Source organism: Culex quinquefasciatus, chromosome 2, assembly GCF_015732765.1.
Source record: "Culex quinquefasciatus strain JHB chromosome 2, VPISU_Cqui_1.0_pri_paternal, whole genome shotgun sequence".
Classification (NCBI taxonomy): Eukaryota; Metazoa; Arthropoda; class Insecta; order Diptera; family Culicidae; genus Culex; species Culex quinquefasciatus.
In genome coordinates this window covers 186,516,317-186,754,671 of record NC_051862.1, presented here as the reverse complement: position 1 = coordinate 186,754,671, position 238,355 = coordinate 186,516,317, and the positions used below count along the sequence as shown (strand labels likewise).

The 238,355-nt window shown below is 37.9% G+C and overlaps 7 protein-coding genes and 1 non-coding gene across 14 annotated transcripts in view; 3 read left to right on the top strand and 5 right to left on the bottom strand.

Moving 5' to 3' along the window:
* Nucleotides 1-10,733: 10,733 nt before the first annotated feature.
* Trnai-aau lies at nucleotides 10,734-10,807 on the bottom strand. The gene has a single exon. It is a non-coding gene; the product is annotated as a tRNA-Ile (tRNA).
* A 7,909-nt stretch (nucleotides 10,808-18,716) lies between these two features.
* LOC6031191 (wiskott-Aldrich syndrome protein family member 3) lies at nucleotides 18,717-72,353 on the bottom strand. Of its 4 annotated transcripts, none has more exons than XM_038253444.1 (6): nucleotides 72,043-72,353; nucleotides 66,691-67,036; nucleotides 33,554-34,052; nucleotides 32,408-33,496; nucleotides 21,058-21,298; nucleotides 18,717-20,939 (listed from the first exon to the last, which is right to left on the bottom strand). In XM_038253444.1, the coding sequence occupies exons 3-6, from the start codon at nucleotides 33,932-33,934 to the stop codon at nucleotides 20,758-20,760; spliced, it is 1,893 nt and encodes a 630-aa protein (XP_038109372.1). In that variant the 5' UTR covers nucleotides 33,935-34,052; nucleotides 66,691-67,036; nucleotides 72,043-72,353; the 3' UTR covers nucleotides 18,717-20,757. The 4 variants fall into 4 exon arrangements, with proteins under 4 accessions (XP_038109372.1, XP_038109374.1, XP_038109373.1 ...); XM_038253446.1 differs by having other exon boundaries at nucleotides 72,166-72,353; XM_038253445.1 differs by lacking the exon at nucleotides 72,043-72,353 and adding an exon at nucleotides 67,117-67,473.
* Nucleotides 72,354-76,481: 4,128 nt separating this feature from the next.
* On the bottom strand, nucleotides 76,482-100,149 carry LOC6031193 (nicotinate phosphoribosyltransferase). 3 transcript variants are annotated; one of them, XM_038252642.1, is made up of 11 exons: nucleotides 99,607-100,149; nucleotides 92,494-92,664; nucleotides 92,306-92,432; nucleotides 92,143-92,226; nucleotides 91,947-92,074; nucleotides 84,437-84,577; nucleotides 84,195-84,366; nucleotides 81,416-82,090; nucleotides 78,281-78,546; nucleotides 77,808-78,217; nucleotides 76,482-77,714 (listed from the first exon to the last, which is right to left on the bottom strand). In XM_038252642.1, the coding sequence occupies exons 1-11, from the start codon at nucleotides 99,716-99,718 to the stop codon at nucleotides 77,637-77,639; spliced, it is 2,364 nt and encodes a 787-aa protein (XP_038108570.1). In that variant the 5' UTR covers nucleotides 99,719-100,149; the 3' UTR covers nucleotides 76,482-77,636. The 3 variants fall into 3 exon arrangements, with proteins under 3 accessions (XP_038108570.1, XP_038108571.1, XP_001842034.2); XM_038252643.1 differs by having other exon boundaries at nucleotides 81,416-81,673; XM_001841982.2 differs by lacking the exon at nucleotides 81,416-82,090 and having other exon boundaries at nucleotides 99,607-100,148.
* A 547-nt stretch (nucleotides 100,150-100,696) lies between these two features.
* Nucleotides 100,697-111,589, bottom strand: LOC6031194. Its single transcript, XM_038256023.1, has 4 exons — nucleotides 111,078-111,589; nucleotides 101,963-102,862; nucleotides 101,065-101,906; nucleotides 100,697-101,004 (listed from the first exon to the last, which is right to left on the bottom strand). The coding sequence occupies exons 1-3, from the start codon at nucleotides 111,210-111,212 to the stop codon at nucleotides 101,067-101,069; spliced, it is 1,875 nt and encodes a 624-aa protein (XP_038111951.1). The 5' UTR covers nucleotides 111,213-111,589; the 3' UTR covers nucleotides 100,697-101,004; nucleotides 101,065-101,066.
* A 4,461-nt stretch (nucleotides 111,590-116,050) lies between these two features.
* LOC119766441 lies at nucleotides 116,051-121,568 on the top strand. The gene is made up of 3 exons (XM_038250991.1): nucleotides 116,051-116,793; nucleotides 117,264-118,049; nucleotides 121,532-121,568. The coding sequence occupies exons 1-3, from the start codon at nucleotides 116,051-116,053 to the stop codon at nucleotides 121,566-121,568; spliced, it is 1,566 nt and encodes a 521-aa protein (XP_038106919.1).
* Nucleotides 121,569-149,418: 27,850 nt separating this feature from the next.
* LOC6031197 (lipase 3) lies at nucleotides 149,419-166,083 on the top strand. Its single transcript, XM_001841985.2, has 3 exons — nucleotides 149,419-150,122; nucleotides 165,475-165,630; nucleotides 165,690-166,083. The coding sequence occupies exons 1-3, from the start codon at nucleotides 149,442-149,444 to the stop codon at nucleotides 166,080-166,082; spliced, it is 1,230 nt and encodes a 409-aa protein (XP_001842037.2). The 5' UTR covers nucleotides 149,419-149,441; the 3' UTR covers nucleotide 166,083.
* Nucleotides 162,719-165,019, bottom strand: LOC119767597. Of its 2 annotated transcripts, none has more exons than XM_038256523.1 (2): nucleotides 164,518-165,012; nucleotides 162,719-163,007 (listed from the first exon to the last, which is right to left on the bottom strand). In XM_038256523.1, exons 1-2 carry the CDS (start codon nucleotides 164,591-164,593, stop codon nucleotides 162,865-162,867), a joined length of 219 nt encoding a protein of 72 aa, XP_038112451.1. In that variant the 5' UTR covers nucleotides 164,594-165,012; the 3' UTR covers nucleotides 162,719-162,864. The 2 variants fall into 2 exon arrangements, with proteins under 2 accessions (XP_038112451.1, XP_038112450.1); XM_038256522.1 differs by lacking the exon at nucleotides 162,719-163,007 and adding an exon at nucleotides 163,243-164,430 and having other exon boundaries at nucleotides 164,518-165,019.
* Nucleotides 166,084-226,506: 60,423 nt separating the features above from the next.
* LOC6052100 (mucin-5AC) overlaps nucleotides 226,507-238,355 on the top strand; it is a 307,240-nt gene continuing 295,391 nt past the window's right edge. Inside the window, 1 exon segment of the mRNA XM_038258333.1 lies at nucleotides 226,507-227,485. Within this exon segment, the coding sequence (XP_038114261.1) occupies nucleotides 227,425-227,485 (61 nt within the window). The 5' untranslated portion in view covers nucleotides 226,507-227,424.

Here is a 238,355-nt window from a genome sequence, read left to right as displayed (position 1 = left end):
AATTGCAAACTTTTTAAATCTATAAAAACATATTTTTTCGTTAAGTTTTACGTATTTTACAGATTTGTTTAATTAATTATTTTTTTAATTCCAAAAAACATAGATAAATGCTTTAAGCTACAAGATATTGCCCAATGCCACAGAATAGGCAATATATATTCATATTTTGTATTTTTATGAGTCTTTACAAATGTTTTATTCTTTTCTTTTGAAGATTTTCATGAGTCGAATTTGGCCCAGATTTCTAAAATATTAAAATAAGAATAATAAACTAAAATAACATCAAAACACAGCACATTCTTTGTGACTAGGGTTAATGAATTTTCATTATTTTGCGGCCAGCGTGAAATTTGGGAAATTCTGCAATTCTCGCAAAATCTAGTGAAATTCAAGAATTTGCCTAAGTCAGTGCAAAACAATATTTTTTAAGGTTTTTGTCCCTCGGGCCTCGTCAAGGTCAAAATTCACATTTCAAGCATAATCTTCAAAATGTTTAGACTTAAAGTATCATAAAATGCTTTAAACATTGTAATAGAGCAATTCTCTACGAAATCGGTCTTTTTTCTTCAATTTTAATTTTTGTATTTTTAAATCCGACTGAAACTTTTTTGGTGCCTTCGGTATGCCCAAAGAAGCCATTTTGCATCATTAGTTTGTCCATATAATTTTCCATACAAATTTGGCAGATGTCCATACAAAAATGATGTATGAAAATTCAAAAATCTGTATCTTTTGAAGGAATTTTTTGGTAGATTTGGTGTCTTCGGCAAAGTTGTAGGTATGAATATGAACTACACTGGAAAAAAATAATACACGGTAAAAAAAATTTGGTGATTTTTTTTATTTAACTTTTTATCACTAAAACTTGATTGACAAAAAAACACTATTTTTTTTTTTTTGATATGTTTTAGAGGACATAAAATGCCAACTTTTCAGAAATTTCCAGGTTGTGCAAAAAATCATTGACCGAGTTATGAATTTTTTAATCAATACTGATTTTTACAAAATATCGAAATTTTGGTCGTAAAAATTTTTCAACTTCATTTTTCGATGTAAATTCAAATTTGCAACCAAAAAGTACATCAGTGAAATTTTGATAATGTGCACCGTTTTCAAGTTATAGCCATATTTAAGTGACTTTTTTGAAAATATTCGCAGTTTTTCATTTTTTTAAATAAGTGCACATGTTTGCCCAGTTTTGAAAAAAATATTTTTGAAAAGCTGAAAAAATTCTCTATATTTTGCTTTTTCAAACTTTGTTGATACGACCTTTAGTTGCTGAGATATTGCAATGCATAGGTTCAAAAACATGAAAATTGATGTTTTCTAAGTCTCACCCAAACAACCCACCATTTTCTATCGTCAATATCTCAGCAACTAATGGTCCGATTTTCAATGTTAGTATATGAAACATCTGTGAAATTTTTCGATCTTTTCGAAAAAAATATTTTCAAAATTTTCAAATCAAGACTTTCTTTTAAAAAAGACCAAACATTCAATATTACGCCCTTTGGGTTTGTTAGTCTTGATTTAAAATTTTTGAAAACATTTTTTTCAAAAAGATCGGAAAATTTCACGAATTTTTCATATTTTAACATTGTAAATCGGACTATTAGTTGCTGAGATATCGACATTAAAAAATGGTGGTTTGTTTGAGTGAGACTTAGAAAAAATCAATTTTCCTGTTTTTAAACCTTTGCATGGCAATATCTCAGCAACTAAGGGTCGTATCAACAAAGTCCGCAAAAGCAAAATATAGAGAATTTTCTCAGCTCTTCACGATTGTCCATGCTCCATACAAAAAAGATTTTTTTTTGTATGGACAATTGTTCACAATGGGGGGGGGGGGTTCGAGATTACCAAAAAAGTGTCCACGTGGTTTATGAATGGTCCCTATACGATTTATTAAAAATAAAAACTGGGCTTTTCGACACTCCGCTCGAAAAAAGGAAAATGACGAAAATTTGGAATCAGGAATTTTTTGATCGTTTTGGTGTCTTGGGCAAAGTTGTAGGTATGGATATGGACTACACTGAAAAAATGATACACGGTAAAAAAATGGTGATTTTTTATTTAACTTTTTGTCACTAAAACTTGATTTGCAAAAAAACACTATTTTTATTTTTTTATTTTTTGATATCTTTTAGAGAACATTAATTGCCAACTTTTCAGAAATTTCCAGGTTGTGCAAAAAATCATTGACCGAGTTATGAATTTTTTAATCAATACTGATTTTTTCAAAAAATTGAAATATTGCTCGTAAAAATTTTTCAACTTCATTTTTCGATGTAAAATCAAATTTGCAATCAAAAAGTACTGCAGTGAAATTTTGATAAAGTGCACCGTTTTCAAGTTAAATCCATTTTTAGATGACTTTTTTGAAAATAATCGCAGTTTTTCATTTTTTAAAATTAGTGCACATATTTGCCAACTTTTGAAAAAAATATTTTTGGAAAGCTGAGAAAATTCTCTATATTTTGCATTTTTGAACTTTGTTGATACGACCCTTAGTTGCTGAGATTTTGCCATGCAAGTGTTGCAAGTGTTGCAAGGAAAATTGATGTTTTCTAAGTCTCACCCTAACAGTCCACTATTTTCTAATGTCGATATCTCAGCAACTATAGGTCCGATTTACAATGTTAAAATATGAAACATTCGTGAAATTTTTCGATCTCTTCGAAAACATTTTAGTATCTTCAAAACTACGGAAACTATAGATTTGATTTTTTATACATCCCCTTAGCTAGTATTTCCAAACAGATTTACACTGCCCATAATTGAAAATTCGGCTATTATGCCAAATCAAGTATTCCGAGAAAAACGCGTTTTAGTGTTTGTCACAAAATCTCCGTCAAGGCAATTTCCCATAAGAGTGGCATATTAGCCGTTTGGTTTTTCGCATCGGCAGCCAAGTCTAAACACTATTTCAGTGAAATTCAAGTTCCAGAAGATGCGTTGGAACATCCTCTACCACCTGGTGCTAATATCTCGTTTTTGCCAAATGTGGATATTAGCCGTTTTTTCAATCGTGGGCAGTACAGCAAAAATAGTAAATTTTTATAATCAATTTATTTCAGGATTGGGTCCGTAAGTTCAACAATTTTGGAAAAAGAAGACAACAACTTCCTTGGTTGCTGTGTACCCTTAAAAGGTCGGTGCGAATTCTTCTTAAAGGTTTTGTGATTGTTTTTTTTGCATTTAATTTTTTTTTTAATTTATGATTGCATGACGTTTTAAAAACTTGTATTCATTGGCAAAACTGTTTTCACATCAAATTTTGACAGTTGAAATAATGACAAGTATTTAGATCGTTTCCTGGGAAATCCCTAGATTTCCAGAAAAATAGGACGCTCAAAATCAATTGCAATAAAAATTATAAGAAAGTACGATTTGACTGGCTCAGTAATGTAACTAAAAAATGATACATATATCAATGGCTAATGGAAAAGTTTGAAAAGTAGAAATAAAGTATTCCGTTGTTATTGAAAAATAACACCTAGTAATAACGACTAGTTTGACTTAATTACGCTACCCTATAGTAAACAATTATTAAGCCATTAGAGAGTAGACAACAAGCTAGTGGAAAGCTTTTCCACCGTGAAACAAATTTGCTGATGTAACTTTGGCGCGCCAAAATGTCACCTTGCCGCGTGTTATCTACACCCCGCTGCTGCAACATATCGCAGGTGCTCCGACATGATTATGATGAACCTTAGCTTGGCTGATTGATGATGCAATCTTGGCGAGAGTTGATATCATTCCTCTCGTGGGTCTACTCGACAATCTGCAACTGATCTGCTGACGGATGACGGCGCGACGGTTGCAAATTCCACATGAGACTCATGATGCTCGGTACAAGTAGCATGAAATATAGATGTGCACTTCACTTCTGGTTAACAGCGGTAGGTAGGTAATGAAGGGTCTATGCAAAAGCACTTGCACTTCTTGTACGCACACTGGAAAGCCCTCGTTCGCTCACAGGAGGTTCATGTTCGTATCGAAGGTGCATGACGACCATGTTGGACACTGGTCGGACACCGGGCGCCGGGACACCTGATCAAAGTTTTCCGCCCATTACAGAAGCGTCAACTTTTTACGAGGAAGCTGATAAGCCATCAATCAATCACGCGATCATTCATTTTATGCTGCAACTAGAGAGAGAAAGAGGAATGATGGTGCGAAAATGCATACATCTTTTTTGCACACTTCATTACTACCTGATCGTCTTTGTCATCATTTCAAAGGCATGTTGCGGCTGTGATAAAAAGCTCTTTATTACAACATTATATTGATGTTGACATTATGAAGACAAAGAAAGAAGCAATTAATCATAAATGTGCAATGCTTGGAGCTTCCTTGAAAGGTATTTGAGAAGGTATGGAAGGAAGATTTTTTGTTCAATATATGCATTTCTAGATTTCTAAAATGTTTTAGGGGATAAAAAAATCAACTTTTGGGCAATTGAATAGTTTGAGCAAATTATTATTATTTGAAAAATAACGTGAATAAAAACAAAATAAAGCAAAAAAACTTTTTTATTCAATTTCATGCAAAAAAAATCAACACATTTTTTGGATAGTGCACCGTTTTTGAATTATTGAGACTTTAATCTCAAATTTGAGTATATCTTCATTTTTCAATTTTTTAAAAGTGCTAGTTTCTCAAAACATTTTTCTTCAATAAACTTCAATTCGTCAAAGAAACATTAAAGATTGGTATTTTGATTTCACTACTTAAATTTGAAGAAATAATGTAATTTAAAATTTTCTGAGTGTCACCCAAATGCAAGCTATTTTGGTCATAAAAAAGCCCCCACAAAGTTTTAGCCAAATAAAAAAAAACCGAAATTAAGATGTCATGAAATTGGCCTATTTTGTAGAGAATTGCTGAAATATAAAAAAAACTGTTTCTTTGTTATTAGTAATTTTGGTATTGGAATTTCTTGGAATACAAATAAAATAGAACCTGAATAAGATGAAATAGTCTGTCAATTTTATTATTCTTCATTTGTTTTGTTATTTCGGCAATAAAAAAATCGCTTCAATGTGCAACCAACAAATTGATTGTAAAGCATGTATTTATTTACTCTTGGAATTATTCGAAATTATTTAAAATTTTGCTGAATTTAATGTTTTTTTGAACTTGGAAAAAAGTCGAAAACTTTTGTAAAATTAAAATTAACATCGAAGGTATGTACTTTACATATACAGCAATTCCATTTGAAAAGAGCCTAAACCAAAAAAAAAGTTCTCCGATCAGGCTCAAAATTTTTCTGGGGGTTCCTTGGCCAAAATAATTAGACCCGTATTTTTTTGTTTGGCCATTAGGGTGGCCTACATCGTGCTAGGGTGGTTCAAAAAATGGCAATTTTCGTCATTTTCGCAAAAACCACTTTTTCTAAAATCATATCTCCGCGCCATTTCATCCGATTTTAGCTGTCTTAGACGCAAAGAAAGGTGATGAGTTTGGCTATTTGGGAAAAATAGTAAAGTTCCAAAATCTAGCTTAACTATTGAAAAAGTCGTATGAAAACTTAAAATGGCGTTTTGACCGTGTCTGGACCAAAGAGCCTATGTCTGAAAATATTTTTATCGGATTCCTCGGAAAATTTCACATAACATATCAAAAAATTGGCGATGTCGAACCGTACGTTTCCGAGATATGATTTTTTGAAAAAAAAACTGCGTTTTTCGACGCGCCACGCGCAAAAACGGGAAAATGACGAAATCGGCAAAAAATCAACTTTTTCCACTAAAACTGCGATAACTTTAAAATTTCAGCGATGACCTATAGATGTTATGGTACCAAAAGTTGCGTCTCTCAATTACGAAAATTTTGGTACCCAGACATGTATAGGTCATCGCTGAAATTTTAAAGTTATCGCAGTTTTAGTGAAAAAGTAGATTTTTGCCGATTTCGTCATTTTCCCGTTTTTGCGCGTGGCGCGTCGAAAACGCAGTTTTATTTTCAAAAATCGTATCTCCAAACGTACGGTTCGACATCGCCAATTTTGATATGTTATGTGAAATTTCCGAGGAATCCGATAAAAATATTTTCAGACATAGGCTCTTTGGTCCAGACACGGTCAAAACGCCATTTTAAGTTTTCATACGACTTTTCAATAGTTAAGCTAGATTTTTGGAACTTTACTATTTTTCCCAAATAGCCAAACTCATCACCTTTCTTTGCGTCTAAGACAGCTAAAATCGGATGAAATGAGATATGATTTTAGAAAAAGTGGTTTTTGCGAAAAATGACGAAAATTGCCATTTTTTGAACCACCCTAGCACGATGTAGGCCACCCTAATGGCCAAACAAAAAAATACGGGTCTAATTATTTTGGCCAAGGAACCCCCAGAAAAATTTTGAGCCCGATCGGAGAACTTTTTTTTTGGTTTAGGCTCTTTTCAAATGGAATTGCTGTATATATAAGATATCGTGCAACGTTTTCAAGTGACGATACACAGTAAACAAAACCATGGTAATATTACATCTGGAAAGGGGTACATCTGTTATGTCAGAAAAAATGTGTAATTTTGACCTCTTAAAAAAGTGTAACTTTACCACATTTCTGGTGTAATGTCACTTTTTCAGTCTAATTCAGGTCATCATAAAAGATGTAATAATCAACCTTCTATTTTTATTAAAAGCTCCTAGAACCACCTTCATGTATACATATCTACTCAGAATCGAAAACTGAACAAATGTCTGTGTGTGTGTATGTGTGTGTGTGTGTATGTGTGTGTGTATGTGTATGTGTGTGTGTATGTATGTATGTGACCAAAATTCTCACTGAGTTTTCTCAGCACTGGCTGAACCGATTTTGATCGAACCAGTTGCATTCGACTTGGTTTAGGGTCCCATACATCGCTATTGAATTGTTTGAAGTTTCGATAAGTAGTTCAAAAGTTATGTATAAAAATGTGTTTTCATAAATATCCGGATCTCAATTATATGCATGTAAACGATGTCCGGATCCATCATCCGACCCATCGTTGGTTAGGTAATTGAAAGGCCTTTCCAATGAGTCCAAAACATTGAAGATCTGGCAACCCTGTCTCGAGTTATGACCACTTAAGTGATATTTATGTACTTTTTTGAAGCCGGATCTCACTTAAACGTATGTAAACTATGTCCGGATCCATCATCCGACCCATCGTTGGTTAGGTAATTGAAATGCCTTTCCAAAGAGTCCAAAACATTGAACCCTGTTTCGAGTTGTGACCACATAAGTTATACATTGTGTTCTTTTTTTCTGGATCTAAAAAAATTATGAAACCACTCATATCAAGCAAAACAATGTAAAAGGACCGAAGCCTAAGTGTAAACAAAGAGTCTATCCTGCTCACGTCAGTTGATGTTTACATTAAAAACGAGCAGGATAGACTCTTTGTTTACACTTCGGCATCAGCCCTATTACAATGTTTAGCTAGATATACCCATTTTTGGTAAAAAGTGAGGAAGGCATCAACCACATAGGTGGATTAAATTAGTTTTTTACTTTGTACTTAAAATAGTTTTTTTAAACGTGACTTTTAAACCTATAGAAGTAATGACCAAGCTTGACCATTCCGGATTTTATTTTTCGTAAAACATCGAAAATTTCCTACAAAATCCTACCAGAAGGTTCCTGAAGTACACAGAAAAAAATCATGGTAATATTACATCTGGGAAGGGGTACATCTTTGATGTCAGAAAAAATGTGTAATTTTACCTCTGGAAATGTGTAATTTTATCACTTTTCTGGTGTAATGTCACTTTTTCAGTCTAAATTGAGGTGAAATTGCATCATAAAAGAGGTAATATTCAACTTTCCAAAAATTACAGCTTCCAAATTTACATTATTTTTTTCTGTGTACCAATGTGATCCAAAATCGCACTCATTTTTAACGCGCCTGGTTCCCATGTATGAAATATTGTCTCTTATATGTAAAAAATAATCTGGGGCATACACATCAAATTCTGATGTTCGTTTTCAGTTAATATTTACTGAAAACTGCTTTAGTAAAATTTTCACTTAGTTTTTCGCCGAACTTCAGTTAAAATTTATATGGAGCTGTAAAATTTTGCAGAAATATCAGCATGTTTTCATTTACTGAAAATTTCAGTAGTGCAGATTTCAGTAAATTTAACTGAATTCAGTAATGACAGTTTGGTGTGCAGATTGGTGATTATTTCATCCACCGACCGCATGAAACGGCAATGGGTCCATTTTGCCCAAATTCCCCATTTTCAAAGATTTTTCTTGAAAATTGTTCTGAAAATGCCTCGGAAAAATCTACTTAGAATAATCGAAACTTCGGATGATCAAGAAACATTTTTTTGTTCTATTTTGTTTATGGTAGAGCTTAAGTATGACCCATAACCTACTCTGAAATGAGTTAGAATGTTTAAATCCAAGATGGTAAAAATTGTTGTGATAACATATTGAAAAATGCATTATTAACTTAAATATATTTTTTCGGTTTTATGTTTTATAATAATTAAGTTACAATGAGTTCATTAAGGTACACAACAGAGTTTTGGAGTTCCTTTCAGCTGTGTGTTACATCGTAATTCAATTGAAAGCAATATTACTTATGAATATTGAATAGAAGACAATATTAACTTAAATATAAGGCAGTCAAATATTTAAATTTTACTAAAATGGGGTTGAGAACTCGAATTTTTTGTCAAAAGTAAGAAAATTTAAAAACACGAAAAGTAGTTACATTTATGTAGAAAAATGTTCTTTTCGATAAAAATATTTTCAGAATCCTAAAAATTCACCTTCCTTTGAGAACGCTATAAAATACGTTGTAGATAAGTGATGATACCTCAGAAAAAATGCGATAGTACAAAATGTTTGAATTGTCCACCCCAACATTTGATATGGTCAAAAATAAGTTTTAAGGGCTTTCAAAAATGATTATTTTTCTCAATTTAATTGAGTGTGACTGAATGATGTACAATAGGCTTAATTCAATCATAATAAAACAAAACATCAACAAGATAAACTGCTTTAACAAAGAACAAACATATTTTGCAATCCTCATATTGAAAATACGCATTAAGTACAATAACATCTTCCCCGTAAATATGACCTAGAAAAAAATCACGGCCATATCCTTGACGGTTCCAAAGAACAACAGCACCACGCTCAGATTCTAAATGCGCATCATTTATAAATCTTAAGAGCGAGTCCACGAACAGGGCATACCCCTTTGTATGGGACGTCGTTTGGACCTCACCAATCTGCCTGAAATTTTCAGGGGTTGTTTGTACATATAAAACTAGCATCTGGCCAAAATATGAGCACTCTAGGTCAACGGGAAGTGGGGCAAATCGGGACACAAAGTTTGAAGGTTCAAAAACGTCAAAAATCGTGAAAAGGCTGTAACTTTGGCAAAATTCAATTTAATTTAAAAATTCAAAATGCATCTGAAAGGGCTTAAAAAATGCAACAAAATGCAGGATAGATCACCCCGATTGGTTAAATCTAAAGGGAGTTATTGACATTTTAGTGAAAAAATAGCACAATTTTCAAACTCAAATAAAAAAGTGTTCCATCCAGATATCAACTCGGTTCGACCTGCAGCTTGTAGGGGACATCTGGGACTACCATTTGAAACTGAGAACGCTTTGGGTAAGGCAGTTTAACATATTAAATAGATACTTTTACTTTTAGTGAATTTTTTGGATGTAAATTTTTGCTCGGGGGACCCCTAAGATCATATTTTCTGATGATAATTTTATCATATTCGTGTTCCTGAGACAATTTCACAATAGAAACATGCATAAAAATGTTTATTTTCATCCATTTTAACCCTTTAAAAAATGAAATTTAAAAAAAATCTTCGATTCACATTTATTGAAATTCAAGTTCGTTTCCAAGGATACTAGATGACACCAGAAAAAAAGCAGCATCTAAATTTTTTTTAACTTTCATTTTTTAAGGGGTTAAAATGGATGAAAATAAACATTTTTATGCATGTTTCTATTGTGAAATTGTCTCAGGAACACGAATATGATAAAATTATCATCAGAAAATATGATCTTAGGGGTCCCCCGAGCAAAAATTTACATCCAAAAAATTCACTAAAAGTAAAAGTATCTATTTAATATGTTAAACTGCCTTACCCAAAGCGTTCTCAGTTTCAAATGGTAGTCCCAGATGTCCCCTACAAGCTGCAGGTCGAACCGAGTTGATATCTGGATGGAACACTTTTTTATTTGAGTTTGAAAATTGTGCTATTTTTTCACTAAAATGTCAATAACTCCCTTTAGATTTAACCAATCGGGGTGCTCTATCCTGCATTTTGTTGCATTTTTTAAGCCCTTTCAGATGCAGCCTTTTTACGATTTTTGACGTTTTTGAACCTTCAAACTTTGTGTCCCGATTTGTCCCACTTCCCGTTGACCTAGATATCTCATATTTTGGCCAGATGCTAGTTTTATATGTACAAACAACCCCTGAAAATTTCAGGCAGATTGGTGAGGTCGATGCGAGATGGGTATGCTTTGCTCGTGGACTCGCTCTTAACAGGAAAATAAACAAAACTAGTCCATCACGTTTCCGAATCGTCATAATAAATAAGACTGATAAGCAGCGTCGCGACCAGACACGCGAATCTCGACACTGACGTTGATAACCCACATCTATCAAATTTCACATAATTGATTCTCGATTCTAGAACAAGAACTGCGCTCAGTAAAAAAGTAGGACACATCAAATCAGAGAAAAAAAATTATTCTGGCTCCAGAGAGGATCGAACTCACGACCTTCGCGTTATTAGCACGATGCTCTAACCAGCTGAGCTATGGGGCCTCTTGATAATCGATGCGGTTGATGCAATCTTTGAAAGTAACCTGTTTCCACGGCAAGGACTGATTTACCTTAACAGTCTAGACCCGAAGCTTGATTTTTCTGTTACATTCTTATTGGAATTCCATATAAACTGTAACGGGGATTGCAAGCACCGGGTCCTGACTATTAATCGAGGCGTATCACGCACCACGCGCCGTCGCTCCAAAGGTCCGTTATAATTTGCGATTGCGCACCACGCGGGCAGCCCCTCTACAGTCTAATCAGAATCTGGTCGCGACAGACTAGGCGCTGATGAAGAAGGGCAATCACGTGTCGTTCGCGTGCCCCCACCTTTATTACTAGTACTGCAGCAGCAGTACTAGAACAAGTTATTCGAAAGCCCCAAACAGGGCAGGGAAAATTGCGCATAAACATCGGTACAGTCCGTAAGTACCTGATCAACTATACAACAATGTTGAGCGTCGAGTGAAGGTATTATTTTTAATTTTTCCTGTCCGAGATCGATGGCGATGAGGGCTAACACTCTCTCTACACAGAAGGTAATTATGGTCGTATTAAAAATACCTTCTCCGTCATCGATCCGAGGATGGCCTTAAATAGAACGCCCAGCTCTGGCTGGGACGACGACGACGACGGAGCTGGCTCTTGAGCTAATCACTATATAATGGCTTCCGGCGCGGGGTGGCCATCGGCCGTCGACGATTGATGAAGGGGTGGAAACCGGGCAAGGGGGATGATCTTGTTTTCTATAATTAACACACTTATTGCTTGTTCGAATGCCACCCCACCAACCAGGCAGGGGCTGATTAATAAGAGGTTGGAGGTGGTTTTAGGCGATTTTAAAAACCGCTCGACACGACTTGCTTTATTGAAGGTTTTGGAACGACTTTTGCAATTGATTGCAACATATTTAAATTAGACTGTTTAATAGACAAAGTGCATTCTGCCTTCTTAATATAGGTCTACTATTTAAAAGTTATTAACTTTTAACCTAATTTAAGACCACCATTTCTGGAGCAACCCGAGAATAGATCGGATAACTTGTCGGATAAGCATTTTGACAGTTAGAACTATTAATAGTCAGGACCCGGTGCCTGCTGTTCCCGTTACAGTTTATATGGAATTCCAATAAGAATGTAACAGAAAAATTAGGCTTCGGGTCCAGACTGTTAAACAAATTCCAAAACAATACGTAACTTTTTCACAAAACTCGAAATGTACAACTATAGCTAGCCTTCACTGCTAATTTTCAACACTGCGGGTTTTGTTAAATTGTTGCCTGTTGCCTCGGAATTTGCCTTTTTCCCGTGTTGCTCCAGATTTCAAGGCACGGCCCATTTTCTAGAACAAATTTTTCAGGAAAAAAACAAGTGCATAATAGAAAATGTTCTGAGCTTTCCGATACTTCAAAGAGCGAAATGTCTCATTAAAAAATTGCATGTTTTAAGTTTCTTTTTTGTTTTATTATTTATTGCAAACTTTTTGACTACTGTTCAGGAAACTTGTAAGATTATGTGTTTTATGTGTCATTTACTCATTAAAATATGCAAAAAAGTCAAAGTAGTTATGTCACAGACATAACCGGAATGGCGTAGACTACGTAAAGTTTTGATATGTGAACCATTTCTTAATTTTGATGAATTAGCTAGACACTTGAAATACATTAACGGAATAAGATCGTGAATGCGATCGGTAAATTCAGTCGGACCGTGTACGTACCGGTTGTTGAAACAGAATTTATATACGATTCGAATTGACTTTTACTAGAAAGAGATGGCAAATCTAATGCGAACAAAACCGCAGCTACCATGTAAACATACTTTGAATGTGTTGATAAATCTTTGACTAGACAACATCGAATGGAGGAAGGAAGAGAAGAACGAAAAACGATTTTTCGCGAACCGAGTGAATGTTTGGTAGCAGAATGAGGGGAGGGCAGCCTCAGAAAGCTGTGCAATCCGTCACCCCAGAAGTAAATCGTGTCAATTCAATTAGAGGGAAGGAAGATATAAGCGTTTGACGGATGACGCAGTATTCCAGGGCCTTCGGCCCGAGTTTTTAGGAGTTGGGGGCGAGAGCAGCCTCAGAAAGCTGTGCAGACCGTCGCCCCAAAATTTGTTCTTGAAATTTAAACTGTAATTATTCATTGCGCTGCCTCGCCCCGGGTGGGACGAGGGATGGGAAGTGAGGGAACTCCGAAGAGTTGGAAAGTTTAACAACTAGAATTTGGAAGTTTCACAACCACGGCTTGACCCACGAGAGGCAACTTTTCGGCGAGAAGGAGCAAGCGCGCGCCCCATCTTGTTGCTGCCTCGTCCCGGGTGGGACGATCAAACAGTCCGGCCATCGAGAGGCAACTGGCTGACGGTGACGACGAGAAGGCGATGCGCACTTCTTTTGCAGTTCTGGTCCCTCTCTCTCCTGCTGCTGCTGCTCTGGTCTCTCTCCTGCTGCTGCTGCTCTGGGCTGAGCTTTCCTGCTGCTGCTGCCGGTCCGACGTCTGAGACGTGAATGATAGAATGGGCTGAGCGCGCGTTCTTATATATGATTCCGGTCTGCTACTTCCCCTCCTTTTTCGCGACCGACACTCGGTAGCGTTGCTCGGATGATTTTCCCCTCAAAATAGGTACTTGACATTCCCATCCGTGAGTGGGAAGCGCTCATTTTGCTTGCAAAATCTCTGCTTTTTGAAAACATTTTAAAACATTCAATTGTGTCAATAGTAAAACTATTTTGCCAACAATGAAAGTTTTATAGCAAATTGCTGAATAATTTTCGAATCGAATGGAACCAAAATCGTGCCGATTCGATTTGAGGGAAGGAAGATATAAGCGATTGACGGATGACGCAATATTCCAGGGCCTTCGGCCCGGGTTTTTTGGAATGACACCCCAGTACCTTCGACAAAGACGTAAGTCTACGTCAATAACACAGAATCAGGTAGCCGAGATGGTTGGGGCGCGGTAATTTGAATATGACTTTCACCAGATGGTTGTTTTTATTTTTGGGGTGTGCAAAATACACACATGCTTTTTGTGTAAACGTTTTCTCATACAATATTACATGGTTTTGCTCACAAAGGTTATGTGCATGCTTTTGCATGCGATTTTACGCAGATTTTATTTCTGTGTAAATTAGCCTATCATTTTCTTATGGTCCTAAGTCCTGAAAATCCTTTACGGTTCCATTTTAGTCAAATTTGAATAGTTGAAATTAATTTTCAAAATGCATTTTTTCGTTATTTTTTCACTGTCATTTTGTATTTTAAAATTCTAAATCACTTTATCGTAATAGAGGGGTCATACCTAAGTTCGACAATCAAAAATAAGACAAAGAAAAAAAATGTGATTCATTTATCCGAAGGCTTTCGGATAATCGAGGCTGGACTGTATAGACTCTTTATATAAAATTGATATTAAGTAACTAACTTTATGGTTAAATTTTATTGGGGTAATGCCAATTTTAGCAACATTTTTTTATAAACATTACCATTATATTAAGTGGAAAATGGATTTTCCGAAAAATTTTGCAGTCTTGGAGCTTTTCTGTCTTCAGAAGAGTTGTTGAAAATAAAAAGGGGCAACTTTTGGTTTGGTTGAAAATAAGGGTGGTTCACGATTAGGGTGGTTTTGAAAATCAAACTTTTCAGGAATACTTTCCGGATTTTGTTTTTACTTCTAGAAAGTTGTTGGCTTGCGAATCCAAGCAACTTTGTCGAAGACACAAAATTTTTATTTCGCAGTCTACGCCTTTTACGACCAAATTTATAGAATGTATCTGAGCAAAACTTAAAAAAAAAACAGTTTTATGAACGTAGCCATTAAGGGTTTTAATTTGAGAGAAAAGTGATAGATATTCGAGGCACCTCTAGAAATTTTAAAAGCAAACTTTTTGTTATTTTTTGACAAGTCAATTTGGACATAAGAGACAAAAGTTACAGCCATTTTAGGGTTAAAAAGATGCAAATTTAAAACATAAATATCTCGAAAAACCGCCAGGTTGCATTCGAAAGAGAAGATCTAGCACTATAAACGCTGGAAAAATTCCAGGGATATTTTTTTATTCAAACTCGGGGTATCTGAGTTTGAGAATGTCTAATTTTCAAGGGAGAAGTGCTTGGGACTACCCTAACGAAATTCAAAAATTGTCCAACTACATGTTTTTCCATGTAATTTTGCCCGCTGAATGTGCCCTCAGAATTGAGCAAAGTGTTTAAAAATCGATAATGGTCATATTTTGGGTTTTTACTATAATTTAATATACATACGCCTAAAATTTGTCCTGCGCTTTTTCGAGATATTTAAGTTTTGAATTTACATCTTTTTTACCTTAAAATGACTGTAACTTTTGACTCTTAAGTTCAAATTGACTTATCAAAAAATAAACAATAAAGTGAAAGGGTAAGTGTAAATGAAAAGGACAATAAATAAATAAAAATTAGAATTGAAATTACAACCCATGGATGAAACAATTGTTTTTCGTTCATATTCAGCATTTTAAGTATTTCTATGTCCTTAACTTTCTCGATGGGAGCAGATGGGAATCGAACCCAGAAACCATTCGCTTACAAAGCGAACACCGTGACCATTCAGCTACAGCTGCTCCCCAACACGGAAATTTGGTTTTCAACAAAAAACCGTAGAAACAATGTTTAGTTAAAGATTAATACGATTGAAATTTGTGGATTTCTTTCTTTTTATATAAATAAACCATTTGTTTAATTCACAGAAATAAAAAAAAAAAAAAACATTTTTCCTTAATTTGAATTGTACAAAAAACATTCGGTATTTTGAACCCATATCGAAACTATGAAAATATATTATGTTTTTCATTACAAAATTGGAGTCTACGAGGATTTTTCATTCAATATGGCTGTCGCAAATATTTTGAAAGTTCATTCAAATCACACACCAGGTAGAATATAACGATTTAAAGAGTTTTAGAACAGAATTAAGGCACATAATAGAACGAATAGATCCAGAAGTAGATAGAGGAGGTGAAACTGGACGTAGGCATTTTCTCAATCACGAAAAAAATTAACACAGTTTTTTTTCAAGTTTCCCTTTATTTTAATAAATTTTTCAATATTATATCCATTGTTTATCTTTCGCTTAGTAAGATTTTTTTATATCCAAGGGTGACAGTAGTTTACTTCTTTTTTTCTTTATTATCATTAGCAAGTATATGATACAGAGTTGAATTCAAAGTTCTTATAGGGCTGAGTGTGTGTGTGTTTTTGTCAGTTTCTATTATGTCGTACACTTTAATTGGAAAATAATATATAAAATAAAAAAACTATACATAACAACAAAAGTTACAACGCGCGCACGACGACTGGAATAGGGAGAGTAATTAAAAGCAGAATTCTTTCTTTTTTCAGTATAGTTGAACTAAACCTATATAAACAAGTATTTAGAATCTCTCACTTATGATAACGCGCGCGCACCTTGAGGGGCGCCCAAATAATAATTATACTTTTATACGGAACCTATGATACACAGTTTGCGTTTGCAGCGCAGTGAAACAGTAACGACCGGTTTGATTTATCCCATTTTTTTGTTTCGTGTGTTTTTCCTTTAAGATTTTTATTTGTTTTGTTATTCCACCTAGTTTCGAATATTGACTGCGTGTTTTTTTTTTGTTTGTTTGACCCATTTATATGTGTTTATATTCGAAATATGTTTTTCATCATCATGCGTACAAAAAGCTTACGTTGGCAAATTTATTGAGTTCTTATTACATCTAGTGGTTGTGTTTGCTGTCTGTTTTTATGTTTATTCTTTTGTTTTCGCTACTACAAAGTTGAACATATTTGTTTTACGTTTCCTTTTAATTTCGCTATGTTTGTTCACTTTTAAATGTAACTGCATTTTTTCCTACTATTGACTCTGCCTTGATGATGGGATATTGTAAATAAAACAACTTTTACTGTTTAAATGGTATTTGCTGCTTTGCTGGAAGAATGTTCTTGTTTTTGTTTTGCGTTAGTGTTGTCTCTCTATCTATCGATTAGTACATTATTCTGTGTGTGTCTTTAGTAAGAGTTCGCGTGTCCAGTTCTTTGATTATACTTTTCCAGTGTTTTGTTTTTGTTTTGCTATAAATAATTTTGGTATTCGATTAGCTATTGTTCGGTGTGTGTGCCTGTCTGTGATGAAGAATGAGTATGTGAGATAGTAACTGCGCACGCCAAGTAGAACGAACGAAACTGGCAGTCTGAAATCTTGTTCTGTAACTCTTAGAGAAATGGAATTTACCTCTAGCTTAGCGATTTCGATGAGTCTTTTTGTGTGTGTGTGTGTTTATTCAATAAATTTCTAATACATAATATTTCGTCCAAAAAAAGCATTTGATGCAACACGTTCTTCTTTGTTTCCATTTTTTTTTTCATTCATTTTCGTCAAACGTTATTTCCGAGTTAAAGTTAGGTAATATCGAGTTGATGTTGTGTGTTTGAGAGAGAGAGAGAAGAGCGAAGCAGGAAAGAATATAGGCTGGCAAATATTTAAGGGAACAATCAAGCGTGCACACCAACTTTAACAGCGATCTCACATGAAATTGCAACAGCAGAGAAAAGCAAGTTATGGCGCGCTCACGATAAGAGATAGTGGAAAAGTGATAGCCAACGCAACGCGACGAAAGGTTTTGGTGGAAAGAAAGGGTGCCGACGAGAGTTTTTGCAGAGAAGCAAAGTTTGTCGATTGTTGTGACTTTAAGCTTGTTTTGTTTTCCTCTTTTTGACTATTGTTTCCTACCCACTAAACTAGCAAATGATTCGCCAAAAGGTTGAGCCTTTAACATCCATTTCGAATGGGTTTCTATTGTTTTTCTTTTTTCTAAATGGTTTTCTTTCTTTTGAGGCGAAATATTGTTATCTTTTTTTTTGTTTATGAGTCTTTGACCGATTTTAAACTTGCTTAACATCTAATGGTTATCCGCTAAACTGGGCTATTTGGGGGAGGAGTTTTCTACGGAATTGTGGTGTGGTGTTCTCTTTTCTTATTTTTAGTACGGGTTTAGGTTGTTGTTGGTGAACGTATTATCATCAGATAATGTTTTTTTTAATATTGAAGGAAACAATACAAGTTCAAGGCCTAATAATGCAGTTATAATGCTGCAATGTTATTGAAAAAAATATATAAAATTCTATTATTTGTTAAAAAACGAATTTTGAGAAGAAGAAAAACAAAAGTTTTAAAAAAGAATAACTCATCTTTGAAATACTAGGAGAAATAAATCCATTTTCGACACAGTAAGGTATTACTTTTCAATACAAATCCTGAAAGGTGTACTTTAAGCGTTCAAATCGATGCTTAAACATTCTTTTTGCAATTCCGTCGTGAAACTACTTACTTTTCCTGTCATTCTTGAACGACGAAATAGCCTTCTTTTCTGTACCAAAAATAACAGAATCGAATAGCAACACTTTTCAAAATAAATGCTGAAAAGTTCTACTTTTCAGCACTCAAATGGGTCCCGAAAAGTTGAACTTTTCAGCACTTGTTTCGAAAAGTAACACTATTCAACTTTTTTTTGATTTAAACGATTTATTGACAAAATACATGAAAATATGACATAAAATTTCACTCATTGTGTGTTTTTTGGAATTGCAAAAAATGTTGTATGGAACTCGTTGCAAAACTTGATTTTTTCAGCACTCTTCGTATTTATCCAACTCGGTGAACCTCGTTTGATAAATGTACGACTCGTGCTAAAAATCCTCTTTTGCAACTTGTTGCATAATCTACTATTTCAACCCAGTTTTTTGACGATTAAAGGAAAGCCGTTTCGTCATTCGAGAATGACAGAAAAAGTAAGTAATTTCACGACAGTTTTGCACAAACATATTTTTGAAATTCTGTCGTGGAACTATCCTGTCATTCTCGAGCGACGAAACGGCATGCTTATCATCGCCAACAATAACTGTACTGAAAAGTGCTACTTTTCGATACAAGGTCTAAAAAGTTCTACTTTTCAGCACTGAAATGTTGAACTTTTCATATTTGTATCGAAAAATAATACTTTTAAATAATGCTTTGATTTGAAAGGTGAAATGACTAAACACAAGGACATTTTACTTGAAATTCCGTTCAAACCAAATCGGCATGTGGCCTAACAACCTCTGTCGTTTTTGTTTAACTGAGCTGAAAAGCTGGGCACATTTACTCTGCTTCTGCGGAGCACTTGTTTCGTTGGATAGAAATTTGAAAAAAAAAATTTTTTCGATGATTCTTAAAGTTTGACTATCTGGCAACACTGTCAATAGATTTTGCGACTTACATGAAATGTTTACGTTTAAAACATTTCCGAAAAAATGTTTAAAAATTGCATGAAAATGCCTTGCGAAATCAACTGATTGAACTTCCATGGATAGTTATGTAAAAGATTGTTGAGTCATAATGTGTTAAAACATGGCAACACTGCCATTAGATGTTACAACTTAGGTTTAAATTTCAACGATGTCTCAAGGCCATAATTTTTTTTTGATTTTTTTAAACTGTCTTTCTGTTGAGTCATATTGTTTTAACTGCGTATGCAATGATTCTATGCTATGAAAAAGACAACTATACTAAAAAAGTTTTAAAAATATATTTAACCCATTCCAAATTACTCGATTGTCCGAAGTCCTCGGAAAATTCTCGGGTTAGCATTCAAAAGGTCCTAAGCACCAGTTGTGAATAAAGCCGTTTTTCGACCACTCGCATTTGTCTTATACGGGGCAAATAAAAAATCCAAAAATTGTACAATCAACTGGCGAGAGTTGGACCTACAGTCCGAAAAGAGACAGCAGTTTCTAGAGAATCTATATGCTTTAAATTTGGAAATTGATGCAGTAATTTTGTTGTTCTGTATCTCTTCTTGCCGAAACCACTCAAAATTAAAAATATTGTGCAAAAACATGGTCAAAACGGCTGTTTCAATTCGCCCCACAAGTCTTGCATGTACTTCAACGAAAATTACCGAGAATGATAAATGTGTCGAGTGCTGAAAAAAAAAATCGAGTTTTGCAACAATATTTGCAAACCCAAGAAAAAGACGTTTGAAAGTGATTTCCCCTGAAAACAAAAGTTTTTTGATTCAGTAGTCTGAGAATATTGGAAAGATGTAAGTTTCGAATTTTCGAAAATTAAGATAATCAAGACTACGGATACTGATAATACCTTCAACTCACAACAACCTTGTACGTTTTATTATGGGCAACTTTGAAAATAAGCCACGCAGCAACAAGTTTAACTCTAGTGCTTTGTGATGCAACTACTCAGCTGCTCTCTATGGGGAGTAGATTCCGCTTAAAAAAATTCACGAAAATGTACTTCCAAAGTTCAACTAACACAACGCTACTGCTTTGCTGTTGTTGGCAGCTTTGCAATAGTTTTGATTCTTTTCACTCGCTTTCTCGCCAACTTTATTTACCTTCTCGCGCGTACTTTACACCTGACTAACCTAAAGAAGAGTTGAAAACGAAAACTGTACAAAATAAACATTCAAAGGTAAAAATAAATCTTTTTCTTTTTTTTCGTAACTCACTTTTCTATTTCGTTCGGTTGCGTTTTCCCGGTTACGCCCTTTTATGTAAATAAATAACTTAGTAATTACAATAAAAATACACATCTCTTCTGTTCGTTTTCCCCCCAAATATCACCCCCGTTCCACGGTACGATTTCACCTCATCGTGTTTTCCAAACCAAACTTACTTTCGGTTTTCCCTTTTTTTGTGCACAGCTCTATTCGCGTTTGCCGAAAGTTTCGCGAACTGAAAATGGTTACAAAACTTGGATAACCTTCCTACCTCCCTCCCCATTAGCAGGAGACCCTTATCGCGCGCCTTCGCCGTGACTTTCTTATCGTTTACACTGTGCTCTACCACGCGCCGCTTACTTCTTCTTGCCGCCACCGGCCACGATCGTGGCGCCACCGGCACTTGCCCCGGCGGCGGCCCCCTCGTGCTGTCATGCGGACGTTTCGTTCTCCATCCAGCCCTCGCTGTCGTCGTCGCTCTCCGAGTCGGACGACTCGCTCAGCTCGATGGCGACGCGCCGCGCCAGAATCGAGGCCACGTCGTGCAACCGCTCGATCGTGCGGTCATTCTCCTTGGCGTCGTTCCGCTGCTCCACTTTGCGCAGCTTGATTCCTGCGAGAGAGAGAGAGAGAGAGAGAGAGAGAGAGAGAGAGAGAGAAGAGAGAGAGAGAGAGAGAAAAGAATCAGAATCAACCCTTGTGCAAAGTCTCTACTTCAGCAGACAACTCACCATCGCGGATGGCCTTCATCAGGTCGGACCGCGGGTCCTCGTACGCGATCTTCTCCTGCGGCGGGATCTTCTTCAGCTGGTGCATCTGGCCCATGATGAGGTTACCGTTGGGCATGCCGCCGCTCATGACATCGCCGTTCGCCAGCGGAGGTTTCGAGGGGCTCAGCGGACCGTCCAGCAGTGGGGGTGGCGGCGGAGGTGGCGGTGGGGCCACGTTCGGCGGGGACTGCTTCGGTGATAGCTGGAAGCAAGAGGGACGGCGATAAAGTGAGCAGGGATCATAACAATTTGACGGAACGTGGACTTGTTTATCGTCTGGGATGTAAACGGAGCGTTATACACGAGGGGGAAGAGCGATAACGCGAGGACTTGATGAGAGACAGTAAAAATAACATTGGTATCAATTCGGTTCGTTTGGAAGGAACTTTAGTACCTATATTATTAACCTTTAACATTTCACATAAATCTAACGAAGTAAAAAGGTAAGTAAAACAATGTGGTAGTGCGTCAAGAAGCCCTTGCAGAGCTTATCATTATACATTTTGAAAATTTAGATAGTTTTGCCAAATCGGATAAGTTGTACGGATAACTGTTGACCGTTGGAGTTCACGTACTTAGTAAAATGGTTGTAGAACATTAAATTTTCTATATTGTGGATTTTCTTGCATCTTCTCACGGTTATTGGAAACGGTCGTGGATAGAACTAGGAGTTCCCAATTGGAGTAAAAAAGTTCAATTTACAAAAAAAAAAAAAATGGAATAAAATTTTGGTTTTTAATCACTTTTCCGACATCAGGAATAATTGTTTAAACATGCTAGCAAATTTTTTATTCAGTAGGAAAAATATTATATTTACTAAAAAAAACTTTCTCTTTTAATCACATGATCTCCCCTAATTCTGGCTCAATGCCGCCATGATGCGACCGCGTGCTCCTTTTGTTTGTCAACAAAGCTGCAGCTGGATGGTGAGACGAAGTGAGGGGGGAGAGTTTTTGACATTGTTATGCCCGCATCTGGCCCGCCGCCTATTTCGTCGGTCGTTGAGCCGACGGTCGTTTCCAACGACCGAGTCCAGCTAGGTACTGATCGTACAATAACTTCGTAAAAAAACTGGTTCACCTCGATTTTGGTGATTTAGTGCCCGTGAGTGTGTGCTTCCAATCCAATACAATCTGGCCGGCATCGAAGTTATGGGAAAGTCTAGTTTGTATCAGACTTGGATTATTAGGGTGTAATATGGTTGTATGGAAAAAAATAAAGTTGTCCAAATTTAACTAGCACAGCAACTTTTTGGTTCCTTATAGAGTCCTTATGAACTCCCCAAAGTTTGGTAACGATTGGTTTAGTCCCCACTTTGCGCAAAGCGATTCAATTTTCCATACAAATTTGCATGGGAAAAATATTTTTTTTGAATTATGATATCGACGTCGTCGTGCTATCTTGTCGCACCCGCCATTTTGACGTTCCGAGAAAAACGCGTTTTAATGTTTGACCTTGAATATTCAAAAACGAGAGCACGCAATGTAAACAATAACAAACACGTTTTGTTTGGCTCACCATTCTGTGCATTGTCCCAAAGTTTGGTTGAAGTTGGTTGCTGGAGTCCCGAGATATAATTACAAATGTTTACGGTAGTCTAGCATGTACGTGCGACAAACGCATCCTGACTTTCCTGGCCTGAAATCGCTTTGGCTTTTTGTCGCACTTACATCAATTTTCATGGAGTGACAAGATAGCACGACAAGATTGAAACTACTTTCATATGTAAAGTGACAAAAATGCACGGAGTTTTTTCGGTTTTTGTTGAATATCTTAGGATTGAAATCGAATTTTGCGGATCTGTGAAGGTCAAAAGGTGAGGCATTGTGAGCTGCACAAAATGGCGTTCTTAACTCAATTTGGCCCAAAATGCACGTACGACAAGTTAGCACGACGGCGACGATATTTAAAAAATCCACGTTTTACGCTATATCAAAACCGGATTCATATTCGGATGCTCTGGAATGTGCTCTACAACTTTCCCGAAGAGAGTATGGTGCTAACTTGCTCCTATAAAAAGATACAGCGTGTTCAAAACTCGTCTAAAACGTGTTTTTGATCGAAAAACACGTTTTAGACGAGTTTTGAACGCTGTATCTTCTTTCAGGAGCAAGTTAGCACCATACTCTCTTCGGGAAAGTTTTAGAGCACATTCTAGAGCATCCGAATATGAATCCGGTTTTAGTATAGCGTGAAACTTGGATATTTTAAATACCAAAATTCAAAAAAAATATTTTTCCCATACAAATTTGTATGGAAAATTGATTCGCTTTGCGCAAAGTGAGGACTAAACCAATCGTTCCCAAACTTTGGGGAGTTGTTTAGGACCCCAAAAGGAACTAAAATAATGCTGTGCTGGAAAATCGATTTTGATATTACACCCTATTGGATTATGCTGATCTCATTCCCTGGTATTAGGTTGAGTAGTCATTGAGCATTGTCCCGCCCATCAGGCATGTACTCGACCTAGGGGAAATTCTCGTATGTTTGGCAGGTTAAGCACTCGCTCCTTCAATTTGTTGATATTCACTATTTAAACAACTAATTTTGAAAACTTTAGATAGAACCTGCTTGCTCACTTCTTATTGAGCTATTTATCACTCGATTTCAGTTGAAAACGCTTTTAATTAGATTTAATTGAATGTCAAAGTTAGGACCTGCCAACATTAGAGGCACGCTGGAATTAGATGCTGTTCCCCTAGCAGTTTCATTTTGATTAGATCTCACTCAATAGCTGGAACATCGCTGAATACCACCTTGCATCTCGGCAGCTATAACTCTAATACACCATGCACGCTCCCAAAAAAGAATGAGATTCAAAATAGTTTCAACATTTAAAGTTGAAATTACAATTCAAATATTAAAAAAAGTATTTTGAAATGTTCGAAAATTTTAAATTAAAATTTTAATTTTGTTTTTGAAATTTGAAATAAATTGTTCTAAATTGGATTTTTTTTAATTTATTAAATTTTAAAAGTTTCAAATATTAATGAAAATTTAATTTTTATTTTAAAATTTTCAGAAATTAAAAATTAATTTTCTGACATTTAAAAAAATATTTTTATGTTTTTAAGAGCGAGTTTTTTACCAATGTGTAACAGGTCGTATCGAGGTGCTCCGATTTGGATGAAACTTTCAGCGTTTGTTAATCTATACATGAGATGAACTCATGCCAAATATGAGCCCTCTACGACAAAGGGAAGTGGGGTAAAATGGGCTTTGAAATTTGAGGTCGAAAAAACATAAAAAATTGCTCGCATTTCCGCAAAACTTCATCAATTCCAATTCTCTTAGATGCATTCGAAAGGTCTTTTGAAGCACTTCAAAATGTGCCAAAGACAACCAGGATTGGTTTGACTTTTTCTCTTAGCTTTTGCAAATTACTGATAAAAATGGATTTTTTTAAAACCTTAATATCTTTTTGCAACAGCCTACAACACTCATACTCCCATAGGTCAAAAGTTAAGTAATTTCATGGACTATAAGCCAGTTTTTCTCATAGTTTTTCGATTTTTCTATAACAAACTTTTTACAACGTTAGTTTTTGCCCTGTAGGCTCCCATAGCGGCACTTTTTGGTCTCAATTTTGTCATATTCGGAATCCTCGGAAAATTTCACGTTAGCTAGAAGCATTGAAGTTGTAAATTTGATTGGAAAAATTGCTATTTAGAATGAATTAAAATATTTTTTTCGCAATTTGTTGGATTAGGGGTAAAACAGGTTTTCGCCTACATGATACAGCATTTGACGTATTGATCAAAGGGAAATAAGATCTATTTCTTTTTTCAAAAATGTTTTATTTAATTATTTTTTAAATCAAAAATACAACTCCAATACTTCTAACTAACGTGAATTTTTCTTAGGATTCCGAATATGACAAAATTGAGACCAAAAAGTGCCGCTATGGGAGCCTACAGGGCAAAAACTAACGTTGTAAAAAGTTTGTTATAGAAAAATCGAAAAACTATGAGAAAAACTGCGATTGGCCAAAAAGTTATTACCGTAGGCTTATAGTCCATGAAATTACCTAACTTTTGACCTATGGGAGTATGGGTGTTGGAGGCTGTTGCAAAAAGATATTAAGGTTTTAAAAAAATCCATTTTTAACAGTAATTTGCAAAAGCTATGAGAAAAAGTTAAACCAATCCTGAATGTCTATGGCTCATTTTGAAGTGCTTCAAAAGACCTGTCGAATGCATCTAAGAGAGTTGGAATTGATGAAGTTTTACTAAAATGCGAGCAATTTTAAGATTTTTTATGTTTTTTGGACTTCAAACTTCAAAGACCGTTTTACCCCACTTCCCTTTGTCGTAGAGGGCTCATATTTGGCATGAGTTCATCTCATGTATAGATAAACAAACGCTGAAAGATTCATCCAAATCGGAGCACCTCGGTACGACCTCTAGAACAAACCGAGCAATATTTACAAATACTGCCTCTTAAGGATTTTGTAAGGCTATTGCAAATATTTTTCAAGGTTTATTTATTTTATGGCGCCTTCAAAATCAGCCCTAAAAATAGAAGGACAATTATTTTTTTTTTTTCAAAAAACTTCAGAATTTTAAAGAAAATAGACGATTGATACGACTGACAACAATTTGAAATAATATTCAGCACGTTTGGGCTCGTTATGAAAATATTTTGAATTTTTGTTCCAATGCACAGTACTGCAAAAAGGATGTTTCTGGGAAAAAAGTTTTATCGTCAATGATTAGAAATTTTGAAAACTAATGATGGCAATTCAACAGGCATTTTAAAACACCAATGTTCAATTTAACTCTTTTTTCACAATACACATGTTTTCCACTTTTCTGTACCAAAAATAACAGAATCAAATAGCTTTTCAAAATAAATGCTGAAAATTTCTACTTTTTAGCACTGAAATGGGTGCTGAAAAGTTGAACTTTTTAGCACTTGTTTCGAAAAGTAATACTTTTCAAAAAAAAAAAATGATTTAAACGATTTATTGACAAAATACATGAAAATTTCACTCAATGGGTATTTTTCGGAATTGCAATATGAAATTGTTGTATGAAACTCGTTGTAAAACTCTTCGTATTTAACCAACTCGATCAACCTCGTTGGATAAATGTACGATTCGTGCTGAAAAAATCATCTTTTTGCAAGTTGTTGCATACACTACTATTACAGCTTTTTGTTATAAAGTGCACCGTATTCAAGATATAGCCAGTTGAATTTTAATTTTAATCTTGGAATTCCAGTTTCTCGTATAAAAAAAGGTGCAGGTGGTTATGTTACACATGACCAGTATGACAAAGAACTTTGCAAGATGATTGTTGAAATTTTCGATTAGAATGTCCGGTCCAAATTCCCCTCTTATAATAACCGTCCTATCGAACTAAGGGGACGGAAATTGCAAGTGGAGCTGAAATAGAAATCGAAGTGAAATCAATTTACTTTCCTTCACCACTCGAAAGTTACCAAGATTCGGGAATGTTTTTGCAAGGCTGTTGCAAGCAATCGGCGGCAGTAAAGGAAATTTGAACAGCAGACATTAAAAACTATCCTTTACAGGGCTCTTAATGATTACGAGATAGTTATTCTAAATTTCCAGAAACAGATTTTCGCAGTGGCACAAAAAAATTTGCATTGCAGTAGTCTATTTATTACTTCCTGCCTAATAAACAATATATTTTAACTGCTTAGCATTAGCATATTTTAACTGCTTAATTTCAGATAATGGCCAAATGCAACTTTTTATGTCCAGTATCAAAATCCCCGGGGCCTCCGGCCACTTCGGATTGTGGCCACTACTGCCAAAATGTCAAATTTCATGTCCAGTATCAAAAACCATAAAGTTTGATACCCATATTGCCCCAACTCTTACGGTTCGGCAAATGTCCCCCCATCGGAACATCCGCGGGGCCTCCGGCCACTCCGGATTGTGGCCACTACTGCCGATATGTCAAATTTCATGTCCGGTATCAAAAACCATAAAGTTTGATACCCATATTGCCCCAACTCTTACGGTTCGGCAAATGTCCCCCCATCGGAACATCCGCGGGGCCTCCGGCCACTCCGGATTGTGGCCACTACTGCCGAAATGTCAAATTTCATGTCCGGTATCAAAAACCATAAAGTTTGATACCCATATTGCCCCAACTCTTACGGTCCGGCAAATGTCCCCCATCGGAACATCCGCGGGGCCTCCGGCCACTCCGGATTGTGGCCACTACTGCCGAAATGTCAAATTTCATGTCCAGTATCAAAAACCATAAAGTTTGATACCCATATTGCCCCAACTCTTACGGTTCGGCAAATGTCCCCCCATCGGAACATCCGCGGGGCCTCCGGCCACTCCGGATTGTGGCCCCTACTGCCGATATGTCAAATGTCATGTCCGTTATCAAAAACCATAAAGTTTGATACCCATATTGCCCCAACTCTTACGGTCCGGCAAATGTCCCCCATCGGAACATCCGCGGGGCCTCCGGCCACTCCGGATTGTGGCCACTACTGCCGATATGTCAAATTTCATGTCCGGTATCAAAAACCATAAAGTTTGATACCCATATTGCCCCAACTCTTACGGTCCGGCAAATGTCCCCCCATCGGAACATCCGCGGGGCCTCCGGCCACTCCAGATTGTGGCCACTACTGCCGAAATGTCAAATTTCATGTCCGGTATCAAAAACCATAAAGTTTGATACCCATATTGCCCCAACTCTTACGGTTCGGCAAATGTCCCCCCATCGGAACATCCGCGGGGCCTCCGGCCACTCCGGATTGTGGCCACTACTGCCGAAATGTCAAATTTCATGCCCAGTATCAAAAACCATAAAGTTTGATACCCATATTGCCCCAACTCTTACGGTCCGGCAAATGTCCCCCCATCGGAACATCCGCGGGGCCTCCGGCCACTCCGGATTGTGGCCCCTACTGCCGATATGTCAAATGTCATGTCCAGTATCAAAATCCCTAAAGTTTGATACCCATATTGCCCCAACTCTTATGGTTCCGCAAATGTCCCCTTATCGGAACATCCCCGGGGCCTCCGGCCACTCCGGATTGTGGTCACTACTGCCGAAATGTCAAATTTCATGTCCGGTATCAAAAACCATAAAGTTTGATACCCATATTGCCCCAACTCTTACGGTCCGGCAAATGTCCCCCCATCGGAACATCCGCGGGGCCTCCGGCCACTCCGGATTGTGGCCACTATTGCCGAAATGTCAAATTTCATGTCCAGTATCAAAAACCATAAAGTTTGATACCCATATTGCCCCAACTCTTACGGTCCGGCAAATGTCCCCCATCGGAACATCCGCGGGGCCTCCGGCCACTCCGGATTGTGGCCACTACTGCCGAAATGTCAAATTTCATGTCCGGTATCAAAAACCATAAAGTTTGATACCCATATTGCCCCAACTCTTACGGTCCGGCAAATGTCCCCTCATCGGAACATCCGCGGGGCCTCCGGCCACTCCGGATTGTGGCCACTACTGCCGATATGTCAAATTTCATGTCCGGTATCAAAAACCATAAAGTTTGATACCCATATTGCCCCAACTCTTACGGTCCGGCAAATGTCCCCCATCGGAACATCCGCGGGGCCTCCGGCCACTCCGGATTGTGGCCACTACTGCCGATATGTCAAATTTCATGTCCAGTATCAAAAACCATAAAGTTTGATACCCATATTGCCCCAACTCTTACGGTCCGGCAAATGTCCCCCCATCGGAACATCCGCGGGGCCTCCGGCCACTCCGGATTGTGGCCACTACTGCCGAAATGTCAAATTTCATGTCCAGTATCAAAAACCATAAAGTTTGATACCCATATTGCCCCAACTCTTACGGTTCGGCAAATGTCCCCCCATCGGAACATCCGCGGGGCCTCCGGCCACTCCGGATTGTGGCCCCTACTGCCGATATGTCAAATGTCATGTCCGTTATCAAAAACCATAAAGTTTGATACCCATATTGCCCCAACTCTTACGGTCCGGCAAATGTCCCCCCATCGGAACATCCGCGGGGCCTCCGGCCACTCCGGATTGTGGCCACTACTGCCGAAATGTCAAATTTCATGTCCGGTATCAAAAACCATAAAGTTTGATACCCATATTGCCCCAACTCTTACGGTCCGGCAAATGTCCCCCCATCGGAACATCCGCGGGGCCTCCGGCCACTCCAGATTGTGGCCACTACTGCCGAAATGTCAAATTTCATGTCCGGTATCAAAAACCATAAAGTTTGATACCCATATTGCCCCAACTCTTACGGTTCGGCAAATGTCCCCCCATCGGAACATCCGCGGGGCCTCCGGCCATTCCGGATTGTGGCCAATACTGCCGATATGTCAAATTTCATGTCCGGTATCAAAAACCATAAAGTTTGATACCCATATTGCCCCAACTCTTACGGTTCGGCAAATGTCCCCCCATCGGAACATCCGCGGGGCCTCCGGCCACTCCGGATTGTGGCCACTACTGCCGATATGTCAAATTTCATGTCCGGTATCAAAAACCATAAAGTTTGATACCCATATTGCCCCAACTCTTACGGTTCGGCAAATGTCCCCCCATCGGAACATCCGCGGGGCCTCCGGCCACTCCGGATTGTGGCTACTGCCGAAATGTCAAATTTCATGTCCAGTATCAAAATCCATAAAGTTTGATACCCATATTGCCCCAACTCTTATGGTTCCGCAAATGTCCCCCTATCGGAACATCCCCGGGGCCTCCGGCCACTCCGGATTGTGGTCACTACTGCCGAAATGTCAAATTTCATGTCCGGTATCAAAAACCATAAAGTTTGATACCCATATTGCCCCAACTCTTACGGTCCGGCAAATGTACCCCCATCGGAACATCCGCGGGGCCTCCGGCCACTCCGGATTGTGGCCACTACTGCCGAAATGTCAAATTTCATGTCCGGTATCAAAAACCATAAAGTTTGATACCCATATTGCCCCAACTCTTACGGTCCGGCAAATGTCCCCCCATCGGAACATCCGCGGGGCCTCCGGCCACTCCGGATTGTGGCCCCTACTGCCGATATGTCAAATGTCATGTCCGTTATCAAAAACCATAAAGTTTGATACCCATATTGCCCCAACTCTTACGGTCCGGCAAATGTCCCCCCATCGGAACATCCGCGGGGCCTCCGGCCACTCCGGATTGTGGCCACTACTGCCAAAATGTCAAATTTCATGTCCGGTATCAAAAACCATAAAGTTTGATACCCATATTGCCACAACTCTTACGGTCCGGAAAATGTCCCCCCATCGGAACATCCGCGGGGCCTCCGGCCACTCCAGGTGGTGGCCAGTTCCAATGATCGACTCACGCGACCGGCATGTCTTAGCTGGTCCTTGCCTCCAAGCCATCTGCTCCCGGACCTCCAGGCCGTCTGCTACCGGGCCACCAGACCATCTGCTTCTGATGTGTCCTCGTCGTCGTCCAGCAATAGAATGAATTTTCGGGACCGACCGAGCCGAGTTTTGTTGGCTCGTCGACGATCCGAAAATTATGAGGTGGAGTGGGGGAGATTTTAGATACATCAATCTCACGTCTCTCGATCGACTGATTGGGAAACGTTCGTTCATCCAACCAGCGTGCACCAAAAAGAGGGGAAATTTGCCGAGAGGGGAATTCGTCACGTAACGTTTTCGCTTCGCGAAAATTTTGGATTGACACCACGTATAGAAACCTTAGGACAAAGTTCTTTGTCAAAATGATAATGTCCTACAAACAAATCTTAACATTGAGTGTATCCCTTTCACACTTTATGTCAATGCCCATCGGAGTAAGCGGGATACCGGAAAATATTTTTTTAGAAATGTTGAGAAAATTTCCTATAAAGTTACCTAATAAGTAAAATAATATCCATGAAAATCTAATCTAATCTAATCTAACCTTAGTGCAGCCAGTCTTTCGAGGGCATCCTGTAAAATGCCTGTTAGAGCAGTTAATCGTTGGGAGCACCATGCTAAGAAGTTTTGGTGCTCCGGGACCCTCAGGGATGAGACATCGTATTTCCACAAATGCCCAGGACACTATTTGCCGTGGTTTTCCAAATTTCCAAAATAATTCTCCACTTCATACAAAACCTTTCGGCCTTTTTGAAAAAAAATCAAAGTGAACATATTTTTGGGGATTCCTTAGTTCATGCTTTTCCTAAGCAGTAATTTTTGTGAAAAAAGTCAGATAAAATAATTAATAAAATAAAATAAAAAATAGATAATGTTATTCTTAATTGGTCAAATCAATACCTTCAACATATCTAAAGATGTCGAATCGATCAGAAAATTTTTTCCCATGATACATTTTTTTTTGTTTTTCGAATATTTTCATACTTTTATTGTAGTGACAGCAGCCAACATTGTATGGAGACTTAACTCAACGACGAATGATGATTTTTGTGGTCAAAATCAAAAAGAACAAATGAAATTAATTTCCGGTTCTAGTTGAGATTTGTCTAACTTTTTTTTATGTAGTTTTGATATCTAGTGAATTGAAAAGTATTAAATTATTTTAATAACTTGTAAAACGTTTCTTTTGAACTAGAAGTCGAATAAAATTCTTCTAGAAAATCTTAAATAAATTATTCTTTTCAAGAGGAAATATTGAAAAAAGATGCACTCGAAACGTGAAGGTGTTAACTTGAATTTATCACATGGTAAACAGCAATTAAAGATGGTTAGTCATTGAAGAATAACAGTGTCTAATTAACACATCAACCGGCTCGTTCTATTCATCATCGCTGTTTTGTCCGATTCTCGGTTTGTTTTGGTCTCAATTATCAAGCGTGTATTTGAGTTTCCACCATGAATAGAACAATTTAAATTCAAAGAAAAATGGTTTTTGAAAACTAATTATTTCAATGTTTTATTTATAGAAATTGTTTGTATTAAAACAAACCGAATAAATCCAGAACATGATTTGAAACTGACATAAAAACAAGCATTTTACGCAAAATTCCCCGAGTATTTAATAAAGGGACATACATGGACAGAAGGTCAAACCACAATTGCTCGTGTAAATAATTACTAGTGACAACGTGGGGAAATTTAAAACTGACATTTCGTTACCAAACACGATTAACACCCAATTGCGCTTCAACGCGTATCATTTTTTTCGTGCCGTTAAACACCATATCACATTACATTTCGGCTCCAATCCGACTGAAGGGGGTGGATTAGTAACAGCACAATATAGCTTGGTGTGGTACCTTTAGTTCGACTTTCCTTCATTTCACTAGCTAAAGCGAATGCAAATCGAGCTGCGAAACTTTTTGAGAAGAAGGTTTGAAATTTTTAAATTTCGGAAACAAATAAACGTGGGACTCACCTGTTCTGGGATCGGCGGCGGCGGGGGCAGGTCATTCATCGAGATCTGGTTCAGCTGCAAGTTGAGGTTGTTCAGATTGTTGATCTGCTGGTTGAGCTGGGCCAGCGCGATTTGGTTCTGGTCGATGACGGGCTGCTGCTGCTGCTGGTGCTGGGGCGGCAGTTGGGGCAGTGCCGGCTGCCCGTTGGCCCCGAGCTGGGGCGATCCGGACCGCGAGTTGCTTCGGTTGATCAGGAGCTTTGCGGCGACGCCACCGTTCGGGAGGTGCGGCGGTGACTGCATGCCCTCGGGTATGGGTGGCGGCGGTGGCAGATTGTCCCGACCCGTCGACATACTTCGGCCACGGGTGGGAGTGTTGGCGTTCGATGCGTTTGGCGTGCCTCCGCCGCTTCCCGTTGAGGGAGGCGCCGGCGGAGGCTGCGATGGTCGCGATTTCGACCGGGATGGGGTGCCAGGGGCGTACAGGCTTTCCTGGGACATTTGGCTCGAGTTGGCGGTACCGTACATGGGCTGGCCGTTGTACTCGTCGTAGATTGGTTGTTGCTGCTGCTGCTGTTGCTGGTAGCTGTTGGCGCCCTGCATCATTTGCTGCTGGTGGTAGTGGGGCGAGGGCGGGGCGTAACCTCCGCCGTCGACCTGCGTTTCCGGTTGGTAACTTCGTCGCAGTTCGATCGAGTTTGGCCGGGCCGCCATCGAGTTCCGCGAGTCGTAGATGATGTTGCCGCCCATGGTGCTGTTGTAGATGGCTTCCTCGTTGGCTTGCGCGATCGCATTTGGCGTTCGGTAGATCACGTTGTTCGGCATGAGCGTTTCGCCGTGGCCGATCGCCCGCTGGCGTTGCTTTTCGCGCGTATTGTGCGGTGCCCGCGGTCGCTTCTTCTGGCGTCCTCCGCCCTCGACGCCGCCGGCGCCGTCGCGCGGCTTGTGCACCTTCTTGCCGCGGTCGTGCATCACCCGCTCGGTGTCCTTCAGCATCTCCTGTCGCCACAGCTCGAAGAAGTAGTTCGGGTCGGTGTAGAACTTGAGCCCGTCCTTGCCGTCGTCCCGGTAGCAGTTGAGCTTGTCCAGCGGGGGCGGCTTGTCGCAGGCCTAAAAGAAACATCTAGTTAGTACGAGTGCCATGATCTCAAAGGGGAACCCTCTCACCTGATACACCTCCAGCATCGCCGTCGGCATCGTGGCCCGCGAGAAGATCTGCTGGTCGAACATGGTGGCACTTTTGAACGCCTTCTTCAACTGAATGTCCTGCAGCGAGACCTCCTCCACTGTACTGTCCAGCTGCGTCACCTTGATGGCGAGCCGGTCGATTCGGGCTTGCAGCGAGTTGGCCCGTTCGGCCAGATTGCCGGCGTCTCGCGTCAGCTCCCCGAACAGATCTTCGGCGTGCTTCGACAGCGACGACAACTGCCGCACGATGTTCGTCAGCGTCGTGTTGGTGACCGTCTCCAGCTCGGCCGGAAGCTCCTCCCGGACGTACACGGACCGGGCCACGTACACCGGCTGGACGAGGCGCTTCGGCAGCGGCATGATGAGTTACGCGGCGTTTCTCTCTGTTGGGAGTAGTAGTCTTCTCTGTAGATGTGTCGACTGCGCGACGCAGTTAAGCAACCTTTTTAGTGGCGCGGTAACCGCATCTTCGCACAACCTGTGAAGCAAGAGAACGAAAAGGTAAATTTAATTACTTTGCCTTTGGGAAATGGAACAAGTTTGCTGTGAACCCTAGAAACGTATCATTTACTTTTAAATAAACGCACCTTTTTCAAAACGACCCTCTTTCCCAAAAAAAAAAAAAACAAAATCATGATTAAAGTCGTGTGCCACAACCTCGAACCCCACTTAAGGTCACACTGACTCACTGCATCAGCTGGCGGTGGGGACTCGGACGGAAGGGAAGTGGGCGATTATGTTAATTGAAAATTTTCCCCACGGCGGCGCTGCGACACACAGAGAAAGAGATGCTGTTTTGCTCCAGATTGGATCATCGCTCGTCGTCTTGGAATGTCGCCGGAGACTGGTTGCTGCTGCCTAGTTATAGAGAAATGTGTACTAACAACGCGCACCAAACTGTCGGTTCGTGACAAAAATTGGCGATAATTGGGCGGGCCACCGTGTTGGGCAATTTGTTTTCGGGTGAAGAAATTTGGGCGATAATTGAGAAAACAAATTTTAACGATATGAGAAGGTTTTGATTTATGACACGGCTGAAAACATCGCCTATGTTTTTTTGTAGGTGCAAAAAACAGATTTTATAAATTTATTTTATATTTTGAAAGCATTTTTACCAGAACAAAAAAAAAAGAAAATTTCACATTTATTCCGTCTCTTTGATTGTCGATCTTTAGTTTCTCAATAAGCATTGCTTTTGAAAATGTCTACAAATAGATGATTTTTTCTGATTTTTGCAGTCTCAGAGAGAAAATTGTACACACAAAAAAATTTCTTTGAAGACAAAAGTAACTTACTTTTGAATTAAAAAGTGGTCAAAATTCGCTACAGTAAAAGTTATTTTTCTTGTTTTAAAAATGAAAAATTTTATTGCTAACTGCGTCTCACTGCGTCATCCATAAAGTATGTCACGCTAAAATTGGCTTATTTTCGCTGGATTCAAAACCACTGAAATTTTACCGAACCAGCAAAAAAAACTTCTAAATTTGCTGGTTTAAGCGAAAAACATGGCCGATGTAGCGAAAACATTGTCAAACACAAACAAAATCGAATCATGATAATCTCTCCGCTGATTTGTCGATAGAATTTTTTTCCGTGTACGAAAAGGAATGCAAACTTATTTTGACTTTAATTGATAGTTAAAAACACGGACAAAAAATGCCCTCTCAATTCATGTAAATTTTTATGATTTTAGAGGTTTTTATGCTTTTTGAGAATCTAAAACGATTTTTTCGTAAGACTTTTTGGATTGAATTTTGATTTATTCAGAATCTTTTTAACTGCTACATAAGGAAACTCACAATTATAATAATAATTACTTGACTTGGTTTTGTTTATTCAACTAATCATTCTAAATTGTAAATAAAACCATTTTTCCACATCAATTAACATTATAGCGACTTTCCTCCAGCGAGTAGATCAGTTTTACGACAGTACTTTACCGGCTCAACCGGTCTCCATCAATCGTCTCAATTTCATCGCACACATCGCTGCTGCTGCTGCTGCTGCTGTAAGCTAACTCCCCAGTAAATGACGCTTAATTTCGGGAAGATCGGAAATGCTACATGAGTTTTTTTTATTATTTTGTTTCTGTGGGCTTAGTTTAACTACTAAACTTGTTTGGTTCATATGGGCCTTGTGCACCGTTACCCGAACTCGCCAAGTGAAATGTTGAAGTCATTAAAAAAAGTCGGGATACAATTTTGCAAAAGAAAAAATAAAAACATGCGGATCGAACGCCTTGAAGGCAAATGTTGCCACGAGTAACGAGTTCAGTCAAGCGCCACACGCCGCTCATCATCGAGTGTTTCTGGAGATCGTTTTGTAATGTACACATTCCGCTATTTCTAAGTACTTTTCTCATTAAGCAAATCTCATCGCAGCGATGAACCTTTTTTCAATCAGCTCAATGACTGCAGAAAAAAAAGTGATCTCAAGTATGCTTTACAGAACTGAAAAAAGAAACTGTTAAATTTTTCGACACAGTAAAAATACAGTATGCAATAAAGAATCTCATGTCAAGGGGCAAGTATGCAGGGGCAAGTGCACAATAAAAGCGCATCTCTGGCGCATCGTTGAAACAAGAAAAGACATATTTTTCCCCGCGTGTGATGCTTCTATTCATAAGGAAAGGAGACTGAGGAAGCAATGAAAAAACATTCATAGAAGAGCTCCTACTACCGAACTGTTGGCGAGCCGGTTGCCAAGCCTGCGCGCCACTGAGAACTTTTAAAGTTGCCGAGTACAACGCCATCATCATGGACAAATCATCGGCGGCGGACTCCGGTTTCCCGAGCAGACGGTAATAACTTTCGAATAACATTTTTTGATATTTGAAAATAGGACAATAACATTTTATGTTATTTATAACACGTTTTGTAGTTTGCCGTCATGATATTTTTGTTTTTGGATTGTTATTGTAATAACAGACAAATAACATTTTATGTTATTCTTCGAACAAATCCTTGTTATTATTTTTTGTTATTTTAACAACTAATCCGATCATCCCAGTAACATTTGGAGATATTCTTCCATAGCAAAAAATGTTATTACCAAGTGGTTTTTGCTTTCAATCAATATCAGACCAATAAAGACCTTGTTGTGATAACATAAACTGTTACTAAACTATTATGCAAAAATGGTTTTTTTTTTTCAAGAAGATTTCACAACACATTCTGTTATTTTAACAGTATTTGTTATTAAAATGGCTTGAATTTTGTTATTATCGTCTGCCCGGGCTGCAGCACTTTCCTCAAAGAGAATAGTGAATTTTGGGAATAGTGGGGTTAAATAAATCCCAAGAAATGATTCCTGTTGCTGTTTTACCAAAGAATAACTTAATACATTGAGTTTCTCCCTTCTTTTGAGAATTTCCAAAAAATCATAAAAAAAGATTATATTGTATGAATTTTATATTGTAAAATTTTGCTATTTTTAACCTTTTGCTTATTTTTACCTTTATGCTGCCTTTGATTAAACATACAAAATCTTAAACTTAACTTTTTTTTCTTTATTGTACCATCATAGTTTTTTTCTTTTAATTTGTTTTTTTTTATCTATTTTTCATTTGTTTTGCTTTCAAATAGAATTTATTCTGCTTCTACACACAAAAAATATTTCCAAATGTTACATCATTTATGATGTAACACTTTTGCACGTCATTAAACATTTAAATTTAAATGCAATTTTATGTAAATTTGCAACAAATTATACGTAAAAACATGATTTTACGTGTGATTCAACCGTTTACGTCGAATCTCAAGTTTACATCAACTGAGTTTTCATGTGATTAATTTTTTCCGTGTCGAGTTAATTCACATATTTTTTTTCTGTGTATGATGATTTTTTTTTGTCTAGTTTTACTTCCATTTACTTTGCTATTATTTTGACTGATTCAATTGATATTGGATTTTCTACAGTTCTTCGTTTTTTTTCGAATAGTGCCCATGATTTAAATAACATTTCTGAAAGTATTGTTTTTAAAGGTCATAAAATTTCCTTAAATGTTTTCTAAGAAACATTGAAAATCGGAAATCAAGTTTCCGAGATACAGCGGATAACATTCCTTTATTTTCTAATGACAATATCTCAGTAAATAATGGTTCAATTTTTAATGTTAGACAAAGAAACATTTGTAAAATAGTCTGATTTTTTTTTGTGCTAATTAGAGATGGGCAAAAAAAAAGAGCGAGCCGCTCAAAGAGCCGGTTCATTAAAAAGAGTGAACGAACTATGGCTCTCAAAAAAAAGCGCGGTTCTTTTTTAAACTCCGGTCTTTTGAAAGAATCGTTTCAAGCTGGAATAATTTTTAAACGTGTTATAAATATAATTTATTGAATTTGCAGCAAATTCTAGTGTTAAATTTGTTTTTGAGAATTGAAAATACAATTTCAAATATTTCAATGCTGAAAAAAAAAATAATCCCAACATTGTCCCTTGGTGTACTTTTTCAAGTACTTTAGGAAAAAAAATCGGCAGGTTAGGAAGGTGCCCGTAGCAACTTTCACATCAATATATATTGAAAGACTCATTGATGTCAATATGTCAATATTTGAAAATCATTTAATAGTTTTTAAGCTTATATTTTCAGTTTTCAACTTTTTTTTATTCCAATAGTAAATGATTTTCTAAACGAAACTTTTCATTGTACTGATCGTACATTAAAATATTACCCGAATACAAATTTGAGCATTTCAAATTGCTTAACATGTAAATTATTACGAAACTTAGAGATTTTGCCTCTTGCCCGAATAAACTTCAGCGTGATAGACTTTATCGATCAAATCAGAATGTAGAATATAGTTAACAGAATATTTTCTCCAATAGAAATATCCGCATAAGTCCAATTTCGGCAGAAATAAACGCAATTTTAAAATTAATAGCAATTACTCCAAAGTCCTAGACTTTAGTTTGGATGCCATTCAATTATTCGAACGTTTAGGTTAGAGTAGAAATGTTGACAAAGAGACCGCCAAGGACTACGGTTTTCAAGGGCATCTTCTCGTTTTGAGTTAATTTGTTTCATAAAATTTATATATTTCCAATGTGAAATAGGTTTAAAAATCACAACGTTCTTTAAGAATATCTTTTTCACCCATATTTTGAAAAAGAGCGAAAGGCTCTTTTTAATGAGCGAAAGAAAATGAGCGGCTACTAAAAAAGAGCGGTTTTGCCCACCTCTAGTAAAAATATTTGGATTTTTTTAATCAATACTAACTTTTCAATAAGGCTTGACATTGAATATTGCGCCCTTTTCAAATGTTAGTTTCTGTAATGTCATTTTGATAGCATATTAAATTTTACATTAAAAACGTTACTTAAGGGGTTACATACATGTAGAAAATCACAAAATTTAATTTTACAGAAAATTTATTAAATCCACTTAAAAGTTGAATTTCAATCACTCCTGAAAGTTTCATGAAAATATTTAATGATTTAACTGAGTTAGAGACGATTTAAGCTCAGAATTTTGCCATGCGCAAAGCAATCTGTCTAACTTTCTGGGCGTTTTCTCTGAACACCGAGTTGATTTACGGGTGCCACGATATCTCGAGATGGTACAGATCAAGTTGGCTGAAATTTTGAGTGAAGAATCCCAAGACATATCCCGTTTGCATGACGAAGCCCGATTTTGAAATTTTGAATTAAAAAAAATACAAAAATCAAAAACTGGTGATTTTTTATATGAAAAACAGAAAAATATTGTGTTCTTTTTTTAAATAAACTTTATGAAAATCGGATTTCGTCATGCACACAGGAACGTTTTAACGAGTCTTCACCAAAATTTTGAGCCGATTTGGTCGAAGCAATGTTGAGATATCGTGGCACCCGTTTTTTGAAACTGCTAACTTCAAATAGCTATACAGCAATTCCATTTGAAAAGAGCCTAAACCAAAAAAAAAGTTCTCCGATCGGGCTCAAAATTTTTCTGGGGGTTCCTTGGCCAAAATAATTAGACCCGTATTTTTTTGTTTGGCCATTAGGGTGGCCTACATCGTGCTAGGGTGGTTCAAAAAATGGCAATTTTCGTCATTTTCGCAAAAACCACTTTTTCTAAAAATCATCTCGCGCCATTTCATCCGATTTTAGCTGTCTTAGACGCAAAGAAAGGTGATGAGTTTGGCTATTTGGGAAAAATAGTAAAGTTCCAAAATCTAGCTTAACTATTGAAAAGTCGTATGAAAACTAAAAATGGCGTTTGACCGTGTTCGACCAAAGAGCCTATGTCTGAAAATATTTTTTCGAAAATTTCACATAACATATCAAAATTGGCGATGTCGAACCGTACGTTTTGGAGATACGATTTTTGAAAATAAAAACTGCGTTTTCGACGCGCCACGCGCAAAAACGGGAAAATGACGAAATCGGCAAAAATCAACTTTTTCACTAAAACTGCGATAACTTTAAAATTTCAGCGATGACCTATACATGTCTGGGTACCAAAATTTTCGTAATTGAGAGACGCAACTTTTGGTACCATAACATCTATAGGTCATCGCTGAAATTTTAAAGTTATCGCAGTTTTAGTGGAAAAGTTGATTTTGCCGATTTCGTCATTTTCCCGTTTTTGCGCGTGGCGCGTCGAAAAACGCAGTTTTTTTCAAAAAATCATATCTCGGAAACGTACGGTTCGACATCGCCAATTTTTTGATATGTTATGTGAAATTTTCCGAGGAATCCGATAAAAATATTTTCAGACATAGGCTCTTTGGTCCAGACACGGTCAAAACGCCATTTTAAGTTTTCATACGACTTTTTCAATAGTTAAGCTAGATTTTTGGAACTTTACTATTTTTCCCAAATAGCCAAACTCATCACCTTTCTTTGCGTCTAAGACAGCTAAAATCGGATGAAATGGCGCGGAGATATGATTTTAGAAAAAGTGGTTTTTGCGAAAAATGACGAAAATTGCCATTTTTTGAACCACCCTAGCACGATGTAGGCCACCCTAATGGCCAAACAAAAAAATACGGGTCTAATTATTTTGGCCAAGGAACCCCCAGAAAAATTTTGAGCCCGATCGGAGAACTTTTTTTTTGGTTTAGGCTCTTTTCAAATGGAATTGCTGTATATCTCGGCAATGGTACAACCAAATGTCTTCAAATTTGTTTTGTTAATAGATGAAAATATATATTTTAATGCCCTGAAAGCAGATTTTGAAAAAGTTTCAGTATGTGCTCAAACCAACCTCTGACATTTTTGCCGATTTACATGTATGTAACCCCTTAATCCACTTTTAGGTGGTTGGTGCCTTCCTCTCGTTTAAAGAGTGATTTTAACCCCTTTAAAGTGTTCACATGGTTTATGAATTTACGCTAACGTGATCGCTGCACCTAAAAGGTCCTAATAAAAATAAATGATGAGCAAAAAAACAGACTACTTACAGACTTTTTGTCCAGACTATACAGACACCGCCTTTGAGGAAAATGGTATCCCTCTACACGGTTTTTTTCGAGGCGATCAGACCCGACCATTTTTTAAACTGCTTGTAATTTTTGATGGTAAGTCGGATCTTGAAAATTCTTAATCCACAAGAAAGGTCATTTCAGAACCTTTCTAAAAATATATAATATGGCAGGTTTTCATGCAGAAACCACCTTTTTTTTGCAAATTGTTTAATTTATATGCAGCAGTTTTTTAAGCATAACTTTTAATGTACAGTCATCCCTCATATTCGGAACAGTTTACAGATCTGCCAATGTTCAACAAATCATAGAAAATCGACGATTGAACGTAATGATTTGCTTTTTCCTTCATGTGAATGCTTTTTTTGCGATCTTTCGATTGATGTATAGACTTGCTGTACATTTTTACGTTTTATATCAAGTTTTTAAAGAAAAACATTGACCCTTGAAATCCACAATTTTTTTTTTCTTACGATGTAAACAAACTTTGTTTTTCTTTCCAGGAGTACATATTTTTTACAAAAAAAAAATGACTTCACACTCTGAAACCAATAAAACTCAAGCTTAGTGATGTTTTAAACATGGTCTGATATCATTTTTTTTGTGAAAATATCAATTAAATTCAGGTGTTCCACAATTGTGGGAGGCACAATTATGTTTGGAGGCAGTGTTTTGCTGCCCTGGATAAAATAGTCTTGAAATGAGGTTTTTTATTCAAAAAGTACTATTTTTACTAGTGAAATAACATGAGAATGTCCAAATAACGGTCCTAAAAATAGCAGGGATGACAGAAAAGTTGCATTTTGCATCCTATTGACAAATTACCACAAAAGTGTTCCGAGTTTGTGGATGTTCCGAATATGTGGGATGACTATGGCTACCAACTGTAAGGATTTTTTCCTTACCGTACGGATTTTCGACCTTCTCCGCGGATTTTTAACAGGCCGGAATTTTTCGCATAATACGGATTTATACGGAACTTTAACAACTTTTAAAAAATTCATAGCTTTTTTGATTGGGCCAAAGCTTTCTCTAATTAGATATTTTTATTTGACTGTCAGTTTGATTTTAAAGGGATTACTTGCATAATTTTCCGGGTTTTCCTCAGTTCAAACTTGATTGTCAATGATTGCTCTTTTGAAAATCCTTACAAACCATATTTATTAAATAAAAGATCAAATTTTGGCTTGTGAAAACCTTGTGTTGTGCTTGTATTTACAGGACCTCTAGAATGTTTTCGTGATATTATTTGTGAATGCAAACTTGACATTTCGTAAACTTTTAAACGTTTAACAAAAATATTTTTAATTCCCAAATTCCAAACATATCTAAATAATTCCTTGACAGTTTTTGTTATACCATGGTGTCATATCGGTAAAGTATACGGATTTTGGCTCAGCAAGAGTTGGTAGCCTTAGGGATGACTGTACTTTACTTAATGTTATCCAAAATGTTATCCCGTACTTTTCTGTGGGTTATCATTTGCGGATTTGGATTCCCAAAACAATAGAAAAAAATACAGATTTTTGGAAAACGATTTTTTGAAAAAAAAAAAAAAAAATCAATAGCATAGTAACTTGAGAGGCACGGCGACAGATTTATTTCCATGCGACTAGTCAAGTCCATCACATAGCATCACAGCTCGGAAACCCAAAATAGAACATATTGCTCGAACTTTAAATTTTAAAAATATCAAATAAAAAATAAAAACAAATTGAATGCATGTATTGTATTTTAACCCACTCTACCCCGAATGCCTCTTTCCAGAAGTAAAACACTAGTCCGCATAAATAAAGCGCATCATCGCCGGCGACGACCGTGTGCGCCGCGGCGGTGTGAATAACTGCATCTTTTCCATTCTCTCCATATTTATTCACACAGCACCCTCCGATGTGTTATAGTAGCTCGAACTAACTATAACCACTCCACCGCCACCCCTGCTGGACGACCAGATTAAAGAGAATCCGCGCGCTGAAACGCTTCCAGAGTGAATGCCCTGATAGATTTCGGTGCCACTACCGAACGACGACGTCACGTTGGATTTTCTTCTCTGGTTTGAATTTTGAGATGCAACTACTACTCATCTTCAAGTCTTCAAGTCTCAAGTGTGGCTTTACGTTCGTCTGTTTTTTTCTCTCTCTCTCTCTCTGTTTGTTTATGGAAGCAGATCGGGCCTTTTCTTTACAATGCACAAAAGATGAATTCGATTGCTTTTTTTTATCTTGCTCATTTTCGTTCAACTTGTTTTCTAATGCTTCGTTAATGTTTCACTAATCAACTGGGTTTGTTGTTGCTGCTGCTGCTGCTTTTGTCTGCACATTCATTATTTCACCACGTGAGCTTAATGAACAAAAGTGGGTGGAAAACAGACAGCAGGAAAACACCCACCCATCGTCAACCATTTTCCGCGGCTCAGCTGGCAAAGGGTTTCGTTTTTATATTCATGTCAATCATGAATCATAAAAAAACGAAGGCAAACTTTTCATTATCAACGCAATTTATGCTTTCTTTAGTGGGTGTGTGTGTGTTCGATTCGTTAAGGGAAGAGGAAAAACACGCAAGACCTTTTTTGGTATTGCGCTCCGCGAGAAAGTGAGTTTTTCCCGCGTGTGCCAAACCAAAATCGGAAATCCGTTCGGAAAAGATAGGAGAAAAATGCGTTGCGCTCGGTGAGTTGTAAACTTAACGATGAGTTACGCCGACTTATTTATGTCGGCACGGCGGTGAGGTTATCCGGGCAGGGCCGGGCGTTACGAGTGTGTGATTTGTGGAGAGCGTTCATGAATCAATGGAAACGCATTTTACGATGGATTTATGAGATTTTGTGGAAGGCGCCAGGGTATTTTATTTACTAGTTTTTTTTTAGCGAAAATTGTTTTAGCTATTCTTTATGTGTTTTTAGTAAGCAACAGCTTTTATGACATGAAACTGAAAATTATTAGTGTATTCAACTGTATATGGGGAATGATGGATGAATTTTAAATAAGAGATTAGTTGAGTGAGTGAGTTTACTTAAAATTCAACAAACTTCTCTTAAAAGCAATTGCAATGAAAATTATTTTTTTCTTAATGAAGAAATCATTCGAGAAAACTATGTGTTACAGACTCAAAATTTGTTTATTTTCTGTCGAGTTTCTTATGATATGTGGGTCATTCCAGGTCAACTGAGTACATTTTTCGACTCGACCTTCACCGATTTGGACCAAATTTGGAGGGAACGTTCATCTATCGACAGTTATCAGAAATCCCAAGTTTGGAGCTGTTTGGACCATCCCTCTACTTTTGGCACTGCCCTCTTTTTTGACGATTTTTTGAAAAACTTTTTTTTTCTTTTAATCATAACTCTGCAACTATTTGAGCAAAAGACTTTCTACAGATTGCAATTTATAGAAAATTGTCCATGGAATTTGATAAAAATAAAATTTTAAACATTGAATGCCCCCTAATATTATATTTGAACGTTTTAAATTTAAAAATTCACTTTTTACATAAAAATCAATGTAAACTTCAAACTAAGATAAACTATTGGCGAGAAACAGCGATTTTACTGAAAAAAAGTTTGAAATTGCGCAGCACCCGGAAGTACATGAAGTACTTTTCAACAAAAAGGGATGAATTCCGCAAAGTTCGGTTTTTATATGTGGGAAACTTATTTTGCATTTGAATTCATAGGACAGAGTGCTGTGCAAAATCAATCTTTTTTCAGTAAAATCGCAGTTTCTCGCCAATAGTTCATTTTAGTTAGAGGTTTACATTGATTATTATGTAAAATTGTCCGGAGAACACGATGGTGATAAAACAAAAAAAATAAAAAATAAAAAATATAAAGAATTGATCAAAAGTGAATTTTTAAAATTCAAACGTTTAAATATAATATTAGGGGGCATTTATGGATTAAAATATTATTTTTATCAAATTCCTTGGACAATTTTTCTATAAAATGCCACCTGTAAAAAGTCTATTGCTCAAATATTTAAAATGTTATGATTAAAAGGAAAAAAAAAAAGTTTTTTAGAAAATCGTCAAAAAAGAGGGCGGTGCCAAAAATAGAGGGATGATCCATACAGCTCCAAACTTGGGATTTCTGATAACTATCGATAGATGAACCTTCCCTCCAAAATTGGTCCAAATCGGTGAAGGTCGAGTCGAAAAGTGTACTCAGTTGACCTGGAATGACCCATGTTTATCTCCAGCGAACCTGTTTTTAAAGTCTCATCAAACAATTTAAATAAGAGGCCGAATTTTAAAACCAATAATTAAATCAAATTTCAAAAAATAAATAAAAAAAAGTCTTCTTTTTTTAAATTTAATATAAAATTACTTGAAAAACATATAAAAAACAAGTAAGCCAAAAGGCATTGAAAGGAGGTGCTAGATAGTGCGTCCATCCAGGGAATTCCCGGGAAAAAAAATCCCGGGATTGTTCAAAACCCGGGAAATCCCGATTCCCGGGATTTAAAAAAAATACATTGGCCGGTATTATTTTATTTGTTATCGCATCATGTTTTTATTACATTTTCAATGATTTTTTCTGGCTTTTCTTGTCACGTTATATAAAAAAAAATAGATAAAAGAAATATATTTATAAAAGACATATAAAAATTTAATCACAATCTATTTAAAATTGTGGTCAATACAAAATCCAAAGCACAACAAATGTAAAAAATTGTTATATTCTTTTAAACATAACCAATGTAATGAAAACATAGATTTTATGACTGTTTCAAACATTTCTCGGGATCCCGCGAATTCCCGGGATTTCAAAAATATTTATCCCGTTTCCCGGGAAATTCAAAACCCGGGAAATTTGAACGCCCTAGTGGTTGAGTAAGCCAAATACTATCAGAAACGAACATTAACTAAGCAATATTAATTCAAATTTTAATAATAAAACAAGAGAAGTAAAATTTTTCGTAAAACAAAAGTTGCTCAAAATGACCTCCTGAACATGGAAAAAATAAAAATAAAATAAAAAAACATTTAGAGGGTTAAAAAACGTCTCATTCCAGGGAAATTTGTAAAATTTCCTGGGAAGTTCCGAAAATTGAAGCCGAAAAAGATATTTTCTTTGTAAAAAAGTGATTTTTTTGTATTCTGTACTTTGCTTTACATTGAAAAAAACTGCTTTTTGTATTCTGTTTTTTTACTATTCAGCTCTTCAAAACTTTCCTGTTGAAAATTGTCCGTTTCTAGGGATTAATTTCGGCATAATTTTATAAATAGTTGTATGCAATCATAAATTTTGGGCTTTAAAATTCCTTCGATATTTTTTTTTATTATTTAAGGCGTTTTTCGATAAAAATTTAGATATTAAAACAAAAAAAGTAATTGCCTGCAAAAAAGTTTCAAAAGTATTTTTTGATAATTGACCAAGTTTGCGTGTATTATATTAGTTTTAAAATGCTTGAAATATTTGGAATTAAATATATTTTGAAACAGAAAAATACCTATCAAAACTTCTTGAACATTGATTTCAATGATCAACAACTAAACAGAAGCCACTTTTTATGCAATACAATAACTTTTATTGGGATTAAAAATTAAAACAAAAACAGATTTCTTGTTGATTGAAAAATAATTCTTCACCTGAAACGAAAGCAAAAAAAAAACAAAGTAATCACATACATCTAAAAATATTTTTTTTGTGCGTTCCCATGTTAAAATTGTGGTTTGTTTATATTTTCAGACTAACACATTTTTTTTCTAGAATTCCCATAAATATGTTCAATTTTTCCAAACATTCAAAATCGATTACAAAAAATCTTTGTCAAGGTACCAAATTTTGAACATTTGTATGGCATTTTTGTATGAACAGTTTGCATGTAGATTTATATGGGCAAACTTATGATGTAAAATGTCTTTTTTGTTAAATAGAAAATATTCACACAAAAAAAGAAGAACAAAGAGATGGCTGATTCTTGAAAGAACCGCACTTCTTCGCATATTCTCTTTCTAAATTTTAGTTTTAAAAGATGTATGTATGTATGTATGTATGATCCCCATACCCGCAGGCAACTTGGTCCTGGAACACATGTGAGCGCTAGGTGAACAATTCGATCATCTTTTACTCCGTAATCTGTACACCCACGTGCATAAGTTTTTTTGCACGAATTTTAATGCTACAAATACCGGCGCATAAAATAAAATGGTTTCCCTCTTCCCTCCCCAAGCGCCGGAAATTTGTAGCGGGTGTAGGGACACTTTGCATAGACGCCCTTGCTCCCATCACGTCACTGAGGGTATGGAGCGACGAGAAATTAATAATGCCCCCTCAGTCGAACCTTCATTAGAGAAGCAGGCAATCCACAACTCACAGCGAACGACCAAGGGAACACCCTACCGCGTATATAATAAGGTTAGCGTGGTTGTCTTCAATGAATTGTCTATATGTGTGTGTAAATGAACGTGTTTTTGTATAAAAATGGAAAGGTCTCACCAAAAAACAGTGTCTTCACATAGATTTCAGATCTGAGACGGGCTTCAAAATGTTCAACTTGAAGTCATGGTAAATTCAAATCTTCATTCTTGAGTTTTTACTTCCGTCCGTGATTCCTGATACTTTTTCGCGATCCATCCGAGATATTTCGCTGGGCCTTCACAGATGATTTAGATTTGATAGCTATCGGCACCCGGTACACATCCGGCGTAAAACTGCCCGTAACGTGAATGAAGGCATTCACGCAGTTGATGGTCTTCTTCTTGAACCCACGCGACACAATGACCGGAGGTTTGAACACTTCCCTTTCCAGCACAGATAAACCATTTTCCTTCATAGTCACCTGACGCGCAGCGAGATTATGACCAAACACAAACCATACGAACTAATTCGTCAGAAATTAATTTTAATTTTCACTCAAACATACAAAAACGGAAAACTCCATGAAAATGACAGGAACAGAAAAAATTGCGTCCGACCTGCCGCGCGCTTACTTCGATCCCATTTCTAAATTTTAGTTTTAAAAGATTAACTTAAAAAAAAGCATATGACTTTTAAAACGTCTTGTAGCCCTTTCTTGCTTTTCAGTAATAATTAACATAATTTTCTATATTGGAGATTTATTTTGATTTAGCATTTTTTTAAAACTGATCCGTTAACAATAAGTGAATTGAAATATTTTAAAAATATATGCATTCTAAAGTATTTGATACTCAGGTCATATTAAAACAAAAAATGCATTTTGATGTAAAAACTTTCCGGTAAAAATATTTTAGGTCTCGGGACAACCAGACTTTTTGAAATTTTAATTAAATTTATACAAAACTTATTCCATAAAAGGCATTTTCTGACGATTTTCCATAATTGTACATTGATTTATATAAATTTTTGTCAGATGCACATACTTTTCCAAGCCTGCCCAGACATTTCAAAAAACCATGTGGCATCCCTGGCAGAAGTATCAAAATCGAAATCTGGTGGCCACCCTACGGTAATTAAAAAGTTTGACAAACTGACAAAAAAACACAAAAAATCACACGTAAGACACTCTACAACCAGCCAGCAATTTCGCGTCTGAGTAAATCTCCCGCCAAGTGAATCGTTCCGCGCGAGCCCGATGCCGTAACTCTATCTTACCAACGAACCAAGGAACAAATCGCCCAGCGACGACGATTTTTACGATGTTTATGGGTGTTTTATGGATTTACTACACCGACCAACTAGCAGACCGCACCTAGCTTATAGTGCGGGGGTCTTTCAACAACTCAGACTGGCTTTTCGGAGGATTACTCACGGGTGCACTTCGGCGAACGAGGGAACCATCCATAGGTTACGTAGCAAATGAAGAGATTGTATGTGCGCAGCACTCCAAATGAGCAATCATGGTACGGTATGGTTCACAAGGAGATCAAGAAACAAGATCTAATTTGGGAATTGCTCTGGTAGAAAGGGGTTACATGAAGATTATGATTCATTTATTCAAAGTTAAGAATGATCTACAACATTTTTAAATTATAACAGAATTTTAAATTTGGAACAAATACTATTTTTATGGTGAAGTAACCCCTTAAAAGTAAAGGGAACTCAGCATAGCCAACCAAAGTCCCACTCACTTTTCGTACTCTTACCAGACGACTTAAGCTGGTAGTTTGTACACCGACGTTGTTTACCTGGTGTTCAACTCTAAGCCAGCGAAGCCAGCGGAAGCAGCGGGTGTGAAGCACGGAGCAACGAAAAGAGTTTTGCAATTATTAATATTAATGTTGTGCAATTTGGTAATTACAGTCATTTCAGCGGGCTGTTACGCACACCACCGTTGATCCGAATGGTTAGCTAATACTACACCCAGTGCGAAGAGGAAAGGAAGTGCAGATCTTCGGCATGCGATAAGAAGTCTCGCCGACCGCGTTCAGCGCCACGAGAGAAGGTACAACGGCCCGGCAAAGATTTCCTCAAACAAAGGTCATGTTCACATATCGCTGCGCCTTATCGGTGTCGAGCTTAAAATAAACATACAATTTTGTGCTGACGTTATCAGCAGTGGTCAATCCCGTACAAACGGTCCCCCTCGCAGAGTATTGCTCGTCGTATTACTTGAAATTGCTAGGGTAAATGCCCCTCATGTTGGCTCACTTGGAGCTAGTGCACTGATTTAGATGTCCAAAGCATACAATTGGTCGTTTCACCCCGAAATTCGTCCAAATCTAGAATAGTCGGAACACATGAAACTATGCGCGGAGGGGAACTTCTAAATGACTCACAAACAAAACGATGACAAAGAGGGCAGAGAGAGAAAAAAAAAATGTCCAAGCACGATAACTAAATAAGTACCTACTCACAACATATTTATCGCATGTGCACCATTGTCGCCGCTGATAATATCGGTACAATTGGTGTACCATCCCTCTACCCCTCCGGGTTATGTGTGTTTGCGGGCTTATCTGTACTGCGATGTTCGTGTTTTGTGACAATTGGTTGGTGGACATAATGATATGTTTATTGTTGATCATCATTCCAACTATCTATAAAATCTACCGATTTGGGTCCAGATCATAGTTTTTTCGAAATTTTCAGTTGCTTGAATAGAAATGTATATTTGTCGCTACTGGTTCAGTGCATAGATATGATTCATGGATGATTATATTTCTTTTTGCAATTATTGCCGTCCTCACCTTACTGAGGAAAGACTATAAAATCACTCGAAAAATGAACTTCTTAAATCGACCTCGTAGAACCACCTTCACGTAAACCTATCGACTCAGAATCAAATTCTGAACAAATGTCTGAAGGCCGTGAACCAAAAAAGTTCACTCGATTATCTCCGGACTGGCTGAACCGATTTGGGCCGTTCTGATTTCATTTGATCCATTTTGAGGTCCCACTAGACCCTAGTTAATATTATGAAGTTTTGTAAAGTACATCAAAAGTTATGCTAAAAAAAATTTTTTTTCAAAGGTCCAGAAAATTGTAAAAAGGGTGGTTTTTGTAAGAAAAACCCGTTATGTTATATATTTTTAGAAAGCTATTGGAAAGACCTTTCTAATGAGCCTAAAACGAAGATCTGACAACTCTATCAAAAGTTATTAGCACTTAAGTGTTATATATACGCTTTTTGGAATTGAATTTAAAAAAGTATGAGAAAAAATATGGTTGAAAGTTACATGGTGGCAACACAAATCTCATTTTAAAATTAATGACTTTTTCCCGACTTAACCAAAATCTCAAATAGCATGAATGTCTCAAAAAATCTCAAATAATTATTAAAAAATTATACTTTTCAATATTGTTTTAATTTTATCAATAAATTGACTAAACAAATAGAAAATTGACTTGACTCGTCGTATTTATTCAACTCGGTAAACCTTGTTAGATAAATGTACGACTCGTGCTGAAAAAAACATCTTTTTGCAACTTTTTGCATAAACTACTATTAGGGTAATTCTCCGCCAACACACACAGCAGTTGCCCCGACCCCTCTTCGATTTGCGTGAAACTTTGTCCTAAGGGGTAACTTTTGTCCCTGATCACGAATCCGAATATTGTTTTCAAAACTTTTTTTCATAAGATCGCGATAACTCGTGATGTTTATAAGCAAACCCCTTATGTCTATATATCAAAATTTTTGTAATTGTCTGCTCTTCAACTTTGTAGAACATTGTTACACTCTAAAAAATAACCCGGCAAAGTTAGAAAAAACACGAAATTTTAAAATGAAAAACTTTGTTCTAAATGAAAAAATGACCCTTCTGGGTCAATGTAGATTTGAAAAGAACATTAAATTTCCCATAAAATGACATGTTCCAAAATTTTTTACAGTCGAGTAACGGAAAATGGGAGAATTTTTAAAACTTTTTTACTGTTTTTTTTTTTCGATGAAAAATACGTTTTTTCGGAATTCTGAGTACGCCATCAAATTGGGCGTCTAATTTTACATAAAAGTCCCTTTGACACCAAATTTCTATCTCATCACCGTTTCAGGCTGCAAATTATTGAAAAACACCTCTTTTTTCGCATGTTCAAAAATGGAAGGGGTCGTACCGCCCCTCCGTCACGAGATATCAAAAAACGGACCTCGGATTCGTGATCAGGAACAAAAGTTACCCCTTAGAACAAAGTTTCACGCAAATCGAAGAGGGGTCGGGGCAACTTTTCCCGATTTCGTGTGAGTTGGTAGAGAATTACCCATTAACTAAACCTGAACATGCTTAAATGATACTTAAGGCAGGGGAATGCATTTGAAATTGATTGCGCACTAAATTTGTATGTTTCAGGGTATCAAAAATTTTGAATAATTTTCAAAAATGATTGAATTAATTTGGTTAAACATTTCAATAATTTTTCTGAAAAAAATCTATAGTCAATCTCAAGTTAGATAATTCCCAATATTCTTTTTAAAATTTGACAAAATTAAACAGAATAATATCTTTACGCTGGGCAATCTAAAAAAAAAAGGAATTAAGCTCTATTTTAAAATTGGGTTTTTGCACAGCTTTGTTATTGTTAGCTGTTACGTTTTTAATATGCAACTTATTCAAAAATAAATTACTGTGTCATAACTACTTTTACTTTTTTAAATATGTTCTTAGGCGCATAAATAGTCTTTTTTTAAATATATTAAACTAGTTAAACAAACCATACATTTTACACTAGGTTTTCAAAACAAATTGAGTGCAATTAAACTGTAAAAAGAACAAAATAATGTAAAATTAATTTAAAGTTAGAAATTTTTTTAAAACGGGTTTGCTCGAGATTTTCGACTGACTGACGATAAAATCAAAAGTTCATGATTTTTGCAGGTTTTTGTGCATTCCTGACTCTCCCGATTTCCCGACTTGACCTGCCACCCTGAAGCTTTCGATTTGAAGATATCAACAATATTTTAATAAGCGAAATAGTTGCAGTTTTTTGTTTTTTTTTTAATCTAGACAAACATTTTAATAAGGCGTAATATTGAATGTTTCACCCATCTAAAATATTAATCTTGTTCCAAAATTTGAAAATATTGTCTATGAAAAGATCGGAATATACGGAATTTTACGAATGTTTCATATTTTAACATTGAACGTATATTTGAATGAGGGTAATTTTTTGAATATCTGGCAAATGTATCTAAAATTATTAGTCGTAAATTAAGATACATTTGACTTCTAGAATCATCTATCTATTCACCTTTGAAAAGATATTTTGAAGACCATTTTGATAAGTTAATAGATATATATACAGAAACCTTTGTCGAACTTTTCAAAGCTGCATTTATTATTAAATTTCTTGATCTGGCAAACTTATCTTGAGATTTGTTTGGGTCAAGATTTAGTAAATTTACCTTACTCAAATTTAATTTGAAATTCTTACGCCGAATGCCGTCCTTAAGAATGATTACCGCCGGCTGTGCCTCGGAGTTGGAACTCGTCACTTCTCTTCACCGGATGTTCGCTACATTTGGGGCCGGTTGGCCACCGCGTGGCGCGTGTGGCGACAGCCAACGAATTTAATTGGAATTCAATTAAGCCGTAAAACGGGGTGTGATTTATGATATCATCGTGTGTGCCTGATGGAATAAAACTAAAGGTTAGGCGTCTCTCGAGAGAAGTGCATTCTTCACCATCAGGTGCAGTAAGATGTGTCACGTTTTGCTCAAAACTCGACAGAAAAAGGGTGTTTCCCAGTTGATACAGGAGTGCACCTTTGTGCGCTTGTGTGCAATTCCTTGACTGTTTCTGAGTGTATGTGTGCTGCCTGAGCTGTCAGCTGGAGGTTCGGTACTGCATCTGCTTTAAACTTTTGCTTTGTTTTGCTGCTTCAAAGCGATTCAAATCAATTTCGTTCTAACTCAACGTCTTAAGCCAAACGTGAACCGGCAATAGTTCCAAGAATAGACTCACAAATCTACACGCATCTTCGGATCATGTGATGGTAGAGTTAATGCGGCTTTGCGTGCGAGAGTGTCCTCTTGCTCAATTAGCGAAAAATTTGTCGCGTTTGTTTTATCAATCCACTGGCGGCCTCTAATTATCGTGTCGTTAGAACGTCGCCTCGACAACAAACGCAAAAGTCGACGGGTCGTGCCAGCAACACACGCAAACTGACACAATTACCGTCTTCTTTCGCCTGGTGTGCACCGAAACAATGTGAATTCCTCGAAATTTAATGTTGGGAAAAGTTTGCGGAAGACATTGAGCGTCACCCACAAGTCTGCGAAGAGATTATGACGGGCTTCATAGAAAGTCCAGCCCACAGCGTACAGAGTTGTCGACGTCGTCGTCGTCGTCTGAAGTGGGCTCTAATCTGACGAACAAAGGGGAAATGATCTTCTCCAGTATTGTCTCAATTTTATATCTAAGCTCTTAACAGAGTGAAAGTGCTTGAAGCAGTAGAAAGGTATTCCTGCCCGAAAAAGTGATTTTCATAACGAAGTAGTTTGAACACTTGCGGAATATCAGTCGGAAATGGTCGTGGAAGTCCAAAAAATGCACGCAGTCCATGAAATTGGAGTCGAACCAGGGAATAAGATTTGTTTTGACAACGACAACAGGTGCACCACCTGTACCTTCGAATCGGTCAATTTTCACATTTACCTGGCGGTTGAGGCGGCCATGGAATTAGATGGAAGGGGTTCTCAAACAGTGTTTCGAAAAATATTCAGGATAAAATGCAGAAGTTGCGAAGAACAGATTAACAGGTTACGCTTTCAAACTGACAATTTTTTTTAAATTAATCAAAATTTATTTCACTCTGGGAACCTCTGACTTCCCACTTGCTCCGCTTACAAAGCAGCAGTCCACCTTTCAACTCCACCACAACGTCACACAGGTGAAATGGAGCGGCGGTTGCAACTCTATATGGTGAAGCGAGGGCTCCCTCTCTACACGAAACCGTTCCGCTTCCCTTCCGTTCTTTTTGCGGTTCCCGGAGTGGAGTGCAGTCAGTTCTGCAAGGTCGTATGGAACCTTTCCCCCCATCAACGTTGGACGGTCTGCGAGGTACTCAGTCAACCGGAAATTGAAGGGCGGTGCCCTTCATCAAACTGGGATTGAATTTGCTTACGATGAAATCCGGGGGCATTATTCATGATGGGATAATTAATTTGGTTACATTTGCCGAGTTGGGACGGCACACGTGACATTACCTGTAATTGATTGCGTTACGTGTGGCATATCGCATTACTTAAGGCGAAGTTGTTGTTGATCCTTTGTTATGGTATTACCAGCAGACATGCGCGCCACTAAAAGATAACACCTCCCAAAACTAGGACACCTTAATAGCTCGAAAGATCAACATGACTTCCGTCCATATCCATTAAAGCGCAGTTTCGTTGCGGTCATTCCGTCGGCGGGGGTCCGGATTACCGGCGGACTCATAAGCTCTGACGTAAAGCTGTTACGAACAATTTTATTAGCCAGCCCTCCTAACAACCTTCTCTCTACACGACCCGCTGCCGTTGGCCAGTGATTTCCGTTATGAACGTGGTGCTTTTTTGCCTCATGAAGCAGCAACAACGCCGACGACCATCAGGGGACGAACGATGAAAGTACAGAGTGTCATTAGGGCAACCGTCAGACGTGAAGGTACACGAATTGTACTACACCAGGGAGACATGGAGAATGGGTCTCGTAAAAATAGCTCACAACAACAACAGCAGCAGAGTGCACTTGCCCATTCCAGGGTACCCCGACGACACGTGTGGGGGATCAATATTTCCTTGGAAGACAGCGAAACAAGAAGTATTCCTCAGGGATCCCGCATCCCTGATAAGATTAGCAAACATTATCATCGTTGCCACCATCCCCCTCTGTAAAAACAGCGCGAAATTCATCAATATTCAACCCCTCGTTGGGTCGCATTCTCCGTCGTCAAATGCATTAGCGTAATTTAAAATTCCATTTTACGCGAAACTCGCCCCCTTTTTAACGCCCACCCACTATGGCTGATTTAGCAGCAGCAGCAGTAGCAGGGAGGAAAGGTTACTACGGACTACGGTCTTTTGTGTAGTGTACAGAGTGGCGTATTACAGAGTGTCAATTCTCAACGTTCGTTCAGAAAGGGTTGAGGGAGGATTGACAATGTCGCGAGGTAGTCACAAGGATAGATATAAATTAGAGTGGTCCAAACTGGCTCAACTTTTCATCCAAAATCTAGGGGGTATACAGAGTCAAATATCTTATTTTTTGCGACAATTTAAATGCCTTACCTTCAGTCCAGACTATCGATAAGGAAAATCAAGAAAAATCGTTTTGAAAATCAAATTTCAATCAAAATTCAAAATTTGGATAGAGAAGATTTTATAAAACAAAAAACTCGTATTAAGTCCAGATGATCAATTTTTCTAAGAATTTGTATTTTCATTATTTTTTTTAATTGGCAGACATTTTGTTTTCTCTTTAACCAAAAAAGCCATTTTGCATCATTAGTTCGAGACCATACAAATGATCTGTATGTTGTTTTGGAAGCTGCCCATGCAAAATGCAATAAAAATGTTAAAAAATCGGTAGCTTGGAAAAGATTTTTCTGATCGTTTTTTAGCTTCGGCAAAACTGTTGTTATTTATGCTATGAGAATAATTCAAGTGAAAAAAAAAAATGTATATTTCAATTGGATGTAAGGGCTTACAGATATTTAATTACATTGCTTATAACTGAAAATAGAATAAATTTTTTAGTGTGGTAGAAACCAGGATAGTAAATTTGATTACGTAAATATAAAAACGACATAAATCAAAAAGCTGTCAAGGGCAAACTTATGGGAAATTGGACGAGCTTTCCGGTAAAAATATTTACGAGACTGAAAACCCAAGTCTGTCATATAGAAATTGCCAAAAAACCACCAAAACACCCGTTTTTCAACATTTTCATTTTTAAAACCGCTGTATCTTCTCAAGGATTGGACATAGGACAATGGTCAATATGGAGACTTTTATGTAAAATTGTCTGGAGAATTGATTCCCACTACCGGTTTTCAAAAATTTTGACGTTTAGACCACTTTTCAAAAAAATAGTTTTAGTAAATGATTTTTGTATTTTTAGGAGAGACATACCATCCTGCATTTTTCGTAAGTCTTTTGGTTATATTTTAGGCTATTTCCTCAAAAATTTTAAACGAAAAAAAATCGTGACATCACCTTCAAATTTAACTTTTAAACTTAAAAATTGAAAAATGACATAAAAGTGGCGTGTATTTTTGTTTCAGTGTATTTTTATCAGAAAGCGGCTTCGAGATACAGTTATTTTTAAATTACAAAATACAAAAATATTTAAATACCTTACGCCCTTCTCAAATGTTATTTTCGAGTACTATTGGCTCCATTTATAGGCCTAGGATAACATGTCTACAAAGTTTCATTGAAATCGGAGAGGGTCGGGTACAATAGTACCAGCAAAATTCCTGATTTGAGCTGGAATTGCTCTATACAAAAACATGTTTATTTTTTACATGAAAACTTAAATAACGGAAAATAATCATTTTCGAATGTTTTTAAATATTAAAAATGCCAAAATTGAACAAAACTCAAGATGAAATAAAACCTAATTTTTTTCTTAATTTAATTTTCAGATTCAAAATTGAATGCAAAACCAATAAGAACTTTGTTTTCATATTGTACCTTTGGATTTAAAATGAACCACAATTTTCAATTTGGATTCAAATTGAAAAAGTTTTTCATTTTTTATATGACATGAAAACTACAAAAAAAATATATTTATTTTTTTTAACTGTCTATAAAAAATGAAACAAAAACAAATAAAATGATAACAGCCAAATTTGTTTTATTAAGTTTAGAATTTCATGTTTTCTATAAAACATGTTTTACAAATTATCTTTAAGTCATTTGGGGAATAGCAGGACTGCAGTCTGAATAAGTACAGGAGATTTTAAAGCAATAAATTTAGAAATCGGTATACTAATTGTTTTGTTCTGTTACTGTTTTAACCAAAATCAACAGAAAAAATAAATAAATAAAAACCTTTGGCCTAAACAGCTGCCTTATTGCGTTACTTTTGTCCTGATTTGTTCCAGATGCTAGTGTTTGATGAAAAACAAATAAATATGATATTTTTTTTAAGTTTAAAATCATAAATTTACGTAAAAATAACACTAAGTCTTTTTAAAAATAAATAAAATTAAATAGTAAATATTTTAAGCGCTAGGCATTTTTCAGATCTGTAAACTAAAATTGTAACAACAAACTCATAAGCCGAATTGATGCTGAATTATGCCAAATACAAATTTTAATGCTTTAAAATTTTTATTAATTACTAAGAATTTAAATGTTCATCGATTTTCGCAACCAAATCTGAATTTCCAGACCAAAATTTGTTTTTTTATTTGGGAAATATTTTTGATAAAAATCCCGGGAATTCTCACCATGGACTTAGAAGTGTAACAAAGTGATTGTTTATATAAAAATTAAAGCTTATGAACAAGCTGGACAAACTCTGAAATTATTTGTTGCCAATATATTAGAATGTTTACTATACACAGAAAAAAAAATCATGGTAATATTACATCTGGGAAGGGGTACATCTTTTATGTCAGAAAAAAGGTGTAATTTTACCTCTGGAAATGTGTAATTTCACCACTTTTCTGGTGTAATGTAACTTTTTCAGTCTAAATTGAGGTAAAATTACATCATAAAAGAGCTTCCAAATTTACATTATTTTTTTTCTGTGTAAACCTATAATATTTTTTTACATTAAACTCGAAAGTCAAGCAAATTTTCAGTTTTTTTTTGATTGATAGGTGTTTTATTTATTTAAATCTGATAAATTTGAAAAAATATCTGCATTTTTGTTAAGGCTGGTACAAATGTTTTTAAAAGTTTTTGTCACCCCCCCCCCTTCGAAATTGGCCCGAAAAATTAGGGGGCAAAAAAAATATTTTTACAATAAACTTCAAAATTTCAATGAAAATTCAAGGGCAACTAGCTGAAATCAAATTAAAATACATTCTCCTGCGTTTAAAATCATTTTTAGCATGTTTGGGTTTATTAAAAAATCTTAAGATTTTTTGAAAATTTTCGATGCAAAATCTTTTTTTTCGATACAATTTTTGTTTTTGTCAGATCTTAGATTTTTTGAAAACTAATGATTGCAAAACAACTGAACTAGTGTAAAATGCATTTTAAAACACTTTTTTCATTTAAATGTGAAGATTATGGCTTGTTATTTAAATTTTTATATTTTTTTATTTTTTTACCCCCCCCCCCCCCTTGACCAGGGCCGAGGGACAAAAACTTTTTTTAAATATTTGCATCGGCCTAAGGATTTCAATAAATATTAATTTATACAAATTGAAAAATTTTCATAGCTATTTGATTTGGTACCCCAACGGAATCCGGAATATTTCCGATAAAATTGACTATACTAGCGTGTGAGTATTAAATTAATAACTTTAAGTTGATCATCAGTGAGATTACTTTTAATATTTCACTTAAATAAAATCATATAAATGTTTGTTGAACTAAGTTAATAAACTTTTAAACAAATTTGGGGATAAGTAAAATTAAAACTTCCAAATTAGTCAAAAAATTCCTTATAAATACAAAAAACAATTTTTGCTGCCGCCAAAACACATTTTGTATCAATAATTCAGAATTTTCCACACTCCCCCTTTACTGAGAAATTTGCTATGAATATTTTTATAAATCTGGTTTTTTTCCTAATCCTATTTCTATAACATTTAAAACTTGTAACATAGAAACTAATTGTAACTGTTCATACACAGAAAAAAAATGATGGTAATATTCATCAGGAAATGGTGACAGATTTGGTGGCAAAATAAATGATAAATTTTACCTTAGAAAATGATGAATTTTCATCAGCTTTTGATGAATATTCATCAGGTTCACATTTTAACACATTTTTTATGTAATATTACACAAATAAAGAGGTAATATTCAACCTACCAAATTTTCAACATTCTAAAATTCAACTTTTTTTCTGTGTAGTGTCTAATTGTCCTAAGAATCCGATAATTCAGTCCGTTTTTCAAAGCTTTAGAATAATCTTATTTATCAATATTTCCTAATTATACCAGGTTTACTAACTATCAAAACAATTCAAAATCCAATTAATTCAAATTTTCAACTAAATTTTGGTCACTGAAGTTACCTGATATTATTCCAGCTTAGAGTACATTGATACAAGCCATCGTTTTTGATCATAAACCTCGTAGTTGCATCAGAATAACAAATCTGCAGTGTATTTTTCAGTTCTTTTGTCTTAAATGCAATAATACGAAATGGTCCGTTTGTATAAGTACTGTGGTCAAAAAAAGATATTACATTTGTTGAACTTATGACATCATATCATACTATGCTGATGTCCCATAATCTTTGTTTACACCACCATTCGGAACTCGTGTAAACGATACATTCCACGAGGCTTATCGCATGACCATTTCTCGGATGTTTGCACAACAGTGTTAAATATACAAAACAAACAGAACGGTGTCAACTACGAGAAGCAATACTCATAAAAAACAGCACAATTTTGGCTTACTTCTTGCAACCACAAAAATAAAAATTATTTAAGCTTAAAAAACCACCCAACATCCCTCAAATAAGCAGTGTCGCCATTTCTTGTCTCATTCCGCAAATCCTCCGAAATCCGGCAAGAGTGTCCCCTACCTCCAACTCCCTCCCTCTTCTTGTGCTCTCATTTTCCCCGCCAGCCAGAAGCCGGCCACCAGAAATCGATATTTTCTTCCTGATGCCGGGGGGACTCGCCGTCTGTCAGTGTTCGCCGGAGTAGTGTGTGTTTGCGTTCTGGAGAAAAAGAAAAACTCACCGGCACATGGCTTATCCTTCTTATCCAAACCTGCTAAGCACATTAGTATTGAGGACACACAAGCTTGTAGTCAGCCCGACGACGACGACGGGACGGGATGATTTGGGTGGGGCAGCAACTCACCACCCGGGTGTCATCGCAGGAGTCGTTTTCCTCTCGATAGGTGGTCCGGGGGAATTCCCCTAGAGAGGGTGAGTACGAGGGTTGGAAAAACTTTTCACGGTGTGAGTGTATCCTGAAGGGTTCTGTTCTAGGTTCTGGCGGGGAGGACTGGACTGAAGTTTGGCATAGAAGGGAACGCCGTGGATAATTGTCTTTACTCTGGAGTACAATGACGGTCACAGCCGGCATATTCGCGATTCCGGTAATACGAGGGTTCTCAGAACTGGATAATTGGCTTAACAATACGAACAGTCGGTTCCAAATCGATAGAAACAATGTAGACTTATGTAAAATAGTTTTTATTTATCTTCAACCAAGTGACTCAGTTTTTCAGAGGAATCTCGAAAAATCCTCAGAAAACTAACTCAAGCATCGCCAGCGTTCGCCAAAAGGAAGTGACTAAGATCAGGGCCGTTGGCCTCCGGCTCACTCTTCCAGCGAAACGACCATCGCATGGACTGGACGGACTCCACACACAGATGTTGGAAAGCCATCATCACTCGAACGCAGCACTTATGCTGTACCCAGTGCAGTAACGAGTCTCAAACCACCAGCCTCACCCCTCATATATGGTCCTTCCGACTTTCTCGAGCTATTATGCAACCTGCACTAGACTCTTTCACTCTCGAGTGCGTTCCACCCAAATGGGCGATACTTTCCAAAGAGTTGTAGAGTTCAACCGGAGACACTCGAGATCGACCTGCTTGGAATTCCTCGCTGTAATCACCGACGTCGTGACACTTTCCACTCTTGAAGATTTTTCATCTGGTTTTCATTGATGAAAGGAAGGAGAGAGAAAAAGCGATGTAACCTGGTTCAGCTACCGCAAATCGACAAACCGTTCACGGTCAACTGCCCATTCGATGGGCACCTGTCTTCGGTTCCGTTGCCAATTTCCACTAGATTTTCCCCCCTTTGCGATTGGCTGGCTGAATGTTGAATGGGGTTTTTTGCGGCTTGCTGACCCATTTCATTACGGACTATGACTTAACACATTCCCTGGCTACCGAGCTGCACTTTTTATTTCTATAGCCGTTCTGGCAAAAAAGTACCTTAACAGTGATCATCATCGCAGCCACGCCCGGTAAAATGTGGGTATAGATTTGCGAAATTGTGCAAAAACTATTCCTTTGCTGAAGAAGGTATGTTTTCCGGATCTCCGGATTGTGCCAATCTGTGAGTTTAGTTTAGTTAAGTTTAACGGTGAGGAAAGTTGAATGAAAAACTAAACTTTATTTTGAAACATTGAAAGATTCACGCTGTGCATGAGCAGATCATCAGGCGTTGCACCAATAATTGCGTTCTGTCGAACTAATTTGTGCTTCCTTGCCTCTCTCTTAACTTCAGACACTTAGCTAACCCTTAGCGCTTGCACTAACCTTCCCTAACCAAGTTAATTAAAATAACAAATATCTCAATCGAAACCAGTCTGCATTGGAAATTCAACGCCAATAAAACATTTATTAGCTCAGCTCAAAAACTCAATTGCGTTTATCGGTCACACTGCAATGTGGTATCTATCGATTGCACCTCATGGTTAAAGTGGCCTGGCCTATATATCGGCCAGACGAACTGCTGCAGTGTGGCATCCATCAGGCGATGGCAGTCGAAGCCGCCACCAAATCCAATCAAATGTGTTTAATCGATTGATTTGTTTTGGTTGCGTGCGTTTCTTGCGGTGGGTATCTGTTTCAGATAGCACTGGGTGGGTGGAATGTGCAAATGTGGCTGGTCTTCAAGTATAACATCACTTGAAAAATTAACTTTTTAATTGAACCATCTAGACCCACCTTCACGCATATGTATCGACTTAAAATCAAATTCTGAGCAAATATTTGTGAGAATGTTGGATGGGTAATGTTCCTATTTTAAATAATATTATTGCTGTGGATTAAGTAATGTTTTAAATATGAAAGAAAGCATAAAACGAGTTCCTGTCTAAGCGACGTGGCCTTTACATTCGAAATTTTCAACCTCCAAGTACAGAAAAGAAAATTTCAGAATAAGTTTGCAGAGGTCTTTTGTTTGTTTTTTAACAAAAAAATTTCAAAATATTAAAAATACAAAAAAAAAATCTTCAGCTGAGGCACACTACTTAACATTTTTTTTTAAACATGCAATGTTTTCAAGTTCTATTTATTTCCGAAGGCCTTGGCAAAATTTCACTTCGGATAATCGAATCACGATTATTTTTTCGATGTCTTATGACTGTCGAAAGTAAGCTTAACTACATAAAGCTTAAGACCTATAATCTACTCTCAAATGATGTAGAATTTTCAAATCCAAGATGGCGGCAAAACGGGCGGCGATGAAACATTGAAAAAATGCTTTCTGTAATATTATAGGCGATTTTTTCGATTTTTTATAAATAACTATATAAATTTGACTGAAATTGGGTCACAGAACTCGATTTTATTGTTAAGAGTAAAAAAAATTAAATACAAAAAAAAAAATATCTCAATGGTCAAAAACTCAAGTTTTTTTTGTTTATGATTCGTAGGTTTTTATGGGACTGATAATCGAAACTTCGGATAATCGGGTCTGGACTGTACAATAATTTTATTATTAAAGACTAAAAATCATTAATGCTTTTACCATTTAAGTTGAGAAAAATGCTATTAAACAACCGGTAAAATTAAATTTTCTCAACTTCACCCGAATAATGTCAAACATTTCTTTTAATAATCGCATGATTGTGAACTCTTGAATAGCATGGTTAAATTCAACATTTCAAATAATTTCCACATTTGTCTTCACATGATTGTGAACTCTTGAATAGCATGGTTAAATTCAACATTTCAAAGAATTTTCACATTTGTCTTTCTCACAAAAGATTGGTATGAAATTTGCTCCTAAAAATGGTTTTCGTAAAATTTTTCAGAGATTCCATTCTTGAACTACATAAAACTTGGGAAAAAATCCAAATTTAAATTTTGCTGAGTTCTATCCATTTGCTGAAGAACTTATGGTCAAAAAACACATCCCCAAGGCTTCAAAAACGCATTGTACTTACGTTATTGAATCATAGATTGATAGTGAAGACGCGACACTCTTTTTTACTCACTGAAAATATTTTATTTATATTGACTATCAAGCTTTTGTTGTTTTTTTTTTTAACTATATTTATTTGAAGTTTGAAGTGTTTTTTGCATGATATTAACAACGTAAAATTACATTTTGGGTTGTCAGAAAATATCCTTTTAATGTCCACTAGCAGGTGGACTCTAAGTTTAGTTCTGGAGTTTTTTTTTGAAATGGTCCAATAAACCAAATTTTCAGTTTTTGCTTTTTGGATGTTTTTGAAACCGTCTTGAGTCAGGGGTATTCAAGAAAATGAACTTTTGAAAAACAGCTCGTAGACCTATATTCATGTATACCTATCGACTCAGAATCGAAAACTGAACAAATGTCTGTGTGTGTGTGTGTATGTGTGTGCGTATTCCCCTTGGTGCTCAAAATTCTTGCCAAGTTTTCTCGGCACTGGCTGATCCGATTTGAGTGAGTTTACTGGCACCGATAATGTGGAACGCAGTCGTAGCAAGGAGGTTCAGTTGCCGCAGCGACAGAAGCTTGGAAAAATCCTACAAAAGAAGGACGACGGAGCGGATAACGAGTGGAGCGGTGACAAGCGGAAGCAGCTCAAGCGGGAACCGGCCTTTTTGAGCGGGTACCAGCCCCCGTTTGACGGAGACGATTGAAGATAAGCTGGTTTTGAAGAATTTGTTGACTGGTGAGCTCGTTCTTTTTATAAGACCACAATTCTTTCATTTATTCTGACATACATACACATCATTCAAGACAAAACCGGTAAGGTGTTTACAAGGAGCAGCCGTGGCTGACTGGTTACGGTGTTCGCTTTGCGAATGATCCTGGGTTCGATGCCCATCTGCTCCCAACGAGAAAGTTCAAGACTTAGAAATACTTGAAATTCTTTAATATGAACGAAAAAAATCAAAGTCGCTCGGGTGGGGTTCGATCCCCCGTCCTTTGTATTGGTAAGCAAAACTGCTAACCACTACGCCATCACGGCTGCTTGGTGAGCTATGACTGGAATAAGGAATACTGTTACTACCACCTATATACGCGCTGGGCCTTTGTCCACTTGGCAAGGGTTCGGAAGTTCTAAATAACGTTTGAATCCGATTGATGCAAACGTTCTTCAGGGCGGGGCTTGTCGATTCAAGCTGAGGTACCTCGCGCACGGCTAGCCTGCGTAGAAATGGGTCACCGAAGCTCGGCAGAGCTAACACCATCCAAATGCCTATGCGAGTTATTTGCAAGTGTAGAATGTAAAAATTCTAAAATACATGGAAACAACTCAATTTGTAAGAAGCGACCGCGTGGTTCCGTTTGATTGGTTGCACACACACACACACACGTCTTGAGTCAGGGGTATTCAAAAATACCCAAACAGCAAAAACTGAAAATTTGGTTTATTGAACCATTTCAAAAAAAAAAACTCCAGAACTAAACTTAGAGTCCACCTGCTAGTGGACATTAAAAGGATATTTTCTGACAACCCAAAATGTAATTTTACGTTGTTAATATCATGCAAAAAACACCAGAGTTGTTTCTATTCATTGAATATCCCCTAAAAGCAATTGTTTAAAAATAGAAAAACCCTAATTTCTCCAGACCATTCATTTTTTCCAAAATCAATAAAACTTGTTTTTTTTAAAGAGAACTATTTAATTAAGTTATTCCAAGTATAAATCAGGAAATGGCTATAAGGAAGAAAGGTTTGAAAATATTTTTTATTTGAAATAATTCCAAATTTAAAGTTTTGAGAGAAGATTAAAAAAACCAACATAGTTTTCAGCATTTACGCAAAAACTCTTGAATGTTAATGTAACTTAAAAAAAAATCTCATATAAATTCAATAAGATTAGAGCGATTCTAAAAATTCTTAGATTTTTGTAAATCTGTAGTTTTCATTTGACTAAGAGATTTGAGAGGGGAAGCATGCACTTTGGATCTCTCAGAAACAGGCGCAGTTAGAAATTTTCAAAAAAAATAGATAGAGCCGAATGAATTTTGTCCAAAATTTATAAGTGTAGGATGAAAACGATTTTTTCTAATTGATTTTGTAATTTAGGAAAAAAAATTCATTTATATTACTGTCTGAAAAAAATACGCTTTTTAATGTTTTACATGAACATAATGTTAAATTCAATGTTGCATCTTCTATCATATAATTTTGAAATTAAATTGCCGCGATATTTTTAAATCAAATAGTTTTTTATTTGTCTAAAATATAGTAAATTTTAATTAAATTTATTCAGATGAAGAATCTAATTGAAACCAACAAAACCCCTATTTTTATGTTCAGTTTGTATTCACTTAAAGGTAATAGCAAGCTTGACCAAAAATAAAAATTAAATGGAAATTTAAAAGAAATCCAATAAAAAATATAACAATATTAACTGTAAAGGAAAGAATTAAAATTTTATTATGTTTTTTTTACTTTGAAATTTAAATGCTCAATAGAATAAAAAAAAGTATAAGATTATCGATCTCATGTTGGAGTACATAATAAGAAAGAATTCGTTAAGTTGTTTATTGATTTTATTATAAGCCCGTTGCAAATATTTGGCAAAACTTTAGTTTATTGACAAACCCATTTTTATTTTATAATGCATATCCAAGGAGAGAAAAATATTTATATATTTTGTATTAAATTATTTCGAAGTTTTTGTTTCTCACTCCTCATTTTTTTTTAAATGTCAAATCATAAATATACTGACAAAGAGGCATTGGATACAAAAAACATCTAACAGCATTTACACACAAAAAATATTTCCGAATGTTACATCATTTATGATCTAACACTTTTGCACGTCATTAAACATTTAAATTTAAATGCAATTTGATGTAAATTTGCAACAAAGTATACGTAAAAACATGATTTTACGTGTGATTCAACCGTTTACATCGAATCTCAAGTTCACATCAACTGAGTTTACATGTGATTCATCTTTTCCGTGTCGAGTAAATTCACACTTTGTTTCGGTGTATTTTATTCAAGCTGAATCAGTAGAGCAGCAGAATACTGGTAGATTTTTTTACATGGTGATAATATGTTAATTGCAGGGAAATACGTCCAAACAGCGGATTTTATCAAAAATATCGAGTAAGATTAAAACAAATTCGGGTACGGTAATGTACTGCTATTAATAAAGAAAATATGGCTTAACATTTAAGTAAGAATTTAAAAAGTTGATACAAACATAAATCAATTTTAGAATCATCCTTAAAGATACACTCCCCGCAGGCCAATTGTCACCTTCAACTAACCCCGTGATTATGCCTCGACACTAGCGCGTTGTTATTACTCACTTGAATGTCAATCCTCAGTTGTTGTTGATGAAGACGATGATGACGAGACAGCGGCACGATGTTCGGCTTCTGGACAATCGACACAAAACCTCGTCCTCCTTGAAGAGTCTTTGATATCACTCGACCCCCACTCCCTCACTTCTCTTGCGGTTCCTTCCTTTCAGCACACTTTACTTCTTCTTCTTCGTGTTTATTACTATGCTGCACACGTCGTCTTCGCTGATTTGCTTCACTTCTAGGGTTCGATTCTCGTTGAAAACCCTCTTCCTCTTGATTGCAAATATCACTTTTATTGCGAGGTTTGTGGCCCCCTTTTCCCTCTCGCCCAAAACTCCGCAATAAAATGCTATAAAAACACACAATTTATTTTGATTATTGAACCCACTGGAACCTTCTTTCCCCTGGCACACACATCCGCGCACTCACAAACACACACGCGCGAGGAACGAATTCTTCCTGATCCCCGGACACCGCGGTCTACCGCTCGGCCGTTCCGCGGGCAGATTGTCCGGCAGAATCGAGACTCCAAAATCTTTAAAGGCGCAGATTTTCACGCAAACCGAAACTTTCTTCTTGTTGCCTGCGTTTTTTTTTTGCACAATAATCTCCAGCCCCCTCTCTGTTTTACTCCCGTCTATTGCTCTCTGTCTTGCTTGCCACTCTATGTTGATGTACGAGCTGTCACACACGCGATGTCTGACTGCGGAGCTCGGTGCTCTCCTGGAGCGGGCTCACAACTTCGAAAAAACGCGAGCTGTCACTTTTGCTTCGCCGTCGTCGTCATCTTTTTCTTCACGTTCACACTCAAAGAGGAGGAAAACATACTCGCGCGTAACATAAACGTGTGTTGCTTCTGGCTTATCTCTGTATGCGTATCTCATTCAGGTTGGAAATCATTGCACCAATATTAGCGCGCACCAAAATGATGACAAATCAACACCCAGTGAGCGCACGGTGGGTTTTGTGCGGTTAGATAACACGATTTTTTAATTAAAAAAAATAACAATTACGACTTTGGTTGGTTGCTTTTGGACGGACGGCAGGGGAGAAAGGCCCGCTTACATAGGACCGTAATTGCAAGATTTGTATTAGGCGATAACGTTTTGGCCTGCGTGGTTTATGTCATCGTCGCGGACAATGTTAACGGTACGATTGTCTCGTTGACAGTAACCGGACAGTGAGCTAATTTATCGGACGGGAATCAGTGAAAGTAATTGCTACTGGAAACCCGCCGATTTTGGTTCGTTTTGTCAAAATTCCGCAATTCAATTTAGAGCACATTTGTTTGGATATGGCACATTGAGGTTGAGGATAAATTACAATCAACTCAAAGAAGTTGAAATATCTGTGTGTTTAATTGATGACAAAAATTGATAGCATCCATTACTTGCCAATCAAAATAACTTCCGTTTTTGTGTAAGCTATGCTTTCAAAATCAACTGACAACTAACTGGGTTTAGCTGCAGATAAATGCGAATCATACAGGTGTAAAAATGTTTCTCGAAAACTATGTAAAAAGTATTCATCTCTTGTCAGTTAATATTGTTCATCTGTAATGTTGACTCGAAAAAAAAGCAGGCATAATTTAAAATATAAAAATATGGAAGTTGGGAACTTTTATAAATGATGTGTAGGTTTATTTAACCTTGGTTATGTCGTTTTTTGGGTGATATACTTAATATGGTAAAAAAGTGATGTTCAGGATGACAATGTATGACAAAATTGATAGCCAAATTTAGTTAAAAAACAATCTGCAGTCTCATTTAAATTAAAGAGCAATTCTCTACCAAAACCGGAATTGGATTTTATTTGTATTTTTTGATTTGGCTCAAACTTTGTGGGGGCCTTCCCTATGACCAAAGAAGTCATTTTGCATCATTAGTTTGTCCATATAAATTTCCATACAAATTTGGCAGCTGTTCATACAAAAATGGTACGTATATATTCGAAAATCTGTAACTTTTGAAGGAATTTTTTGATCAATTTGGTGTCTTCGGCAAAGTTGTAGGTATTGTTAAGGACTATTTAGAAAAAAATAGATACACGGAAAAAAAATTTCCTGATTTTTTATTAACTTTTTTTTCACAAAAACTCAAATTCCCAAAATACGTATTTTTTGATTTTCGAGATTTTTTGATATGTTTTAGGGGACAAAAATCCGCAACTTTTGAGCTATAGAGAAACATGGTCAAAAAATCTGCCGCCGAGTTATGATTTTTTGAAAAACTGGTGATTTTTGGCTACTAGCATTTTTAATGGGCATAATATTCAAAGTTTGGCCCTTTTAAAATGTTAGTCTTGATTTAATTTTTTTCAAAATATTTTTTTTGAAAAGATCGGAAAATTTCACGAATGTTTCATGTATTAACATTGAAAATCGGACCATTAATTGCGGAGATATCGTCATTAGAAAATGGTGGGCTGTTTGGGTGAGACTTAGAAAACTTCAATTTTCGTGTTTCTTTTTCTTTAAGCCGCTGTATCTCAGCAACCCGATGTCCAATCTTCAATGTCTCTTAGACAATTTAATAGCAAATTTTCTGAACTTTTCAAAAAAAATATTTTTAGAAATGGTCACTCATGGTCACTATTTTTAAAAATTGAAAAACTGCAAATATTTCGCTAAAATCAAACTTTCGGTGGCTATATCTTGAAAACGGAGCCCTTTATCAAAAAATCTGTAAAGTACTTTTCGATTGCAAATTCAATTTTGCATTAAAAAATGTAATCAAAAAAATTTTATGTATGAAATTTCGATTTTTTCCAAAAATCACCAGTTTTTCAAAAAATCATAACTCGGCGGCAGATTTATTGACCATGTTTCTCTATAGCTCATAAGTTGCGGATTTTTGTCCCCTAAAATATATCAAAAAATCTCGAAAATCAAAAAATACGTATTTTGGGAATTTAAGTTTTTGTAAAAAAAAAGTTAATAAAAAAATTGGGAAATTTTTTTTTCCGTGTACCTATTTTTTTCTAAATAGTCCTTAACAATACCTACAACTTTGCCGAAGACACCAAATTGATCAAAAAATTCCTTCAAAAGTTACAGATTTTCGAATGTTTACGTACCATTTTTGTATGAACAGCTGCCAAATTTGTATGGAAATTTATATGGACAAACTAATGATGCAAAATGGCTTCTTTGGTCGTAGGGAAGGCCCCCACAAAGTTTGAGCCAAATCAAAAAATACAAAAAATAAAAATGGTCGAAATCGGCCGGTTTTGTAGAGAATTGCTCAAAAATAAGCTCACCTTCAATCTCATTACAAACTTTTCTCAAATATATCAGCATGTTAGAGAAGAAAATTTATTATTTATTTTTAATTATTATTAAGTCATCAATGTTTTAAATTTTGAAACAACTATAGAGAAATTTGACCGAGCCACGTAGCCCAGTAGTAACGCTTCCACCTCGTAAGTGGTAAATCGGGGTTCAAATCCCGGCTCGGACCAACACAACTGGTGATCTTTTCCCTTCTGGAATCGATTGCTTAGTAAAGGGAAGGTAGTGTATCGTCACAAACTGGACCTTATCACGACACCTTAGGGAGGCGACCTATGGAATGAACAGTCTATATTAACATTAACCTTAACATGTTAACATTAAGTTGAGAATGAAACTGCCACTGATTCCGCTTTGTAAATGCCGGCCCCAATACTCTTCAAGGGTGTTCCCCTCAGGAAAGCTTTACTTTAACTATAGGGAAATTTGATTACTGGTTGCAAAAACAATCAAATATAATTTGTATTTGATAAAATAAAAAATGATTGCATTAAAAAATTAAAAAAGAGAATAAAAAAAGTTTCAATAAATAATAATTATTACTGGGTTCAATCGTAGTCTCTCAAAAAATTACATAACCTGGCATTGACACATGGTGTGAATTTCAGTTTAAAATAATGTCTGGTCCTAAATTTTTTGTACATAGCGGCATTTCAGAATGTGCCGTAGACTTAATTGCCAACGGGTTTCAGAACTTTAAGTACAATAAAAAATTAAACTGTCATACTTTGGCCACACCTGCTTTAAATCAAACTTGCAATTCCCTATATTTTTGCACGTCATTAACCATTTAAATTTAAATGTGATTTGATGTAAATTTGAATAAATCAAACGTAAAACATGATTTTACGAGGTTTACATCAACCGAGTTTACATGTGATTCATATTTTCCGTGTCGAGTAATTTCACATTTTTTCTGTGTATGTTTGAAAATAATTTTATTGGATTCCTGGGAAATTTCATATATTATATAAAAAAAATGTGAAACTGCATTAAAAGGAATCCAAAATAGGATTTTTTTTATTTAAAAACTGGGTTCATCGATGTGCCGTGCCCAAAAACGAGAAAACAACGAAAACTGGAAAAATCTACTCGTTTCACAAAAACCGCAATAATTTTAAAAAATGAGCGATGACTTATATTTTTTTGAGTACTAAAACTGCGAGACGAAATTGTGAGCATTTTACAATTATCATATCCAGACTTTTTTTAAAAGGACCAATACACATATGAAAAACAATAGCTCATAGGACCTTTAAAACAAATCTATTTTTCTTCTTCTTAACCTGGTGTACTTTGTGCACCTTTTGTAGGATTGTTATTTGTTGTTTTATTGGTTACGGTAGCCTGTTAATATAGACTGTTCATCACGTCAAGGATTGTAACATATCGATTAATTACTGTAGGATGTTTGTAAGGGAGGCCGAAAATGCGAATTCCGAAAGGAGAATTACCATCATATCTGGAGCAATACGAAAAAAGGACGGATAAGCATTTTGACAGTTTGAACAGTTTTGCTAATTATCAGCATAATTTTAACTTTTTCATAAAGCTAAAAGTGTTAAACAATAGCTGTCCTCTTCAGCAACTATTCAATGCTGCGGGTTTTGTTGTATCGGAATTTTCAAAATAATTCTTTGTTGCTCCAGAATATGAAGAAACAGCGTAAAAAACATACACACAAATTTCTCATTACTGAATTCAGTTAAATTTACTGAAATCTGCACTACTGAATTTTCGGTAAATGAAAAATTGCTGAAATTTCAGCAAACTTTGACAGCTCCATACAAATTTTAACTGATGTTCAGCGAAAAACTAACTGAAAATTTCAGTAGTGCAGTTTTCAGTAAATATTAACTGAAAACGAACTTCAGAGTTTGCTGTGTACAACCTATTAAATGTTTGCCTCAGTTGCCTTGCCACAAATCATTATCGTAATCCTTAACAAACCCACCGTGGCTCGATCAACTCGTATCCTTCTTCGCTGCACTGCTCCGTTCAATAAAACGTTCCGTACGTATGTGAGTGTGCGTGTGTGTGTGTGTGAGGGTGCGGTATTCACGAACCTTTTTTTTCTTTTGCTGAATTAGCACTCCTCCCTTGCTGACTGTGCTGTTGGTGACTTTTCACCTTGCGTGTTTGTTCGCCACAAACGGCCCAAAGAAATCCCGATTAAAAAGAGCACTCACAATTTCACCGCTTATTTTACGGATTGTCCACCCGGCCCGATTGGGTCCACAAACTAAAGTGGCCACTCGGGGGACCGGATTATCCGCGAAAGAGACCTCCACTCGAAGAAAAACGACGAAACGCGAAGCTCGGCGACGGCGATTTTCTTCTTCGTTCCAACTCTGACTGATGACTGAACAGAACCCGACGAAAGCAGACTTTTCGCTCCCTCTGAGCTAATCGAAGCAATTGCACTCACACAAAGGCAGCTGCCGAAAGTGATCACAAACACTATCAAAGAGCACCAACAAAAACAACGGCACCGTGTGTAGCAGTAGCAAGGAGCGCGCAACGGTTGTAGTGGTGTTTGTTTTGACTGCGTGGAGTGTACTCACCGCTCACACACATGCAAGCGTTTTGTTGAATGAAACATAAGCATATTTTTGAATCGGCGAATTGGTGTGCGGTGTGTGCGAGAGAGTGAGATGGGAGATTGTTTCGAACATTGAATGGGCAGGGTGGATTGTTTTATGTTGCAGCATAAAACGGGAGCGCGGTATGTTGTATGCAAGATTCACGGTAGATTTATGCTGCAAGGGTTTAGGGGAAACAGAACCGAATGTAGCAGCCTTTGAATGGAGCACTTCCATTCGAGCAGTTTTGGTATGTGCTACAATGTATTTTTTATGGAGCGAACTGTCAAAAACTGCTCGACTGCGAAAGCAATATCAAGCAAAACAATGTAAAAGGGCCGAAGCCGAAGTGTAAACAAAGAGTCTATCCTGCTCACGTCAGTTGATGTTTACATTCGAAACGAGCAGGACAGACTCTTTGTTTACACTTCGGCTTCGGTCCCTTTACAATGTTTTGCTTGATATTACTGTATCTATAGGGTGACGAGCGGGAATGGAGCACTTCCATTCGAGCAGTTTTAGCTTTTTTCTACAATGTATTTCTTATGGAGCGAACTGTCAAAAACTGCTCGACTGCGGGTGCTCCATTCCCGGGAAATCGACCATTTTTGGACCTCTCAATTCCCGGGAAATTTGGTCGAGACTCCCGGGAAATTTTAATTTCATAAATATCGAAGCAAAGTTATATAAACTAATTGTTTAGAACATTCGACGTTCAATATTAGATGATATAGCTCAAATTAACCAATGCTTCTCTAATTTTCTTATTCAGAGAGTGTAAAAATTCCAATAACTATAATTGAGCGAACCCAAAATAATGAAGCATAACTTAGCAGTTAGACCCCAGAAAGGAAATGTAATGTTTTTTAAATATCTTTGTTATTTATTATTTTAAATAGGAAAAAGCTTTTTCATGATAAGTATAATTTCCATATCCTCTCCAAGCATAGCAATCCTTATAGTCAAATTTTTCTTAGATCTCAATAGGTTAATTTCGTTGTATCAAGGTTATTTCCTCTTTTGATGTCAATAAGTCATTTTGTGTTTCGCTTCAATCTCCATATTAAATTAGATTTTGGAAGAAAAAAAAAACTCTGACAATCTTTGTAAAGTTAAAGTCCGCCAAATGTGAACATTCGGGTTTTCTTGATTACTAATTCTTCAATGAATATTTACAGTTGACTTTTGAAAAGGACAAAAACAACTTTAAATCGTTGTTTTGAATAAATCACATTGCAGAAATCCCGTTACTGGGAATAATTGAGATTCATAAATATTTTAAGCTACAATTTTGAATCCCAAAAAGCTCAGATGCAGATCGCAGATTGAGAAAAAAATTAATTGTGGATCATAGATTGCAAAAATAACGAGGCTACTAATTAACGTTTCATTGCATAAGTATGAATAAATTGTAACTGAATTCATTGAAAAGAAACACATTTATAACTTTTCTTTATACATTATTGAAACTATTTTCATAGCTAAAAAAATTCCGGGTCCCGGGAATTCCCGGGAAATTGCCAAATTCAACTCTCGATTCCCGGGAAATTGAAAATCTCGAGAATCGTCACCCTCTATCTGTATCCGATACAAATTTACATATTTTGATGAGTAATGTGAGTAATTTTATTGAATTTTTATGTGTGTTAGTGGATTAAAAAGGCATCTTTTGCGCTAAAGTGCGATTTTGTGCAATAACGAAAAAAGGGGTTAAATACATTTTGTTGTTCCGTAGATGTTGTTCGAGACTTTTGGTGAACTTTATTCGCTTTCAGAAGATTCGGGTTGGTTGTGTATCCCTTAAATAGACTTGTTCAACATTTCTTTATCCTCTGCCACACAGTAAAAAATAATGTAAATTTGGAAGCTGTAATTTTGGAAGGTTGAATATTACTTCTTTTATCATGTAATTTTACCTCAATTTAGACTGAAAAAGTGACATTACACCAGAATAGTGGTAAAATTACACATTTTCAGAGGTGAAATTAGAATTTTTTTTCTTACATAAATGATGTACCCCTTCCCAGATGTGATATTACCATGATTTTTTTTCTGTGCAGCTCATACCATTCGTCTATGGATGAGTCTTCCAATCTTCACATGCTTTCCGCAATAGAGTTATCTACGTGCGCATGTATTGCGTGTTTGTACACGAAGGGTTTTTAGGTTAAAATTTGTACCCGCCAGCAAAAACAAATGGTAAGGTAGTGTGCGTGAGATTGGGCATAGATAGCTCTATGGACTTTTACCACGTCGACGTCGTCGTGCTATCTTGTCGCACCCGCCATTTTGACGTTCCGAGAAAAACGCGTTTTAATGTTTGACCTTGAATATTCAAAAACGAGAGCACGCAATGTAAGCAATAACAATCACGTTTTGTTTGGCTCACCATTCTGTGCATTGTCCCAAAGTTTGGTTGAAGTTGGTTGCTGGAGTCCCGAGTTATAATTACAAATGTTTACGGTAGTCTAGCTTGTACGTGCGACAAACGCATCCTGACTTTCCTGGCCTGAAATCCCTTTGGCCTTATGTCGCACTTACATCAATTTTCATGGAGTGACAAGATAACACGACAAGATTGCAACTACTTTCATATGTAAAGTGACAAAAATGCACGAATTTTGGGGATCTGTGAAGGTCAAAAGGTGAGGCATTGTGAGCTGCACAAAATCGCGTTCTTAACTCAATTTGGCCCAAAATGCACGTACGACAAGTTAGCACGATGGCGACGACGTGAAAGAAGCTCTTCCTATCTGTTTGTGCGTTAGTCTGTACTCTGCACAGGGTTGCCAGGTTGCCAGATAAATCTGGGAATGCCAGATTTTTCAACTGTCAGCCAGAATAAAGATTCATCCTTCTCAGTGCCAGATTTTGACAGATTTTTCCAGATTTTTCACTTTATTTCAATGTTGAACAACTTTTTGATTCAAATTAACAAATTTAATAAAAAATAAAAAAATTAATAGAATTAGTTTTTCTTAGATGGAATGTTAATAAATCATTTTTGAGGTTATAAAATCAATTAAATCGTCTGAATTCTATTTTTTTTTTTATTAATTCATATCCTTCCTCCCCTTCACCATTAAGAACGGTTAGATTTTCGTTTGCCAGATTTTTCCAGCTTTTTTATCGATCTTTGCCAGATTTTTCCATTTTTTACCTGGTAACCCTGACTCTGCAGGCATTTTGAGCAGGTGATTGTCTGGTCTCCTCACGACTTGGCCTCAGTATCTCAATTTGACCGACGTCTTGCGACGTTTCCATAGTCCAAAATCACCCGAGATGCCTTAACCGCGTCCTTGGACCTTTTCCTTGTTATTAACTGCCTATGCAGTCGCTCGGTTAGGGGAACGTCCAAATAGACAAGTGAATAGCAATAGTGACTTCCTTCGGCGACGCACCAAGGGGAGACCGGACCATAACCTGACATTTTTTACGGTTGAGTTGTAGCTTCACTTCTCCTAGATCTTCTTCCAATTTGGGTCATCCAAATTCCTTCGTAGTTTGACTGATTAAACGTCCGCATAGACGAGAACAACTGGAAATTTCATACGCCCTGACTGATTGAGCTGGAACTTTCCCGCCATTTTGATTTCCAATTTTAGTATCACCGCTCCTAATAGAATGTTATCTTCTTCCGCATCATCAATCTTTGACATTTCCAAGCTATTACCGCTCTTTCCCCTATCAAACAGTTGATCACTCTCCTGATAATCGCATCCGGTACTCCTTTCCTTTCTAACACCGCTTTCAGCTCCAGTAGACTTATGCTATCAAACTTTTTGGATTTCTAGCGCCATGAATCGGTGACTTTCTTTGACGATAAAGAAATTATGAAGTATATTTTTAATCAACAATTAGAAAATGTAAATTATTTTCGCGATTTGGATTGGAGTGATATTTCTCGAGGAAAAAAATATTTATTTTGGTGTTTTAAAATGTTTTATTCACATTTACTATCCAAAGCCCCACGGGCGAGTACAACTTTCCTTACTCTGACTATACTAATTTTGTGTGACGACGCTCTTTCGCTTATATTGTTTTATTTTTACCATTGTTGTGTATGTTATAGGTTGTTTTAATAGTGTTCAATAAGTGTTGTTTTTTAACCTCTTTGTCGATGAGAATAAATATTTATGGTGTTTATAAATCTGCTAACAATTTTTTGTTTGTTCGGAAAGATGTTCCACAATATGCTTCAACAGTTAAAAAAATTTAGTGTGGGTTTTCAAATATTTTTCATCAATGTTGTTTTTTGAAATGAAAGCTTATTTTAAGATTTGAACTTAGTAAAAATTTGTGTTTCGAGAATTACATGATAACCGTTAGACACTTAAAGTGTTTCTATTTTTTTTCTCTGTTTTCAAAATTATGCTGTCGATATCTGTTTTCCGGTAAGGCACTGCTTTTGTGATCCTCATCGTGTTTTGGAGTGAAATTATTTTCAACAGTTTAGTTCAAAACTACTCAGAAAGGTTTCGTTGTGGTTGGGTGAAAGATTTTCTATTCGTGAACACTACTTTAAATGAAATAAAACAAACTTTTTAGTGTTAATTTGTAGTATAAAATAGGTTTAAAAAATCCTACATCTTTATTCAAAAGCTTCAGTTATAACCGGTTGTACTTTACGTTGACTATGTGTTTGTTTGTTACTTTGTTTTCCTCTGCAATAAAAAGGTGTTGTAAAACAGTTTAGCATTGAGCTTGCTACGGAATGATCTAAACAGTGTTTCACATCTGAAAATAAGCTTCCATCCGGAATCAATCCCTTGCGCTGCCTTCGTGCAAAAATCTGTTTTTCAATCATTTTTTTCGACATTCTTTTCCAGCTTTCTATTCTCTTCCTGTAGGATTACAATCTGTGTTTTTCAGTGTGGAATTGCTAACATTTTTTTTTATTGTGTTTTAAATAATTTTTAACAAACCCTTACAATCGACTCCCGCGGTTTGGGAGGGGAGTTTTTTTTCACAATCATAACACACTTTGAGTGCATTACGTAACAAATTGCAGCATCCCGCAAACGTGGGGGATGCATTTCCAAGTGGTGTTTTTATTCAATTTTTGGGGGGCAAACTTATCATGACAGTTCGCCGATCGGAGCGTTCTGTAACCAGAGGTCGTGGATGAAGTTGTACAGGTTGTCACTCACGGCGACCTGGAAGTGGGAATGAATGTGGAAAGAATAATTTGTGTAATATTACCCATTTTTAACAATCTTATTTGAAAGTTGTTACGACAGATCACCTACCTTGTACGGCGTCGGGTTAAGCGTGCGCTTGTGGTCCTGGCGCAGCGTTTTCAGCGAGTTCTGCACCCGCTCGCGAACCTCATCCAGCGAAGGCATCGCCTGCGTCACACGCCCGTCTGCCCAGTACACCTTGTACAGGGCTTCGACGTGCGTCGGGATGACGTAGGCGCGCTTCGACTCCTGAAACGGGTGACGGCAGAGCACCTTCTGGCCGACCTCCGGCGGACTCTCGTCCACCCGCTGGAGCAGGTCGATCAGAGCGTGCCCGTCGGCACCGTACAGACGAAAGACGTTCTTGTTGCCCGGCATCGTCACCTTGGCCACGTCCTGACTCAGTTTTATGCGGGGCTGACTGTTGATCTCGACCATCTTGTAGACGCAGCCCAGGGCCGGCTGTCGCTGGCATGTCACTAGAGTGAAACAAACAGCGATATGAACCCCAACTTCTTTCTACAAAAAGCCCTGCAACTCACCCAGGTGCGTTCCAATGCCGAAGCAGTCGATTTTGTGGCCCTGCTCGTTCAGGCTCAGAATCGTTTCCTCGTTGATGTCGTTGGATGCGACGATGGTTAACTTGCTGAACCAGGTCAGCTTGAAGCGCTCGGAGATCCGCTCGAAGGTCTCCCGTGACAGGCAGCTCAGGTAGGCCAGATCACCGGAATCGATGCGGATGCCGACCGCACGGTAACCCTGATCGTTGAGGGCCAGTGCCACGGCGCAAAAGTTTAACAGGCCGCTCCTAAGAAGAGGTAGAATCGGTTGTGGAAGAGCGAGAGAAGAGAGCACAGGTTTAGTGGAGTTCAACGTGCACGTGCACGCTGAGGAAGAACAACACCAGGAGTTAAACTGTTTGCAGGAAACTTAGCGCAGAGGTAGAGAGTTGGGATTAGAGAGATACACTTAGGCCAAGAGTTAGAACTCAGAGATGTGTAATTATGTACTTGTTTGTGTGACGAACCGTGTTTTGAATGAATGCTGACGTGAGTGATAAAAACCAAAATTCATGATTAAAAAATTAACTTTTATCAATTTGAAGCATAATTTTGACTAAAGAAACGAAATCTAACCTGATCAAAACTTGGTCCAATTCGTGGTAGCAATTTCGAACGGAATGCCAATCGGAACTAGCGTAGGTACTACAATCGATACCGTTACTGTGGTTACTGATGGCGGAGCAGGATGAGGTGTTTAGCTCAGTCTTACTGGAGGGGTACCGACAAAGTGGATAGATACTAAGCGGCGGATGGTGCTGGTGGTTGAGCCAACTATGCTTGCGAACGGCACGAATGGGAGAGGGAAACGTTTTCAAGATTGTGTTTATTTGTGGGAGTTTACCAGCATGAATGTTATAAGAAAGTTTTTGAAAAATTAATAAAAATAAACATAATTAAAAGCAAGCTTCAACAGTACCAATCTATTCAAAATACACCGAAATTGGTCACTTGAATGTAGTTCTAAAATTTTAAATTATTCCTAAAAGCGTACTACAGTTTCTAATGATTATATTACAAATTTGATGTTTGGACTTTGTTGTTGTTTCAAATTTGTTTTTTACCGAAAAGATCAAAACTTCACCAGCATCAAATCGATTTTGAGATATCTAAACAGAACAAAAATTCTCTGCGATTATTTTCCATAAGTCATGCAAGTTTTTCCGACATGCATCGGCTCTAGACAGTGACTAGAAGAGCAACTCTATTTCTGCTTCGAGCTTTGTTACTCATGAAATAAAGCATTGACCTTTTGACCGCTTCTCTCTTGTGCGAAATAAAAATTAAAGAATTTTGCTCTTACTAACAATTTGAAAATAAAAGGTTTAGAAAAAATGGTTTTAATAAATATGTTTTAACCACTAAATATTGTTTAAAGAATTCTGGTGAGATTTTTTTGGATCTATTTGCTAGGTTAAGAATCTGGTCCATTCAATTTGCCGACTCCTTCTTTTTTTAAACATTTTTTGAATAATTTCATAGCAGCTTTCTTGCTCACTTCCTATGAAGCTTTTCAAATTTTGAATTCAATTTTAAGTTTTAAATCCTTTTTTAAAACAAATAAATCAGAGATTAAACAGATTTTCATTAAGAAAAGTTAAAAAATAAGGTATTTCTTCTTAATCAGTTTAAAATTAGATTAATTTGCCGACTCCTTCTGTTTTAAACATTTTTGAGTAATTTCATAGCAGCTTTCTTGCTCACATCTTACCTCACCTTTTTTTTAAACAAATAAAACAAAGATAAAGTAGATTTCATTGAGGAAAGTTAAAAAAAGGTATTTCCTCTTTATCAGTTTCAAATTACTTTATCTAATGTTGAATTAAATAAAGTTTGGATTTTCTAAGAATTTGGTTGAAATATTTGTGCCAATCGCCAATATTTGAAGTGTTTTGTTTATCGAGTCATTTTTTGACAAAGGGAATAGGATAAAATGTTATTGACGAATTATTAATACGAAATTTCAATATTTCAAAAAAGGCATAATTTATTTTTATCCTTATTCAGCAGCAGTTTTACTCAAGACTCTGCGTCAGTTATCTGATCATTTTGTTCAAAGTTACATTTAAACTACAACAAAGCTACCAAATGCTACAAAAAAGTGGTCAAACAAACTTACAAAGACTCCAATTATATACAACCCAAGCCATGCAGTGCTCTCTCGGACTGAGTTAGTAGATTTCTTACGAAAAAACTAGAAGTAACTAGTAGTAGTAACTGATTTTACATTAAATACCGCAACAAATGAAACCATGGTAGGAGCTCGATAATGGGAAAGTTGAATATAAATACTGTGTAATGCGAATGTTTCGGTATGTTTTAGCCATGTAGCACAAATACACAAAAAGTACGACCCTGGGGAAGCTCCAGTTGTTTGCTAGAAACAGTTTTTTTTGTTTGTTTTGCCAATCAGTTGATGATTTTAGACGTGTTAGTCACATGAATGGCTATTTTCTTTAACAAATTGGTTGAAATTTGTGAAAGATTCTCGTTATAGTATTCTTATGGTACCTAGGTGGCTGCGCCTAGTATTGCTTGGTGGGTGGGGTGGTCTTTCTAAGGTATGATGGTAGGTGTAGCAATGTTTGTGTTTGTGTGCGCGTGTTGTTGATCTGGTGGTGGTTCGGCATGATGCAGTGTTGTAAGTTGGGCCCGGAATTACACATGCTCCGTTGGGTAGCAGACATATAACAGGAAACTAAACGGAAAGTTTTGTAACGAGCAGCTCTTGCGTGTTGATGTTAGATTAAACAAAACAAAACTGAACAGAAGTTGGACGCCATAAGTTATGCAGTTCTGACAAGAGCGGAAATTAGCGAGCTAAATGGTAGCTTAACCAGACACACAAAACCCGGGACCACGTAGCATGCGTTGTTGTTGTTGGTGGTGGAGGTGGTAGTTCCGGAAGTTGCTCCCGGGTGTTACGCAACGGGGTTACACTACACTGGTATTGAGGGGCGGGTCGTGGAATGGTTTAACCAAATAAAACATAACCGATGTTGGGTGTGTAACGAATAGAGTGTGTGTTTGAAGGAGGAATTCAGGGGGACTTGGACTTGTACAGCCCGGGATAAGTTAGTTTGCGCTCGCGGGATGGCGGGATTCATGGCGCCTCACCTGAAACACTTCCCGACAGCCTTCAGGTGCCCAATTACGCACGGTCGAGTTTCGCGTGCGTTGGCCTCGCAGTTGGAGCATCGTGGATGCTGTTCCGTGTACGGTATCATCAGCTCTTCGCTGTCCTCGGGCATTTCCACCTCGTAGTTGACGACGTCGTCACCGTTGCCAACCAGCAGCTCCTCGTCGGCGGTTCCGTTGCCATTCTCCGGACATACCTGGTCCGGTTCAGCTGCTGTTGGAGGTTGTGCAGGCAAACTACCATCATCATTAGTATCGGTATTACTGACGTTGGTATCTTCTTCGCCGTCCTGCTGAAGATTACCACCGTTCGCACACGGATCGTTGTTAGCACGTGTCACTCTATCACGACAATAATAACAGTTACTACTATCGACGACCGGGCCACCACCGCCGCCACCTCCGTCTTCCTGCCCGCCGTCCTCATCCTGTCCTTCTGTTTCCCCCGTGCCTTCCAGCTCGGTCGGCTCGAAGCAGTCTACGTCGGCTAGCTCCGGGTCCGGGTTATCTAGCAACGAGTCACAGTCGTAGTCGTCCGGCGTCGGTCGGTGGTCCCCGGTCAACAGACAGCACGGATCGTACTGGGGGGTTCCGTCGGGCAAACAACCGGGGTCTCCACCGCCCAGGAACGTACTTTTTGTGTCATGCTTATCGCTTTATCGCGTGTGAAATCGAAATCAAACCGGAAGGGTTGGGTAACAAGGGTGGAGAGGTGTTGTGTGGTGTTAGAACAGGAGGACAGATTTTGAAAGTAAGAAAAAAGAGAAAATTTGCCGAAAGTCACAATGGGGCCCTGAGTTGGCGTATCAATTTGATAACCTGCGTTTCAGAATAACATCAAAAAATAAATAAAAAATACCGAAAAAATAACTTGAAACGTAATTATTCACGAAAGGTTTATTGCATACTTTTAACTTTTCAATTATTGCCATTTAAATTTGTTTTGTATTTGAAATCGTAATTATATTGAGCAATTCTCTACGAAATCGGTCTTTTCTCTTAAATTTTAATTTTTGTATTTTTTAATCCGACTGAAACTTTTTTGGTGCCTTCGGTATGCCCAAAGAAGCCATTTTGCATCATTAGTTTGTCCATATAATTTCCCATACAAATTTTGCAGCTGGCCATACAAAAATGATGTATGAAAATTCAAAAATCTGTATCTTTTGAAGGAATTTTTGCATCGATTTGGTGTCTTCGGCAAAGTTGTAGGTATGGATATGGAATAGACTGAAAGAAATGATACACGGTAAAATTTTTTTTGGAGATTTTTTATTTAACTTTTTGTCACTAAAACTTGATTTGCACTATTTTTATTTTTTTTAGTTTTAGAGGACATCAAATGCCAACTTTTAAATTAAAAAAAAATGAAAAACTGCGACTATTTTCAAAAAAAGTCACCTCAATAATATTGAGTCACTTCAATAATATTATGGATTTAACTTGAAAACGGTGCACTTTATCAAAATTTCACTTAAGTACTTTTTGATTGCAAATTTGATTTTACATCGAAAAATGAAGTTGAAAAATTTTTGCGACCAATTTTTCGATTTTTTGAAAAAAATAGTATTGATTCAAAAATTCATAACTCGTTCAAAAATATTTTGCACAACCTGGATATTTCTTAAAAGTTGGCATTTGATGTCCCCTAAAACATAAAAAATAGTGTTTTTTTTGCAAATCAAGTTTTAGTGACAAAAAGTTAAATAAAAAATCACCAATTTTTTTTTAACCGTGTATCATTTTTTTCAGTGTAGTCCATATCCATACCTACAACTTTGCCGAAGACACCAAATCGATGAAAAAATTCCTTTAAAAGATACAGATTTTTGAATTTTCATACATCATTTTTGTATAGCCAGCTGCCAAATTTGTTTGGAAAATTTTATGGACAAACTAATGATGCAAAAGGGCTTCTTTGGGCATACCGAAGGCACCAAAAAAGTTTCAGTCGGATCAAAAAATACAAAAAAATCGAATGACCGAAATCTGAGATAACTGCACTATTATGGCAATGTTATTTATAAATGAAATCGGATGCATTCCTCTTCTTTATTATGTTTTTAATGAATTATCCGGAATAATTTGTATTTTTATGAATGCTTAACAGATCAATTCAAATTTTGATATAATTGAAAAACATGAAAAAAATCTTGCTGATTCCAATACACATCTGAATTCTTTTATAAGAAATCAAGTTTTTTTCAAAAGAATTTAACATTATAATTAATGAAACATGAATTTATAAAATGAAGCCTGTTAGCAAATTTTATAATTCGGCCGCTGTTGAGATTTTACAGATTTTTCCTGAACGGACTTTTAGTATTTTCGTTATCCAATGTTCTTTGTCATACTGCTCATGTCTGTACATAGTTGAAAAATCTGAATTCACATTTCAGAAGGTGAAATCATCTTCAAAAGTCTATTTAATTTTGTGCTATTCACAAATCTCAAATCAAAGTTATGCTAAAATGACACTAAACGCAAACCTATCCACGTCAAAGTGTGTTAAAACAAAGCCAAACCAAAGTGAGGAAACAGTACAGAAATGGTCAGAAAATCGAACAGAAGGAAGACTGAAGTGGGAGAAATAATTTAGAGAAATTCAATTTTGAGCTCGTTGGCAAAAGCCAATGTAGCAAGCCGATTTGATAGTATCCCAAAGAAATAAATAACAAAAATAGATAAAAAAAAGAAAATAATGCACACCAACACAGGCAGAAGAAATCCGAGAGAGTGTAGCCTAAAAGCGGAATACCTCTTGACATCGTACGTATCGACTAGGGCCATGAAGCCGTCGGGGAAGGCGATCGCAAAGGACACCATCGCAGCCAGCTCGCCCTCGCTCGACTCGTCCGTCGAGATGTCCAGGATCTTGGCCAGCTGACCGCGGTACTGCAGAGCCAGCTCGAGCAGGTCGCGCTTGTCACCTTCAGGGGGGTTTCGAAATTTTGTCAATTTTTGGTTTGAAAATTTAACGAAAATACCGCCATGGCTTACCGGTTTCCTTGTGGGCCAGCACACGCGTCTTCAGCTCCTGGATGCCGGTGAACGAGGTAATGTACGCGTGGGCGTGGGTTCCCTTTACCGGAATGTTGAAAAGTTTGCCCGCCAACACGTTGGACGTGCCGTCAAAACCACCTGGTGCAACGGATGAAGCGGGAAATTAGAATCGTTTAAAAGTCCAGTGGAAAAGGTGAAGCAGGGAAATTAATGGTAAGGTTGTTATTTTTTCAAAACACTTTTTAATTTTTTTACAGTTTTGTAATGATTATTTTCCAGTCTAGAAAATAAAGTTCCTCTCCTGCCGCCCGTTCATGTTTCCCAACTTTCTACCACCCACATTAATTTGACTTTCGCGCCGCAGAGAGCGTGTTGATAAACATGGTACCATTTTATTGCATCACCACCCTTAAACCCGTCTTCCCTAGCCCCAATACTGAAGGTGGTTGCTAAAACCACCCTTATTTTGCAGCACTTCCCGGTGCTAGAAAATATCAGCAAAAAACACGTTGGTAGCTTTGGCGTTTCCAACGAGCAGTCAGATATTCACTGAAATTATTGATCAATCTTTTCTAATGGGGAATAAAGAAAGAAAACAAAATCGCTATGTAGAAGGTGGTGGCCCGCGGTTTCTGACGGTGGATGTGCAATTATTTGCCCCCCCAGTTGGTCACGATCCCGTGAAGGCGTGCAGTGAGAACCTCCACGTGGTGCGATTTCTCACGAGGCGACACGAGCCGTGTTTGGGTCTTTGGCAGAGGAAAAATCAAACAATTTGGCGATTTTTATATCAAGTTCACGCCATTATTCTGCGCACGGTTGTTGTTTTTGTTTGTGGGATGACAAATCGTTTGTGCTGATGAGGAGTGTTTTGTTATTTTGCAGCTGGAGGTTATTTTTGTTAGTTGGTTTGTGTTTCTTTGAATGAATCATGGGTTTTTGTTGTTTGTTGATTTGGAGGTCTCGAGACCAAAGTTCTAGAAATTACTTTTCTATCATTTTTAGGTGTTTTACAGAAATAAACAATATCCTTTACCTAAGATGAATACTAAGACATTACTTTTTGAGAAAATAAAAATCAGATGTCTGTATTTATATCAATCGAACTTAAAGCACCACGCTTCTCCTTCGAAATGAGTTCCCAGTACAGTTTGTTGGAGACGCATGGTCATTAATATTCAATAAATGTACATAAATCTGCATTCCCAAGTAGCAATCCAAATGCTCCTAAGTTTTATCAGTTTTTATAAAACATTTGAAAAAAGCGTCTTGCTTTTATAAAAGCTTTTATCAAGTCTTTTTGGGCTTAGCAAAATACTGTTCTAGAATTCTTGAAAAAATCTTGAAATGTTCTCGAAGAATATGGAGCAAAGTTTTATTAATCTCTTTTTTATGTACTTACAGTTATCTTGAAGAAGATATTCCCAGATCAAATTGACTTCACCAAATCAGTATTAAAACCAAGTTGTTTAGGGAAAGCTTTATTCGAAATCTTTTTGTCTTGACCTTTCAAATGTCAAACTCAGTCTACTTTTAGCAGCAAGAAGATCAGACGTTTCTAAAGTGCCGGGCAAGCTCTTTTATTAAATTAAAAATGATCATACTGCATTCGTAATTGTTATGTGAGTCAGTGATTCAATTGTGTCAAATTTAGATTTGTGAGGTGATGAAACAAGTATTGTGCATCTTTCTGAGCTTCCGGCATTGAACATAGGAAGGCGTTTCCGAATCATCAAGTGAAAAAAGTGACAAGTATTCTTTTCTGTTGTAATAAATAAATAAAAACGGTGAACTGAACGAAATCCTAGTTTCATTCAAATTTGACGAAAACTCGTTATTCGTAATTCACGAAAATGACGAAAATGTGCCAACACATGATTTTTGGATCTATCTCCAGTGGGCTAAAACTTGCATGCGCTACGGTCGCAGTATTGTGCATTTTACTCTGGGTTAAAACTATGTCAAAGCTCACTCCAGTCTAGAACCCCTTGCTTAATCTTAAACAAGAGCTTTTCAAGAAACGTTGTTCTTGATCAAGAGCATCTCAAGAAAAGATGTTTTTCTAATAGCTTTAAGTCAGAGCAAATAGATTTAACGAATTTCGCCATGTTTAAATGAAAAAATAGCGACCTAGATGGACGCCATGATGATAATTACAGCTAAACAAGAAAAGTTTGCTTAAATTTTATGAAAAATGAGAGTTATTCTGACAGAATAATGTATTCGGTGTCTATTTTTTCGAGGTATCTCTAGAAATTGATTGGTGAAATTTTAATGGCATGGGTTTTCGCAATATGATTGAATCGATAATCAAACACTTATTTATATAATTATTATATTCATGTCACCGAATAAAGTTAACCATTTGTCGTTAAAAGTTTCAAAGAATAGTTGGATTTAATAAAGTAAATCTTGCACCCATATTTGCTTGATAAAATATAATTTATCCTAATCAAGAATAAAAAAGTTTAAATCATGTTTTATTGCGGCTATCAAGAGATCTTCAATAAAGCTACAAATTTGATTAGCTTTAGAATAAGTTCTATTAGATCTCTTGAGAGTATCTGGAGAGTCCGTTAAAAATCAACAGCAATACTGTTTGGCTCTAGAACTCTCCTGAAATACGCTCTTGACAACCTCCTAAAATGGTCCATTTTACACTTATTGCTGCTTTAACTCTTATGTATTGCTGCTTTCAGGATAAAGCGGGTTTTTGCTCGAATCTTTCCAGAGACTCTTAAAATATTCTTCCAGAGTGAATTAAAACGTAAATTGTTACTTGGGTTATTATTTTTAATCATACGCGCTGGTAGTGATTAAGTTTGGCAAAGCCATTTAATAATAAGAAGTACTACACACTCTTGAACTCTGATTGTAGTAATTTAAAAGGAGCAGTCCTTACTCTACATGTATAAATAAAGAATTGAATTGAATCATACGTTATGTAAAATATCATGAAAATCATTGATAAAATATTTTTAGCTGTGAGCTATCTTTGGTCCAAAACCTTCAATTGGGTACTAAAGCCCTATATCAATTTTTATTTACAACGGTAAAAAACACGATTTAAAACCATTTCTGATCACTCAAAAAATCAAAATCAAAAAATTTACTAGACAACGTTTTTTTGATGGATCAACTATGGTCCCCTTGGAACAAGCTGTCAAGTAGGAGCTTTTCTGTCAAGAAGGACCGTGAGGTTAATTTTTCAAAATTGATTTAAAAATCCATTTTAAACTCTTTGTGGTCGTACAAAGGGTCATTGTACTCAGAAAAATAAGTTTTAACGCTGTAAACAATAATATCAGCAATCTACGCTTCATTTTAGCACCCAATTTAGTAAATAATGTTTTTTGTGAAATTTGTTAGAAAAAATCATTTTTGGACCACCCTATTTCGGGTAGGATCACCTTATTTGCCAAATAATGAACTACGGATTAAATAATTTTGACCGAGGAACTCCTATGCCAATTTGAACCAAATCGGAGCACTTTTGATTTGGATCCTTCTGGTTTGCCGTGGAATCGCTCTATAAGTCCCTTTGACATCAAATTTCAATAATTATTTGAAGAGTCGCACCGCCCCACCGTCATGAGATACCGTAAAATACACCTTGGATTCGTGAGAAGGTACAGTAGTTGTTCGGTAACTGGGCTAAGAACGTAGCCCAGTCACCGAGTGCTGCTCGCTAACTGGGCTGAATGGAAAATTTCGAGAGGACCACCGATGCATAATATTTTCCTGATGAAACATTAAAATAAAAGTTACTCAAATTAATGTATGATACTCACTGTATATATTTTTATAATTGTGACTTGAAATTGAATAAATGCTCGAAAAAGTTTTTGTATTTTTTGAAAACGACTTTTGCATCCATTAACCCCTCGGTCATTTTGGTTTGTTTTGATTTTTTTTGATGTTTGTTTGCTTTTGAACTGGGCTGCAGCCTATTTATCGAGCGCCTAGTTAAAAAGGAGCCCAGTTAAACAGCGCCCAGTTACAGAACAACTACTCTATCACAATTATTCATGGAAATCGGAGAACCGATTTCGGGTGGATAATGACTCAGCAACATCTATAACTTTTCTAAATCATACGATAAAAACATAAATCGGCGCAAGATCGTAAATTGGTCGATTTACAAGGGTTTATCATGAAACCACGAGGGACAATCTATGTATCTACTCCGAACAACACAGTGACATACGAGCAATTCTCTACGAAATCGGTCTTTTTTCTTCAATTTTAATTTTTGTATTTTTTAATCCGGCTGAAACTTTTTTGGTGCCTTCGGTATGCCCAAAGAAGCCATTTTGCATCATTAGTTTGTCCATATAATTTTCCATACAAATTCGGCAGCTGTCCATACAAAATGATGTATGAAAATTCAAAAATCTGTATCTTTTGAAGGAATTTTTTGATCGATTTGGTGTCTTCGGCAAAGTTGTAGGTATGGATACGGACTACACTGGAAAAAAATAATACACGGTAAAAAAAATTTGGTGATTTTTTTATTTAACTTTTTATCACTAAAACTTGATTTACAAAAAAACACTATTTTTAATTTTTTTTATTTTTTGATATGTTTTAGAAGACATAAAATGCCAACTTTTCAGAAATTTCCAGGTTGTGCAAAAAATCACTGACCGAGTTATGAATTTTTTAATCAATACTGATTTTTTCAAAAATCGAAATTTTGGTCGTAAAATTTTCAACTTCATTTTTCGATGTAAAATCAAATTTGCAATCAAAAAGTACTTTACTAAAATTTTGATAAAGTGCACCGTTTTCAAGTTATAGCCATATTTAAGTGACTTTTTGAAAATAGTCGCAGTTTTCATTTTTAAATTAGTGCACATGTTTGCCCAGTTTTGAAAAAATATTTTGAAAAGCTGAGAAAATTCTCTATATTTTGCTTATTCGGACTATGTTGATACGACCTTTAGTTGCTGAGATATTGCAATGCAAAGGTTTAAAAACAGGAAAATTGATGTTTTCTAAGTTTCACCCAAACAACCCACCATTTTCTATCGTCAATATCTCAGCAACTAATGGTCCGATTTTCAATGTTAATATATGAAACAATTGTGAAATTTTCTGATCTTTTCGAAAAAAATATTTTTGGAATTTTCAAATCAAGACAAACATTTTAAAAGGGCGTAATATTGAATGTTTGGCCTTTGTGAAATGTTAGTCTTGATTTGAAAATTCCAAAAATATTTTTTTCGAAGAGATCGGAAAATTTCACAAATGTTTCATATATTAACATTGAAAATCGGACCATTAGTTGCTGAGATATTGACGATAGAAAATGGTGGGTTGTTTGGGTGAAACTTAGAAAACATCAATTTTCCTGTTTTTAAACCTTTGCATTGCAATATCTCAGCAACTAAAGGTCGTATCAACAAAGTCCAAATAAGCAAAATATAGAGAATTTTCTCAGCTTTTCAAAAATATTTTTTCAAAACTGGGCAAACATGTGCACTAATTTAAAAATGAAAACTGCGACTATTTTCAAAAAGTCACTTAAATATGGCTATAACTTGAAAACGGTGCACTTTATCAAAATTTTAGTAAAGTACTTTTGATTGCAAATTTGATTTTACATCGAAAATGAAGTTGAAAATTTTTACGACCAAAATTTCGATTTTTGAAAAATCAGTATTGATTAAAAATTCATAACTCGGTCAGTGATTTTTGCACAACCTGAAATTTCTGAAAAGTTGGCATTTTATGCCTTCTAAAACATATCAAAAATAAAAAAATTAAAAATAGTGTTTTTGTAAATCAAGTTTTAGTGATAAAAGTTAAATAAAAAATCACCAAATTTTTTTACCGTGTATTATTTTTTCCAGTGTAGTCCGTATCCATACCTACAACTTTGCCGAAGACACCAAATCGATCAAAAATTCCTTCAAAAGATACAGATTTTTGAATTTTCATACATCATTTTTGTATGGACAGCTGCCGAATTTGTATGGAAAATTATATGGACAAACTAATGATGCAAAATGGCTTCTTTGGGCATACCGAAGGCACCAAAAAAGTTTCAGTCGGATTAAAAAATACAAAAAAAATCGAATGACCGAAATCCTAGAGAACTGCTCATACATCGTCGTAAAATCAGCTCTGGTTGAATAAGAGCATAATGTTCGGTTTTGCCCCCCTATTGAATAGCTTTATCAATGGTCCGATGACAGAAATAGACCTCACTGCGGGCCACTTCAAAGTTAGACTGGATGCTTCAACGGAAAACAAATTCTCAACTGCATGGAAAGTTGCACGATCACCATACCTTATGAAAAATAGAAAGAAGCAAAAATAAAAACTTTTTAGCAATTCTGAGAAGTTTCATTAAGTATGTTTCTTTTCCAAGAGCCGGAAATGCCATCGAAACTATGTTTTTAATAAGTTTGCACATGCACGCGGTGCACTCATGCAACTTGGATTTATGTTCTGGTAGGTCCTTCAACAGGAAATAACTGCCCTAAAATTGTATAAGCTGAGTTGATTTTCTTTCTGAATTTTTTTCTGAATATATCAATAATACGGTCACCATGTTTGAAAAAAAATAAATTAATTTTGACTAAATACTTTTCATGTATCGCAATCAATCAATCAGTCAATCAATAAACACAAATATCAACACATCATGCATAACATACGTTGAGGGTTCAATATCAAAACTGATATTAGTTTTTTGAAGTGCATGCCAATTTCCCACAAACAGTCAGGGCTCGGCCTTCCCAAGAAAGTGACAACCTTAGCATTGAACTTTCCACCCCCCAAAACATGTGCTCCCGCGGCCACATCGTTCCGCAGTCATGAAACCGTGTGAAAAGTGCTACCCAGAGCCTATCGATGTATCGGTGAACACCTCACGGCGTAGACATGGTTTCCAAACCAACCCAGCCAACAATGTGGCGCTGTTGTTCTTGAACCTCAATTTTTGTTCGTTTGCCCCCCCCCCCTCCCTGCTGTCAAAATCACGAAAACAAGCGCAACTTCACTGTCAAGGTGTTGTTTTCCACCCGCAAAATCACATTCGATGTTATTTTCTCGATTTAGACCGTTCCGCTGGATTCCACAGGGTTTCGAACGAACAGCAACTTTGAACACATTGCATCGATAGAGAATCGCTTTGCAAGTTTCGGCTTAGGGTAACCAGGTCGACAAAAGTAGTTTAACTTGTATGCACTTGAGAAACGCAGTTGAAGACTTCCTGTTCAGCTCAAAATTATTGCCAAGGTTATTCAAAATCTGAAAGAGGTTGAAGGCTTCCGTGACGCCGATTTTTTTTCCTGATTCTACCCGGAACGAATTTCACGGACTGCATGAAATTCGGATTGGAATCGCGTGATTTTCCGCACTGCTGTCGTTCAGTGGGGCGTTTCATGGCTCCCCAAAAGCGATCGATTGACGTGTTGGCAAATTTCGGAACGCCATTCCGAGTTCTGTCGAATTTCTTTGAGTGTTTTTTTTTGCTGCTAATGATAACGTGACTCACCAATGTACGAGTACTTGGACGCCGAGAGGCCTCCGTCGGGACCCTGGGCTCGGCGAAGGCCAAACTCCAGCAGGTTGATGTGGCGTCCGGCCACCATCCGGTATCGGGCCGCGTTCGTGGCCATCAAGCTGAGTGGAGTACACAAAAAAGAACATATCTATTGAACTTGATCCCGCCAAGTTTGAAGCGCACGTACCTAGCGTAATTCACCAGGGTCAGCAGGGTCGTTTCCAGCAATTGCACAATAATCAGTGGGCCTGCTATTTTGATGAGCGGTATTCTACGTGCGAGGTGTAGGAGTATAAAATGGGACTCAAATTAACCATCATTATTCAATTTCAGCCAGCGTTGACACGTACCTGGGAAACGCAACGGAACCCTCCTCGATGGCGTACAGCGTGACGTCTTTGGCCGTCAGCTGGCTAAGGTAGTCGAAGAATTCCTCCTCAATTCCCTGCGGCAGGGCATGCTTCAGGTATTCAACGTCTGTGAATGAAAGATTGCGTTGGTATCAATCAATTTATTGTTTAACGTGAGATTGCAAAACCTGTCTCCGAGTAGTGAAAGTTCTCCATGAACTTGAGGCACTCCTCCAGTCCAGCAAAGATGGTGAACTCGCCCTGGAAAGGGTTCGTGCGGAAGAACAGATCGAACACGGCGTGATCGTCCATCTTGCCGGACTTCCAGTACGCGTACGCCATCGTAATCTGGTAGAGATCTGAAAAAGGAAGGAAAAACATCGTTTTGTAAATGGAATCAAAAAAGTTCAGCAAAATGCAATGTAAATTTTCTGAAAATGTATATCACGAAAAAAAATTAAACTACAAATGAAATTATTGAGCAATTTAAATTATGAGCCATTTAAGGGAAGGAACCTCATTGGTTAAAAAATACGCATTGGGGTAATTTAAGTTAAGGGTATAGAAAGCCATAAAATTTATTAAATTCACAAAACAGTTAATTTCCAATAAGTTTTGAATGTTACTTGAAGATAGTTCATGATTAAAATAAATAACAGACAGATTTAAGCAAAATTTTGAGCCATGCGCAAAGCGGAAATTTTCTGGGCGTTTTTTCTCTTGAAATACCGAGTTGATTTACGAATGCCGCGATATCTCTTGATTTAATTTGCCAAATTAGCTGAAATTTGGAGTGAAGACTCTCAAGACAGCTGGCGTGTGCATGAATTGACTCGATTTAATTTTGTTTTAGAAATACAAAAAAAAAATAACTGACGATTTTTTTAATGCACACGGGACCGGTTTAACGAGTTCAACAGAATTTTGAAATAAAATTTGCAATGGCTTAATACAAATATGTCTACATGATAATCGTAAACACAGAAAAGTGAATTATATATTATTTATTAAAGCATTGTGTTGTTCAAAACCTTTTATTCAATTCCAGCTATTTCTAAAAAAAACATAGCCTTGCAAAAAAAAGTCATATAAATCTTTAAAAAAATAATATCAGTATTGAAATCAAGTTTGAGAAACAACGCTTCGAGCATCATCTTCAAGGCTACACACAAAGCTGATAACTCGGTGTAATTACTGAGTGCGCAAAACTAACCATTCCCTATCTCACAGACCTAACGTTGGCCAAGGAAGGCCGCCAAAGTCTCTCACGTACAAATCATATGAAACCATCACAAACGCGTCACAGAATAGACACTAAGGCTGATGCTGATAAGACTCGCACCGTCAAGTGCAAACTTTACTAGTTATAAAATGAGTTAACATGACAACAGTTCCATGCCGCGGCTTATATTTGTATAACATTGCAGTTAAATGAGGGTTACAACTAGCTTGAATCGGAATAAATTTTTGTAAGACAAGTAAACAATGTTACTTTCTAAGAATGAAAATGGTTAAGAGTCAATTAAAGTACAGGTTATGATGAAACAGGTCATGAATTCATGCTTCAATAATTTTCAGTTTTCTAGCGACACGCGATAGCTGATGAATTTGAAATTAATCAATCTGGAGGAAGCTTTTTTTCTAGATAAGATTATGCGTATTTTTTTCAGTGGTGGGAGCACGCCATATGGTCTCACACACTCCCGTAGTGGTCGATTAAATAATACTGTGACGTCAGAATTCATTGATAAGTTCGGCAGTGTGGTAGGTCTGTAGTACAAATTAGTGACTTAACATTTTCATAGCAAGGGTTAAGGTTTATTTAGGCGTCATCCATAAAGTACGTTACGCAATTTTTTGAATACTGATATTTTTTAGTGACGAATGTAAATGTGTTTGATTTACGTCAGATTGTGACATCTAGATTAGGAAATCCAGTTATAAGTAATCCAGTAAATACTCAATGAACATATTTTGCTGTCTGCCGTGAATTTCACAACCGAGCAATCGTCAACCAATTCAATAGAAAGTTCTCATCTGGAGCTTTTTTAAAGGTCCAATGAACTAAATTTTCACTTTTTTTTGATTTTTGGGTGTTTTTCAATAAACCTGACTCAAGGTGGTCCAAAAAACAAAAACTTAAAATTTGTTTTTTGGACATTTTAAAAAAGACTCCAGAGACCATGTTATCTTTTAAAGTATTCATTGAAATCATTTGAAAAACTAAGCGTCTTCATAAGGGTGGTCCAAATCCGGGTATTCATTTGGAGGTGCTTTGTTTCAAAGAATGATTTCATGGCATTTGTACTCGAAGCAATTTTTAGGACGGAATGCAATCAAAATTAAATTATTTCGATTGAATCGATTGGAATGGATTTTGGGAGGAAAATTCAAGCATGATCTTGAATCGAAAATTATTGCTATTGCGGAATTATTTAACTGTATTATTTAGCTGAACAAAAACATTAAACAGTATTTTTTAAACCTAAGACTAATTTCATTGTTATTATGGAATACTTAATAATCGGTTTTAAATTTTTATTTATGGCCGATGCAAATTTTTATGAGCGAGTTGTGGCGCTATAACCACGGCAAATAGTGTCCAGGGCATTTGTGGAAATACGATGTCCCATCCTCGAGGGTCCCGGAGCACCAAAACTTCTTAGCATGGTGGCTCCCAACGATTAATTGCCTAAATAAACAGGAACGTGAGCGGGGGATCCCCACGTTTCTTCCTCCCCTGTAGATTCAGAAATGTATTGCTGTTTGAACATTCGTGTTCAAACTCAATCCAATTCAACGAATCATCTTTGCGGTTAACTTTACGCAGTTGGCCTGGCCGTTTCGACGTTTGTGATGTTTCAATGCATGTTAATGCAATGGCGCACTGCAAATGTTGATAATGACAAGAAGATGCTAGGCGTCAATCAACCTAAGGCATTCTCCAGGATGCCCTCGAAAGACTGGCTGCGCTAGGGTTAGATTAGATTAGATTAGATTAGATTAGATGGCCGATGCAAATTTTTACCTGTGGAGCAATTCCAGCCCAAAATAGGAATTTTTTAGATACTTTTGTCTCGACCCTCTCCGATTTCAATGAAACTTTGCAGACATGTTATCCTACGCTTATATAAGCCCTTTTTGTGTATATGGAGCCAGTTTCACTCGATAATGACAATTGCGAAGGGCGTAAGCGTTTTAAACATTTTTGCATTTCGTAATTTAAATATTTCTGTATCTCGAAGCCGGCAGAAGCGAGGCAGAGACAAACTTGTAGGAAATTTGACGGGATTTCCGAAAAAATGCACTTGAAGAAAAAAACACACCACTTTTATGAGATTTTTTGATGGATCGCGACAAGTTAACACGACGGCGACGACTTGTCTTGTTCTATGTTTATCTTGTTTAGTTTATGTTTTTCCGGGAACTATTTGGCCTATTCTACCACCTTCTATAATTAAATTTTGCCTATCTATTTTATCCATGTTTTAAAGTCACTTTTTAATTTTTTGTTTGTTTTTCACATATTCTGCACTATTATCATTCAAAATTGAAAAAAAATGCTTAGTCACAGTCTGGGACACTACAAAAATTACTGCAAAATAGAGGAAATGTTATTAAAACACTATAAAGTTTACCCCTACAAAAATGACCTTTTAAAAAAATTGCTTTTAAAAATTTAAGAGTTCTTCTGTCCAATGCTCCAATTGTTTCTAAAATTGATTTTTGGCGATTTTTTTAATCGAAGCCCGTCTTGAGACGGGGTTGGGTTGTCATGGGTTAATATCTTTTTATTTTACAATAATTACGGATTTTTCCACTCCTTCTATAAAACAGTTTTTGTTTTATTTTTGATCGTTACGGTCAAATTTGTGGAATAACCTCCCAATGTTTTTATACAATTCAGAATTTTTTCTCTGTAAAACAAATCAGGAAGCTTAAATTTAACTATGGGTCATTCCATTTCAACTGTGCACGAAAAAATGCAAATTTGAAAATTACCCTCTCCGATCCTGCTCAAATTTGGCAGAGCTGTTAATACTATCAAAACATGCAAGAATCCCAAATTTCATCCAAATCGGACCACCCCCTCCATTTTTGTACCTCCCCAAAAAATCGACTTTTTGGCGATTTTTGACCAAACCTCCAAGTTTCAAACGACGATAACTCAGGAACCACAAATCTTAGAGGGTCGGTCTTAAGCTCAATTTTGAAGGAAATTGGACGTAGAATCCATTTCCGTGATCAACATTTTGATTCATTTATTTTTTCTACCTGTATTGCGCAATTGAAAACTTTAAACGGCCGTATCTCAAAACACCCCAACTTATTTTTTTTAATTGACCTCACCAACGTGTTCCCCGGCCAATTTTACATAAGAATCACTTATCGACAGAAATGAATATGTTTCTTTCCAGAGATATCGAATTTTAAAGTTTTGTGTTTTCGAGTTGCCTACATGAGCTTCATTCGCTGCATCTGCTAGAAGCACACAGGCGGGCTGATCAATAACTGCTACCTTGTGCTGGGAGATGATTGATTTAATTTATTTTTTAAATTTTACGCAAATATTTATTCAAATGGCTCATAGGAGAAATTCTCGTATGTTTGGCAGCTGAAGTCCTCGCTCCTAGTTTCGTCCAATTAACTCATTTTCACTATGTAAACAACAAATTTTGCAAAACTCGATAGAAACTTGCTTGTTAACTTCTTATTGAGCTATTTATCACTCGATTTCAGTTGAAAACGCTTTTAATCTGCTGTAATTGAATGCCAAAGCGCTGATATGGCAACATTAGAGGAACGCTGGAATTAGATGCTGTTCCCCTACCTTGATCAATCTATTTATGTGAAAGGAATATTTATTGGGTTATTTTAAATGCACCGTTTTTTACGTGTTGCTAACCGTTTTAGAGTACCTCCTAGGTTATGACTAGGGCCTTTATCATGGGTGGTAGCAAAATAGTGTCACTCAGCAAAAACCCCAAAACCTGCTTTATTATTATAATTATAGTTAATTATTGACACTTTACCATAATTTGGCAAATCTGATTTATGGTTCAAAAGATTGATCATATTAAATCAATTTTTATATTGTGAGCCAGCTCCATTTGATTAAAAGATGATTTTGGTCAAGCTACATTTAATAAAAAAAAACTTTATACGTGAGGACAGCAGGTGTCGAAATCATCGCTTCTAAATTTGGGAAATTAGCCGCTTTGCAGCAGATCAAACTTTGTGATTTTCTTACATTTTCCAGTTTTATACTTTCCAGAAATCCTTTTTCTACTCCTTGTGATCGTCCTTCATTAGAGTGCAACGTATCAACAAATTTTATTCATTTTAATTCATATTTTTGCCGGGACCCGTGGTGTAGGGGTAAGCGTGGTTGCCTCTCACCCAGTCGGCCTGGGTTTGATCCCAGAAGGTCCCGGTGGCATTTTTCGAGACGAGATTTGTAAATGTTGGCCCCGGACTAACCAAAAAAGGTTAGGTCGTTAGCTCAGTCCAGGTGTAGGAGTCGTCTCCCTGGGTCCTGTCTCGGTGGAGTCGCTGGTAGGCAGTTGGACTAACAATCCAAAAGTCGTCAGTTTGAATCCCGGGGTGGATGGAAGCTAAGGTGTAAAAAGAGGTTTGCAATTGCCTCAACAATCAAGCCTTCGAACACTTAGTTTCGAGTAGGAATCTCGCAATCGAGAACGCCAAGGCAATGCTGTAGAGCGAATAATTTGATTTTTTTTTGAATTCATATTTTTTATTCAATAAAGTATCGTGCAATTATTGTTCAGTGTTACTAACAAGATTAATTGCATTTTCCTGCTCGCTCCGTCAGAATCCAATTCTGCCCTTTACTGTGTGTCGTTATTGCTCTGTCCTATGGGTTAGCACAGAAATTCACTTCATTTTTTTTGAGCAGATACACATTCGCGATTATACTTCAGTTTCCTACAGTGTTATATAGTTAATTTTTGCCCAATTTGGTAAAAATTATTTATGATGAAATATCATTTCAATAAATGGCCAGGTAGTAGTTATTGATCAGCCTACCTGTGTGCTTCTAGCAGATGCAGCGAATGAAGCTCATGTAGGCAATCTCGAAAACACACAACTTTAAAATTCGATATCTCTGGAACGAAACATATTCATTTCTGTCGATAAGTGATTCTTATGTAAAATTGGCCAGGGAACACGATGGTGAGGTCAAATAAAAAAAATAAGTTGGGGTGTTTTGAGATACGGCCGTTTAAAGTTTTCAATTGCGCAATACAGGTAGAAAAAATAAATTAATCAAAATGTTGATCACGGAAATGGATTCTACGTCCAATTTCCTTCAAAATTGAGCTTAAGACCGACCCTCTAAGATTTGTGGTTCCTGAGTTATCGTCGTTTGAAACTTGGAGGTTTGGTCAAAAATCGCCAAAAAGTCGATTTTTTGGGGAGGTACAAAAATGGAGGGGGTGGTCCGATTTGGATGAAATTTGGGATTCTTGCATGTTTTGATAGTATCAACAGCTCTGCCAAATTTGAGCAGGATCGGAGAGGGTAATTTTCAAATGCTGTTCCGCTTCAGATGGAATGACCCCTATGGTGTCCGATTACACACCATTTTCATAAGTGAGGACCATAAATAGATTGTTTTTTTTTTTTTAAATCAGTCGTACAACTGGTATTTTAAACCACAATGCAACTTTTCAAACTTAGTGAAAAATGTGTTTACATTTATCAAAATGCATGAAAAACTAAAATAATAGTGAACAACAATATTTTTTCAGGTAGCAATCTTTTTTGATGAATCCTTGTTTTATTCATGTAATCGAGAGTAAACTAGTCCAAATTCCTTCGTTTATTGCCCTTTCTTAGTCAGCACTGTTCATCCAATTCCGAATCCATGCTTTATCGTGTTCCGACGCGAATATTTACAAACATTTCACGGCTCATATTCACCGCGCGCGTCGATTAGTAAGCCGGCGGGACTCGTTGTGTGTGAGACGAGGGGACCACACTTTGCCAAAAGTCGCGTGTTCTACCGTGGTGTGGGTTATCGCTAACACACTGACCACTGCTGGCCGCGAGTGTAATTCGCGAAGGAGAACTACACTAACGATGTAGTAGTCTGATGGTGACACTTTTTGTGGGTGTTGGTGGGGCACTTGTGGTTTCATTGAGCGTAAGTGTAGACTATTACTCGGTTTGACACACAAGGCAGCTAATTATATCGAGTAGTAGTAGCGTGTGTAAAAAGTGCACATATGCAGATTCTGAAGGTAGAGTCAGGCGCAGGAGTCTGCCTCGTTTCTTACCAGTGAGTAGTGGCTGGACAACGCTGTTCTGGTAGTAGCGATTCCAACTGTTCTTGTTGGCGGCAAACGCGCCGTCCTCCAGCAGGTCAACACTGTTGTTGGATGACATCATGGAATTTTACAGGACACCCGAAAACTAGTTACGATTTCGTCGGCGCACTTGGAGTGGCTTCTTCAGGACTTGGGCGAGGATCGTCGGCGCCACTTGAAACAGAAAGGGACACACACGGGACACCACTAAAGGGCTTCAATCACTGTTTGTTGCGCGGAGTGGACAGCACAGAGATTCACTTCAGAAACATTCACCAAGGTCGCGGTAGCAGCAGATGAGTACAAGTGCTGGTCGCCCAAAACATATCAGGTTCGAACCTCAAATCTCTGTCCGAGGAGCTCCCGAACCTTGAAGAGCTGATAGCGCCAGCCACAAGGCTCAACACTATCTCAAGCAGGTTGACCTGGGTGAGCCCGTTTTTAAAGGATTACGATTAGTATTTTTGCGAACCGAACCCGACGAAATCGAAAGCACAACTGAATGTCAATGAAAGTTGCAATTTTCGTTTTGTGTGTAGTTTGTGGACCAGGTCTGTTCATGTGTAGACTGTGTTCCTGACACTGTAAACACAGTAGAACGACACCACCACATGTGGCCGAAGCCGGACTGTTATGGTGGTGTGCGCACCCGCTGAGAGGCCTACCTTCAGGGGCCGACTGCAGAACGTGGACGGGGGCACGGCTGGATTGATGGTGGGCTGGGCTGAATTACTTCAGTGTCATGTAATTTTCAACTGATATGCTTTATTTCCAGTTTAAACGAAATTTCGAAGCACTCGTGAACTTACCAACATTTGTTACAACCATTCATAACCACTTTCATTCAAACCTCCCCCAATATGTATCAATCAGCATTCTTCCACCGTGCTCCCTCGCGAAGCGTGGCCCCACGGTGAAGGTATTTTGAAGGTCAAATCTGACACTGCTCGTGCGCTGACAGCGGCGGGATGGCCGTCGGTTTGTTTGGTTTGAATCCTCGCTACGGGCGCGGGGAAAAAGCCAGAAGTTCGGATCAGTGATGATAGAATGCGCGCAACGATTGATTTCAACATCATGCTTTATTTCACACTATTTCATGCTCACGTGAGTCACGTGCGAGAATGGATTTGCAGCGGGATTGGCAAATCTTACATCATTCTGTATGTAACATTGGGGGTTCTCGTTGGGATCGCTGGAGAAAGGGGTATTTGAAAGATAAACTTTGAACTTTGTGCGTTTGCAATAAAAATAAAACAATTCTATAACGAGATTGAATGATCAGCTGGACCAAGTGATGTTGCCATTCAATGGCGCTCAGCACTCTTTTTCGGTGACGATAGCGAATTTCCAAGGTGAGTTAAGAGAAATCTGCAAAGTAATTGTGTCTTTGAAGATTGAAGAAAGTCATCAATAATGTAATAAACCAACCTTCAATTTCTGGACCCACCACCTCGCTTCGTTCCAGCCCGTACACTTGCACGACCTGGCGTCACCGTACGCGACGTTCGGGTCTTCAATGAACTACCGACGCTACTGGAAGAATTTCCTCTCCGTGCCCTATCCGGCTTATTCCCGACGTGCGACTGCTGATGTTTGGCAAGACTCGAGCTGGTTTTGAAGTTCTGGTTGCACTTTTCACAGGTGTACTGTTGCGGCTTATCCGGCTTCGATTCCTTCACTTTGTGGGTCTCGACGTGCGCTTTGAGAGTGCTTTTAGACGAGAAACTTTTCTTGCAGCTGCTGCAGTTCAGCTTTGAACTGCTGGCGACGGTGACCGTTTTACCCCGAGTTCGTTTCGGGGGTAGAAGACGAATCTTGAGCGGGCGCTTGATCTCGCGTTTTCGCTTTGACTTGGTGGATACCTTTGGGGGTTCCGTAGGCTTTTGAAGCGTAGAAGTCGTTGTACTGGTTGCGGTATTGGTGTTGCTGGTTACAGGTTGAACCGTGCTTTCCACGGGTTTAGTGACAGCCGGTACCACTGTTATCGTTGTGGTTGGAGGAATACAAATCGGAATCGATGCAGGGATGATCGGTTGAGCTGGAGGTGTCTTGGGAGGTTCGTCTTGAACTATGGTTCTGGCCTTCTTAACTCTTATTTTTATTGCTTTCGTATCAATTTTGATTGCTGACGCTGGCTTTTGAGTTTTCACCAAATGCGCAGTGACAATGTGTTGCTGGAGATCAGTTTTGGTAGGGAAGGACTCTGGGCAGGTCGTGCAGGCATGGCGTCCATTGTTACGAACATCGCACTTTAAAATCGCTGGTATCATCTGAAATTTAGATTCTTATCAATATTTTCATCTTTTTAAAAAACTAATTAACAAACCTTTTCAGCTGGAGACTTGTTTGTCAAATTAGCCGGTACCAATTTGATGGTAACAACATTCTCCGGCTTTTTAGGCTTATCAATCTTCGTTTTGTTCTGCGAATCATCATCATCAAGAAACAGACTTGGATCAACTCCAACCTCCATCTGGGTTACGCTATCCTCTTCGATTCGAACTTCATTTGTCATCTTGACCACCGTCGACGACGGTGCAGTACTGTAATTGTTTCCTCTAACCGGAACTGGCAGCACGGCAGGTTTGATCGTCACAGCTCGGGCACCCAAGTTCATACCACCCGCTCCGCTACCCCCACTAAACTTGAGGAACGCCTCCTGTCCAATGTAGGACTGCAACAGCTGGATGAGATCACTGTCGTTCAACAAGTTATGGTTGGACAAAACCTCCCTAAACGTGGTATTCTTCAACCTTTGAATCAGCACTTCAAACGACGCCCTCGGATCATGATCCGCCCACTTTAGGGCCTTCAGAATCAGTTTGAGCAACTCCTGGTCCTTGATCAACAGGCCCAGCTTGAGATCACTGTACGAGACGATCGGGATTTCCGGTTTGATCAACTTCACCACCTGCACGTCCGTTGACGGGGAGACCCGCTGGGAAGAGCTGGCCATTTGATCGTCCACGGCCAGCTTGAGAGCGTTGAAGTCGATCTTCTGTGGAATCACGCCCGGCGACATTATAGGCGTCTGTGCGATACCAACGGTGGCTGAGGAGCCCGGGATTGGGCTGTAGTGCTTGGCAATGTTGGCTCGGATGCATTTGAACCAGCCCAGGTATGCTTCCTCGGTCTTTTTGGCAAGGATGGCAAACTTGTCGATGCTTTCGATCTTGATGAAGCAGGTGGCGCACAGACACTTGGGTAGGTCGTCGTGCAGGGAGACCTGGAATGTGGTGGGAAAAAATGAAATAGTTTTGATTAATTTTATGCTTAAAAAGCATGAAAATAATATGGAATCTGTTTCTGCTGTAAATATTTAAATTTAAAATTATTTAGTACTTTCAGATTCTAATTATTCAACATACCTATTACATAACAGATTCGAGCGAGTTGTGGCGCTATAACCACGGCAAATAGTGTCCAGGGCATTCGTGGAAATACAATGTCCCATCCCAGAGGGTCCCGGAGTACCAAACCTTCTTAGCATGGTGCTCCCAACGAAAACATCCAAAAATATCGGAGCGTATGGTGGTGTGTCCCCACGCTTCTTCCTCCCCTGTCGATTCAGAATTGTGTTGTAGTTCGAACACTCCGTGCTCAAACTCAACCCAATTACGAGTCATCTCTGCGATACGGCTTTACGCAGTAGGCCTGGCCGCTTTAACGCTTGTGATGTTTCAATGCATTTCAATGCTATGGCGCACTACAAATGTTAATAAATGACAAAAAGAGTGCTAGGCGTCATCTAACCTAAGGCTCTCTCCAGGATCCCTTCGAAAGATTGGCTGCGCTAGGGTCTGATTAGATTAGATACCTATTACATAACAGATTCCAATTCGACAAAAACCTTAAGTCTGAAGCTATAAACTTAACAAAAAATAACCTCTGGGTAATTTTCCGCTAGATCACACAAAATTGGAAAAGAACAATACAGATCATTTCAAAATTACGTGTAAAATACACTTTTAAAAGTTGCTTTTTAAAGTTTATCAATGTTTTACAAAGCTGTAGAACAGACAAAAACTAGAAAATTGATGTTTGCATTTTTTTTATGAGTTATCCATATTTCACAAAAAGTTTTTTGGAAAAGTTATGATTTTCATCACTTCTGAAGAATTTTTTGAAGTTTTAACTGTGCACAGTTTTTTTCACAAAGATTTTTGTTACACACTAGTTGATTAGACAAAAAAATATAGTCCAAAAGAGTGCTTAAAACTGAGCCTTTTGCCCAAATTTCAGCCAATTTGGTTAACAGACGTCCAATGGGTCATTCTTATGCAAAAAAATTAAAAAGTGTCTGTAAAATATGAAAAACGATTAACGGTTAAAAGAAAAATATTGTGCATCATAGAACAGACCCAATAATTTCTGAACGAAACATAAATTAAGCAAGATAAATAGCTTATATGTAGATGGATAAAGCTTTCATTTGATTTTTACAGATCCGCAAAGTTTATTATTATGCTTGCATATTGGCAATATGCTTTAAGTAAATTTTCTTACCTCAAACACCAAAAGTATTGATCAAATTTGGTTTGCAAGCCAATGGGGGAGGAATTTTTGTTCATAACTCTGCTACTTTAGTTGTCCCGTCATGCAAAGAAATGGCTGGCAAAAACTTAAATTTCAACCAATATGTTCAGTTCGACGAGCAAAAGAATCGTTTTTCAGTTTGTGATAATGTGAAGGATAGTTTAAAAAGTCCAGTTTTATGATATTGTCCCGTCTCGCCAAATTTTTATTTCAGGGGAAGCACAGGTACATACAATAATGTTCATTCTACATGACATTTCTATGTAGGAAAATCAATTATCGCTGAACGCAGAGAAAAACTTGGGAAGTTTTTGGAAAAGAACCGAAGAATCGATCTTGTATTTTTAAGGAATAGAGAGTGTTTTTGCTCTAATAATTTATCTGGTGCATTGAAAATGCAAAAAAGTAAAAGTGCAAGCTTTTCAAGCTAATGAAACTGTTCAAAAATGCATTATTAGGTTTATTAGTGGACTAAAAAAAGGTGCAGGTGGTTATGTTACACATGACCAGTATGACAAAGAACTTTGCAAGATGATTGTTCAAATTTTCGATTAGAATGTCCGGTCCAAATTCCCCCCTTATAATAACCGTCCTATCGAACTAAGGGGACGGAAATTGCAAGTGGAGCTGAAATAGAAATCGAAGTGAAATCAATTTACTTTCCTTCACCACTCGAAAGTTACCAAGATGCGGGAATATTTTTGCAAGGCTGTTGCAAGCAATCGGCGGCAGTAAAGGAAATTTGAACAGCAGACATTAAAAACTACCCTTTACAGGGCTCTTAATGATTACGAGATAGTTATTCTAAATTTCCAGAAACAGATTTTCACAGTGACACAAAAAAATGTGCATCGCAGTAGTCTATTTATTACTTCCTGCCTAATAAGCAATATATTTTAACTGCTTAGCATTAGCATATTTTAACTGCTTAATTTCAGATAATGGCCAAATGCAACTTTTTATGTCCAGTATCAAAAATCATTAAGTTTGATACCCATATTGCCCCAACTCTTACGGTCCGGCAAATGTCCCCTCATCGGAACATCCGCGGGGCCTCCGGCCACTACTAACGAAATGTCAAATTTCATGTCCAGTATCAAAATCCTTAAAGTTTGATACCCATATTCCCCCAACTCTTACGGTTCGGCAAATGTCCCCCCATCGGAACATCCGCGGGGTCTCCGGCCACTCCGGATTGTGGCCACTACTGCCAAAATGTCAAATTTAATGTCCGGTATCAAAAACCATAAAGTTTGATACCCATATTGCCCCAACTCTTACGGTCCAGCAAATGTCCCCACATCGGAACATCTGCGGGGCCTCCGGACACTCCAGATTGTGGCAACTACTGCCAAAATGTCAAATTTCATATCCAGTATCAAAAACCATAAAGTTTGATACCCATATTGCCCCAACTCTTACGGTTCGGCAAATGTCCCCCCATTGGAACATCCGCGGGGCCTCCGGCCACTCCGGGTGGTGGCCACTACTGCCAAAATGTCAAATTTCATGTCCAGTATCAAAAACCATAAAGTTTGATACCCATATTGCCCCAACTCTTACGGTTCGGCAAATGTCCCCCCATTGGAACATCCGCGGGGCCTCCGGCCACTCCGGATTGTGGCCACTACTGCCAAAATGTCAAATTTCATGCCCAGTATCAAAAACCATAAAGTTTGATACCCATATTGCCCCAACTCTTACGGTCCGGCAAATGTCCCCCCATCGGAACATCCGCGGGGCCTCCGGCCACTCCGGATTGTGGCCACTACTGCCGAAATGTCAAATTTCATATCCAGTATCAAAAACCATAAAGTTTGATACCCATATTGCCCCAACTCTTACGGTTCGGCAAATGTCCCCCCATTGGAACATCCGCGGGGCCTCCGGCCACTCCGGATTGTGGCCACTACTGCCAAAATGTCAAATTTCATGTCCAGTATCAAAAACCATAAAGTTTGATACCCATATTGCCCCAACTCTTACGGTCCGGCAAATGTCCCCCCATCGGAACATCCGCGGGGCCTCCGGCCACTCCGGATTGTGGCCACTACTAACGAAATGTCAAATTTCATGTCCAGTATCAAAATCCTTAAAGTTTGATACCCATATTGCCCCAACTCTTACGGTCCGGCAAATGTCCCCCCATCGGAACATCCGCGGGGCCTCCGGCCACTCCGGATTGTGGCCACTACTGCCAAAATGTCAAATTTCATGTCCGGTATCAAAAACCATAAAGTTTGATACCCATATTGCCACAACTCTTACGGTCCGGAAAATGTCCCCCCATCGGAACATCCGCGGGGCCTCCGGCCACTCCAGGTGGTGGCCAGTTCCAATGATCGACTCACGCGACCGGCATGTCTTAGCTGGTCCATGCCCCAAGCCATCTGCTCTGGGACCTCCAGGCCGTCTGCTACCGGGCCACCAGGCTATCTGCTTCTGATGTGTCCTCGTCGTCGTCCAGCAATAGAATGAATTTTCGGGACCGACCGAGCCGAGTTTTGTTGGCTCGTCGACGATCCGAAAATTATGAGGTGGAGTGGGGGAGATTTTAGATACATCAATCTCACGTCTCTCGATCGACTGATTGGGAAACGTTCGTTCATCCAACCAGCGTGCACCAAAAAGAGGGGAATTCGTCACGTAACGTTTTCGCTTCGCGAAAATTTTGGATTGACACCACGTATAGAAACCTTAGGACAAAGTTCTTTGTCAAAAAATGTTTTAATTTCATTGCATTCCTATTCCCATTCTATTCCATTCCAAATTCCAAACATTCCTTAATCCGTGATTTTTCATGACATTTTTGCCATGGCCTTGGTTCAGACATTGAAAAATAAAAATAATAAAAAAAAGTACCATTCCACGATATCAGTGGAGCTTTGCTAAGCTCTCCCAAAAACTATGCTTTCCCTCATGCTAAATTTAACCAAAACAACACTCCTCCACAATCCACATTATACAACATGGTGTCGATTTCTGGAAAAGTCAGGGAAAACCTGGAATTGTCAGGGAATTTTATTTGACCTGGAAAAGTCAGGGAAAGTCAGGGAATTTAAAGCTGGGTCAGGGAATTTCGATGATCTTGAAAATTTTACTACAAAATTTAATTTCTTTTTGAAAATTCGCACTTGATGATGTATTTGAATTTCTTCCAGATCATACTTTGCAACATTGATAATATTTAATTTTTAATATTGGTCAAACCGGAAGGAACGCAGAACTCCATATAAAAATGCCTAAGAAAAGGGACACGATGAAAAGCGCGTAGCTTGTTTGCAATATGTTTAGGTTTAAAAATCAAATAATTTGGATTTCCGTTCAACTGAAAATTACAAATAACTAGCGCACACAGGGTGGAACAATATGAGGCAGTTGCCCCACCATCCTCAGAGATTTGTTCTAAAATTGGTCGTTTGCTTGGCATATCGGGACCATAGATAAAACCATACATTTTGTCAGAAAAATTAAATGATTTAAGAAATCAAAAGTTAAAAAATTCGAACATTTGAATATAAAAAAAATCTAAAATTCTAAAGCATAAAGATTCTAATTTTTTAAAATTCTGATAAAAAATTATTCTAAAATTCTAAAAAAAATTGTAAGGTTAGAAAATTTTGAAAAATTTCACTTTAGTATTCGTTATCTAAATTTTTATTTTTCTCAAAATTAAACTGAACTATGATTTAAAAATGATCCAAAGTAGTCTAATTTCTGGAGCAACATTTGAAAGGGGCGGTACGACATTGCTCTTACGGCCTTTCATTACACGCATTTAAATGGGACGAAAGGCCGTACCGCCCCTTTCAAATGTTGCTCCAGATTTGGTGTAATCTAAAATGTAAGCAAAATAGTGATGGTGAAATTGAATTAAAAATTAAAGAATTAAATTCAAGAACTAAAGAACCAAAACAAAAATTTATGGAAAAATAGGGTTGTTACGGACTACGGAGTATGAACTGTATCTTAAATTGAAAACCTCAAGATCGAGAACTCATTACAATTTTTAAATTTTATTTTTTTTCTCTTCGGAAAAGTTGTTTCCAGCATCCGAGATTTCATAGGGATTGTACAACTACATTTCACATATTTTCCCCAAACAACATTCAAGGGGTTACAAGGAGGAGTTCCCGTGGTCAGATCGAGCTTAAATTTGGAATCTATTCCAAATCACCCAAATATCTAAGATTGATAAACAATGACTTCTAGAAAAGCTCCAGCAGGTTGTATTTTGTTTTTATTTTTATAAAATGTATTGATCGTGTGAATGATCGTATACAATCATTTTTGAAAAAAACCTAGATCTTTTTAAAACCGTAAACATGTACTTCAAAAATTTACAATTGTATATTTTTCTTAGTTTTCCAGTTTTGTTTTAATCTTTCTTAAGGTTCTACAAAATTACATATTTTTTCAAGTTTTTGTCTTCAAAACCTTTAGTTTTTTTTAAAACATAATCAAAAATGGCATTTTCCTAATTCGTTTGAAAATTCCGCAAAAGGCAAAATAAATTAAAATTAAATATGACTTCTTACTTTAATTCAAATTTTCAATTGTTTTTTTTTTTGAAAACTTAACTTTAAATTTTCTTTAGGAAATGAAGTGAAACTAACTAATCGCAATTTGAAATTTGCAGCAACTGTAATTATTAATTATTTCTAGAGTTTTTTTAAAGGTCCTGTAAGCTTTTGTGTTTCATATGTTTATAGGCCCATTCAAAAAAAAACTCTAGATTTTTTGGTAAAGGGCACCATTTAAAATGGCATCACCAGATAATAAACATAGGACAATTTTATGGTTGCTCATTTTGGATGTTCGATTGGAAAAAAATGATTGACGAAATAAAAAAAAGTTTTTAAGTTTGTTGCAGAATCCATCGTTAAAAAAATGAAATAAAAAAGTTATTGATTTTTTTTGTCAATATCTTAAATTTGAATTTTGGAAAATGCATGAAACCATAAAAACGACGAAGTTGACTTTATAGCTGTCGGCCACTGTTGCTAGTACCAACCACTAGTGTCTTCCTTTTATCTACAAGGACTTCGCCGCCCTGGGCTCCTAAGTGTATGAGTAAGGCTACCAACTGTACGGATTTTTTCCTTACCATACGGATTTTCGAACCTCTTCGCGGATTTTTAACAGGCCGGAATTTTTGTAGGGAATTTTACGCATAATACGGATTTGTAAGGAATTTTAACAACTTTTTAATCATTGAATTGCTTTTTTGATGTGGTCGAAGCTTTTGTCAACTAGAAATTTTTATTTTTCTGTGAGTTTGATTTAAAAAGGGAGAGTTTTCCGGGGTTTCCTCAATTCAAACTTGATTATCAATAATTCTAGAGTTTTTGAACTATTGTCTTTAATATGTTGATAGGACCTTTTTTAAAAAAAAACTCTAGAATTTTTATTTGAGAAATTCTTTACTAAATTTATTTATCCCTTTCCAAAGGCATTCTAAAACTTGTGAAAACATTAGAACATTTGAATTAACAAATCTAGAGTTTTTTTAAAGGTCTTGTAAACTGTTGTGTTTCACATATTATAGGACCTTTTCAATAAAAAAAAACTCTGGAAAAGTGTTCGTTAAAACACCAAGAACGATATTATTCGTAAAAGCAAACTTGACATTTCGTAAACTTTTAAACGTTTAACAAAAACAATTGAAAAACGTAATGATTTGATTCAAATCACGGTTTATTTTATGAATACTTTTAAACGTGCAAGTCATAAGCACTCTGATAGCATTTTGTGAATTTGTTAGCTGTAAAAACGACACAGTTTTATATTTTTAATTCTCAAAGTTATTAAATTTAATTTATCTAAATAATTCATTGACAGTTTTTGTTATACCATGGTGTCATATCGGCAAAGTGTACGGATTTTTGCTCAGCAAGAGTTGGTAGCCTTATGTATGAGAGAGTATGGCACGGAGCGACGGCGCCGAATACCCATATTTACACAAAGAATTTTTAGAGCGCCCGCCGCGGGATTCGAACCTGTGACCTTTGGATTGTGAGTCCAGTGCGCGGTCCGATTGATCCACACGGACGGGACAAACCATAAAAATGCTCCAAACAATATGTTAGTAAAAATAGAAAATAAAAAAATGGTGGTCTGGAGAGGTCAGGGAAAAGTCAGGGAATTTCATTTTGGGATTTGGATCGACACCATGTTACAAACACATTCGTTATGATTTGACTATGCTCACTTTTGAACGCGTGTCACCCTCACCCCGAACGACAAATTTTGCTCGCGCGAGGAGAGATAACACGCGTCAGGGTGAAAAACTATATGTAGCTCATGACCACTTGTCCACAACAACACTCTGTATGTTTGTATGTATGTTGGGCCCAACACGTGTCTTGCAGAGCATGGCATAGGATGCGAGAGTGTAAACATTGGCAGCATGAGTCTCGGAAGGGTGGTTCGGCATGGGTTTGGGGAGCAGCTGTTGATGTGTGTTGAGGGTCACATCGCTCACGATTTGAATGTTTTTGTGAATGTGTTTGTACGCGAGAGAGCGCTGAGTACAGAGTAGATGTTGATCGAACTTGATGACCGTGTTGGACAAACATAGAATTGTTGTTGAATTGTTGGAAAATGCAGTTTGATTCATAGCATAGCTGCTGTTGGTAATTCTCAGCTGATGTCCTGACTTTAGCACCCTTTTTTGGAAACATCCCCAAGGCCAGCTACACTTATACATAGACACGGTGCCTCTCCCTCTCACTCACTCTTTCTTTCCTCCTATCTCTGGTGTGCTGTACCTTGAATGTTACCACACTATAGAGTGAGGAACATTCTCTTACGTGTACAGCAAGCAACTATACAGAAGGGAAAAAAGAGTGCGCTTTTCCAATGACGCAGTTTGATTGCGTTTTGGGGCCACCCCAACCACTTACATCCAGGCCCAGGTACCGATGAATCTTGTGGTCCAGCTGTAGCCCACTGCCGAAGATTGGAATTCCGCAGGTCAGCTCGAGAATGTCCGTGCCACAGGTGCGACACTTGCGCTCAAAGTTGAGCGCCAAACTCATCTTGTGAAGAAAGTTCCAGGCCCGACAAAATCTGGGGAACAGTTAGTATCAGCTACTGCATCCACATCAGCCCAAATCACTTTCTTCCTGCGGGGTCTTTGTTGACCAAGGTACTTTCCCCTTTTCAAAAGTTCAAGGATTTCTCCCCGTCCAAGTCTCGTTCACGATGTTTCACTTTCACGACGAATCAGGTTTGAGCGTCACTATCCCGCCAAAATCGTGCCATTCCAAATCCGACCAAACTGCAGTTGCACTAGGAGAAATTTTCCAGCATTTCACCCACAAGAGAAGAGCAAACGCTTAGTACGACGAAGACTACGACGACTGTTTCAACCACTGAAGACACACTAGTACTGAGCCGTGGAAATCGAAATGGCGCGTAGTTGTGCTGGTTGAGAGTGAGCAATACCTCACTCACGCGAATTTTTACGCGACCGTTGTGGGTGTGTGCGTTGCTGTGCGGTGAGATTCGCTCAGTTTGAACAGAGTCAAGTTTGAGGGTGTTTGGGCGCGCGTGGTGTGCCGCACCGTGTAACTGCAACGGTACAAGCCGTTGAAGAAAAAAAACGAGAAAAAATATCGGATGAGAAATGAGGTTGAGCTCAACACAGACACGTAAAGTTTGTAGTGAACAAGGTAGCTGAGTAGAAAAGACTTTGCAGTTTGATTTCGAGCAGACTCTGATTTGATGGGGAATGCAAGACTGTGTAGTGGAATAGTGTGCAGAGATGTGTGTGATAGTGGTTGTGTTTTGCGATAATAGTGTTGAGATTTGGGTATATTGTTGGAGCACATGGCTAAGGGACTATATGTTATAGAGAGTATCTGTTAACTGTTGTAACGTACAACTTAATACAAACATCATTAGTACAATGAAGCGTTAACGAAGAACATCAGCCAGAGCTTTTGCACCAAGATTTTTGTTACAGACATTGTATCTTCAAAACTTCGACTCCGGTCTTGACTCTGGTTTGAGTCTTCTTCACTATCATTTGGGGTGAGTCTGGAAGCATCACAACTTCTTGAGCGATATGTTGATTTTCCTCAAGATTCTGCTTGCCGGTCTGGACGAAAGGATCTCTTAAATCCCACCCCGACCAAGCTTTGTGTAAGCAATCCGGACTTGGGACACTGTCTGACACGAAGTAAGTGGTTACAGTTATCCCTCATATTCGCAACAGTTTACAGATCGGCCAATGTTCAAAAAATCATAGCAAATCGATAATTGAACATAATGATTTGCTTTTGCCTTCATGTGAAAGCTTTTCTTGGGATCTTTCAATTCATGTATTGACCGACTTTTTTTTAACGTTTTATATCAAGTTTTTAAAGAAAAAATATTGACCCTTAAACTCCAAAAAATCGGAACACATTTTTCTTGCGGATGTAAACGAACTTTGGTTCGCTTCAGGAATTTTATTTCAAAAAAATGAATACAAACACTGAAATCAATGAAACTTAAGCTTGGTTGTGTTTTATGAATGGTCTGATAACTTTTTTGGGAAAATATTAGTTTAATTCAGGTGTTCCACAATTGTGGGAGGCTGAATAACATCCCACAATTATGGAACAGGGAATTTGGAGGCAGTCTTTTGCTGGTCTGGATAAAATGGTCTTGAAATGTAGTTTTTTCTTTTAAAAATACAACTTTTACTAGTGAAATAGCAAAAGAATGTCCAAATAAAGGTCCTAAATATAGTAGGGTCGACAGAAAAGATGCATTCGGCACGCTATTTACAAATTATCACATATTTTTTCCGATTGTGTGGGAGTTCCGAATATGTGGAACGACTGTAGAATCAGTGTAGATACACTTGAGAGGGATTACACTGAGCTATGCAATTAATAAACCGTAGATCCTCCTGAAGAAGATTCAAAACAGTGTCAAAACGTCGAGAAATTTTGAAAAAACGGTGTTTTATTAATTTCTGACTGTCACAGCCATCAAGAAACTTGTTTAATTATTTTTCATTCAAGTTACAAGCAAACCACGGTGAGCTACAGACGTTCAGACGTCCTGCGCTGTTGATTAATTTTGCTTTATTCGAACAAAGAGCTCGCGAAATCCCTTTGTTCGGTACAAACCATCGTTTTGTTGCTATGGCGAATGTGGAAAATGCGTCCCCGGTTCGGAAGCGAAGATATCCTCCGTTCTCCACGGGACCTTTCCTGGTTATGCTGGAAACGACCGGAACGGCCAACCTGGCTCCTTCAACGCTTGCCAAGAAGCTGATTGGGCAATTCGGCCCCGACTTCGTGAAAGCCATGCCAGTTGGCAAAAAGAAGATGAAGGTGCTTATGAGAACGGCGCGTGCCGCAAACGAGCTGTGCGAATTTCGACATAAAAACCTTACATGCACCATCCCCCAGCGGTTGGTCGAAACCCTTGGCGTTGCCCACATCGGGCTGGAAGTTCCTGACGATGAGCTCAAGGACGCCAGGGCCTACGACAAAACGAAGTGCGTCCAATTCAACAACCCAGATGTGCTCGAAATTCGCCGCATCAAGAAGAAGACCGCAGATGGTGGTGAGACAGCGCTAACTACGACTGTGGTCACCTTCAGCGGTCTGAAACTACCTACCCATGTGGAACTTAACTACGTGTTGTACTCGGTCAAACCCTACAACTACCCGATGCGCCAATGCAAACATTGCTGGCGTTTTGGGCATGGCGATAAGGGATGCAAATCCAAGAAGAGATGTTTGTTCTGCCCGGAGAAAGAGGTGGCTGACGACCACCAATGCGATCAGACCAACCCAACATGCGTGAACTGTTCCGGGAAACACAGGGCCGACCACAAGGACTGCCCCAAGGCCAAGGAACAAAAGAAACAAGTCAAAAGCGTCAGCAGGCCTACTCCCAAGGACCTACCGACTGGTTTTCAAGCATCGGTCGGTCAACTACCAACTCGGTGGCATCCGCCAGACCTTCGACGACTCCGTCCGCTCAACTCCAACCGGCTCTCGCCGGACCTTCGACATCCCAGGCCACTCCACGTCAACGCGCGGTCCGCGGAACCAAGAACCCTAAACGAGTTCCCGCGGTTTCAGAAAGTCAACATGAACACAGGCCGAAAAAGAGAGTCGTGGTCGACTCCCACGGCAACGAGGACATTTTGCCAACATTGGAGCTGAACATCAATGAACCTGTCGCCAATGCCATCAAGGAGGGAGTGGATTCGACGACCATGTCGGAACTAATCTCTAAGCTGATGGACCCACAAGAAGACGAAGTAACGACGGAAGTCTTCCGCACAAGGGTCAACGAGCTGCTGGTCGATAAGGTGAAGCAATACGTTGGCACGCTGAGATTATAATAAACCGTCACCTCAGGCGCGCCAGCGTCGGCATTGCCTCTGCAGTTCCTGCAATGGAACTGCAGGAGCTTCTACTAAATCGGCAAGTATTATCAACCTTATCAACACAACCAAAACATCCATTGTTTTGATCTCCGAAAGTCACCTTGATACTTCATCAAGCTTCAACCTTCCAGGCTTTCACTTATTTCGCAAAGACCACACAAGCAACTCGAAGGGCGTCCTTGTTGCCGCTCGAAAGGAAATGCACCCTAAAACATTCCACCTAGTCGCCCCGGTGGGGCTAGATGCAGTAGCGTGCCAAGTAGTGTGCAACCTCGGTACGCTGACGATAGTGTCGGTATACATCCATCCGGATGTATCAGTTTCGCCAGCGGAGCTCGAAACTTTTCTCAAGAACATTCCCGCGCCATGTATCGTGGGCGGTGATTGGAACGCCAAGCACTCAACATGGGGAGACCACCGAGACGACGCACGAGGAGAAGCACTTGATGCTGCCGTGGATGCGGCGCAGATGGTAGTTTTAAACAACGGAAGCTACACCAGAGTGGACGCACGAAGATCAGCCAGCGCTATTGACGTCACTTTGGCGTCGGCAGACATAAGCTTGCTGTTCGAGTGGGAGACGCTGGACTATCCCTACGGAAGTGACCACCTGCCGATTTATTTCGGTACAACCTCGATCCACTCGGACGTTACACTTCCAGCCATCAATTACAAAAAAGTGGACTGGACTTTGTACGAAAACCTTGTGGAAGAAGCAGTAAGCAGGAATCGGAATCCAACGTACGACGAGTTCTTCCAGATCGTCAAAACCAGCCTGGTACAAGCATGCCCGCCACCAAGACCGCTACAGACAACGAAGAAGGTGCCACTTCCGTTTTGGGACGATGAGTTGGATGCAGCAAAATGTGAAAGTCGCCAGAAGTTCAGCGTTTGGCGCCGCTCACTCGACTACGAAGCCTATCAGGACTATTCTGCAGCAGAGAAACGGTTCAAGGATCTGGTGAAATCCAAACGCTCTCAATCGTGGAGAGCCAAATGTGACACGCTGGACTCACAAACATCGGTCAAAGACCTATGGAGGTGGGCTAAGCGTTACAAGGGGAGAGCTGCTGGCAGACAACAAACGCTGAGGGATGAGCAGATACTGGAGGAAGTTCTCGATCGGTTAGCACCCTCTTCGACGAGGCCACCTCCTCCGCCGGAGTCGGTCTGCGACTGTGGGAGGCACAATGGACAATCGTACTTCTCTATACGACCTGCAAACAGTGTTTAAACAGGGAAGGACACAGCACCTGGTGCAGATGACTTAAACTACTCAACAATACGGAAACTTCCCTTCAACGCTCAAGTGACCCTGGTACAAATATTCAACCAAATCTACGAAGATGGCGTCATACCAGAATCGTGGAAGGTTTTAAGATAATTCCCATCCTAAAGCCTGGAAAACCAGCCGACGACTCGAAATCGTACCGTCCAATTGCCCTGGCATCATGCTTTCGCAAAACCTACGAAAGCATGATCAAGGAAAAACTGGAGTGGTTCCTGGAACACAACAACATCTTACCGGATACAGTCTGCGGATTCCGGAAAGGTAAAGGGACAATGGATGCGCTACACTTGCTGGTTGAAGAAGTGCACACAGCCTTCTCCCGCAGAGAGCATGTTGCAATGTGCAGCATCGACATCCAGAGTGCGTATGACAACGTCCAGATCCCAATAATGCTACAAGAGTTTCGGGAGATTGGAGTCGAAGCCTGCCTGATCAAAGCGCTGCATGGGTTGTTCGGTGAACGAATTTTGTCAGCATCGCTCGACAACGTCACCTGGCTAGTCCGCATAACCTGGATGGGTTTACCCCAAGGTTCACCTCTCAGCCCATTGTGCTTCAACGTCGTGATTCGCAAACCGATGGAACCATCTCCGACATGTTCGATCAAACTAGATTTCGCTGATGATATCACAGTCGCAGTTCGAGGTAAACAAGTGGAGGACTCGGTAAACACCCTGCAGACAACCTTGGATGGAGTGGTACGAATGCTGAAAGAACTTGGTCTCGAAGTTTCACCACCAAAAAGCGCCGCAATGATCTTCAGCAAAAGATGTCTGCCGGATGTTCCTGAACTCTACATCAACGGAGCAGTAGTAGAGTACAAGGAATACATAACGTTGCTGGGAATCAACCTTACTCCAACACTGAGCTGGGCCAGTCAAATCAGGATGGTGAAGCGGAAAACTTCCTTGTACGTGAACTTCATGCGGTCTGTGGCTGGTCAAAAGTGGGGATCGCACCCAAGCGCGCTGCTGTCAATCTACAAGTCCTGTGTCCGATCGATTATTGATTACGGGTCGATATTTTTCGGGAAGCTCCGGAAAGGGAACTTATCCAGCTGGACCGCATTCAGTGGAATTGTTTGAGGATAGCGTTGGGATCGACCAAAACAACGCACACCGGATCCTTGGAAGCGTTGGCCGGAATCATGCCACTCGGTCTGAGGAGGCAGATGCTACTCGCCAAGTTCGTCAATCGTCGTTATTCCCTGGAGACCTGGCACCGGCGCCACGCTGCACCTGTGCTGAACGGAGAACTGCCTCCATCGTTCATCCGGAAAATGATTCTTCAGTTTCGATCACACACGGGTTATCTAACAACAATACAAACGCTGCCATGTTTCTCGTACCCTGCTGCGATAAGGCAGAGAACCATTCCGATTGATTTTTCTGTCCAAAGCGCTATTCGAGGAGAACCGGTCTCAAGGATTCCCAGAATCGTCGAAGGCATCATCTCGCAGAAGTACCAAAATTCCATCGTATTTGCTACGGACGGATCGAAAGATGAAGACGGCTGTGGCTACGCAGTAGTGGATGGAAGTTTCCAGATAGTGAAGCAGATCAAGCTACCTAAAACTGTATCAGTATTTTTGGTCGAACTGCTGGCGATTCGGCAAGCAGTGCAGCACATCGCGCAACACCCGGGTAGAGAGTTCCTGATTCTGTCGGACAGTTTGAGCAGCTTAAGCAGCCTGCACAACAGAAGTCTCCAGGGAACTACACCGATTCCTTGGTTCGATGTACGAAACCACATCATGCAGCTCGAGCAAGCGGGGAAAACGGTTTCCCTCATGTGGGTACCAGCACACAGGAACGTGACACTGAACGAAGCGGCGGATGCGGCGGCAAAACTTGCGTGTAAAGAAGGAGAACCAGAAACATACCAGCTTAATTCGTGGGACATCTCGTACCCAAGTCGGGTGAAGGCTTTGCAGCAATGGCAAAACAACTGGGACAACGGCGACAAGGGCAGGTTCTGCCACGGAATCCTGCCGAGGGTGTCCACAACACCTTGGTTCTACGAGACAGAGTTTTCACGGAGGGAGATAGTAATCCTCTCCAAATTTATCAGCAATCACTCCAGAATCGCTACACACCTGAGGCGCAACAACATCATCGACGACGACACGTGCGAGTGCGGGCTGGGGGCGGCCACGCCGAACCACCTGTTGTTAACGTGCGACTTGTATGAGGATTTTCGAGGAGAGCTGTGGAGGAAAATCATTAGAGCTGGCATACTTCCGGACCTAGAAGTTATACTTAAATCCAAAAATTTTGAATTGTATAAATGCTTAGCTCAATTTATCATCATGTCAAACATTGACATGTGATTAAATAATTTACGGAAAACCTGGCCCAACAATGTTAAATACAAGAAGCCAAATAAATAGCGCTAAGGAAAAAAAAAAATATTTTTCATTCCTTTTAGTATTTTCACATCCACTTGTTCGATTTGGTTTGCTTTTTTATCATTTTGTTTATATTTTCAGACTAATATATCAATCTCAAACCTTTTGCTACGTTTGGGTTTTCAATTATTATAGCATATGCATTTTCATTACTTTTGAGTTATTGATGCAGTTTGGTTCAAAATGGAAAAAGAAAAAAAAAACAAAAATATCCAGAACATTGTTTTAGAAATCTGGAGAAAAAATCTGAGTTTTGACGAAAATATTTTTTTGAGAAAAATAAAACTTTTTGCAATAATGTACTTCGAGAACTTACTATAATTCAACAAATTTTTAAATCAACTCAAACATGTTGAAAATAGTCAAGAATTTGACAATGTCTTATTACAAACGTCTGGTCATTTGGTAAGTGACCTATTTCGATTATTTTGCTGTTTTTACCATCAAACTTTTTTTAATTAACAACAAAATATAACTGTTAAATATTTATAGAAGAATCAAAAGGGTCGCCTGCTACTAAACCATAAAATTATTTTGCTTTTCCTGCAACTATTTCTTTAAAAAAATGATGGTACAAACGTTTGCCAAATTAAGTTTGAATTTTCTTTGACTGAATTTTTTTTTATAATGCTAATCCTTTGATTTGATTGAACTTTAAAATTTAAAAAAAAATAAAAGAACACTTCGTATTTTCAGCACAGTGGACTCTCTCTGTGTCGATATTGAAGGGACCGTCGAGAGGTATCAAATAAAAGTTCGAAAAAAAATCAAAGCATGCTTTAGAGGGGACTATGTCAGCCTGTGTGGATCAATCGGACCGCGCACTGGACTCACAATCCAGAGGTCGCCGGTTCGAATCCCAAGGCGGACGCAAAAAAATTCTAAGTGTAAATATAGGTTTTCGGTGCCCTCAACCCCGTGCCATACCTTCACACATAGGTGATCCGTGAGGCGGAGTCTTGCCGCAAAAAGAACGATACACGCCTGTGGAACCGTTGACGAAACCGCAAGGTTTAAGAGGGCCACATTATAAGGTGTTACGTCGATTCCGTTTTTTTAGAGGGGACTGACAAATTCATTGACATAAGTGGCAATATTGACATCGATAAGATCGACAGACTGGGTCAACTGTATTTTTGACACAAAAAGTATTCTCAGCAAAAAAAAACATTTCTAAAATTAAAATTTATGCTGTTCTATAGAGACAAAAAATATTATTAGTGTCTTGGTACCGTAATCTGGGGTGAATCGGTACATCAGTCTGAATAGGGACAGCAGTTTTTAGAGCACTTAGAGCTTTTAAATTTGGAAATGGATGTACACATTTTGTTGGTCTGAGTCTGTTCTAACCGAAACCAACCAGAAAAATCAAAAAAATTTGCTCCAACATGGTTAAAACTGCTGTCCCAATTCACCCTATGTGTCCCGATTGACCCCAGTTTACGGTATATTGACTTGAATGTGTCTTTTAAAATTAATGAGCTTCCAAATCATGTTTAACTGTAAACAAGATATAATTTAAAGAAGGATTTGGATAATCTGTTTCAACAGATTTTGTAGATTGCAGATTTAATAGGTTTTTGATCTTGCAAGTTTTATATAGTCTTTATTTTGAGTTTGTTCCTTAAGCCTACTGTAAAATAATCTAAACCACCCTTTTCTAACATTATATATCTCAAGTTGTCATTTAGTACAAAAATCCTTGTTTAAGAATGAATTCAGTTGTTAATTGGCATTTAAGTTTGGAGAAGCATGGTGTTTTACCGTTAATCAAAGCATGACTAGACAAATCATTAGTTCTCTGATTATGTACTGAGGAAACCATTCAACAACGTTCGCCAGAAATATTTCAACAAGCTTCGTTTAGTGCGTTACTTTTGTAACGGCTTAATACCCATGTTTTACGCCTGAAGGATATGCAACAAATCTGCACCTACTTTTGAAAATGTCGAATCGGCTTAATTTGTTTTTAATTCATTTGATTAGTTTTTAACATTTTCATTGTTTTATTGTTTAGAACAATTTATAAACAAATATTATTTTAAAAACATATCATTTTCTAATGTATGACTAGAAACATTTCAAGAAACTTTTCCGTTCCATGTAGGAAAATTGAAAATTGAAAATTGTGGCTATGCCTAGTTATTCACTGTTGTTACTAAATTCCTGCAGATGGCCTCCGGAGTTTGGAGGAAATACCTTTTGTACATCATTTTAATAATTTTGAGAATCTGATACTCGGTTTTGCTTTGCAATTATTCCTTAAAATAACTGTAACACATTCCTCAAATTGATTTCGAACTGAAACGTCTCGCATAGAAAGAAAAAGTTTTGTAGAGCTTATATGCAGTTGCCTTCATTAAGCGTTGCACAAGCTCTGATTAAAACAAAAAAGATTGTTATCTCACTTTTTCAATCTTACCAATATTGCCCATGTCAAGTCCCATGAATATTTCAATTAAGGGGGAAAAGGGACACTATCTCCTCTAAAAAATGACCATTGTTCACCTCCCATAAACAACTTTTCCCTGAAACGAGATTATCTAATAAACACATGCAGGGGGGCACTGCTGATGTGGACCACCACGCCGGACACATTCCAGCCTATGAGGTTGCATTCAGGGGGATAATGAGATTGTACTGTAACGCGATGGACGTGTCGAAAGGAGGCTTTTGGTAATTTCCAAACTGGTTCGAACATTAGCTTAAGCTGCCTGCCCACCCAGCTCCAACTAATTACCTCCGCACATTTACTCGCGAGGGGAGGCTTGTCCAAATGCCCAAAGGCTCTGTATAAGAAATGTGTCCGATTTTGGGGTCCGATAAGAAACTGAACCATTTCTGGGCTGATTAAAATCGATTGTCGTGTAATACCCGATGGACGGTGAAAATGTTTTCCTGGTAATTTTATGCTGGTCACCACCAAAGTCGTTGTTACTTGGTCCAGCGATGGAAAGGTTTTGACTAATTGAAAATGGGATTATAAAATTGAGCATGATATTTCAACAGCCAAAATGACACAAGTGCCCCATGGCACGAGGTTGATATCATTATGTTGTGCTTGGGGTCTCTATGAACTTACTTGTTGTAACCGTGACTTGGAGAAAAGTTGAACTGATTTCTTAAATTATTATATTTTGGATTGATGGAAAATCTATTTTTCAATTAATCATCAAACAATGTATTGATATAATAAACAATCTTTTTAAAACTAACTTCTTTAGTGATCAATGTAACCCCAACTAACAATTCCATTCAGTTCACCCGAAAAACGTGTGCCACCACCATCCGTATAGGGACGTGGCGTTACATCGTGCTGCCATCTGGTTTTTTTAAGCGCAAGAGTGGAAAAGTGCTGAGTCATCGTCTAAAAATAGACGGCGTCCTATCTCGCCCAGCAAAATGAAGTCGATAAAGTAGTCGGTTTCGATGAGAAAAAGTGGAAAATGTGATCTAAAAATAGCGACGCCATCCCCCTATAGCGGCTTGCGCTAGTGTAGATTTATGCTTAAATTGAGATAATTTCTTCACTTATGCTTGGCTTATGCACTGGCGACGCGAAAGGCCGTTAGGCAACGGGAGCTGAACTGGCCTGGACTGGCAAAAAGGCCATTTCGATGCCGGGCTGCTCTACATTTGGGTTATGTAAGGTGGCGCAACGGTGGTGAAAATTCACTCCCCCTTGGCGGCGTAGAACCCAGAAGTGTCTTTCTGGAGCATAAGAGGAAGGGTGGTTTGCGCACCACCACCCTGGTTATGACGATTGCCGAGGGGCGTATGCGCCAAGTTTGTAGCATAGCAGTTTTGATTGGACCTCGTGAATGTCCTGGGTGCATGTGTGGGTGGAGTCATTTGGGGCGAGGAAAATCGTGAATTGAGGAAGTTTGAGGAAATCGTGACGATATGATTTCCTTTCCACACATTTTGTGTTTACTGTCAGCGGTTCAGATTACGGCTGACGTGTCCTTCGCGAGAGAATAAACGGTTGTAAAATATTGTTGATATATTGGGTCGTAGAGGTTGTCATACTGTTTAACTTTGTTAATGGAAGAATTTCATTTAACAGATCCTGCTGTGTTAGGATGGCTGAAGTTTTTTGTCAACATATTTTCAAATTTCAAAGATTATCAAGTTTCATAATAATGCTATTAATAAATATTACGCCCTTTTGATATGCTAGTCTTCATTCAAAAAATTCGAAAGTTTTTTTACGGAAAGATCAGAAAATTTCACAAGTATTTCATATTTTAACATTGAAAATCGTACCATTAGCTGCAGAGATATCGATATCAGCATTTAAGAAATATCTTGTTCAAGGGTGGGCAAACACGGGCAATTATTTTAAAAAATGAATAGCTGCGACTTTTTTCAAAAAAGTTACCTAAAAATGGCTCTCACTTGAAAACTGTTTACTTTATCAAAATTTTACTAAAGCACTTTTTGATGGAAAATTTGATTTTATATCGAAATATTAAGTTGAAAATTGTTTGCGACCAGTATTTAAATTTATTGGAAAAATCAGTGTTGATTCAAAAATTCATAACTCGGTCAAAGATTTTTTGCGCATTCTGGAAATTTCTGAAAAGTTGGCATTTGATGTCTCCTAAAACATATCAGAAAAATTTTTTTTTGTAAATCAAGTTCGATTTGATTTGATTTTTTTTAGCTTATAGCTTGATAACAATATATATAAAAAAATTAAGTAAATATGTTAAAAAGTCAGATTTTTCACCCCGGCTTACTTAGTCACTTCGTTTTAAGGTATTGGGTAATTCTCCGCCAACTCACACAGCAGTTGCCCCGACCCCTCTTCGATTTGCGTGAAACTTTGTCGCGGGGGAAACTTTTGTCCCTGATCACGAATCTGAGGTCCGTTTTTTGATATCTCGTGACGGAGGGGCGGTACGACCCCTTCCATTTTTGAACATGCGAAAAAAGAGGTGTTTTTCAATAATTTGCAGCCTGAAACGGTGATGAGATAGAAATTTGGTGTTAAAGGGACTTTTATGTAAAATTATACGCCCGATTTGATAGCGTACTCAGAATTCCGAAAAAACGTATTTTTCATCGAAAAAAACACTTAAATTGTTTAGGTGGGAAAAGTTATCCTACAGATGGTTATCCTAGGAATAATTTATAGCGCTATGGCGGCCATCTTTATGGCATGCGGGATAACTTGTCAAGGTTATCCCAGGAACAATTTTTAAGAGAAATTCCAAAAATTCAAAAAAACGAACAATTAACATTACCTGGCCATGTTTCTTGGCTAAACTTACTGCCATACATTCCTGGAGTATGAAAATTTGGATGTGAATGAAAAAAATTCCAGAAATATTTGAACTTCAAATATTTTAATTCAAATATTCAATAAATTTGAAAATCCTTCTAGGATGGGACTCTGGGTCATTTCCTGGACATGTATTTAGGCAAAACTTGTTGCCCTACATTCCTTGAGCATAAAAATACAACTTGGCATGAGGCCATGTGGAGGAAAAAAATTCCAGAAATATTTGAACTTCAAATATTTTAATTCAAATATTCAATAAATTTGAAAATCCTTCTAGGATGGGACTCTGGGTCATTTCAAGTTTTGCCTAAATACATGTCCAGGAAATGACCCAGAGTCCCATCCTAGAAGGATTTTTAAATTTATTGAATATTTGAATTAAAATATTTGAAGTTCAAAAATTTCTGGAATTTTCTTCCTCCACATGGCCTCATGCCAAGTTGTATTTTTATGTTCCAGGAATGTAGGGCAACAAGTTTTGCCTAAATACATGTCCAGAAATGACAGAGTCCCATCCTAGAAGGATTTTCAAATTTATTGAATATTTGAATTAAAATATTTGAAGTTCAAATATTTCTGGAATTTTCCTCCACATGGCCTCATGCCAAGTTGTATTTTTATGCTCAAGGAATGTAGGGCAACAAGTTTTGCCTAAATACATGTCCAGGAAATGACAGAGTCCCATCCTAGAAGGATTTTTAAATTTATTGAATATTTGAATTAAAATATTTGAAGTTCAAATATTTCTGGAATTTTTTGCCTCCACATGGCCTCATGCCAAGTTGTATTTTTATGCTCAAGGAATGTAGGGCAACAAGTTTTGCCTAAATACATGTCCAGGAAATGACCCAGAGTCCCATCCTAGAAGGATTTTCAAATTTATTGAATATTTGAATTAAAATATTTGAAGTTCAAATATTTCTGGAATTTTTTGCCTCCACATGGCCTCATGCCAAGTTGTATTTTTATATTCCAGGAATGTAGGGCAACAAGTTTTGCCTAAATACATGTCCAGGAAATGACCCAGAGTCCCATCCTAGAAGGATTTTTAAATTTATTGAATATTTGAATTAAAATATTTGAAGTTCAAAAATTTCTGGAATTTTCTTCCTCCACATGGCCTCATGCCAAGTTGTATTTTTATGTTCCAGGAATGTAGGGCAACAAGTTTTGCCTAAATACATGTCCAGGAAATGACCCAGAGTCCCATCCTAGAAGGATTTTCAAATTTATTGAATATTTGAATTAAAATATTTGAAGTTCAAATATTTCTGGAATTTTTTTCCTCCACATGGCCTCATGCCAAGTTGTATTTTTATGCTCAAGGAATGTAGGGCAACAAGTTTTGCCTAAATACATGTCCAGGAAATGACCCAGAGTCCCATCCTAGAAGGATTTTCAAATTTATTGAATATTTGAATTAAAATATTTGAAGTTCAAATATTTCTGGAATTTTTTTCATTCACATCAAAATTTTCATACTCCACGAATGTACGGCAGTAAGTTTTGCCAAGAAACATGTCCAGGTTATGTTAATTGTTCGTTTTTTTGAATTTTTGGATTCTCTCTTAAAATTGTTCCTAGGATAACCATGACAAGTTATCCCGCATGCTATAAAGATGGCCGCCATAGCGCTATAAATTATTCCTAGGATAACCATCTGTAGGATAACTTTTCCCACCTAAATTGTTTTAAAAATTCTCCCATTTTCCGTTACTTGACTGTAAAAAACTTTGGAACATGTCATTTTATGGGAAATTTAATGTTTTTTTCGAATCTACATTGTCCTAGAAGGGTCATTTTTTCATTTAGAACAAAATTTTTCATTTTAAAATTTCGTGTTTTTTCTAACTTTGCCGGGTTATTTTTTAGAGTGTAACAATGTTCTACAAAGTTGTAGAACAGACAATTACAAAATTTTTTATATGTAACCATACCCGAACAGGGGTAAATAATACGGGAATACCAAATTTTGGTATTACTTGGGCAAATAACAGGGACCAAAATGTGCGATTGGTTGCCCAGTAATAGATGGTTAAATACCATGAAATCATACCAAAGTCTTGCACAATAATACCAAACCATGCTATTCCAAGGGTAAAATAATACCTCAAAATAAAACCATTTCAATACCAAGTTGAGGTGTTCTGGATTTTTGAACATTGCTTGAATACTCAAACTTGGTATTACCTTGGTTTTATTTTTGGGTATTCCCGCGCCCTTGGAAAAACATATTTTGGTATTTCTGTGGTCTTCCACATACATGATTTTGGTATGATTTCATGGTATTTTACCACCTATTACTGGGCAACCAAGGGCACATTATGGTCGCTGGTATTTGAACAAGTAATACCAAAATTTGGTATTTTCATACCATTTTTGTGCAACAGTTGCAGTTAGTAAAAAAACGGAAATGATCCATATGCAACAGCCAAATCTACTCACCTGATGATTTCATGTTGTTCTTAGTGATATTATTCACCACATCAAATGAATTTGTCACCTGTGCTTGAAGTTCTTGAAGATTCTGAAAAATAACAAGATTGAAAAATAAGTATTATTAAAATGAAACTGGATTGAAATTCACCAAAATTCAATAATCTGTCGATTAACTCGTTTTTCAAAGTATTTGGTTATCACGACTTAGATGAATTTCTACGGTTTAAAAATAATAATCTTAGTGGGTATATAAAATAATTTTGAAAATCAGCTTTAACATTTTTGGGATTCAAGTCAATTTAGCGCAAAATTAATTATCTCGTCGAAATTTATAAAAAAAAATTCCCATAGTTTCAGAGGAATTTCATGTAACCTTTCAATACCAAAATAATACCAAAATGTGGCCCCTGACTTAGAAAATTTCAAACTTGATTTTAAACATTTTTGATATACCCCCTAAAGAAATGACTTGAAATTGTGCAAGTCATTTCTTTAGGGGGTATATCAAAAATGTTTGAAATCAGGTTTGAAATTCCCGATTTTCAATGAAGGCATTCGCTTTGAGACATCATTTTAGCGCAAAATTAATTATTTTGTCAAAATTGGTCAAACTTTTTCCAAAGATTCAGAGGAATTTGATAAAATTTTGTAATACCAAAGGAATACCAAAATGTGGTGTTCGACCATTGAAAAATTCTGCGATTTTGCAATATCAAAATAATACCTTAAATTGGTATGATACCACATTTTGCTCTTTCATAATCCTTAAGACAAATTTAAAAGGGTCCAGGAATAACAAAGTTTGGTATTGTTAACAAGGGAAATGCGTAATAATACCTTTTATTACGCATTTCCCTTGTTATTTACCCATGCTCGGGTAAGGGGTTTGCTTATCCAAATCACGAGTTATCGCGATTTTACGAAAAAAAGTTTTGAAAAAGTTGGTCGTCATCGATCATGGCCGTTCATGGTCGCCCGCGACAGACACGTACGACGAAACAAAGAGAAACGCAAAAAGTAACTTTTTCAAAACTTTTTTTCGTAAAATCGCGATAACTCGTGATGGTTATAAGCAAACCCCTTATGTCTATATATCAAAATTTTTGTAATTGTCTGTTCTACAACTTTGTAGAACGTTGTTATACTCTAAAAAATAACCCTGCAAACTTAGAAAAAACACGAATTTTTAAATGAAAAATTTTGTTCTAAATGAAAAAATGACCCTCCTGGGTCAATGTAGATTCGAAAAGTACATTAAATTTCCCATAAAATGACATGTTTCAAATTTTTTTACAGTCAAGTAACGGAAAATGGGAGAATTTTTAAAACGTTTTTAGTGTATTTTTCGATGAAAAATACGTTTTTTCAGATTTCTGAGTACGCCATCAAATCGGACGTATAATTTTACATAAAAGTCCCTTTGACACCAAATTTCTATCTCATCACCGTTTCAGGCTGCAAATTATTGAAAAACACCTCTTTTTTCGCATGTTCAAAAATGGAAGGGGACGTACCGCTTCTCCGTCACGAGATATCAAAAAACGGACCTCGGATTCGTGATCAGGGACAAAAGTTACCCCTAAGGACAAAGTTTGACGCAAATCGAAGAGGGGTCGGGGCAACTTTTCCCGATTTCGTTTGAGTTGGTAGAGAATTACCCTATTGAAAAATTTGTTTGCGTTGCGCATTTTCGGCTAAATGATTTTTTTGTGATATGTTTTAGATGAGAAAAATTTGGCTATGGCACATGTTGGTCTAAATTAAATTGGAAGTGTTGCTAATTTTTCGAAAAAAAACATGATTTTTGAAGAAGGGGGACATTTTGAACATTCTTTTTTACTTTAGGCCGTTGCTATTATTTTTCAAAGTTTATGTCGTCCTCCCCTTTTCAATATTCATCAAGCATCATTTTTCAAATGATGTTTTATTCATCTAAAAAACAATTTAGAATGCATTTGCCTGCGTTTATAATCAACTTTAGCACGTTAGAGCTCATACAAAACATATTTTAAATATTAGTGGATGCGTAGTTTAAAGCACAACACAAAGTTTTTTTTTTGCAAAACAACTGTACTGTTGTATACTGCATACAAAAATCATGATAAAATTTAACCTTCTACTGCCCAAATTATTTTTTCGAGAATTTTTATTTTTCCCGTGTTCAGGAGGTCATTTTGAGCAACTTTTGTTCTACGAAAAACTTTATTTGTCTTGTTTTATGTTTTTCTTGTTTCATTTTTAGTATTTTAATTTGCATTTATCTTGTTTAGTTTATGTTTGTTTTTGGTAGTATTTGGCCTATTCTACCACCTCTTATCATTACATTTTGCCTATCTAATTTTTTCATGTTTTTACAGTCACTCTTTCAATTTTTCGCTCGTTTTTCACATTTTCTGCTACAGAATGGCACCATTACAATTTAAGTTATAGAAAAATGCGTAGAGGCATTGTCTGGGGCACTTAAAAATGTTATTGCATACTTGTTTTTACTTAAAATATAGGAAATGTCAGTAAAAAACACAGTTAAAGGTGACCCCTAAAAAAATACATTTTTAAAAAACATTGTCAAAGTCACATAAAACAAGTAAAACTTCAAACCCATAGATTTTCTAAAATTTTAAGAATTCTTCTTTCCAATGCTTTATAAAGATCAAAAATTGGTTGCAAAATGGATTTTTGCGAATTTTTAAATTGAAGCCCGTCTAAAGGCGAGGTTAAATGGTGGTTTGCAGTTTCAAATTTAAAATTTAAATGAGCAAATAGATTTTTTCAGCTGGAACTATTTTGCAATTTCTGAGACAACAGGTGACTATTTAACAAAATCCGCTGTGGTAAATAATAGTGACGTAGGTCATCTATTGTTTTACATTTCGAGTTCAGTAACCCTAGTATTTTGGCACTACAACATTTATTTTTGATCATTTCAAATGTTGATTTGAAAATTTAAAAAATATTTTGTTCAAAAACTATCTTTAGATTTTTCATCTCATCACTTCCATAAAAAAATTCTGATCCCTTTCAAAAAATATTTTGATTTTTTTTAAATAACTAAAAACCGTTGAATCGAATCCAACTTACTTTGATTTTCCACGAGCTTACACAACACCTTATCTTCGCAAATTTTCCACATGAAAATTCATGTGAATCAATGTGAACTTAACTCTCCGCCTCCATTCAGAGCGGAGGGCATCAAATATCATAACTCACCAACAACGGTACAAATTGATGTATATGTATCTCTATAGTGTAGCACGCTCAATGACTCAGTCGGCATTTCAAATTGATAGTGCAGGTTACCTTTTTTTGCGCCAGGTGGAAATCTTACACCGTGGCACGTCTCCACCCTCTCACTCTCGCTGGCGTGCACGTGCAGAAACTGCTCTCATAATTATGATGCTTCTTCAACTCGACGAATCGGCGGTGCCCATTTGACTCTCAAATGATATTCTGGGTTGGATGGAGCTGACTCCATCATGTCCGCAAAAGGTGCCTAATGAGATATTGCTTCTGTTGCTTACAACCTCCCAACAGGTGTTTGTGTGTGTGTGTGCATTATGAGCGATGGAAATGAGTTGTACACGTGGCTTAAAGGGGGGACGGGGGTGAACATATCGCACCTAACGCTTCTTCAGCTCATGTAACGTTTACCAGTTAGCCTCCATAATTAGGTAGCTTTTTCCGCTTATCAATCAAGCCTTCACGCGGAGAAGTCATGATGAGTGTTGTTGCTGCTGCTGCGATATGTGAGAGGGTTCGCTGACTGATTGGGCGGCACCACCCACCTTTTGGGCGGGTTGGGTTGGGAAAAAAGTGGCCCGCGCGTTGTTGTGGTGATTGATTTTCACGCGTGCGCGCCGTTTGCTGTCAAATTGTTGACGATTGCATAACATTTTAATGTGAAGTTTCAATTTTACGACTTACGAGCAAAAGTGCAATTTGTACCACTTCCTGATAAGAAGTGGAAAGGGTTGTGAGTGCCCCTGCATTTGGAATATTTTTTTTTTGCTTTTTTTATTATTTAACTTTTAATCCAACAGTCTTACAACAAGGATTTTTTTCTTGTTTTCCTCTCAAAATTGAATGGACACTTTGAAAAAAATAAATAAAATTGAAGAATTTGAATTATCTAGCACAATTTTTTGGCTTCAAGCTCAAATGTGTCTTGTCGATGTTTTAAATTTTTTTTCACTCTCTAGACCTGGCAAGAACAGCAATTTAGGCGTGCGCCCTGGCACCCCTCATGCTTGGAATGTGTTTAATGTCGCGCGCGCGCTCCAGCACACGTTTCGTTGGCGCGTGTTTTATGCTTAAGCCTTTTTGCAAGTTGCTACGCGGCCGAGGCTGTCACTCTTGTCAAAAGTCGTGAACATAATGGCAGCGACGGTGGCGACTCTGTGGGCTTTGCTTTTGAGCTAATATCCATATGAATGGCAAAATATAACGGGGTATCGTGGCACTTTTGGGGAGGGTGGGTTGCGACCAGCCAGCATAAAGTTGTGCGCTACCGCGACCCGGGCACCATCATTCAATGTTCAGAGGTCTTGGAATTTAGTTTTTTTTTGCGCTGCCTAACTCTTCTGGTTCATAGATTATGGGGGAAACATTATGCTTGACGCTGTCGCTTGCTTATGGCTTACTCGAAAGAGAGAATGGCACTTGGAATGTGCTAAATCAGTGTCGACAGGATGACTAATATTCGACTTTATGCTAAGGTTTTGTGTGACTAATGACATAAAGTTTAAATTTACCTTTTTTATCAATTGTGAAAAGTTATGAAAAACATCCACTTTATTTTTTTAATGCACTGTATAGGCTTTTTGCCTTCCTCACTGAGGTAAGGCTATAATCCTGCTCTAAAAATGAACTTTTTATTAAAAGCTCGAAGACCCACCTTTATGTATACATATCGACTCAGAATCGAAAACTGAACAAATGTCTGTGTGTGTGTGTGTATGTGTGTGTATGTGTATGTGTGTGTGTGTGTATGTATGCATGTGTTCAAAAATCTTGCCAAGTTTTCTCAGCACTGGCTGAACCGATTTTGATCGAACCAGTTGCATTCGACTTGGTTTAGGGTCCCATACATCGCTATTGAATTGTTTGAAGTTTCGATAAGTAGTTCAAAAGTTATGTATAAAAATTTGTTTTCACATATATCCGGATCTCAATTATATGCATGTAAACGATGTCCGGAACCATCATCCGACCCATCGTTGGTTAGGTAATCAAGAGACCTTTCCAACGAGTCCTCAACATCGAAGATCTGGCAACCCTGTCTCGAGTTATGACCACTTAAGTGATATTTATGTACTTTTTTGAAGCCGGATTTCACTTAAATGTATGTAAACGATGTCCGGAACCATCATTCGACCCATCGTTGGTTAGATAATCGAGAAACCTTTCCAACGAGTCCACAACATTGAAGATCTGGCAACCCTGTCTCGAGTTATGACCACTTAAGTGATATTTATGTACTTTTTTGAAGCCGGATCTCACTTAAATGTATGTAAACGATGTCCGGAACCATCATCCGACCCATCATTGGTTAGGTAATCAAGAGACCTTTCCAACGAGTCCTCAACATCGAAGATCTGGCAACCCTGTCTCGAGTTATGACCACTTAAGTGATATTTATGTACTTTTTTGAAGCCGGATCTCACTTAAATGTATGTAAACGATGTCCGTAACCATCATCCGACCCATCGTTGGTTAGGTTATCAAGAAACCTTTCCAACGAGTCCACATAATTGAAAATCTGGCAACCCTGTCTCGAGTTATGACCACTTAAGTAATATTTATGTACTTTTTTGAAGCCGGATCTCACTTAAATGCATGTAAACGATGTCCGGATCCATCATCCAACCCATCGTTGGTTAGGTAATCAAGAGACCTTTCCAACGAGTCCTCAACATCGAAGATCTGGCAACCCTGTCTCGAGTTATGACCACTTAAGTGATATTTATGTACTTTTTTGAAGCCGGATTTCACTTAAATGTATGTAAACGATGTCCGGAACCATCATCCGACCCATCGTTGGTTAGATAATCGAGAGACCTTTCCAACGAGTCCACAACATTGAAGATCTGGCAACCCTGTCTCGAGTTATGACCACTTAAGTGATATTTATGTACTTTTTTGAAGCCGGATCTCACTTAAATGTATGTAAACGATGTCCGGAACCATCATCCGACCCATCGTTGGTTAGGTAATCAAGAGACCTTTCCAACGAGTCCACATAATTGAAAATCTGGCAACCCTGTCTCAAGTTATGACAACTTAAGTTATATCTGTGTACTTATTTTTCTGGACCTAAAAAAATAGCTGAAATATGTGGCCAAACCACTCATATTACCCATTGTTGGTCAAAAGTGAGGAAGGCATCAACCACATAGGTGGATTAAGTTAGTTTTTATTCATACAAATAAAATTAAAAAGAAGAAATGTTACATTTCTTTTAATCAGTTTGACATTTCGTTGCCGATATGCTCTCATTTAAATAACCTGTAATTCGTTCAGTGGCAAACGGTTTACAAACATTTTTTTTTTCAATTCCGTCGTGAAACTACTTACTTTTCCTGTCATTCTTGAACGACGAAATAGCCTACTTTTCTGTACCAAAAATAACAGAATCGAATAGAAACACTTTTCAAAATAAATGCTGAATAGTTCTACTTTTCAGCACTCAAATGGGTGCTGAAAAGTTGAACTTTTCAGCACTTGTTTCGAAAAGTAACACTTTTCAACATTTTTTTGATTTAAACGATTTATTGACAAAATACATGAAAATTTGACATAAAATTTCACTCAGTGTGTGTTTCTTGGAATTGCAAAAAATGTTGTATGGAACTCGTTGCAAAACTTGATTTTTTCAGCACTCTTCGTATTTATCCAACTCGGTGAACCTCGTTGGATAAATGTACGACTTGTGTTGAAAAAATCCTCTTTTTGCAACTTGTTGCATAAACTTCTATTGCAATTCCGCTGTGAAACTGTCAACTTTTCCTGTCCTTCTGGAGAAACGAAACGGCCTACTTTTCCAAAAATAACAGAATGGAAAATTAATACCTTTCAATACCAGTGCTGAAAAGTAAAACTTTTGAATTGAATTGAATTGATTTTTGAAAAGTTCCACTTTTCAGCGGTGATTTTACTAAACACTTGAATGTTTAACATAAAATTCCATTCTAGAAGCGTTTTTCGGAATTGCAAAAAATGTTGTAAGCAACTCGTTGTTAAACTTGATGTTTTCAGCATTCGTCGTATTTATCCAACCTCGTTGGATAAATCTATGACTCCTGCTGAAAAAAAAATCTTTTTGCAACTTGTTGCATAAACTACTATTTCAATATCCGATTTTTTTTTTGTAAAATTTAATATCTTTTTATTTAAGTTTAAGTTTAAGTATTGTCAACGATCCATACAAAAAAGTTTTTTTTTGTATGGACAATTGTCCACGAGGGGGGGGGGGGTGTAACAGATTCCCAAAAAAGTGTCCACGTGGTTTATGGATGGTCCCTTACGGAAATTGGTCAAAATTATCTCATAGTTCCAGTAAAAATCATAATTCCTATCCTCGCAACAATGATAAACACTATGTCTGAGATAAAAAAAATACTGCAAATTTGGTGGGACTGCGGTAAAATCGGATGTAAGTGCGTCATCATGTGAGCCACAAGTTGTGACATCCATTGCAGAACTGCTGAGATTTTTTTTTCAATTCAATTTAATTCTGTTTATTTGTTTAGTTATCGTTTAATAATAGTTTGTAGATGCAGTACAGATTTTTGGGGGATCCTTACAGCTCTGTGACTTATAAATATATCTCAATGGATGAAAATAAAGTTTATTGAAAAACGAAACGGAAAACACTCGCAAAACACCTGTTGCTATCGCTGACAAATTTTCCTTGTCAAATGGAAGTTTGGGTTTAAAGTTCGTTAATTTTTTTTTTATGTGACTTTGTCATTGTTTAGTGTGCAAAATATTGTGGTATGAAGAATCTAACGCAATTTGTTGAAATATGCAAGTTTATTGTATAGCAATGAGGGTTAACAAAAAGCCCAACATCTTAAAAATGATTAGAAAGTATGAAATATCGTCTGTTGTGTGCTATCTTGTGACAACGACCTTTTAGTACTTTTCGAAAAAATCAATTTTTAATGTTTAAATAGTAAATAATTTCCATACTATGAATGATGGAGTCGAAGTTTTTGAAGCAATCGGTTCATATACTATCGCTAAACAAACGCTCCATTTTCAACTAATTTGGTTGAACCAGTTAAAAGATACAGCAAATTATGTAAACAAAAATCTAAAAAACACGTGTCACAAGTGTGTTTTGAATGTAAAATTCTGAAGTTTTTTTTTATGAAAAGGTACCCCTGATTCAAGACAGTTTTAAAAACAACCAAAAAGCAAAAACTGGAAATTTGGTTTATTGGACCATTTAAAAAAATTTCCAGAATTGTACTACGTGTCAAAAGTGTGCACAGAATTTTCATACAAACTAAAATAGTTTAATCGACTTAATCAGTATATTTAAAAAAAAAAAAAGATGGAATTGCAAAAAAAAAAGATTATTTACAGCAATTTGAATTTTTTTCCACATTTTCCAACAACATGTATGTCGTGTCACAAGTGTGCACAAGTGATCATTTTCTATGTCTATGTCACAAAAATGTTTTGCGATATCCGGGAAACGGAAGCGAATTTCCAAAACCGGATTAAAGCATCTTGTAATGTTAAGTATAGCAAAACGTCATCATTAACTCATTTTCGACCAATATGGTCGTTGTTACAAGATAGCACAAAACAGACGATATGTTGAAGCTTATATAAAACATTTATGCGAACATGGGTAGAACAGGAGTATTGTCAAGTCGACGTCGTCGTGCTATCTTGTCGCACCCGCCATTTAGACGTTCCGAGAAAAACGCGTTTTAATGTTTGACCTTGAATATTCAAAAACGAGAGCACGCAATGTAAACAATAACAAACACGTTTTGTTTGGCTGACCATTCTGTGCATTGTCCCAAAGTTTGGTTGAAGTTGGTTGCTGGAGTCCCGAGTTATAATTACAAATGTTTACGGTAGTCTAGCTTGTACGTGCGACAAACGCATCCTGACTTTCCTGGCCTGAAATCCCTTTGGCCTTTTGTCGCACTTACATCAATTTTCATGGAGTGAAAAGATAGCACGATAAGATTGAAACTACTTTCATATGTAAAGTGACAAAAATGCACGGAGTTTTTTCTGTTTTTGTTGAATATCTCAGGATTGAAATCGAATTTTGGGGATCTGTGAAGGTCAAAAGGTGAGGCATTGTGAGCTGCACAAAATGGCGTTCTTAACTCAATTTGGCCCAAAATGCACGTACGACAAGTTAGCACGATGGCGACGAAGTATGGAATAAGTTCAATACCGTTCTAAATTGATGAGTTTTGGCAAAACTATCTTGTGAATAAGCCGAACGTAGTCTACGATTACAAAAAAACAGAAATTCCAACGTCAATGTCAATGGAGGGCACTCACCGAAATGCCTACTTGAGCCAAAATGTCCTGCTTGGTTCATACACAGGTAAGAGACTTCAGGGGGGTGCCACGCCGGTCACGCGTGCCTTATGCGCATGCGGGGTTTCCTTTTGATAGCTCATGCCGTTGCCGCACAAACATCAAGGTCATGCTGTCTCTCAAAGTATGTAGCACATGTCCGACGACTACGACAACACGACAACAACGCTTGACGCGCTTGAGGTGTGTTCTTTCCGAAACACTTATTGAACTGTGGCATTTTCATGAAACAAATAGGCAGCGATCACGGTGGCCTTGATTTGACGCACTCAACATCGGCGAACGTCCGCGGTGGGGCGCATGCTTGGATCACTTGGGCCAGAGGTTCCCAACTTGACCTGTGAGGGTTGCAATTGTATATGAAACTATATAGTGGACAAGACAACAAAATAGAACCACTGCTCTAATCTCTCTCTGGTATGGTTCAAACAACTGATCACAACCGTGAGGTCAGGCGGTGGTGTGAGGTGCGAAGTGCCATGGTGTGACCTCCTACAGGCGCAAGCTCCAAAAAATGAGATCAGATCTCGGCGCGAGGGAGCGGCCGGACAAGGCGCAAAATAGAGCAGCAGAACGCGCGCCGAGTTCAAAACGGTACATGAACGCACAAATGGTGAGCTGTTGTGGCCAGCATGTAATTACGGGTCGACTTCGACGGATCGATCGTCGCGGAGGTGGTTTGCTGCTGACTCATATGACAATACTCCTCGGAGAGCTGTTCACCGCCGCGGGAACATTGTTGCCATTAGATCTAGATCATGGGGTGGTGACCCCAGATACCTCCTCCCCGGAAAGTGAACCCACGCCTAGGGGTCCGAAATCATACGGTACGTGCCCGGTAATTGTCCACATGTTCAAGGTCTACCCGGTATGAGTCACATACTCGTTGAACTTGTCAAGCAATTGCCAATACCTTGGAGACCTATCAATTTGTAGTGCCCGTGGTACCGATCGCCCCGTAAAACAACCCAACGGAATTTTCGTGCGCCCTTCTAAAGTTTCAAAACGCCCCCGAATGACCATACCAAAAATTTACCAATATTGTTTACCGGCCAAGTTAGCAGCTTTCCCTTCTAGAACCAACTAAATGCCACCTTTAGCAAAGAGGCGATTTGACGCCGATCACACGAAAACCACCAGCCCAGCAGCTTCGGTTGGCGTTGGGAGGTTTCCGTGACGACCATTAAAAAGTGCTGAGGGTGCTAATATGCACCCTGGTGTATTTGGGCGGGGGTGGGGTCTTGTTGGCAAATTAGTCTACAGAACGATCTCTCCTGCCGAACGAGGCACGCGATCGAGCAGCACATTTTTTTGAGCACTAAAATTTCATGTCACGAATTTAGAACAATATTATTTGCGAGACTTTCGATTTGAGGTCCGCTAAGGTCTGTGTTCCGTTTTTGTAGAGCAGTTTGAGGACGTAGGTTGCCAGTTGGCGGATAAGTTCAGTGTAGAACCCGATCCGGGTGGAGAACTAGTCTGGTCGTAAAATATCAGCTATTGGTGACGGTGAGGAAAACATGGTTCTGTCGTGAGTATGACCTCGGTGTTTGGTTGACTGTAAATTAGTTGCATATTGAATTGGAAGGTAAATAATTATTCTTCAATTGGAAAAGCCAAGTAACATTTTTTCCACGAGTTCTACAAGAGCTCTTCAAGATAGCTACAGCATAGCAGTTTGGACCGCGGTAGGATAAAACTCTCTTCAAGTACTCTTCCAAACTCCTGAAGAAGTTTTGAAGAGAGTTTTATCCTACCGCGGTCCAAACTGCTATGCTGTAGCTATCTTAAAGAGCTCTTGTAGAACTGCTGGAAAAAAATGTTACTTGGGATGCCAGCAATTATGATTTTAAAACTGTTTTCACTGAAATCAACATATTTACAAACAAGAATGCAAGATTTACTTAATTGATGAAAAATGTGATTTTATCTATGATTTCAGATAAAACAAAAACAATTCCCTAATGTCAATCATTTTGTTTAGTCGGAAATTATCCAATCTTCCAGACCTATCTAAATAACCATTGTTTTCCTAATTCTACAACACGATAAGCGGTTCATGATCTGATACCACCACCTTTCGTTTCAGCATATTTTTATGCGCGAAAACCACCCACGTACACGCGATCTAATCAGTCCACCAGCAACTAACTCAGGCTCGTTAACTTGCTACTTGCTAGTAGAGTGAAGTGCCTTACATCTCGCACCCATCTGGAACCTGCCTCAAAAATGTTGATCTCCATGAGAAGCAGGAAGAGATTGGCGTGTAGCCCGGGAAAATAATGCCAACAAAACGCAGAAACTGCACGATTACGAGGCGAGGGCCTCAAGTCAGCCATTAGTTCCAATCGTCCAATCGTTGATACCTGGGCTGCTGCTGCTGGTGATGTTGCTCGGATTGCGCCACTGTCAATTAGGCCACCAGCTCGGTAATCTCGAGTGTTGTGTTCCAGTATAAACACAGGGAAGTAATAACGCGCTCGAAACTGTATCAAAAATATTTATAAATGAATACCAACCCATATTTGCATAGGTTTTGCCTTGCAGGGTAAAGTGGTGGCGCTGTTATGAAAAGTGAATTGGTAGCTGAATCACTTGAGCCTTGGGCTGCCAGAGTTGATCCACGAGGGTGAAGGAAAACTCATTGAAGAAAAGTCAGCCATAACAAAAATTGTATCGACTTTTAATGGAACGTTGATTGATTGGGTGACGCGATGATGGGAAGCGATGTAAAAATATTTATTCCACTTACCAACCGACATTTCCTTATAGTTTTCAATGATTCTTTCCTTAAGCTAGGACTTTAACTAACTTTCTAAATACTGAGCTCAGAATTTTCCCTGGAATCCCTGGAAATTTGAAATTTATGAAGCATTGTTTTGATCCTGGTTTCGAAAAACCCTCTAACGCCCATGGTAGCTCCAAAGCAGCACTAAATTTTCAAATAAAATTGAAATTTCTCGAAACTGTTGAATAAATTCAAATAATTACTCCTAAACAGTTTTATTTAGGCTGTTTGCTGATAACGTTTCTTTTCATCCCTTTTGGTCAAGGAAAAACGCAAAAAAACGATTTTCACTGGTCAGGAAAAAAATGCAGTGGCGAATGTTGATAATCGATAAAATTATCATCGATAATATTATCGTCTGACGATAACGATAATGTTGATCGTTATCGTCGGGATGATAACGATAGATCTATCGTTACCGTTATTTCGTTAATTGTATCGACGGTAATCTTATCGCCGATAATGGACGATAACTCATTTTTAAAATCTTTCTCAAATCGACTAATTCGACCATATTATGTTAAATTTTCAATGTTTTCATCGAGAATATATTTTTTGAAAATCTAGTAAGCTTCAAAGTAAAAATATATACCCAAAATTGTTCACAAAATACCGCATTTTTACGAAGTTATTCAAATTTTCATAACTTGCAATATGGGTATCAAACGAAAATACTAAAATTTTCACAAATTAGGGCAGGGTAGTCATCAATGAGACACTTTTGGTTTTCAACTTTCAACGATTTTTCTAATTTTTTCATCAGCATGTTTTAATGAGCTTTTAGTTGCATTATCATTCTTTTAATGTGTTCTAACATTGACAAAAATATGAGATCGATCCGACATCTACAGCCAGAGTTATTCAACTGTCTCATTGTAGACGCACTTGGCAGGAACAATGAGACAGGTGGGGAACAATGAGACACTCTACGAAAATCAACATTTTTCTAGCAAAACATCATGTTTTTGTATTGTTCCATTGCAGGTGACTTGCCTTGAACATTTTAGAGCAATTTTGCCAACATGAAACTTTTAATAACAAAAGTTACACTAAAAAGTATTTCAATTTTGTAAAATCCATATATTAATACCAAATAACTTTGTATTTTTGGTTAAATGAAGTTTAAACTCTATAAATATGCCAAAAATCACTTTTAATTCATGTTTTGAAAGATTTCCATCGATTTTCAAAAGTTTATTGAAGAAAAATCAAAGTGTCTCATTGTTACCCATGGGCTGAAATGAGTGGGGAACAATGAGACAGCCCTGGATTCTGAGTTTATTCTAAATTTTGGCCAAATCTAATGAAAGGACATTGTAGCCCAACTTAATCCCTATGGAACGTCGAAAGAAATTTGAAGAAATATTAGTTTTGGTGTAAATGGCAGCCTACGAGCGAAAAAGTAATTTTTGTCCATAATTTACTTTTACACCCCAGAATCAAACATTTATGAATAACTTTTCAAGGGAGCGTCCATAACCAAAGCCACTAATATGGCAGACGTGTATCCAGTAGACACACCTTTCCCCCAAATATGAGCCTGATTGGTTGAAACTTCGACTTGTGAGAGCCATTTTATCATTGTTCCCCGTGTCTCATTGATGACTACTCTACCCTACCGTAATTTTTTGAAAATACTTTAACTTTCAAAATTTGCTGTATGGATATCAAACGAAGCGAAAATTTGTTTGCCGTTTTACTTTATCAGTGTTTTTTTTAAATAAAATTTTTTCACAAAATATCGTATTTTTTCAAAAATACTCAAAATTTCAAAACATGCAAAATGGGTATCAAACGAAGCAAAATTTTGTATGCTTTTTTGATTTCATTAGAGTTATTTGGAAGATACTAAAATTTTCACAAATCATCGATTTTTTTCGAATATACTCAACGAGAATTTTTGTATGCTTCATACATACATGGGTAATTCTCTACCAACTCACACGAAATCGGGAAAAGTTGCCCCGACCCCTTTTCGATTTGCGTGAAACTTTGTCCTAAGGGGTAACTTTTGTCCCTGATCACGATTCCGAGGTCTGTTTTTGATATCTCGTGACGGAGGGGCGGTACGACCCCTTCCATTTTTGAACATGCGAAAAAAGAGGTGTTTTTCAATAATTTGCAGCCTGAAACGGTGATGAGATAGAAATTTGGTACCAAAGGGGCTTTTATGTAAAATCAGACGCCCGATTTGATGGCGTACTCAGAATTCCGAAAAAACGTATTTTTCATCGAAAAAACACTAAAAAAGTTTTAAAAATTCTCCCATTTTCCGTTACTCGACTGTAAAATTTTTTGGAACATGTCATTTTATGGGAAATTTAATGTACTTTTCGAATCTACATTGACCCAGAAGGGTCATTTTTTCATTTAGAACAAAATTTTTCATTTTAAAATTTCGTGTTTTTTTCTAACTTTGCAGGGTTATTTTTTAGAGTGTAACAATGTTGTACAAAGTTGTAGAGCAGACAATTACAAAAATTTGATATATAAACATAAGGGGTTTGCTTATAAACATCACGAGTTATTGCGATTTTACGAGAATTTTTTTTGAAAGAGTTTGCGTTTCTCTTTGTTTTGTCGTCCGTATCTGTCGCGGGTGACCATGAACGGCCATGATCGATGACGACCAACTTTTTCAAAACTTTTTTTCGTAAAATCGCGATAACTCCTGAGGTTTATAAACAAACCCCTTATGTCTATATATCAATTTTTTTGTAATTGTCTGCTCTACAACTTTGTAGAACATTGTTACACTCTAAAAAATAACCCTGCAAAGTTAGAAAAAAACACGAAATTTAAAATGAGAATTCTGGGTCAATGTAGATTCGAAAAGTACATTGAATTTCCCATAAAATGACATGTTCCAAAAAATTTTACAGTCGAGTAACGGAAAATGGGAGAATTTTTAAAACTTTTTTAGTGATTTTTTCGATGAAAAATACGTTTTTTCGGAATTCTGAGTACGCCATCAAATCGGGCATCTTATTTTACATAAAAGAGCAGTTCTCTAGGATTTCGGTCATTCGATTTTTTTTTGTATTTTTTAATCCGACTGAAACTTTTTTGGTGCCTTCGGTATGCCCAAAGAAGCCATTTTGCATCATTAGTTTGTCCATATAATTTTCCATACAAATTCGGCAGCTGTCCATACAAAAATGATGTATGAAAATTCAAAAATCTGTATCTTTTGAAGGAATTTTTGATCGATTTGGTGTCTTCGGCAAAGTTGTAGGTATGGATACGGACTACACTGGAAAAAATAATACACGGTAAAAAAATTTGGTGATTTTTTATTTAACTTTTATCACTAAAACTTGATTTACAAAAAACACTATTTTTAATTTTTTTATTTTTGATATGTTTTAGAAGGCATAAAATGCCAACTTTTCAGAAATTTCAGGTTGTGCAAAAATCACTGACCGAGTTATGAATTTTTTAATCAATACTGATTTTTCAAAAAATCGAAATTTTGGTCGTAAAATTTTCAACTTCATTTTCGATGTAAAATCAAATTTGCAATCAAAAAGTACTTTACTGAAATTTTGATAAAGTGCACCGTTTTCAAGTTATAGCCATATTTAAGTGACTTTTTGAAAATAGTCGCAGTTTTCATTTTTAAATTAGTGCACATGTTTGCCCAGTTTTGAAAAAATATTTTTGAAAAGCTGAGAAAATTCTCTATATTTTGCTTATTTGGACTTTGTTGATACGACCTTTAGTTGCTGAGATATTGCAATGCAAAGGTTTAAAAACAGGAAAATTGATGTTTTCTAAGTTTCACCCAAACAACCCACCATTTTCTATCGTCAATATCTCAGCAACTAATGGTCCGATTTTCAATGTTAATATATGAAACATTTGTGAAATTTTCCGATCTCTTCGAAAAAATATTTTGGAATTTTCAAATCAAGACTAACATTTCACAAAGGCCAAACATTCAATATTACGCCCTTTTAAAATGTTTGTCTTGATTTGAAAATTCCAAAATATTTTTTCGAAAAGATCGGAAAATTTCACAATTGTTTCATATATTAACATTGAAAATCGGACCATTAGTTGCTGAGATATTGACGATAGAAAATGGTGGGTTGTTTGGGTGAAACTTAGAAAACATCAATTTTCCTGTTTTTAAACCTTTGCATTGCAATATCTCAGCAACTAAAGGTCGTATCAACATAGTCGAATAAGCAAAATATAGAGAATTTTCTCAGCTTTTCAAAATATTTTTCAAAACTGGGCAAACATGTGCACTAATTTAAAAATGAAAAACTGCGACTATTTTCAAAAAGTCACTTAAATATGGCTATAACTTGAAAACGGTGCACTTTATCAAAATTTTAGTAAAGTACTTTTGATTGCAAATTTGATTTTACATCGAAAAATGAAGTTGAAAAATTTTACGACAAAATTTCGATTTTTGAAAAATCAGTATTGATTAAAAAATTCATAACTCGGTCAGTGATTTTTTGCACAACCTGGAAATTTCTGAAAAGTTGGCATTTTATGTCTTCTAAAACATATCAAAAAATAAAAAAAATTAAAAATAGTGTTTTTTTGTAAATCAAGTTTTAGTGATAAAAGTTAAATAAAAAATCACCAAATTTTTTTACCGTGTATTATTTTTTCCAGTGTAGTCCGTATCCATACCTACAACTTTGCCGAAGACACCAAATCGATCAAAAAATTCTTTCAAAAGATACAGATTTTTGAATTTTCATACATCATTTTTGTATGGACAGCTGCCGAATTTGTATGGAAAATTATATGGACAAACTAATGATGCAAATTGGCTTCTTTGGGCATACCGAAGGCACCAAAAAAGTTTCAGCCGGATTAAAAAATACAAAAATTAAAATTAAAGAAAAAAGACCGATTCCGTAGAGAACTGCTCAAAAGTCCCTTTGACACCAAATTTCTATCTCATCACCGTTTCAGGCTGTAAATTATTGAAAAACACCTCTTTTTTCGCATGTTCAAAAATGGAAGGGGTCGTACCGCCCCTCCGTCAAGTGATATCAAAAAACGGACCTCGGATTCGTGATCAGGGACAAAAGTTACCCTTTAGGACAAAGTTTCACGCAAATCGAAAAGGGGTCGGGGCAACTGCTGTGTGAGTTGATGGAGAATTACCCACATTTAAATTGTGAATGCTTCATATCAATTTTTTGCTTTATTTGATACCCATATGGGTAATTCTCCGCCAACTCACACAGCAGTTGCCCCGACCCCTCTTCGATTTGCGTGAAACTTTGTCCTAAGGGGTAACTTTTGTCCCTGATCACGAATCCGAGGTCCGTTTTTTGATATCTCGTGACGGAGGGGCGGTACGACCCCTTCCATTTTTGAACATGCGAAAAAGAGGTGTTTTTCAATAATTTGCAGCCTGAAACGGTGATGAGATAGAAATTTGGTGTCAAAGGGACTTTTATGTAAAATTAGACGCCCGATTTGATGGCGTACTCAGAATTCCGAAAAACGTATTTTCATCGAAAAAACACTAAAAAGTTTTAAAAATTCTCCCATTTTCGTTACTCGACTGTAAAAATTTTGGAACATGTCATTTTATGGGAAATTTAATGTACTTTTCGAATCTACATTGTCCCAGAAGGGTCATTTTTTCATTTAGAACAAAATTTTTCATTTTAAAATTTCGTGTTTTTTCTAACTTTGCAGGGTTATTTTTTAGAGTGTAACAATGTTCTACAAAGTTGTAGAACAGACAATTACAAAAATTTTGATATATAGACATAAGGGGTTTGCTTATAAACATCACGAGTTATCGCGATTTTACGAAAAAAAGTTTTGAAAAAGTTGGTCGTCATCGATCATGGCCGTTCATGGTCACTCGCGACAGACACGGACGACGAAACAAAGAGAAACGCAAAAAGTAACTTTTTCAAAACTTTTTTTCGTAAAATCGCGATAACTCGTGATGTTTATAAGCAAACCCCTTATGTCTATATATCAAAATTTTTGTAATTGTCTGCTCTACAACTTTGTAGAACATTGTTACACTCTAAAAAATAACCCTGCAAAGTTAGAAAAACACGAAATTTTAAAATGAAAAATTTTGTTCTAAATGAAAAATGACCCTTCTGGGACAATGTAGATTCGAAAAGTACATTAAATTTCCCATAAAATGACATGTTCCAAAATTTTTACAGTCGAGTAACGGAAAATGGGAGAATTTTAAACTTTTTAGTGTTTTTCGATGAAAATACGTTTTTCGGAATTCTGAGTACGCCATCAAATCGGGCGTCTAATTTTACATAAAAGTCCCTTTGACACCAAATTTCTATCTCATCACCGTTTCAGGCTGCAAATTATTGAAAAACACCTCTTTTTTCGCATGTTCAAAAATGGAAGGGGTCGTACCGCCCCTCCGTCACGAGATATCAAAAAACGGACCTCGGATTCGTGATCAGGGACAAAAGTTACCCCTTAGGACAAAGTTTCACGCAAATCGAAGAGGGGTCGGGGCAACTTTTCCCGATTTCGTGTGAGTTGGTAGAGAATTACCCATATGGCAAATTTAAAAAATGAGTATTTTCGAAAAATATGGTATTTTGTAAAAAATAGAATTAAAAAACTCTTACAAAGTGAAAAAGCAAACAAAATTTTGCTTTTTTTGTTACTAGTATTGCATATTTAAAAAAAAATTAGTTCTTTAAAAAAAAATACGATATTTTGTGATTTTTTTTTGTATTTAAAAAAATCAATCAATTTGAAAAAGCTAACGAATTATAGCTTCGTTTGAAACCCATATTGAAAATTTTAAAATTAAAAAAAAAACGGTATTTTGTGAAAAAATATATTTTAGAAAAAAGCTTAAGGGTGCACCGCAACCACGGAAGTTGTTGTCTTCTTATTCCGAAACTGTCAAACTTACGGACCCAATCCTGCAAAAATCTGTTTGCCAAAATAGTCAAACTTTGTTGTTAATAACAATGAAGACAGTAATTTAGGGGATGAATAAAAAGTTATATCGATAGGTCCCGTAGTTTTGAAGATAATAAAATATCTGCAACAGAAATCTGGGTGCAAAAGCTATGGTTGATGTGTACCGTTAAGTAAAGTGAAAAACATACAAAATTTCACTACGTTTAATACTCGTATTGCATATTTAAAAAAATTGAGTATTTTCGAAAAATTACGGTAATTTGTGGAAATTTAAGGAATTAAAATTTAACTATATTAAGTGAAACACATGCTTAATTTTGCTTAGTTTGCAATAGATTATCGTTATCTTGACTAACGATAGAACTATCGATAATTTTATCGTTTTTTTATATTCTTTGTCCTCTATCTTAACCTATACCCTAACTGGCTCAATCGGCCTTGCCATCACGGAGCCGTGCGTCTATTTATAGATCCGAGATCTATTGTTCTTCGTCTTGATGGATGTTGATGATCTCCTGGGGGTCTTGTTGGAAGAGTCTTCCTTCCTTCCTTCACGCGTTGCGGTGTGGTTGGTTGGTCATCTTCCCGTCCATTCCCCACTCACCCACCGCTAGTTGTTGTAGTGGGGGGAGCGGCATGTGTGTGTGTGTGGTAATTAATTACCGTGTATCTGATGCTCCCAGAGGGAGCAGGGGGTTCAAGTTGCCACCGAAAAATCGGTGGCGAGGTGACCGGGCGGGATTCGATCCCTGATCGTCTGCTTGAAAGGCAGATCGCTTAACCATTCGGCTAAGTACCCGGACAATTTTATCGTTATCAACCTTTATAGTGACTTAAACGAACTCAACTAATTCGTCTTGCAAAATTCTATTATACTTGTTACATAATACAAATTACATTTTCTTCCAATTTGCTTGTTTTACAGTAATACGTAAAAATCTCAAATTTTACTTTTTCGAGAAGGGGTTACCTTTTTAAATGATATAATAATATAAAACTAACTATTCTTTAAAACGCTTATCAAAAATGTAAATGCTTATTTTTATTTCATGATATTGTGATTTTTATTACCCAAGCAAGAGCTATTCCCGCTTGTGACATTAAAATCTCAACAAAAAATAAATTAAAATGTGGATATGAAATTTTCAGAATGGCAGGTTAACAACAACAATTGAATTGAGCTTTTAATTTTTTTAAATGATTTTTAAAACATTGGTGTCATTTTGAAGAAATATTAAAAAAAGTTGAGGGAATATTTTTCCTCGGACGGGAAATTGGACGCTCTAGTTCAACAAGTTTAAAAAAGATTTAGGGTAGAGTTCGGATGAAAGTAAACTTGATAAAATATTAAACATTTATAGAAAAATAGTATTGCAAAAATTAAAAAAAAAAAGCTTGGAAATATCAACTACTGCATTTAAATTTTGTTCAATGATGTTAATGTTTATCAAAAAATGGAATCATTTTGAATTCTTCTAACTGTCGACGTTTAAAACATTTTCCAATAATTTTAATTTATTTCGTTAACTACTTGTGTATAGTTTCTATCTTAAGCTAAGATATGGACTACCTTTCAACGGGAAAAAAACATTGCAAGAAAACCTTCGAAATAGGTCATAGATTGATGATCTTTAGAGGAAAGTGGACACTAAAAATCTGAATTACATTGCAATGCAACATGAACATATCAAGCTTATTCTAAGATAATTTTGTTCTAAGCAATAAAATTCAAATTGCATAACCGAGCTGGGTGTTAATGCGGCACGTATCGCCCACTGCGAGGTGTGTAATAAACGTAATCAACATCTCACCTCAATTCTGCTGCAGGACATTAGTGGCATTTCGATAGCCTCTCGACAATTGCACAAATATGTTCTACCCCGACACACAACAAAAGGCGGTGGTGGCGGCGCCAAGATGCATTTCCTGGTGTTTAATTTTTTCACACCATCTGGCCAATAATGATCGAATTTGCCTCACCACAGTCAGCTTGAGGGGGTTAGGGCAGGACAAATTAGCTGCTAATGCCAGTTGCTGTTTTTCAAACCCAGCACGTATCAAAAAAGTACCCACTTTGTAGCAAAACTCTTTTTTTTTTCTCTCTTCTCAGTAAAGCTCCCCCAGGTTGGTCAACCTGGAAGGCACAGACCAAAACAGATCGATGTCAATTGGTGCAGAAGAAAAACTTGGGCAGCTTTCTGAAGCTGGCAAGTTGTTATTTGATCTGATTGATGCATGAAATATTGGTGTTGTTGTCTAGTTGCTGCTGCTGCTGCTAAGCAGTTTGTATATCTTTCAATGTTTGAACTGGGGGCCAGTTTGCGCGCGAGCCAGACCAGAGCTGTTGCAACTCCAAATGAGGGTTGTAAATTGAAATTAAAATTGGCAAATCAGAGCAGCAGCAGCCGCATTAGTTCAGTGGGTTAGTAGTTAGCAAAAAGGGAACCAAACTGTCGGATTCCGTGATCCGTGCTAACCGCAATTGAAGTTTACAAGCTGTTACCTTGCTCAAAGGGGGATTGTGTGCTTGGGAGTTTATTTTGGGTAAAAATAATTTTATTTTATTGTGCAGGCGTATGTGGACGTTCTTAAATTTTTTTTTTTAAATTCAAAAATCCATATTTTGCAAAAGAACGACTAAGTTTTTATTTTTTTTACAAAAAGTTAAATTTCTAAAACCCTAAACTCAAATCTGGACAGGACTGGGCCGAGAGAATAATTGCCTCGAGTTGAGAGAATAGTTGTACCATTTACGGACTCAGATAGCACAACACAGCACAGAAAAACAAAAGTGTCAACTTCGGGAATCGAACCAGAGACCTTTGACAGGCTAACCTAATGACTTAACTGCCTCGGCCATCACAGTTTGGTAACCAAAGAATGGTCAGAAGTCGATGTAGATTAGGGACTTATTGTTTCAATTAACATAAAATCAATCATAAATGCAATCAAAAAGTATTTTACAAATTATCAACAAAATGACAAATTTTCAGAATAAATAAAAAAAAATTTTATTTAAACTTATTCAAAAGTCATACGTTTAATCAATTTTATTTTCCAAATATCTTTTAAAGCTACTCCCACCAGACGCAGCACGAATTAATAGGCCTGTTAATCAAAAATTAATTTCCACGAGCAAGCTATTGATCTGTGTTTTCCAAACAAACACACACACACACACACGAGCAAAACAATATCACCAACAAACACTTACACAAAAGAACAAACATCGCAGAGGGGAGAAAAATTACCAAAAACGAGCTTACGACAACGTGGTCGGTTAGCTTGAAGAGAAACAATTACCTTGCAAAACAGTGGAGTCAAAAAAGAGTGAATATTATTTTGATGTGCACTGTTGAAAATCTATGAAGTTTTATGAAATACTTTAATGGGAACATTTTAATCTCGGAACGAATTTAAAAATACTTGATTGAAAGCTCAAATTATTATATTATTTTTTTAACAGTGCCCATCGTGATTCCTATCTCCCCACACAACGCCGACAAGTGTTTTCGGATGTGCCGTAATACTTTCGCTGCCAAGCCGGTGTTCGAAAACCCACCCCCTTCGAAAAAATTTGGCTCGATTATGCGTGGCTCAGCGTGATCGGCGGAGGGGAATTTGATTGTAAAATCAATTAACGATTTTTTACCAACCAACCCGATTGTTGTGCTTTCAAATTGGTTTGAAAAATGGATTACGAAAAAAAGTTTGGCGGCGGCGGTGGCCACTGCTGCTGCTGCGTGAACCCTCCTGCCGGTAGAGTCAATCAATCGGCGCGGTTTTGCGTCCGATAATGGACCACTTTCCGGTCGCGTAGACAACGATTATTACGCGGACGCGGGTTAACTAGAGGGACATGCAGAGGTTGACAAGTGGCGTGGTGAATGAGCGTTTATCAGGGGTTAGCTGTACTTCAGCGGTTCTCTGGAAAATCGCAAAAGTTGTTTTTTGTTATTGTTATTGAATCATGGCTTGACGATGTCAACATAAACTAACTGAGCAAAAACTATACTTAAATTGATTTTTAGTTTTGTGAAGAACCAGCTTATTGATTTATTGATAGTTGGATTACTTATGTAATGCCAATCGATAAGGAATTGCTGCCATTATGGAAACAATGGACATCTTCAGTTATAGTTTATGCTTCGTCGCGGAACGTAGTGTCAGACGACAGACAAAATGTACTCCTACTTCGTTGTTGTGATAGTTGCAAGTTGCTTAACTCAACAAACCAAAGGATTTGTCGTTCCGGATTACTTCGACTTTCAGGTCGAATCTCAAGACGCCAAAATAACTGCCCCTGAGCTTGCAATAAAGTACGGCTACCGGGCGGAAACTCACAAAGTACAAACCGAGGATGGATATCTGCTGGAACTGCACCGAATCACCGGAAGTGGTTCCACGGCGTACGACAAGCGACTTCCGCCAATCCTGTTGATGCACGGCCTTCTAACCTCGTCCGCGGATTGGCTGCTGATCGGCCCAGGCAACGGCCTTGCCTACCACCTCAGCGATCTGGGCTACGACGTGTGGCTGGGAAATGCCCGCGGAAATCGGTACTGCCGAAGTCACGCCAGCTGGACGCCCAACATGGTCAAGTTCTGGGACTTTTCGTGGCACGAGATTGGCGTGTACGATCTGCCGGCCATCATCGATCACGTGCTGGAGAGCACGGGAAAGCCACGGTTGCACTACATCGGGCACTCCCAGGGTACGACTACCTTTTTCGTAATGGCATCGGAAAGACCGGAGTACAGCGAGAAGGTCATCCTGATGCAGGCGTTGGCACCCGTTGCCTACATGAAGAACATCGGTAGCCCACTGCTCCGGTATTTGGTCAAGTACTTGGGAGCGATTGAGGTGAGTGGTGACCACTTGGGTGTTGACAACCGAGAAGTGGAATGCAGTGATAAGCTTGTACTGGGGCTGTTTCTAATTATGAAAAAAGGAATTTTTACCCTCTACAGTCCAATCCCACCTCTATAGACAGGGATAATTAAACAAAAACAAATATCCAGTTGTCTAGCAATTTTCAACAAATGGTTCTAATTACCTCTTACTTTTATTATTAAAAAGAGAGTCCCCGAGCAGACGGAAATAACTTGGGAATAACATTTTTTGATATTGGAAAATATAGTGCGTCCATCCCGGGAATTCCCGGGATTTTTCCAAAACCGGGAATTCCCGAATCCCGGGATTTTTCATGTTTTATCCCGGGAATTCCCGAAAGTGAGAAAAAACTTATTTTGGTTTGGATATTCTGATTAGAATGTAGAAATAGATTAACATTTGATTAATTAATAATCGATAATTATTATAAAGCATTAAAAATTTGTACTCTACATATATCACCAATAATTTTCATATTATGGAAATTGTTAAAATTTTAGTTTAGAAATTCAAAAATTTCGCAGCGCTTTAAATATTTTCTATTTAATTTTATATTCTATTCAAAGACTGGGTATTCATTATTCTAAATATCATATTTAACTATTTTTCATCAAACACCGCCGCCTGGGAAAAATCAGTACAAAGGTAACAAAGTAATACAGCTGTTTAAGCCATTTTTTTGAAAATGTTTCGATTTTTCTCCTATACCAGACTTTTGTCTTGATTTTCCACAGTTGGCAGTAGTGATTAAAAGAATATTTGTAATATAAGTTTTAAATGAAACATGAAATTCTAAATTTATCTAAAATTTAACATTAGCTGATATCACTTAATTGGTGTCGCTGCAGTTTTTTTAATTTAAAAAAAATTAAGCTTTTTCAAGTTATGTCAAATATATAAAAATAAATAAAATATATTTAAAAGAGATGATACATGATTTATTTGATATGTTTCATTTAAAATCCAAAGCAAAACAAAGAACAAACATAAAATCAATTTTATATTTCTTTTAAGTTGTCTAAAAACTGCTGTCCTTTTTAAGATTGATGGTAGATTATCACCAACTGATAGTATTGAGCTAATTCTTTGATTTTAAACATAAAAACAACAACATATAAAACAAAAATATTGATTTTCTGACAATTTCAAAAAAATCCCGGGATCCCGGGAATTCCCGGGATTCAAAAAATATTTTTCCCGTTTCCCGGGAAATTTCAAACTCGGGAAAATTGGACGCCCTAGGAAAATACTAGGCCAATAACGTTTTATGTTATTTATAACAAGGTTTGTTATTCGCCGTTATGAATTTTTTGTTATTGGATTGTTATTGTAATAACAGACTAATAACATTTTTAGTTATTCTTCGAGCAAATCTTTGTTATTATTTTTTGTTATTTTAACAACTAATCCGATCATCCCAATAACAGTTGGAGTTATTCTTCCATAACAAAAAATGTTATTCAAAGGTTGTTTTGGCTGTCAACCAATATCAGACCAGTAACAAATTTTGTTATGATAGCATAAACTGTTATTAAACCCTTATGCAAAAATGTATTTTTCAAGAAGATTCCATAACACTTTCTATTATTTTAACAGTATTTGTTATTGAAATGGCATGAATTTTGTTATTACCGTCTGCCCGGGTCGGGCAAAAAAAAAGAGCGAGCCACTCAAAGAGCCAGTTCATTTGAACATCATTTCTATTTGAAACTCAAGCCTTTTGAAAAAATCGTTTAAAGATGAATAGATTTTAAAACGTGTGTCTGTGTTTAATTTAAAAATTTAATTCATGGAAATTCCAACAGATTGCACTGATTTAATTGTTTTTGAGGAATGAAAATTAGTTCTAAACTGTTTGATTAACTGTGTTTGGAAAATTTGTTTATCTTTATTTTGGCTCTATTGTAAAATCCTACAGCTCCTTCCTTTACTTGACGATAAGTACACACTACAAGTTCAAAAAAATCAAACCATCCACATTAACGACCCCCGGGTCTTTTGTGGTCTCTATTGCAAGTTTCTGCTCGAACCTAGGAGTCCGAAGGCTTGAATGGAGAGAGCACCCAAACCTCTTTTACTCCAAGGAACCTTCCACCCCAGTGTTTGAACTGACGACCTTTGGATTGTGAGTCCAACCGCCGCCAGCGATTCCACCGGAGTAGGCTTGGTTTGGTGTGTTGTTTGTACTTATGGCATGGAGACGACTCCTACACCTGGAAAGACTTAACGGCCTAACAACCAAGGCCGGGACCGACATTTTACTTCCTCATCCGATGGAAGGTTGCAGCAGATGGGAACCCAACCCAGAATCATCCGCTTACAAAGCGGACAGCGTAACCATTCGGCCACGCACTGCCACTGCCACTACAAGTTATCGTATCCAATAAAGCAACAAATTACAATTACAATCATAAATTAATGCCAAATTTGTCAAAGTTATCCAACGGTGTTCTTTTCCAAGTGAGCAACTCTCTACGAAATCGGCCGATTTCGACGATTTTTATTTTTTGTATTTTTTGATTTGACTCAATTTTGTGGGGGCCTTCCCTATGACTAGGGTTAGTGAAATTTCACGATTTCGCGGACAGCGTGAAATACGTGAAATTTTTCTTCTTCCGCGAAATCCCGTGAAATTTTATGTTTGTGTGAAAGTGTTACGATTTTTCTCAAAATATTTTATCAAACTCAAATAGGAATAAAAATAATTTAAAGAACTACTGTAGAATTAAGCTAGTGAATACTCTTGAACAAATACTAATATAGGGTTCGTGAATTTTGATGACTTTGCGAATTTTGTGAAATTCTTTAAATTTATAAATTTTCTCAAATCATTTTTTTCTTCTCAATCAACGTAAATTTTAAAAGTTTTCAATTGAAAAGCTTGATATGAACCATTTGAAGAATTGTTTAGATTTAGTAATATTTTGTTAGCCTTAGTCAGTGGGGGTGACTATGGGTCAAAAAACGATACACCTCTCGTAATTTCTTCATAACAAAAACAATTTAAATAACATCGAAAATCTTTCAACGTAGATTTGTTCTTAGACAGTTTACTAACATTTTCTCAAATTATGGTGGATTTTGATGAACACTACCTTAAATGCCAATAGTTTGAAAATTGACCCAATCTCACCCCTTAGAGGGGGTGACATTGGGTCAAATGAAACCAAAATGATTCTCAAATACAACGATATGGTAGAAACAAGTCATCCAACAGTGATTCTTGTTCGAGGGAATCGTATTGACACGCTACCATGTTTGAAGCGCAGATTTTCAAACATTTGGGTAGTTTCGAGCAATTCTAACAAAAATATTAGAAAAAATGATTTTTCGAGAGGTCATTTTTAGCCAAAAACGTACCCCAACTTTAGACAGCTGCCAAAATAACAGGATTTGTTCTAGAAACGAGATTTTTTCAGCAGAGTTATCTTAAGATGTCCCCTATACAACCCTTTCAACAGAATTCATTTTCATTGAGAAGAACCTGAGAAATGGTAAAATCCGTAAAAAATCACTTTGACCCAATCTCACCCCCCAGACCCAATGTCACCCCCACTGACGGTACTATTTTATTTGAAAAGTAAAATTTCAACAGGAATTAAACGAAATAAGCTTTGTTTTATCCAAAATTAAATGAAGAGGTTTTTTTTATCTTTGAAACCCCCTTTTAAAAACATTTCAGATTTTTTCTTGGTACCTACTGTTTAATGTTAACGATATTTGATTATTTTGGTGGATAATTCCTGTGAAAGTTAAAAAATGCCACATTTTTTTTTGTTTTCTGTTCTCATTTTGAAAAAAAATATCGATTTCGTTACAAAGTATATTATTTTTAACCTATTAATTTTTAATTTAGTTTTTGAAAAGAGAGATAAAATCCTTAAAAAATATTTTGAATGGGCTAAATATCGCAGAAAATTCAAACTATTTTACTCATTTTGGCTGGACAAGATTGTTGAACCTTGCTTTGATATGAAATTCAATAAAATGTAAACTGATAAAACAGAAGCAAATCAGCGAAAACGTTTTTTTCTTTATTAGTCGAATATTTGAAAAGTAGTTCAATAAATGATTAAACGCATGCCCTACATTTTGTTTCAAAATATAAATAGAGCTCATCCATAAACCAGGTGGAAACTTTTATGAAAATTATGAGATTTTTTTTGTGTTAAGTAGAGTTTTTTTTAGTTGAAGAATAATATATAATGAAGCATAAAAAGATGTTTCTGTTTCAAAAAACAAAACATTTTCAGAGTTTTTTTAAAACAATTTTCACGTTCCGCGAAATTTGCGTGAAATTTGGTGTTTTGAAATTAAGGTCCCCGTGAAATTTGCTATTTTCGAGCGTGAAAAATCACTAAGCCTACCTATGACCAAATAAGCTATTTTGAGACATTGGTTCACCCATACAATTTTGGCTGCTATCCATACAAAAATGGTATGTAAATAAACAGATGTAACTTTTGAGTGAATTTTCTGATCAATTTGATATCTTCGGCAAAGTTGTAGGTATTGTTGAGGACTTTTGAGAAAAAATAGGTACACGGAAAAAAAATTGGCAGATATTTTTATCAACTTTTTTTTTCACAAAAACTCTATTTCCCAAAATACGTATTTTTTGATTTTCGAGATTTTTTGATATGTTTTAGGGGACAAAAATCCGCAACTTTTGAGCCATAGAGAAACATGGTCAAAAAATCTGCCGCCGAGTTATAAATTTTTGAAAAAAAAAACAGTGATTTTTGAAAAAAAAACCAAAGTTTCATGCAAAAACAAGTTTGACATTATTTTTTAACATTCCAACGCCCAAGGCTCCAAAAAAGTTGGAACGGTAACATCAACTCAATGGTTCTCGGGCATAACTCAACCAATCAAGATGATTCTTCTTTCCAGTGATTTGTTAGGATGTCTAGATGATTCTAGAACTTTGCAGAACTTAATTTTATCAAATCAGTAATTTTTGCGATCAAAAACATCTTTCCACTTTTTTTTGAGTGTAACAAAAAATCGCCAAAAAATCCGCGGAGGTAGTCGTCTAAAAAAAAACTAACTTAATCCACCTATGTGGTTGTTGCCTTCCTCACTTTTCACCAACATTTGGTGATATGATGGGTTTGGACACAATTTCTATCTATCTTCTATCTCTATCTATATATATAAAAAATTTCGACGGTTTTGTTCGAACGCGAATCAATTCAACACAGAACGTCGGATCGAGGTGATATTTGTTGCGTTGGGTTCGTATAAGTCCAAGGAAGGTTCTTACGCCAAAAAGTTATAACTTTGGCCACTCTGGAACCGATTCCAGAAAATCTGCAAATTATATGGAGAATGTTACGTAAAATCAAATTTAGATCACAGGAGGCTGAAGAAGCATAAGTGGTCATAACTTGAGACAGGGTTGCCAGATCTTCAATGTATTGGACTCATTGGAAAGGTCTTTCGATTACTTACCCAACGATGGGTTGGATGATGGATCCGGAAATAGTTTACATACATTTAAGTGAGATCCGGCATCAAAAAAGTACATAAATATCACTTAAGTGGTCATAACTCGAGACAGGGTTGCCAGATCTTCAATATTTTGGACTCATTGGAAAGGTCTTTCGATTACCTATCCAACGATGGGTGTGATGATGGATCCGGACATAGTTTACATACATTTAAGTGAGATCCGGCATCAAAAAAGTACATAAATATCACTTAAGTGGTCATAACTTGAGACAGGGTTGCCAGATCTTCAATGTTTTGGACTCATTGGAAAGGTCTTTCGATTACCTATCCAACGATGGGTGTGATGATGGATCCGGACAAAGTTTACATACATTTAAGTGAGATCCGGCATCAAAAAAGTACATAAATATCACTTAAGTGGTCATAACTTGAGACAGGGTTGCCAGATCTTCATTTTTTGGACTCATTGGAAAGGTCTTTTGATTACAAATCCAACGATGGGTTGAATGATGGATCCGGACATAGTTTACATACATTTAAGTGAGATCCGGCATCAAAAAAGTACATAAATATCACTTAAGTGGTCATAACTCAAGACAGGGTTGCCAGATCTTCAATATTTTGGACTCATTGGAAAGGTCTTTCGATGACCTACTCAACGATGGGTGTGATGATGGATCCGGACATAGTTTACATACATTTAAGTGAGATCCGGCATCAAAAAAGTACATAAATATCACTTAAGTGGTCATAACTCGAGACAGGGTTGCCAGATCTTCAATGTTTTGGACTCATTGGAAAGGTCTTTTGATTACCTATCCAACGATGGGTTGAATGATTGATCCGGACATAGTTTACATACATTTAAGTGAGATCCGGCTTCAAAAAAGTACATAAATATCACTTAAGTGGTCATAACTCGAGACAGGGTTGCCAGATCTTCAATGTTTTGGACTCATTGCAAAGGTCTTTCGATTACCTATCCAACGATGGGTTGAATGATTGATCCGGACATAGTTTACATACATTTAAGTGAGATCCGGCATCAAAAAAGTACATAAATATCACTTAAGTGGTCATAACTTGAGACAGGGTTGCCAGATCTTCAATGTTTTGGACTCATTGGAAAGGTCTTTCGATTACCTATCCAACGATGGGTTGAATGATTGATCCGGACATAGTTTACATACATTTAAGTGAGATCCGGCATCAAAAAAGTACATAAATATCACTTAAGTGGTCATAACTCGAGACAGGGTTGCCAGATCTTCAATATTTTGGACTCATTGGAAAGGTCTTTCGATGACCTACTCAACGATGGGTGTGATGATGGATCCGGACATAGTTTACATACATTTAAGTGAGATCCGGCATCAAAAAAGTACATAAATATCACTTAAGTGGTCATAACTCGAGACAGGGTTGCCAGATCTTCAATGTTTTGGACTCATTGGAAAGGTCTTTTGATTACCTATCCAACGATGGGTTGAATGATTGATCCGGACATAGTTTACATACATTTAAGTGAGATCCGGCATCAAAAAAGTACATAAATATCACTTAAGTGGTCATAACTCGAGACAGGGTTGCCAGATCTTCAATATTTTGGACTCATTGGAAAGGTCTTTCGATTACCTATCCAACGATGGGTGTGATGATGGATCCGGACATAGTTTACATACATTTAAGTGAGATCCGGCATCAAAAAAGTACATAAATATCATTTAAGTGGTCATAACTTGAGACAGGGTTGCCAGATCTTCATTTTTTAGACTCATTGGAAAGGTCTTTTGATTACAAATCCAACGATGGGTTGAATGATGGATCCGGACATAGTTTACATACATTTAAGTGAGATCCGGCATCAAAAAAGTACATAAATATCACTTAAGTGGTCATAACTCGAGACAGGGTTGCCAGATCTTCAATATTTTGGACTCATTGGAAAGGTCTTTCGATGACCTACTCAACGATGGGTGTGATGATAGATCCGGACATAGTTTACATACATTTAAGTGAGATCCGGCATCAAAAAAGTACATAAATATCACTTAAGTGGTCATAACTCGAGACAGGGTTGCCAGATCTTCAATGTTTTGGACTCATTGGAAAGGTCTTTTGATTACCTATCCAACGATGGGTTGAATGATTGATCCGGACATAGTTTACATACATTTAAGTGAGATCCGGCATCAAAAAAGTACATAAATATCACTTAAGTGGTCATAACTCGAGACAGGGTTGCCAGATCTTCAATATTTTGGACTCATTGGAAAGGTCTTTCGATTACCTATCCAACGATGGGTGTGATGATGGATCCGGACATAGTTTACATACATTTAAGTGAGATCCGGCATCAAAAAAGTACATAAATATCACTTAAGTGGTCATAACTTGAGACAGGGTTGCCAGATCTTCATTTTTTGGACTCATTGGAAAGGTCTTTTGATTACAAATCCAACGATGGGTTGAATGATGGATCCGGACATAGTTTACATACATTTAAGTGAGATCCGGCATCAAAAAAGTACATAAATATCACTTAAGTGGTCATAACTCGAAACAGGGTTGCCAGATCTTCAATATTTTGGACTCATTGGAAAGGTCTTTCGATGACCTACTCAACGATGGGTGTGATGATGGATCCGGACATAGTTTACATACATTTAAGTGAGATCCGGCATCAAAAAAGTACATAAATATCACTTAAGTGGTCATAACTCGAGACAGGGTTGCCAGATCTTCAATGTTTTGGACTCATTGGAAAGGTCTTTTGATTACCTATCCAACGATGGGTTGAATGATTGATCCGGACATAGTTTACATACATTTAAGTGAGATCCGGCTTCAAAAAAGTACATAAATATCACTTAAGTGGTCATAACTCGAGACAGGGTTGCCAGATCTTCAATGTTTTGGACTCATTGGAAAGGTCTTTTGATTACCTATCCAACGATGGGTTGAATGATTGATCCGGACATAGTTTACATACATTTAAGTGAGATCCGGCTTCAAAAAAGTACATAAATATCACTTAAGTGGTCATAACTCGAGACAGGGTTGCCAGATCTTCAATGTTTTGGACTCATTGGAAAGGTCTTTCGATTACCTATCCAACGATGGGTTGAATGATTGATCCGGACATAGTTTACATACATTTAAGTGAGATCCGGCATCAAAAAAGTACATAAATATCACTTAAGTGGTCATAACTTGAGACAGGGTTGCCAGATCTTCAATGTTTTGGACTCGTTGGATAGGTCTTTTGATAATCTAACCAACGATGGGTCGGGTGATGGGTCTGGACATAGTTTACATGCATTTATGTGATATCCGATTCGCAACTCTGGCACTTTTTTATACGTAACTTTTGAACTACTTATCGGATCTTCAAACAATTCAATAGTGCAGTATGGGGCACCAAACCGGATCGAATGCAACTAGATTGGCTCAAATCGGATCAGCCAGTGCCGATAAAACTTGGCAAGAATTTTGAGCACCTAAGGGAATACGCACACACATACACACACACACACATACATTTGTTCAGTTTTCGATTCTGAGTCGATAGGTATACATGAATATAGGTCTACGAGCTGTTTTTCAAAAGTTCATTTTTCGAGCAGGATTATAGCCTTACCTCAGTGAGGAAGGCAAAAGGTGGAAAGATGTTTCTGGTCGCAGAAATTACACATTTGTTCAAGTCAAGTTCTGCAAAATTTTAGGATCATCTAGATATTCTTACAAATCACAGGAAACAAGAATCGTCCCGATTGGTTGAGTAATGCCCGAGAACCAGCGAGTTGAAGGTACCGTTCCACCTTTTTTGGGAGGCTTGGGCGTCCGTGTATGTTGGACATACGTTGGGCGTTCCAGTGTTAATAGCACTTGTGCCAATATTTGAACACCACAGTTTTTCAAGTTATCTTTGAAATTACTCACAAAGTAAAGCTGAATGGATTTCTAACAAAATAAAAATTCTTTCACAAATTTGAAAATACATTTGAGCTTTTCAAAATGCTTTGCTTGCCAATGTTTTGTTTTTATTTTTAAAAATAATTTATGAAAATCATATAAAAATGCATAAAAACCACACCATGCTTTGAAATAACCTTTTCAACAATATTTTGAAAAGGCGAAAGAGCTGTTCAAAATAGCCGCTCGTATTAATGAGCGAGCCAAAAAGAGCGGCTCCAAAAAAGCGGGTGTTGAATCGTTATAAAACTTTAAAAAATATTTTTTTTTGCGTTTAATTATAAAATGGCAAACTTCCAGACTAATACAAATTTTGGTTATTGATATTACAGTTCAAAAAATGACGTGGAATTTTTAGAAAAAAATATGTTTATGAAATAAATACAATTTTGCAATTTTTTTACAGTAAATAACACTAAAATAGCTGTATAATGTGTGTTCAGCATTTTGCGATACCCTTTGTTTCAAATTTTTGAAAAAATGCCAAAAATTTGGTGTTGTTTTACCCCTTTGTCTTTGGCCTAAAGGGGAGAGACTAAAACTAAATAAAATTCATAATAGCCTGGACAGATTTTAAACATGAATTTTAATCGTTCTCACCTTTTCTAAAACAAAAAAAGACAAATCTATAGTTTTGTTTTGTTTTTGTTATTTTTTGCTTTTTAGGTGTTTTTAATACCCCTGTTATGATATTGCCAGACCCCTCGTCATTACACTAACACTCACTCACACACTCGCAGCACTGGACGCTTGAGTCAGTCTCTCTCTAGTTCTCGCCGTGCTAAGATCGTCTAAATAAAGCTAGTATTAAAACGCTAATAACCGGTCTTTTGGGAGAACTTAGAACATGGTGTCAGAAGCTGACGCAAGCTTCTAGGTCTTTTCGGGCGTCATTTAGTGAAATCGCGGAAAACGACCAGTTTTTTTTCCTACGAATAAAGTGTTCATTCGTGTCGAGTCGCTTCGGCGGCCATATTGAGAAACTGAACTGAATTGACCAACGACGGCGGCCATTTTGAAGCAAAAGTCGCGTCGTTGGCCGTTGTGAAAAAGTGACTGTGTGAAAAATAACAAAGTGAATTGGAAAAAGAACGCTTTCCAGAATGGATGCGGATCAGTTTAAACAGTTTTTGGACCAACAAAAATCCATAATGGAGCGTCTGCTGGCCAAACTGTCGACGGAGTCAACAGGGGCGACCGGATCCGCGGCGAATCGTGGCCAAGCATGCAGTGTTCCAGTACCCCAGCCGTCGCCGTTGTCTCTTGTGGGGGACATGGCCGAGAACTTCGATTTCTTCGAGCGCAGCTGGAATAACTACGTGAAGGCTAGCGGCTTGGACAAATGGCCGGCAACGGAGGCTCCCCGCAAAGTGAATATTCTGCTGACGGTGATTGGAGAGCAAGCCAGGCGGAAGTTCCACAACTTCGAGTTGACAGAAGCACAGCAAGGAGACCCGAAAGCAGCACTCGAAGCTATCAAAGCGTTGGTCGTGGCCAAACGGAACATAATTGTGGACCGCTTTGATTTCTTCTCCGCCGCACAATCAGCTAGTGAGTCCATCGACGACTTCTGTGCCAGGCTCAAGGCGCTGGCCAAGCTAGCGAAGCTCGGAACCCTGGAACCAGAACTGCTCGCTTTCAAAGTCGTCACATCCAACAAGTGGTCGCACCTGCGCACAAAGATGCTGACAATTTCGGACATAACCCTCGAGAAAGCCATCGATCTGTGCCGTGCAGAGGAGATCGCAGCTAAACGATCCCAAGAGCTGGGAGGTTTCCTGCCAACGCCAGAAGTCAACAAGATCAGCCGAGGGAGAGGAGACCACAAGGAGAAGACGTTGCGCTGCAAGTTTTGCGGAGGCTCTCACGAGTTCACAAAAGGAGCATGCCCGGCGCTTGGCAAACGTTGCCACCGCTGTAAAGGCAAAAATCACTTCGAAACAGTCTGCAAAGCTAGCTCGAAGGGTCGGAAGTCGAAGCGGGTCAAGGAAGTGAAAGACGACTACTACTCCGAGTCGGACACAGCGTCCGGCGGCAGTGAATCTTCCGAAGAGTCTGCAGAGGAGTGCGAAATTGGCAAGATCTACGACAATTCGCAAAACGGCGGTTGCGTTCTTGCTGAACTGGACTTGAAATTCAACAACTCGTGGGAAACTGTGCTCTGTGAACTGGACACTGGGGCAAATACCAGCCTGATTGGCCTGGACTGTCTCAAGAAACTGACTGGAACGGACAATCCCGAACTGCTGGCGTCGAAATTCCGCCTGCAGAGTTTTGGTGGAAACCCCATCACAGTATTGGGCCAGGTGAAGGTGCCGTGTCGGCGGCCGAACAGGAAGTTTTCGCTGGTTCTCCAGGTCGTTGATGTCGACCACCGCCCCCTACTGTCGGCAAGAGCTTCACGCGAACTTGGGCTGGTGAAGTTTTGCAACGCAGTTACCTTCGAGGAGCCAGTTCAACCAACACCGCCGTCGCCCCACTCTGAGAAGCTGTTCAACATTTACCGCGTGAAAGCTCAAGAAATCGTCAGCAGCCACGAAGGCCTCTTCACGGGCTACGGAAAGTTTTCCGGCACAGCGTCGTTGGAAATCGACGACAGCGTCACACCGACGATCCAACCGCCTCGACGAGTTCCGATCGCGATCCGAGCAAAGCTGAAGGAAGAACTCGAAAAGCTCGAAAGTGACGGCATCATCGTGAAGGAGACGAAACACACCGAATGGGTAAGCAACGTCGTAATCGTCCAGCGAGGCTCTGGCTTTCGTATTTGTCTGGATCCGGTTCCGCTGAACAAAGCTCTCAAGCGTCCCAACCTCCAATTCGTAACCCTTGATGAAGTGCTTCCGGAACTGGGCAAAGCAAAAGTTTTTTCCACGGTCGATGCCAAAAAGGGCTTCTGGCACGTTGTGCTGGACGAGCCCTCCAGCAAGCTCACCACCTTCTGGACACCGTTCGGGCGTTACCGCTGGATTCGCCTTCCGTTCGGTGTTGCACCAGCGCCGGAGATTTTCCAGATCAAACTCCAGGAAGTAATCCAAGGTCTCAAGGGAGTTGAATGCATCGCGGACGATTTGCTGGTGTTCGGCGTGGGCGACACGCTGGAGGAGGCCCTAGCTGATCACAACCGCCGCCTTGAGAAACTTCTTTGTCGGTTGGAACTCCACAACGTGAAGCTTAACAAAGCCAAGCTGAAGTTGTGTGAACGGTCCGTCAAATTCTACGGTCACGTCCTCACCGATGAAGGTTTGAAGCCGGACGAGTCCAAGGTTGCTGCGATACGTGACTATCCCCAGCCAAAAAATCGCAAGGAGGTGCACCGGTTTGTTGGCATGGTCACGTACTTGGGGCGCTTCATCAACAATCTCAGCGCCAACTTGACCCACCTACGAATGCTGATCCCGGAGTCGGCAACTTGGAAGTGGACATCTGTGGAAGAGAGCGAGTTCAACAAGGTGAAATCGTTGGTTTGCGACATCAAAACACTACGCTACTACGATGTCAACCAGCCAATCACCATTGAATGTGACGCTAGCAGCATCGGTCTCGGTGTGGTCGTGTATCAGCGCGACGAAGTGGTTGGATACGCGTCGCGAACCCTCACGGCAACTGAAAAAACTACGCGCAGATCGAAAAAGAACTCCTGGCGATACTTTTGCCTGTACCAGATTCGACCAGCTGATAGTTGGAAATCCAAAAGCGACCGTCAGGACCGACCACAAGCCACTGGTGAACATCTTCAAGAAACCGCTTTTGTCAGCACCACGGCGGCTGCAACACATGTTGCTCAACCTACAGCGGTACAAGCTGTCAACGGAGTTCGTTACGGGAAAGGACAATGTGGTTGCGGATGCTTTGTCACGTGCACCAGCCAGCGGAGCAGAAGGAGACGACTTCTACAAGAAGCAGGACATCTTCAAGATCTTCGAAGAAATCCAAGAGGTGAAACTCAGCAGCTTCTTAGGTGTGTCGAGCGCCAAACTGAACGATCTCATGCGGGAGACTGAAAAGGACACCCCACTCCAGCACGTCATCGGCTACGTTCGAGGTGGATGGCCTGCCTCTGCCGATCAAGTTCCGGACGCCGTCAAAATCTTCTTTGGATATCGGCATGAACTGTCTACCCAGGATGGGCTGGTCTTCCGCAGTGACAGGATTGTGGTCCCATATATCCTCCGCCGGAAGATGATCGAGAGTTGTCACGCAAGCCACAACGGCATCGAAGCAACACTACGGTTGGCAAGGGCGAACCTGTTCTGGCCGGGCATGACGTCAGAGATCAAGAACGCGGTGAAAGGGTGCTCTGTCTGTGCAAAGTTTGCCGCGTCTCAACAAAACCCTCCGATGAAAAGTCACGAAATTCCGGTACATCCGTTCCAACTCGTGTCAATGGATGTCTTCTTCGCTGAGCAGAGCGGCGTCAAGCACAAGTTCCTGATCACCGTCGATCACTACTCGGACTTTTTCGAAGTGAACCTGCTGAAAGATCTGAGTCCGGAATCCGTGATCAACGCCTGCAAACAGAACTTCGCGAGGTTTGGTGTGCCCCAACGTGTCGTCACCGACAACGGAACCAACTTTGCCAACCGAAAAATGGTGCAGTTCGCCAACAACTGGGACTTTGAGCTTGTCACGTCGGCACCACACCACCAACAATCCAACGGCAAGGCTGAGGCCGCGGTCAAGATTGCCAAGCAGCTGATGAAGAAGGCAGCTGAAAGTGAATCCGACTTTTGGTTTTCGTTGCTGCATTGGCGAAACATTCCGAACAACGTCGGATCCAGTCCAGCATCACGCTTGCTGTCCCGTTCAACTCGCTGTGGTGTGCCAACTGCCGCAACCCACCTTGTGCCTAGGGTGGAGGAAGATGTTCCCGCTAAAATTGAAGCCAATCGGAAGCGATCGAAGCTGTGCTACGACCGAAAGGCACGAAACTTACCGGAACTGGAAGTTGGATCCCCGGTATACGTGCAGCTGAATCCGGAGACTTCCAAGCTGTGGACACAGGGCACCATCACGAACCGACTCAACGAACGCTCATACCAGGTGAACGTGGGAGGTGCCGATTACCGCCGATCGCTGGTACATCTGAAGCCGCGTAAAGAACCCGCTACGCTGCCTGACCGCCAGTCGTCATCCTGCGTGATGAATTATCGGGAGGAGGAAACAACCGACGAGAACGATCACCAACAGCTCAACACCCGGGAGGAACGCAGAGAAGCCACGGTAGATGAAACCGTTTGTCAACAAGGTCAACAAGCCGTGCAGCCGTGCGTGCTGCAGCCTGAAACGTCAACGCTTGCGGAAATGTCAACACCGAGGGAGTTGGCTGTTACACCGTTGCCGATCCGACAGGAGCGGCAGGAGAGGAATCGGACGATTACACCGCAGAAAGTCGAGCGACCGAAAAGGGTTACCAGAATTCCAGAGAAGTTTAAAGATTATAAGTTGTAGTTTTGGAATATTGTTTTTAGAGAAAAGAGAGGATGTTATGATATTGCCAGACCCCTCGTCATTACACTAACACTCACTCACACACTCGCAGCACTGGACGCTTGAGTCAGTCTCTCTCTAGTTCTCGCCGTGCTAAGATCGTCTAAATAAAGCTAGTATTAAAACGCTAATAACCGGTCTTTTGGGAGAACTTAGAACAACCCCCGACTCAAAGTCAAAATGAAATGTTGTTTATTGGGTCTATTGAAACTAAAAATCTAATAAAAATAATGGAAAAACTTTGCAAAATGTTTTTTACGTTGGATGATAATGGTAAAATGAAGCAGGTATTTTTGGCGAATATTTTTTATCACTGCATTTTTTTCTGAATACTTTTTTTTTGTCCAAACTTTTTTTGCGTTTTTTTTCCTGCCAATAACAGCGAACTAATTTTCACTTCTAGACAATGATCGACTTTTTCGGGCTGGGAGAGTTCAAACCAATACCCAGTGTGCTGCTGGAGCTGGCAAAGCTGATCTGCCCGACATCGCAATCCAACAACCTGTGTCTAAACGTGATGTTCCTGCTAGCGGGAGCCAACCCAGACCAAATCGATCCCGTAGGTTTTCAACATAATCTGAATCTGGTTTCAGTAACTAAAAGACTTCTTTTTTCAAGGTCATGGTCCCCATCATCCTCGGCCACATCCCGGCAGGCTCATCCACCAAACAGCTGGTCCACTTTGGCCAGGAGGTACTTTCGGGTCAGTTCCGCCGGTACGATTACGGCAAGGTGAAGAACCTGTACGAGTACGGCCAAGCGGAACCACCGGCGTACAACCTCACCCGGGTGACCACACCCGTGGTTCTGCACTACGGAGCCAACGACTACATGGCACACGTGGACGACGTTCGACGGTTGGCCACACAGCTGCCGAACCTGCTCGAGAGTCACTTGATTGAGTTGGATTTGTTCAATCACATGGACTTTTTGTTCGCAAAGGACGCCGTAAAACTGTTGTACAACGACTTGGTCAACAACGTTGAGAAATACACCGACCGCGGCAATTAGTTTTCGGTTGACCCTTTTGCTCGTGACCTGTTCAAGGGTCTCGTGTGCTCCGAAACCTCCCTGTCCTATTTGTCAAGTGATACACTTTTGTGTGCGCGTGGACAGCAACAAGTGTCGTTGAAAGAAAACCCGTAACTCCTAACGACATCGCGGCTATTAAAGTGGCTACTTTACCCATTAAACAATTTGTCAACATTAGTCCGTCCGCCCCAGCAGCGCAACTACACTCGAAATATTTGTCCACACTCTGTTCAGGACAAATCTCCATGTCACATTTGTTTGATTTTGCCGTCCACCAGCTGACAGCCGCTGTCAGCAGTCCCGCCAAATTGATGTAATCGAGAGCGAGGTGGCCAAACGCGCGTTTGGACCTCCAATCGGTCATTGATTACCGGCGCGTAAACTTTTCGCCACCACCCTATGCAACAATTCGACTTGAACTATAAATGTTGGACCTTTGAGAGGCGGTGCCCTCTACCTTTGGCTCTCGGTGATCCAAAATACGATTTTCAATTTAGGTTTTCTAATCATTTCAAAAATCACCCTGAACAGTCTTGTGTGAGACCAGATTCCGCCCGGGAAATCGTCTGCCGAGGATGACCAGTGCGGACTGACATCCGATCTGCCCGAGCGTCGCTCGAGGAAAGAGGACGAGAGCTGGACCTGCTTTGCCAGCTGTCACCGAACCGTTTGCGTGGCTGCGTCCATGCGCTGTCAGCGCTTGGCTGCGTCGGGCCCAGCGTACGAGGGGCTTATTCGACTACATCCAATGGAGTGCGTTCGCATTCACCGCAACAGGGTGTATCACGCCACACATCTCTCCTCTTCTCCATAAAAAAAAATCTTACATGTGTTAAGCCACATACTTCTTTTGGTCCACAATCGGCTCGCTCTTTAGCTGCTAGTCCATGACTCGGTCAACTGTTTTCCCATCTCGGCATTAAAGCTTTGCGGCCAATTTTATGCCGCGATATTCAAACCTATCCAATATTTCTCTCAAACTCTCAGTTATACAAGATTAAATAAACAGCATCAGATAAACATCATCAATCTCTTAAAAGATCAAAAAAAATTACTACTGCGGGAATGTAAACATACATAATCGGACACCCAAATATTGCTGCCAATCTACATCTCTCTCTCTCTCTCTCTCTCTCGTTCTCTCTCTATCTACATTTCTCTATCTAGCTTTTCTCTCTCTCTTTCTACCTTTCTCTCTCTCTCTATCTACCTTTCTCTCTCTCTCTATCTACCTTTCTCTCTCTCTCTTCCTTTCTCTCTCTCTTCCTTTCTCTCTCTCTTCCTTTCTCTCTCTCTCTACCTTTCTCTATCTCTCTCTCTATCTTCCATTCTCTCTCTCTACCTTTGTCTATCTCTCTCTCTACCTTTGTCTATCTCTCTCTCTACCTTTGTCTATCTCTCTCTCTACCTTTGTCTATCGCTATTTCTACATTTCACTCTCCCTACATTTCTCTCTATCTTCCTCTCTATTTCCCTCTCGCTGTTTTTGGTTCCTTCTTTATACAACTATGCTTGTTCTCATAATTCTAACACATTTCCTCGAAACGCAATTCTTCGCTACCTTCTAGCCCAAGTTTACGCTTAAAAGTTCACTGCTTAGCATATCAATAACATCCTATCACAGCTTTATAGTTTATAGCTAAAATAGTAACAACAATAGCGGCATTTCAGATTACCACGTCAAACCGGCCTACCGTGCCAACGCAACTCAATCTTATCTTATAAAAATCGCGGCCTTTCAGGCTATTTACCACGGTGGGCTCATCTGACCCACCGTGCCCAACGCGATAAAATATTCCACTAATCGCGGCCTTCCAGGCTACTTACCACGGCAGGCCCATCTGACCTCCGTACCCAACGCGATTCTTTTTCTTGGAACAATCGCGGCCTTCCAGGCTATTTACCACGGCAGGTCAATCAGACCTACCGTGCCCAACGCGATAACCTGTTCCACTAATCGCGGCCTTCCAGGCTACTTACCACGGCAGGCCCATCTGACCTCCGTGCCCAACGCGATTCTTTTTTTTCTTGGAACAATCGCGGCCTTTCAGGCTATTTACCACGGCGGGTCAATCAGACCCACCGTGCCCAACGCGATAACGTGTTCCACCAATCGCGGCCTTCCAGGCTACTTACCACGGCAGGCCCATCTGACCTCCGTGCCCAACGCGATTCTTTTTTCTTGGAACAATCGCGGCCTTTCAGGCTATTTACCACGGCAGGTCAATCAGACCCACCGTGCCCAACGCGATAACGTGTTCCACCAATCGCGGCCTTCCAGGCTACTTACCACGGCAGGCCCATCTGACCTCCGTGCCCAACGCGATTCTTTTTTTTCTTGGAACAATCGCGGCCTTTCAGGCTATTTACCACGGCGGGTCAATCAGACCCACCGTGCCCAACGCGATAACGTGTTCCACCAATCGCGGCCTTCCAGGCTACTTACCACGGCAGGCCCATCTGACCTCCGTGCCCAACGCGATTCTTTTTTCTTGGAACAATCGCGGCCTTTCAGGCTATTTACCACGGCGGGTCAATCAGACCCACCGTGCCCAACGCGATAACGTGTTCCACCAATCGCGGCCTTCCAGGCTACTTACCACGGCAGGCCCATCTGACCTCCGTGCCCAACGCGATTCTTTTTTCTTGGAACAATCGCGGCCTTCCAGGCTATTTACCACGGCGGGTCAATCAGACCCACCGTGCCCAACGCGATAACGTGTTCCACCAATCGCGGCCTTCCAGGCTACTTACCACGGCAGGCCCATCTGACCTCCGTGCCCAACGCGATTCTTTTTTCTTGGAACAATCGCGGCCTTTCAGGCTATTTACCACGGCGGGTCAATCAGACCCACCGTGCCCAACGCGATAACGTGTTCCACCAATCGCGGCCTTCCAGGCTACTTACCACGGCAGGCCCATCTGACCTCCGTGCCCAACGCGATTCTTTTTTTCTTGGAACAATCGCGGCCTTCCAGGCTATTTACCACGGCGGGTCAATCAGACCCACCGTGCCCAACGCGATAACGTGTTCCACCCATCGCGGCCTTCCAGGCTACTTACCACGGCAGGCCCATCTGACCTCCGTGCCCAACGCGATTCTTTTTTCTTGGAACAATCGCGGCCTTCCAGGCTATTTACCACGGCGGGTCAATCAGACCTACCGTGCCCAACGCGATAACCTGTTCCACTGATCGCGGCCTTCCAGGCTACTTACCACGGCAGGCCCATCTGACCTCCGTGCCCAACGCGATTCTTTTTTTCTTGGAACAATCGCGGCCTTCCAGGCTATTTACCACGGCGGGTCAATCAGACCCACCGTGCCCAACGCGATAACGTGTTCCACCCATCGCGGCCTTCCAGGCTACTTACCACGGCAGGCCCATCTGACCTCCGTGCCCAACGCGATTCTTTTTTTCTTGGAACAATCGCGGCCTTCCAGGCTATTTACCACGGCGGGTCAATCTGACCCACCGTGCCCAACGCGACAAGATGTTCCTCCAATCGCGGCCTTCCAGGCTATTTACCACGGCAGGCCCATCGGCCCACCGTGCCCAACGCGATTTTCGAAAATGATTTGACTTTCTGTCAAATTCAATTCCACCAAAAAACTTGCTCTAACCATTGAGCAAACTTCCGCACACAACTTTATTTCACCGATTCTTGTCCACTTGCCACACTCTACTTACGATGAAAACAAAATTGCCAAAACCTTCTTCCGACAACTTTCCTCACACACTTCCCTACTTTTCCACTTTCCTTGGCAGACGATTTCCCGCAGATTCTTTGAAATTGCAAATAAAAATGCAACTCCGTCACGGTCGCCAATGTGTGAGACCAGATTCCGCCCGGGAAATCGTCTGCCGAGGATGACCAGTGCGGACTGACATCCGATCTGCCCGAGCGTCGCTCGAGGAAAGAGGACGAGAGCTGGACCTGCTTTGCCAGCTGTCACCGAACCGTTTGCGTGGCTGCGTCCATGCGCTGTCAGCGCTTGGCTGCGTCGGGCCCAGCGTACGAGGGGCTTATTCGACTACATCCAATGGAGTGCGTTCGCATTCACCGCAACAGGGTGTATCACGCCACACAAGTCTCAATGTCTTAAAAATTTCAAGTTTCCAACTTTATTGTAAAAAAAAATATATTTTGAACCACCGCATCCTTTCATTCCTAACTCAATGTGCTCAAAGAGTCAAAAAATAATAATAAATGACTATCAATATGGAGCAAATCTACAGCTGCAGCAGTCCCCTTCTTCTGGCGTGAACTCCACGCCACCGAGGGGCTGTTGTGGAACCGGAGGGCCACCTAAACCTAAATGGGCGCGGTTCGTGATTGCCGCCGCGCAAAGGTTGCACGAGTCCTCGCGGAGTCTATAACCAAAGGCTCCACAATGACTCTGCGCTGCTGCCATGACAGGACAGGAGTGTACCCTTTTACCTTTTAAACGTTACGGCAGATTTGGAGCAGTTGGGATTGTGCCCACCGCCGAACCCGGTATCAACGCACACGTTCAGCAAATAAAAGACCATTTTCAAAGGGCAATTATGTGGTGCCTTGTGTCTGTAACGTGTGGACGTTGGGGCCACCAACAGGTCCAAATTGTTTGGGCTCTAAATGTTATAACATTCTATTATTGCTCAACCGCAGGCGGTTAGCTGTCGAAAATCTCAACGCTTTCAAACATCTAGATGCTAGATGTACTTATGGTCATACGATATACACCAACCTTGAAGTCTAAACTTCTAAATCAAACCTGCCGGAACCAGAACAAAAGCCGACGACACCTCAACCTCAACCACGAACCGCGGGAGTTTATGACAAATTGACACCTTTCCAGAACTCCCACACGTAAACACCACGACGTCGTCACGAGCTGTTCCACCTTGGTTCTTTTCCGTGTTCCCATAGCGACACTCCGGCCAGGCCCAAAGTTGATCCAGTTTGTGCGGGAAAGTCCGGCATGAAATTGTACACCGAGCGGCAACATTTCCTCAGGCGGCACGCCGTTAAAGCTCACCGGGCGTGTAATTACCATTGTCCGGAGGTTCCTCAATGTCTTTGATGTGTGATATGTCCGCACCGGAGGAAGGTCCCTAGCGTTTGGTATGACTTTACCATGTTGAACTTGATAATTGAGGCACTTTTGACGAACTGACAGTTGTCTACGCGGAACGCTAGCGACGTTGGGCACGTGAGCTTGCGTGGCCAAGGTGCATCATTGTGTTGCCATACTTCCTTATGATGAATCCGTGTGGTTTAATTCAAACATGGCATATAAAAACAATAAAATTTGATTTAGACTAAACCTGAGGTAAAGTTCAAACACAAAGTTACCCAATGCTGTACATACTATAGATTTTTGTTGGCTAATGAGTTAAACTTTTGTGAAATTTTCTGTTCTTTTTGAGGTGATACGGGAAGCCAGCGCCATATTGAAACCACTACTCGAGTTTTGGAAGGTACCTTTATGAAAAACGTCGTAACTTAAACAAGTTCTGTCTGTTGCAGACAATAAATATACAGATAGCAAGTAATCGGTCGACGTCAAAAATGGATATCAGTTGAACATAAGTATTTCAATAACCGTTTGCATCGTTAAGGAAAATGACGCAACTTATGAAGTTCTGGTATTTGCAAATGCTAAATAGGTCGACAGGAAGCAATCTGTCGAGTAAATAAATAAAATTAAGTTGAACAGAAGTTGTCCAAGAACTGACGTCTCGTTTCACCTTAAGCTTTAAGCTAGAAGAAACTGTATCTCAGAAACCAGCTACCCGATCAACAAAATCAAAAAATGAAAATTGTAGGAAATTAGCAATAGAAATATAGTATTTCTAGATTGCAAAAAAAGAATATTTTCCGAAAACAAAATCGTCTTCTATGCCTATAACTTGAAAACGTTTCACTTAGTCAAAAATTTTACCCTCAAAATTAAAAAAAAAGATTACAATGTTTTTGATTTTCTTTTAAAAAAATCACAAATGATATAACACAATTTTTGTTGAAAATAGTAAAAAAATTCACAAAACTACGTATTCTCGAAAAAATACTCAAAATTTTAGTTTTTACAATGTGGGTATCAAATGATTTGGATTTTTCATACATTTCGAAAATATTCAAACAAATTTTTGAAAATTTAAAAAAAATCATAAAACTTCGAACTTTTGAAAAAAAAATATTTAAAAAAGTCAGTTTTTAAAATATGAGTATCAATTGATCGGGATTTTTTGAACATTTCGAAAAAATTCAAAGAAATTTTTGAAATTACTAAAATAAAGTCATAGTTCCATATTTTCGAAAAAAAAACATAAAATTTAAACTTTAACCATATAAGTGTCAAATGATGGGGATTTTTTCTTAAATTTCGAAAATTGACAAACTAATTTATGTAAATGCTCACATTTTTCACAAAACTACGTATATTCGAAAAAAAAATGCTCAGTTTTAAACTCTACTGATAGAAATGTTTCAAAAATATGTAGTTTTGTAAAAAATAACATTTTAAAAAAATGTGTTATTTCATTCGAAAAGTATGATAAATCCCGATCATTTGGAACCCATCTTTTGAAATACTGAAATTTTGAGATTATTTCTTTTCGAAAATACGTAGTTTCATGAAAATGTTGAGTATTTATAAAAATGCGTTATGTTTTTTGAAATGTATGAAAAATCCCGATCATTAAATGTTACCCATTTTGTAAAAACTGAAATTTTAAGTTTTATTTGAAGGTATGTAGGCGGCTGATTCTGATTTTTTTGTGAAAAATTTGTATTTAAAAATACAGGAAGATTTTCATGTTATTTTAGTTGCAATGGATAGCTGACATCATCCCGATTCTAAAACACTACAATTTTATAAAGTTTGGATGATTTTCCATAGGATTATAGCCAATCGTCTCTCATATAGCCCAAATCCCATATGCTTCAGTTATGCATGCCTCGGTTTTTCATTCCCCATATGCAGTGCTAAATCGAGGCATGACTGTATTCATATGCTTATTTTGTATGATCAGCTCGCAAAATTGTGTGAAGCTATGTATGAAAAAAAGAATGATGCCAAATTACCTCTTTTGCAAAGAGTTGCATGGAAAGATAATACAAAGAAAAGTCGATTAGCGAAAATGTAGAGAATTAGGTACTTAACAAATAATGACGAATCCACATAAACAGGAAGGTTTGACATTTTCTTCAATTTTTGTAGGTTAGTGTTATTAAATATTATATTAAACCAAAATCTATAACTATACAAGTATCGAAGAAGGTACACATTTTTTGTAAGGCAGCCTTAAATAACCAATCAACCACACATTCCCCACGGTCAAGTGGGGGAGATTGTTCGATAACTGCTATTAGTATTAGCACAAAGTGTACTTTAATCCGCCTACCCACAACAAAGTTTCAATTTCACTCGAGCACGCCGCAAAAAAAAAGCAGGAAGTCCAATGAAAATGAGAGTTTTCTGTACCATTTCGCAGCAGCAGCAGCAGCAAATGATACGCCTTCGGCCGCAATATTAGAGGGACTAATTGCCGCTCAAACCGTCCTCCTCCCCCTCCCCCCGTTCCGTCCAAGGGCTGGGCCACACAACGCCGTTTTGTTCGAACTACGTGAAAGAGCTTAAATTATATGCAGCATTGAACATGGGCACGACAACCGCGCTGGGATCTGCTGAGACCCGGCCCTAATGGCCAACTATAGGGGTAATGATATTGTATGCTCTCTCTGGATATCTAATTTAAGATATGGACCATTTTATTGAATAACATAGGGGTGAGCTGCACCAGAGCTCTCTGGAAGAAAGGAAATTAGATCAATGTGGCACACGTCAAACGGCCATGCACGACGTGACTTGGACGTGAGTCTCGGCTAATGTTTCAAAACATTGAACCGAAGACCAGGCACTCTGAGCTTCGTCACCCAATCCTCGTTCTTGGTAATTTGACCCCGATTTCAAGGCGGCTGGCACTTTTACCGTGGCCACGAGGACGGTTTTCGCAAAAGGTTGTCCAGTTGGAGGGCTCAGAACGCCAGACCTCGAATCTATTAACATCGACACCTCAATTGAGTGGCGACATCGACCAACGGGGTTAACTCTTTGCATTTGGGTTGAAATACTGGGGTCAATTACCACCAGGCTGGCGAAACATCTCTCTTTCTGTTTGCTGGAACTGTTGAAAGGGAATGACCCAAGAGATCTTTGAAGTAACGGGCTCGAGTTAAGTGGGTGTTGAGCTTTGGGAACCAGTTTGTTCAAAGAGTTGCAAAACTAGTCTAGACTGGAACATCTGCTCGCGGTATCACTTTCGAGTGTCCTCAACGGGAGCCCACCTCCAAGTGTCGCACGAACCGCCGCCCAAGATCCGCCGGGGTTCGGTACAGCTGATTCGCTCTTTGAAACTGCGCGATGTTCAAGCAGCAAAAGGTTAAACTTAATAACACACATACTCTGCAAAGTGGCGGATTTGTAGAACGTCGCAGCAACAAGGAGGGAGCTGCTTTACTTAAGTGACCAACGGCGTTAAGGGCGTGCACCGAGAACGCACCCCGCTAGCCGGACCTGGAACATTCAGCCGGTTCACCGCACAAGAAGTGTGACTTTTTCGCGCTCGCGAATGAATTATGTACTCACGACAGTTAGAGTGTTGAGGTGAGCGTTGAAATCGTGGCCAGAATGGAAGCTGCTTTGTGGGGGCTGAAGAGCAAACGTCCTTTCAAGTCGTGAGTATCGATTTCGTCCGACCGTTTTTCGACAGGGACGCAGAAGTCGAAAAAGCACTTATTACACACGCGTTTGTCGGTGACACACCATGAATTGGCTATCAATACCCCAAGTTGAACCCCAGCAATCCCGAACCAAACGCGTGATGCAACACCCTGGCAGAATTCCACCCCCAAACTGCGGCAGTCCAGACCTTTGTAGCTACCTCCAACACCGCGGCCCAACAATGCTTAATCTTTTCAACGAAATCATGACTGACCGGACCGGACCGTTCTACAGGTCGGGCTGTGGGAGACCTTTCCAGTGCGGTGTGGCGTGGACATAATGGACTGCTCTGTTTACTTCTCGGCCGATCTGTTAATCGACTTTTGAAGATCAATAAGCTTGACCTAATGCAAATAAATGTGAGCTATTTCGAAACATGGGCAGGTTCGATCTATCGCTGAAATTGTATCAACTTCGAATGGGGGGTATGTGTGATTGTAAGTGAATTGAAATGGGCAAAGGTGAGTCTCTCTTTTAGGAATAGGTTAAATCAGAATTAGAAACGGCAGGGGAAAAATCGTCGAGTGGTTTATTTTATCATTTATGTTATAGTTTTTATAGGGAACGGTTTATAAGATAAAGACATAAACTGCGTTAGCAGACGATGGTGTTTTAATATTATAACTACTTTAAACTAAGTGATTATTGAGACTACCAACTTGACGTGAAAAATACGTACCGTGAACCAGGGTGACATTGAAATGAATACAATTTATTTTTCAAATATTTTCAAGACTTTCCTCACGATTTATATCTTTTAACATGTACTGGTCTAGGTCGTACAGTATTCTTTCACGACTTAAAAATTGAGTTTTTTTAAATGATGCTAGAAAAAATTGTTTCATTGAAAATTGTTTATTTGAAACCTCAAATGGTGACTTAAATAGTCACTGTGTTTTTTACTAAATTCAGCCTAAAAATGAGCTAATTGACTATTAGCAAGGTTTATAACTGCTTTATTTGAAAAAAATATGAGCAGTTTTTAATGTTTGTATTTTTTAATCCGGCTAAAACTTTTTTGGTGCCTTCGGTATGCCCAAAGAAGCCATTTTGCATCATTAGTTTGTCCATATAAATTTCCATACAAATTTTGCAGCTGTCCATACAAAAATGATATGTGAAAATTCAAAAATCTGTATCTTTTGAAGGATTTTTTTGATCGATTTGGTGTCTTTTGCAAAGTTGAACACATGAATACAGACTACACTGAAAAAAAATTATACAATGTAAAAAAAATTGGTGATTTTAAATTTAACTTAATGTCAATTAAACTTGATTTGCAAAAAAACACTATTTTTTATTTTTTATATGTTTTAGGGGACATAAAATGCCAACTTTTCAGAAATTTCCAGGTTGTGCAAAAAATCTTTGACCGAGTTATGAATTTTCGAATCAATACTGATTTAGCTTAGCTTAGCTTGGTTGACCGTACTCTAGCCGAGCATAAAGCTCGCAATAGCTAGGTTGGCGCCGATAAGGTAAATAAATGCGTCAGGAATGTGCCGAATGACACATCACCACTCATTTGTCCTTTTGGTCGACTCCTCACGATCAACGGGGGAGGTGGGGAGGGATTTGATGATTGGATACCCTATAGAGATGCCTAAGAACTTAGACGACCTCCAAGATATCCGGATTTGGAAGGGGAAAGGGTTTGATGGGATACTTCACCGACGAATGAAGTAGTGGGCATTGGTTGATAAATATTATGAACATTAAAATGCAGTAATATAATAAGATATTAATTAGAATGCTCTCACCAAATTCAAATCCAGGATCATCCAACCAGCTCCCGACTGCGATGTAAACCTCTTTCGTAGTAAATTCCAAAAGCACTGCACTTATGATGCCATTGTTCAATTATACTAACCAATCACCCCATGCACACAAACAGCGACACAAATGAGACGAAAATTATCACGAAAAAAAAACAGGACTGCGCGTCCCCAGAAGCACTGCACTTCGAATTTTCGAATCAATCAAACACGGTGGTTTTCAAGGTTCCGAGAGGCCACCTGCCTCCTTGGAGGTTCAACACAGAAGAAGTTTATTTCACAATTTTACAAAATACGAAACCTTAAACACAGAAATAACATCACGAAGATAAACAATAATATACATATGACAGACGGTACTGTCAGCCTACTAGCGCTCCCAGCGGTCAATGAGGGAAACACTGCGTGACTGGGGGGGTAATACAAATTATGCCATAATAGGGTCCGCGACCCAACAAGTGAAATTTTAATAAAGTGCACCGTTTACAAGTTATATCCATTTTTAGGTATTTTTTTAGAAAATAGTCGCAGTTTTCCATTTTTTAAAATAAGTGCACATGTTTGCCCACTTCTGAAAAAAATATTTTTGGAAGGCTGAAATTTTTTTCTATATTTTGCTATTTTGAACTTTGTTGAAACGACCTTTAATTGCTGAGATATTGCCATGCAAAGGTTTAAAAAGCAGGAAAATTGATGTTTTCTAAGTCTCACCCAAACAACCCACCATTTTCTAACGTCGATATCTCAGCAACTAATGGTCCGATTTTCAACATTCGTAAAATTTTCCGATCTTTCCGAAAAAAATATTTTAAAAATTTTCAAATCAAGACTAACATTTCAAAAGGGCCAGACACTCAATACTACGCCTTTTTGAAATGTTAGTCTTGATTAAAAAAAAATGAAAATATTTTTTTCGATAAGATCGGAAAATAAAAAAATAGTGTTTTTTTGCAAATCAAGTTTCAGTGACAAAAAGTTAAATTGAAAATTACCAATTTTTTTTACAGTGTATCATTTTTGTTCAGTGTAGTCCTTATTCATACCTACAACAGCTGCCAAATTAGAATGGAAATTAATATGGACAAACTAATGATGCAAAATGGCTTCTTTGGGCATACCGAAGGCACCAAAATAGTTTCAGCCGGATTGAAAAATACAAAAAAAAAATCGAATGACCGAATTGCTCATATGATTAAATGTTTGATTAAATAGTTTTATAACATTTTCAATAAAATTCATATATTTTTTAGGTTTAGGTTATTTAATAATACTTTCATGATTATAGTTAACTAATTTTTGAAACTTAAAAAAATGTAGACAAAACTTTCTGAGGTACGTTGAAAACTTCTCTACCAAGCTGAGTTTGATTTCATAATGCATAATCCTGTTTGTTTTTAATTTGTATTTTTCATTTTGCAAAAAAAAATTCAGTCCTAGTGGACTTGCTCTAATAGTAGTTTATGCAACAAGTTGCAAAAAGAGGATTTTTTCAGCACGAGTCGTACATTTATCTAACGAGGTTCACCGAGTTAAATAAATACGAAGAGTGATGAAAAATCAAGTTTTGCAACGAGTTCCGTACAACGTTTTTTGCAATTCCGAAAACACCATTTGGACAGAATTATAGGACAAATGTATTGAGTCAATGAATCGTTCAAATCAAAAAAATGTTGAAAAATATAACTTTTCCTAACAAGTGCTGAAAAGTTCAACTTTTCAGCATCCATTTCAGTGCTGAAAAGTAGAACTTTTTAGCATTTGTCTTGAAAAGGGTAACTATTCGATTCTGTTATTTTTGGTACAGAAAAGTAGGCTGTTTCGCCGTTCAAGAATGACAGGAAAAGTAAGTAGTTTCACGACGGAATTGCAAAAATGAAATTTTAAATTTTTATTGAGTGTATACCATTTTAAACAGATTGAAACTAAAATTTTGTAGGCATTTTTATCAACTTCAAAAAACTTCAAAATATCAATGGAAATTTGAGTGCAATCAGCTGAAATAAATTTAAATTGCATTCCCCTGCGTTTGGAACCATTTTAAGTATGTTTGAGTTGTTTTTAAAACCTTTAAAATTTTCGATGTTTATTATCGAAAAAATCTTTTTTCCCTAAAATGTTGTTGATTGGAAAACAACTGAACTAGTGTAAAATGCAATTTAATTTACTTTTTCCATGCAAATGTTGAAACTATTTCTTGTTTTTTCCCCTCCCCTTAATCCTGGCCAGAGCTGAGGGACAAAAACTGTGAAAAATATTTGCATCTGACAAAGGGGTTTTGAAGCTTTTATCATATTTTAATAACCACAGAAATACCTAAATTTAGAAAAAACAGGCCTGAATTTTTAAATGAATATTTTTATAGATAATGATGGCAAAATGTTTAGGATCGTTCACATAATTTAGGCCAGCTTTAAACATTTTAATTTTCGGGTCAACATTAACCATCGAGCCTGAAAGCGTTAATGATTTCAATATATTTGTTGGTAGCAAAACGGTTATAATATTTTGAAATTTAAAATTAAGATTTTTCGCTCTCTTGATTATAATATTCATTTATTTTCAAACACCATTTTTTATATTGAAGGTGAACTCCTTCACCATAACCAACCTTGCAAGGCTATCTCGAAATTCCACACCACAGTTAATCATTCGAAACTTATCTACAGGAAGATAAAAAAAAAAAAACAAAACCCAATATTTACCACCACCACGAAAAAAACAACGTCAATTTTCAATGATTTGCACCAAATTGCAAGCACACGAACACGGCGCGTGTTGCGTCAATGATCCCTCGAAAGGCGGGGTCCCATTTTGCAACCCGACAATCAGAGCAAATTTGGACCCAACCCCGTCATAATTTGCATCGCAGAAGTTTGGTCCGAAATCGATGGGGGAACAGAATATAGCGGGACGGGAGCTATTTTGAGCTTAACTTTGTAAATATTTAGTTAATTTTGGGAGTTATTTTCCATTTTCGCCTTTTTTAAATCAATTATTAGCTTGAATAATTGTCATCCTCAGTTTTCTTCAATTGTTTTCAACGTTGAATTTATGTTGTAATTTTTATGTTTTTTCTAATATGCATTTATTGAAAATGGTCTTAAAATTCAAAATGTGTTTCTACTCTAGATTCAATACAGCAGCATTGCTCTTATGGTGACCATTCACGGTCCAAATTTCGCGACAGGGCGTGATTTATGAATTTGTCGGCGGAACAGCAATCAATCGTTTGGTTTTATTTTTGGTCCAGCACACTTCAAAATCCAAATACCTTCGCGTGTATGCCTAAATCAGCCGAAAATTAATTCCAAACTCCACAACGCCGTTAAATGACAGCTCAATGATGCTGTTGAAACAAGTTCGGTTTGTTAATTTAGAGCCATATATTCTGACCACCGTTTACTTTAGTTTTTGCTCGTTTTCTCGCTGTGTTTAAACTTGCAATCATTATTAAAATATCTACTCACGACGACGGTGTGGTGGGTGATTGGGAGCAGTGCGGAAACCTTCGAATCTGTGGCCGAGGTTGCTGGGCCTTAAAAAAGTGGCCAACGCCTTTCACGACTTGCTCGATTTCGCCTGCTCGACTTTACCAACAACCAGACCACAGCTCGCCTGGTTTGATTTAGTAAATGTGCTGCAATCGAAAAAAAAACTTCATTAGGGCATTTTGTTTTCAAGTCTCTTTTAAAAATTACCTGTCAAGGACCTTTACAACAAACAATTTTCGCTCATTACCGAAATCCATTCACCAGCGGTTCGGGGAGCTTTAGGAAATTCTTGAAGTGACCAGAGCACAAAAGCTCGGCACGATTAGCGCCGGAACTATAGGAAATTTGTCTGCTATGGCATGAAGCCATACCGTTGAGTTGGTATATCTGTTGGTTAGCATAATGGAAAGGAATGAGGTGTTGGCAATGGCGAACATTTAACTGCAAAAAAAAAACGGACAAGAATTTAAATGCAAGGTCGTTGGAACGGTTGGTTAGTTGATTGGGGTGGTTGGTATACCGGCCCTTTGGTTGAGTGGCAATATGAGTTGAGGCACACACGCAAGGAACGATTTTATCATACCAGCTAAGGTATCAGCAGGAGTTTTACAAGATCTTTTCATGCAGGGTGGGTTTCTGAAAATCTTTACGTGATAATGACAATGTAGGTAAAATTTTAAATTATACATTTGTCTTGAAATTTTGCAATCAGCTTAAAAAAAATGTAAGGTAATTCTTAAATATTTTGTAATTTCAAAAAATATGACGACCGAAAAAATAATAATATTTTTTTAGACTTCATATTTTTAACAATCATGCATAAAAGTTTGCCAAGCCTTCTTCGTGTGGTAATATTATTTTTAATCATATTTTTTTAAGACTTCATATTTTAAACAATCTTGTATAAAAATTTGCCAAGCCTTCTTCGTGTGATATTTTTAAAAAATCTTGGGTCTTGAGAGTTGATGAAACAGACCCACCCTGCCCTACCCTTAAACGATTTCATTTAGCATTCTTGAAGTACTCTCTATCATGTACCCGGCATACACCACCGCTGGTATTCATTAGGAAGAGGAAAAGCAACCAAACTTGGTTAACAAAATAGCACAAATTCTGCCAACACATTAACCAATTAATTGCTGCTGGACGGTTTGAAGTGATTCCACTGCGATCAAGACCCCACTCGGTGCAATTGATCGAGTTTTAATCGATGGTTGTTGCTGTTTGTACTCGCCTCATCTGGGAGTTCAATTTACCAACAATTACACTCGGAGGCGTTTTGGCAAGGTCCTCCGGTCATGGATGCGATGATTTGCGCGTGTGATCGCACTTAGAACGAGCTGGATCGCGGCGATCGAGACCCCGCGCCGGGGGGATAATTGAAATTAATCGCCCCGACATCGGCCATGGCCTTTGGTTCAACGGCGATTTGGCGCCGATTTGCAGTGTTGAACCGGGCGGAGTTCACCAAAAAAAAAACATCCTTGTTATGATCTCTTTACGACGGCGACTGGCGATGATGGCGTGAAATAATGGTTTCGGATTATTAACAAGCACCATCATTTGGCCACCTCTTGGAGGACCCCCCCAGGGTGTGTAACATGGCCGCGCGGCAAGTCAGCACCACCCCATCTAGATTGTGTGCAAAGGCAGGGTTCTGTAAACGTTAAGATCTGGTGCGATAATGGCTTATAAACGAAAAATGTAAGTATTTTGCTAGGTACTCGTACATTAGCGATGGTTGTTGTTGCTGAGCTCAGATGTTGGACCGATTCGATCGTTATCTTTGGGTGTGGAGGGCGTTCACGAAGGAGATTGGCACGTAAATTAGTATCTACAGTGTGCATGGAACATATTTGAGATCGATGCGAAATATGCACAAATGAACGGACACGACGGCTATAAAGTTGGGCAATTTCTGACTTGAAAACGAACGATGCAAATTGGTTTTGTATACACGATATGTATACAATTATTTGGTAATAGTTAAATGATTAAGATCACTGCTAACATTTATTGAAAAAGACTTACCATAACCACTATTATGATCGAAACTAAAAAAAGTCAAATTGCATTTCAACGCTCATATTGTTTTCGTCTTCATTTAATTTTGTTCAACTTTTCAAAAGTAACCTGTAATAAATCTGAAGCACAATCTGGTCACTTAAGTCTGGAATTATATTAGTGCATTTGTATTTTTTGTATATTCCGAACAGACGGTAATAACTAAATTCATGCAATTTCAATTACAAATAGTGTTAAAATAACAGAAAGTGTTATGGAATATTCTTTAAATAATCATTTTTTGCTCAAGAGTTCAATAACAGTTTATGTTATCATAACAAAAATTGTTATCGGTCTGATATTGATTGAAAGCCAGAACAACTTGGGAATAACATTTTTTTGTTAAGGAAGAATTTGATCGGGATCGAGATGATCGGATTTGTTTTTAAAATAACAAAAAAATAATAACAAAGATTTGTTCGAAGAATAACGTAAAATGTTATAAGTCTGTTATTACAATAACAATCCAATAACAAAAAATCATAACGGCGAATAACAAATCTTGTTATAAAAACTATATAGAATATAGATGTTATAGAAAGTTATTGGCCTAGTATCTTAAAATATCAAAAAATGTTATTCCCAAGTTATTTCCGTCTGCTCCGGATTTATTATTAGCAAAGAAGCCATTTTGTGTCATTGATTCACCCATACAAGGCTCCATACAAATTTTTTTGCAGCTGTCCATACAAAAATGGTACGTGAATGTTCGAAAATCTTTTTCTTTTGAAGGAATTTTCTGATCGGTTTGGTGTTTTCGGCAAAGTTGTAGGTATTGATAAGGACTATTAAGGAAAAAAAATGGCACACGAAAAATAAAACTTTTCAGAGTTTCCAATTGACTTTTTTTGCAAAAAAACAATTTCCCAGAACCTATGGGGCTAGATTTAAAAAAAAAATGTGAGGAGACTGAATAAAAAAGGCAGCGATTTCAACTTGCTTGGAGAATCTATATTAGAGTGGCTCAAGTTGGTTTTTTTTAAAAGAATTTTTCGGTTGTTTTTATGCCCTTGAAACAACTTTCCAAAATTTGGGAGCAATTTGATTTTGATCGTTAAAAACTGGGTCTTTTTTGGGGGTAGTATTTTTTGAGAAATAGCTAGAGTATAATATGAAAGTTTTAAACATCCCCTATCATTTGCGGGGTGAACGAAAAATTTTCGTCTGGAAAAAATAAAGCTATCATTGTTTGAAGTTTTGTAACTTTTTTTTTCCTATGGGACGAAATTTCTCCTATTTCAATTGTTATAAGTCCACGTGGACTCAATTTATGCTCCAGATCATCAAATCATATCATTTCTTATGGGAAATTATGCAGGGAACATTTTTCTCTTTTCTCTTCACTTTAATTAATTCTGGATTTTAACCGAATCAACATATTTTTGTATGTGGATGTCCAATAAAACCTTCATAACTTTTTTCAGTTATTTCCAATCAGTTTGCTTGCTTCAGGAAAAATGTTCCCTGCATAATTTCTCATAAGAAATGATATGATTTGAAACATGAATCATGTCCACGTGGACTTAAAACAATACAACATTGAAATAGGAGACATTTAGTCCCATAGGAAAAATGTTCAAAAAGTTCAAACGATGATAATTTTAATTTTTCCCGACGAAGATTTTCGTTCACCCCGCAAATGTAAGGGGATGTTCCAAACTTTCACATTATTAAATAGTATTCTTGCTATTACTAAAAAAATACTACCCCCAAAAAAAGGCCCCGTGTTAAAAGATCTAAATTAAATTGACTTATAACAATACAACATTGAAATAGGCGAAATTTCGTCCACTAGAAAAAAGGTTCGAAAATTTCAAACGATGATAACATTTATTTTTCCCGGCGAAAAAAATTATACAATCTTCCATACAAAATTGAAATAAAATGTGCAAAGTATTGATGCAAAGAATCGGTTCTAGATTGTAGGGGATTGTTTTGACGCCCAAATTGTACTGACAAAACTTTGTTCTAGTTTGATGTGATCAATATTTAAATTTTCCATATAACGATGAGCCAGTCTCATCTACATGCTGCAGGTGCACCCCAACCTTGTTTGAACTCTTAAACCGGATTTGGCCCAATACCTTGTTTGGTTTACTCTAGCTATAAATAAATCTCCACTAGACAGCCGACAATCTGTCGAGTACATGATAAAATTGATCCCCCTCTTCAGTATCCGACCCACAATCTAACGTCAACTACAAAGTGAACACAGCCAACCATTCCGACCTGTAATCAAAAGTGACTTTGCACTGCTTATACCCTCTTGCAGTCTACCACCGGCTGTTATCGATTTTGAACAGAAAAAAAAGCCACTTGTTCGTTGATCAGAGGGAGAAAAAATGTACAATACACGGAAAGGGGATCCATCGCCAAATCGCGATAAAGTTCGCTAAAACTTGCGAAAAATGTCGCTAATTTCTCAGCCTGCACAAAAATTACCTAGAATCGCTAATTTTTTTCGCTGGTTTGGAAACCGATAAAATTCTACCAAACCAGTGGTTTGGTGAAAAATGTCGCTGTTTGGGGGATCAGTTTTGCTAGAATCAGAAAATTTTCTCGCTGGTTTGGAAAAAGCGGCAGGGCACCAAAATCAACCAGGAGATTATTGTACTGGTTTTGGGAAGCAATTCGCTGGTCCAGCGGATTTCTTCACTGGACCAGTGTTCTTTTACGCTGGATCAGCGTTTTCTATCGCTGACGTCCGTTTTTTTTTCCGGTGGCAGCAGCTCATACCAAAATCAACCAGGAGATTATTCTACTGGTTTCGGCGAAAAATCCGCTGGTTCAGCGAATGTTTCCACTGGACCAGTGTTTTTTTGCACTGGATCAGCGTTTTTTATCACCGACGTTTGTTTTTTTTTTGTTTTGGCGGCAGAAGCCTATGCCAAAATAGACCAGAGGATTTGAGAACCAGAGATTAATTGGGAATCGTGTGAAGATTTCGCAGTAACGGAAGCAGAATTAAAAGAAAGTCCAGCCAGGTTGTACTTACTTGCCACAGCACAAACTGTTCCGCGGCCATGGTCAAGTTCCTCGCCTACGATTCTTGCTGCCACCTGCTTCTTTTCATTGAAAAGAACCATCACCTGTTGAGTATGTATTTTAATGCTGAACACTTGATGCAGAACTTTTTCATGCTTTTTTGTTTTGAAAAACCCCCTACAGCAATTCGATTGCCACAAATCGCTTCCAAACGTGAACAATAACAAACATTTATGACAGCTGTCGGAAGGATGTGTATCAAACCAGCGAAAACTTTCGCTGGAAAAGAAACCGTTTCGGAAATAACAAACCAGCGAAACCAAGTTGCTGGATTTGATTTCGCGCAGTCACCTTTTTCAGCGAAAAATTTCGCTGGTTTAGAGAAAAATTTCGCTGATATCAGCAAAACCAACCCAGCAAAATTCGGTCGCTGGTTTGGCGATCGATCCCCTTTCCGTGTATTGCCAACGGCAGCAGCTGCCGATAAAAAAAGACTAAGCCTCACAAGTCATAAGTTTCATAAGTCCGTTTCGTTTGATCTGTTTCAAGCATTGTGGAGGTCAACGTGGCTGAGCTTTGACCATGCTTTGATAACGGAATTGTGAACTGTCTCCCGAGGGGGCTTTCTGGTGCGAGCGGACTTTCTGCTGTTCAAATTTATAATAATAATGATTTGAGCTGCTGCTGCTGCTGCCGTTGGGAATCGAGAAGTGATTTGACTTTTTCTAAGGTGGAGCACTTTGCTGACTTAGAAAGGGACAGTTTGGTTCTCGGCTAGGCTGTGAACATTAGGAAACAGGTAATTCAAGCTCTGGCGGCTTGAATGTGTCGCTTTGCCGACGTTCAGGTTGACGCGAAAGGAGACTACGCCCATATGGGCATTTGAATAATGCTGCGACGCGGAGAGCACTGGGTTGGAATTTCAGAACCGTCCCATTTTTTTAAATTCTCTTAAATTCAAATATCAATTAATGCATAAAAAGTTTCCTTTTAAGGTTTTTTTTTTTAATTTGATTTATTCAATCATTAGAACTTTTAAATATTGTTAAAGGAAGATTTATTTTATTGCGGTTTAATATTTGATATATTGAAAAATATTTTCCAATGACAATATTTTCTCTTTGAAAAATGTCAAATAATATGAAACATATTTGTTAAAAACGTTGTTCTTACACCCAAACGAAAAATATATCTCAAAATCTGCAACAGTGGATTTGTTGCAGAAAATGTTATATTTTATTACATTTTTTGCAGCAAGCCCATAGATCATTTTTGCCCGCGTGTAAACACGTCAGCGATCTGCAGTTCTCACCAACACATAGAATGCTGGCGCTTCCCCGAGCAACACTCTAGAGAGAACATTATGTTCGCGCTCTGTCCCTCACCATTCATCAAGCGTCCATGGCGCGGTGGTAGCGTGTCGGATAAGCAACCTAGAAGTTGATGGTTCAATCCTCGTTCTGTTAACATTTTTTTTTCTGCAATACAATCATTCTGCCATCGGTAATGTCGATAATTGTCGGTAACGGGCAAAAATGTCACACCCCTATATCGCAAAAAATGCATGAGGACAGTTTTCATGCAGATTCTGATATACTTTCATGCCGCCATGTATCACAATCATGCGACCGCCGGTTGGGTGTATGATTTTGTAATGAGCGATTCACCACAAAATTGGCTAAATTCGACCATTTTTCTTCAATTTTTTTTTTGGCTCAAACTTTGTGGGGACCAAAGAAGTCATTTTGTGTCATTGGTTCATTCATACAAGTCTAGTACAATTTGGACAGCTGTTCATACAAAAATAATACTTAAATACTCGATAATCTGTAACATTTGAAAGAATTTTCTGATCAATTCGTCTGCGGAAAAAATGTCGATTTTTTTGTTTTTCGTGAAATTTTGATATGTTTTAGGGCAGTGTTTCTCAACCGGTGAGGAATTCCCCCCAGGGGGGTGGAGGGTCTCGGGGGAATGCAAAAGGAATTAAAAGTTTTTAACGTGTTTTCACAAATTATATCATTTTCTGACACTTTCTTAGCATTCCTTCATGTTTTCATATGAATCACAACAAATTTGATCATTTCTAAAAACATTTAAAAAATGATTTATTGTTTAAAATCGGGATTATTTCGCAATCACAAATTCAAAATTTTTGTATGATTCAGTTACTCATGGTTTTAAACCATCAATCCAAAATTATGTTATTTATTCAATTTTACAAACAAAAGTAAATAAATAAATAAATAAAAGGTGGGCTTTCTGTATTGGGTTTTGAATTGAAAATAATCTCTTATTGAGGCAGTTCATGTTTTTATTTCTGAACAAGACAGGAATACAGTTTTTCAATTTAAGAAAACATTTTAATATTTTTATCTTGGCCTCAAAATTTTATCAATTAAAATAGCAGAATGAAGAATTACTGTGAAAATATTGTTATTAGTAAGAGTATTAAATGGAGGTAATTTATCTTGTTAGTGGCATTTTGACAATTTTGGATGGTGTTTGAATAGCTGTGTTTAATATCCAAGCTGAATTTCGATATAAAATGTTAATATACCGTCAGTGGGGGTGACATTGGGTCTGGGGGGTGAGATTGGGTCAAAGTAATTTTTTACGGATTTTACCATTTTTCAGGTTATTCTCAATGAAACTGAATTCTGTTAAAGGGGTTGTGTAGGGGACATCTTAAGATGACTTTGCTGAAAAAATCTCGTTTCTAGAACAAATTCTATAATTTTGGCAGATGTCTAAAGTTGGGGTACGTTTTTGGCCAGAAATGACCTCTCGAAAAATCATTTTTCTAATATTTTTGTAAGAACTGCTCGAAAACTACCCAAATGTTTGAAAATCTCCACTTCAAACATTGTAGCGTGTCAATACGATTCCCTCGAACAAGAAACGCTGTTGGATGACTTGTTTTTACCATATCGTTGTATTTGAGCATCATTTTGGTTTCATTTGACCCAATGTCCCCCCTTCTAAGGGGTGAGATTGGGTCAATTTTCAAACTATTGGCATTTAAGGTAGTGTTCATCAAAATCAACCATTGTTGGCGCTAGAAAATTAATTATAGTAAAAATTTGGCTTTAAAAGCAAATCATCAATTTAAGATTTCATGAGCAGAAGAATTGACTAGACTTAATTGAAATATCATAGAAAGTGAAAGCAGCAAACTCCGCGAGATGTTTGAAATGGATGCAACGACAAATCAGGTAGAATGAAGGAAGGACGGAAACCAGTAGAACGCAGTTGCATCAGATAAGAAAAGGTCCCACATTTAGGGTTCCTTATGCGCGGTACACGCACGCGTGGGTGCGTGGTCAGATTATATAATTGCTAGTTTAGAGAAACACTATTTGTCCCTTTCTATCTTTAAGGAAGGATAGAACTAAACAGTACAAATGTTTTGAAATGCATTAGGAACTCTTTAGGACCCACAGAAAAACTGTGTTTAGAGCTAGATCTGAGAAAACGAAAACGATGGAACCGAAAGAGTTAAAGGAAGCAGGGAATTCACACCCTGGCAAGGCCACATCAAATCTCATCCAAATTCAGGAGAAAAAATCATTTACGACGGGACTAGATAGGTTAGATTTTCGGTTTCGGAATTATGTAACGCTAGGAGAACTTGTAGGAATAAGACGACATTGTACGAATTATTTTCAATAAAGCAAGTTCGGAGGTCATCTCAAACCTGTGTATTAATCATACTCAGTATTGAACTCCTGTCTTCGATTTTTGGGAAACCTACGGTTTCGACTCATCCAACCTTGGTAGCGGCTTCATCGAGATCATCGCCTAGGACTGCGGCAGTGTTCGACGTAAGTTTCCAGTTATAAAAACGTTTCGATTTTTCGACGTTTTTACAACCATATTTTGGGAAAATGTTAGTAAACTATCTAAGAACAAATCTACGTTGAAAGATTTTCGATGTTATTTAAATTGTTTTTGTTATTAAGAAATTTCGAGAGGTGTTTTTAGACCCATAGACACCCCCACTGACGGTATATATATATATAAAAAAAATGCTTGTAATGAGAGAAATGTGCAACTTGTTTTTTTTTTAAATAAATTTTAGTATTTATGTATTATAAAGTTATTTTTATTCTCAAAAACCTTTTGTTTTGGCTCAGTGCCCGTAGCATAAAAATCACCTTATAGGAAAACATGTGTTTCAAAAAGCCAGCCAACCCCCAAACAAATCGGTTCCCTTTCACCTGGCAGGCTGCTTAATTGCGTTTTTTTTTCACTCCACGTTTGTTGTCAGCCCAAGTTAACGACAGCGACAGAAAAAAACGGCCAGATTTTTCCCTCGGATTTCTGGTTTATTTGATGGCGATACGCGGAGTTTGGCTAGGTTATTGATACAGATTTTTACTCAGTTTCAGTTGTCGGCCCAGCCCGGTATGTCCCACAGCTTAAGGTGAAGCATGGTGCTGCTGCATTCGCTGAACTGTCTCGGGGTTGTCGTGGCTTACACCTTTTCCGAACCAGCAGCCTTTGCTTTACAATGATATAAAATATGGTCTCGATTTGAAGGGGGTCTACTTTCAATTTAATTCTGTGCCACTGGCTTGGTTTGGGCCTGGGACAGCCTGATCTGGTCTGGTAGGTGTACTTTTGTCGTTACCCAGCGCTTGGGTTGTTGCTGTCACAGATCTGCTGACTGACTGCTACCAGGCTTCCTTCTAGACTAGATCGGTGGACCAGTTGTTGTTGGTCAACCGAAACAAGGCACAATATGGTCAGCAGCAGCAGCAGTAGTTAACGATGGTGTTACGATACGGAAGTTGTAGGCCTGGCAGTGATTTTAGCTGGGCTGAGCTTGTTGGGGAATAAATGGACAACTTTTTCAATTTACTGGTTCTAGTCATGTGGACTGGACAGTTTCCGATTAGCGGCGGAGTTATTATCTCTTTAAGTGAACTCATAAGGGAACGCGGATCTGGCTAGATAATAAGAATTATTAGCTTGTAGTGTTGTTTAGGATATAATAGAATAGGAAAATATCTCATAACTCAAATATATCAAAATCAACCAATAAACTCCACTATCAGAAGTATTCACTTTCTTTCCGTTCCAACCAAAGCTCTCCACATTCTCTCCACTTCCGTGCACGTCAATCAAAGCTGCACTTCCGTCATACCGGCTCATTCTCCACTCGGAAGAAGACTTAAAGTGGTGAATCTTCCTTTCCCTGTTGTGGCGTACGACCCCGTGGGACGCCGTTTTCTCGCCGAAAGTTGCGAGAAAAAAAAAACTACCCAGACAAACCGGCACCACCGTCAAAGCTCAGCCAAAAGAAAACGGCAACGCTCCGTCGGAAGTTATTTCATTCATACATCTGCTTCGCTCGGTTGGGATGCGTTTTCATTCATTATTGCGAGCTTTTTTCTTCTACTCCGCTCATGCTTCATTCGCCTCAGGACACATTGAGCATAAGAGCATCGTGAGCTCTTCAGGTTGGCAGTGCTATGGCGGTTTGTGATGCTGGATGCATCAAAGGCAGAAAAGATGGTTTTATTGAGTAATGCCAGATTATACGCGCTGGTGGGACGTTTAAACCAAAAACATTATATTTGCATTTAAAAAATTAAAAACTGATTTATTGAAATTTGTGAAACGTTGTACATTGTTAATCTCATTTAAAAGTAAATTTCTGATTTTTCAAATGTAGATCAAATATTAGTTTTAAATTTTCCTTCTTACGTACTTTCGAGTGAACAACGGCTTAAATAGTTTATTTGTATCCTTAAATTGAATTCAAAGGACCATAGTGTACAGCCATAAATCCCTTGATATTGTGTGGCAACCCATAACAAGCACGATTTTATTATTCCACCAACCACATTCTTCAACAGAACTGAACCCCGTCGTATGTGCACTACTATTCAACGACTTTGGAAAGGAACCATTTTCAACAAGGAGTCGGAGCAGGAGGTACGATTTTGCTTGACGTCAACCACCCACCCAAGCCCTCTCAGAAGGCAAGTGTGGCCCCTCTGGGCCACGATCCGATCGTTGCCGTGGTGGCTCATGCGCGGCCAAATGTGTAATGTAAGCAAACGGTCACGAGATAATTATGCCAATTGGAGCCAAGCGAAATCGAATTACTGACGCTTGTAATTCGCTGATTGCCCAGGCACTTCTTGGACTGTTCGTGGCTGGCTTAACCCTTAAGGCGGTGGGTTATTCTTGATATTCAACAAGTATACTGTTGGCTGAAGTGTGGTAAGGCTGTTCAGGGTTCACCCCCGACTGGAGACACGATTCGCTTTAGTGGAGCACCCAAATCCAGCGGACCACATCGCGACGCCAAGTGACTTCTAAGAGCCTCCTAATGTGCTGTTGTTCATGTGCATCAGCGCCACACGACGTGTTCGTGCCACATTAGAAAATTTAATAAGTATCCTCGAAAGGTCGCCCAGATTTGCACACCCTAACTGGCTTTGGCCGGCTGATTTCATTAGCACACAGAACCTGCGGTCAGGTGTGAAATTGGCTTGACCATGTGCTTCCTCGCGACCACCCAAATGCTCTTACCACCAGCGAGATGACCCAGAAATAAGCCCAGACTGGGCACGCAGAAGCAACACACACCTGCCCCAAAGTGCACACCTTAAGCCGCTGACAAACGAGATGGAAACATCCACAAATCGAACTAGAAAATCGTGATGAATTGACTCTTTTATTGCACTAACGTCCAGTGGCAATTTGTTAATCGATTTCAGACCTCCAAGGTGTGAAGCTTTCCGTCGTTTTGGATCGTGTCGATTTGCTTAATCGAGGTGAATCTTCGCACACACCTTGGGTCCGGTGATGGAATGCAGCCATGCACGGAGGGAAATGAAATTAGTAACATTCCATTGGCTGGCTGACTAACGCTTTGTAGTGATTGCATAATGAAGCACAACATTGCAACACATTCGAATTTAATTAGATGATGCGAATTTGGACGGGCTCAAATGGATGCGTTTTTAGTTAATTGCTTTGCGAAGAATTCAATCAACGATGACTCAGCCTGTAACGGCCAGGCACAGTCTTTGTGCGAGATCTGCTCTGTCGCTCTAATCGAGTCCGTCCCATATGTAAAAAACTAACTTAATCCACCTATGTGGTTGGAGCCTTCCTCACAACAATGGCTGTACACAAGTTTCATCTATTTTTTAGATCCGGCTTCCAAAAAGTACATCGATATCACTTAAGTGTCCATATCTCGAGACAGGGTTGCCAGATCTTCAATGTTTTGCACTCGTTGGAAAGGTCTTTTGATAACCTAACCAACAATGGGTCGGATGGTGGATCCGGACATAGTTTACATACATTTAAGTGAGATCCGGCTTCAAAAAAGTACATCAATATCCTTTAAGTGGCCATATCTCGAGACAGGGTTGCCAGATTTTCAATGTTTTAGACTCGTTGGAAAGGTATTTTGATAACCTAACCAACGTCGGGTTGATAGTGGAGCCGGACATAGTTTACATACATTTAAGTGAGATCCGGCTTCAAAAAGTACATCAATATCACTTATGTGGCCATATCTCGAGACAGGGTTGCCAGATCTTCAATGTTTTGGACTCGTTGGAAAGGTCTTTTGATAACCTAACCAACGATGGGTCGGATGATGGACCCGGACATAGTTTACATACAGTTAAGTGAGATCCAAATATTTGTGAAAACACATTTTTATGCATAACTTTTGAACTACTTATCGAAACTTCAATCTGTATAAAACTCGATCTATGGGACCCTAAACCAAGTCGAATGCGACAAGTTCGGGTCAAATCGGTTCAGCCAGTGCCGAGAAACATGAGCTAGTTTGTTGGTCACATACATACATACACACACACATACACACACACATACACACACACACATACACACACACATACACACAGACATTTGTTCAGTTTTCGATTCTGAGTCGATATGTATACATGAAGGTGGGTCTACGACGTTTTTATACGAAGTTCATTTTTAGAGCAGGATTATAGCCTTACCTCAGTGAGGAAGGCAAAAAGCAAGCCGAGAAAAACGCATATCAATGTTGTCCAGCCCATAAGGCTACGTGTTAGAATTTCACAAAAAAGTGGATTTTCTACGGTTTCTTAGAACAAAGTACTAAATTTTATTGGTTTTTCTGGTAGTTCACATGATTTCGAACCAAACTGCATCATTACCACAAATTTGACGTAATTACATATGGGACGGACTAGCTTCGAGCGGCAGTGTTTTGCACACCCTAACTGGCTTTGGCCTGTTCGTTGAAATTATTAATGTATCAGGATCTACTCACAATAATAACTTTACTTGACGTTATCGAATGACGAAACGGCCATCGCAAAAAATAATAGTATTTAAAAAACTAACTTAATCCACCTATGTGGTTGGAGCCTTCCTCACAAGAATGGCTGTACACAAGTTTCATCTATTTTTTAGATCCGGCTTCCAAAAAGTACATCGATATCACATAAGTGGCCATATCTCGAGACATGGTTGCCAGATCTTCAATGTTTTGGACTCATTGGAAAGGTCTTTTGATAACCTAACCAACAATGGGTCGGATGGTGGATCCGGACATAGTTTACATACATTTAAGTGAGATCCGGCTTCAAAAAGTACATCAATATCATTTAAGAGGCCACATCTCGAGACAAGGTTGCCAGATCTTCAATGTTTTGGACTCATTGCAAAGATCTTTTGGCAACCTAACCAACAATAGGTCGGATGGTGGATCCGGACATAGTTTACATACATTTAAGTGAGATCCGGCTTCAAAAAGTACATCAATATCATTTAAGAGGCCACATCTCGAGACAGGGTTGCCAGATCTTCAATGTTTTGGACTCATTGCAAAGATCTTTTGGCAACCTAACCAACAATAGGTCGGATGGTGGATCCGGACATAGTTTACATACATTTAAGTGAGATCCGGCTTCAAAAAATTACATCAATATCATTTAAGAGGCCATATCTCGAGACAGGGTTGCCAGATCTTCAATGTTTTGTAATAATTGGAAAGGTCTTTTGATAACCTAACCAACAATAGGTCGGATGGTGGATCCGGACATAGTTTACATACATTTAAGTGAGAACCGGCTTCAAAAAAGTACATCAATATCACTTAAGGGGCCATATCTCGAGACAGGGTTGCCAGATCTTCAATATTGTGGACACGTTGGAAAGGTCTTTTGATAACCTAACCAACAATGGGTCGGATGGTGGATCCGGACATAGTTTACATACATTTAAGTGAGATCCGGCTTCAAAAAGTACATCAATATCATTTAAGAGGCCACATCTCGAGACAGGGTTGCCAGATCTTCAATGTTTTGGACTCGTTGGAAAGGTCTTTTGATAACCTAACCAACAATAGGTCGGATGGTGGATCCGGACATAGTTTACATACATTTAAGTGAGATCCGGCTTCAAAAAAGTATATCAATATCACTTAAGTGGCCATATCTCGAGACAGGGTTGCCAGATCTTCAATGTTTTAGGCTCATTGGAAAGGTCTTTTGATAACCTAACCAATGATGGGTCGGATGATAGACCCGGACATAGTTTACATACGTTTAAGTGAGATCCGGATACATGTGAAAACACATTTTTATACATAACTTTTGAACTACTTATCGAAACTTCAGTCTGTATAAAACTCGATCTATGGGACCCTAAACCAAGTCGAATGCAACAGGTTTGGGTCAAATCGGTTCAGCCAGTGCCGAGAAACATGAGCTAGTTTGTTGGTCACATACATACATACACACACACATACACACACACATACACACAGACATTTGTTCAGTTTTCGATTCTGAGTCGATATGTATACATGAAGGTGGGTCTACGACGTTTTTATACGAAGTTCATTTTTAGAGCAGGATTATAGCCTTACCTCAGTGAGGAAGGCAAAATCAACAACATGAATTCTAACATCAACTTTCATTTAAGCTAAGAACAAGACTGTCCGTTCGACGCAGTGGACGCAGAACGCTGTGCCATTTCGATTTTTCCAACAACTGTCAGTCGAACAATCTACAGGGGTTGCTTTGTTCAATGGTCGATGACTGGCAGGCTATGATGACAGGCGCAAAATTTTGCGTTTGCGTCCAGGTCTGACGGACAATCTTGTTCTTACCTTTAAAGTTTGTTTGAACGGTGTAGTTAATGCCAAAACAATTATACAACGCTAGCTTACCCCGACAAACTTCGTCTTGTCATTTTTCGTTTGTTGACTTTTTTTGATTATTTGCTAATTCAGTAGGGTGCCCAGAATATGGGACTTTTTTTCAAAACCTCGCTCCACAAGCTGAATATTGTTCCTTGACCTATTTTAGGACTCTGGGCCAAATATGAGCAAAATAGGTCAGTATTTACCCATTGATACTCGGAGGTGAAGTTTGTATGGGAAAAATCGAAAAAATGTATGGAAAGCCCAAGTTTCTTACGGTTTGGTCTGCACGGTGCGCTACTTCCATCCAAATATTCTCAAAAGTGAGATTCTTATTGGAAATTTAATGCTCTACAACTTTGTAGAACATACCAAAGCTGTAAAACTTGATCCTGAAAAGTTATTAGCAATTTAAAAAAGTTACTTTTGTATGAAAAACATGTTTTTCACCAACTTTAGGCTCGGGTATCAATGGGTTAATCTCATCCAATTTCGCTCAAAATTTACACAGATGCTTCAAATAACCCAAAAAACCGTTTTCCGCTTGTGGAGCAGGGGGTCATTTTTTCTGGGCACCCTATTATTCAGTCTCCTGTGATCGAAATATGATTATAACGTCATGATTCGGATTCCCGGACGCTTCGAAACCCGGACACCTCATCTTGTTTTATCAATTATTTGGATATAAGTTCGCATTATGAATGTCAAAACTGTGTTATTTGATGAATTCCAACATCAACTTTCATTTAAAGTTTGTTTGAATGCTGTAGTTAATGGCAAAACAATAAAACAAAATAAAATAAAAAGTTTACCAAAAATGCGAAACATTTCACTTGAAATATTTCATAGGCGTTCGAAGCGCCGGGAAGGCAAAGCAGAAATTTATGGTTTCGATTTCCTTAAATTCTAGCAAATTTTTATATAAACTATCGATTGATTTGATGTTAACTACTTATTTGAGACCTAAAGAATTCCATCCACTAACATTTCAGTCCAAATTTGTGCGATTCATAAGTAAAATCGAGTGTCCGGAATTCGAAGCAAAAGTGTCCGGATTTCGAATCAGCTGTTATCAGTGTCCGGGATTCGAAGCACAACAAGTCATTTTAATTTTAAAATTCTGATGAAAAATTGTTAGAAAAGACATATTTTGCATGCATTTTCTTGAAACTAACTGTTTATACTACATCCTGATGATGTTTCTTCATTTCCAACTTATTACATGATTTTTTGCCAGCTATAACAAAAAAGATATGTTACTAAGTGTCCGGATTTCGAATCATGACGTTACGTAACTTTCTCCATACAATTTGCCGATGCTCCGGAATTGGCTCCAGAGTGGCCAAAGTGTCAAGTGGTTAGCGTAAGAACCTTCCTTGGGCTTATACGAACCCAACGCAAAAAAAAAGCACCTCGATCCGACGCTCCGTATTGAACTGATTCGCGTTCGAACAAAACCGTCGATTTTTTTATATATATAGATTAAATTATAAGTTTACCAAAAATGTGAAACATTTCACTGAAATATTTCATAGGGCTCCGATACACCGGGAACTCTAGCAAATTTTTAAATAAAATATCGATTGTGTTGATGTTAACAGCTTGTTTTTAACCTAAAGATTGCCATTCACTAACATTTCAGTCCAAATTTGTGCGGTTCATAAGCAAAATCGAGTGTCCAGAATTCGAAGCAAAAGTGTCCGGATTTTGAATCAGATTTTATCAGTGTCAACAAGTCATTTTAATTTTAAAATCCTGATGAAAAATTGTTAGAAAAGACATATTTTGCATGCATTTTCTTGAAACTAACTGTTTATACTACATCCTGATGATGTTTCTTCATTTCCAACTTATTACATGATTTTTTGCCAGCTATAACAAAAAAGATATGTTACTAAGTGTCCGGATTTCGAATCATGACGTTACGTAACTTTCTCCATACAATTTGCCGATGCTCCGGAATTGGCTCCAGAGTGGCCAAAGTGTCAAGTGGTTAGCGTAAGAACCTTCCTTGGGCTTATACGAACCCAACGCAAAAAAAAGCACCTCGATCCGACGCTCCGTATTGAACTGATTCGCGTTCGAACAAAACCGTCGATTTTTTTTATATATATAGATTAAATTATAAGTTTACCAAAAATGTGAAACATTTCACTGAAATATTTCATAGGGCTCCGATACACCGGGAACTCTAGCAAATTTTTAAATAAAATATCGATTGTGTTGATGTTAACAGCTTGTTTTTAACCTAAAGATTGCCATTCACTAACATTTCAGTCCAAATTTGTGCGGTTCATAAGCAAAATCGAGTGTCCAGAATTCGAAGCAAAAGTGTCCGGATTTTGAATCAGATTTTATCAGTGTCAACAAGTCATTTTAATTTTAAAATCCTGATGAAAAATTGTTAGAAAAGACATATTTTGCACGCATTCTCTTAAAACTGACTGTAAATACTGCATCCTGATGATATTTCTACATTTACATGATTTTTTGCTAGATATAACAAAAATGATTTGCTACTAAGTGTCCGGATTTCGAATCATGACGTTAGTTCTTTAGAGAATGAATAAAAAATTATATGAGCAACTCTCTACGAAATCGACCGATTTCGACCATTTTTATTTTTTGATTTTTTTTATTTGACTCAAACTTTGTGGGGGCCTTCCCTATGGCCAAATAAGCTATTTTGCGTCATTGGTTTACCCTTACAAGTTTCCATTCAATTTTGGCTGCTGTCCATACAAAAATGTTATGTAAATATTCTAACAGCTGTAACTTTTGAGTGAAATAGCATTTTAAATGGGCGTAATATTCAATGTTTGGCCCTTTTAAAATGTTAGTCTTGATTTAAAAATTTTCGGATTTTTTTTTTCGAAAAGATCGGAACCATTAGTTGCTAAGATACCTACATTAAAAAAAACCCGAGGTCCAATCTTGCAAATTTAATTTTGCATTAAAAAATAATGTCAAATTTGTTTTTGTATAAAACTTCGATTTTTTTCCAAAAATCAATATTTTTCAATAATTTATAACTCGGCGGCTGATTTTTTGACCATGTTTCTCTATGGCTCAAAAGTTGCGGATTTGTGTCCCCTAAAACATATCAAAAAATTTCGAAAATAAAAAAAAACGTATTTTGGGAAAGAAAAGTTGATAAAAAAATCTGCAATTTTTTTTCCGTGTACCATTTTTTTTCTCAAAAGTCCTCAACAATACCTATAACTTTGCCGAAGACACCAAATTGATCAGAAAATTCACTCAAAAGTTACAGCTGTTTGAATATTTAATTTTTGTATGGACAGCAGCCAAATTGTATGGAGACTTGTAAGGAAGGCTTATTTGGTCATAGGGAAGGTCCCCACAAAGTTTGAGCCAAATCAAAAAATACAAATAAAATCCATTTCCGGTTTTGGTAGAAAATTGCTCATATTGATAGTTCCCGTAGTTGCGAGAATACTTAAAATATCTGTATCAAAAATCTTGGTGCCAAAGCTCTGGTTGATGTGCACCGTTAACAGAAAATAACATGAAATTTAATCCAATTTATAGGATGCTTTCTGGAAGCGCAAAAAAAAAATCAACTCGTTGATAATCTTTATTGTTGCAAGAACGACTTTTTACGCCGCCTAAAACATGTTAAAAAGTAAATCAAAAGATCAGATTGAATTTAAATTATTTTGAAGATATTTAGAATACCGTATTACTTGTTTCCTTTTATTTCTATAATTTCGAATTTTCATTTTTTGTGTATTTGCTCATTAACTTCTATTATACATTTTAAACGCTGCATAGGGATTTTAAGTTAAATTATAAAATTTAATTACTTACTTACTCAGTATTCATTGTTGAAAAATGGGAAAATTTTCGAAAAAAACGGATTTTTGTTGTATGACGTAGAGGATGTTAGAAAATCTAGTAAAATTATTACCGAAATCATAATTGGTGTACAAAACAAATAAAGTTTTTAATTCATTTCGCAATCAAATGGTCGAATTATAGCTCAAATCTAAGAAGTGAAGGCATGCTAAATAAGTCTAAAACTGGTTCAGGCGTGGACCGCAATAAAAAAAATAAAACAGGATTTGCCTCAATGGGTGAAGTTTATCAAATCAGCACGTAAAACACTCACTTTTTCGCGTACGAGTGCTGCGTTAAGTGGTGGTTTGGTTCAGTTATGCAAGGTTGAAAAGGTTTTTGGAAAGGACCTCCGCAGTGATTACGAATTTTGCGATACGGCAAAAAGTAGACTATTTAGTCTACTTAATCGATCTTGTTACCTCCTGCAGTGTGATTGACGATAAGCGATTCTGGAAACTATATCTCTAATTCATCTAATCGACTCGATCGTCCAAAGTACGCGCACCTGCTACTGGGCGCGTAAACCGCGATGACGGTGCATCAATTGCTTCCATTCAATCGACAGGCAACATTGTTAGTCACACTTCTGCCGTTCAATGAATGGGTTAACAAGATGAACTGTCGCCCTCTTCAGCACCACGCGCAATTGATGATCTTCGTTGCGGTAAGCCTCTGAACAATCTACAACGCCGACGACGTCTCGAATCGATTTGGCCACAGACCGCCGTGGGCTCGTGTCTCGCGATCTTGTCCATTTGTTGCACGGCAATTACTTCGATTGAACTTGACCACGTGATCCACAACCGCCAAGTGTCCACTTCTAAGAAACGCTGTTGTACCGCACAACTAAGGAGTGCTGTTTTGTTCGAGGGAGGAAACGTCAAACGTCTGGAAAAACGCACCTTTGTGTTCTACATGGTCATGAAAAGCTACTCAGCACCACCACAAAAGGTGACCGGAACCGGGGGTCCGTGTTCTCGATCCGTTTTTAGAAACTATTAAAATACGGCGAGGCGTACACGCCACGCTGAACCAGTTAAGGTTCGGCCAAAGTGATCGGTTCCACGCAGTTTGGGTTCTCTGTGAAAAACGCTCAACGCTCAACACAATAGTTCGTTTTAAGGCGCGAACAACCGTTTAACGCGGATGCATTCAATGTCTTATTGTGGCAAATTTGACTATTCAAGCAGCAGATAGAGCTGTTTTTCGTCATCGTGCACGCTCTTTTCCGCAAATCGCCCCAAATGGAAACACGTTGGGGGCTGACCTTAACCTCAGACGCGGAACAAAACGCAGTGCACCCCGAAGTTGCGTGCGGCGTGAATTCTGCGCATTTTGGCAAAGCGAATTATTTTGATTTGACGTGCAAAGTGAAGGTCACCGGGCGGAGGGTGACATTCGCGTTTCGTGCAAATTTATTGAGGGATTGTGGGATATTTTTAAAAATAGTAAAATATTTCGGGAGCTATTTTTCGCGAAAATTGTAGAAATCCTTTATCGTAGAAGATATTATTTTTAAGGTAAGAGTTTGATAATTCACTAAACATATGTAAATTATAGCTATAATATGATAGCGCGCACACACTAGATTTAGGCAATCTTGATTCTATTACCTATTAAACTTAATATAACTTAAACTCTACGTCCAAAATTTTCCGAAATAATCTTGGTTTAAACTTTTACAAATTGTGGTTTTAGAGACGAAAATGGAAGCTTTTTTCATGATAATACAGTTTTTTTTAATTAAGTGTATCTATTCTACTTTTAAACACTCATGAATCATGTTTTTTCGAGCAAAATGTTCCATGATTTTTTGATGTTGTGTATCATTTTTGGAATTCTGTTGTGAAACTATTTGCTATTCCTGTGGTTCTTGAAATTTTGAAATTAAATATGTCTTTATTGAACATTCTTATAATAATTACATTTCTTTTACATGATAAGTGGTATGGCCTAGTGCTCTTCATCTTTGTTGTATTTTTCGTTTTATTATTCACTAATCACATTTATTTATTTGCTTCAAATTGTTTTACATTATTGCATTGAATTGAATACATTTGGGTAAAAAAGAAAAAAAAAATCACTTAAACAACTAATCCTAACTTAAAACTAAAATGAAAATTCTTTGAATTATTCAAAATCATTAGAACGAGTAAACTACGAACTGTATTTTAAGATGAATGCTCCAAGGGTTCTTACTTGATCCTGGCAAGTTTTGCACCCACGCAGAGTTGATGTCATCTCGATGAAAATGTTCAAAAGTTCTTGTTGTGAAAACAGGTCACTGCTGCCTTCATCCGTTGATGCTGGTTGGTTTTCCCTCGGTTGCTGACTGAATCCAGGAGGTGTTGTATTCTCAGCAACTTTTTGCCGCTGATTCAACGGCAATGGCTGCAGATTTGGAGCCACTCGAACAGATCCCGCTCCAGGTGACGCCAAAGCAGGAAAATCCACGTCCGTGAAAGTTGGTGGTGTTTTGCGACGATTTGGTTGGTGCCTCGTCGTCGCTTGCTGCCGAATTTTTACAAACTCAGCACGTTTTGGGCAGCTCCGATTCTTGGTCGAATGGTCGCCGCCGCAATTGAAGCATTTCGCTTCGATGTTCTCGTTGATTGTTTCGCAAGCTTGAGTTTTGTGCTCACCTCCGCAGGTTGCACAACGACTCTTGATGAAACAGTTCCTTCCACCATGCCCAAACTGCAAGCAGTTCGAACATTGTGTCACGTCACGGTGCACTGGACGATAACGTTCCCAAGTCACGATGATGTTGAAAATTGCCCGAACTGCTTTCAGCTCAGACGGCGTTGTCGATCCTTTCTCGAGATGAACCAGGTACAGTTGATCACGATACTTGATGTCCTTGTTGTGTCTCGTCATCTTGAAGACTTCGATCACGTTCAACTTAAGAGTTTTGAGCTCTTCTTTCAGCACACTCACATCCATGTCGTACAGGCCTCGGAGGACCTGTTTCATGGGGCGTTTACCTGGATCGTCATGGCTGTAGTATTCAATCTTGGTGTTGTTCAGGAAATCCCGAACGTAGTTGTAATCCTTTCTGGTAGGTAGCAGAATTTTGAGTCCATCAGCACACAAGCGAATGGAAGCTCGTAAAGCACCAGATTTGATAAACCCGGTCAGCCACTTTCGCACCGAATCCGATGACGATGTTTTCACAAAAATGGGTGGCAACTTTTCCCGTCGTCCAAATTCTTCCTTCTCGCTCACGTCCACAGGGAGGGTAGCGAACTGGTTTCCAGATGAATTTTGAGCGTCCTTGCTCAAACTGCCTGGCTTTGCAGGTAGCGTTTCGGCATTCTTTAGCTTCTTCAAAGCTGCCGATCCTGCTGGTGAGGACCGCCTCTTTTTCTTGCCCTGAGGCATTTTTGCACTTTTCAGGAGCTAAAATCCAGGAGTACCTCACTGAATGATGGTCCACAAGGGAATCCCTGTGGTTCTCGAATGACGGGACGGCCTACTTTTCAACTCCATAAATACATTACTTTTCGGCATTATTTTGATTGCTGAAATGTTCTACATTTTAGCACTTGATTAAATAGTTATACGTGAGTTACCTCTTTATTATTATTTTTTTTGCAAAATAAAAAAAACGAAAATTTAAAAAAAAATTGGTTGTTGTTAGTTGAGCAATTCTATGGGACTACGGACAAGGTGTTATTTTGCATTTTTTGATTTGGATGAAATTTTGTATGTACTTTTTCTTTGCCTTGATGGTTGTTGAGATACAGCCTACGAAAATTATTTGCTAAGATATCGTTACTTAAAAATTCAAAGCTATTACTGTGATGACGAAAACCACGTTTTCTTGTGTGATTTTCTTTCAAAGGCTTTATCAGCAACCATTGGTCAAACCTTCAATATCTTTGAAGTGAATTGGGAGAAAAATTTTTTTTAAGTGAATAAAACTCGAAATCGGTGCACGGTATCGGAATTTATTTAAAGTACTTTTTAATTGCAAATTTATTTATTTTTTTTAGAAAAAAATGGTAGCAATGCCAAAATAATTTTGATCAACTTGTGGCAATTTTCTATAGCTAAAAAATAGCATTTTTGTCATCTAAAATATAAAAAAAATGAGATTTTTCAAAAATTGTTACCTTGTGCAATCCATTTTTTTGTGTGAAAAATCGAAATAAAAAATGGGATATTTATTTTTAGATTTTAAATATTTTTCTCTGAGAAGCTTAAAATTTATGGACGATTATGCAAAATTACTTGTTTAGTCATAAAATACAAAGTTTCACCGAATAATACAAAAATTAAATTTTCAAAAAAAATGCTCATTCTTGGGAAAATTGCTTAAAGTAAAAAAAATATCAAAACATTTCTACAATACTTTTGAAGACAGGTAACAAATCAGAAAATTCGCTCTTTGGATACCTTTTATGATATCAGAGATAAATTTGGAAATGTCAAGTGGACAATGAGAAAGATTACTTAAGTTTTTTTTTAAAGAGAATTGCCAAACAGATGTGTGTTGTGCTGAGTTGTTACATGTGTATTTATATGAATTTATCAAACTTAAGAAAAGAATTTAAGCCGTTTATCAAAATATCCAATTAATAACTTATTTAACAGATATTTTAAAACTCATGATTTCACCAACGAAACAAGGTCAGTTGAAACTTTTTACGACCAACTTCTCGACAATCACCAGCGCTGGTAAATCACGCACAAATTGATTCGATTAAAATAATGACAACTGTGCGCTCAATTATCGCTGGCAAACGTTCACGGGGTGCGTTTGGCTAAAACAAACCAACTAGCAAAACCGCTTAATTTCCCACAGGAAAAAAAATCAGCACCTCGATTTACCAATAATTGCTCTACCAAATGACGACAATTATCGCGAGCTGTCCTAATGTTCCACCTCCTGCAGAGCTTAGCTCAGTTGGAGCTTTTTAGAGTAGATAAATGTTGACTCAGTTTTGAAAATGGCGTACGCAACATAAATTAAAATATTATTTTCGTCAGGTTTGCAAAAAAAAAGCAATTTCATAAAAACTATTTTTTCATTTGTTTGATTGCAATTTATTAGAAAAAAAGAACTTCATTCATCGTCGCCAAACAACGATTACTCAATCAAAGATACAAACCACACGCACAAAAAGCTCGGCAGAAACAGAAACAACGGACCATTTCAATTTCCAGCCAAAAACTAAACGTAATTGAATATCAACTTGACACAATTACCCACCCAGCCTCTCTCTCACTAGTGCGTTGATTCACACGAGCCTCCCCCAGTTTAGTTGCGTTGGGTGGTGCTTGCTGGCAGCGATCACGGGTGAGAAGCGGGTGGTTTGGGCAGGGATTCAGTAATGGTCGCGAAAGTATGCTCGGGAAAAAAATAAACTACTTTTTTAATGGTCTGACTGGACCACTCCCAAGGTCAGCGGCAACACGCCCGTCGTCGTCGTCAGTGGTCCAAATTAGTCGATTTGTCTGGGGCTGGTTAACATTGGAATATGCTTTCAAGTTTATGCCATACGAATTGTGAGTTTATTAATTTTCTGAATAGTTTCTTGGTTTAACTATTGAAATGATAAATTATTAACAATGTTTGTATAGACTAAGAAAATATTTCAGTTCTTAAAAATCATAAATTCATAAATTTGGTGTTTTAAAACATTAATTCATGAGTTAATGGAAAAAATCATAAGACTTCATGCCTTCCGATCAAAAATTATATAGGAAGGACTTCTACGAATACATAAAACTATAAGGATAAAAAAATCTTTACGAAATTGACTTCTTCTCAAAATTGACAAAATTGACAAAATTGACAAAATTGACAAAATTGACAAAATGGACAAAATTGACAAAATTGACAAAATTGACAAAATTGACAAAATTGACAAAATTGACAAAATTGACAAAATTGACAAAATTGACAAAATTGACAAAATTGACAAAATTGACAAAATTGACAAAATTGACAAAATTGACAAAATTGACAAAATTGACAAAATTGACAAAATTGACAAAATTGACAAAATTGACAAAATTGACAAAATTGACAAAATTGACAAAATTGACAAAATTGACAAAATTGACAAAATTGACAAAATTGACAAAATTGACAAAATTGACAAAATTGACAAAATTGACAAAATTGACAAAATTGACAAAATTGACAAAATTGTAATAACTCTGCCACGTAATGATTGTGACTGTGGGAAAATCCTTCACGACTATGTATGACAGATCTCTGTTGGGTACCACAACTAACTTCAAGGTCCTGGCACCCGTTACCATAAACTGTTGTGTGTGACCAACCTGTGAAACCTGCCTTCAATATTGCACCAGCCAGGAACAAACACCCCGTTTGCTGAAAGTCCCGTAATTGGCCATGAACCGCTGCATGCCTTTGTTAAACCGTCCCAGGGAGGTCCACAGGATTACAAATCGGCCCGCCATGCCATGTGAATGAAAATCAAATCAACTGCCACTTATATAAGACATTAATAATTTGCAACTCGCGCGACCACTGCGCACCGTGGCAAAATGGGGACAAATTTAACCTCCGAAGGACTCGGCGCTACAGTTTTGTCCACGGTAAACGGTAAACTCGGGCGACCTGGGATAGCAATTTGTTGGGCCTATTTTGCGGCCTCCCCATAACACGTCACGTAAATTGCCCTCTCATTGCATGAATGCAGCAGCTCAAATCGTGGTCGGGCGTGGGTTTTGCGCAAAACTTCCATCCTTGTTCTGCGCAGAAAGCTCGCTTGGTGAGTTGCTCTAGATTGTGGGAATAGACGATGAAGGACTGCTGGGGTATAATGGTTTGTGGAATATTGCGTCCATGAAAAAAATCCGAAAATTGTGGATTTAATATTCAATTTTATAATGATGATCATAATTGTTGATTGGGTATGATATTATCTAAATCAGTTGGTCAATAAAATGTTATTTTCAAATATTCTCTTAAAATTTGTTTGACAAGTTAATCCAAACCTTTTAGTTTGCAAATGATTTGGCATGTTTTAAATGTTTCTGCGTTTCTTATAACCCTCAGATTAATAGTCAAAATAATCATTAGTGATGTTGCTTGTTTGATAAATTCACAATACATTTTTACTGATAATTTATGATTATACCCCACAGACCCTCGATCTGGTGCGCGATCACCACGGCCTGTTTTATCTGTGGGAACAACAATTGAGTTATAAAATTGTTCCGTGCCAGGTTCACTCAGAATCTGGTTCTGGCAGCACCACTTCAATAAATATTTATAAAAATAAGCGAGCTGCGCGCGCGTGGTGCACTACTTATCCATATTATTGCACTGGAACTGGCTTTGCAGATCGCCGTCGTCGTCGTGGTCAAGTCTGGGCTAAAATCAAGTCAAGTGAGGCTGAACCGGGAATGTGAAAGGGAAAAATATGATTCGGGCCCCGCGAGTGAACGGGGCGTGAGATAAATATCAATCAGATCGACGGATTGTTGGTTCTGAAATGAATGTTTTTAGGAAGCAGGAGTGGAGGGGGGAGGTGGGATGGAGGAGGCACTTAGCAGTCAGATCTTGATTGAAGTGGTGTTTCTTGGACGGAAAGTGAGAGTGATTAAATGTTGCGTATCGTTGATCGTGTGGTGTTTAATTTGTACCGTTCATGTTGAGAGTGTGTTTTTTTATTGTAATTAAATTATCGAAGGGCTCAATGAAAATATCTCTCATAAAACATTGTTTTATGGTTAAATTGTAGCAGAACATAGTTGTTGGAAAGGTATTGACTGTATTTTTTATTATTGCGAACACTTCAAGGATACTCTCTGATATTTGTTTTGTAACACTTTTTTATTTCTTTTTGTTTTTATGCAATTAAACAACAGTTCGAGCTTTCCACTGAATGCTTAAAATTATTCCTCTGCCGCCCAATTTTTTTTCTCGATTTTTTTTATTTTTCCCGTTTTCAGGAGGTCATTTTGAGCAACTTTTGTTCTACGAAAAACTTTATTTCTCTTGGTTTATATTTTTCTTGTTTCATTTTTAGCATTTTAATTTGCATTGATCTTGTTAACTTTATGTTTGTTTTTGGTGCATTTAGCTTATACAACCACCTCCTATAATTACATTTTGCTTATCTAATTTTTACATCTTTTTACAGTCACTTTTTCATTTTTTTGGTTGTTTTACATTTTTTTTGCTATAACATGGCACCATTATCATTTAAATTGTAAAAATTGCGTAGAGGCATAGTTTGGGACAAAAAAAAATTACTGCATAGGCGTCATCCATAAAGTATCACGCAAAAATTGGCCAAAATTAACTCCCCCTCCCCCTCCCACTTTGTCACCCAAGGTTGAACCCCCCCTCAAAAAGTATGTCACATTTTGCCAGACTCCCCTCTTGTTTTCGATGGGATTTTTTATAGTTTCAATTTCTTTAAACTCTCATAATTTTGGTATTTTCGCCAATTTTAATATAAAAATAATAATTTGTCTAATTATTCATCTTTTAAATATTAGAAGACCTGGTCTAACATTCAAGTATTAAAAAATCTTGAAAACGGGTTTTTATAGTTTTGTATCTAATTAGTTCAAACCATTTATAACAGTTTTGTTATGAACACCCTGCTTATAAAGCATTTATTTTTATCAAGCAAGAATTTGATTGAAATTTCAGCTGAATAAAAAAAATGACTTTTTATATAATCAATTATAATGTGATACTTCTAAATAATATTATGCAATCATAAAAAAAACCTAGCGTGACGTCACAGTCTCGCAAACCCCCCCTCGCCCACTTCATCACATCTTGTCACACCTACGGTAACCCCCCCCTCCCCCCTATAGAGCGTACGTACTTTATGGATGCGCCATACTTCTTTCACTTAAAATATAGAAAATGTTAGTAAAAAACTAACTTAATCCACCTATGTGGTTGGCGCCTTCCTCACTTTTTACCAACATTTGGTGATATGATGGGTTTGGACACCAATTCCATCTATTTCTCAATAAAAAAATACACAAATGTCACTTAAGCGAACATAACTTGAGACTGAACGTTGCCAGATCTTCAAACCTAACCAACGATGGGTCGGATGATGGATCCAGACATAGTTTATATACATTTAAGTGAGATCCGGCTTTAAAAAAGTACATCAATATCACTTAAGTGGTCTTATCTCGAGACAGGGTTGCCAGATCTTCAATGTTTTGGACTCATTGGAAAGGTCTTTTGATAACCTAACTAACGATGGGTCGGATGATGGATCCGGACATAGTTTACATACATTTAAGTGAGATCCGGCTTCAAAAAAGTACATAAATATCACTTAAGTGGCCTTATCTCGAGACAGGGTTGCCAGATCTTAAATGTTTTGGACTCATTAGAATGGTCTTTTGATTACCTAACCAACGATGGGTCGGATGATGGATCCGGACACAGTTTACATGCATTTAAGTGAGATCCGGCTTCAAAAAAGTACATAAATATCACTTAAGTGGTCATATCTCGAGACAGGGTTGCCAGATCTTCAATGTTTTGGACTCATTGGAATGGTCTTTTGATTACCTAACCAACCATGAGTCGGATGATGGATCCGGACACAGTTTACATGCATTTAAGTGAGATCCGGGCTTCAAAAAAGTACATAAATATCACTTAAGTGGTCATATCTCGAGACAGGGTTGCCAGATCTTCAATGTTTTGGACTCATTGGAAAGGTCTTTTGATAACCTAACTAACGACGGGTCGGATGATGGATCCGGACATAGTTTACATACATTTAAGTGAGATCCGGCTTCAAAAAAGTACATAAATATCACTTAAGTGGTCATATCTCGAGACAGGGTTGCCAGATCTTCAATGTTTTGGACTCATTGGAATGGTCTTTTGATTACCTAACCAACGATGAGTCGGATGATGGATCCGGACACAGTTTACATGCATTTAAGTGAGATCCGGCTTCAAAAAAGTACATAAATATCACTTAAATTGTCATAACTTGAGACAAGGTTGCCAGATCTTCAATGTTTTGGACTCATTGGAAAGGTCTTTTGATAACCTAACTAACGATGGGTCGGATGATGGATCCGGACATAGTTTACATACATTTAAGTGAGATCCGGCTTTAAAAAAGTACATCAATATCACTTAAGTGGTCTTATCTCGAGACAGGGTTGCCAGATCTTCAATGTTTTGGACTCATTGGAAAGGTCTTTTGATAACCTAACTAACGATGGGTCGGATGATGGATCCGGACATAGTTTACATACATTTAAGTGAGATCCGGCTTCAAAAAAGTACATAAATATCACTTAAGTGGTCATATCTCGAGACAGGGTTGCCAGATCTTCAATGTTTTGGACTCATTGGAATGGTCTTTTGATTACCTAACCAACGATGAGTCGGATGATGGATCCGGACACAGTTTACATGCATTTAAGTGAGATCCGGCTTCAAAAAAGTACATAAATATCACTTAAATTGTCATAACTTGAGACAAGGTTGCCAGATCTTCAATGTTTTGGACTCATTGGAAAGGTCTTTTGATTACTTAACCAACGATGGGTCGGATGATGGATCCGGACATAGTTTTCATATAGATAAGTGAGATCCGGCATCAAAATTCCAGCACCTGATTCGCAATTCTGACACTTTTTTATACGTAACTTTTGAACTACTTATCGGATCTTCAAACAATTCAATAGTGCAGTATGGGGCACCAAAACAAATCGAATGCAACTTGTTTGACTCAAATCGGATCAGCCAGTGCCGAGAAAACTTGGCAAGAATTTTGAGCACCAAGGGGAATACGCACACACATACACACACACACACAGACATTTGTTCAGTTTTCGATTCTGAGTCGATAGGTATACATGAATATAGGTCTACGAGCTGTTTTTCGAAAGTTCATTTTTCGAGCAGGATTATAGCCTTACCTCAGTGAGGAAGGCAAAACACAGCCAACGTTGACCCCTAAACAAATGACATTTTTAAAAACATTGGCAAAGTCACATAACACAAGTAAAATTTCCAACCCATAAATTTTCTTAAAATGTTAAGAGTTCTTCTTTCCAATGGTTTGTAAAGATCCAAAATTGGGTGAAAAATGTATTTTTGGCGATTTTTTTTTATCGAATCCCGTCTAGAGGCGGGGTTTGGTTCTAAGGGTTAAAGGTTGAATGGTTAATGATTCTCAACAAGGAAATCAAATTTCCAAACATATATTTTTTTTTGAAAAAGCTAATGAGTTTGATGAGAGACTTTTAATATTTTAAAATAGACAATTCACCCTGTTTTTGTATGTGTCATGTTATTATAAAACATAACATTAATCTTTTTAATCTTAATTTTAATTTACAACTCAACTTTTTAGCATTAAAATAAAGTTACGATATTGGATTGGATAATATTTTAATTTTTTGAAGTATAATTTTGTTTTATAACTAAAAATGTTCATGACTCTTTTTTGATCTGTAAATCAAATAAAAATAGTCGAAAATTAAAAAAAATACCAAGTTTGACTAAAAATTAAGGCGTTACATACATGTAGAATATCATAAACTTTTATATTACAGAATATTTGTTAAATCCACTCAAAAAATGATTATCAATCACTCCTGAAAGTTCCATGAAGATATTTCATGATTAAACTGAGTAAGAGACGATCTAAGCTCAAAATTTTGCCATGCGCAAAGTGGGCTTTCAAACTTTGTTGGCGTTTTTCTCTAAACACCGTGTTGATTTATGGGTGCCACGATATCTCGAGATAGAATGGACCAAATTAGCTGAAATTTGAGGTGAAGACTCTCTAGATGTATCACGTGTGCATGACGAAGCCCAATTTTAAAATTTGCTTTTCAAAAAAATACAGAAATCACAAACAAATGGTTTTTTGTATGAAAAACACAAAAATATTTTTTTCTTTTTTTTAAATAAACTTTTTGAAAATTGGGCTTCGTCATGCACACGGAATCGGTTTAACGAGTCTTCACCAACATTTTGAGCTGATTTGGTCAAGACAGTGTTGAGATATCCGTTTTTTTAAACTGCTAACTTGAAATTGCTATATCTCGGCAATGATGCAACCAAATATCTTCAGATTTGTTTTGTAAGTAGGTGAAAATGTATTTTTTAATGCCATGGAAAAAGAATTAAAAAAAAGTTGAAGTGTGTGCTCATACTAACCTCTGATTTTTTTGCCGATATACATGTATGTAACCCTTTAACAAAATTAACATAGAAAAATTTACTCTAAATACTTCTCGATCATTAATACAGTCATCCCTCATATTCGGAACAGTCTACAGATCGGCCAATGTTCAACAAATCATAGCAAATCGATAATTGAACTTAATGATTCGCTTTTACCTTTATTTGAAAGCTTTTCTTGCGATCTTTCAAATGCTGTATCGAACAACTGCAAATGTTATCTTTTATATCAAGCTTTTGATGAAAAACTTAAACTCTTGAAATCCACAAATTCGGAACACTTTTTTCTTACGGATGTAAACAAACTTTGGATCGCTCCAGGAGTACATATTTATTACAAAATAATGACTTCACACACTGAAACCAGTGAAACACAAGCTAAGTGATGTTTTATCCATGGTCTGATAACTATTTTGTGAAAATATCAGTTAAATTCAGGTGTTCCACAATTGTGGGAGACACAATAACATCCCACAATTATGGAACAGGCAATTTTGTGGCAGTGTTTTGCTGCTCTGGATAAAATAGTCTTGAAATGAGGTTTTTTGTTCAAAAAGTACTACTTTTACTAGTGAAATATCAAGAGAATGTCCAAATGAAGGTCCTAAAAATAGTAGGGTCGACAGTAAAGCTGCATTTGGCATGTTAATGACAAATTATCACAAAAGAGTTCCGAATTTGTGGGTGTTCCGAATATGTGGGATGACTGTAATAGTTTTTTCAATGAACCCATAAAGAATTGGAGCGAATCTTAGTCGATCAAATTTGTCCAATGTTGAAGAACATTTTTTGAAGCGGTTACTTGAAAAAAATATTTTAAATTTGTTTTTTTGCAACAATTGAACAGAGGCATGACCTTACAATTTTTTTTACAAATAATCCGGTTTGACTGACCTTCGATGTCGATTTATTATGCACTTTTGCTGCAAAAAACAAAGATCATTCTTCATCCGACAGGACATTCAAAACGTTCATGAACTATATCAAAAGGTTAGTTCCCTCTGCCCACACTGATTCCCGCGAACCACCCTGGCCCAACGAGCCACTTCAACCGGATTGGATCAAAATTCGTGATTGAGAGCCGCTTCCCGCCAAACCAAGTCCGCTCAGGTTCAACTTTGTTGTGGACTCAAGCCCCAGATCCTGTTTGCCGCCGCTCACTCAACCAGTTCATTGTTTTGGTTTGGGTTTTATTTTTAAACCTTTCAATAAAGAATAAATGCTAAGTGAGTCTGGCATAAAGGGCAGCAAATGACAGTCTTGACCGAGAATCTCCCAGGGACCGTCCAGCTTCTGATCTTTCACTGTATCATCCAGCGGCAAGGTTGCCAGCTCAAGCTTATGCACGCATCTCTGACGCACGTGAGTAACCACCTTAAACAAAAACAGGGCACAGCAAGTTGATACAGATAGTTAACGAGACCCGTTGAGAAACAAGGAAAAGTTTAAGGTCACGCTTCCAGTTTCAAAACACGGTCGGCCACTAGTTCAGTGGTTTCGCGATGAGCTTGGTTCTCTTTCGGCTGTCGCTTTGCCTGCCTGTCGCGGGTTGTCCAGACGAGTCGTATGGACATTTCATGGAACTCTTTTTGCATTCTCTTAGGCGCAGTGGTTCTGTTTTGGAAATCTGCGTTTGCATCTGTTTTGTATTTTTTTAAGCGTTTAACAATTTTTGTTTTATGTTTGATTTGAAGTTGAGTTGTGATTTTTGCATATTTTTTATTAAAAGATTCATTTGAAGTTTCAAGCCACAGGAACCACTGTCCTGTCTCAATTGCTCGTTACACGATCCCGCTGGCGGCTAAAGGGCAGCCCGGCAAGGTCTGACCGTTCGGTGATAAGATAAACTCCCAAAGCTGCTCAAAAACCTGACGCTACTGGAAGCTCTCTCAGTTGGCTCAGATTTAATACTTTCACGACCACGACCGACCAAGTCGCGCGTCGTCGTAATTGCCACTGCTGAAAAGTCTAAGGTCAAGTTCGTCAAGTATGGGCTTGCTGTTTTTTTCTTCATCATCTAAAGTCGAGCAACTCCACCCTTACCTTGCCTTCGCCAGCTGAGGGGAGGCCTCGCAAATGAAGGAAGTCCGTGGTGTGAGATTTGTTTGTTTAAGTCTAATTGCGGAAACCCGTCATAACCGACAGCTTTGACTGACTGATTTATGGGTTGGGTCACCTTTTTTGCGCTCTCTGTGTATATATGCTAAACGAAATCAGATCACTGTAAAGTATTGCTCAAAATGGTTTCACTTTTTTGCCGGAAGGACATCGCAGATTTTTCGCAAGCTTGGCATTTATGGGCAGTTTTCTAACGATTTTCCCAAAGTTTGAGTAGCTGATCGCTCTTGGTGACCTCTAGATGTCCAGCAGGGAGTAGCCTCGCTGAAACAAAGGCTGATAGTAAAGTTAAATTCATGCGAATAATCAAGATTAGACCAAGACTGCAGCCAAATAGCTTCGCAGTCAACCAGATCAGTGTTTCTTGCTTCTTTGTGAGACTTTTAAGAAGCTGTCAGGTAGTTATAACTCATAGGACACTCTGGCAGTTTATTACCGGTTCTATGGGCTAGTTTACATGTCTTCGTAGTTTGAACATGCACGCTTAATTGATTGTACACATGTTCAAACGATTAGCAGCCACCCACTTATAGGAGGTTTTCAAATAGGAATTAATGCACAGTGGGAACGGAGCAAATGTGATTCAATTGAATAAAATGAAAAAAATCTTCTGGTTTTATTAAACAGTTCTCTAGCCATCGGCTGGTTCAACAATTTTTAAGGGTAGGTATTTTCAAAACTCTTAATAATTTCGAATTTCTCAGAGATAAAATCTGATTAGAAAAAGAAAATAACTGGAATTATCCCTCTGGTCGAGGGATGGGGAAACAAAAATTTAAAACAGTGAACAATCGATTGTTTAATTTTGTCCTTGAACATACAGTCATGCCTCAGTTTAGCACCGCATACAGGGGATGCAAAACCGAGGCACAAAGCTTATGGAATTTTGGCTATTTGGGAGACATTAACTATAATCCTATGAAAAATCATCCAAACATTAAAAAAATGTAGTGTTTCGGTGTGATGTCAGTTATTCATTGCAATTATTATAACAAAAATATGTATTTTTCTTGTTTTTTGAAAATGCATTATTTTCTCGAAAAAAAAAACTCAAAATTATTGATTTTGCTGTATGGGTATCAAATGATACATTTCGAAAGCTATAACACACATTTTGAAAATTCAGTCAAGACCCGATTATCCGGCCTCGGAAAAATTTATCTTCGGATATTCAAACCTCGAAAAAAATGTTTTTTTCTTCGGCTTAATTTTGATTGTCGAGCTTAAGTATGACCACTAAACTACGCTACAATGTGATACAATGTTTTTAAATCCAAGATTGCGGTTAAAATGACGTTGATGGAATATTTTAAAAAGCATTTTGTAATTTTATTTGTAATCAACTATTCAAATTCAACTAAAATGGGGTCGCAGAACTCGAATTTAATGTTATAAAAATTAATAAAAAAACGAAAAAAATAATTATTTGTGATTCGACTATCCTCAAAATTTCAGTTTATTACATTATGGGTATCAAATAATCGGGATTTTTTCATACATTTCGATAATAATAAAAATTGTGTGAAATACTCAAAATTTTCAACGTAGTTTACGTCTTTTTGAAAAAAACTGAAATTTAGTTTTTTTTCAATATGGGTATACAATGATTGGGAATTTTTCACACATTTCGGCAGATTTTTTTTTAATACTCAAAATTTTCACAGAACTACGTATTTTTGAAAAAATACTCAAATTTCAGTTTTTATTGTATGGGTTTCATATAATTGGATATTTGCTTGTAAAAAAATGAAATTTTTAGTATTTTTTTAAAAATACGTAGTTGGTGAAAATGTTGAGCGTTGTCAAAAATTTGTGTTATTGCCTTCCTCACTGAGGTAAGGCTATAATCCTGCTCTAAAAATGAACTTTTTATTAAAAGCTCGAGGACCCACCTTCATATATACATATCGACTCAGAATCGAAAACTGAACAAATGTCTGTGTGTGTGTATGTGTGTGTGTGTGTATGTATGTATGTGTTCAAAAATCTTGCCAAGTTTTCTCAGCACTGGCTGAACCGATTTTGATCGAACCAGTTGCATTCGACTTGGTTTAGGGTCCCATACATCGCTATTGAATTGTTTGAAGTTTCGATAAGTAGTTCAAAAGTTATGTATTAAAATGTGTTTTCACATATATCCGGATCTCAATTATATGCATGTAAACGATGTCCAGACCCATCATCCAACCCATCGTTGGTTAGGTAATCAAAAGACCTTTCCAACAAGTCCACAACATCGAAGATCTGGCAACCCTGTCTCGAGTTATGACCACTTAAGTGATATTTATGTACTTTTTTAAGCCGGATCTCACTTAAATGCAAGTAAACGATGTCCGGATCCATCATCCGACCCATCGTTGGTTAGATAATCGAGAGACCTTTCGAACGAGTCCACATAATTGAAGATCTGGCAACCCTGTCTCGAGTTATGACCACTTAAGTGATATTTTAGTACTTTTTTGAAGCCGGATCTCACTTAAATGCATGTAAACGATGTCCGGATCCATCATCCGACCCATCGTTGGTTAGGTAATCAAGAGACCTTTTCAACGAGTCCACAACATCGAAGATCTGGCAACCCTGTCTCGAGTTATGACCACTTAAGTGATATTTATGTACTTTTTTGAAGCCGGATCTCACTTCAATGCATGTAAACGATGTCCGGATCCATCATCCGACCCATCGTTGGTTAGATAATCGAGAGACCTTTTGAACGAGTCTTATAATTGAAGATCTGGCAACCCTGTCTCGAGTTATGACCACTTAAGTGATATTTTAGTACTTTTTTGAAGCCGGATCTCACTTCAATGCATGTGAACGATGTCCGGATCCATCATCCGACCCATCGTTGATTAGGTAATCGAGAGACCTTTCCAATGAGTCCACAACATCGAAGATCTGGCAACCCTGTCTCGAGTTATGACCACTTAAGTGATATTTATGAACTTTTTTGAAGCCGGATCTCACTTAAATGCATGTAAACGATGTCCGGATCCATCATCCGACCCATCGTTGAATAGGTAATCAAGAGACCTTTCCAACGAGTCCACAACATCGAAGATCTGGCAACCCTGTCTCGAGTTATGACCACTTAAGTGATATGTATGTACTTTTTTGAAGCCGGATCTCACTTAAATGTATGTAAACGATGTCCGGATCCATCATCCGACCCATCAACCACTTAAGTGATATTTATGTACTTTTTTGAAGCCGGATCTCACTTAAATGTATGTAAACGATGTCCGGAACCATCATCCGACTCATCGTTGAATAGGTAATCAAGAGACCTTTCCAACGAGACCATAATATCGAAGATCTGGCAACCCTGTCTCGAGTTATGACCACTTAAGTGATATTTATGTACTTTTTTGAAGCCGGATCTCACTTAAATGCATGTAAACGATGTCCGGATCCATCATCCGACCCATCGTTGAATAGGTAATCAAGAGACCTTTCCAACGAGTCCACAACATCGAAGATCTGGCAACCCTGTCTCGAGTTATGACCACTTAAGTGATATGTATGTACTTTTTTGAAGCCGGATCTCACTTAAATGTATGTAAACGATGTCCGGATCCATCATCCGACCCATCAACCACTTAAGTGATATTTATGTACTTTTTTGAAGCCGGATCTCACTTAAATGTATGTAAACGATGTCCGGAACCATCATCCGACTCATCGTTGAATAGGTAATCAAGAGACCTTTCCAACGAGACCATAATATCGAAGATCTGGCAACCCTGTCTCGAGTTATGACCACTTAAGTGATATTTATGTACTTTTTTGAAGCCGGATCTCACTTAAATGCATGTAAACGATGTCCGGATCCATCATCCGACCCATCGTTGAATAGGTAATCAAGAGACCTTTCCAACGAGTCCACAACATCGAAGATCTGGCAACCCTGTCTCGAGTTATGACCACTTAAGTGATATGTATGTACTTTTTTGAAGCCGGATCTCACTTAAATGTATGTAAACGATGTCCGGATCCATCATCCGACCCATCAACCACTTAAGTGATATTTATGTACTTTTTTGAAGCCGGATCTCACTTAAATGTATGTAAACGATGTCCGGAACCATCATCCGACTCATCGTTGAATAGGTAATCAAGAGACCTTTCCAACGAGACCATAATATCGAAGATCTGGCAACCCTGTCTCGAGTTATGACCACTTAAGTGATATTTATGTACTTTTTTGAAGCCGGATCTCACTTAAATGCATGTAAACGATGTCCGGATCAATCATCCGACCCATCATTGGTTAGGTAATCGAGAGACCTTTCCAACGGGTCCACATAATTGAAGAGCTGGCAACCATGTCTCGAGTTATGACCACTTAAGTGATATTGATGTACTTTTTGAGGCGGGATCTCACTTAAATGTATGTAAACTATGTCCGGAACCATCATCCAACTCATCGTTGATTAGGTTATCGAGAGACCTTTCCAATGAGTCCACAACATCGAAGATCTGGCAACCCTGTCTCGAGTTATGACCACTTAAGTGATATTTATGTACTTTTTTGAAGCCGGATCTCACTTAAATGCATGTAAACGATGTCCGGATCCATCATCCGACCCATCGTTGAATAGGTAATCAAGAGACCTTTCCAACGAGTCCACAACATCGAAGATCTGGCAACCCTGTCTCGAGTTATGACCACTTAAGTGATATGTATGTACTTTTTTGAAGCCGGATCTCACTTAAATGTATGTAAACGATGTCCGGATCCATCATCCGACCCATCGTTGATTAGGTAATCGAGAGACCTTTCCAATGAGTCCACAACATCGAAGATCTGGCAACCCTGTCTCGAGTTATGACCACTTAAGTGATATTTATGTACTTTTTTGAAGCCGGATCTTACTTAAATGCATGTAAACGATGTCCGGATCCATCATCCGACCCATCGTTGAATAGGTAATCAAGAGACCTTTCCAACGAGTCCACAACATCGAAGATCTGGCAACCCTGTCTCGAGTTATGACCACTTAAGTGATATGTATGTACTTTTTTGAAGCCGGATCTCACTTAAATGTATGTAAACGATGTCCGGATCCATCATCCGACCCATCGTTGGTTAGGTAATCAAGAGACCTTTCCAACGAGTCCACAACATCGAAGATCTGGCAACCCTGTCTCGAGTTATGACCACTTAAGTGATATTTATGTACTTTTTTGAAGCCGGATCTCACTTCAATGCATGTAAACGATGTCCGGATCCATCATCCGACCCATCGTTGGTTAGGTAATCGAGAGACCTTTCGAACGAGTCCACATAATTGAAGATCTGGCAACCTTGTCTCGAGTTATGACCACTTAAGTGATATTTAAGTACTTTTTTGAAGCCGGATCTCACTTCAATGCATGTAAACGATGTCCGGATCCATCATCCGACCCATCGTTGGTTAGGTAATCGAGAGACCGACCTTTCCAATGAGTCCACAACATCGAAGATCTGGCAACCCTGTCTCGAGTTATGACCACTTAAGTGATATTTATGTACTTTTTTGAAGCCGGATCTCACTTAAATGCATGTAAACGATGTCCGGAACCATCATCCGACCCATCGTTGGTTAGGTAATCGAAAGAACTTTCCAACGAGTCCACAACATCGAAGATCTGGCAACCCTGTCTCGAGTTATGACCACTTAAGTGATATTTATATACTTTTTTTAAGGCGGATCTCACTTAAATGCATGTAAACGATGTCCGGATCAATCATCCGACCCATCATTGGATAGGTAATCGAGAGACCTTTCCAACGAGTCCAAATAATTGAAGATCTGGCAACCATGTCTCGAGTTATGACCACTTAAGTGATATTTATGTACTTTTTTGAAGCCGGATCTCACTTAAATGTATGTAAACGATGTCCGGAACCATCATCCGACTCATCGTTGAATAGGTAATCAAGAGACCTTTCCAACGAGACCATAATATCGAAGATCTGGCAACCCTGTCTCGAGTTATGACCACTTAAGTGATATTTATGTACTTTTTTGAAGCCGGATCTCACTTAAATGCATGTAAACGATGTCCGGATCAATCATCCGACCCATCATTGGTTAGGTAATCGAGAGACCTTTCCAACGAGTCCACATAATTGAAGAGCTGGCAACCATGTCTCGAGTTATGACCACTTAAGTGATATTGATGTACTTTTTGAGGCGGGATCTCACTTAAATGTATGTAAACTATGTCCGGAACCATCATCCAACTCATCGTTAATTAGGTAATCAAGAAACCTTTCCAACGAGTCCACAATATCGAAGATCTGGCTACCCTGTCTCGAGTTATGACCACTTAAGTGATATTTATGTACTTTTTTGAAGCCGGATCTTACTTAAATGTATGTAAACGATGTCCGGATCCATGATCTTACCCATCATTGGTTAGGTAATCGAGAGACTTTTCCAACGGGTCCACATAATTGAAAATCTGGCAACCCTGTCTCGAGTTATGACCACTTAAGTGATATTTATGTACTTTTTTGAAGCCGGATCTCACTTAAATGTATGTAAACTATGTCCGGATCCATCATCCGACCCATCGTTGGTTAGGTAATCGAAAGAACTTTCCAACGAGTCCACATAATTGAAGATCTAGCAACCCTGTCTCGAGTTATGACAACTTAAGTTATATATGTGTACTTATTTTTCTGGACCTAAAAAAAATAGCTGAAATATGTGTCCAAACCACTCATATTACCCATTGTTGGTAACAAGTGAGGAAGGCATCAACCACATAGGTGGATTAAGTTAGTTTTTCTTTTGAAATGTAAGAAAAAATCCAAGATCATTTGTAACCCATTGTATAAATAACTTAATTTATTAGTATTTTTTGAAAATATGTAATTCTGTGAATAAAAATTCAAAATGAGTATAAAATAATTGGGAATATTTCATACATTTCGATAGTTTTTTTTTTTAATATTCCAAATTTTCACAGAACTATGTGCTTTTGAAAAATACTCAAAATTCTAGTTTTTATTATAGGTTTATCATATAATCGGATTTTTTTTGATAAAAACTGAAATTCTAAATATTTTTTAAATACGTAGTTTTGTGGAAATTTCGAGTGTGTTCAAAAATTTGTGTTATTACTTTTGAAATGTAAGAAAAAATCCCGTTCATCTGTTACCCATTGCATAAAAAACTTGAATAATTAGTATTTTTTGAAAATACGCATTGCCGTAAAAATTTTTACTTTTTTAAAAATATGTGTTATGATCGTAAATAATTTTGTGAAAATTTTGAGTATTTTCAGAAATATGTGTTATCACTTTCGAAATGTATGAAAAATTCCGATCTATTGATACCCATATTGTAAAAACTGAAATTTTGAGTATTTTTCCAAAAGTTTGTAGTTTTGTGAATATTTTGAGTATTTTCAAAAATGTGTGTTATAACTTTCGAAATGTATGAAAAAATCCGGGTCAAACTATTGATTGCAAATAGTCACTTTATTTGTCTGATTGTCTGATCTTAACAACAAAAATATTTTCTGATTTTTAAAATCTGAACTAACATTTGAAAACGGCCAAAAATGCATTTAATGTGGAATTGGGAATAAATGGACCCTAGATGATTTTTGCTGTGCAAGTCGTTATTTTTAATTGATTCCTGTGACATTTTCACATCAGTTGGCCTCATAAAGCCTCCGCTCTAAATACAGAGTGATTTTTAAGAAAAAAAAATGATAAATGAGGAATTGGGGCAAAATGGACCCTTTGCCGATTCGTGCGGTGGATGAAACCATCACTAATCGATTCCTTGATTGCGGTTGCGTTCAATTAAGTCCGATTTTGGGTTCCATTTCGCCCACTGTGCTGTCATGCTTAACCAAGACAGCTGAACGAATCATAATCGGGGTAGTGCAAAACCGAGGCATGACTGTATTTATTTTTAGCATCATATTTTTTGCCTTATGATTTTTTAAGCTAAATTTGGTAGTGTACATAAAACCTTTAATGAAATTAGGAATTAGAAACTCATTTAGATAAAAGAAAATAAAAGAATGGTTTTAATGAATATCGGAAGAAAGGTTATCTTAGATTTCAAAAATAAAAATAAAGATGTCATTTATTTTTATTTTTTTTTTATTCAATTTGTATGTATTCAATTGGATTTACTTGACTTCCCTTATTTTTAAAACAAAATTCTACCCTACTATTCCTAAGTAGCACAGTGCACAATTCTGCTTCACAATGAGCCACCATCATAGCAAAAGCTCAAATTAGTTCGCACGTAATGCCACGGGGAGTCCTGGCAGGGTTGGCTACCAGCCATCGCACAGCACCTTCACACAGTTCGTCATGTTTAAGCAATTAAAAGCTTTTGCCAGATTAAGGCACCAGCAGCCGCCGCCAGTTGTTACCCTTTACCGGAGAACGCGCCCCGGCGTGGCCACCGGCAGGTCGTTCTTTGTCGGGTTGAAAAAAAACGACCAAATTCCTCACTCCTTAGGCCACAGAATGGTCTACCGTTCATGTGGTTTAAACGAAACGAATAAGCTAATTTTTGAAATGTCAAATCATGACTCAGGCAATATCTTGAGCGACTTTATTCCTGACAGGCTTGGGTGGTGATTTTTATAACCTCAACACCACCCTCCCAACAGGGACGAATTCGGCTGATTTTGCACAAAATGGATTCATTGCTAGACCCCTTGGTCCAGCTCTGCGGTCTAGCAACTTTAGGACTCGTAAGCCCTGGCTTACAAATGTAGCTGCGGTAATAAATAGTTCTCGCAAGACTAAGGCGCCAAGGTCAACCGTGTAGTGTCCACCACCTCTGTGAGACCCCGTATGACAGCCAATAGGTTGTGGGCTTCGGCGAGAACTTGCCGACACCTTCCGCGTAGCACACCCCTTTCAGCCAGGGTGGGTCGGTCACGGTGTGACAAAATATGGAAGTTTTAATGTCAAATTGCATAAGATTTTCATTTTATTTTTTTGAGTTTTAAACTAAAACAAACTGAAATTTTCAATATTCAAGCCCACCGTGAGGGTGTTATGACCCACGGGGATCCGGACCCACCCGGATCGAAGATAGAGCGAGATTTGGTCCCAAATCCCGCCTAAGGCAGGCGCAGTCCGGAGACCGGGACAGGACGTGCGGCCGAGCGTGGTTTAAGATTAAAACTTTTAAATTAACGGAAGTCTCGCATCAGTCTGCGCGCCTTGTTTCGACGCGATTGGACTTTAGGGGGATTTAGGCTGCTGGTGGTGGACAACATGTCGGCAGTTAAATGGACAATTTATGATTTATGACGGCTGGCTGTGGCGGCGGTGGATTAGAGTTGGTGGCGTGGTCCGAAACGGCTAGTAAATGGGTTTAATTAACAATGTACGAGTCACACGCGGGCTAAAATGTGGAAAAAGACCTGCGATTTGATGACAGAAAATGATCGAGCGGTGGTAATTTCTGGAGTGGGTTGTTGTGAATTGTTTGGTGTGGCATTTATTTTTCTGCTAAATTGTCGACATTTGAAATGACTATAGTTGGTGATTGATTAGATCTTGACTTATTTATGGTATTTGAAGGAAATAAAATCATTTGTTAATTCATAGAGGTAATGACCTGAATATACGGACTCGTATAACTATATCGTCTGTAGTCTGTTTTGTTGAGAGACAAACTTCATTATTGGTTCGTCAAATAAGGCTTGTTTTAATACTTTAATTTTTTTTATTGTATCAGAAGTAGACTCTACTCTCTTGTCTGCTATGAGAAATAGTATTTCGAGAGACGCCTTTATATTTTATAGTTAAGTAATGCATTTGAATGTTGAATTTGAATTTGAAAATGTTCTACAAAAATTTACCATAATTTTCAAACATTTATCGAAGTTTAGTGAAAGCTGTCTTAAATGATTTTTTTTAAATTGGTCCGATATCACCCTCTTGAGAAGGGAATTGGGTCGAATGAAAACACCACCAGTGTAACTTGTATTGACATGCTACAATGTAGAAAGTAGCAATCGGTAAATTAACGGTGCACATCAACCAGAGCTTTTGCACTCAGATTTTTGTTACAGACATTTTAGTATCTTCGAAACTACGGGTACTATCGAAATATTTTTTTATTTATCCCCTAAAGTACTGTCCACAAAGTAATTTACAACAAAGTTTGATTTATTATACATTCCCGTTGTTGCAGGAATTGGTCCGTAAGTTTGAACATTTTGGAATAAGAAGACAACAACTTCCATCGTTGCTGTGCCCCCTTAAAGGGTAAATTAATTGATGTTTATGGAAAATACAATATTTATAAAGAGAACCACGACAAACTCTAAAATGACCAAATATTGAAGAAAATACTTAAGTATAATGAAGAACATTTATTTTTAACTTTAACTTTAAGTATTTTTAAGCTAAACATGTTTATATTCATCATTCTAGGACGTTTGTCATGATTTTCTACATAAACTAGGTATTTTCCATAAACCATCATCAATTTACCCTTTTATTTATCGATTATCACCTCGTTTTCAATTAAATTCCATGTAAAAGTTATAAATAAATTGATAAAAACCCGTCAAATTCAAATTGAGATATTGAGATATAGACACTGATAGACATAAAAATATTTTCAAAAAATATGGTTGAAATAGTGTACTTTCAGGTGCATTGAAAACATAGCAACTTGAAAATAGGCTCAAAATCGCTTAAAAATAGTTATAACTCCTCAATAAAGGCTCAAGATTTTTGCTTTCTTCGGCAAAAGTGTGTGATTTTATGTTATAAACAACTCTTCAGAACATAGTAGGCCGCTAAAATGCTAACTTTTGAGTTATTACCAGAAAGTGCCTTTTTCGACCATTTTTGAAAAATGGCGTATATCTCGAGTAGATCAAGAGCTAGAAATTCGGCGTCTTCGACAAACTTTCATGAAATTTGCTCCTCTACAAATTTGCCGAAGACTTCGAAGCCCCAAAACGTCATCCGACAAAGTTAGATTTTATTTAACATCCTAGAAGATCACTCTGTCTGTCAATAACTTCTAATGATAGCCCTTATCACGTTCAACAACTCTTTCGAAAACACCATTTGGCTAGGACGTCAAATAAAGCAGTTAACAGTGTCGAGGGACAAAAACTTGAAATAGATTTTGTGCTAGCTTTTAAATTGAAAAATTTAAAAAACTGTGATTTTTTTGAAAAAAGATGTTTATGAAAAAATGTGATTATTTACAGTCTAAGTTACAGTGGACTCTCTGGCTGTCGATCTTCTCGATATCAATATTGCACCAGCTGTCAATACATTTTTCAGTCCCTTCAAAAGATTGCTTTGATTTCTCGTTCTATAATTGAGCAGTTCTCTACGGTCTTTTTCTTTAATTTTAATTTTTGTATTTTTTAATCCGGCTCAAACTTTTTTGGTGCCTTCGGTATGCCCAAAGAAGCCATTTTGCATCATTAGTTTGTCCATATAATTTTCCATACAAATTTGGCAGCTGTTCATACAAAAATGATTTGTGAAAATTCAAAAATCTGTATCTTTTGAAGGAATTTTTTGATCGAGTTGGTGTCTTCGGCAAAGTTGTAGGTATGGATATGGACTACACTGAAAAAAATGCTACACGGTAAAAAAAAATTTGGTGATTTTTTATTTAACTTTTTGTCACTAAAACATGATTTGCAAAAAAAACACAATTTTTATTTTTTTTTTATTTTTTGATATGTTTTAGAGGACATAAGATGCCAACTTTTCAGAAATTTCCAGAATGGGCAAAAAATCTTTGACCGAGTTATAATTTTTTGAATCAATACTGATTTTTTCAAAAAATCGAAATATCGGTCGCAAAAATTTTTCAACTTCATTTTTCGATGTAAAATCGAATTTGCAATCAAAAAGTACTGTATTGAATTTTTGATAAAGTGCACCGTTTTCAAGTTATAACCATTTTTAGGTAACTTTTTTGAAAATAGTCGCAGTTTTTCACAAACTAATGATGCAAATTGGCTTCTTTGGGCATACCGAAGGCACCAAAAAAGTTTCAGCCGGATTAAAAAATACAAAAAAAAAATCGAATGACCGAAAACTCAGAGAATTGCTCAATTTGATAACTCCCGTTCTCGACGGTCCCTTCAATATCGACAACGAGAGAGTCCACTGTATTACATGTTGAAGGTCAGTAAAACAATTATTTTGATAAATTTGTGAAATGTTGTCACGGCATTATTAAATTTTAAAACAACTGTTCCGAATGAATGTGTTCAACATAAATTTCCGAAAAAAAACTTATTTTCAATTTATGATGCAGAAGTGACGTGAGACATTTTTGAAAAAACTTTGAAACGCACAATTTTCCCCAAAATCTTAAATTGTAATGGTGTGCTTGGTGGTTCAAGAGTTAACATCAAATCAGTAATTAAAAAAAACTCATTTTCCAACAACCAGTCCCGCAAGGGCTCACCGACTCGCGCGCACGCTCCGCTCTGTTACAATTCAATTTAATTACGTCAAAACGACGACGACGACCATAGAACTACCAACACCACCAAGCAAACACACCCCGTCTGTAGCAAAGCCACCGCTGCGCAGCAGCAGCCATTGAAAGTGAAACAACCGGTGCAAGGGTAAAAGCTCACCTCAACTTCCCATCCCCCACCCGAACCGCTCCCACGTGAGAGGAGAGCGATATTCACCACCCCGCAGCTCTCAGCTGATCTTCGCGAGCTTTTACGCGTGGTGAGTTTTCGGGAGAGACCTTCGCCTTTCACTCTCGTTTGAACGCGATCGCGAAGCTTTCGCGATCGGGTCGTGCTTTTTTGAGAGCGTTCGGGATTTTTGAGACCTCCGGAAAAGCTCTCTCGCTGTTGCGTTTTCTCTCACGGTTCGTGGGGGTTGTTTTGACTGCCTAAGTGCACTGCAAGAGGTAGTGCATTGGTTGCTTTTCCTTTCGCAAATCGCGAGCAGCTGGAGCTTTCGAGAGGGTGAGTTGAGAGCGCGTTCAGGAGAGCAAGTCTTCGTGCAGTTCCACGAAGTTTCTTGTGGTGGGTCGCCAAGACGCGGGCACCTCGGCAAATTACTAGCCAGTAATGAAATTAGTTTAAGAGAAGTGCTCGCATGAGAAGCACTGGAGCGGGTTCAGTTTCCCCCTTTTTAAAATAGTAATACTCCCAAAAGGTAGCAGAAGTCGTTTGTAGTACAATTTTAGTATTTCCTTGTTCGAAACCTAACCCTTGCCAGAGTTTCGCGAGCACTAGAGTTTCCGTCAGCACCAACTTAAACCAGAGTGAAATTTTAAAAATCAAAGAAAAATCGTCTCGTGAAAATCGCAGTTTCGGAAAATTTTGACGGTCTGTTCGGGTAATAAAAAAAATCGCAAAGGATTGTGGAGAACCTGGCGGACAGCGGTCGACTTCGACCCTAAGGAGACAAGTCTTCAACCAGGATTTTCCCCTGCAAGGATGCGTTGAAAGTGTCCCTTCAACGAAAGAGTGCAATTTAAACCAACCAGTGCAAAACGAGTTGCTTGCGCAAAGCAGTCAGCGTCCGAAGAATCCGCAAAGGGAAAACGCTCGGAGTAAAAATTTTCCCCGGAAAAATCCATGTGCGTTCGAGTGTGGTTCGAGCAGGCCCCCCAGGCGTTGATGGCGGGTGAAGAAGTGTGGTGTTGAAGAAATCAGCCGCGCACACGTGAGCTCATTTTTCCCGTGAATATCGAGAGCGCAAAAATTGTTACGGTGAATTTTTGTTACGAGCGGAAGTTTTTTTTTTTCTTTTGTGAGCAGAGTGAAGTCTGGTGCATTTTTCGAGGGGAAGTGAATACCTCAAAAGAAGTTTTTGGGTGCACAAAACAGTGGAACATAGTTGAAGGAAGCCCTCCCTCCTGCGTGGACAGAGAGTGTGCCCCCGTGCACGCCGCAGCTGGTGCCACCGCCACCATGACGGAGTTTAAGGTCGGAGTACTTTGGCTAACGTGCCTGGTTCTGCTGTTTAATCAAGGTGGGTGTTATTTTGTTCTGTTTTTTAGGGGGAGGAAGTTCGTCGCTTGGCCTCGGTTTTGACTAAGTCTTTTAAAAGATGACTTATATTTAGTTCAATGAAAACTTTTATAAATTATTTTTTTGCAATTCCGTCGTGAAACTACTTACTTTTCCTGTCATTCTTGAACGACGAAATAGCCTACTTTTCTGTACCAAAAATAACAAAGTCGAATAGCAACACTTTTCAAAATAAATGCTGAAAAGTTATACTTTTCAGCACTCAAATGGGTGCTGAAAAGTTGAACTTTTCAGTACTTGTTTCGAAAAGTAACACTTTTCAACATTTTTTTGATTTAAATGATTTATTGACAAAATACATGAAAATTTGACATAAAATTTCATTCAGTGTGTGTTTTTTGAAATTGCAAAAAATGTTGTATGGAACTCGTTGCAAAACTTGATTTTTTTTCAGCACTCTTCGTATTTATCCAACTCGGTGAACCTCGTTGGATAAATGTACTCGTGCTGAAAAAATCCTCTTTTTGCAACTTGTTGCATAAACTACTATTTTTATACAGATTTTGTTTTTAAATGAAATTTTGATAATCTTTCTGCATGATTCTTTTAGTTTTTTTAGTTTTCAGAAAACTGTTTTTTTTTTAAATTTCAGTTAAAATGTTAAAAATCTCTGAAAACTATTTTTTTTTTAAAGAACAAACAACAAGAAACTTATGGCATTTCCCAACAAAATATGAGCTATTTCTGAATTGGAAAAAAAGTTTTTTGTTGAAATGATGAAACAAAATTTTGTTTTTGTAAATCTTATAAAACTGTTTTGTTGAAAGGTGCATCAAAATTTGTGTTCTTCTTTAAATTAAGTTTTTCTTGTATTTTCGATCCTTTCTTGACTCTGACCGGAAAAGAAGGTCAACATTTTTGAATAAGTTTTAAAATGGCATAATATGTTTATAATAAAGATGTTAACAGTTTAGCAACGATTTGATTGACTTTTTTTGTAATTAAAAAAAAAACATATTTTTTAGAATTAATGTTACTTTGTAAAACGAAAAAACAAGTTTCGCAAATGCATTCTAAAAATAGAAAAAGACTTTTTTAATTTTGATAAGCTTAAAAATCGTCAAAATAAATAAATAACATCGATGGCTAATTTTTTTCAGGTTTGTTTTTTTATTCAGAAATATAAAATGTAAAGTTCATGAAGAATGCACCAATTCGAAATGATTTAAAACAGGGGTGCTCAATGTTTTCGAATGGCGGGCCAAATTTGGAGCTCACATGAGCTTGCGGGCCAAATGTGAAAAATGTTTTTTAAAAAAATTGTTTATTTGAAAATTTAAATCACGTTTTTTACAAAATATAACACAGAAAATTACATTAAATTTCAACAGCTGAATTTTCCTTCAGGTTCGTGTATTTTTAACATTTTCGAGGACAATTAATTATGTTTTTCCAGCAGTTTTGTTCAAAAAAAAAAAAAAGCTTCAGCAAAACCAAAAAATGCCAAAACAAAATATCCATAAGATTTGCATTGCAATTTGCATGCCTCAAATACATTAAACGGTGGATGAACATTTTTTGGCTGAAGACAATCGTTATTTCACAAATATAATGAATCGAATTGAATGTACAGATTTCCCCTGAAATTTTAATTTTAAATAAAAAAATATTTTTAGAAGGGGTTACACTAACTTTATAAAATTTTATAATTTTAGTTTTTAACATGGTGCAACTATAATGATGAATTGCTGCAAAAAGATTTATCAACAAGTATTCCTCTGATTTCAATGAAATATAAATAACTGCCTGAATAAGATTTTAGTAAATTAGATTCACAATCCAAATTTCATGAGTTCGAATCCCGAGTTGAGAATTTTCTATGTGCAAAACAAGTTTGAGGCCCAGCGGTTAAATTTTTTAAATTACTATGGAATACCTGTTATTGCTAATTTAACAATTTCCTACTTCAGTCAATTTTGAATGTTTTATAATTCATTTCCAAAAACCTTTGAAGAATTTTTTAACGAAATAACAATTTTCAATCACATTTACACTTTTGGATCAAAGCATGGAAAAAGCTTAAACTAAACCTATTTTTTAAACAGAAAAAAAAATAATTTGCAGATGGGTCAAAGGGCCATTTTACATAATCTTTCAAAATTGGTCCGCGGGCCACAAAAAATCAACTCGCGGGCCACGTTTGGCCCGCGGGCCATACTTTGGTCACCCCTGATTTAAAAACACATTTACAGCTAAATATTTGCATTTAATTTTTTTCTTTCAATATGCGTGATAGGTTTAAACATTTAATAAATTTTCCATTTTTTATAAACGCTAACCTTGTTTTATTGATAGAATAATTTCATTTTCCTAAAACATGGATGAAAATAGTATAAGTGTTTAATTGATATTTCTGCATTTGTTTTGGGATGATTTAAATCATAAAAGAGGTTTTAAATTATTTCACTTGCATTTGTGAAATGTTCAGTGGTGTGATTTCAATATTTAGATTAAAACAAATCAAGTTTTACTCAAATCATTATGGATTTTCACAAAATTAATTTTTTTTTAATTTGTAGAAGATGAATTTTAAATTTTGAATGTTTGAAAAAGAACAAACATTTTTCAAAGTTTATGTCACCTCTCCTCTTCAAAAATTGGCCTGAAAAATCAGATCCAAAAATCCAGGCCCCAAAATCCAAATCCAACTTTTTTTAAACACATTTAATGTAATGGCATGATAACATTCTAATGTTAATTGAAGCCTTATAAAATGAAAATCAGTTGGAATGCATTTTCCTGAGTTGACAATCAACAATCAATTTCAAAGATTTATATTTTTTGTAAAAACTTGTTTAAAGTACCTCAATAAGTTTCATTGGGATTTTTTGTCAGTACGACTTTGGTCAGAGTCGAGGGGCATGAGCTTCAACAGATATTTGCAGAAGATTTATGAAAAAAAATATTAACAAAGTTTAAAGCTTTTTAGGTTTGTTTTCGAGGGACTTTTAAGAAATTATAATTCTGAAGTTTTTTTAATGGTTCAAAATACCAAATAATATTTTTTTTAAATGAAACAATTAAGCAAGTTTAGAACTACCTAAAAGGCAAAATAATTAATGCTGTTTGTTGGACCATTTTTTTTAACTCGGGATTTGAGTAATTTTGCTATCTTAAAAAAAAAGTTTGGTTTGTTTCGGATCTACAAAACGCTTTTTGAAACTTGCAAAAATATTGTATGGTTTTAGAGAATTCGACGAAATAAAAAGCATAACGTCACTGCGTAAAAAGGAGTTTTTCTGTACCGAAGCAAAAATCAATTTGCTAGTTTTTTTTTATCATTTATCATATTTTTGCCGTCTCTAAAAAAATCCTAATACTTTATATGTAATGGCATGATAATATTTGTGTTTTTTGACGATTTTATTTTTACTTGTTTTTTTACATTTTCTTTCAAATCATCGAATTGTTTTTGCTCAAACAAAAAGAAATAATTAGTGCTCTTTATCTCAATGCTTTTTTACAGCCAAATGTTTTGTAAATTTTAACATTTTTCTTGCTTTGCTTTTTATTGTATTCAGCTTTCGTAGCATTCATTTTTATTGATATGGTATGAATTGTTTCAGATGTTATTTCATTGAAATTCTTTATTAAGAAATGTTACTTCACGAATCAATTTTCTAAAGTTTCATTATCATACGTCATAGTAGATTCCTTCAAATTTGAGTCCTAGTGACATTGCATCAAATATCAAACGTTCATTATACAGTCACATCGTACAAATCATGAATACAGACGAGAAAAACAATTCTACGAGACAACAAACACATCGTAAAGAACAATCCACGTGTACCATACACTTAACCTCCGAGAACCACCCACCCGCTGTAGCACCCGGCAAAGCCGAACCCCCAGCCAAAAACTGTCAATCTAAGCTCTATTATAAATCAGTCACTCATCGGCCATCGCGCTGGTGCTTGCGAAGTGAATCAATTCTAACGATGCGGTCTCAAGTACTCGCGTTCTTCTATGAGATCCAGATTGGCCCTCAAACAACAAACAAACCGAGAGAGAGAAACCCCCGACCGCGACGTATCGTGGACACACAATTGTCGAGGGTCAAATGGCCGGAGGCGCTTAAAGTCTGAATCGCTAGCGGAACTGGGGACCTCCACCTTGCCGCGATGGCGAATTGTGCGGGGGTTGAAACGGGTTGTAGGAGTAATTGAGTGTGTCTCAGACCCCAACAAAAAAAAAAAACTGCCAACCGACTCTATTCGCTAATATATTACCGCATTGTTCTATTGAAAAAGAGTGGAGGTTTTGCTTCCACCGCCGGCGACGCCACCGTTCAATGTCTCGAGGTTCATCTAGCGAATGATTGTACTATTAGTGGTTTACAATCTGCTGAAAAGTTGCAAAAAACTTTGCTGAATCCCCCGCACCGCACACCAAAAGTGTCCACGATCCGTTACGGAATTTGCACCAATTCATTCGATTTATGACTCGTTTTTGTTTTCCTTTCGCTGAGAACCTCTCAGCGAGTCATCACCACTCGAATTCAATTATGGTTTATGGCTCAATCTGAGCGCGAAGATATTTGACGGATCATAACTAAGATGAAACTATCGTTTTTTCCCAGATGGTGACGGAGGAGAGTGTGTGCTAATCACAATTGAAGAGTTGCGAAATTTCGCAACTGATTGCGATCATTACTGCCAATAGTGGGATCATAACTCGGGGGGAAATGACTGGGAGTTGGATATTTATTGTCTCATTACGGGTTATTTTGCTTTCTTTACCCACCGGGAGTTATTCCACTCGAGTAACCCGGTTTCAACTTGCAGCATTACGAAAGATGCAATTGGAATCATTTATTTTGTTATGAAATTTGCAGTTTAGACTCAACGATTACCGTGTTAGTATTAAAAGTAGATTTTTCAAATTTTATCCTTGTCCGATCAGATTTTGTCTTTGAATCTAAGCATATAATTTTAAAAGATTTTTATAGCTGGGTTGGAATCATGTCATCATATTTACAATTTTTACAAGAATCCAAAATTTCAAAAGGGCGATAATCAATTCTGTGACAGTTTGTGTCAAATTTGAAAGCGATTTTTTTTCACTACACACTATGAATATTTTACCGATTTCAGCAGTTAAAAATTCGGTAAAGTTTAGATCGGTAAATCATCTGTCAAAACGAACAAAATTATTTTACCGAATTTCGGTTGTACGATGAACAATAATGAACTGCATTACCGAATTCCGGTAAGTTTTTACCGAATTCGGTAATTTTTAGTTTACCGAACTGTTCAGCAGATGAAAATTCGGTAAATTTTACCAAATTCGGTAAAAAAAATCTAAGTGTGATTACATTTACGCCTCAAATTTTTTGGGATTTTACTGAGCTTGAAAATCTCTTACCACTTTTTGTTGAGTACGGACCCAATCCTACAACAATCAATTTTTGTTGTGAAAGGCACATAAAATATATTACATGAATGAAAAATCATATCGATAATTCCCGTAGTTTAGAAGATGCTAAAAAGTATGCAACAAAAATCCTGGTGCAGAAGCTTTGGTTGATGTGTACCGTTAAGGTCCACTTCAGTTTTTCCAACATATAACTAAGATTGATCCAAATTACAAAATCTGGATGTGTGATTTTTTTGAAATATGATAATATTCGTTGATATTTTTCAGATATCTTTCTTTTTTTTTATACAGTGAAATTGTAGTGAAAGGCATGCTTCGTTAAAAAAGTTAGCTTATAGGACTTTAAAAAAAAAACTCTAGATATGTGCTCAAATTTGAAATAGAGTTGCAAAAGTAAAATAAGTCAATATTGCAAATATTTATTTTTAAAGAAAATGTCTCTCAGAGATCAGATTTAATAATCATAAAAATTTTTTCAAGACATTGTTTTTGAATTGTTTCCAGTGGATGACCAATTCCGTAGTAACATTTCAATAGAGAGAATCTGCATTTGTAAACAAGCAGTCTATCCCTTTCGCTCAAGTGACATTTAACGTCAAGTAAGAGGGGGATAGACTGCTTGTTTACAAACGCAGATTTGCCCTATTGAACTGTTACTACGGAATTGTTCTAGGGAAAAATATGTTTTATTTCTGATTATTTTTAGACATTTTTAAGTATTTTAAAATGGAATCATTAGACCATTTATTTAAGAGATTGAGCCATTATTTTATTAATTATGAACATAAATCTTTTTTTTTCTTCAATCAAAATCAATCTTAGAATTTTTGGAAAACTATGAATTAAATAAGTTTTACTTAAATCACATTTGCATAATTGCCAGGAAATGATCTACCTAAGCTAAGAAAACATGCAGTCAATATCTTGTAAATTAATGTCACAAAATTACCTAAACTAAAAAAAACCTGCAGTTTGCCAAAATCCTGTAAATCGTTGTCACAAAATATTCCAAATAATATTGATTTTTTTAATAATTCAAGGAATCCAGAAGACAGAACAGATTGAACTTTTCTTTATAACGAGATATCAATAAATGAGTGTGGAGTAGGGTGCCCAGAAAAAATGAACCACAGCATCACAAGCAAAACGGTTATTTTAAGCATCTGTGCAAATTTTGAGCGAAATTGGATGAAATTAACCCATTGATACCCGAGCCTAAAGTTGGTGAAAATTTCCAATGAGAATCTGACTTTTGGGAATATTTCGATGAAAGTAGCGCACCGTGCAGACCAAACCGTAAGATTGGGTTTTCCATACATATTTTCGATTTTTCCAATACAGACTTCACCTTCGAGTATCAATGTGTAAATGTTAATGTCATATTTGGCCCAGAGTCTTAAAATAGGTTAAGGAACAATATTCAGCTTGTGGAGCGAGGTTTTGAGAAAAAATCCCATATTCTGGGCACCCTAGTGTGGAGGTTGTTAAAGAAATCTTTATCTCATTCAATTGTTTTGAAGGTTTTGCGATCAATATTGTTAATTTTATTTTATCATATTATTTTTCCAGGCGTTAATATGATCTTGGTCTGATCTTTAAACTAGTTTTTTTGATAACAAAATAATTTTTCTTTTGTTTTAAAATATTAAACAAAGAGAAAAAACGGAATCATTTTTCACTTTCTATTTCAACATATCAGATATTAAACAAAGAGAAAAAACGGAATCATTTTTCACTTTCTTTTTCAACATTTCAGACCAAAAAATGATGATCTTTAAAAAAAATCCATTTGCTGACCCAATCCTGGAATATTTTTATTAAATAACTAAGGCAAAGTTTAAGTCTTAAGCTCTCTTTCAAATTCAGCAAGAAAAATTAAGGGGACAAAACAATATTTTTACAAAAAAAAAAAAATATCTTGAAATAAAAGCTTTATCAACTGAAAATTATTGGAAAAGGATTTTCCTGCGTTGAAAATCACATTTTTCCAAGCATAAAAGTTACATTTTTGCTTAAACTAAACCAACCAGTAGCTGCCAGCATCATCATCTCATAGTCTGAAACACTATAAAACCACCTTGTCCTACAAAACCTACGTGAACTTCACCATAACTTCAAAACAAACATCCATGTAATCATCCCCCGCGCAAGCCGCAAATCACCAAATCGGTCACATCACCTTACTCCACGTGCACATTTATCAGCTTTGCGCACATCGAAGTTGTTTTTACTTTCGAAAGCCCACCACAACCAGTTCGATTCCCAGCCAATCAGGTGAACCAACCTTCCTCAGTCAGTCTCTTCGCTCTCCAAATCGAATCCATTCGGGGCAGATTCACCTGATCCATCCTCCAGGTGTTGAACAATTACCTCGTAGTAGTTGATGGTGATGACGGTGCACTGCTCAGTTGTCCGTGCCTAATGACACACGTACGTAAAGCTCCCAGCTCTCTTTTGAAGGATTGGCGAGGCGCGAGCAAAAACACCCTGACGTGGCGAATCGTGAGCCGGTTCGCGCCGCAGAAATGTAGATCTTCTTGAGGATGCCCAAGGACGTCTCACGGATAATGATGGCTCCTGGCAGGCGTCGAGGGTCAGCACGATGGTGATCAACTTTGAGTTTGAAGACTTTATTAAATGTTGACGAAGTAGCACGTCAGCGATCGTCCTGCGTCGCGGAAATCCGCGATCGGGCAGATCTTCCCAACGATAGGCGACGTAACCCAAAGAAATTTGTCAGGCAATTGGACGCTCGTTTTATTACCGAGCGAGCGTTTAGTTGATTGAATTCGGCGATGAATATTCAATTTGGTTCGGCGCGTGGAGATCGTGGAGAAATCGTGACTTTCGTGCGGCGATGATTTATCGAAGAAATTCGGATGAAGGTTTGTTTTTGTGCTGTCAGGTTTGAGATTTACTACCGGAATTCCAAATTTTGAGCTTGTTTGATGAGGGGAAAAGCCAAGGTTGCCCTACATAGCTGGAACTGCACTCTCATCCAGCAGGCGCCACTCCAGAAACCTGTTCCCAATAGCGCCCAAGTGCCACTCGCCAGTTTGACCCAAAACCTGAAGCCCGCCAATTTGCATTGTGGCCGACAAGTACCAATCAACACAAAAAAAAGATCGCCCAATTGTAGTCTGTGGTCGCCACTTTGACGAGGAGAGTGCGTGACCGTCGACAGCTACCGGAGCGGATCCACCAAATATCGAAGGAAAGCGAAATCACTGAACAGCTGAGGAGACAACAAACAGCCGAAAAAAAGTATGTTACGAAGTCGTTGAAGACTGCCTCGCTGAACACACGGTGCGCTGGTGGCACATCTAATAAGCATAATCGCGAAGCGCTAGTCTTGTCACACTTGCCTGCACGCCATCGACAAAGTTTGGTTAGATGGGTGACTCTAATTCGTCAAGCTGTGATGATCATGGCGGTCTGATGGGCAGTGGATATTGCTTTGAAGTATTGAGCGTTTGATAGCAGATTCAACAGTCTAATCGACTGCACTTCCATTCGCGCTTCTTTGAGCTACCTCAAGTTCACCAAAGCTACACGAGTAGATCAGTTTCACTTCTAACAACAGCTCGCGAAACAAAACCCTCCTCGCGAAACCAATGTCAAGACCTCGCAAAAACCGTACTCTCCAGTGATGGCTTTATGACTGGACGCAAACTCTTTATACGGTACGGTACACCTACTATTCACCCAACCATTCGGCGAAGCCTACGGAATTGAACCATTTCTTGAAGGACTCAAGCCTAAACGCGGATTGGAGCCATTGCCGGGTTTTAATTACCTTTTTGCTAGATATTGTTATAATAATACCCGGGGCAAGCACCAGCGTCTTGGACCGCCGTCGTCACCCAACCCTGCGGATATGGGCGAGGACGTTCTTGAGGTTGGTGGGGCGTAGCAAAAACCGCCGTTCAATTCTATAGAGAGCTAGACCGGTAATGTTGCGGTCGGTCCGAAAGTAGCAGAGCTGGAGACCTTGAAACCAACACCGGCGGAGAAAAAGTGAAATGAAATCAACTGTAAAAGAGTATATGAAAGAAGCAGCCCCAGGACTGGTATTACGTTGGACCTCGTCTCCACCTCACCTCTGTGGTAATATCCAACTGATTTTTGAGGACAGCATATCTTCCGGTTTTGGCTTATGTCGTGTTTGCTTTTTTTGGGGGCAACTGTCGATCATTTTGTGCAATCAGGGGTGGTTAAACTGTTTGTTGTTGTTATTTTAAAATTCTCAAAAAGATTTACAAAACACTTAACTAATATTGAGTTAGCTTTTTTTTGGGGGCAACTGTCGAACATTTGTGCAATCAGGGGTGGTTAAACTGTTTGTTGTTGTTATTTTAAAATTCTCAAAAAGATTTACAAAACACTTAACTAATATTGAGTTAGCTTTTTTTTGGGGGCAACTGTCGAACATTTATGCAATCAGGGGTGGTTAAACTGTTTGTTGTTGTTATTTTAAAATTCTCAAAAAGATTTACAAAACACTTAACTAATAATATTCTGATGCTAGTGAAAACTTTTTCAATTTAAAATGTTTGAAATTTTATATAACCCATGACGACGCCATAATTTATTTTTAGAAATATTATTTTATTATTTTCAAGGGTTCACTTTCTCAACCGTCCTTAAAGCTTTCCAAAGGTGTGCAATTTCGAACGCATCACCGCACGGAACTGCCCGGTTATCGCCCAACGTCGATCATCAGAAATCGACCGACAAATATTAATGTGCCCATCACGAAAATTGAAACTCTGTGGCCTTTCGACGATTAGGGCTTTCGATTTCTACGCGGCGCGTTCCGCAATGCTTTCTGATTGGTACGTTCGATGGGAACAGGTTGTTTTGCTTTCGGTTTTTGGGTCTGTTACAGCAGAGCAACGCGCGCGTCTTCGTCCGTTACGTCTGTGCCAATCGCGGTACTTATGGTTTTTCGATAAATTCAATCGACGCGCTGATGAACAACTCTGCGCGCGCGCGCGGCTAATTGGTTATGAATTTTGGCGGCGATTTCGTAAGATACTGTTGCTGCGGAAGTTTTCCGATACCGAGCTGCACCAACATTGGAGGAAGTAATTCGGCGCGAGCTTCATCAGGCTCCAATTTGGTTCAAGCGCGCGCGCTAAATCTAGGTTGCATAAGACTTCTCCACTTATCCGTGTTAGGTCACCTGCTGCTGCTGCTGCTCTACATTATCGATATCTGCAAGGTGGTTTGCTGGCCCATTACGACACACATTCATCTACTCGACGTTTCATTCATTTGGAGGTTCCCGGCGATAACAGCGGCGCGCAATCGCCGTAACTCGATCACCCGGTGGTTCACCGCACACCCGAGATTTAGTGACTTTCAGAGGTTCACACCAAAAAATAATCGTGTAATTTTCTGTTAATTCGATGCACATAACTGGAGCGTCA

Bases quoted from the DNA above. Each gene is read 5' to 3' on its own strand.
- LOC119767597 (XM_038256522.1), bottom strand. From the start codon at position 164,593: ATGGTGCCCTGTGTCCACAGCTTGGAAGTCTCCGGATTCAGCTGCACG. The intron at 164,431-164,517 runs GTAAGTTTCGTG...CCTCCACCCTAG, and splicing joins GGATCCAACTTCCAGTTCCG to GCACAAGGTGGGTTGCGGCA.
- LOC6031191 (XM_038253444.1), bottom strand. From the start codon at position 33,934: ATGCCGCTGCCGAAGCGCCTCGTCCAGCCGGTGTACGTGGCCCGGTCC. The intron at 21,299-32,407 runs GTGAGTCCCACG...TCTTGCTTCCAG, and splicing joins CGCCGCCGATCCCAGAACAG to CTATCACCGAAGCAGTCCCC. The intron at 20,940-21,057 runs GTGAGTTGTCTG...TCTCTCTCGCAG, and splicing joins GATGAAGGCCATCCGCGATG to GAATCAAGCTGCGCAAAGTG.
- LOC119766441 (XM_038250991.1), top strand. From the start codon at position 116,051: ATGATCAAGGAAAAACTGGAGTGGTTCCTGGAACACAACAACATCTTA. The intron at 116,794-117,263 runs GTCTGTGGCTGG...TTCTGTCCAAAG, and splicing joins TTGTACGTGAACTTCATGCG to CGCTATTCGAGGAGAACCGG. The intron at 118,050-121,531 runs GTATGAGGATTT...AATTCCATTCAG, and splicing joins CTGTTGTTAACGTGCGACTT to TTCACCCGAAAAACGTGTGC.
- LOC6031197 (XM_001841985.2), top strand. From the start codon at position 149,442: ATGTACTCCTACTTCGTTGTTGTGATAGTTGCAAGTTGCTTAACTCAA. The intron at 150,123-165,474 runs GTGAGTGGTGAC...TTTCACTTCTAG, and splicing joins AGTACTTGGGAGCGATTGAG to ACAATGATCGACTTTTTCGG. The intron at 165,631-165,689 runs GTAGGTTTTCAA...TCTTTTTTCAAG, and splicing joins ACCCAGACCAAATCGATCCC to GTCATGGTCCCCATCATCCT.
- LOC6031194 (XM_038256023.1), bottom strand. From the start codon at position 111,212: ATGAGTTTGGCGCTCAACTTTGAGCGCAAGTGTCGCACCTGTGGCACG. The intron at 102,863-111,077 runs GTAAGTGGTTGG...ACCACATTCCAG, and splicing joins ATCGGTACCTGGGCCTGGAT to GTCTCCCTGCACGACGACCT. The intron at 101,907-101,962 runs GTTTGTTAATTA...TCTAAATTTCAG, and splicing joins ACAAGTCTCCAGCTGAAAAG to ATGATACCAGCGATTTTAAA.
- LOC6031193 (XM_038252642.1), bottom strand. From the start codon at position 99,718: ATGATGTCATCCAACAACAGTGTTGACCTGCTGGAGGACGGCGCGTTT. The intron at 92,665-99,606 runs GTAAGAAACGAG...TTCCTTTTTCAG, and splicing joins TGTCCAGCCACTACTCACTG to ATCTCTACCAGATTACGATG. The intron at 77,715-77,807 runs GTAGGTGATCTG...TCCCACTTCCAG, and splicing joins TTAACCCGACGCCGTACAAG to GTCGCCGTGAGTGACAACCT.